The sequence below is a fragment of the Cupressus sempervirens genome, chromosome 5 (genome assembly GCF_028749045.1).
Source record: "Cupressus sempervirens isolate cs-2001-9-10 chromosome 5, ASM2874904v1, whole genome shotgun sequence".
In the NCBI taxonomy this organism is placed as follows: domain Eukaryota; kingdom Viridiplantae; phylum Streptophyta; class Pinopsida; order Cupressales; family Cupressaceae; genus Cupressus; species Cupressus sempervirens.
This window is the reverse complement of record NC_143122.1, coordinates 379,188,279-379,476,636: the sequence shown is the minus strand read 5'-3', so window position 1 is coordinate 379,476,636 and position 288,358 is coordinate 379,188,279. Positions and strand designations below refer to the sequence as shown.

Genomic DNA, 288,358 nt, shown 5'->3' with positions numbered 1-288,358 from the left:
TGATTTCACTTATAATCCAAATTAGATTATCTAGAACCCAAAAGAAGAAGGGCACCAACAGTAATTTTTTATCATAAAGAAAAATACAATAAAAGGAAATGTACTCTATGGCTCTTAAGGGTATGTGTAGGATCATGGTGTACCAAACTATGGCCTTAAGTGGCAATGAAAAATTAGCAAATCAGGGTTATGTCAACTTGACACATAATTTTAAAGTGGTTCTGGACTTTATATCAAAAAGTTGTAAGAAAATAATCTGTAGGAAATTGAATATACTTTCTAACCTACAAGGCCTTATCTGGAGAAAAAATTAATTGATTGGTAAAAAGTTTGGATTTTAATGCAGTACTACAAAAATTTCAGGGTGAAAATAAAAAGTAGGTGTATGTCTAACCACCTTAATCATAATCAAATGATAATATTTTTAAATATAATTTTAGATATAAAAAGTAGACTCATGCCTGGATGTGATGCATATTTTTGGTAATTTTTATTCCAAATGAATAATTAATTATGAATTTTCTACTATACTATTTTTAGAATTAAAAAGCTCTCATTTCTGACCACCTTAACTAGTTCAAAAAAAATCAAAATTAAGTTTTTTTTTTTTTTTCTTATACTAGTCAAAGCATAGAATGTGACGCATCTTTTGGATTTCACAAATCTTATACGGTTTGAAAGTTATAGCTATTTTTCAACTAGTATGTTAATCAGCACTTTGTAGCTAACTCCATTAGAAAATAAGTAATAATTACTTACTGAACTCGTAATTTGACAAAACTTACATTTATGAAAAGCTAAGAACATTCTTAAGAAACCCTTTTCATTACATCAAATTTAGGTTTAAAAAAAGTCATCAGCTACATGCTTGAAGTAAAAAACACATAAGAACATGCCAAAAACACATTTTCGAGATGTTTTAAAGATGACCATATAAGGTTGGTATTGAAAGATATAGTAGGAATTGTAAAGGGATTAATTATTTTCATTTAGTATCAGGATGGGTGGGAAAAAAGTGGGAATAGATTTTGAAATTCTTTGAGGCATTTCAGAACTACATATTTTTTAGATCGCCACTTTTTGGCACACCATGATCCTACACATACCCTTAATAGGATAATGTGAATGAAAAATTGAACTAATTACTTAAATAATGTAAATCTAGATGTTATATGTATACAATTAGCCAAATAAAGATATAGATTTTGAGTAAAGATATGAAAGTAAATAAAATATGAAAGACTTACCTTGAAATGCATAGAGGAAGATGTATTTTAGCTCCTAAAGTCATGGATCTGAACTATTTTCTGAATATGTGACCACAAATCTTGGAATAAATACAAAAGGTACAAAACCCAAAAATCTCCCCACAAAAGGGCATTGAAGGTCTAGGTCAACTGGGAAGGGCACCCTACAACTAGGTTGATCTAATTTGGTGACTTGCAACAAACTTCTCCAGAAAGCTTTTGAAGAGTAGGCTCCAAATCTATAAGCTTCAATTGATATCCTATAGATAAACATAGAAAAGAAGGGTTATGGGGGTTGTTTTGGGGGAGGGCTTGCTTTTGTCAAGCCCTATGTTAAGGAATTAAACATAATGATAAATGTAACTGTAAAGGAAATAAGATAAAAACACATATTCATCTTTCTTGTGAAAACCCTTGTAAATAAGGATTTATTGTGATATAAGTTGTAGATCTTGAATTTGGTATGAAGGATGTAGGATATCTCTACAATTTCAATGGCTTTACTATAAGCACATCATGGAGCCATGGATGTAAATTTTTATCAATGAAGAAGATAATGAATTCCTCAATGTAGATCTATGTTAGTGTAAATAATTATTATTTACACTTTACTTAGGATAAATGTATTATTTTATTGTTTCTTAGATTAGACACCTAGGAGTTTGTGTACTCATATGAGTTGTCTTGTTGACAACACAGGAGTAAGAAACTCTAATTTAGCACATGGTGCCTACAACATTGGAGTTTTGATAATCAACTGAGTTGTCATGTGACAACATAGTTTTTCACACTCTTAATTAAGCACATGGTGTCTACAACATAATTTTATGTGACACACCTTTGTAGGCTTATCCTTTCATCATCAAACTAACTCCTGTTCTTAATGGAGGTTAACCCACTCTTGGTGGACATGTGCTCAATTGTGAGGCTTATCATATTGCTAACCCCTAGACATTCTAGATGCATCTTAAAGGCCTTTATATTTAATCACCTCTAGTGTACTATACAATCAATTGAATATCATATTGTTATTTTGATCATACTCTATTGGTCTATTTTGTGCTAGTTATTGTGCTTCTTGGTCTTGGGAAGGCATACTCTTACATACTATCAGAGCTATACCAAATTCTTACATGGTATTAGAGCCATAGAGGCGTGATTTCATAGCCATTGAAGACCATTCTTGCTTCACCTCTTTGAGGACACCTCGATTCAGATCTAGAGTATCCACTGATATTGGGAGTTTCTAGAGTTAAAGCAAACCTCACCATTGGGTTCAAAGCATTGATTCGATGAAAATTGACTATAAATTCACCTATATTAAGCCATAGTCAATTTTGAGGCAATTTTTTTTGCAAACCAGCACTTGAAGGCCCGATTTGAAAATTTGGTATGATCATTTTCAAATCTGCTTAATTTATTTTTGGATTTATATTTTTTTTCTACAATATTTTAGAATTTTTAGATCTGCAATTTTTCTATTATTGCTCAACAATTTTTTTTGGCCTATCAAGCTTGTAGAGATTTTTTTTGTAGGAAGCGAGTGGTGAAATCCTAGCCCCTACACATTGAACATTCTTTAAATTTTGGTATATTCCATGTATCTACCACAATCATATACCAAAAGGCTTATACAATACTAACAAACATACATAGCACAAATTTTGGTGGATCTAAACCGGCATCCAACCACATACCCAAAGGCCTCTCTTTGTTTTCCTTCCCTTGCTTTGTGTTTTAAAAACACTTTAAAATCCACATCACAACCAATGTGGGACAAAACCTACACCTACCACTAGATGCAAATCTCCTGTCGATAGTAAAGCCGGCCACCAATTTTTTAAGCTCCCTCCGCTAGTGATAAAAATTGATGCCGACACTTTCAATTTTGGCACTGGCTCAAATACACATCCGAAAATGCTTCTTTAAGATGCCACCTATCATAAAAAATTTGGTAGCCAGTCTTCAAGTTTACTAGCACTAGTTGGCTCCCTTCCAGTGACTGTCCGTAGTAGACTTAGTAGCCACCATGCAACCCAACAAACTTCTGCTATGTGTTCCATCCACAACCTAACACATCAACCAAACCTATCTAGTTAGCACATATCTAACTTAGCTCACCACATCTGTGACCATTACCACATCAATAGCCACCTCTACAAACATGTGAGTACATCCATACTGCTAGCATCATTGCTGATGTCATTGCCACATCACCAGGGGGACAATTTTTTGCTAATGTCATTAAATCACTTATTTAAAATTGACAGTAATTTGACCATCATTCACAAGCCCAATTGAATTTTTTTAATAGTCATTTGGACATCAAATTTAACCCTATAGTTTTCTGATCAGATGCCTCTCTAGATTCATTTTTGATTTGACAGTCTGACTTTGGGAGGCCATATCTTAGTCATTCAGGCTCCAAATTAGGTGCAATTTTTTTGATTTTAGGTAGAATTCTTGTACATTTTAGTGGTGCTATTATTTTCTAGTTTTGGTGCATGGATTTGTTAGAAATTGGAGTTTTCAGTGACTGTACGTATCCAATCTTACATTTTGCAACTTCAGTTGCTTTGTATAGGCTCATTTGGACTCCAAATTAGGTTCCATGTTTTTTGAAAGTGAATAATTTTTCATCTGCTTTCCAGATCTGCAATTAGATTATAGGCTTGTGTGGATAGAAATATCACTTTCAGAAATAGGTCCTTTCTTTGCATTGTATAGCTTCAAAATTATTGTACATTGTAAAGTTCTAGATTTGAACTCCAAAAGGAGGTTGTAAATAAAAAAATCAAAAGTCCACTAAGGCCTAAATTGGCAAGTGGCTATTGTAATTGCACTAAGTATAAAGTGCCAAAATCTTTTATTTGGGGGGGGTTTCTTGATTAAGTGAACAGGGGGGGGTGTCTCTTGGTGTTGTGTTCCTTTTTTCTTGTTGTTATCTTTCATTTCTTGCATCATGGGAAGTCTTAACATTCCAAAGTTAACACCATATAACTATGTCACATGGTCTATTAAAATATGGTGTAAATTGATGCATGATGAAGTTTCTCAATATGTAGATGATTCCCCTCCTAAACCAACAGGTGATAAAGTATCTCAAAATGATATCCATGCTTGGGAAATGGAAGATAGGAAAACCCTAAGAGATATTAGGATGGGGGTTGAAGACATGATCCTCTATCAAATCCATAAGTATGATACATCCAAGGAAGCTTGGGATGCCCTCAAAAACCTTTATGGTAAAGTGGCTAAGAAGGATGTTTAGAAAATTGAGGATCAGCTTGTCTTCCTAGACCCTAAGACCTTTGATTCAATACAAGATTTTATTATTAAGGTGAATGAATTAAGAACAAAGCTAGATGATTTTGGTATTCCTATGAAAGATGATAGGTTGATCTATCTCATTGGTAATAACCTACCATCTAAGTACTCCACATTTGTTTCTTCTTTCAACACTAGAAAGACTACATTAGGGGCTACCTATAAGAAAATCAATTTTGATGATTATGCTTAGCTATTAGAGGATGAACAAACTAAGTTGCAAACAATGGGGATTCTCATGTCTTTAAAGTCTAAGGCATTGGTGGCTAATAATGAGGGTTCTCAAAATTTATCTAGTCAAAGTTCAAACAAAGAAAAGGGCAAGAAGAAGAAGTGGAAGAAAAACAAACAAAAGGATACAAAAATAGATTGATGAGTTGAAGAACATCATGAAGAAACACAATGTTCCACTACCTAATGCTTATAAGGAGAAATGATCTTCATCCTTAGATTCCAAGGGCAAAGTGCATGCTTTACTCACAAACACTATTAGTCAAGGAGAATGAATCATTGATTTAGGTGCCACACATCATATGGGTGCATCAAAGCAAGATTTTTCTTCCATGACACATTTAGATGTACCAAACATCTTTGTAGGTGATGATACTAAGGTGGAAGTTGAAGGTAAAGATGAAGTTGAGATGAACAATAAAAAGTTTAAGGATGTTCTATATGTTCCTAATCTTACCTCCAACCTTCTTTCAGTCTACCAAATGACTCACTATGGAGGTAGAAATAAAGATTCTTCCAGATTTAGTGGTAGTGAAAAGCATGAAGGACGACTAAATGATTGCAATAGGTAAAGTGAATCATGATTCAAGGCTTTATACTTTCTCCTCCTTTACGCCAAAATCAAATGTACAAGCCTTGTACTACATTCAAATGCAAAAAGAAAACTATGGAATGAGAGATTTGGACATCTCAACTACAAATATCTTCAGTAACTTAGAAACAAGAAAATGGTCTATGGTCTACCTCAATTCTAGTTTTCTAAAGGTGTTTGTTAAGGTTGCTCACTTGGAAAACATCTAGAAATATTGTATGAAAAGGGGAAGTCTTAGAGAGCACAATGTATTCTTGAATTGGTTCATAGTGATGTGGCAGGACCATTTCTAGTGCCATATTTGGAAAGTCTCACTATGCCCTCACCTTCATAGATGACTATCTCGCTTTACTTGGGTTTTCTTCATGGCTCATAAGAGTGAAGTGTTTGAATAATTTCTCAACTTCAAGGCTCAATTGGAAAAGCAGTTAGGAAAAGCCATCAAAGTTCTTCGAACAGATAATGGGGGGAGTATGTGAACTCAAGACTAATAGATTTTTGCACTCAAGAGGGAATTGACCTTCAGCATTCAATACCATGTATGCCATAATGGAATGGTGTTGTTGAAAGGAAAAATAGAACTCTTAAGGAGATGACCACTTGCATGCTACTAAACAAGTCTCTTGAATAAGTCTTTTGGGCTGAAGCTATGAATTGTGCTAACTATATTTAGAATAGAAGTCCTCATAAAGGTTTGGATGGTATAACTCCTTTTAAAGCATGGACTGGTAGGAAACCTATGATTAAGCACTTCAGAGTTTTTGGTTGTCCAACATGGGCAAGAATACCTCCACAAAAATGCAACGCATTGGAAGCTCAAAGTAAACCTTGCATCTTTGTTGGATATGTAGACTCATATAAAGCCTACAAGTTGATGGATCTAGAGACACATGATATATTCTATGAGAGGAGTGTACATTTTGAAGAAATTTATCCAAGCTTTACTTCTTCAACTCCTCCTTCCTCCTTCATTGAAGAGAGTGATAGTGATAACAATGACTTAGAAGATCTATGCCCATGACCCAAACAAAGGCATTAGCCAAAAGAGGTTGAGGATACTTCTACATCTTCTTCCACTAGACCTAGATGGACTAAGAAAACATTGGATGTAGCAAGACCATTAGTATGGAATCCTTTTGATATAAGGAGGACAAGATCACAACACAATTCACTCCCACATGCTTATATTGCCATTGCTTCAAATCTGCAATCCTTCAAAAAGGCATTAGGTATTCCAAAATGGGACAGAGAAATGGAGGAAGAATATAACTCTCTTATGAGAAATGATACATGGGACTTAGTCTCTCTTCCTAAGGGAAGAAAATTGGTTTGGTGTAAGTGGATCTATTAGACCAAATTTGTAGTGGATGGAAGTGTTGATAAACATAAGGCTTGACTCATTGTAAATGGTTTTTCTTAGGTACCTAGCATTGATTACACTGAGACCTTTGCACTAGTGGCAAAGATTAATTCCATTCATTTGACACTAGCTATTGCGGTAGCTCAGAAATGGAATGTTCATCAGATAGATGTAAAAAGCACATTTTTGAATTGGGATCTTCATGAGGAGATATATATGGAGCAGCCATAGAGATTCATACAAGATCATTCCTTGGTTTGAAAATTGAAGAAGTCTAGCTATGGACTTAAACAAGCTCCAAGAGCTTGGTATGCCAAGATGGACTCTTTTCTTCTCTCAACAAGGTTCACCAGATGTCATTCCGATCCAAATGTCTACATTCTTTAGAGGAATGATTCACATTTTCTTCTTTTTCTTTATGTTGATGACTTGATCATTACAAAGAGCACATCATCCATTATTCACAGTGTCAATGCTACTTTGTAGGACAAGTTTTCGATGACAAACTTGGGTCTACTACACTATTTTCTTGGTCTAGAGATACATCGGTCTTCATCAAGGATCACCTTATCACAACCCAATGATGCTATTGATCTTCTTGCTTAGTTTCACATGAGTGACCACAAGGCTACATCTACCCCATTTCTTTCAAGTGTTAAGTTAAAAATAAAGTTTCCACTCTACTTATTGATGCAACTTTGTATAGACAGTTAGTTGGAAGCCTTATCTACTTGACACATACATGCCCTCACATTTCATTTGCAATTGGCATGGTTTCTTGCTTCATGTAAGAGCCACATGAACTTCATTGGAAGGCAGCCAAACAAATCTTGCACTATATCAGGGTACACATACACATGGGATACACTATGTAGCTGGTACAAGACTTTAGTTAGTGGGTTATACAGACTTAGGCTATGTAGTGGACCTTGATTCTCGTAAGTCTATTTTAGGATATATATGTTTCATCTTGGTTCCAACCTCATTTGTTGGTAGAGTAAAAAGAAAAACACCATTTCTCTCTCATCAATTGAGGCTGAGTATCGAGGAGCTATGAATGCAACAACTGAGGCTATTTGGCTATGACAGATTCTAAAGGAGTTTGGTTTTGATCTATCCAGACCCATAGTCATCCATTGTGATAACTAGAGTGCTATTGAGATCTCAAAAAATCCAATGCAACATCAACACACCAAACATATTGAGGTTCATATGCACTACATCAGAGAGTTGATTCATGAGTAGGTCATCACATTGTAGTATTGTCCTACTGAGTAGCAGGTAGTCAACATCTTCACCAAGCCTTTCATAGAGGTCGAGTATCTTCATTTGTGAGATCTCTTAGGGGTGAGGGATTTTTCACCAGAGGGGGTCACATTATCCTTCTCTTCTCTATTGTACATATCTCTCTTTTGGAGGAGGGTTTTTCCCGTGAGGTTTTTCCTCTTTCTCCATTTGCAGAGAGATTTCATTAGATTTTAGCATTGTATTTGTATTTGGGTACCTTACATGGCCCAGTAGCTAGGACCCATTATGCATTTCATCGTAGCTTTTGTGAGCTTAAGTGCATTCTCCTAAGTTGCACTAAAGTGGGGTGTTAGTGTCAATAATTATTATTTACACTTTACTTAAGTTTACTTAGGATTAATGCATTATTTTATTATTTCTTAGATTACACACCTAGGATTTTGTGTACTCATATGAGTTTTCTTGTTGACAACACATGAGTAAGCAACTCTAACTTAGCACACCGTGTCTACAACATTGGAGTTTGCATAATCAACTGAGTTGTCATGTGACAACATAGTTGTTCACACTCTTAATTAAGCACATGGTGTCTACAACATAATTTTACATGACACACATTTGCAGGATTATCCTCTCATCATCACAATAACTCCTGTGCTTAATGGAGGATAACCCACTCTTGGTGGACATGTGCCTAGTTGTGAGGCTTATCATATTGCTAACTCCTAGACATTCTAGATGCATCTTAGAGGCATTTATATATAGGCACCTCTAGTGTAATATACAATCAATTGAATATTATATTGTTATTCTGATCATACTTTGTTGGTCTATCTTGTGCTAGTTATTGTGCTTCTTGGTCTTGGGTAATTTTTCCTTAAAGAAAATTCTTACATGGTATTAGAGCTATACCAAATTCTTACAATCTCCTCCCTTGATGGTCAATAATATACTAGAACTTGAAAATGAAATGCCCACAAAGAATCCTTGAATGCATAAAGATGATTTTCTTGCTAGCTTGAATGATTGAACTCCTTACTTTGAATACTTGATGAGATGAGACGTCTTAAGAATGAGATTAGAATGAGATATGAAAATGAATCTCCCAAGCCTCCTTTTATACTAGATTTTGGGCGAGAAAAAAAATCAGGTTGACCGGGGAATTAAATAAACTAATTGGTAAACTCAAGAAATTTTAGGCCCCAAACCTTGCAATTACTAGGTACTAGATCGATTCGGGTCAACCTCATCAAGACCATGTTGACCTAGGTTGACCTAGTCCTAGAGGATAGGATACGATGATAAACTAATGAGGAGATATGGTTAAAAGGGTATTAGAGAAATACCTAGAAGACCATGTCAAAAAGAAAGAGATGATAAAGAATCATTAAATGGAAGGGGAGAGGAGAAAATGAGACATTGAGCATGAGTCCATCCATGGTCCAAGAAAGGAAGAATGGAAAGGGTGATAAAAGGTCTTAGAAGGAAAGTGTGTCCATTTTAAAATGGTATATTTAGCCCCCACTTTAGCTAGAGTATGAGTTGCCTCAAAATCATAATAAAGTATATCAAAAGAAAAAGATGGTCTTATCACAACTTAGGAGGCAAAGAAATCATCAAGCTAGGAACAATGAATAGATATGAAGATAGCTTAGAAATCATACCAAGCTAGAAAGGATAAAGTACTCTAATCCATACTCAAAATTTGTATTTTCCCCTAAGAAAATTGAGTCTTCATCATATCCCAAAATCATATTGATGTCACTAATAGGAAAGAAAGAGAGAGAAGTGGGTGTGATCAATTTGCCTAATAAGGTTTTTGTTCCTTATTGTAAATCACACAAAAGGGGATAGGATTGAGTAGTCTAGAGAGTTTTTGTGCCCGATAGTCATTCCTATGAAAAAGAAAAGAAGGTAGGATCAACTTGTCTAATAAGTTTGCATTTCAATTATTCACTCCCACAAATAAAAGAAAGGGGGAGGATTGAATGGTCTAGCAGGTTTGTTTTCCTAATAGTCAATACCAAAAAATTTCTCTACACTCTCATGATATAGTGCTCCTATATTATGAGAATGGCTTATGCATGGGCTAGGGTAGGTCAAATGGTCTAGCAAGTGTGTGTGGCATGATATTCAACCAGTCAAGACATGTAAAAAGAGAGAGTAGCTAGCCCTAGCAAGTTGTGTCATGCTAGTGTACTCTATATGGTGTGTTTAAAAAATAAATAATAAATAATGAAGACAAGGGGACCATGTATTCCCCCCCTTTAAGATGGAAAAATAATATCTTATTTTGGACTGTTAAGGAAGTGTTGAAGGAGGATAAAACAATTTCAATATCAAGATAGTTTCCATAAGGAACACCTAGTCCAAACCAAAAGTTCCTATGAGGTCATGGAAGGATACAAGGTAGAGACAACATTCTAAGTGAAAAGGGAAATCTTTGAAAAAGAGTATACTCTATTATGAGGCTCCCAAGTTAGTGATCTAGCTACCATTAAAATCCAATTGTGAATAATACAAGGCTAGATGTGACATGATAGATAAATAACACACAACCAAAGGAAATAGTGAATTAGTGAGAAAGAAAAAATAATTAAATGATTCCCTTCCCCTGCCCAAGTATAGGAACAAGAGAAGAGAAAATTGTTGAGATAATGAGTGTTGCGCACATTGCATAATATTGTTATATTGTATTATTTTATTATATTATGTAATGTTGCACCTAGATGGGTGTGCAACATGTAAAGATTCCCATGGGATATACTTGATGAGTTGTATTCTAACATTGTGATAATATTTCATGTAATTATTTAATATTGGGGAAAAGAATTAAATTTCTAATATTAAATGTGGGGTCAATGGGTTAGGTAGCACATGGTTTATGTAATACCACTTGGTGGTTTTGTGGGACTTGTTATTATATAAGAAGCCACAAGGGTAATTGTTGGTGTGATGTGAAAAGATAGAAGGCAAAAAGGGAAAAAGAAAGAGTTGAGTAGGATAAGGCTTGATAGGTTAGCTAAGGGAGCATTTGTGAAGGTTGGAAGCATGGCATGGGATGTACGAATTCATGCTTGTTCACATGGATTGCTTGGTAGTGGATATGGCTTTGAAGGCTTCCATGGTTGTATTGCAATGGTATTTTTGTTGAATAATACATGGTGATGGATGCTTTTGGAGGCTAGGTTTTTTCCCTTAGTGAGGGTTTCCCAAGGTATATCTTGTGTCACATTTTTTTGGGTACGTTGTCTATTCTCTTGCATGTGGATTTTAATTACATATTTATTTCAAATTTATTATGGGTTATGTGGAAATGGTTATATTCTTATTTCTCACAAGTTTCATTGCAAAAAAAAAAGTATTATGCTACTCACAAAGAAAACCATGTTATAACAATGATCCCCCAGAAAGAAGGCTAACAATGTTACATGGTGTGGAGAAAAATAATAGGGGCTTAAATATTATTTAAACAAATCAAAAGTATAAGAAATCTTATTATAAGGAGATATGTGAATAACTTTATTAGTAATGATTTTTTTGATCTTGTAATATAAAGCTTGACAATTATTAATAGAGTGATAATGATACAGTGGAAGATTTGTGAATTCTTTATTATGTTTATTTGTATCTTTCTTCTTTATAGACTCATCACTAGAAGATTGAGCATTAAGAATTGTCCTCCTTTTCTAAGGAATCTTTAGAAGGGATGATGGATGTCCATTATTGAATCATCTCTACTAGAAACATCAAATGAAGGAAAAGTCACATTGATGAAAATATCTATAATGTCCTCCTCTTGTGCTAAAATATCCCTAAAAGGAATGTATGTTTAGGAGGAGAAATATCAACTATGTCATGTGGAAATGAGATGGAAGAGGTGTCATCCATGATATCATTATTTGTAAGGTTCTTTCATGAGGAAGATATTAGTCCATGTCATCATCCAAGGGTTCTTCCAAAATAGGACAATCATCATAAGGAAGAATATCTCTATCATGAAAGCATACAGTGGAGAAAAAAGAGATGAATTGAAAGAAGGTACAAAATAATCCCTACTAAGGAAGAATATCTCAATCAAGAAAGCATACAATTGAGAAAAAAGAGAGGAATTGAAAGAAGGTAGAAAATAATCCCTACCAAAAGTGTCTTGATAGATGATATATGTGTTAGGAAAAAGGTTAACATCAATCTCTAACTTTCCCTCATAAATAGAAATAGAATTAAGAGAGAGGTTAAATTCACAGTCTTTCTCTAATGGTCCTTTATAAGTTGAGATAATAGAGGAGGAAACATCACATACCCTAGATTGATTCTTTTTACGAGAAAGGGGATAGAGGAATAGTTGACAAATGTATTAAATAAATTTTGTAACATGAGTGAAATGCATATGTAAGCTAGATCTAAACATGAAATACAAAAGAAGACTAAAATAAGAGATAAAGAAATCTAGCTTATTAAGATAGCCAAAGATCTAACACTATGAAAGAGGGTAAGATGTTGGGTTCACCAAAATGTTCAAGGGGAAAAGGGGGGAAATTTAATAGAATTGTAGGTCTCCCTAATTCTAGGCCACTAAGCTATTGAAATATGTATGTGAGGGAAAGAGGGGGAATTCCAAATATGACTCCACTTATAATCCAAATCAAAATGAGAATGAGATGAGAATAAGCTATGAAAATGAAGCCCCAAGCCTCATTTTATACTAGTTTTATGCAAGGAAAAAACTCATGCCATCAAGAGAGGCGAAATAAACTAATCGACAAACTCAAACATTTTCAGGCCCCAAACCACACAATTAGTGAGAACTAGGTTGACTTGGGTCAACCTAGTATTGGACTAAGTTGGCTTGGGCAGACATAGTCTAGACCAAATCAAATTTGATTGACATGGTCCCTAAGGATAGGATAGAAAGGCCACATAAAAGTCTAAGAAAAAGTGTAGGTGGGACTAGAAAATGATGAATTGATTAGAAGATATGGTCAAAATGGTATCAAAGCAACACCTAGAAGATCATGTAAAAAAGAGAGAGATGACAAAGAAGCATGAAATGGAAAGGGAGAGGACAAAACAGGACATTGAGGATGCATCCATCCATGGTCCAAGAAATAAATTACATAAAGGTCTTAAAAGGTCTTAAAAGGAAAGTGCATCAATTTTAAGAAGGTACAATTTGTAGATACATATATGAGTAAGCTAGCCTAATCATATGCAAGTCTATATCTAGATCTGAGATCTTAAATACTTCAACTGCATTTAGTCACTTCTCTTTGTGTGCATGTCTCATCACTATTAGACCTTCTCTTGTATAATCACATTAATGGTGGACTGGATAGGACAATCAAACTTCTACATCTTCATTTGTTCTTTTGTCATGACTGGTATGCTAGTCTTTAGTCAAAATTTATATTTACTCAATACTTACCATTTTTCTGAGTCAATGTAGCTTATCCTAACAACCTATGAGAATAATCTTATAGAATGGTTCCATTAAAATATGGCCCAGTGTGATGGAGCCTAAATATTTTGCAAAATTTATAGTCTCCATTTAAGAGACAATGTTAGAGATTCATGATGAAAATATAAGCATTGATGTCAAATCAAAAGATGAAGAATTCAAGTACATGCAATGGGATATGGTTGCGTGCGATTATTTTGCAAATAATGAAATACATTTAAAGCATTTATGTAACAACTAGAAAGCAAGGAAAATGCTGAACTCACTTAAAGAAGAAGCCAACATTAATATAAATGATAACCATTAGTATGTGCAACAGATTATTTATAGAAGAAATTGATACCAATCTTACAATGCAAAGACATTCAAAGTTAGTAGGTGTTCAATAAATAATGAAGATATTGTGATTATAGAACAAGTATTACCCAACCAAAATATGGAATAAAAATAAATAAGCAATTATTGTGTCATAGACTCTAGTAATAATCAAACAGTTTGGACATGTATACAGAATGGGCTAATAGGTTAAAAGATAGTATGAAAGCTTAAGCCATAGATATGTGTGCTTGTGAGATGTAAAAAAAAAATGAAACCCAACAAGATGTTTTGTTTCACATGATTTTTGGGTCTATCTATGGAGGCTAGTAAACCTATGCCTTTTCAAGCCAGAGTCTGAAATTAAGGATCATTGAATATGAAGGGAGATTAAAAGAAGTATTCTCCTTGTCTTATTTATTACACAACATTAATAAGAAATTAAATATAGGAGTATGAATCATAGATCTGTCAAAGTGATGTTGCATTCATGACATGATAATAGATCAAAACAAAATGTGTTTATCACTGGATAGTGAATCGTGGGTTTTATTACTATTTTAGTTAAGTGCCACAATTAGAATATGGAGATCACTAGTTTGGCCATCTTACCTTAGCATTCTCACATTGAATATATAGCGGATATGATGACAATAATCTTTTTTAAAAAATCTATTACAAAAGAGTTGTTACCTATATTCAGAGCCTTGGTAAAGAAGCAATGAGTTTTGTTGGTCTCCATCACTCACAATTATTAAATATGTTGTTTGAAGGCAAATTTAAATCCAACTCCAAAGTTAGATTATAGTTGTGGTATATTGGGACTCAACTTGTTTCCAGAACCCACTAAAAGGAATGACTTGGTTTTGATAGCATCTTCTAACCCAATAAGAGAGAGTAGAGTGCAAAAATACATGCATCAATGATCTTATATGTGTTCTTGGTAATAATCATATGTACCCAAGACTAGGCAAAGAACTCACAACATACATTTTCAGCACAAAAAAATATTGTAGTCACTTGGTTCTAGTATTTACTTGTAGCTAGATTTATGCTAAGCCTATTCAAACTTGATGACATGAGTAGATGATAGTATAAAATTGTGACACTAATATGGGAAAATTTGTTGAATTGGAAAGTTGCAATGTCATCTCAATTGTGCCACTCATGCACTTTTGTAGTCATGATGAATATAGAATCCACTCTTCAAAAGGCCTCTTGAATGATGGAATGATAATATTTATTTGAAATCATTTTAAATATCTTACACCTAACAATGGTTTGTGTTTGATGCAAGTTGGTAATGTGTCAAAGGGAATTTTTCCTATGCAATGAGAATTCACATGTAACGCCATATTAAAGAATAAAGAAATAATGTCTCTATTTGATCTTGACGCCTGTTATATCCACAAATAAATATGAGGAGGACAATATGCCCGAGGGAATGTACTTAGAAAATGAAGAACATATGTGATGGACGATTCATGTATTTAATTGGGCCTATTTGAACCAAATTTGGTAGCCAATAAATATAATGGTATTTACTCATTAAACTACTAGTTATATTTACTCAGGAATTACAGTTTTTAATAAATGGTTAGTTATTTGTTTTGAAAAGGTGTGCTGCTTTGAAAAAGCAAATGAGGAACAATCGATATTCATATCAAAATTTTCATACCCAGGTTATATATATCCTCTATGATATATTTTGTTCTTTCATTGGTGAAGAACTAAATTTTTGAATTAAGCTCATGAATTCATATTATTGAATAATTTTTTATGCGATTTTGGAGTCAAACTATATTGGATGGATCATCCATAAGGAGTGTCTCCAGTGAAATTTTATTTCTAGCATGACTAGTAAGAATTTTTTTATTTTTTTTGGCATGAAGTTTTAGAGTTAAAATATTATATAGTTTTGTCCTTTATAATTATTATTTTAATTTTATAAATAATTTATATGATATAAGTGGATAGAATCAATTACAACATTTTAAAGTTGAACATTATAGATATTGAGAAATATTTTATTATTTTCGAATCTATGTATGGTTTGTCTCTGAACCACAGGATTTAAAATAAATTCAAGACTATTTTAAAATTGCATCCATATATTTGATCTTTTGCATCTTGATTACTAAATTGTTTATAATTAATGTGCATAGAATTTTATAAAGTTGTATGTTTTAAACTTATAATGCTGACTCTATTGCTCTTCGACACTGGTCTTTATATTTTCCATAATTCGTAATCCATATGTTGGAAATTATATCATATCTTTAATTTGAAGAATTAATATATTCATTTGTTGCGATCATCTCTAATAATCACTTTTATTTTTAAAAATCTCATATATTCATTTATTATTCTCAATTCATAAATTGCAAGTTTGAGGTTTTCCATAATTCTTTCCATTTGGAAAACTTTCATATTCATGTTCTAACCAATTTTCTTTAAGCATCTTGGATTTAAGTGTTTTGTCCATGATTAGGTACGTCCACCTTAGTTTTGCAGAGCTAGAAGCATAGTGGATTCAGATCGCATTGATCAATCATATCAAGTTGGTCATTACTAGTTGGATATCCTAGCATCAAGCTGGAAAGACTCTTAGGATTCCAATTTATGGTTTTGGGAACCAATAGATTGGTGACTCTACTAGGGAAGTTGCAAAATAAACCCTAAGAGTTTCTTATTGTAGACTAGTAAGAGTTAGATTCTATTTAATTTCTTAAAACATTTTGATAAGTTTTTTACAGTGTGTTTAATTTCCTTGAAGATTTCAATCTCTCATAATTTTTAATATAAATCCTAAATTTCTTTATAAAGATTTGATCTTGTAGAAGCATTGTATATTTTTCTTTAAGCTTTTTCTGTAGATTCAATCTTTGTTGACGTATACTCTACTAGAAGGAAGAACTTAGATTCTTGAAGATTACTCATTTCCTCCATTTGGAGGTGGCATTTCTATTGTATTTTGATTGGTGCCTATATCATTAGTGACACTACTAAGGGAAGTGACTCAGAGAGATGTACTTTTCTTATTCTTGAAAGAGTGGATATTGTTATTGCAGAATGTTCCAACCAAAGAAATAGAGATAATATCTTCCAACTAAAGATAGACCATTGGACCTGGGAAAATTCAAATATGATCCTAATGATTTATATTTAAGACTCTCACTTATTGCCCCCAAATTCTATGGAGATAGAAGTGAATGTGTTCTCAATCATTTGAATGCTTTCTATGGATTCTTACATGCATACAGGGTGGATTTGGAAAGTCATGCAATGAGGCTTTTTGTCAAAACCTTGAAAGATTTTGTGAAGGAAAAATTTGACCTATTGCCAACATAGAGTATTTCATCATGGAGGGAATTGAAGGAGTGGTTCCTTGGTGTATTTCATGATGCAGTTCATGAAGAAGATGTGTGTTATGAACAATATGAAAATCATAATTGCAGCATGAAAAAGGATCCTGATATGTCTCTACTTGATGCATTTTTCAATATAGAAAGATATGAAGGTGAGACTTCAACACATTTTTTTTGAGGGTGATGAAAAATTATCATGATATTTTGTTGAACCTCAAACCTCTTTACATGGAATTTCTAAGAAAAATTCTTAATTTGAGAATCTTGCCAAAGGACCCTAACGTGAAGCTTCTTCTTCGAATATGGGACCACACTATTAAAGATGAAGCAAAAGATACTAAAGTAATACAAGAACATAATGACATTTCAAATTCAAGTGTATAAGAAATTGAAGAAGAATTTGATCATGATGAGACTAGTAAGAAATTAGATTATGAAGAAGATGGAAATGATGAAGAGGATTCTCTCAGTGTGGATGAGATTTCAACTTTGTTGGATATGGAATATCAAAAGTATGTTGAAAAGGGTGGTCAAATTTTTCTTCCCATACACAAGGAGAAACAAATTGATGTTTCCTATGAAACATTTAATGAACAAGAAAATTTGTTCATCTCTACAAATCCATATCACTTTCATGAGGAGGAAAACAATGAACCAAAAGGGGCATACATTTCTTAGAAGGATGACATATTGGTTGAAGATGTGCATTATGTTTTAAGTATAGAAAGAGATCTATTTAGATACAATTTCAAAGAGTTTTTAGATCTTATATATTATGGACTAGCAAAAGGGAATGAAGAATATAGCTCTTATACATTTCTTGAGGAGAATGTGAACATTTGGGAAGAGGAAGAAAGTGCATCTAAGACAACATATGAATATGAAGAGGTTTTAGATGAAAGTCCTCATAAAGATATTCCTAAGATTTCTATATTCTTAAATTTATTTCTTGGAGAGGATCTTTTATGCAATGAAGCCTATTAGCACTATGATGAAGATAGCATACCTAATGACAATTTTGAAGTTCACAAAACTTATGACAAGCAATCAAAAGGTGAGATACTTTTTAGCCCATCCTATGATTAGGAATTATACTAGATATATGAGAATGATATGAAATTAGACAAGTACAAAGAGGAGAAAAATAAGCATTTAGATTATAATGATCAAGAAAATGGTGTCCTAGAGGAAATCCATGTAGAGAAAGTTGATATAGATATTGGTATAAAAAATCAACTACATGGGAATCCTCCAGTCAAAAAAGATCACAACACACTTAATGACTTCTCAATAGAAAAAAAAAGTCCAATAGCAAGGATTGAATTGAGGAAGCACAATCAATAAGTATTGTTCATAAAAGTGATGCATGTGATATAGGTAAGAAGTATGAGCAACATACTAAGGTAAGTATCCTTGAGGACTCTGTGATAACATTTGTTAATAATATGCTTAAAGAATTGCTTTCAAGTTTTTATCATCCTTCTTTTGAAGATTTTTATTTTATGTATGCTAATCAAATCAATGAAGTAAGAAATCACATGCTTGAATTAAATAATCAAATTTATTTCTTTTTAAAAGATCCTATTGATAAGGCAAATGTAAATTCTAATCCTAAAAGGGAGATGAAATGCAAGCATATGTCATATGATGACTTTTTTATATGTACTAACAAATCAAATTTTACTAATGGGCGATATGATATCATATTCAGGAAATCCAAAGTGTTAAAGGATCAAAATCGGTTGTTTAATAGAGGAAAGGATCAATGTTGATTTTTTTGGGGGCCAGGGGCCACCCAATTTCACCATGCACCATGTTAAGCCTGGATGCATGGTCTACTCCTCTAGAGATAATTAGAATCTCGCTATGCCCACAAGGGGCATATCTCCCCAACAAGAGTCACTAATGGAGCCTAAATATTTTACAAAATTTATAGTCTCCATTTAAGAAACAATGTTAGAGATTCATGATGGAAATATAAGCATTGATGTCAAATCAAAAGATGAAGAATTAAAATACATGCCATGGGATATGGTTGTGTGTGATTATGTTGCATACAATGAAATACATTTAAAGCAACTGTGTAACAACTGGAAAGCAAGGAAAATGTTGACTTCACTTAAAGAAGAAGCCAATATTAATATAAATGGTAAACATTAGTGTGTGCAGCAAATTGTTTATAGAATGAATTGATACCAATATTACAATGCAAAGACATTCAAAGTTAGTAGGTGTTCAATCAATAATGAAGATATTGTGATTATAGAACAAGTATTATCCAACCAAACTATGGAATACAAATAAATAAGCAATTATTGTGTCATAGAATCTAATAACAATCAAACAATTTGGACATGTATACAGAATGGGCTGATAGGTTAAAAGATAACAGTGAAGCAACAACCCTCATGAAAGCTTAAGCCATAGATATGTATGCTTGTGAGATGTAGTAAAAAAAAGAAACCCAACAAAATGCTTTATTCACATGATTTACCCAACAAGATGTTTTATTTCCCATGATTTTTGGGTCTGTCTATGGAGGCCAATAAACCTACGCCTTTTTAGGATGGAGTCTAAAACTAAGGAGCATTGAATATGAAGGGAGATCAAAAGAAGTATTGTCCTTGTCTTATTTATTACACAACATTAATAAGGAATTAAATATAGGAGTATGAATCATAGATCTATCAAAGTGATGTTGCAGTCATGACATGATAATAGATCAAAATAAAATGTTTTTATTACTGGATAGTGAATCATGGGTTTTATTAATGTGTTAGTGAAGTGCCACAATTAGAATATGGAGATTGCTGGTTTGTCTGAGTCTTACCTTAGCATTCCCACATTTAATATATAACAGATGTGATGACAATAATCTTTAAAAAAAATCTATTACAAAAACTCATTACCTATATTTAGAGCCTTGGTAAAGAAGCAGTGAGTGTTGTTGGTCTCCATCACTCACAATTATTAAATATGTTGTTTGAAGGGAAACTTAAATCCAACTCCAAATTCAGACTATAGTTGTGGTATATCGGGAGTCAACTTGCTTCTAGAATCCACTAAAAGGCATGACTTGGTTTTGATTTCATATTCAAACCTGATAAGAGAGAGTAGAGTGTGAAAATATGTACACCAATGATCTTATATGTGTGCCTAGTAATAATCATATTTATCCAAGGCTAGGCAAAGAACTTATGCCATACATTTTAAGCACAAAAAATTATTGTAGTCACTTGGTTCCTATATGATTTGTAACTGGATTTATGTTAAGCCTATTTGAACTTGATGACATGAGCGGATGATAGTATAAAGGTGTGCCACTAATATGGGAAAATTTGTCAAATTAGAGAGTTGCAATGTCATCTCATTTGTGCCACTCATGCACTTTTGTGGTCATGATAAGTATAGCACCCACTCTTCACAAGACCTCCTAAATGATAGAATGATAATATTTATTTGAAATCATTTTAAATATCTTACACTTAACCATGGTTTATGTTTGATGTAGGGTGGTAATGCGTCAGAGGGAGTTTTGCCTATGCAGTGAGAATTCATGTGTGATGCCATATTAAAGACTGAAGAAACAATGCCTCCATTTGATCTTGACATCTGTTATATTTGCAAATTAATATGAGGAGGACAATATGCCCGATGGAATGTACTTAGAGAATGAAGAACATATGTGATGGAAGATTCACATATCTAACTAGACCTATTCAAACCAAATTTTGTAGCCATTAAGCATAAAGGAATTTACTCATTAAACTGTTAGTTATATTTACTCAAGAATTAAAGCTTTTAACAAATGGTCAGTTATTTGTTTTGAAAAGGTGTGTTGCTTGGAAAGGCAACTGACACCCTTCAACTTCTCATAAATATAACATGTAATTTAACCAAATGAGGGACAATTGATGTTCATATCAAATTTTTCATACCCAAGTTATATATATGCTCTATGATATATTTAATTCTTTCATTGGTGAAAACCAAAATTTTGAACTAAGCTAGTGACTTTAGATTACTGAATAAATTTTTATGCAATTTTGGAGTCAAACTATATTGGGTGGATCATTCGTAAGGAGTGTCTCCAGTGCAATTTTATTTTTGCCACAATCATTAAGAAATTTTTATTTTATTTGCATGAAGCTTTAGAGTTAAAACATTATATAGATTCATCCTTTATAATTATTATTTTAATTTTATAAATAATTTATATGATAGATAAGTGGACAAAATTAATTATAGCATTTTAAAATTGAACATTATAGATATTCAGAAATATTTTATTGTTTTCGAATCTATGTCTAGTTTGTCTCTGAACCATAGGAGTTAATACATTAGAGACTGTTTTAAAATTGCATCCATATATTTGGTTCGTCACATCTTGATTACTAAATTGTTTATAATTAATGTGTGTAGAATTGTATAAAGTTTAATGTTTTAAACTTATAATACTGACTCTATCCCCCTTCGGCGCTGGTCTTTATATTTTCCATAATTCATAATCCACATGCTACCAATTATTTCATATCTTTCCTTTGAAGAATTAATATATTCATTTATTGTGATCATCTGTAATAATCACTTTTATTTTAAAAAATCTCATATATTAATTTATTATTCTTAATTCATAAATTGCAAGTTTGAGGTTTTCCATAATTCTTTCCATTTGGAAAATTTTCAAATTCATGTTCTAACCAATCTGATTTAAGCATCTTGGCTTTAAGTGTTTTGTTTAGGATTAAGTACACCCACCTTGGTTTCGCAAAGCTAGAAGCACAAGAGATTTGGATCACATTGATAAATCCCGTCAAGTTGGTCATTACCAATTGGATATCCTAGCATCGAGTAGGAAAGGTTCATAGGATTCCAATCTGTGGTTTTGGGAACCAATAGATTGGTGACTCTACTGGGGAAGTTGCAAAAAAAATCTAAGAGTTTCTTATTGCAGACTAGTAAGAATTATATTCTATTTAATTTCTTAAAACATTTTGATAAGTTTTTTAAAATGCATTTAATTTCCTTGAAGATTTCAATCTCTCATAATTTTTAATATAAATCTTAAATTTCTTTATAAAGATTTGATCTTGTAGAAGTATTGTATTTTTTTCTTTAAGCCTTTTCTATAGATTTGATCTTTGGTGATGTATACTCTGCTGGAAGGAAGAACTTAGATTCTTGAAGATTATTCATTTCCTCCATTTGGAGGTGGCGACTATATTGTATTTTGATTGGTACTTTAACAAAGTGAGTGCCTAGATTATTAGTGACTCTGCTGAGGGAAGTGACTCAGAGAGATATACTTTTCTTATTCTTGAAAGAGCAAATATTGTTATTGCAAAATGTTCCAACCAAAGAAACGAAGACAATATCTTCCAACACAAGAGAGACCATTGGACCTAGGAAAATTCAAATATGATCCTAATGATTCATATTTAAGACTCACACTTAATGCCCCCAAATTCTATGGAGATAGAAGTGAATGTGCTCTCAATCATTTGAATGCTTCCTATAGATTCTTACATGCATACATGGTGGATTTGGAAAGTCATGCAATGAGGCTTTTTGTTAGAACCTTGAAATATTTTGTGAAGGAAGAATTTGACCTATTGCTGACACAAAGTATTTCATCATGGAGGGAATTTAAGGAGTGGTTCTTTGCTATATTTCATGATGCAGGCTATGAAGAAGAGGTGTGTTATGAACAATATGAAAATCAGAATTGTAGCATGGAAGAGGATCCTGATATGTCTCTACTTGATGCATTTTTTATTATAGAAAGGTATGAAGGTGAGACTTCATCACATTTTTTTTTTAGGGTGATGAACAATTATCATGAGATTCCATCAAACCTCAAACCTCCTCACATGGAGTTTCTAAACAAAATTGTTAAGTTGAGAATCTCGCCAAAGGACCCTAATGTGAAGCTTCTTCTTTAGATATGGGATCAAGCTTTTAAAGATGAAGCAAAAGATACTAAAGTAATAAAAGAACATAATGGTGAAGCCTCTTGGAAGGACTTTGAGGTTCTATTCAATGGTAAAGCTGAAATTATTAGGAGAAGAAAGGTTAGCACTGAGGAAGCAAGAAGGCTTAAATTTTTTTTTTCCCATTGTGTGAGCTATTTAGGAAAAATAGAAGTGACAAATGAGCATGAGGATTTTTTTTCTCAGTATTTTTGTATTAGTTGTTCCTTTTTTGCTAGTGAGAAACACCTTCAAAGTGAGGATTTATGGAATCATGCTTGGAATCCAAAGCTTATTCCAAAAATCAATTATTTCTAATGGATGGTTTCTCATGAAAGAATCTTGACAATTGATAATCCCAACATAAAATTGTTTCCTATTTGTAAATAGATTGGCACCCTCTATAAGTACCATAGTGGATCTATTAGGATCTGATTGAAAAGATCATTATTGAAGAAGAGAGATGTTTTGCAAAGAGGGAGATTGTTGGTAAAGAATGTTTTCAATCATTGTTTTGTCACTAATGTCAAACCTGCTATTTGCTGGAATGACAATTTCTTATAAGATCCAAGTACTATCACTTAGTTGATTGATGAAGAGGATTTAATCAACAAGATGTAACAAAAGCACGTAAGGGAAAGGTTGAGTTATGGTTTTGTAATGAAGTGCAAGGATCAGTTAAGACAATGATAAAATGATGTATTGATAATATACTTGAATATGTAGATGTTGGCTACACTTAGAAACTCTAGAAGAATAAGTTGTAACAAAGCTTTCTGCAAAGCTTGACTAAGTTCATTAGTGAGTGCCAAGAAAGCTAGTTCATGCCAAGTAGATTATTAGTAAAGTACCAAGCAAATGTAAAATCTAGTGTGTGCCGAGTGAAACAGAAGGAGCTGAGCAAGCTCAAGTGCCGAGCACATAATAGATGCCTATTATGGTTCCACAATGCATGCCCCTTTCCCCACTAGGAATGGGGACCCCCTACTTTGTGGAAGGACTCCTGGACTCATAATTTGGTATCTAGGAAGTTCAAAGATTTGGGGAAAAAAAACAAAAAATAAAAATTTTAAGTCAAAGAGTGCACCTGTGCACCTCATGTGGTGCATGGAGGTGCATCCCCCACCTTAGGTGATGCATAGTGCATAAGCCCTGGCCCCCCTCCAAACCCCTCATTATGCTCATTGTCTCCTTGAAAAAAAACTCCAAGTTCTTGTGCGCACAAACAACTTCACACTCGCGTCGCATGCCCATCTTTCTCTGCACCTGGTAAGGTACATGAAACACTTTCTCACCATGAAAAATGCAAAAATGGGGAGGTGTGTAGTGTGCTCCTAGCCTAGTGCACCCTTGAGCACCCCCCAAAACCCTCATACACATACTGCCACACAGCTGCGAACGTGTCACACACTGTCGTGCATTTCACTCTGTGCACCTGTGGATGTGACCCTCGCTGCAACGCACTTTGCCATGTGTTCTTCACACAGTGTGCACTCTCCATAGTGCACACCCTCTAAACAACACCTCGTTTGGCCACACTCCATGTTGTGCATCATGCCATCACATGCTATGCACATCACTACATCTTCATCGTAGCATTGTGCACACATGTCGTGCATTGCTCACTTCCCGCACATTGAATACCTGGCCTACACCAAATTCTCCACACATGTAGCATTGTGAACACACTCCTCTATGCTACATGCCCTTCTCATGTTGCATCCTTTACACTTTTACACCATGCACTTCACTTCAATGCCATGTGCACTTAGTCGTGATGTGCCCTTTCGCACACCAACATCTGCACCACTACACATTATGCAAAACCGTACAAATATAAAAAACTTAAAAAATTGAAAGAAAAAAGAAAAAATAAATCAATAATAATAATTAAATAAAAAAATTTAAAAATTAATTTAAAAATAAAATAAAATAATAATAATGAAAATTAAAAAAAAAGTGCACCTTATTTTCTTTCTTATTTTTCGTTAATAATTAATTGAAGAGGAATTCAATACTTTTATTTTTTTATTTTTTAGGTTTTCATAATTTTGAATTAATAAATGTTGTTCTTGTGTCGTGCAGATATAATGGCATCCACATCCGGAGAGAAAATGATACCTAAGCTCGTTGTATTCAAGTTCCAAGGCATCCTGTCCAAGTCAAGATTCCAAGATGACTATGCAAAAATTAGAGACACCAATTTGGGACACACTGACTTGGGAGAGTTCCTTAGAATCTACAACAAACCCACAAAGAGATCAACTCTGGTATTCGCTTTAATCAGGTTAGTGTTACTAAGCGTAGCTTCGCATCTTGTATCAGTGCAATCAGTAGAGTTGATCATGATAGTAGCTCAACACTTTGTTCCTAAAGAAAGAGTGGTGAAGAGTGTGATAGGAGAAGTGATTCTTGACCTCCAACTCAACAACAATGAAAGGGTCTTCCATTTCCCAGGGGCAGATCAATTCATAAGACTCTCCTATGAAGCAACAAAGAGGTGGTACAGGGAGCACCTGAAAGAAGCATCAAAAATCATCCGGTCCTCCTTTCTCATTGAGAAAACTCCTTTGGGTAGGGTCATAGGAAAGGTGGACATGAATAAGGGATACATGAAGGAGGATATTGGCTATTCTATCATTCTTTTGAGCAAAGTCATGGGTCTACTAGCAACTAGCCACCTCAACACTTTCATGGTCAATTTAATTGAAACAATCAAGACAGTGAAGATGCCACTAGAATGGATGACCACATAAAGTGAAAACTTGTGTGAGCAATTGGGGGCAGTCAAAGACAAGAAGAAGTTCTATATGACTTCTTACATGGTATATCTTCTAGCAGCAAGGGGCACCAATTTCCCAAGATTGTACAAAAGAGGAAATATGAAGGATCCTAATACCTGGCCCTACATTTTCTACCCTCAGTTGGTGTGGAAGAAACTCTCAATAGAGAGCAAGGAATACAGAATCATGAATGATACATTCATCTTTGTGGTCATCTGATTCATAGAGGGTGATTATGAAAAGAGGTTATCTGATGAGGCAATAGCATAGATAACAATTCTCAAGGCCTATTACATCTAGTTTAAGACATTCACATATCTACGGGTAGCGAGTGCCTCTGTCAACCCTAAGAAGTTCCCTAGATATCCAAGTGATAAACTAGTTTTGCTAGAGATTGCACAATAGATTGAGTCTACCTATGACAGGATCAGGAGGTAGCGGAAACCATGTTGGACATGGCCCTTGGTCATAGGACCATACTAGGTGAAATGGAAAAAAGATATGTCATCCTTTGAGTGGGAGTGGGAACATTATCCCCTAGATGAATACAACTTCCCTAGTCCTATTTTGATAATATTGGCAAAGTGGAGAGTCTAGTTGGCAAAGAATTCCATCATGACAAGGCCATTGAAGACCATTGGATGAATGCAAAAAATGACTATGATGTCTGTATCAGGGACTATTGTAGGATGACTTTGTATTTAGTAGAGAAGGCTCTTGAATTAAACATTCTAGAGGAAATAAGGCAACAAGATTCTAGGGAGTTGTTGGACCCCCTATTCAACTCAGACAAAATCAAAGAGAGACCCATCATAGATGCCAAGGTTCATAGGGAGGAGGGTGATGATATTAATCATCAGGTAAGGTATGTCATCAAAATGATAAAGGATTGGATTAGGAAGCCTTTTCAACTTGATCCAATACTTGACACTGTGATCTTTCATGCTCAAGACTGCCTAGAGAAAGGTAGAGGGAAGAAAGTTACAATTCCTACCTTTGTGGCCTAGTCTCCCATCGGGCTAGAGACAATATACCAACTTGACCACCTAGTTGGATACTATCATCCTCCAGAGAGGAAAAGAAAGAACAAAAGGAAGAGGACCTCCCCTCAAAGGATTGAAACAAGAGAAGCTAAAGTGCAAGAACCTCCCTAGCAATATGAAGAAGATGTACAAGGGTCTGAGGATACTGGAGCTGCTCAAGTCTAGAATGACCCTCAATTTCCTCCCTTTGTGCCCAGCCAATCAAAAGATGAAGAGAATCAACAAATTTCCATTCCTACTCCACAAGAAGAGCTAGCCTCTCCTTTTGCCTCTACGAAACCAAAACGGTTTAAGATTCGAATGAAGAAGAGGCAAAGGGTGACTAAAAGAATGCTACCTTTCCCATCCATCCCTGAGACCATTCTAGAAGGAGAGGAAGAGGAAGAAGAGGAGGAAGATGAAGAGGAACAAGTACCACTATAGAGAAGAACTTGGCTAGCTAGAGCCATAGAGCAAGAAAGGAGTAGTACCATGATGACATCACCATCCACCCAAGCAGGACCTTCGAAAGTCTCTTCCTCCAAAGATGAAGTACAAAAATGGGTGGATGAGAAAAGTGAGGAAGGTGATGACATTTTCAAAATGTCAGATTTTTATTTTATGCCCAAGGGAATAGAATTAGTTAGGGATAAGATAAGGGATACCCCTACAAGTGAACCTCAACAAGAAGACTAGACACAGATGCTTCCAGACTCATAGGGTCTTGATCTTACTCCCCCATCTCCACCACAAGTCATGGTGGTAGATAAAGGCTTGGTCACTCCTCTTGTTCAGTAAGAACCATCACAATAGGAGCAACCAGAACAAATGATGACCGATGAAGTGTCAAAGGAGGGACAAATGGTAGAATATTCTCAACCACCTTCCTAAGACACTAAGGTGCAAGCTGTAGGGTCTACTAAAATAGAGGCCATAGGAGAAGAGCCCTCACAAAGGGAAAGTACTCCAAGGAGGAGTGATAAGGCGAAGGAGGTAGAAAAAAATACTCCATACTACAAAGGCAGGTCTTCAACTAAGTGCATCCCAAGATGGTTCTAGAAGGAAATGATGAGGAGTACCAAACCTCAATTTTTCACTAATGAGGAGGACATTTTTGAGATTGCAGAGATTTTGAATAAACCTGAGTCCCCATTGCATGAGGCAAGACTATTGGCATTTGTCAATAATAAATGGGACTAGGAGTTGTTCACACAAGTGGTCATTCCTCCTGAAGACATAGATGTAGAAAGCCTCGGTCCCCAAGCCTATCAAATCAAAGAGGTTATGCTTTAGAGGCCCACACAAGATACAACTCAATTAATGGTGACCATGGGAATCAAAGAAGTATTCAAGAGCATGGAATAGGAAGAGGTCAAACTCTGAACACTTCGATGAAAAAACAAGATCCTAAGGGGATATTTGGCCGAAGTAGTTGGTCCTCTTGATCCTGATCACTTCGAGGATACATTGGACACCATTCCCAGAGAAGGGGGAGCCATATATGTGGATCCATTTTTGAAAGCCTATCAATAGTGGCGATAAAGTTTTTAGGATAAGGGAATTTTGATTATTTAGGGGAACCTAAAGTTACTACACACTACACAAGAGAAGGTGAATAAAATGGTAACAATTTTGAAGGAAGACTTCAGTATCATGGATGAGGTAAGGGCCTAGACTAGGGACTTACAAATTTTGTAGAAAATAAAGGGGCAAAGATACAAAATTTTGATAGATTTTTATACAGTAGAGAAATTATATTTGATTGATGATTGGATAGAAAAGATCATTGATAGTAATAAATTAATGGAAACATTGCATGCTAAGATCCATAGGCTCAAGGACCAAGCTTGAGAATGAATTTTGGAAGTAGAGAAGCATTATAGTGATGCTTGCTTAAGGATTTTTGAGAATGAGGAATGGGAGAAGTTGTTACCTGTAGAGGTAGTAGTAGAAAGTTTTAAGAAGTTTTTTGTGGAATCTGCTAATGATGAAGATATCTAGCAAGCCTTTAGAATAGAAGAAGCCTTGTTAGAATTGGATACCAAACTCAGGGATTTTGCTGACACTTGAATTGAGGTAGACAATTATAGACAAAAACTTAAGGACAAATATGAGGCTTTAGATTTACTAGATGTGGCAAAAATCTTTGAGATAATAGAGAAATTCAAGGGAAAACAAACAAACATAGTTTTGAGATGAAGGGGAACAAAATCTAGATGCCAAAATTTTGTTTTGACACTCAGTAAAATTTTGAAATTTTGGACCATTTTGAGGTGCGTAGTTCCATAGCTCCGTAGGTCCACAAGTCTACAAGTCTGCAAGTTTGCAGCTCCATAGATTGGTAGGTGTACATTTTTAGAAGCTCAACCGATCTCAGTCGACAGTTAACTACCAGTTCCAAAAATGGAGCTTTCCATGCATCGAAAATGCATTCTAATGGCAGTTTAACTCTGACAAACACCCAGTGAAGGATCAACTTCCTTTTTTAGTGCTTCCAAACACTTTCACTTTGACTAAAGGCTTTCTCATTCTTTCTCCTCTCATAATTCTTTGTTTTCTAACATGTAAAGGCTCATGCATCCAACTAATGAATAAAAATGGATGGAGTCTTGCATAACACTAATTAGATTGTTAGTTTGTATATAATTAGTTTGTTTTATTTAATTAAAAGAATTTTAATGCATGAAGATATGTCTCACTCTCAACACAAATTAAGGAGATAATTTCTTATAAATACTCCATTGTAATATGTAATTGGGGCCGCCATTATTTTGCAATCAAATCATGCTTTTGGTGCTCGCATTTGGAGTGTAGCAATTCTTTCCTGAATGTGTCACATTTTGTAAACTTGCATTCATGGAATTATGATTGAGCCAAAGGTTTATTGCTTTGTTTCTAGTTGTGTGATTCATTAGTTTTGGGGTTTTTTTATGGTTTTGACAAATTTCGCTAATGTAACTAACTTGAGAAGGAATCATCTAATTGTGCATGCATAACTTTTCTTCTCACACGAGCACACTTTCCATGGCCTTGCAATTTGATGAAGGGTGAAACATCATACGATCACTAAGTTTCTCACTAATGATTATATCAGTAGAATCAAGGAAGTGCTCCTCCTTCCTTCATTGGTTATCTACCGATTTCTTTGAAAGCTTAACTCACAAACGTGTTGTTTTCCATAGCTTATGTCCAATAAGATTTCAATTTCATGTTATTTACTTTAAAGTTTTGTTATTTTCTTTGCTAACCCCCCTATTAGAATAGGAATTCATACTAGTTGCATTGTTAGATTGCATTCATAAAAAAACATAAAAAAATACCAAAACATAGTTCTTTTTGTGTGTTATTTTGAAGCAGTGTGTAGATTCTTCCTCTCATCTAAAATCAAAATGAACCAACAAAGGCCTCCTTGTGAACAATCAAATTTATCTTCAACTAAATAGATTCTAGTAGGTCACAAGATCAACCTGGAACCTTGGAGTTGATTCACAAAATCAACTTTTCAAGAGAGGAGTTCGCAAGAATTCCTACCATCTAGCACCATGCATAATGAAAGCTCAATAGAAGTAGCACTATAAGGAGGGCCACACTTTTGATTCTCAAAAAAGGAAGAAAAATTTGCCAAAGTTTCAAAATTCTGCACTTTTTGCAAAATTCTGCATTTTCCATAAGTTTAGAATTTTTTTTGAGTTTTTGGGAAATTCAGGTGCATAGGTGTGTAGGTGTGCAGCTCCATAGGTTTGCAGCTATGCAAGTTCACAGGTGTGCAAAACTCTATGGTGCGCTTGATTTGTGAGAAAGTGTACTTTTGTAGAGGTGCGCTTTTTCTAGAATTGGTGTAAACTAGAGGGTTCCAATCCAGAATCCTCATTTTAGTGAGCATTAAGATCTTCACCAAGGCCACATGAGTTTCTTGAGCTTACCGACTTCTATAAACCACGTAGTGATAAAGGGATCTCCAGAATTCAACCACTTTCATTTGAAATTTCATCATCTTCTTCAATGCCACCTCCACTCCAACCACCTAGTGGAATGCCACATACTCCAAAAGTTCCACCTCAACAACCTTCCTTAGGTACACCAAATCCTCCAATGGCCTTTTTCACAAATATTGTAGACTCACCAAGAAAGTTGAGAGGTGCACTCCATGGCCTCCCTAAGAATCCCAAAAAGTTTGTCCCAAGGTTCATTTACAAAGAAACATGAAATGTTGAAGTCCACATTAAAGTATACAAAGAAATTTGCAACTAGAAGTAGATTGTCAATGAGGATGTGGTCTATTATTTATTCTCATACTCTTTGGGGGAAGTTGCCTACAATTGATACATCAATTTTCCACCTGGATGTATTGGAGATTGGGACACTTTTGAAATTTTTTTCCTAGAATAGTTTAAAACCTTTGTCAACCCAGTGGTGATAGATCAACAATTCATATCGATTAAAAGGGATCCAGCTGAGATAGTTTCACACTTCAATCATCACTTTCATATGGCATATCACAGGTTGGAAACACCATACACTATACCAATTGAAGTGGCCATTCAAATTTATCTAAATGCTATGGACCCTCTTATCACTATCTTTCTAAGAAGGCTTCTTCCAATAGATATTGATACATTAGAAAAGGTCTATGTAGAAGCAATAACTTTTACTAAGCAAGCAATTCCTAATAAAGGAGTATTGATGCTTCTAGCCCAAGCTATCATGGCAACACCAACATACCTAGTTCAAGTGTCCTTAGTACCTAGTCAATTCATACCTATGAACCCAGTTCCACTACAGCAGGCACCTACTCCATAGAACCTCGTGCTAACATATCTAGGGAATGAGCCTCCTAAGACCACTTTCTTTGAGAGGAAGGCAATAGTTCTTATAGAAGCAGACAATAACTTCATTTTAGAATTTGACCAGATGAAAAAGACAATGTCACAAATGAACAATGAATTGACTCGTCTTAGGTTGTTATAAGGACAGAACAACAATTTCCAAAGAAATAATGTCGATCCTTACAACAACAATTATGGCCAAAGTTACAACACAAACTTCAACGAAAATAATAATAATATAGGAAATAGTAGCAGGGGAAACAACTTCAATCCTCTCAATCGAAATAATGGCTTCCACAAATAGAATTGATAGTGGAACACCCATCCACATAATGGAAGTACCCTTGTTGACAACAACAAAAATAACATTTAGTATGCATATATCAATCAGTATGACGATAGTCACAATGCACCTAACAATGATGGCTCATACTGTAATGGAAATCAAGAAATGAATCAAGGCTCACAAGTAAATGATAATACCCCTCCTGTGCAATTCAACACTATGTTGTTGGAATCCTATGAACCCACGCAAAAGCCACAGGTAGAGCAATCAATTGATGAAGAATTATCATTTCCATTCAGCCAAGAACTTGACCTTCAACAAGAAGAGATGTTTTCCTTTTGTAGTGATAATCAAAATATGTACAACTTGAGAAGTAGAAAGGAATTTTTGACAAATGAAATTCTTGCAGCACTACAACCAACTCCACATGATCCAAGGGCAAGAAACAATATGGAATCTATTAAACCACCATCCAGAGGACAAAAAAATTAGAACCAAGTGAATGTACTAACAATATTGAAAAATCCTACTGGGTCTACCAAAAGATACAGTATAGTGGAGGACTTGAAATGAATAAAGGCCAATATGTCTATGTTTGACATGTTGCAAAATTGTCCACAACAATGAGAGGCGCTCATGAAGTCCCTAGACCATACAAAGACTTCCCACAACATGAATACTACCCCTCAAAAGGCAGTGTTGCAAAAAGTTAACACTACAGAGGCATTACCCACTATGTTTAAGGAAAAGGTAGAAGTACCCTTGTTTTTTCTCAGTATCAGAATATATGGAAAGAATATTCATAATTATCTTATTGATTCAAGAGCTTCATGCAATGTCATGCTATTATCCATAGCACAAAAGTTAGGGGTCACCCCTCAACCTACCAACCAGATAGTGATAGAGTTGGATAGAACAGAGGTGAAAGTCATAGGAATAGTGGAGGACATGCGAATATAGTTGAAAGTTGATCCCTGAATTTAAGACATCATTGATATAAATGTCATTGATATTCTAGAGATGTATGAATTAATCCTTAGTAGAGAATGGAAAAAAAGTCTAAGGGGATGGTTTTCCATGGATTTCACTAAGCTCTAGTTACCATGGAAAGGTCTAAACAATCAAATAAAGATAGATGTGGAGCCCAAGTTAAAAATATGATCATGGATTATAATGCTCCTAATGAGGTAGCCTTCCTACAAATAGATTTAGGCTCCTACAAGGTCATGGTTTTTGATACTATGTCGATTGAAAAATCAAATGATCAAGATATGGACTCCACAATTTCATCCCCAAAGTATGAGGTCGTAAAAAAATTCATAGACCATATGATGGCTAATTTACGATGCCTAGGAGAAGAAGCTAATCTCAATATTCTCCTCCTCCTAGGATTTTGTCAATTGCATAGAGTTCAACTGTTCATCATGTCAAGAAGCAGTTGCTAAAATGTTGACACAAATGGTCAAAGTAAAGAAAGTTGATGACCCAAAAAATGAACCTACAGAAAACCAAAGTTCTATAAACACATGCAATGTAGTTGAAGAAATTGAAGGGGAAACTAAAGACTTGAATGCATCATATAGTGATACCTCTTCAGATGGTGGAGGTTTGTCTTCTCCTCCACCTAGAATGATCAAAGTACAAAGAAAGAGATGGTACATAAAAGGATAGGGATGGACTTCTGTAGTCATTTTTCCTCTACCTAAAGTCAAAGAAATTAAAAAACTGATAGGGGAAATTCAAGAAAAACAAGAAAAACACACACCTCCTCTATTAGGTATTCAAAATGGAGAATCATCAAGTCCACCTCCTGGAAAATTACAATGGGTTCCTAAGAAACAATCTTTTAAAGATTAGATAAAAGAAAAATTGAGAACAAATAAATACAAGGTTAGAAAATCCAAAGAAGGCTCAATTTGGATGCTTCATTTCAATGGTTCCAAGAGCAAATTAGGAGCCAGTGTAGGTATTGAGTTTGTTGGTCCAAAAGGTAAATCTTTCTACACTACATATCAATTGCAATTTAGATGCACTAACAATGTTGTGGAGTATGAAGCCTTAATTTGAGGACTTATCTTTGTACTTGAGAAAGGAATTACAACTCTTATCATCAAAGGAGATTCTCAATTAGTTATTCATAAGATAAAATCACTGTATTCTTGCAACAATAAGAGATTGATTGCCTATAGGAAAAGGGTATGAGATCTATTATATGACTTTGAAGCTTTGAACATAAAGTCTATTCCAAGAAGGAAAAACATGGTAGTAGACACCCTTGCTATTTCAACAAGCACATTGTAGCCTTTTGAGGGAACAAAGTTAAAATGATTTTCAGTTGAATTGTTTAGCTCCATCTATTCCTAATAATATTACGAACTTCCAAGTTTTTAAGGATGATAAACATATATTGGATTTTATTATGTGTAGTGGTCACTTTAAAGGGCAAGAAATAGATGACACCCCAGATGACAAACGTGAAGATAGATCGTAACTCAAGACAAAGATGGAATCTTAAACCTAAAAACCAATAGTATTCCAAAAGGAATGGTCAAATTAGAATGTATCTTTGAATGTGATGAATTGGCACTCAAAAAAAGAATTCCTAAAGAAAAGGGGACCAACAAATGCAATTCATACAATTTAGGAATGTAAGATGACCCCAACATGGTGAGGATTTGATAAGCATGTAGTTTATAGGAAAGGGAAGACATGCTCAAATTGCTCACAGACTATATGGACATCATCACGTGGAGCTATGAAGATTTGAAGAAATGATCCGTGGATCATTATGCATGATATTCCACTCAAACCCAATGCCAAACCTTTCAAACAAAGGCAAGGACCCATCAATTCCATCCTCGAGCCATTAATAATGAAGTCAAGAATTGTTAGATGCAAAGATTATCTTCCCTATGCATCACTCTACATGGGTGGCTAATTTAGTTCCTGTATGAAAGAAGACTAGAGAGATTTGACTTTGTGTAGATTTTTACAATTTGAACTTAGCCTCTTAAAAGGACAATTACCCATTGCCCTCACTAGATGAAGTCTTACAAATTGTGAACAGTTTGAAAATGATGTCTTTATTGGATGGATATTCTGGTTGTAATCAGGTAATGGTAGAAGAGGAAGACAGACTAAAGACTGCCTTTATGACCAAATGGGGAACCTTCGCCTATAGGAGAATGCCATTCAAATTGATCAACGCAGGAGCTACATTTCAAGGGGCCATGGATGAGGTTTTTAAGGGATTGATTAATAGATGTATATTTATCTATATGGATGACTTGGCTATCTATCCAAAAGATTGATCTACTCACATTGCTGACCTGAGACAGGTGTTCAATAGGTGTTGTAAATACAACATATCTCTCAATCCCAAGAAGTCTTCATTTGGGGTCACTAAAGAAAGCTCTTAGGTCATATCATTTTCAAAGCTGGCATCTCCATATATCTTGATAGAGTTGAAGCCTTTTTGAAGCTATCACTTCCCAATAGTTGAAAGGAGATCAAATCCTTCTTTGGAAAGATAAATTTTTTTTAGAAATTTATAAGTGGATTTGTAGAGATTGTGCATCCTCTCAACAATTTTCTAAAGAAGGGAGCTAAAATAGAATGGGTCCTTGAGGTAAAAAAATCACTCGAGGATATTAAGGTAGCCATTTCCATGGCCCTAGTAGTGGTAATTCTTGATTACAACCTTCCCTTTAAGATAATTTCCTTTTCTTTAGAGCATTTGTGCACAGGGGTCTTGAAAAAAAAGAAGGAGAAGAAGGATGAAAGACCTATTGCTTTTATGAGTTTCCCACTGAGAAATGCTAAGTTGAATTATTCCAACCTCAACAAATAGTCTTTTGCCTTGGTTAAAGTGGTAAAGAAGTTCATCCATTACATATTCAGGAGTAAGGTGTATGTCATCATACCTGACCTAGTAGTAAAGACCTTGTTGATGCAAAATGAACTTGGTGAAAGGTGAGGCAAATGGATGGTGATACTTCAAGAGTTAGACCTAGAGATCCAACCTATGAAATTAGTTAGAGGTCAAGTATTGTCAAGGATGATAGCTGATAACCAAATTGGTAATGAAAATAAATTTGAGTTTGAGAAAGAAGTCGACAACGAAGATTAGAAGAAAATGATAGTATCTCAAGTTGATATTGGCCAAGGTATAGTAATGGACATATGGTACCGGGATATTGTGTACTACCTCCTACAGAATCGATGCCCTAGTTGGATGAATAGTTCACAACACAGAGGACTTAAGATGACGTGCAGGTCTTATAAGCTACAAGACAACAAGTTATACAAAAGGAACTATGATGGGATCTACTTGAAGTTCCTAGGATGTGAAGAAGTGAAGGAAGTCCTAGAACAATTTCATGACAAGTATGGTACTGTGCATGGTTTGGCAGAAGCAATTGCTCATATGATTTTAAGGTCAAGATATTTTTGGCCCATATTATTTAAGGATTCTTTTGAGTATGTGCACTCTTTTCATGTTTATCAAACAAGTGCTAACAAAGAAAGACACTCGATGATACCACTACAACTTGTATATGAGGTACACCCCTTCGCAAAGTGGAGGATAGATTTCATTGGTCTAGTTAACCCATCGTCATTTACCAAGAACACCTACATTCTTATGGCCACTTATTATTGCACGAGATGGATCGAAGCTAAAACTTATAGAAATTGCACCGCCAAGGTGGTGATAGATTTCTTAGAGGAACACATTGTTACTAGATTCGCAATGCCATTCACCCTAGTGTGCGATAATAGATCCACTTTTGCATCAATATTTTTGGCTCAATGGGAATTTGAGAAAAAAGTTATTATCAAGTTCTCTTCAAATTACTACCTGCAAGGAAATGGGGTAGCAAAATCTATAAACAAGAACTTGATCATAGTAATAAGATGATTATTGAAGGAGAACCCTAGAGACTGGCACACATAGTTGAAATATGCCTTATGGACAGATTGAGTGAGGGTTAAAAATAAGTTGGGGACTTCTCCATACTTACTTGTTTATGAACAAGAACCAGTGTTCCCACTTTACCTTAGGATTCCTATTTTGAAAGTCATGAGTGGGTACATTGAATATGCTAACAAAGTACATATTAGATTGATGAACCTTCTAGAGATGGACAAAAAATAGGCAGTTGCATTTGAGCACATGACTAAACATCAAGTTGTGGTGAAGAGGTGGTTTGACAAGAGAGCCATGATTAAATCCTTTAGGATTTCTTACCTTGTTCTACTTTGGGTTAAGGCGAAAGAAAAATTGGGTAGCCATACCAAGTTTCAACACTTATGGACTTGTCCTTATCAGATTGTAGAAATCATTAGAGAAAACACTTTTAGGCTCAGTTCCTTACAGGGGGAATTTCTTCCCTTACTAGTAAATGGGAAATTTCTAAAACATTATATTGAGGCTTAAAAGAAACATGAAAAAAAGAGTTAGTTAGGTTTTATTTCTTCATTTAGTTAGGTTCCATTTTTACAATTAGATAGGTTTTATTTTCTACAACTGTGTTTATTTTCAGTTGTGTGTTTGCTTTCAGTCATAATGAGGCAAAGTGGAGAGTCTAGCTGGCAAAGAATTCCATCACAATGAGGCCATTGAAGACCATTGGATGAATGTAAAAAAGGACTATGATGTCTATATAAGGGACTATTATAGGATGACTTTGTATTTAGCAAAGAAGGCTATCAAATTGAACATTCTAGAGGAAATAAGGCAACAAGATTTTGGGGAGCTGTTAGACCCCCTGTTCAACTTGGATAAAATTGGAGAGAGACCCATCATGAATGCTGAGATTGACAGGAAGGAGGGCGATGATATCAATCATTAGGCAAGGCATGTTTTCAAAATGACAAAGGATTGGATTAGGAAGCCTTTTCAACTTGATCTAATACCTGACACTGTGATCTTTCATGCTCAAACCTGCCCAAAGAAAGGTAGAGGGGAGAAAGTTACAATTCCTACCTTTGTGGCCCAGTCTCCCATCAAGCCAAAGATAGTATACCAACTTGACCACCCAGTTGGATACTATCATCCTCCAAAGAGGAAAGGAAAGAAAAAAAGGAAGAGGACTCCCCTCAAAGGATTGAAATAGGAGAAGCTGAAGTGCAAGCACCTCCCCAGCAATAAGAAGAAGATGTACAAGGGTCCGAGGATACTAGAGCTACTCAAGTCTAGGATGACCCTTAATTGCCTCCCTTTGTGCCTAGCCAATTAGAAGAGGGAGAGAGTCAATGGGTTTCCATTCCACCTCCATAGGAAGAGCTAACATCCCCTTCTACCTCTACAAAATAGAAAAGGATTAAGATCTGAATGAAGAAGAGGCAAAGGGTGACTAAAAGAATGGTGTCTTTCTCATTTGTCCCAAAGACTATTCCAAAAGGAGAGGAAGATGAAGAAGAGGAGGAAGATGAAGAGGAACAGGTGTCCCTACAAAGAAGAAACTAGCTAGCTAGAGCCGTAGAGAAAGAAAGGAGAAGTACCACGGTGACATTGCCATCCACCCAAGTAGGACCCTTGGAATTCTCTTCTTCAAAAGATGAAGTACAACAATGGGTGGATGAGCAGAGTGAGGAAGGTGATGACAATTTCAAAATGTTAGATTTTGATTTTATGCTAGTGGGAACAAAATTAGTTGGGGATAAGATAAGGGATACCCCTACACGTGAACCTCAACAACAAGACTGGATGTAGATGTTGCTAGACTCATAGGTTCCCAATCTTACTCCCCCATCTCCACCACAAGTCATGGTGGTAGATAAAGGTTTAGTTGCTCCTCCACCCTAGAGTTCAGAAGAGTAGTAGGTTCAGAAAGAATTTTCACAGCAACTAGAATGAATGGCGATCAATGAAGGTCAAAGAAGGGACAAATGGTGGAATATTTTCAACCACCTTCCCAAGACACTAGGGTGCAAGATGTAGGGTCTACTGAAACAAAGGCCATAGAAGAAGAGCCCTCACAGAGGAAAAGTACTTTAAGGAGGAGCAATAAGGGGAAGGAGGTAGTAGAACATACTCCTTTGTCCTCGAGAGGCAGGTGTTTAGCTAAGCGCATCCCAAGATGGCTCCAGAAGGAAATGATGAGGAGAACCAAACCTCAATTTTGCATTCATGAGGAGGAAATTTTTTAGATTGCAGAGATTTTGAATAAACTTGAGTCCCCATTGCATGAGGCAAGACTGTTGGCATTTATCAACAATACATAGGACCAAGAGTTGTTCACATGAGTGGTCATTCCTCCTGAAGACATAGATGTAGAATGCCTCAGTCCCTCAGACTATAAAATCAAAGAGGTTATGGTTGGGAGGCCCACACGGGATATAGCTCGATTAATAGTGCCAATGGGAATCAAAGAAGTATTCAGGAGCATGGAACAAGAAGAGGTTGAACTTCAAACACTTCGACATCAAAATGAGATCCTGAGGGGATATTTGGCAAAAGTTGTTGGCCCTTTTGATCCTAATCACCGTAAGGATACGTTGAATACCATTCTTAGAGAAGGGGGAGCTGTACATGTGGATCCATTTTTGAAAGCCTATCAATAGTGGTAGGAAAGTTTTGAGGATAAGGGAATTTTGATTATTTAGGGAAACCTAAAGTTACTACACACTACACAAGAGAACGTGAATAAAATGGTAGCAATTTTGAAGCAGGACTTCAGTATCATGGATGAAGTAAGGGCCTAGAGTAAGGACTTACAAATTTTGTAGATAATAAAGGGGCAAAGATACATAATTTTGGTAGATGTTTATACAGAAGAGGAATTAGATTTGATTGATGATTGGATAGAAAAGATCGTTGATAGTAATAAAGTAATGGAAACATTACATATAGAGATCCATAGGCTCAAGGACCAAGTCTAAGAGTGAATTTTAGAAGCAAAGAAGCATTACAACAATGCTTTCTTAAGGATCTTTGAGGATGAAGAATGGGAGAAGTTATTACCTGTAGAGGCAGTAGTAGAAAGTTTTAAGAAGATTTTTGTGGAAGCTGCTAATGATGAAGATATATGGAAAGCCTTTAGAACATAAGAAGCCTTGTTAGAATTGGATACCAAACTCAGGGATTTTTTTGACACTTGAATTGAGGTAGACAATTATAGATAGAAAGTCAAGGACAAATATGAGGCTTTAGATTTACTGGATGTGGAAAAAATCATTGAGATTGTAGAGAAACTGAAGGAAAAAACATCCAAACATAGCTTTGGAATGAAAGGGAACAAAACCTAGATGTCAAATTTTCATTTTGACATTTAGTAAAATTTTGAAATTTTGGAACATTTTGAGGTGCATAGCTCAATAGGTCCACAACTTCGTAGGTCCACAACTTTGTAGATCTGTAGGTGTGCATTTTCAAAAGCTCCACTAACAGTTAATTGCCAATTCCAAAAATAGAGCTTTCAATGCATCAAAAATGCATTCTAACAGTAGTTTAACTTCGAAAAATGCCCAGTGAAGGATCAACTTCCTTTTTTAGCACTTCCAAACACTTCCACTTTGACTGAAGGCTTTCTAATTCTTTCTCCTCTCATAATTCTTTTTTTTCTAACATGTAAAGGCTCATGCATCCAATTAATGAATAAAAATGGATGGAGTCTTGCATAGCACTAGTTAGATTGTTAGTTTTTATATAATTAGTTTGTTTGATTTAATTAAAAGCATTTTATTGCATGAAGATATCTCTCACTCTCAACACAAATTGAGGAGATGATTTCCTATAAATAATCCATTGTAATATGTAATTGGGGCCACCATTATTTTGCAATAAAATCATGCTTTTGGTGCTCATATTTGGAATGTAGTAATTCTTTCTTGAATGTGTCATATTTTGTGAAGCTGTGTTCATGGAATTGTGATTGAGCCAAAGGTTTATTGCATTTTTTCTAGTTGTTTGATTCATTAGTTCTTATGTTTGTTATGGTTTGGATAAATTTTGCTAATGTAACTAGCTCGAGAAGAAATCATCTAATTGTGCCTACATAACTTTTCATCTCGCATGATTGCACTTTCCATGGCCTTGCAATTTGATGAAGGGTGAAACATCATACAATCACTAAGTTTCTCACTGATGATTGCATCAGTGTAATCAATGAAGCACTGCTCCTTTCATTGGTTATCTACCAATTTCTTTGAAAGCTTAACTAGCAGATGTGTCATTTTTCATAGCTTATGTCTGTTAAGATTTCAATTTTATGTTATTTTTTTTAAAGTTTTATTATTTTCTTTTCTGACCCCCCTATTAGAATAAGAATTCATACTAGTTGCATTGTTAGATTGCATTCATAAAAAAACATAAAAAATACAAAAACATAATTGTTTTTGTGTGTTATTCTGAAGCAGCATGTAGATTCTTCCTCTCATCTGAAATCAAAACAAACTAGCAAAGGTCTCCTTGTGAAAAATTACATTTATCTTCAACTAAATGGGTTTTAGTAGGTCACAACATCAACCCAGAACCTTGGAGTTGATTCACAAAATCAGCTTTTCAAGTGAGGAGTTCACAAGAATTCTTGTCGTTTAGCATTGTACATAATGATAGCTCAATAGAAGTGGCACTAGAAGGAGGGCCGCAGTTTTGATTCTCAAAAAATGAAGAAAAATTTGACAAAGTTTTGAAATTTTGCACTTTTGCAGAATTCTACATTTCCCACGAGTTCAATTTTTTTTTAAGTTTTTGGGAAATTTAGGTGCACAGGTGCACAGCTCCACATGTCTATAGCTATGCAAGTGTGAAGGTGCACAAAACTCTATGATGTGCCTGATTTGTGAGAAAGTGTACTTTTGCAGAGGTGTGCTTTTTCCAGAATTGGTGCAAACTGGAGGGTTTCAATCCAGAATCCCCATTTTAGCTAGCATTAAGATCTTCACCAAGGGCACATGAGTTTCTTGAGCTTACCCACTTCTGAAAACCACATAGTGATAAAGGGATCCCCTAAATTCAACCACTTTCATTTGAAATTTCATCATCTTCTTCAACGCCACCTCTACTCCAACCACCTGGTGGATTGCCACATACTCCAATAGTTCCACCTCAACAACCACCCTTAGGTCTACCAAATACTCCAATGGCCTGTTTCACAAATGTTGTAGACTCACCAAGAAACTTGATAGGTGCACTCCATGACCTCCCTAAGAATTCCAAAAAGTTTTGCCCAAGGTTCATTTACGAAGAAACATGAACTACTGAAGACCACATTAAAGTATTAAAAGAAATTTGCAATCGGAAGTAGATTTCCAATGAGGATGTGGTCCTTCATTTATTCATGTACTCTTTGGGGGAAGTTGCCTACAGTTGGTGCATCAATTTTCCACTTGAGTGTATTGGAGATTGGGACATTTTTGAAAAATTGTTCTTAGAACAATTTAAAACCTTTGTCAACCCAACGGTGATACATTAGCAATTCATATCAATTAAAGGGGATCCATATGAGATAGTTTCATGCTTCAATCATCACTTTCATATGGCGTATCATAGGTTGGAAACACCATACACTATACTAGTTGAAGTGGCCATTCAGATTTATCTAAATGCTATGGACCCTCTTATTGCTATCTTTCTAAGAAGGCTTCCTCCAACAAATATTGATACATTAGAAAAGGTCTTTGCAGAAGCAATAACTTTTACTAAGAGAGCCAATCCTAGTGGAGGAGGATTGATGCTTCCAACCCAAGCTATCACGACAACACCAACATACCCAGTTGGATCGTCCCTAGTGCCTAGTCAATTCATACCTATGAACCCGATTCCACTATAGCAGACACCCCCTCCATAGAACCCTATGCTAACATATCTTGCGTATGTGCCTTCTAAGACCACTTTCTTTGAGAGGAAGGCAACAATTCCTGTAGAAGTGGACAATAACATCATTTCAAAATTTGACTAGATGCAAAAGACTATGTCACAAATGAACAATGAATCGACTCATCTTAGGTTGACATAAGGACAACATAACAATTTCCAAATAAACAATGCTAGTCCTTACAACAACAATTATGGCCAAAGTTACAACAGAAACTTCAATAGAAACAATAATAATATAGGAAACAGTAGCAGGTGAAACAACTTCAATCCTCCTGATCGAAATAATGGCTTCCAGAAATAGAACTAATAGTGGAACACCTATCTGAATAATGGAAGTATTCCTATTGACAACAACAACAATAGCATTTAGTATGCAGATATCAATCAATATGATGACAGTCACAATGCACCTAACAATGATGGCTTGTACTGTAATGGAAATCAAGAAATGAATCATGGCTCACAAGTAAATGATAATACCCCTCCTATGCAATTGAATGCTATGCTATTGGAATCCTACAAACCCATGCAAAAGCCATAGGTAGAATAATCAATTAATGAGGAATTCTCATTTCCATTTAGCTAAGAACTTGACCTTCAACAAGAAGATGTGTTTGCCTTTCGCAGTGCTAATTGGAATACATACAACTTGAGAAGTAGAAAGGAACCTTTGACAGACAGAATTCCTCCAGCGCTACAACCAACTCCTCCCAATCCAAGGGTGACCAACATTTTGACACCTATTAAACCACCATCTGGAGGACAACAAAATCATAACCAAGAGAATGCACTAACAATATTGAAAAATCTTGTTGGGTCTATCGAAAGATAGTGTAGTGGAAGACTTGAAATGAGAAAAGGCCTATATGTCTATGTTTGACATGTTGCAAAATTGTCCATAGCAATGAGAGGTGCTTATGAAGACCTTGGACCATACAAAGACTTCTCACAATGTGAATACTACCCCTCAAAAGGAGATTTTGCAACAAGTTAACATTGTAGAGGCATTACCCACTATGTTTAAAGACATGGTAGAAGTGCCCCCATTTTTGCTTAGTATAAAATTTATGGGAAGAATCTTCATAATTGTCTTATTGATTCAAGAGCTTCATGCAATGTCATGTCATTATCCATAGAACAAAATTTAGGGGTCACCCCTCAACCTACCACTAATAGTGATACAGTTGGACAAAACAGAGGTCAAAGTCAGAGGCATACTAAAGGACATGCAAATACAGTTGATAGTTGACCCCAAAATTCAAAAAGTCATTAATATACATGTGGTTGATATTCTAGAGACGTATGAATTACTCCTTAGTAGAGAATGGACAAAATGTCTAAGGGGATGGTTTTCCACGGATTTCACTCAGTTTTGGTTACCATGAAAAGGTCTAAACAATCATCAAGATAGATATCGAGCCCAAGTTGAAAAAGATGATTACGGATTATAACACTCCTAATGAGGTATCCTTCTTACAAATAGATTTAGGCTCCTACAAAGTCATGGTTTTTGATACTATGTCGATCGAAAAATGAAATGATCCAAATATGGACTCCATGATTTCAACCCTAAAAGATGAGGTCATAACACAATTCATAGACCATATGATGGCTAATTTTAAATTTCTAGGAGAAGCAGCTGATGCCAATATTCTCCTCCTCATGAGATTTTGTCAATTACATAAAGTTAGCCATTTGGAGTTTGAATGTTCGTCATGTCAAGAAGTAGTTGCTAAGGTGTTGGCACAAATGGTCGAAATAAAGAAAGTTGATGACTCACAAAATGAACCTATAGAAAACCCAAGTTCTACAAACACATACAATGAAATTGAAGAAAATAAAGAGGAAACTAAAGACTTGAATGCATCATATAGTGATACCTGTTTAAATGGCAAAGGTTTTTCTTCTCCTCCACCTAGAATGATCAAAGTACAAAGAAGGAGATGGTACATAAAAGGCCAGGGATGGACTTCTATGGTCATTTGTCCTCTTCCTAAAGTCAAAGAAATTAAAGAACTGATAGGGGAAATTTAAGATAATGGGAAAAACACACACCTCCTCTATAAAGTATTCAAAAAAGAGAATCATGAAGTTTGCCTCCCAGAAAATTATAATGGGTTCCTAAGAAACAATCTTTTAAAGATTAGATAAAAGAGAAATTAAGAACAAATAAACACAAGGTTAGAAAATCCAAAGAAGGCTCAATTTGGATGCTTCATTTTGAAGGTTCCAAGTGAAAATTAGGAGCCGATGTAGGTTTTGAGTTAGCTAGTCCAAAAGATAAATCATTTTATGTTGCATATCGATTGCACTTTAGATGCACTAACAATGTTGTGGAGTATGAAGCCTTAATTTGAGGACTTCTCTTTGCCCTTGAGAAAGGAATTACAAGTCTCATCATCAAAGGAGATTATCAATTGGTTATCCAACAAATAAAATCACTATATTCTTGCAATGATAAGAGATTGATTGCCTATAGGAAAAGGGTGTGGAATCTATTAGATGACTTTGAAGCTTTGAACATAAAGTCTATTCAAAGAAGGAAAAACATGGTTGTAGACGCCCTTGCTATTTTAGCAAGCGCATTGCAACTCATTGAGGGAACAAAGTTAAAATGATTTTCGGTTGAATTAGTTGCACCTCCATCTATTCCTGACACTATCACAAACTTCCAAGTTTTCCAGGATGATCAACATATACTGGAGTTTATTATGTGTAGCGGTCACTTTAAAGGGCAAGAAATAGATGACACCCCAGATGACGAATTTGAAGATACTGCAACTCAAGATGAAAATGGAATCTTAAACCTAAAAACCAATATAATTCCAAAAGGAATGGTCAAATTAGAACATATCTTTGACCGTGATGAATCGACACTCGACAAAAGAATTCCTGAAGAAAAGGGGACCGCCGAATGTGATTCATACAATTTAGGAATAGAAGATGACCCTAAGATGGTGAGGATTGGAAAACCGTGCAGTTTACAAGAAAGGGAAGACATGCTCAAATTTCTCACAAAATATAAGGATTTCATCACATGGACCTATGAAGATCTAAAGACATATGATCCTTGGATCATTACGCATGATGATCCACTCAAACCTAATGCCAAACCTTTCAAACAAAGGCAAAGACCCATGAATCCCATCTTCAAGCCACTGATAATGAAGGAAGTCAAGAAATTGTTAGATGTGAAGATTATCTTCTTGGTGTGTCACTCTACATGGGTGGATAATTTAGTTCCTATATAGAAGAAGACTAGAGAGATTCATCTTTGTGTAAATTTTCACAATTTGAACTTAGCCTCGCTAAAGGAAAATTACCCATTGCCCTCGCTGGATGAAGTCTTACAAATTATGAACGGTTTGAAAATGATGTTTCTCTTGGATGGATATTCTAGTTACAATCAAGTAATGGTAGAAGAGGAAGACATACTAAAGACTACCTTTACAACCAAATGGGGAACCTTTTCCTACAAGAGAATTCCATTTGAATTGATCAATGCAAAAGCTATATTTCAAAGGGCCATGGATGAGGCTTTTAAGGGATTGATGAATAGATGTATAGTTATCTATATGGATGAATTAATTGTCTTTTCAAAAGATTGAACTACTCACATTGTTAAATTAAGATAGGTGTTCAATAGGTGTCATAAATACGGCATATCTCTCAATCCCAAGAAGTGTTCATTTGGGGTCACTAAAGGAAATCTCTTAGGTCATATCATTTTCGAAGCTGGCATATCCATAGATCCTAATAGAGTTGAAGCCATTTTGAAGCTATCACCTCCCAACAGTTGAAAGGAACCTAAATCCTTCTTTGGAAAGATGAATTTTGTTCAAAAATTCATAAGTGGATTTGCAGAGATTGTGTGTCCTCTCAACAATTTGCTCAAGAAGGGAGCTAAAATCAAATGCATCTCTAAGGTAAAGAAATAATTCGAGGATATTAAGGTAGACATTTCCACAGCCTTAATATTGGAAAGTCCTAATTAAAACCTTCCCTTTAAGATATATTCCTTTTCTTCAGAGCATTCGTGCATAGGGGTCTTGACACAAAAGAAGAGGTAGGAGGATGAAAGACCTATTGCTTTTATGAGTTGCCCACTAAGAAATGCTGAGTTGAATTATTCCAACCTTGACAAACAATCTGTTGCCTTGGTTAAAGTGGTAAAGAAGTTCCTCCATTACATACTGAGGAGTAAGGTGTGTGCCATCATGCCTAACCTAGCAGTAAATACCTTGTTGATGCAAAATGAACTTGGTGAAAGGCAAGGCAAATGGATGGCGATACTTTAAGAGTTTGACCTAGAGATCAAACCTATGAAATTAGTCAGAGGTCAAGGATTGTTAAGGATGATAGCTAATAACTAGATTGGTGATGAAAAGAAATTTGAGTTTGAGAAAAAAGTAGATGACACAGATCAAAAGAAAATGATAGTATCTCAAGTTGATATTCGCCAAGGTGTAGTAATAGATGTATGGTACCAGGATATTGTATACTACCTCCTGTAGAATCAATGCCCCAAGTGGACGAATAGTTCACAGCACAGAGGACTTAAGATGAAGTGCGAGTCCCATATGCTACAAGATAAAAAGTTATACAAAAGAAACTATGAAGGGATGTACTTGAAGTGCCCAAGACATGAAGAAGCAAAGGAAGTCCTAGAAAAATTTCATGACAAGTATGGTACCAGGCATGGTTCGACAGAAGCAACAACTCATATGATTTTAAGGCCAAGATATTTTTGGCCCATGTTATTTAAGGATACTTTTGAGCATGTGCACTCTTGTCATGTCTGTCAAACAAGTGCTAACAAAGAAAGACACTCGGTGATGTTGCTACAACCTATATACAAGGTACACCCCTTTGCAAAGTTGGGGCTAGATTTCATTGGTCTAGTTAACCCATTGTCATTGACCAGACACACCTACATTCTTATGGCCACTGATTATTGTACAAGATGGACCAAAGCTTAAACTTATAGAAATTGCACGAGCAAGGTGGTGACAGATTTCTTGGAGGAACACATTGTTACCAGATTCAGAATGCCATTCACCTTGGTGTGCAATAACAGATTTTCTTTTGCATCAATATTTTTGACTCAATGGGCATTTGAGAACAAAGTTATTATTAGGTTCTCTTCAAATTACTACCCACAAGGAAATGGGGTAGTAGAATCTACAAACAAGAACTTGATCACAATAATAAGATGATTGTTGAAGGAGAACCCTAGAGACTAGCACATGCAGTTGAAATATGCCTTATGAATGGATCAAGTTAGGGTCAAAAATGCTTTGGAGACTTCTCCGTACTTTCTTCTTTATGGACAAGAACCAGTGTTCTTCTTGTTTTGAAATTCATGAGTGGGTACACTGAAGATGCTGAAAAAGTACAGATCAAATTGATGAACCTTCTAGAGATGGACGAAAAATGGGTAGTTGCATTGGAGCACATGGCTAAACATCAAGCTATCATGAAGAGGTGGTTCGACAAGGGAACCAAGATTAAATCCTTTAGGATTTCTGACCTTGTTCTACTTTGGGATGAGGTGAAAGAAAAATTAGGTAGCCATACCAAGTTTCAACGCTTGTGGACTGGTCCTTATCAAGTAGTAGAAATCCTCAGAGAAAATACTTTTAGGATCAATTTCTTATAAGGGTAATTTCTACCCTTACCAATAAATGGAAGATTTCTAAAAAATTATTTTGAGGCTTAAAAGAAACACAAAAAAAAGGAAATAGTTAGGTTTTATTTCTACATTTAGTTAGGTTCTATTTCTATAGTTAGATAGGTTTTATTTTTTGCAAGTGTGTTTATTTTTAGTTGTGTGTTTTCTTTCAGTCGCGTGTCATGGGTCTACTAGAGCTGGCCACCTTTGTGCTTTCATGGTCAATTTCATTGAAACAATCAAGATGGTGAAGATTCCACTAGACTAAGCCACCACATTAAGTGAAAAATTTTGTGAGCAATTGAGGGTAGTCAAAGAGAAGAAGAAGTTCTATATGACTTCTTACATGGTATATGTACTACTAGCAAGGGCCACCAATTACCCTAAATTGTACAAAAGAGGCAAAATGTAGGATCCTAATGTCTGGCCCTACATTGTCTATCCTCAACTGGTGAGGAAGAAGCTCTTAGCATAGAGCAAGGAATACAGAATCATGAATGACGCATTCATCTAATTCATAGAGGGTGATTATGCAAAGAGGTTATCTAATGAGGCAATAGCACAGATAAAAGTTCTTAGGGCCTATTACATATAGTTTAAGATATTCACGTATCTATAGGTAGTTGGTGCCTTTATCAACCCTAAGAATCTCCCTAGATATCCAAGTGATAAACTAGTTTTTCTAGAGATTGCATGGTAGATTGTGTCTACCTATGACAGGGTTAGGAGGTAGCAGAGACCATGTTGACCATGGCCCCTAGTCATAGGACCATACCAGGTGAAATGGAAACAAGATATTCCATCCTTGTAGTGGGAGTGGGAACATTATCCCCTAGATGAGTACAACTCTCCCCAGCCCTATTTTGATAATATTGGCAAAGTGGAGAGTCTAGCTAGCAAAGAATTCCATCACGCCAAGGCCATTGAAGACCATTGGATGAACACAACAAATGACTATGATGTCTATATAAGGGAATATTGTAGGATGACTTTGTATTTAGTAGAGAAGGCTCTCAAACTTAACATTTTGGAGAAAATAAGGCAACAAGATTCTGGGGAGCTGTTGGACCCCCTATTCAACTTGAACAAAATTAGAGAGAGACCCATCATGAATGCTGAGGTTGACAGGGAGGAGGGTGATGATATTAATCATTGGGAAGGGCATGTCATCAAAATGACAAGGGATTAGATCAAGAAGCCTTTTCAACTTGATCCAATACCTAACACTGTCATCTTTCACACTCAAGCCCACCCAGAGAAAGATAGAGAGAAGAAAGTTACAATTCCTACCTTTGTGGCCCAGTCTCCCATCAGGCCAAAGATAGTATACCAACATGACCACCCATTTGGATACTATCATCCTCCAGAGAGGAAAGGAAAGAAAAAAAGGAAGAGGACCTCCCCTCAAATGATTGAAATAGGAGAAGCTAAAGTGCAAGCACCTCCCCAGTAATAGGAAGAAGATGTCCAAGGGTCTGAGGATAGTAGTGCTGCTCAAGTCCAAGATGACCCTCAATTTCCTCCCTTTGTGCCCAGTCAATTAGAAGAGGGAGAGAGCCAGCCTCCCCTTCTACCTCTATGAAATAGAAAAGGATTAACATCTGAATGAAGAAGAGGCAAAGGGTGACTAAGAGAATGGTGCCTTTCCCATATATCCCTAAGACCATTCCAGAAGGAGAGGAAGAGGAAGAAGAGGAGGAAGATGAAGAGGAACAAGTGCTCATATAGAGAAGAACCTAGCTAGCTAGAGCCGCAAAGCAAGAAAGGAGAAGAAGTACCATGGTGACATCGCCATCCACCCAAGCAGGACCCTTGAAATTCTCTTCTTCGAAAGATGAAGTACAACAATGGGTGGATGAGTAGAGTGAGGAAGGTGATGACATTTTCAAAATGTTATATTTTGATTTGATGCCTGTGGGAACATAATTAGTTGGGGATAAGATAAGGGATACTCATATATGTGAACCTCAACAAGAAGATTGGATGCAGATGCCACCAAACTCACAGGGTCCCAATCTTACTCCCCCATCTCCACCACAAGTCATGGTGGTAGATAAAGGCTCAGTTACTCCTGCACCCCGGAGTTTAGAAGAGGAATAGGTTTAGAAAGAACCATCACAAGAGGAGCAACCAGAATGAATGATGACCAATGAAGTGTCGAAGGAGGGACAAATTGTGGAATATTTTCTACCACCTTCCCAAGACACTAGGATGTAAGCTACAGGGTCTACTAAAATAGAGGCCATAGAAGAAGAGCCCTCATAGAGGGAAAGTACTTCGATGAAGAGCAATATGGGGAAGGAGGTAGCAGAACATACTCCTTTGTCCTCGAGAGGTAGGTCTTCAGCTGAGTGCATCCCAAGATGGCTTCGAAAGGAAATGATGAGGAGTACCAAATCTCAATTCTGTTCTAATGAGGATTACATTTTCGAGATTGTAGAGATTTTGAATAAACCTGAGTCCCCATTGCATGAGGTAAGACTGTTGGCATTTTTCAACAATACACAGGACCAAGATTTGTTTGCACAAGTGGTTGTTCCTCTTGAAGACATATATGTAGAAAGCCTCAGTCCCCAATACTATCAAATCAAAGAGGTTATGCTTGAGAGGCCCACATGGGATATAACTTGATTAATGTTGACCGTGGGAATCAAAGAAGTATTTAGGAGCATGGAATAGGAAGAGGTTGAACTTTGAACACTTCAACGAAAAAACAAGATCCTAAGGGGATGTTTGGATGAAGTGGTTGGTCATCTTGATCCTAATCACCTCGAGGATACATTGGACACCATTCTTAGAGAAGGGGGAACTATACATGTGGATCCATTTTTGAAAGCCTATCAATAGTGGTGGGAAAGTTTTGAGGATAAGGGAATTTTGATTATTCAAGGGAACCTAAAGTTACTATAGTGTCATGGATGAAGTAAGGGCCTAGAGTAAGGACTTACAAATTTTGTAGACAATAAAGGGGCAAAGATAAAAAATTTTGGTAGATGTTTATATGGCAAAGGAATTAGATTTGATTGATGATTAGATAGAAAATATTGCTAATAGTAATAAAGTAATGGAAACATTACATGAGGAGATTCATAGGCTCAAGGACCAAGCCTGAGAGTGAATTTTGGAAGTAGAGAAGCATTACAGTGATGCTTGCTTAATGGTTTTTGAGGATGAGGAATGAGAGAAGTTGTTACCTATAGAGGCAGTAGTAGGAAGTTTTAAGAAGATTTTTGTAGAATCTGCTAATGATGAAGATATTCAGCAAGCCTTTAGAATAGAAGAAGCCTTGTTAGAATTGGATACCAAACTCGGGGATTTTGCTAACACCTGAATTGAGGTAGACAATTATAGATAGAAAGTTAAGGACAAATATAAGACTTTAGATTTATGGGATATGACAAAAATCACAAATATTATAGAGAAATTCAAGGGAAAACATCCAAACATAGCTTTGGGATGAAGGGGAAGAAAACCTAGATGTCAGAATTTTTTTTTGACACTCCATAAAATTTTGAATTTTCAGACCATTTTGGGGTGTGCAGCTCTGTAGGTTTGGAGTTACCTATTTTTAGAATCTCCACTAACAATTAACTGCCAGTTGCAAAACTAGAGCTTTCCATGCATCGAAAATGTATTCTGAGAGCAATTTAACTCTGACAAACGCCTAGTGAAGGATCAACTTCCTTTTTTAGTCCTTCCAGACACTTCCACTTTGACTAAAGGCTTTCTCATTCTTTCTCCTCTCATAATTTTTTTGTTTTCTAACATGTAAAGGCTCATGCATCCAATTAATGAATAAAAATGGATGGAGTCTTGCTTAGCACCAGTTAGATTGTTAGTTTGTATATAATTAGTTTGTTTTATTTAACTAAAAGCATTTTGTTGCATGAAGATATCTCTCACTCTCAACACAAATTGAGGAGACAATTTCTCATAAATACTCCATTGTAATATGTAGTTGGGGCCGCTATTATTTTGGAATAAAAATTTTAGTGCTTGCATTTGGAGTGTAGTAATTCTTGCGTAAATGTGTCATATTTTGTGTACTTACATTCATGAAATTGTGATTGAGCCAAAGGTTTATTGCTTTGTTTCTAAATGTGTGATTCATTAGTTTTGGTGTTTGTTATGGTTGTGACGAATTTTGCTGATGTAACTAGTTCGAGAAGGAATCATCTAATTGTGCCTGCATAACTTTTTGTCTCACATGAGTGCACTTTCTGTGGCCTTACAATTTGATGAAGGGTGAAACATCATATGATCACTAAGTTTCTCATTGAGAATTGCATCAGTAGAATCAAGGAAACATTGCTCCTTGTTTCATTTGTTATTTACTAATTTCTTTTAAAGCTTAACTTGCAGACGTGTCATTTTCCATAGCTTATGCCCATTAGGATTTCAATTTCATGTTATTTTCTTTAAAGTTTTGTTATTTTCTTTGCTAACCCCCCTATTACAATAGGAATTCATACTAGTTGCATTATTAGATTGCATTCATAAAAAAACATAAAAAATACAAAAACATAGTTATTTTTGTGTGTTATTTTGAAGCAGTGTGCATATTCTTCCTCTCATCCAAAATCAAAACGAACCAAAAAAGGCCTCCTTGTGAAAAATCACATTTATCTTCAACTAAACAGATTCTAGTAGGTCACAAGATCAACCTAGAACCTTGGAGTTGATTCACAAAATTAGCTTTTCATGAAAGGAGTTTGCAAGAATTCCTGTCATTTAGCATCGTGCATAACGAAAACTCAACAGTGTCGAGCATCAGAAAAACTTACTTGATTCCAAGTGAATTCATAGTAGGTGTTGAGTAACATAGTATGTGTCGAGCATCAAAATTTTAATAGTGCCGAGTTGCTGCATTATTGGAAAAGTCAAAGATTTGCCAAATCTACGCTGACAAGTTTGTTACCTTGAATTTTGTGAACTAGATGGAGGATAAGGATGATGAGCTAGTGGCACATAATTTTAGGTAAACCATTTTTTGGGTGAATTCAAGAGGATTCTTCATGATGTTTCTAGAAGAAACAAGATAAGGGGTAGATTCATTAAATCTTACCTAATCTATTCAAATTAAAAGAAAGAGCGAGATGATTCGAGTGGGAAAAGTATTCCAGACTTCTATTTAAGGAGTTACATGTCAAGAAGTAAGAGTTACTAAGTCGCCAAGTTGTTGAAGTGGTTGGTAGAATGTCAAGGTGAAGGCATCGAGATAAAGGAGGAACAAAGTATATAGACTCTACTTTGATAAGTGGCCATATAGGAGATTGTATTAGTACATCGAGCATGAAGACTCAAGGAGACAAAGCTTGAAAAGAGGACAAGTTGTTAGAGCTACAAAGATTGAATGTTAGGAAAAATTTGAGAGCTGAACTAAGATTTGAAATCTGCAAGTTAAGTTGTGAGTTGTATCAGATCGAAAGCCCTTATTGTTACTCTCTAACAATTGTATCAGTTAGGGTAAAATCCTATGGACTTAGGTTGGTTTAACAACCATTTGTAAATCCTTTAATAAGGTGGCATTCCAAGTGAATGTTCTAAAGTCCTCTAACCAGGCCCACTTTTAACAGGGTGGTTGAAATCCTTTAACCAAGTCACATTTAACACTGTGTTGTAGCCTTTAACAGGGCAGGCCTTTCACAGGGCATCACTTCAGAAGAGTGAGAATTGAGTAGCATATTATTGGTGGCTTTTCCCAAATTGGGTTTCCATGTAAATCACTGTGTTATGTGTTGATTCTTCACATGTTATTCTTGCATGTTGATTTTACAATAACTTGATAAGTAGGAAAGTTTAAGCTTGGATGCATGATTAGTTAAGTGGTCTCACTATATTTAGTGAAAAAGTTTTATTAGGACATTTGGACCTTGAATAACTGATTCACCACCCCCAACAACCCCCCCCCTTCTTCAATTATTGTAAAGAATTTCTAACAAAATCTATTGATGATCTCTTCATATATTGTATGTAGACTATTAAGTGTGCTTCATGATCTCTTCTTTGTAGGTGTACTGGGTTATGTCATTGTCTACTAGAATGTTGATATATCAATGGAAACACAACACTCTGAATCACCCGATCCTAAAAGATATTTGGTATCCTATCCTCCCCTTCATAGCTTATAATTTGTGGAAAGAAGAAACAAAAAAATCTTTAGGGAGGAAGAAAAAATAAATCCTCAAGCAGTTTTCCAAATCATTAAAAAGAGATTGAGATAAATTTTGAATGTATCTACCTATAAATAAGTCAAGATCTTCTTGAACCTTAAGAATATTAGAGTCAAACAGGTTTTGGCTATAAATCAAATCTTGTGCAACATAGACTAGAACAACATATGGAAAATGAAAACATGGTGTGCATCCTACTATACTCAGGGTGGCTAAAATTTAACATTGATGGTTGTTCTAAAGGTAATCCAGATCTATCTATTTTAGAGGGAATTATAAGAGATTAGATAGGGAATATGATAAAATATTTTGATAAGGGCTTGGGATCCAAGAGTAACAATTTTGTTGAATCTTTTCCTTTATGATATCGTATTCATTTCTTTATGATGATGGGTGTGAGAAATATTGTTATTGAAGTTTATTCTAAGCTTATCATTCATATCCTTTATGAAAAGGTGAATTATTGTCGGGTAATTATGTGCCTAATGGACAAATAAAGATGCATGATAGAGATATTTGACAATGTTAAGATTTTTGATAGCCATAGGGAAGTAAATAAGGTCACGGATTTCTTGGCTAACTACAAATTAAACTAAAACAATTGGTATAAAATAGATTTTATAAACTTCCCTTACAACCTTGAAATTTAATTGACAATGATAGGAAATAATTCTAAAAATAAAAAGTGGAATGGGATGTATGTCCTTGTTTATTTTTAGACCCTTAGTGCTTGGTCTAAGTGTGGAGAAAGTGTGTTGCATATCACTTATATTGCAAAGAAGAATATTTTAATAAAAGGGATCTGAGTAGAGATCTTCTAGCATGGGTGAGGTTAATTTTAGGAACCTTTTTACTCATTGAGGGAATTTTAAAGCCAAATTTTACAAAGCTAATGTCAATTGAGTTTCTTTATATGTTTTAGAAAACTCCACTAGGAGTTATAGTGGAAAAACTGATAATTTTATGATGAAGGGTTTATGACTAATCTCACGCCTCTTAGTTGGATTATTAGTGAGAAGGAAAAAAATTAGTAATGAAAGGGAAAGTGTTAAGAATTATTTTTATTTTAAAAACACTTTGAAATTTGTGAACAAAAAGGGTAATATTTTGAGCATATTGCATTCTCTTCCTATGAGCATGAATTGTCTTGTCATGCATAAAGTTATTATACAACATTCTATTTTTATTAGCAAAACTATATTTAAGGATCTTAGTATTACTTTGGATTTTGTGAGAGTATATTAGAGATAGTTTTTTCTAACATTTCTTTTGAGTTGTATGGATTTGCAATTCTTAGGCATCTTTTTTTGAAGTCCATCTAGGAGTCATTATTTATAATGATCAGGAAAATAGGCAGGTCATTGAAAAAAATGAGTCAAGAACTTGCAACAAAGTTGCCAAGAATAGAGACACTTGATATCTTCCAAAAGGAATGTCTTATCTCATTTGTTCAAGCCATGAGAAATGTTAACAATCAACTTACTATAAAGTTTGTGAATTCTTGGTAGAACAACCATGTGACAATAGGTAGCGTAAAATTTTTAGTCATGTCAAAGCTTATTGAAGGATTTGAGCAATAAACAAAACAAATCCACAAAGCCCTCGAATACCTACATGTAGAACACCTATCACAGAGAAGAAAAAGACAAGAAGAGGCAAGGGTTTGCTCTAAAAATATGAAAATTGTATTCTTAGAAAAAGAAAAGATTTAAGATACTTACAAATGATCTATCCTTATAGTAGGAGATTGAAACCCAAAAATGGTAGCCTCAAAGGTACAAAGGGTAACCTAAAAGGTAAATGCTATTTAATAATTACTAAACAATTGTTAAATGAGAATGCAAAAGGTGCATAAAGTGAAATGTTAAGAAGGGAGAAAAGGTAATTTAATTAATGAAATTAAATTAACATTTTGCTCTAACACCCCTCTTAAGATGAGCGACAATGCAGTTACAAACAATGTAGAAAGAGCAAGGAAACTACAACGCAATGCTGAAAGAAAACTTGGGTCTCGACAACAAGGCTTGATAAGGTACCCAATCACAACCAAATCCCTATGAAATAGAGAAATAGAGAAAACCCAGTGGGAAAAACTCTACTCCAAAAAGAGATAGCTGAAAACCTAGTGAAGGGCTGTAGAAGCCTCCAACTAGATGATTTTTCCAGAAAATAGGAACAAAAAGTGATCATGAAGAAACATCAGTGAAGCATGAAAAAGTCATATAATAACTTTATGCAAAGAAGAGTGCATCTTGATGATTTGAATAAGGTGGTATCTTCTCTCTACAAGTTTTTCAATGACCTGATGCAGAACCCGATGATGGGTGTCATTACTATCAAGAACATAATTAAGAAATATATGAAAGAAAGGCAAGAATGACCTCATAACTTTGACAACAAAGTCAGAGAGTAGGAGACCTAGATGAAGCACCTCAACTACCTCACCAAGGTTTGGGAGGCTATTAACAAAACAAAATTCACACTCATTATAGGAAGATAAAGTGCGGTTCATATCACTTATATTGCAAAGAAGAATTTTTAATAAAAGAGATCTGATTGGAGATCTTCTAGCATGGGTGAGGTTAATTTTAGGACTTCTTTTACTCATTGAGGGAATTTTAAGGCCAATTTATACAAAGCTAATCTCAATTGAGTTTCTTTATATGTTTTAGAAAACTCCACTAGGAGTTATAGTGTAAAAAGTAACAATTTTATGATGAAGGGTTTATGACTAATCTCATGCCTCTTAGTTGGATTATTAATGAGAAGGAAAAAAATAGTAATGAAAGGACAAGTGTTAAGAAGATTTTTTTATGTAAAAATACTTTAAAATTTGTGAACAAAAAGGGTAATATTTTGAGCATGTTGCATTCTCACCCTATGAGCATGAATTGTCTTATCATGCATAAAGTTATTATATGACATTCTACTTTTATTATCAATACTATATTTAAGGATCTCAACATTACTTTGGATTTTTGTGAAAGTATATTAGAGATAGTTTTTCCTAACATTTCTTTTAAGTTGTATGGATTTGTGGTTCTTAAGCATCTTTTGTTGAAGTCTAACTAGGAGTCATTGTTTATAATGATTAAGAAAATGGGTGGGTTGTTGAAAAAAATGATCCAAGAATTGTAAGGAAGTTGCCAGGAACAGAGATACCTAATATCTTTCAGAAGGAAAATCTTATCTCATTTGTTCAAGCCATGAGCAATATTAACAATCAACTTACTATAAAGTTTGTGAATTCTTGGTAGAACAACCATGTGACAATAGGCAGTGTAAAATTTGTGGTGATGTCAGAGCTTATAGTGTAGGCTATTAGGCTTGAGTATTTTGGCAATAAGGGAGAGAGGAAAAGCATGAGAGATTATAGAAAGTACCAGAAAATTTTCTTAAAGATAAGGGAGAAGTCTATGATGGTACCTTTTGGTAATGTGAATGATCACACCTCCCTTCCTCCTCTTTTTCTACAGGTTAATTTCTTTGGCATGATTTTTTTTAACCCTAAAGGGAAGGTATGTACCACTTTCCATGGTTCTCATTTCCCCATTCTAAATCATATTTGTAATGGGGAAAAAATTAATGTGTCATTTTTTCTTTTCCTTTCTCTTTATAACACCATAAATAAATGCGATGGACACCCTCTACCAACATGTCTTTAACAATGCCCCCTCCAATGGTAGAAGCATTATCTACCCTCAATTTTCTAGTAACCCTAAAATATATTTTTGCATAAAACTTTTAAGCAACAATCCACTTAAGGATGGTAAGACCCCTACCCACAACAAAGAGGCTAAAATTAGGAAAGATTTGATTAAATACAACATGATTGAGCTACATGAGAAGTTTTTGGATAACACTCCCCCCAAGAAAAAAATTCTACTGGAAAAAACCATTCCTCTAAAACTAGAAAAACTAACTCTAAAGGGAAATACTACATTGAGCTTGTTCAAGAGGATTTGAATGAGGAAATGAAATTGGAATCTAATATAAAATAAATTCTTTAGAGTAGAAAAATAATAAGTGAAGCTTAGGTGAAAGAAAGTCTTCAAGAATTGAAAGAAAATAAGAAAAGGAGAAGATTATCAAGGAAGAAGTGGTCATGAATACCGACTAGGACTACACCATTGAAGATGGTGAAGATACTCATAATTGTGAGGATGAGGATTAAAAATCCATGAAAGAAGTGGAAAAATATTAAAAGTGGAAAAATATTCAAAGTAGAAAGACCCATTGAAATAGGTGTGTACTTGGGTGATATTTGGGTTGAGTTATCAAATAAGGTTGAAAGTGAGAATCATGTTACCAACCTTGCTAGTAAGGATAGTGGTCAAATTAATATAGACACTATTAAAGGGTATTTAAATTCCCTATAAAGTAGGATTGGAGGAGGTTATCCCATTGACAACCTCTTGATGATTTGAATAAGGTGGTATCTTCTCTCTACGAGTTGTTCGATGACCTGATGTAGAACCCAATGATGGGTGTCATTACTAGCAAGAATAAAAGTAAGAAATATATGAGAAAAAGGCAAGAATGAGCTCATAACTCTAACAACAAAGTGAGAGAATAGGAGACCTAGATGAAGCACCTTAACTGCCTCACCAAAATTTAGGAGGTTATTAACAAAACTAAATGGTCTATGTCATACTCTTCTTTTTGGATTATTTTTGAGTTTTAAGTTTAAGTAATTGTGATATTAAGTACTCTATTTTACTTTGGTTTCTCATTGTTGTCACAGAGGGGATATATTATGTTGAGTAATGACAATATATGCTTTCATATTATGAATTGCACTTATATTGCCAATAGTAGTAAACTTAGAGATAAGTTAAAGTGGTTCTTTGACTATGGCTTGTATAACTAGATTCCCCTCTTTGTTGTTTTAGATATTTTGAAGTAGGTACGATGTTATTTCCTATTGTTTGTGTTGTAATGTTACAATGTGACTCTTTTTGCAGGATCAAAGCCCTCTCCCTACTTAATTAATTAAAAATAGTAGACTATGATTAAATTGTGTATGATAAGAAATTAAATGTTCAAATGCTTATTTCTTATGAACATACATATGGAACATTTTCATTGTAGGCATTCCATTTTTCCATTTTAATAGTAGCATTCTCATATTTTTATAAAGCTATATATTGTAGTCAATTTGTTTGTCAAAACACCTTCCTAAATACTAGAGAGAATTTTACATTTTTAAGACTTTTATCTATAATATCCATATTGTGATTTGGGAGTCTCCCCATGTATTTTTCAATATTGTTAGTCTTTACAAAAGCAAACATTATACTTCATGGTTTTGTGAGTTGTAGCAATCTATAATGAGGTAGAAATTTCGTCATACTAATAAACAATTATACCCATTAAGATATTCTAATGATTGATTTGACATATCACAAATTTGAGCAACATTAAACTATATACATATCTAGTATTACTATTCCAAGACATTCCTCATACCATTTATGTTATTATTATTGGTGCCAAATAGTGTTTTACTTAACAAGATTGCTTTTATCATATCTAGTTGAGTCCTATTCGCTCTATGGTTAAGATCACCTAGAGGGTTCAAAGATGCCCTCCTCTCTTATGGGAGACTAAAGAGACATTTGTGTCACCATATGTAGAGTCATCAAGTGCCCCAACACTTGTCTATTCCTACACCTGTTACGTCCTTGGAGAGGTAATCAAAGTTTGACTACCTTTCTCACCTCTTCTTTATTACCTTGATATACAGGACACTCTTTCATACATTTTAGTAGCAATGTGACAACTACTTTTGATATTTCTCATTTTATAATTTTACTATTTATAAAATGTATTTGTACTACAAGAAATCTTGAGTGCTTCTACTAAATTTCTATATCCTAATAAACCAAAATCCACATATCAAAATTCAATTCTTCGTCATAATTCTAAATGATAAACATGCATATATAGAATCTTCATAATAACATCATTCTCAACTCATCTAATCTAATTTGCTTTAAGTTATAAACGATTCCAAAAAGGGTGGTTTTACCTTGCAATGCTAGATAGACCACTTTCCCACATGAGATAGGTACGTGAAAAGTTAAACAACCTTTTGTCTTTCATACTCTAACAACATATCTTATTTTATAGACGTCTGTTCAAAATCAGCTTTAATCTTATACTCTATTCAACCTTTTTTATACATGAAACAAATTTGGACTTCATTCGAATACGAATCCAGGAGATGGAACGATCAAGAATGTGATTTGGGCCCACTGGTAAATCGCAGGCAACGAAAAAGATGAACCTCGTCGGTGAACACAATGCCCAATTGTTTTAACATGTAGCCTACCCCTCACACAATGTACAATACATTCATAGGAATCTCAGAGCACTACGGAAATACCCACTAAATCAACTTCACCATTCGCATAGATATTCACGAAGGTTACTTCAATGAAGAGGGAACCCAATGTAGAGATTTCAGCCATATTCATTGAGATCGTCCCTTTCTTTGTCCCACTCAATCCAAGTTGCCCCACTTGGTTTATAAATCCATTCACTACAAGAACAACCTTTCAAAGGAATTCAAAACAAGAATACCCTTTCAAAGGAATTCAAAATAGCTCAATAGCATAGGAAAAGCCTTAGAAAAAGATGGCGACGCAGGGAGCAATGTATAGTTATAATGAGAAGTTCCCAACGGTTGAAAAATGTGCAAGTATTGGAAGAGAAGGGCAAACTGTAGTGGCAGACATGGATGGAACTCTATTGAGAGGAAGAAGCTCTTTTCCTTATTTCGCCATTATTGCCTTTGAATTGGGAGGTATTTTACGTATGGCTTTGTTGGTTCTTGCAGCCCCCTTGGCTGGCCTGCTCTATTATTTCATGTCAGAGACTGCTGGAATTCAAGTTCTCATTTTTACCACCTTTGTTGGGGCGAAGGTTTGTGATATTGAGTCCATTGCAAGGGCTGTTCTTCCCAAGTTCTACTCGGATGATCTTCATCCTGATTCTTGGCGGGTCTTTTCTTCTTGTGGGAGGAGATGTGTTTTGACGGCCAATCCAAGAATTATAGTGGAAACTTTTTTGAAAGAGTATTTGGGGGCGGATATGGTGATTGGTACTGAGATTTCTTCGATTGGAGGAAGGGCAACTGGGTTTGTGAAGAGGCCTGGTGTTCTTGTTGGTAGTAAGAAGGCTGATGCCTTGGAGAAGGCGCTTGGGGAGGATGTTCCTGATGTTGGGTTGGGAGATCGTAAGACTGACTATCCTTTCATGAAACTCTGCAAGGTAATAACAATTATCTTATATTGGAGTTGTTTTTTCTATATAAGTTTGGATTTGTTTGGGTCGTTTATTTTGATAATTGTTCATGAATAGATCTTTTTAAGACCTTGTCTTTCTAATATCGAGAAGTTTTGGAGAATTGAGAATGAGAACTAGAAAACATTTTTCTACAGCACCACCGCCTCGGCCACTTTTGTCAAGCATGTCATTGTTCACTTGCTATATGGCACACGCTATGATATATCGATTGCAATCTTTAGCTTTGTGAAAACCAATTCTTCCGGAGATGTTATATTGCAGATTTTGTTTTGATAATCTCAGTTCACCTCAATTTGTATATCAATATCGCCCCCTCTCTGCCACATATATTGATTGCAATTTTTAGCTCACTGAAAACCAATTTTCTCGGAGATGTTATATTGCAAATTTGTCTTGAGAGTTTCAGTTCACCTCAATTTGTATATCAGATTGCCCCCTCTCTGTCACTCTACCGCCATCCCCTATTATTCCCCAGCTGTCCTTGGACTTAGGCACTTGGTTTCCATGTTCCCAAGACCTCTTTCCACGTCTCCACATCAGAAAATGCTCTACCACCATCCCCTATTATCCCCTTGTCCTTGAACTTAGGTCCTTAGTCTCCATGCTCCCAAGACCCCTCTCCACATCCCCACATCCACTTATCAGAAAACTCTACATAACTATGGAAATCACATTTGCTTGTCTAAGAAGATCATCTATTGGTGTGATTTTTGATGACCCATTAATGAAAGTCAAAATTCAAAGTCTATGGTTTAAGCATGGTCACTACACTTTGACTTTTGTTCAGATTATCTAAAATTGCATTAGCTTTTTCAACAAGATCTATTATTTTAGTAGCTATAGATAAACTATCTAACAAAGTTAATACTTAAAGTGTGTTGTTTAAAGCTTGACGGCTACACTTTGATCAGTTAGGCTAAACATCAAGTACCAACAGTCGACTCTTAGACTACAAGTGTTAAATAGTCAAAATTAACTATTCTTTCTAGACTTAATTTGCCTCTTACCATGTGATGTTTAAGAACTGCTCACAATTTAAGATGTTTATCATATAACCATCAAAATATAAATGTCTTAATTTAAGATTTCCTAAGCTTTCAATTTGATACTAATGACAACGATGTTATTAACGTTCTTGTGTGTATAGGAAGCGTACGTGGTGCCTGCAGTACCCAAGGTGGAGGCAGTAACCAGAGACAAACTCCCTAAGCCAATTGTATTTCATGATGGTCGTCTTGTCCACCGCCCCACACCAATCCTAGCCCTAATCACAATCCTCTGGTTCCCGGTTGGCTTCATACTCGCTTGTCTCCGCATAGCAGCAGGTGCTCTCCTCCCCATGTCCATCGTCTACCACGCCTTCCTCTGCCTTGGAGTCCGTGTCAGAATCAATGGCACCCCTCCACCTCCCTCCGACAAAGAAAAGAAGCAACGTGGTGTTCTCTTCATCTGCTCACACAGAACTCTACTAGACCCCATCTTCCTCTCCACATCTTTGGGACGCCCCGTTTCAGCAGTCACATACTCAGTCTCTCGTGTTTCCGAATTCTTGTCTCCAATAAAAACAGTGCCATTGAGCAGGGAGAGATCCAAAGATGCGGCCATGATAAAGTCCTTGTTAGAGGAAGGTGACCTCGTCATATGCCCAGAGGGGACTACTTGTAGAGAGCCTTTCTTGCTCAGATTCAGTGCTCTTTTTGCAGAGCTGACTGATCAGATTGTTCCCGTTGCCATGCGTAATGAGATGTCTATGTTCCATGGGACTACTGCCCGTGGGTGGAAAGGAATGGACCCCTTCTATTTCTTCATGAACCCTAGTCCTCTCTATGAAGTCACCTTCTTGGATAAGGTTCCTACTGAGCTTACTTGCTCTGGTGGGAAGAGTTCTCATGAGGTGGCTAATTACATTCAGAGGGTCATTGCAGGGAGTTTGTCGTATGAATGTACAAGTTTCACAAGGAGGGATAAGTATAGAGCTCTTGCAGGGAATGATGGTATTGTTGCTGAGAAGAAGCCCGGTGGTCTTGTGCCAAAGAAGGTTATGGGTTGTTGAGGATTCTTCTCTTGTCTGTTTTGCTGCTTTGTGATGATCTTGTTTGACCTTTGTTTCATTGTGTTGGATCCGTTAAGAGTAGGGTAGAATCGTGTGGATGTAATTGGTAAGGGGGTGGAATTGAAGTGGAAGGCTGCTAAGTTTGTTGAGCTCAAGATTTGAGAAAGAGAAGTCCTTTGATATGTCATATTGTTATCAGTGTTTTGGAGCTCTTGTAGTCGCCATATGGCGTTTGATTTGTAAGAGATTGAGCTTATGTATTGACATTTTAATACTCACAAGATGCTAGTTTAATCCATGAAGATTCTTTTAATGTGATTTTTAAGCTTCTCTCCAACCGGTGTTTTTCATACCACGTAAAAAACCTTTTTGTTCCTTACTAGATTTTATGGATTTCTCTTGTTTCAAGTTCCACATTCTGCCCATGTGTTTTCGCAATTATGGGGATTCCTCATATGTCCTAATTTTCTGCTAAATGATTTTATTATATTAATTAAAATCAAAATTACTATTCATTTAAAATAGTGTGTGAAGTTTCATGAGTCCTTCGTATTAGCAATCTATTTTCTACATTATTGTGTTGAAATTACTATTGTAGACATTGATTATTAATCTCTTATCTTAAATGATATTTTAATTGTCAAAATTTAATTCACAGCTAATATCAAAAAATAACAAAACTACAACTTCACCGAAACAATATATGGAAAGAAATATGCAATACAATCACATAATAGTTTCAGACAAATCTTCCCTGGGAAAATCCCTATGGGAAAACTAGTTCTATAGATGATAAATTATATTAACTTAGACAAATCAAGAGATACAAAATTATTTGACTCTTACTGGTAGAACTCTGGCAACCTCTCAATTTCTCCTACTGATATTCCGCACTACTATTTCCAACGCCATCACTGCACCCTTGCTCATGCACTACAAGACTATTCTCTATCACTGCAAATGCTTCTCCAACTTGTGTTCTCCAAATGCCCCCTAACCCCCTTATATACTACTCTTGTTGCAAAACCAATAACTAAGATTGATTCTCAATCAACAATTGAGATTAAAATAACCTATCAACCAATAATAAAATTGGTTGCAAGGTGTCACTAGGGAAATTAAACAATTCATTAAATATTTGTCTCCACATTAACAAGTATTGTTTTAGAAATAATTATTTACTATTATTTAGCAAATGGACAAACAAAGTTGTCCAAGTAACTAACACTATTCCTTTTTAGTGAGGAAGTTGTTCTACATGACACCTAACTTATCTCTAAAGAAGACGAACTTTTCCTTCCTCGATGCCTCAGTCAGAATGTCCACTACTTGCTCCTTTATAGGTATATACTATAGCTGAACAACCCCCCATTGTATGCAATCTTAGATGGAGTGATATATGATGTCTTTTCTTTAGACCTATCATGAAATACTGGATTCTTATAAAACTTTTAGATAAAACTTTGATTGCCGTAGTGTATCACAATAGTCTCAACCTTCTGACCAAATAAAGCTACTAGTAACTTTCGAAGCCATATGGCTTCACATGTCATCATGCTAGTTGCTATGTATTCTAATTCTGGTGAACTCAAAGCCACATACTTGTGCTTCTTGTTGAACTAAGATACAACTCCTAATCCTAAACTGAAACAATACCCTAAAATGCTCCTTTTGTTTGTTATACTTCCTAGCCAATTTGCATCCATACAGTCTATCAATCTAATTTCTTCACCTTGAACATATCTGATCACATACCCAACTGCACCACATAAGTAACACAACAAATATTTCATCATTGTCCAATGCATTCTCTTTGGTTCAACCATGAACTAACTAAGAGAGTTTTCTACAAGTACTATATCTGGCCTAGTGTTCACCAAATACATAAGCAAACCAATCAACTGCCTATATAAGGTGGGATCTACATCCTTTTCCCTGGATGTATCAACCTTCCTCTAGTTCATGATCATGGGTGTAGACATGGTTTTGAATCCTACATCCCACATCCCTTCAATATTTCAATGCTATATTTACCATGACCACAAAAAAATCTCTCCATCTGTGTGCCACACCTCCATGCTTAGAAAGTAGTTTAATCCTCTATAAGGTCTAGTGAACCTGTAAGAAACAGGTTGTCCAAATAAAGAGCAAGAATGAAAACCTCACCCCCAACCACCAAGTAGTAGAGGTTAGCATCAACTTCACTCTTCCAAAAGCCCATTTCTTGTAAGTATGTATCAATGCACTCATACCTCGCTCTAGGGGCCTGCTTGAGTTCATACAAAGACCTCTTCAATCTCCAAACATGGGTCTCTTTGTTGTGTGCTACAAAGCCTTCTAGTTTCTCTATGTATACCTCATCCTTCAACTCACCATGAAGGAATGTTGTCTTAACATTCATTTGATGTATTTTCCATCCCATTTGTGCTACAAATGAGATCACAACTTGTATAGAAGTATACTTGGCCAAGAGAGAAAATGTCTCCTCATAATCTCTCCCATCTTGATGAGAGAACTCCTTTGACACAAACCTTGCCTTGTATTTCTTGATTTTTCCATCTACATCGTGCTTTATCTTATAGATCCAACATGATCCAACTACTGCCCTATCTGTTGGTCTAGGAACTACCTCCCACACACCATTCTACATTATTAAGGAATATTCCTCAACCATAGCATCTCTCCATACCTGATACTCTACAACCTCCTGATAGTTGGAAGGCTCATTATCTACCAATTGACTAACTAATGCCACATAGTCATTCAACTTGGTTGGTTGTCTCCATTGTCTAATACTCTTCCTAGGAGCTCCCACAAACTCCTGAGTATACCTTTGTATATCTTGAACCTCATGGTTCCTAGTGCTAATTGTAGAGGATGAAATATCAACCTCTATGTCTTCTTGATGCACCGATTGCTCTATTCAGTGAATCTTCACCACGCGAGCCTACACTTCTACTGGTAGTTGTAATTGAGCTTTGCTACCCTTGACTTTGTCTTGGAGCTTCTATTGGCTGCTCACTCTGATCATTAGCTTGTAAATCCTTGGACCTTCTAAATGCCTCATCCTCTATTAACTTGACATCACATATGAAAATAATTCTTCTAGTCCCAAGGAAAAAAAATCCTATATGCCTTTGAGGTTTCATAGTACCCAACAAGGTACCCTCTATCTACAATCTAATCTAACTTCGGATGTGTATCATTTGGAATATGAAAGTATGCCAAACTTCCAAATATCTTGAAGCAACCAACATCTGGCTTCTTCCCTATGAAAGCTTCCTCTAGTGTCATCTTCCCTAGCACCTTTTGTGGAACCTTATTCTAAATGTAAACTATTTTACTATATGCCTCTACTCATAAGTAATGGGGCATGTCTTGGTCATGTAGCATAGCCCTTGCTACCTCTGATATAGAATAGTTCTTCCTCTTAGCAACTCCATCTATTGTGGATAGTAAGGAATAATCCACTCTCTCTTGATTCCTTTTGTGGTACAAAACTCCCTGGAAAACATTTCCTTTGTACTCACCTCCATGTTTTGACCAAAGATCCTTTATCTTTATTCCTATTGAGTTAACCACAAGAGCCTTGAAATCTTGGAAGTGACTGAAAACCTCATCCTTGGTCTTCAAGAAGTATATCCAGGTCTTCCTAGAGAAATCATCAATAAAAGTAACATAGTACTCATATCCTCTAAGAAATTTCATCAGCATTGGTCCAAAAACATCTGAATATACTAGATCAAGAATACCCTCAAATATGGTGTCACTCCTTGGAAAAGATTCTTTCACAAACTTCCCCAAGACACATCCCTTATATATACATCATCATGCTCTACTCTCACCTCTTGAACACCCACCACTATCTCACGAAGTAATTTAAGTACTCTGTGATGAATATGGACCATCCTCCTATTTCATACCTCTCCAAGATCTATAGGATTATCTATTCCATAGGAGTATCAAAATGAAACCTATAAAGATGACCACTCCTAACTCCAATAGTAATGGGTGACTTTCAATCCTTATGCTTGATCAACACATGTGACCCTCTAAAGAGTATAGTATACCCCTTATCCTAAAGGATGAACATGGAAACCAGATTCATACCTGAGCCTAGCACATGAAACACATCATAAAGTGGAATTATCTTTCTATATATTCTCCCTCTAAAATTGAACAATCTAACAGTCCCTTTCTTAACTAGGTTGAATTTGGACAAGTTTCCCATAGAGATTTGGATATTGATGTTCTCCTCCTTATAACTAAAGAAGTGCTCTCTAAATCATGTCATATGAAATGACACCCCGTTATCTATATACCAAACACACTATGAGGTTGAGCTAACCATAAAAGCTATGAGTGAAAACTCATCTTCCATTCTACTAGAGATTTCTTCTGCACTTGCTGAAGCTGCCACGTACTTCTTTCCCTTCATTCACTACTAAATTTGGGCCCCAATTGTGATGGTAGGCCATTGAAATTATGATGACCACCTGTTTCCCAAGCAATAGAACCACAAATTGGCTCCTATCATGCAAGCATCAGAATTTTTCTATTGCAATTTGTGATGGCAAGGGCACCAATCACAATTACAACAAATAAAATTGTCGTAACTTGGAAGAAGGAAGGGACAAGATTTCATGTTGAGGATGTCACAATTGTGATAGTACACCATTGTAATTATGATGTCCTAATCTTCTAGTCTATCGTCACAATTGCAACGTCCATATGACAATTGCATTGTAGAAGCAATGTTGATCTGTCAGGACTAGATGTTGTAATTGCAACACTCTTGTGACAGCTATGTTGTGCAAGTGATGGCTAGTCGTTGGAACATGTTGTTGCAATTGTGATGGCTAGTAAAATTATTATTTTTTAAATGTTTCTTATAATGCCTAGGATACTTCTTCTATTAGAGAGGCTTCAAGCTCTCCAATCAATTGCAATTAAGTGAGTCAGTTGCAATTAATAAGAAGCCTTCCAATCAATTTGGACTACAGTTTAGTTTGGGAGTAGATTCTCTATGTGAAGTTGCAAATGATGGAGTGTGACAATTATGTTTAGTGAGAACAAGACCTCTCCACAATGAAATGAAAATGCAATTTCCCTGATTTCACCCCTACTTATTCAAATCATAAAATTCAGAAGTTAATTTGAGACATCAGATGTTTGAGAAAAGAAGAGAAGCATATGAGTAGATGTTGGATTATGCTCTCACAAACATAGTAAAAACAATCAATGCCATCACAAATAATGTCAAAAAACTCTCTCCTAAACACCTAAAGACAAGCATGTCTAATGTCATTGGAGTCGATGCCTTCCAAATAAGAACAATTGAACTAGGTATGTTAAGTAATCTATGGTCCTATATTTTACTTGTGTTTATTTTTATAATATTTTCATGGTTTATTTGAAGTTGAGATGTCAAATTCTATTTAATGGTTGACAATCTAATCTACTTCACCTTTATAGGAGGCCATGTCTACTTCCATACTATAGGTCTTCCATAAAAGCATTCCATCATATGCATTTGTATTCAATGGATCTCTAACTTATTCTTAAAGATGTTGGCCCATAAGAGAGTCTTCTCAAACCTTTTCTTTTGAAATCTCTAGCTTCTAGAAGGATTATCAATTGTGTTTTCCATCTAAATTTAAAAGGTATTTTTGCTATGTTCGAATATCTCATTGATGTATTTATTCTTACTCCAAGGTTTCCTTTCCTTTTGAAATGCTTTAGAACTATTGGTCTGTGATTCCATTCTTTGATTAAAATGATCATTATCATATATCCTTGATGTGATTTATGCCAAATAGTGACCATAGTTAATATTGCTCATATATGTGAGCATTCTCAATTCACTACCATTTATTCTTTCCACAAAATTTTGAGTCCATATTATATTGCTCCTTGCTCTACCCTTGCCTTGAAGGGCTATTATTTTGTATCATCTTAAATATTAAATTCCAGATTAAAAATACTTGAACATACTTAAACATGTATCTAGATCAATTATGGTGGTAAGTATTTTTCTAGACTAAGATGTCATTTTAGGATGAAAATGATGGCAATGACTTCTACACTCATTTAGACTAAAATCTATCTCTAAGGAGTCTCTCTAAGATATAATCCATCTTTGAATTTTCTCTACAATAAATGTCTTGTCTTGATTGACATCCCACTAATCTTCCATCTCCTTCTACTCTTCACAAGTGTCTTGCCTTGAATTTTTCATCGATGTTGCAATCTATCTTTTTCCTTCTTCTCTTGACTCTTTATGTGATTTTTCCAAAACATTACAAAATTCACAACTTAAGATGAAAGGTTAAAGAAAGGTTATAGAATCTCACACAAAAGTGCACTAAAGATTCAGAGTTGTTTCTACTGCCTGCCTCCTAAACTTTTCAAACATATTTACCAATTAAAAAATTATATTTCTCATCAAGATCCATAAATCTTCTCCTCTAAGATGTTTATGAAAATTAATGAAGTTAATTTTTTTGTTAAAAAGCATGTGGTCCTTGAATAGAATTTGATGTCTCAACTTATGAGAGTATGCAATAACATTTTTCAAAAAGAATCAATAAACCATGAAACTTTTATAAAACAAAATAAAAATTACTTGAACATATATTACATAGTATGTCTATGAAACAGGTTCTATTTAGAAATGTGTTGCCTTTGATAATACTATAAAATAGAATTTTGTACTTCTTTTTAATGATGAATCAAAGAGAATGATTCAAAACGTTAATTTAAAAAAATAAAAACCTAATACCTTACACAATCTTAATGAAGAATTCATGGGCTATAAAATATTAATAGCTACTAGTGACAGATAACTTTTTCTATCCTCACTTTATACTAGATACAATACTACACACAAACAACTACTTGGATTTATAAATTAATAAATAACTCGCTATGCATTTCCTAGATCACAAGGAATTCATCTTTTCAAGGGTTTTCTTGATAGCTAACAATGTGGACCGCTAAAAACTACATCAGCTCAACCTAGGTTGACAAAATGATTAGATGCCTTCCCTCATGATATTCAACATAAAGAATTTATTTGCTCGACATGAAAATAAAAATTCAAAATAATAAACACATCAACATATGGACATAGTTATTAGTATTTTATCAACTAGAATCCACCCTATGTAGTCTAAGTGCTCAAAATTATCAAGTTGGTAGAAACAATTCTTGGGAGAGAACATCTTAGCCTCCCTTAAAATTTAGTTTCACACTTGGTATTATTTTATTTTTCTAAAATTTTGGACCCTTTCTCACTTTAGCTAATCAGAAAATTTTAAGACATTTTAGGACACACCAAAACCAACAAAAGATGTTCAACATATTCTCTATATATTCCATTACGTGAAGGAATACTTTTATATTCCAAGCTCTACTCATTCTCTATATTTAAAGGATGGTAATTAAAAGAAATGAATAACAACTAGTCTAGTCATTCACTCATTAGTCATGTTACTCAATAAGGAGTCATCCTGCACAAATGATTGAAGAGATTGTGGTATGTTATATAGATTATAGTCAATAGTAGTCATGGCCAAATCGATATTCAGAGTGAATGTTGTATCTGCCGAAGCTTTCTCCTCCTTCAATATTGAAAGCAGTGGCATTGAAAGTATAACATGGTAAATACTTTAATCCAATGCTATTAATTTAAAAAAAAAGTTAACTAATCCACAATTTCAAAAAATCGATGACCATTATCTATATGGATTAGAAACACACCAAATACTACATACCTCACTTAATATTTTGATGCAATCCTAGTAAACTTGTTTGCATTATATTTGGCAAGCACAATCCATTTGTCACCATTAGCAAGCACTGGAGTAGAAAAGTCTAATATTAGAAAACTACCATAATTAAAAAAGTTGACATAAGTTTTAGATTAAAACAGTTGACATAAGTTCTAGAAAATTTATATACTTAACCATTTCTTGTTTAGGTCATCCTTAAATTGGTCTCCACATCTCCATATTGCAAAGAAAAAAGCCCATAGAGTGTCCAAGCTATAGGGTTCAACCGATAATACCATCTCCCCTATAGAGGAATCATCTGTCAAGTTGTAGGTGCCCATCGTACCTATTAGATTGTACTTCAATACAAGTTAATAATTTATTAATGGGGGACAAGGTAGCTTATCTGATGAGGGATCATGACTCCTAAGAAAATATCCTACAACATGAAGAAATGTCCTGTTGTAACTACAACAACATTATGTTATGGGTGACTAGTATAATCATCATCCCAAAGAATATGAAGTGCATGAAGGTAAATTATGTGAAGAAGAAATACCAAAATGTGTTCCCCACTAACCACTTAAAGGAAGCCATGGAGTGAATGATCACTCAATAGATGACCACTTGGAGTAGTATGTATGGAAATTATATTTCCCCTGCATGCATTTCAATATTGTTAGGCCACAGTGATATATAAAATATATCATTTCCATTATTTCTCCTCATCAGTGGATGACTAGTATCTTGTGCAACACTTAGCATTAAGACACACACCATTTCCTCCAACAAACATCCTATGTGACATACACTTCTATGCTCATAGCCAAACATTTGATCTCAGACATTGAACTCAAATATTCGATCTTAGACACTTTTAAAATAGACATTAAACACATATCTAGATATAAGTGTTTATCCAACACATGAACATTATCTTTCGGTTGAGTAAACGATACCATATGCAAAATAAGAAGCTTGACAGTACTACCATTGGTAAATGGAAATGATCTCAATTAAACAACAATGAGGAAGTCAGTAATAAAAATTCACAAACATGAATGACTTGATAATATGAGACTTCATTATGTTAGATTGAACTTCAAATATATTGTTAGCTTCGTTGTATTCCTAAACCCCAAGAGATCGTGTAGACATCTACAATTTTTTTTAAGAAATTCTTATCTTAAGGAAGGAATTATGTAAGGGGTACTTATGTCAGACAGTTTAAGATTATGATAGGTACACCAATGGCTAGATGATACCTAATCAACAGAGTTGGAAAGTAAATAATTTTAGGAAAATCTATTCTTACCACGAGCTGGGGTCCAATGATTAAAGTCCCTTAAATTAAATGATGTATACACATAAATTTGTTCCAAATGTTCGGTAAAAGCCTCTAAAAGTAGATCATTTATGTTAAGATTCGGCAAGTCCTATGTATGAATGTTGTATCCCTAATTTTGGATGACTTCCAAGAGGAAGTCAAACCCAAGGGGGGGAAGATGTAAGGCCCCTTCCCTGGTATCGTATTTCAAACCCTAAATATTATGGCTATGATTAGGATTCAAAAAGAGCAAGGACATTAGATGATATGTTTTAGCTTCTTGTGAAGAGGACATGAATTTTATTTATAGTTATCCTTACATGAAAATGAGGGTTAGGAGGTTATAGAATTTATGTATGTCATGAGTGATAATTTACTTATCAATAATGAACTACAAGATGTTGCTTGAGTGGATATAGATTTAGTTATTGCTAGGTTAAATAACCCATTTAGTTGCAATAGGTTGATGAGTTAAGACCATATCAAATTAAGGTTCAAAATATCATAACCAAAAAACTAGGTCAATAGATTCATGGTATTTTATGATCTATTAGGGTAATGAATTATGTGAGGCCTCACCCGATCTGTCATAGTATAGATGACATAATTACATTATGATACTTCTAATTTGATATTTTAACATACTTTCAAGACTATAGAGTTATGTTCTTTTAATATCTACATTTTGATGATCCACACTTATGTCCACATATTAAAACCTAAATGATATAATTAAAGATTTCATTCATGTACTAATCTTTTTCAATTTCCTTGATAGAAGCTAAATTTGTAGAAATGCTTGTGATACTTGCCTTTTGACACTCGGGATTTGGACGTTTTGACATTATTCAAGACTTAGTAGGACAATGGCTTATCTACCTATTGATTATGACATGATAAAATTAGATTATGATATGATGATTACAATGGTTTACGATTTAATGTGATATGCAGGTAAATGTTAATTTGATAATGATGATTAATAATTTAATGTGATATGTAGACAAATGTTGCTTTCATTATGATGGTTTGGGATATGAAAACCCTAATATTTTAAATGATTAGGAAACGAAATTTAATTGAATTGTGTTAATAAGATCACTTAACATTTGAAATTATATGCATTTATGATATATATTTATATAACCTCCTTGGACTACTGATGCTTGAGTTTAATGTGCAGGAAGTGGAACCATGGAAATTTTTGGGGGGAAACAAGTCCAAACCTATGTGAACACAGTTTAACCAAGGCGAATCTTTGAAAGATTCAAAAGCCTCATTGTGAAAGTATTTTTTTTCGTAACATAAATTTGTTTGTATGAGGAAATGTTTAATCATAAAATTTAGATGCATTAAAGACATGTCATGGTGAAGTGTAATGTATTTTAATGTGTCACTTGACACATGTATTTGTCTACGTGTTGATGACATGTCACCTAGAGTGTTGGTCACAAGGTCACTTAATCTTAGTCCTTTCCTTTTCTCCAATTAATGTTTAAGTACACCCACTTGGGAGAGAGTGTTAGGATGGGTCACCATTATGTTGATTTTCGAATTCAAGCTTGTCAAGGATTTTAGGGGTCCTAAAGTGTCATTTTATTGAAAATAAGCCACCCTAATGGTAGTATAACATGTTAGGGGCCAAAATTAAACCATTTTAGTGATTAGCTAGCTTAGGGGACCCCTTAAACAATGCCCTCTTGAACCAATTCGAAATTTGGAGTTTCCCCATGAGTGTACCCTCACCATCCCACTTGGTCAACTTTCTTATTTTGGAGGGGCAACAATGTAAGAAGAGGAGGCTTGATGTTCCTTGCTAAAATATTAGTGAGAAGGCCTTATTAGAGAGCCTTGGCCAAATTAGTGGGTTGTTCACCAACTCTCTAAGTTTAGAGACAGTTAGGTTTTGGAGGGAGATTAAGGGAGCTCTACTACAACTATCATTACCTAGCTTGGACCAACGTTGGTGTTTCCAAAACTATGCTTAATTTTCCTTCATGAATAATGCAAAATAGATCTGCGAGTATGAGGAATGTGTCAATGGAGTATGCATTATATTGGGAGTCTTTGTATTATGGATTTTGATATTGTGTTGTGGCCATGTGAATGTGTATTGTGTTCTTGAAGATTTCTTCATTTTCTTTCTTAAATTTATTTTCTTGTTTGATTGGAATGTGAATGTGATCATGAGTGTGAGGACTTCACTCACCCTTTTGGGAAGGGAAGAGAAGTCCAGGGTGAAAGGCATAGTTGGGCTTGAAACATAGTTGAGGACCTTGGAGTATGGGCTCCATTGTATGCCATTTTTATTCATATCTTGCTTTGGGGGTGATAAGGGAAGAATGGTGCAGAAAGGAAGTTAATGAAGTATGGATTTCAAGGAAGCTATAGTTGTTGGTAGTGTGTTTTGGAGGATGTTTGTGGAAGCCCCAAAAGGGCATGCTATTTTGTTGGTTTTGTGAAGCCCCGAAAGGGCATGAAAGTTGTTAATTGCAGATATGATATAATATGGCAAACCTCCTTTTGAAAAGCACACCTTCACCCTATGTTCAAGGTTCCATTGGTGAACCTTTGTGAAATACCTTGGGATGGGATTGTTAAGTGTTATAATGTGATGTTCATGCATTTGTAAATTGGAGTGATACACAGTTTGGATCTTGTTTCCCTTGCTCAGTGGGTGGCTTCGTAGAAGCCTAGGATGGGAGGTGAGCCTCCATGGTTCTTGTGTGAATGTTTTTTGCAAGTTTTGTAATCTTTGGATCCAAGAAGAAGCTAGGGTTATTCCCTTGTTTTGGTGGAGATAAAGATATGTCTTATGTGAGGTATTTGAAAGGATGAGATTTACCCCATTATGTGATTGCATATTGTAAAAGTGGAACCCCTCACTTGTGCCTTTTGTGTATTGAATTGTAAAGGGGAGATTATCAGCTCGTGTACATTATGGAGAGTGAATAATCCATGAAAGTGAATGAAGTAGTTGGAATATGGACATAGGTAGCTACATTGTAAGATTCAATATTATGCTTATAGATTGCATTGAAATAGAAATATTGTTCAATATCATAGTTGTACATGAGAGAAAAGAAAGAATTTCCATGCAAAACAATAGTCCTTGCTATTATGCCCAAGTAGTGCTTATGTAAATGAAGAAATTAATCCCATGATGTATAAATCAAAACAATAGATATGTTGTCATAGATTGCTTTTGTATAAGATTTTTTAAAAAATGATAGTGCATTACTTTTGTCCACTGAAGGAATGAGCACCCATTGTTTATAACATACTCATGTTGAATCATGATATAAGAGAATGCATGTCATGTGCTAAGTTCATTATATAATGATACCAATTAGATTTACCCAACTAGATATTTATATTGGAAAATAGAAACAACATTAAAGGAATTATAACATCATAGTTTAATTGAGAGGACATATCAAATAGGCAACCTGGCATAAAAATCCACCTTAAGAACATTGTCCTGTAAGTGCAAAATCACTCTCTAGATTTTGTATGGGAGTGCAGAAAAATAAAACACATTCAAGTTACTCTTACAGGCCAATATAATATTCAGGAAAATATGCTCAGAATATTCTCTATAAAGTAATAATACCCCTAACCCAAAAGAAACAATAGAAACACTTAGCCAATACCTAGTCAAATCAAGTACGATTTGCAAAAGCTAAGAAAATAAATAAATAAAGAAAAGGAGTTGAGAGGACCCATTACCATCGATCTAGGAAAGTGGTCAAATTTTTTCTAAAAGAAAAAATTATATTTATTTTTCCAAGGCCCCTACATAATGATATCAAACCCAATATCTTCCACTCAACGAACACTATGCGCTTGAGATTAGAAAATTACATAGGATCACGTGATTGAAGCTCAAGGTGATTCATGAGGATAAGGGAGAGAAAAGGGGCGCTCATGCTAAAAAGATGTTTGCAAGGTGGCCAATGGGTCCCATCTTTCCAAGCGCTCATCCCAAATAGGACCTCCATATGCGCAACACCTGCCTATCCCAAGGGACGTACGACCAGTACGCTGCACCCCTCCAAGTTGATGTTAAAGGATCTTGGGTCACATGGAGTATGGGGAGGGAATTAGTAAGGGTCATCCATGTGGCCTAAGGTAGTGGACAAAGGCTAAAATGTAAACTATTTTGTAGATGCCATATATGTCGATGCCAATGCCCATAGCTTCATGCCCCCCACCATGCCTGTCGTACATGACGCTGCGTCTATCCTTTCAGTCAGTGCCGCTGATCCCAAAGGCACCTGTCGAGCTTGTCAGACATTCCAACCAATATGCATTTAATCCCTCCTATGCCTTTAGTTTTGATTTTATTATTTCTTATATATTTACATTGAAGGTTGGTTTACTTATAGAAGTAGTAAAATATATGTATTTTTATTATAAATTATTTGTCTTTGAAATAAAGAGGATCTATATATATGAGATATCAAATTTAATATTTTATATTATAATATACATAAAAATGTAATTTACTAAATTAATAATAATAAATGAATATTGAAAGTTATTTTATAGAGGTGAATGTTAAAAAAAATTATAATATGAGATATCAAAGAGGATCTATATATATGAGATATCAAATTTAATATTTTATATTATAATATACATAAAAATGTAATTTACTAAATTAATAATAATAAATGAATATTGAAAGTTATTTTATAGAGGTGAATGTTAAAAAAAATTATAATATGAGATATCAAAGAGGATCTATATATATGAGATATCAAAGTTAATATTTTATATTATAATATAATAAGATTTTATATTATAATATACATAAAAATGTATTTTAATTTGTTTTTTTAATTATGTTCAATTAGAATTAAAAGTAACTAAATATTCATAAGAAATTTTAAATAAAATAAGGTGTGATTAATCTTATTCTTATAATGAGTTTGAATAAAATAAAAACTTTAATATAATAAAATTTATTTTAATGAGCTAATAAATTTTATTATTTTAAATATATTTTAAATAAAAATATTTTAAAAGAGTGCTTCAAAAGTAATTATATTTAATTTTTTTACGCATGGACTATTCTAGGCTAGTAGAGTATTTAAGGTTCAATCTTAGTAATTCAAAAAATTTCTCTTTTTATTTCATAAAGTTGTGTAGTTTGAATCATAGCATACTTAGTTATTAATGTTTTCTTTGCAATAGAAGTCTAAATAGAGACATGATAACTTCTAATCAACTATACATTCACTTATAGGGGTTGAAGACTACATTGGAGAGTTGTTAAATGTTAGTAATTGAAAAATTATGTCTTGTTGTTTCATAATTTTTTATGATTGGAGTCATAGTCTATTTAGCAAGTATTATTTTCTTAGCAAAAAATGTCTAAATAAGGAAGGGATAACTTGAACCAAATAAACATTCATGTATAGTAGTTGAAACACAACTTTTGATTTATTAAGTTAACAAAATGTTATTACCTATAGATTTATGTTATGTTGCAACAGTATGAAATAGACATACTATATTTTACATTTAAATATTATAATATAAAACTTGAACCTTAATCTAATTTTTAAATTAATTTTAAATAAATAAGAAAATTTATTTTAAATATAATATAAAAAGTGAACTTTAATCTAATTCTTAAATATAATATTATTTAAGCTTATAATTAAAGTTGTTATTTTATTCAAACTCATTATAAGAATAAGATTAATCACACCTTATTTTATTTAAAATTTCTTATGAATATTTAGTTACTTTTAATTCTAATTGAACAAAATTTTTAAAAAAATTAAAATACGTTTTTATGTATATTATAATATAAAATCTTATTATATTATAATATAAAATATTAACTTTGATATCTCATATTATAATTTATTTTAACATTCACCTCTATAAAATAACTTTTAATATTCATTTATTATTATTAATTTACTAAATTACATTTTTATGTATATTATAATATTAAATATTAAATTTGATATCTCATATATATAGATCCTCTTTATTTCAAAAAAAAAAAATTAATAATAAAAATACATATATTTTACTACTTCTATAAGTAAACCAAACTTCAATATAAATATATAAGAAATAATAAAATCAAAACTAAAGGCATAGGAGGGATTAAATGCATATTGGTTGGAATGTCTGACGAGCTCGATAGGTGCCTTTAGGATCAGCGGCACTGACTAAAAGGACAGACACAACATCGTGTATGACAAGCATGGTGGGGGACATGAAGCTATGGGCATTGGCATCGACATATATGGCATCTACAAAATAGTTTATGTTTTAGCCTTTGCCAAGGTAGTGGGCAGCAGGATGTGCATGGTGGGGTCGGTCGCTAAGGGTGGAAAGTTGGGAGTTAGATTAGTGCAAGGGTTTAGGTACTAAAAATTGTACTAGGCTAAGATGATAGGAAATGCTAGTGTCTTGGGATCTTAGAAGTGAATTTAAGAGTAGTTGTTTAATAAGTGGGGTGTAGGTTAATACAACAGGTAGTGGTATTAGATTTGTTAGAGCAAGGGAAAATGGAATTAATAAGATGAAATGCATGTAAGATTAAAATATGAGAATTATGGGTAAGAGTAGAATGATTATATAATTATTATATTGATGTATCTATATACAATTTATTTTAGTGGATTATCACATAAGGAATTGCTTATATTAAAGGACATTGGAGTTATATTTGAAGGTAGGTAAAATAGGAATAATCTCACATATGTTATGTATAGAAATACATTATAAATTTATTAGCTAAATTCAAATGAATATTATATAACATAATATGAGTAGAATACATTATTATTATGTTAATAATGAAAAGGGTTCGGGAGGTAGTTACAGTTGTGAGGACATAAATGAAGGGTTAGTATTACTAATACTACACTCATGGGTTTATTAATATGTTGAAAATGTTTAATGATGTATATAGATCTTATATTTAATAGTGATGTGCATATGTATTAAAATTTGTTATTAATATTGAAGAAGAAGAGTGGCTATTAAGATTATTTAGGATGAGATTAATCGTTTACAATTACTCAAGGTTAGGGTAACTTTTAGACATCATTTTTAGGTGTCAATGGTGTAGGAATTAAATGATTCATTATATGTCGTCTAAATTTTAGACCTGATGAATTATCATCGGAGTCTTATAGTATACTCTATATCTTGCGAAATGCGAACATACCATATGCCACTATTAAGAAATAATATAGATAGAACATTATGTGTTGGAAATTAAATGAGATGTAATTTTTAATGAAAATGTTATTAAGGACTAAGAGGTGAATTTCCTAGATTGTTGGCAGAGAATAACTTGTAATTCGGGTATTGTATTGCTATAATGTTTTGTCACATTTGATACATTCAAGGATCTAACCATGACCCTAATCAAAGTGCATTACATACTCCCTACCATAAAGGCAAACTTCAAGTTTATACCCAATTGAACGTCATGACACGACAACTAGTAAAATCTAATGCGTAATAATATTGAAAGCTTAAAGGAGTCGGTTACCTTCTTACCTAACTTCAATGTTGTAGTCAAGACTACTTCCTTGATGTTTAATGCCAATTAGGGATGGACCTTTTACCAACCGAGTAAGGATAACCTTGCATAGGGAATTGAAAGCATGTGGAATCCCATAACCTTCTATCTACCTAGCAAGGACCACCTTGGTTAGAAAATGGAAAGTGTGTAGTAACCGTAGTATCCCAATAGACATAACTATTAGGTGTCTTGTACTCTTGGCCAATCACCAACCTAGTTGGCAATGTATCATCCTTGTGAGAGATACTTAATTGTAATGGAATTTTAAAAACAAAAAAAATTAGCTATGTTTTTGCCCTGAAAACTTGGGAATGACAATTTTGAAGACTCCTTGCTTCCACCTTGCAAATGTACTATGATAAATTGGAATATCCATAATGGCTTCTATATATAAGGTATATGTGTGTGCTTACTTGATCTTGCCCACTTGTGCATTTGATTACTTGTTCTCATACCATGCCAAATGAAGCATTTGAGGGTGTTTATAAAGGATTCTGAATTAACTTTATCTTGTTGACCTAAGAGTGATTGTAAAAAGGGGAAGGGATGACCTAAGTAGATAGATAATTTTAGATCCATGATTTTTGTTGCACATTTTGAGGTAAGTAAGTACTATATCATTTATTTCCTCTTTTAGTATTAGACCTATTCTCATTTCTTAATTGGAGTAACTAAATATATAATTTAGCACCTAGATTTATCTTACTCTTATCATTAAATCAATTAGTTCATTTATTTTTCTTTTTGCTAATAGTTTGTTTTAGTATTGACAATTACTTAAACAAATGGATGAGGAATGCTTAAACAAGGGTTTGAACTCAATATGCAAATAAAGAAGCAATCTTGGGATTCTTCTACTTCCATTTGTGAGATTTTCTTCTTCTTCGTTATTTAGAACAAATTTTTAACCATGTTCTTTACATTCACTATTAGCTAAGTAGTTTTGTCCCTCTCTAGATATGATCTTTTTACCCTATCATTACAAGATGTGTGCGCATCACGCTAGCATCCCAAATTTATATTGTAGTCCCAAACTTGCACTAGCATTTAAGAAATAGGTTAGCAAATTTCCCAAGCGATCTGTTATTAATATCCCTTTTACTTCAAGAGTTTTCTTGTTTGCACTTATAAATATTGGTTGACTAATTGGTCATCTACCTCTTTGGAGCACTAGTTAAGTGAAGTGAAGCACGTGCGCGCGCACACACACACACACATTCATGTATATATGAATTCTTATACACATACACATCCACACACACACACACACATGCATTCATGTATATATGAATTCTTATACACATACACATCCACAAACACACATGTATTCATGTATATATGAATTCTTATACATATACACATCTACATGCATGAACGCATATGCACATACATACATGCATCCATTCATACATGCATGCTTACATCCATCCATGCATACTTACACACACAAATGCATTCATCGATACATGCATACATCCATCCATGCACACATTTATCCATCTATATATCCATCCATGCCTACATACATTCATCCTTACATACATACATACAAATATCCATACATCTATATATTGATACATAAGTTTATCCATACATATGTATGCACACACTCATCCATGTATACATCCATCCATCCATACATACATACATGGATATATAAATTCATCCTTACATACATATATACATACAAATATCCATACATACATCTATATATTGATACAGAAATCCATCCATACATGTGTATTAATGTTTAAACCCACTCATATGTATGTATGGATATTGTACATACAATATCCATCCACACATAAATAAATACATAGATATGTCCATCGATCCATACATTCATCTATCTATATATGTGTATATCCATACATATCCATACATGTAAATGCATGCCTACATTCACTCATGCATAGATACATAGATACATCTATACATGCATACAAATGAACATATAAATATCCATAAAAATGCATGCACACATCCATACATGTGCATGTGTGTTTATGCCCATTCATATGTATATATGTACATACATATATACACCATCCATTCATCCATGCATGTATACATCCATCCATCCATACATACATGTACATGCATGCCTACATTCATCCATGTATGCATCCATTTATCCACACATGTAAATGCATGCCTATATTCATTCATTCATATACACATCTATAAATGCATACAAGAAAACTTATAAATATTCATCATTACATCCATATAGTCATCCATGCATCCATCCATGCATATGCATGCACACATCCATACACATATGTGCATGTGCGCCTACACTCATTTGTAGATACATCCATCCCTATATACATCCATCTATCTATCCATCCATCTATTCATATATAAATGCATACATGTGTCCATACATTCATCCATCCATCTGTACATGTATAGGTATGTCTATATATGTGTGAATGAATGTAACCATGCATGTACATGTATGGATATGTATGGATGGATGGATGTATACATGCATACAAGCAAATTAATATTTATACATGCATACATTCATAAATACAATTATTCATGCATTCATTTATGTTCAAACATATCAATATCCATCTGTACATCCATGTATTCTTACATACATCCATCCATACATATACATGCATACATGCACACATATGTGTGCATGTGTGCCTACACTCATGCATGGATACATACATGCATCCATTCCTTTACTATGGATGTACACATGCATAGAAGGACACACACACACACACACATATTCATCCATCTGTATATGTGTATAGATATTCATACATGTGCTATGTGCCTATATTCATCCATACATGTTCATGTGTTCCTACACTCATTCATACATATGTATCTACATGCATACAACAATCCATACATAAATAGACACATCCATCCATCCATATGCATGCACATATCCGTGTGTGTGTGTGTGTGTGTGTGTGTGTGTGTGTGTGTACCTACACTCATGCATGGATACATACATAAATGTACATGCATGCTTCTATCCATGCATCTATCCATACATACATGTACATGCATGTCTACATTCATTCATTCACACACACACACACACACACACACACACACACACATGTATATATATCTAGATGTGTGTGTGTGTGTGTGTGTCAAATGGACATATATACATGCATACATTTATACACATTTATAAATACAATTATTCATGCATTCATTTATTTACTATAGATGTATACATGCACACATACAAACATATAAATATCCATCCATCCATATATTCATATGTACATCCATCCTACTCATGCATTCATTCCATCTCTACATACATACATACATACATACATACATATATATATGCACATATCCACAAGTGTACATGTGTGCCTACATTCATCCATACATATGTATGCACACATCCATACATATACATTAGGTATATGAAATGGGTCCACTGCTATTGTTTCACGGTATGCCTTTGAATACCCCCTTGTCAAATGCCTTTGCATACCCCTTGTCAAATGCTACAATTTTTGTTTTGGGTATCATTAAGTTCAATCATGGATGGGGGGAATTTCCCATAGGCCTTTTGAGCGAACTTTCATTTCTTCGACATGGACTCAATTGAGGAAGGTCCATGTAAGGAAGATCAGTTGTAAACACTAAAGAATAGATGAAGCTCAAAGGTCCCAAAAGTGCCCTTATGTCCTATACAACCATATGATGTTACACATGGCCAATGATACAGAGACCGAGTGCATTGCATGTGCGGGTGAAAATACATAGTGGGCTTGTTTTTATATAGTTATTATTTCCTGACTCTTTATTTGTATCTTATTAGAGAAGCTTGTTATTTCCATACATGCTCCGCCACCATAGAAAGTTGACCGAGAATCAGAGTAACAGGCAAAGGACGACAGTGACAATACATGGATGACACATGATTTATTGGAGAGATTGCCACGAGCATGGACAAGAGAACACTAGAACCTAAAACATCCAATGTAGACGATCCTTGAATGCAGTTTGGTAAAGGAAATAAGGGTCATCAAGCATACAAAAGCAAACACATCTAAAGAATAGCCCATAAACGACGATACTTGATCAAGATAAATAATAATAAAAAGGGGGAGTGCCATGTAATAGAGAAGAAAATAGTGAAGTAAAAACAGTTACAACCAAGTAAGGAAGGGTGGGACTAACTCGTAAATAAAGTAAAAGAACCCACCACAAATCAATGGAAAACATAATTGAAGAAAGATAAATAAAGATAAATGACTGTGGAAAAAGAAGTGGAAAAGAGGAAAATAAATAAATAGTATTTTTTTATTTTAAGTATTACTTTTATTTATTTTTTAATCACTTTAGATTATTATATGTAGCCTTAATAAAAAAATAATGTATTAAAATATAGATTAAAGTATATATATAGAAATTTGAATATATGCATATATGTTCAAACTATATTTTATCTATTTTTTTTATTAGAATGGTCTTATTATGCAAAACTATTTATTATTCTTGAGTATTATATTAGCCTCACTTTTATTACTTTTTTTTTTCTCAATACATACCATAAGAGTTATTTTCGTTTATCTTTTCCTCAAAACTAAAATTGCTATCAGATTTAGAGAGAGTTTGACATCCATCTGAAAGAGCGGATAGATGATATGTTTCAATTGATTTTTTAAGATCTTGATCATATCATAAACAAAGGGAGTTTTGACTTCATGTAATCTTTTGGTATCATGTGTGTAACTGCATGGTTTAATGGGCCTACCCCCTATGTACATTATGAGGAACTCCCTATGTACATTATGAGGAAGTGACAACTTCCAAATGATCATCACTTGTATTTGCAAAAGTTATTAGAAGGTGACGATCTTACAATAATTTAAGTCATGATATTTATTTATGTAAATGTCCAAATAGATCATTATGGATCATATCTAGTAGATCAAAAACTAAGTGTTATATGTCATTAACTTGATGGTTTATAAGTTGTTTGTATATATACATAATAGGTATTTGGTGAATATCATGTGTTGGTATTCTGCAAGCCATTATCTTATTGAGTACTTGGTGGATATGATGTATTGATATTTTGATAGGACAATACTCATGATATCAAAATAGTGGATATTTTCTCATCAAAGGCGTGCGTATGTGCGTCGTGCGTTGTGTGTCGTGTGGCGTGCGTGCAAACCATCTTGAGAACCTCAACATTACACTTCAACTAAATCTATAAAAAATAAATAAATGAATTCTTTAAAAGAACACCACAAAGCAAAACACACATCAACATATATTAGAAATATAGGATATAATTTGTCAACATATATTTTCATTTAAAATTAAGTGTTCGCTACCTACTTTTTTATCTCTATAGTTTTAGTTATTGTTTCAATTATGAGTTTGAAATCTAGGTGTACTAAGTTAATATTTTCAAGTTTAACTTTCACACCATAGATTACTAAGTTCCACCATGTGTTCCTTAGAAACTATTTAAAAACATTTTCTTAATTTGGATTTTTTAAAATGAGTATATCTTAGTATTAAATATCATTTTTTCGAAAAATAATATTAGAAGTGAAATTTCAATGTTTTTGGATACCTTGTGATTTTTTTTGTCTTGGCTCTAAGATTCTCAAAGTTCATATGTTTCAACTCTTAGATTCACAATACTGTTTTAGGTTCCACAAACCAATCTACCATCACAATATAACATCAATTTGTTTTTATTTCAAAGTAAATTATAAAAGTATTGTTGTAAATTATAATTATTAAGACCTAACCTTAATTTTAAATTCATACATCAATCAAATTATTTTTTACACGAAAGAATTAATATTTACCCTTACTTTAATGTAAGAATAAATTAGATCTTTATGAATTTATTAAAGATACAGGGGAAAAATTTTAAACTTTTAACTTATTTGCATCACTTTATGTGTTTGTTAATGTTCATTTGGAAAAATCTAACACTTTATAGCCTAGTGTAATGGACACACTTCATCTAAAAATTTGTTTAGTGAAAACATAACTATAGCCTAGTGTCATGGACTTTCCCTTGATAGAGTATATCTAACCTTGCAATTTAATAGTTTAATATTTTTTATTTTAAGGTTAATAATACTTTGATATTATTGTCCACGAGAAGGGTGTGTGGTATGTCTAGGAATATGTATTTAACAATATCAATCCATGACATTATCATTATCAATTACGATGCTTGAACATAATTTATAAATAAAATATGAATATCACCTAACCAATTGACATCATTAATACTTTATGTATCAACATACAACAAAATTTGTTTCTTTTAAACACGTGTCCTTGAGATTTAAATGCATTTCTTATACAATACAAGACTATTCTACCGAAGAAAGATGACACTAAGACCTTGTAAATATGTTAGACCATGCTTTAGTTCTTAACAAAATCCAAAATACATACATGTGAAATGGTATTTAGTTAGAGCTGAACCTATCAAGATGTAATACACTAATTTTAAGTGGGTGTGGTAAGGTTGACTCTAAGCTACTATCATGGATTGAGAACAAACATTCATCATCATAAAAAAATTAAATCAAATATCTGAGAATATCAAGTTACAAAGATCCTAACTTATCTAACTTAATTTAAGGCAAAATTTTATATCTACCTTTTACATTAAAAATAAGGTAATCTTCTACACTATAGTTTAAGTCAAATTAAAAGGATATAAATTTTACTCCTTGAAGTACTTAATGGTTTTGATTTTACAATAGATTCCCAAATTATTGAGAGGTAGCCAAATAAATAATTCACTCTACTAACTAAATGCAACATCTTCGTCCTTCTAATCTTAATAATTTTATTTTTAAAAAGAAATTAAACAATATTGTAGAGAAATGCATTATTTTAAAGCTATACAAAGAAACAAGTGATATTTAAAGAACAATAAACTTGAACATATGGAAAGTGTAGTAAAGAAAGCTTAAGACTCCCATTCAATATCGTCGTCGTCGTCATCTTCCTCTTCAACTCCTTTCGTTTCTTCTTCCTTAACTAAGTCATTTTCTTTCTGTTCGAAATCCCCTTTTATTTGGCTTGCGAAGTTTCCTATAGCAGAGAATTATTCAGTTAAAATCTTTAAAATCTACATTCTAATCTATCTTTGTATATATAAGGTGAGATTTATGTAACAAGATTAATTTATTGTCTTAGATTGTGGTAATTGACATATCTAAATACTAATTATTTGTTACTTATTCACATAAGAGATATTTAGATTTTACACATATGATTATAATTCCTAAAATAGACATCTTAAATACACTTTTCTATATTAAAAATAGTATAAGGGGCATTTAAAGTCATTTGCATTAATCAAGGGCTCACCATACATGGTCAAGGTTCAAAGATTTTGTTAAACTCCATTATAGGTCAAGTTAATATTTGTGTATAACTCTTTACAATATATATTTAGTCTTAGTAAGATCTAAAAAAAAATTAAAATAGTAACATTAAAGGAGCCTAGTTAGGTTTATTTGGTTCCTACTTTTTGCATAAATTTTATGTATTGTTTTACTATCATTGAAGAAAACCTCGTTATTAAGCTTGGGTGTTGCATATTGTGAAAATCATAATATTTGTTTTTATTGATTATTTTATATTGTTTATGTAACTAAATGTCAGAAATTATAGTATATGCATATAACTTATATTATGATGGGGTAAAGGGGAATTTGGACAAGGAATCATGATTTATATTTATATTTAACTATAACTAATATTCAATAATATATCGAGGTTCTTGACATAACTAATTTAGTTGATGAAGTTCTTGAAGAAGTCAAGTTTTTGATGTTATAACATTATGGATAATGTCATGGGGTTGGATTTAGCTCATGCCTAGGATGAGCCTTCTCTCTAAGAATCTCCAACCAGACGTGGTACTAGCAATCACTACTTCTAACTCGCCCTTTGGTCCAGCCAATTTCATTCACCCAGAGTACACCTTACCCCCAAACTTCATCAAGTGTCCCCACACTTGACTGCCTAAACATACACCCCTACAAAATAAAACTGCATGCCAAACCACCATGGTTCCAATTCCTTTGTTGCACCACACACACATCCTCAAGCTCTAAGCTCTACTCTTGTTCAACCCAAATTGAACCCCTTAAGCCCTATTATGTCTTTGTTTCAATGTCCCCCATAAGACAACCTTACTCCAACACTGGCCATATATGACCTCAACTCCCTGAGTCCCTTGACCACCCTTGATCTCCATCGCGCCACCTTTGGAATTCCCAGAACTCCCACATATCCCCTTGTTCAACTACACCTGCTACCCAAGCCAAGCACTAAGAATCACCACAACTCCCTTGTTTAAGACTACATCCCCCCTTAATGACTTAGACCACTAAGTCCTCCCTTGCTCGCTACGCATGCTGCCAAAGCATACTCGACACTACCCTAGCACCTTGAAACATACCTTGAGTCCTCAAGTCCAAACTTGCATGCTACCTTAGCAAACCTCTATCTCTACGAATTTCCATCTCTTGTTGTTCTTCCCTAGCTCGCCATGAAACTTGAAGCCCAACCCTATTCCTCATGGAACTGCTAACTAGCTTAGCCAATCCTTAATCCAAACACTGAGCTGTGACTGCCTCGACATCACACTTATTGCTACATGCCCTCATTGGTGAGCACTTGTCACTTGTGCATCCACTACACTCAAACCAACCCTCCATGCATACTCGCATTCTTACTCATTTTGGATTCATTTGCAATACATACCTACTTGAGCACCATGCCCTTGTTCCATGATCCATTGAATCCCTTGGACTTTGTACTTCCTTACAATTCGACTATGCCACCATAACTTCACCTATGAATCACTTCACCCATTTTAGTTATGCACCACATGCCATATCTTCTAGCCATCCATCATGACCCGCCTCTTTGAGTCATGCCACACAACTGCCTCTTTGATTACCTAACATGGATCTGCCCCATGACTCAACTCAGCTTAAGCACTCTCTCGAAACACCATATCCTGATCATCATCCTAGACCAACATGACCCTTGAGATATCTTACCCCAATGCAAATCCAACCAACCAAGCAACAAGGATGTGCACGCAATGCACCACCCCTTCGATATCGCTCTGCATAGATAACTAGCTCTGCAACATATCCCACACATAACTCATCGTAAGCCCCCAATGCTCCTACTCGGATAAACCATTTGCCTCCTACAATAGGACTAGGTACTCCGCTTCCCCAGCTTTTAGATCTTAGACAACTCACATTGAGTCATCCCTAACATTGGCCCAGTGACACTGCTTTACTAACTTAGGGACCCTTGCATTGTCACAAAACCTCAACACATCATGATAAGGTAGAGCTACTCTTCTTTGCTCCTAACACTATGCGGAACCTCCATCTCATCTAAAGACTAGAGGGAAGGACTACTCTTCTTCATCCTTCTTGAGGGTGGTCAAATATCTAAGCCACCCTTGATGTACACCAACACTTTCCCTCCGCAGTTACACCTTAGCTCGGCTCCATGCCTCACCTACACCACAACCATGCTAGTTGGAACATCACATAGCACAACCCCAAGTTTGCACCTTGGCTCAGTTCTACACTATGCCTACACCACTACTATAATAGAGGGAACAACTTGTAGCACAACCTCCTTGGATACACCTCCGATCCATCCCAAGTCAGGATCCTACACCACAACTATGCATGCCCAGCACATGACATAGCCCCATCAGATACTTCTCAACTCAACACCTTGCCTTGCCTACTCCACACCTGTGTGCACTCATCTTTTCTGCACAGGCCCATAACCTTAGAGTTTCATCTTGTGAATCAACATCCCCATACATCCTCCCCCACTCTAAAATAGATGACATCCTTGAGGTTGGCAACCACTACCACAAATTGGCGAAGAGATCTACGAATATGCTTGTGTACCAAACACTAACTTTTATCCTCACCTTTACACACCTCTGCACCCTTTCTATTTCCACAACATACTTGATGCTGTCAACACACCAAATATTGATCCACCTCACTTCAACTGAGCTAGCCATACCAAATTACACCTAGAGAACTACATCCAAATGCTTCATCTCTACTCAACCACATTTTATCAACCACTAACAACACCCCAAATTATATCTTCCACTTTCAACTACCTAAGGAACCATTCCTGACATTAACTGAAAGATAAGCTTGCCACATTCCTGATGCACAAGCCCTAAACAGTTTTCCCAAGTTCACACATTTAACATTTGGCCTGCTTGACTTCCTGTTGTGCCACCTTGTTTGCTTGTTGAATAACCCTCTAGCGTGCCCTACACCCAACTCGCTTCCAACATTGCAACCCAAAATGACCACCAACACTTGTTTACCGATTCACCTCCAAAACATTGTGCAACCCCTAGTACTTACACAAACCTTCCTTAGATCATGCATCTGGCACAATCTTACACCAAATTGCACCTAATAGCTCCCAAATCCACTTTCCTAAGAAATCATGTTTAACCTTAGCACTAGTCCTTCTGCTTCACCACTCTGCTTGATTACTAACCAACCTTGTGGTATGCCCTACATCCAACTCAACCTCAACACCTCAACCCAAAATAAGCCCAACATCTATATGCTAATACACCTCCAAAACCTTGTGACTCCTCAATACTTGCTTCATGTCCTCGAATCTGACTCACACATGTACAAGCCGCAACACCACGCCTCTCTGCACTAACTCGGCAGCCCAAACCTTATGCCTTGGATGATGCACTTACCTCAACCTACACCACACAATATCGAATTGCCCAAACTCACCGACTCGTGACATTGTTGCTTAGCTTGCTCCAGAGCTTCTAAGCCAACCAACCATACCATTAGCACCTCCTCGGATTTCCACCCTAAAAATCTTACACCGCACGATATCACATGGCCCCAAACTTTTCTATTTCTGAACTTACCTTGTGTAAACCCCCACTTTACCACTCCACATAGCTACTTCATTTTCCTCAAACCCACATCCTACAAGTTCTACACCATTGCCCCATGCCGCCCAAAACTTTACACTTTGGATCAAGTCCCTGACAAGTCCTTGCATTGCATTGTTCAAGCAGCACCTTCGTTGCTCCTCGGGTCCACTCCATACTCTAGACCCTACTTCTCATTGTGCCTTACAACCTATTTTTCAATCTACTTCATGTGGCCCCTTAATTTCACCTCAAATAATGTTTGACACATCATCCTAATCCACATAGAGACTGACCAACAAAGCCACCCTAAAGCCCAACGTATTTACTCCTCACAGTTGTGATAGACAATTCCTACACCTCACTACTCCTTGCAGCCCATCCGCATATTGCTCTTAAATATACCTAACATTGCAATCTTTACTTAATTTGCATTCTGATGTACCCACAACACCTTGTTGTACCATATCCACCTCTAAATTATGCTGAAACCACTTCCAACAATGTCGATATCAACTCTCCACAAGCTACATATCAGTTTGACCATCTCCACTATATCCATGATGCCAACTCCAAGAGTTGGTGGTATAACCCAAAGACAATCTACCAAAGATCTTGCTCCAATGTCAACTCCCCATGAGCTAAAACAACCCAAAGCCAAACTTTGTCCAGATCACACTTTGATACCAACCGTGGCGAGGCTGGATTTAGCTCATGCCTAGGATGAGGCTTCTCTCTAAGAATCTTCAACCACGCATAGCACTGGCAATCACTACTTCTGACTCCCCCTTTGGTCAAACCATTTTTGTTCACACATACTGTGCCTTACACCCAAACTTCATCAAGTGTCCTCACACCTCACTGCCTAACATACACCCTTGTGAAATAGAAATGCATGTCGACCCACCATGGTTCTATTTCTTTTGTTGTACCACACACGCATCCTTGAACTCTAAGCTCTACTCATGTTCAACCCAACTTGAACCCCTCACTTAAGCCCTACAATATCTTTGCCTCAGCCTCCCCCATAAGACAACCTTACTCCAACACTAGCCATGTGTGACCTCAACTCCCTGAGTCTCTTGACCACCCTTAATCTCCATCGCGCCACTCCTCGAATGCCCTGAACTCTCACAACTCCCCTTGTTCAACTACGCCTACTACCCAAACCAAGCACTGCACCGAGAATCACCACAACTCCCTTGCTAAACATTGCATCTCCATTGAGTGACTTAGAACACCAAGTCCTCCCTTGCTCGCTACACATGTTGCCAAGGCATACTCTATAGTACCCTGGCGCCTCGAAACATACGTTGAATCCTCAATTCCAAACTTGCATGCTACCTTAGCATGCCTCTGTCTCCACGACTTTCCATCTCATATTGGTCATCCCTAGCTCGCCATGAACCTTGAAGCCCAACCCTATTCCTTATGGAGCTGCTAACTGTTTTAGCCAAACCCTGAATCCAAACACTGAGCCCTGATTGCCTTGACACCACGTCTATGTCTACATGCCCTTGTTGGTGAACACTTTGTCACTCGTGCATCCATTGCACTCAAACCAACCCTCAATGCATACACACAATCTTACTCATCCTGGATTCCTTTGTAATACAAACCTACTTAAGCACCATGCCCTTGTTCCATGACCCACCCAATCCCTTGGACGTTGTACTTCCTTACAACTTGACTACACCACCATAGCTTCACCTATGAATCACTTCACCCATTTCAATCATGCACCACAAGCCATCTTATAACCATCCATCATGACCCGCCTCTTTGAGTCATGCCACACAACTATCTCTTTGATTACCTGACACAGATTTGCCTCATGACTCAACTCATCTTGAGCACTCTCACAGAGCATCATATCCCGATTGCCATCCTGGACCACCACAGCCCTTGAGATATCTTATCCCCATGCAAATCCAACCAGCCAAGAAATTGGGATGTGTACCCACTTCACCACCCCTTCAATACCGCTTTGCATAGATAACTAGCTCCACAACACATCCCCCACATAGCTCACCATAAGCCCCCAATGCTCCTACTCGGACAAACCATTTTCCTACTACCACAGACCTAGGGACTTTGCTTCCCCAACTTTAAGATCTTAGACAACTCCCATTGAATCATCTCGACATTGGCCCGACTACTTTGCTTCACTAAGTTAGGGATCCTTGCATTGTCACCAAACCTCACCACATGATTATAAGGTGTACCTATGTAATGTTCCCATTATAAAATAAATAATAATTTAATCTTTGAAATGGGCCAATTGATTTATTTTATCTCGGAGCCATTTTTATTTTTGTTTTCGAAGTTTGTGTCGCCATCGGTGATCTTTGAACACCCTCGAAAAAGTTTCCCCAACGAGTATTTAAGAACAACTTGTAGGAAGTCTGTAGGTATGCTTTGGATTATATTTCTTTGTACTACAGATTCCTGTTGGGGATTCTCTGTAATTTGCTATTTCGGAAGTGAAAGACCTTCCCTATTTGGCTCATGTGGTTTTGGTGGGATTCAACCCTCACCCTATTCCGTCTGTGTACTTGGCTCGGATCTGGAGAATCAGAACATCTTGTATGTGGAATAAGTGTTTGGTGCACGAGTGTATCTATTTGGTGTCTGGTTACACGCAAGTTGTTTGTGTTAAATATATTGCAACTTCATTACATATTGTGTCATCAAACGACTTTGTATTTTCTTTGCCATACCATATCTCTGTGCATAGCATCGGCCATCTTCCTAATATCCTGTATGACATTCACATTCTAACACCCTGCACCATCCGTACACTTCCTACCATCTCTATATCGCCTCATCCAGGGCCGTACAATCTCCACTCATTAACTACATTGTATGGCTGTGTTTTCCAAATCTCCCATACTGCTTGGACTCCATATCACCATATGGACATTGTCTCTAATCAATCTTACGGCCTACTCCTTTTCCACCGTGCGGCTTAAGATTTCCCCATCGTACAGCCACATTGGCACCTCCTACAAAACAAAAGAAAAACCCCAACATACAGCCAACAATATCCTCCGTACTAACTTACCTTCTCCACCTCAATACAGTTTATAATTCCTTCCTGTTAGCATTTTCTTGGTCAATTCCGTAAGGACATTCAGGAGTTGCATCTTGCTTAGTCTGGAGGCGTCAGGACTATTACAGTGGTATCAAAGCTCTTCGATCCTACCAGCCTGTGGATAGTGAATGAGAGTTTATAGCTGGAAGAGAAGGACACATCTATTGATCGAATGGTTGACGATGGGAACTGACTGATGCTGAACTTGTGGCACTATTGAGGGAACTTGCCTGGAATCAGGCACAGATCACTGATACACGACGACTGATGGAAGAAACTCTCAAGAAGTTGGCAGAGAATAAACTATCTAGAGAACAAAATGGTCACAAACGCGGACTCTGTGTCGAGTAAATCACACCCGTAGCCAACACGCTCTCGACCTTCCATGCCGACTTTTCCACCACGGATGGAGGCACATCACAGAGAGAGACAACCAACCTTCAAAGAGATAAGGGAACACTGGAAGAATGCAAACCTTGAAGAAGACATTTCCTACAAAGATAGGCAGATTTGAGAATGAGATACTCGGGAGGCGAAAACAAAGGGTACTTCAACGATGATCTTAGGAGAAAGTTGAGTAAGGTGAATCTGTCTTCATTTGATAGATTGGGTTCCATATCAGCGCAAGCATGGGTAATGAAAGCCGATACCTACTTCCAGCTGAATCCTATGCCGGAAGAAGCAATCAAATTTGCCACATTGCACTTGGAGGGGGTTGCGCATGAATGGTGGCACCATGGCACCATCACATTAGGGCATGATCAAATAAAGACTTATGTGGAATTCAAAGAGAGATTAATAGAACGATTTGATGGGAAAAATCCTGAGCACAATTTGGCGCAACTGAGGCAAATTGGATCGGTAGATCAGCTCATTGCGGGATTTTAGAAACTTTCGATGTCGGTCACAGACATTTTCGAAAGAAGGCGGGTCGTGCTCTTCATGGATGGACTGGCAAAACTGCTGAAAGGTTGGGTAAATGGATTCAATCCATCTACCCTTTCGGAAGCAATCAGTAAGGCACGAAGTATGGCATAGTTATCGACATCATCCTCATCCTCTCGAAGTCACTCACATCCAAAACCATCGACGTTTCCGAGGGACAAACCTCCGCCCAAGAAGCCGTCGTTGGATAAACACCTGATAGGAACTTCAAAGGAATAAATTGTATTTCAATTGCAAGAGGCATTGGGAGCTTGGCTACTGATGCCTCGGGAAGGGGAAGATCCATTACATTGAGGTCATGTCTGATGACGAGGACGAACACGAACAGGAAGAAATGTCGATCGAAGATAACCAACCTAACAATGACACCAACATGGCCATTTTAAACCATACAGAGAGGATTGCCGCCTTGGTACAGTGCTGAGGATCCATTGCATTGGCTGGCAGTCCGAGGTGCACAGTTTTCCATGTATGGGGTACCCTTCAAGGACAAAGGGTTACGGTGATGTTGGATAGCAAAGCTACTTTGAATTTCATAAACTCATCCTTGGTAAAGCGAAGAAGTCTCCCTACGGAAGCACATGCAGCCTTTCAGGTCAAGGTTGCCAGAGGGACCTTACTGCCCTGCACGCACCTTGTTCCTTAGCTAAGCATCACAGTGGCGAATCACAAAGTGATGGATGACTTTTTCATAGCGGACCTCGTTGACATGGAAGTCATTCTGGGTATATAGTGGATGGAGACCCTTGATGAGTACACTCAAAGTTTCAAGTGGATGGACTTCACTTTTGTGGTTGATGGAAAGAAGGTTGTCCTCCGAGGGATGGCAAATGATGGTTCAAAGGAAGTTTCCGCACATTAGATGGAGGCAATCTTGCAACACGATGACATTGCATGGGCTGCGCATTGTTTTATTTCAATGGAACCTATAAAGGGGCACCAAGCACCTCCACAGGATGATGAACTTTAGGATATTTTAAGTAGGCATGAAATTTTTTTCATGGATATTCCTCCTAGCATACCACCTCATCAGGGGTTTGAACACACAATCGAGTTGGAATCAGGGGCCAAACCAGTTATAACCACACCATACCACCACCCCAAGAAATTCAAAGATGAGATCGAATAGTGATTTAGGAATTGCTTGAGAAAGGATGGATCTGTCCCAATTCTAGCCCATTTGCGTCATCCATGGTGTTGGTCAAAAAGAATGACGAAACCATACGCATGTGTGTGGACTATCATGCGCTGAACAAAAGAACAGGTATCCCATCCCAAGGATAGATGAGCTGCTGGATGAACTACATGGCGCGGTCTATTTTTCAAAAATAGATCTCCGTTCCAGATACCACCAGATCCAAATGAGGGAAGAAGATGTGGAGAAAACGACTTTTTGCTACCACTACGGACATTATGAGTTCCTGGTCATGTCGTTCAGATTGACCAACGCACTTGCTACATTTCAATCATGCATGAACCGCATCTTCAACAATTGCGTATGTATCTATTGGTATTCTTTGATGATCTTATTTATAGCAGGACATGGGAGGAGCACCTGAAGCATCTGAATGAAGTTCTGAGTATCATGGAGGAACAGTTCTTGTTCGCCAAGCAGTCCAAATGTGAGTTTGGTATGATAGAGATATTGTACTTGGGGCATGCTATTAGTAAATATGGGGTTCAAGTGCATTAGGAGAAGATTCAAGCTATCCTTGACTGGCCTCCCCCAAAATCACTCACGGATTTGTGAGGATTCTTCGGATTGTGTAGTTACAATAAGAGATTTGTCAAAGGATTTTCTTAGCTTAGGACACCTTTAACGGATCTAATGAAGAAGGGGGCTTTCCAATGGAACGAAGAGGCATAACTCACCTTTGATAAGCTAAAAGAGGCCATGAGCAGTTGCCCGGTACTTGCACTGCCTGACTTCACCCGATTATTCATTTTGGAATGCGACGTATTCGAGGAAGGCATTGGAGCGGTTTTGATGCAGGATAGACACCCCATCGCCTATGAGAGCAGGAAGCTTACACCAGTAGAATGCCTATATTACATCTACGACAAAGAAAGGTTGGCCATCGTACATGCACTAACCAAGTTCCAGTAGTATCTGGTAGGTTCCAAGTTTGTCGTCCGTACGGATCACAACAGTCTGAGATATTTCCTGGAGCAGCGAGACTTGAACGAACGGCAGCAAAAATGAGTAAGCAAAGTTCAATCTTTTGATTTCAACATTGAATATGTAAAAGGGAAGAACAATGTTGTTGCAGATGCCTTGTCCAAAAAACCCACCATCTGCTTGCTAGACCAGATTTCAACTGACTGGAAGGCACAACTATTAGTAGAATATTCCAAGAATACATTTGCCTGTGAAATAATGGATGGCCACACCCATGATGATCGGTACAGAGTGGTGAATGATATCATCTACTATAAAGACTAGATATACCTAGTGCCAAAATCCAAACTGAAGTAGAAGATCCTGAAGGAGGTACACGACTCACCTTGGCTTCCTTAAAACTTACAGAAGTATTCGAGAGATATTTTCATGTAAGGGACTAAAAGGGCACGTGTTGCAGCATGTAAGAGAATGTACGGTTTGCCAACATAACAAGTCCGAACACACTCTTCCTGTCGGGTTGCTACAACCTTTGCCAATTCCCGAACATAAGTGGGAAAGTATATCCATGGACTTCATAACAGGTCTTCCCAAGGTGAAGGGAAAGGACTGTATCTTCGCGGTGGTTGACAAGTTGACAAAGTATGCGCATTTCTTCGCCATCCCATCAGACCTTCAGGCTACACAAGTTGCCGATCTATTTTTCAGAGAAGTCTTTCGTCTGCACGGGTTACCCCGAAACATCGTCAGTGATCAGGATGGATGATTCGTCAGTATCCTCTAAACAAAATTGTTTAGGATGGCAGGGACAAAATTATCATTAAGCACAAATTACCACCCATAGATGGACGGTCAAATCGAGATTGTGAACAAATGGCTTGAAGACTACCTTCGGAACTACGTCTCGACACGACGAGTGTGGGTAAAATGGATCTATCTCGAGGAGTATAGCTACAATACCACGTATCACATGTCTATCAGGATGGCACCATTCAAAGCTTTGTACGGGCATGAACCCCTCTCCTTCATCGACACAATTCTGGGTGACAGTTGCGCTCCAAGGGTGAAGGATTGGCTTCAGGAGGGACAGGACATACTGAAAAGTTTGAAAGAGAACCTGCAACAAGCACAAAATCAATAGAAGGTGTACGCCGACATAGACCAGATAGAGAGGAGTTTTGAAGTGGGGGATCTGGTCTATCTCCAGCTTCAACCATACCGACAATCTTCATTAAAAGGAATAGGTAAGGAGAAATTGAAGCCACGTTTTTATGGTCCCTATCGCATCATCCGTCGCATTGGTGAGGTAGCGTACGAACTGGAACTTTCGAAGGGTAGTCGCATTCACAATGTCTTCCATGTTTCTTGTGTGAAGAAGGCTATAGGGAAAAATGTCAGTGTCACTACCGACCTTCCGCCACTCAATGAGGAAGGGAAGGTCACTCTTGAACCTACTAAGATTCTCTAATCAACCATACGGCCTGCTCCTTTGCCACCGTATAACTACTCCTTTGCCACCGTACAACTTGAGATTTCCCCACCATACAACCACATTGGCACCCTGTACGAAACACAAGAAAAACCCCAATTTACAGCCAACAATATCCTCCGTATGGACTTACCTTCTCCACCTCAATACAGTTTGTAATTCCTTCCTGTCAACATTTTCTTGGTCAATTCCATATGGACATTCAGGAGTTGCATCTTGCTCAGTTTGGAGGAGTCAATACTATTACAACATGCTCTTCTTCGCTCCTAACACTGTGTCAACTCTATCTCATCTGGAGACTAGAGGGAAGGACTAATCTTCTTCGTCCCTCTTGAGGGGGGTTGGCTACCTAAGCAAACCCTTGATGCACATCGACACTTACCCTCTGCGATTATACCTCAACTTGGCTCCATGCCTCACCTACACCACAACCATGCTAGTGGGCACATCGAATAGCATAGCCTCGAGCTTGCACCTAGGCTCGGTTCCACACTATGCCTACACCACAACTATGTTAGAGGGAACAACTCGTAGCACAACCCCATTGGATACACCTTGGATACATCCCAAGTCAAGATCGTATGCCACAACTATGCATACCCAACACACAACATAGCCCCATCGGATACTCCTCAACTCGGCACCATGCCTCGCCTACTCCACACCTGTGTACCCAACTTTTCCACACAGGGCCATAAGCTTAGAGTTTCATCTTGATAATGAGATTGTGATTGTTGGATCTAGGTTTAGACTCTGTGATTGAAGTATTACTACATAAAGGAAAAAGAAAGAAGAAGTTCGGTATCATAACAAAAAGAGGATTATTACAGTGAGGGCGATTGTTGGTGTGTCAGACAAGGATTGTTGCGATCATAGGAAAAGGTAGAAATTTGATCAAAGGATTGTTATGGTATATTATTATATTGAGGAAATTTAATGGATCCAAAATAGCAAAGTTAGTGCAAACCATAGATCATTGTTAGGTGTTACTTTCTAGCAATTCTAAATAGTAAAATCCCTTTGGGTGACCTTACGGTCTATTGTAAATCCTTAGGGTGACATTCTTAGAGTAGAGTGCCTAAATCCTCTTATTAGGTTACTTCTAACTTGGTAAAGACTTTAACATGTCTTAAGGGAAATCCCTTAACAGGGTAGCACCTAAAAGTGCTTTTGTAACTCTTAATTAACTGGGCAAGCTCCTAACAAAGTGTATTTCAGAAGAGTACAACTATTTGTCAGCACCGATCTCATACCACAGTTTTAACTGTAATCAGATTTTCGCGAGATAAATATTGGTATTATATTTGTGTGATTGTTTTCTTATTTCTGGATGGATGTCTAATGTCTAGATAACCGATAATGATGTTATAGGTGAACTACTATTGATAAAAATGTTATGGAACATTTGAATTTATGATTTACTGCTCAATTTCGTAATTATGATCAATATATCTTATTAGTTTATTTCTTATTTAAAATTTTAAGAAATTTTTATTATTTTAAGTAGTAGTAATTGTGAATGTATCAAAATCAATAGTCTCAGAAAAATTTTGATTCAAGACGAGTAGAAAATCTGCTAATAACATTAAAATGCTAGTATAAATAAAGTCATTATGTAGCCAACTAACTAATCCCCTATCTACAATTGACCTCTTTCAACGCCAAAATGATCTTCGTAAAGTTTGGCACACAGCAGTCTTGTTTTTGCTCGTACTATCATTTCATTAAATATCAGAATAGTTCCAATAAAGGCTTCCTTAACAGTTTTCTTGATCGTAGTTTCCAATTTTAGAAATATCTAGCATACTCCTTAATTATAAATAGAATAGAATAACTGTTATCCTATCAGCCAATTTCTTGATTGGTTTTATCTATGTTACTATATGATGAGATGAAACTTTGAAGATAAACTACCATATACTGATAAATTTTCCAATAAAATCTTTCTACTGAATCAATCTCATCTTTGGCTTCTGATTAAGAATATGCTTGGGACAACCATGTTCAAATGTTAAAAGCAAAGAACCTATTTTCAAACCTGTTTCAAATGGATCATCACATTCAGAATCTTCTTCATCTGACTCTTCCCGTTTTGACTTCTCTCCAACAATACGCTCGGCGTTATCCTCAGTACAGTTAGTCCTAGTAAACTGAGCATAATATGATTGTACATAATCTTCCTGCAACATTGTCAACATAACAACGAAGTTCAGCCCAACCAATGATATCCACTATGCTGTCCATCAAGATTTCCTTATAACCCAAAAGTGAACTAGTATAACTATGACATTCCTTAATCTAAGAAGACCTAAGGAAGAATGAGAAAAAACCAAATGCACTTTTTTAAAGCCAAAACATTCATATAAATACTAAGAAGGTAAAAGAGATCTATGATGAAAAATATTCAACAAAACAAGCTGATAAGTTGCGTGGAATCTTAATTTGTAAACAATTGTTGTGAAACTTATATTACATAGTTTTGATAACGCTTAAGTTTGATTTTATCTAACATTTATATAAGAAGTACTTATATTTCACATATTTATATTATTGGTTCTTCATATTTAAGGTGGCACCACATACAAAAAAATTCGTTTCAAATTTGTATCTGAGCCCAACTAAACCTAGGGACCTGTGATCAAACCAAATTTCAAAAATAAAAGATACCCATTGTATGAAAATATGTTCAGGATGGCATATTACATCTACGGTGTTTGCATTATTCGTTGGCTTGAAGTTTTCAGCAGATTTTGGAGGGGAACTATCATTGCTTGCTTTGATTTCTTCAGATTGTTCTTGGGTAAGATTCATGCCCTCCCTCTTCATCCAAGGAGGTATAGCTTTTGGTTTCTCTTTGAGTTTTTCTTCTTTGACATCTGAGATACCAACATCAGCCTGCATATAACCAAATGCAAACTCTGACCAAGAATTAGAGTTTGATAGGACTATAAAATATAAAAGGAACTTCCAAAAAGAATTACAAATTTCATTATTCCTACATTAAAGTTATAATATCCTAGTTACCGAGCATTAATTTAAGGTATAATATCAAATTGTATGTAGTGAAATATCAAAATATTTGAAAATATAATGATACTAACTAAAAGAAAGCATTAAGTGTTATATCACTTATTATCAAGAAAAATTCAATGTTTAGTAACCTGTTCGTTACTCATAGCACCCTTAGCCTGCCATTCTTGAAGGCTAACAAATTCAGGTGGAGGTAAATCTTTCAGGATTTGCAACTGATTATTTATTGGCCTCAGTTGTTCCTGTGATAAAAGACTATCATAAGGCATGAAGCATACCAATAAAAGAATGATCGAAAACAAAAACTAATTCTCTTTTCATGACATTTTCAAAACAAAAACTAATTCTCTTTTTATGACATTTTTCAAATTGAATGTTAATATAACAACTAAAACAATCGAGAGCCCTATATAAATATTTTAATGTTTCAATCATTTGGATAATTACTTGCTTTATAAGAGATTCATTTGAGTAATGATAAAAGATTTTGACATTAAACATTTTTCTTAAATTAGAAATTAAAATTATAATATTTAAAGTTTTTAATTTTTTGAAATAAAGGAGGGGTGAAAATTTATTCAAGCTGAAAGAGAAACAAGAACAAACAGAGAAAGGGCATCAGACAGCTCTGTCAAGATCAACCAAGTGATCAACTTGATGGGACAAGCCCATCGGAAGTTGAGTCTTATCAACAATATTCCAATTACACATATGGTCAGAAGCCCACTTTGCCAAACAATCAGCAACACTATTCCATTCCCTAGGAATATAAGTGAAAGTAACAAACTCCAAAGAAGCACACAGATTATGAATCTGGTCCGCAATCAAAGCTAACTTCCAACTAACAACTTCAGAATGTTGCTGATTCAATAGACATTTCACCACTTGTGAGTCAGACTCACAGATAAGCCTTCTCCAACCAAGGTCACAAGCATTGTTCACAGCATACAAAATAGCTATGGCCTCCATCAGGTTGTTAGTGTGATGACCTTTATAAATAGAAAACACAAACTGGACATCCCCCTTACTATCTCTACCAAGACCACCAATGCTAGCAGGGCCTAGATTTCCCTTGGAAGACCCATCCGTGTTGATTTTAAGAATACCCTACGGAGGGGCACTCCACTTCCTGACCCTATTTATCTTTCGCAAGGGATGTCTACACATCTTTCTTAGTAGTTTTCCATGTGAGGGGGGAAGATTCAGATGATTATTGAAAATATCCTCCCCTGGTCCATGGCCTCAGAAGTGTAATATTTTGCAGAAACAGTTTCCCCCAAAGAATGGAGAATTTTCCACCATAACTGAGGAAACTCTAAAAACTCATCCTTAAAGATATGACGGTTCCTTTCCAATTAGATATGCCAAATAATAAAGGAGGGTCCAAGAGTCCAGGCAACTTGAAGAAATGAAGTCTTGACAGAAGCCTTACCCCAGCGAGCAAAGAATTTTGCTAGCGAGGAAACATGCCAACAGGATTGGTTCCACAGATTTCACCAAGAGTGTCAAATATGTCTACTTAAAGAGCATTGGGAAAAGAGATGAGAGATATTTTTTTCACTAGTCCGGCATAGAACACACATTGAAGGTCCTTGGAAGCCACACTTGCATAAATTATCCAACATAAGACATCGGCTATGCACCACCAACCACATAAAAAAATTACATTCGGGCCCAGAAAACTTGTACCAAACTTGCTTCCACCAAAGCATTTGAATGTCCCCCAACGTCTGCTAAAGAAGCTCAACATATCCTGCAGACACTGAAAATTTTCCAGAAAAATCTTCGCTGTCCCAAGCAAGAACATCATTATTAACCAAAGTAGTACACTCACAAGACTGGAAAATCTGAAACAACTCCTTCCTATTCTCCTTAGATCCTCCTGGAGGCCATTCAGAAGGGTGTTTCCAACGAAAGGAAGGATCCAAACCTTTAACACACCCTATCTTATAAAAATCAACTGTGTCCCAACTAGAAGCACCAAAATTTTGATAGAGGGCATGTAGCTGAGGATGAGTAGTAAGAATAGGAGGGTGCCCATCCCAAGAGTCAAGCCAAAATAAAGCTTGTGATCCCAAATGACAAATCCAAAAGAGACCATCTTTAACCAACTGAGCTCCAAACTTTAGCGTATTCCAAATCATGGATCCTCTCCCTTCCAGAGGAAAGCGGCGAACTTCAACCACATCAATATCTGGAAAATACTTATGGGTGAGAATACGAGCCCAAAGTTGATGTTGGTTAGTACACCAACACCAATAAAATTTTGTAGCGAGAACCTATCATTTTAAAATAGTTGATCGTAAGCCAAGACCACCCTCCTTCTAAGGTCTACACACTGATTCTCATTTTACCATACTCCATTTAGAAGTTGAAAGGTTCCAACTCCAAAAAAATTGACGGGATAGAGCATCCAATTCCTGAAGAAAATACATAGGAGCAGCCTCAACAAAACACTTGTAAATAGGAAGGGCTTGAATAATTGATTTTAATAGAGTCAGGCGAGCAGTAGTTGATAGCCATCGATGAGTCCAATGATTAATCCTTTGCCATAGTTTATCAAGCAAAAATTGCCAGGAAGATCTAGGATGTCTACAACAGTAAGAGGAATATCCAAATAAACGAAGGAAAGAGATCCAATCTGAATCCTCAAAATAGCAACAATACACCTCTAAATAGTGTGGGGAGTATTGAAGAAAAAAATGGAGGATTTGTTCTCATTAAATTTATGTCCCAAAGCTGCAAGATACATATCCAAAGCATGTCTAAAAGAAGTAGCTTCCTGAAGATGGGCCTGTCCCATAAATGAAGTATCATCCACAAACTGAAGATGTGCAAAAGGAGGCAAGCCAGCAGCCCACCCATGAATCAAACCCTGGTGAGCACAAACCTTAAGAAAGTGGCCCAAACCTTCAGCTAGAATGATAAAGGGATAAGGTGAAATAGGATCCCCTTGGCAAAATCCTCTAGAGGCACCAAAGGGCTCTGAAGGAACACCATTCACCAGAACAGAAAAAGAAGCTGAAGTAACACAACTCATAATTCATTGTATAAAGATAAATAAGATATTATGACAGCTTGTTAAATTTGATGACATTATTGAAAACTAATCTAAATATATTTAGTGTTGTACAAATTGCTGTCTAACCAAAGAAGGGTCAAAGACCTACATAATTCTAGTGTAGTCTTGAGGAGCATTTGAAGTCACGCAAAATATTACAGTAGTTTACTAAATTGGATGGTTTTGTTGAAATCTAATCTAAAATATATCTTGTTATAGTTTTATATTGTCCTAATTAGAAGCCCTTACAAGTTGTCTACAAATTTATCTTCCATGTGGTGTACAATCTCATGCATGTGTTACTTATATCAAGATTTTAATTATGAATTGGCTTAATAAGTTCCTCATGGAAGTATTAATCCTTTTCTTAGAATGATCAATTTTTATCTAGTCCCTCTTTAACTTGTTATCAATAGTCGCATTGTACTTTATTTCATCCCTATATGGCTGCTAGATGATAGATAATAATAGGTAAATGGACCAGCTTGTACCCGATAATATAATCTCTCATACCAAGATAATCTATGACATTGGTAACTTCTTATGGAACTTTGTCTACCATTTGTATAAGTCATCTACATATTTAAGGGTGTTGTGATAAATTAATTTCCTTACTATAGACAACAAGAATTCCTAAGTGATTGATCATTACCAATCATTTCCTTGAAATGGTCACAAAAATAAAGATGTAGCTTAAATACTGTTGGTAAACAGATTTGTCACTTAAAAAATATGTGATTTAGCCCAATGAAGTGTGTGGCAAATCAATTTATCCAATAGTTGGATAGGCCCTTGATATCCGGCCTTCCTCTACGTTTAGAGGGGCAGCTCCCTCGTAAGATATATTTTTTATTTTTCAATAAAGATAATTACAACTTAGAATATATAAAGGAAACTATTGATGACGAAGCACCACACGACTTTAATGTTTCCATAAAATTAATGTAGACTGCTACTGAAAACAAACAAGAACTACGCTTGGGAGCTATCATCAACACAGTGCCAATTCAATGATTCATGAATATTTACACCATAATATGAAAATACTCATACTGATGAATCAACACTTCAACAATTCAGATTCAGTAGGAAAGAGAACGCAAAATGAATGCAAAATGTACTTTTCTTTTATTTTTAGCACCAAGAACATAAGAAATGACTGATTACAAGAACAACAATTGTACGCACTTTCCAAAAATTGCCTTGTTATCAAAACACGTGTTCCCTCTCTCCAAGTCCAAAAAGTCCTTTATTAACTTGAGATTCATGAATTTATAGCTATTCTACAATAACTAACCTTTTGGGTTCATAACTACTCAAAAAGTTGTTTGGACTAATCCGAAGATAGTTTGTAACCAACTCTAAGTTTTAATGCTTAACTACAATTAAAAAAAGTTAAGACATTGACCAAAACCAAAATTGATTTTAAAGTTGGCCTCTTTACAAAATATATAAACAAAAATCTAAGACAACTTTAGACATATCCACTTCTAACTTTCAACTATGATCACTGATATTTTCTGTGCTTGCTCTTTGATCTATAGGTGCTGTAAGTGGCTGAGTCAAGTTTGCCTTGTATGCTCTAAATGATTTGATGACCTGTGCCAAAGCGTTGTTTTTGATGATGATTAAACTCTACATTTTCAGCTTGCATAGATCGTGTCTCTCTAGGACGTAACCTGGTAAATTTTGAATAGAGAGTCTAATGCCACTGAGAGACTGCTCAATCTCCTCATAATGTTAGCATTTGAACTTTGTTTATTGCCAAGTTCGGTGCTAATCTTCACCTCTATGCATTCCAAAATGGAAGATATGTCTGGATCTTGAGTGTGTTCGCTAATAGAGATACCTTCTACAATCATTGGTATATTCCCCAAGGCCTCCTTTTTTAGTAGCTTGCAAGAATTTAAGAACTATTCTCCTTCATCCAATTGTTGATTCATGCTATCATTTTTCCATCTGATGTTTTCCAACCATATGTCAATTTGCTCTTCTTCTCCACTGGTGACTAACTTCAATGATTTGACTATATCGCTATCCATTCCTTTAATCTCTACTAAATTAGCATCAATTTCTCTCCAGAATGTTTGTTGTTCCTTGAGAGTTGTTAACTATTTTTGAATGTTTCGTTGTATATGATCTACCTTAGCAAATGTAACCTTAGCTTCCTGAAATAAGCTTGATGCTCATTCTTTCATGCATTTTATCCATGCTTTCACCGTCTTACCATAAGTTTGGAATTCTCCTATATCTTGAATGGTTTCTTCATCAAACATCTTCTTGGGATCTCTTGTTATTTTTGTAGATGAACTAGGGTGCGGAAAGGAGTCACCGACCATCGATCGGATGCATGAAGAAAGGGCTCGAACTTGACACTTGAGTTGATTCTTAGCTTGTTTATCTCTCCTTGACTGTTCCATCAAGACAACGGCCTGACACTTGAAAATAAAGCTCTTTTCCCTCATGGGTGGTCCGGCCTAGATCCACTTTAGTTATGCTAAAATTAGCTTCGTTTGCCTCATTTATGTCCTTCTCTATGACTAGTTGTGCAATTTCAACAAATAGGTTTCCTAAGGTAAGATTCACTGCCAATCTAGAATCTATTCTAGTCTTCTTTACTTTTGTATTTTTATGCACTAAATTAGCTACGACATCCAAATTCGGTGCTTCCAATTGGATCGTCCTTTTCTTCTTTGTCTCCAAACTTTGTTGTAACCAAGATGTTGAGATATGGGTAGATGAGTTGATTATTCAAGGAACTTGTAGGATTGTAGATGATAAATCCAAGTTATGCACATTCTCTACTATTGGCACCTCTTGAGTTACTTTCGCACTTTCAGGAGACAATGAGCATGTAGGGGATGCTATGGATTGAATCATCTCATCTATGAATGATGATGGTAAAGCGTTCATCTCAAGAGCTTCATCTATCATTTTTTGAATTGGTTTTAAAATCTTTTCCTTGGGTTTTGATCTCCTCTTCCTAGTAATTGTGTTGAGCTTGCATGATGAAACTAGATCAACTCCTTTAACCAGATCTTCACCATCATCTCCACCTTGTGTGCGATGTAAAGAACTAGAAGAAGTAGGGATATCAAACGGAATGGCTGAAACCGATGTACCTTCCTGGGAATTATTATTTTTCTTGGCACTGCCTCTTCTTGAAGATCTAGTAGCTGTGACTTCTTTGACTTTATTCTTTAACCAATTCTCAATTCGTTGAATCATGAACAAGGTTCTTTCTTTAAGGTCTTTCAATTTTGGCAAAGACCAATTATGTATGGCAATTCTAACAGTTGTATCCGCTCAAAGAAGAAAGGATCAATTAACTCTGATCCATTCTTTTTATGCCTGTCACATCCCATTTTGTAATCAATGATTTGTTGTACCGTGACTCTCATCCAGTCCCTTCTTCTCACTTTGAAGTCATTTTCATAGTTTTCCCAATGGTCTTCCATTGTAGGGAAATGGAGATAGCTAGGTCCCACTGCCAAATTGTTTTTAAATACCTGCTGCCATCAAACGGGAAACAACTGTAGAAACAATACAGAGTTATGTTCACCATGGATCTCTCGATATTTTGAGCATCTAAAGAAAGACAACTGTAGTGCCCAATACCGATTGGGAAAGGAATTGATCTTTTGTTCTAGCACCTTTTTTTTACCTAACCAATTTGCCTGCAAACTTCTGAAAGCACCAAGCTATCATCTATGAAGCAAAGCAACATAAGAGGACAATCTTGAAAACCTCCAATGTTCATGTAAGTGAATCGGGGGTATTGTATGAAAAAGCTACCATAAGTACTGATGAGACTAGATGCTTCAAGAGAAATTCACAGTCCTATATCTCCCTATTGCTTTCTGGTTGTGAGCATAGAAAAAGCATCGTTCACCCTGTAGAAGTGTGTGTTGCTCTATTTTAATTGCAACTGGGGGTAATAATTATAAATTTGCATTGTTAAGTTATACTCCCCCTAAGGATTAAGACTAAGCCATGACTTCATACTAGCAATTGCATACATTAGGAAAGTCTTCAATAATCTGATTTCCCACTATCCTGTTGAGGAGAATTATCATATCAGAAATGTCTTCATTAAAGATATTCCTATGTAGTACTCTTGGTAACTATGACTATCCTCTTCTAGGTTGATCCAGCCAACTCTTAGCAAAAACATTCAAACATGTTTTCTTATTCTGATTGAAGTATCCTTGAGCATCTTCTTTAGAAATTTCTGTGAATTCTTCTCTTACTAGCAATCTAAATGTGATGGGAATAGACACCAGATCTAGCCTCGCCATGATATTATCTCCTGAGGTCTTGATGTCCCTGGAATTCCAATCATACGACTTGACACATTCCAAAGTTAGTTTCCCACACTAAACTACAAGTGGATGTCCTCCTGCATGGGCTAGACCACTTTCCAATGTTTGTTGTGCTAAGGGTGATCTACCTTCTTTGCTGATCATCTTGCGAAAATCTGCAATTTCCATATGTCCTATCTTTGTATCCGATATCTTGAGAAGCGTACTTGTTAATATCACAAGATGCTCTTTGCCTTGGAATTTGTACTTCATTGTATTGCTCACAAAACTCCTTATTTTGGTGGTTTGGCTTTGACACCTACCAACGTATCATCTCAAAGCTCTAACTGTAACAAATGTTGAAATGTGGTTCTAAAACTCTAATCATTGTGGTTTAATTACTTTGATGAATATCTAGAACTGCCTAAACCCCATCTTTTACTTAAAATCTCTCTTCATAAGCCCATTTTGATCTAATTGAGTTAAGGCATCAAAATTATTCTCGTCACTGCCATGATACCAATGGTCTTCATGGGAATTTCAGACATTCCTCTCATGCATAGAACTTAAGACCTCTCGTATTCTCCATAGACATTTGGTTAATCGGTTATCAGCCATCTTCTATATCATATGCGTGTTCCTGAAAGTGTTTCTTGACGACTCAAATTGCTTATTTCTAACACTGTATGATGCTTAGTGATATCACACCAATAGCTTGAGTTGATGCTAGGAAATCATTCACTATCTATGATGCCCATTCCCTCAAAAACGACCTGCACACTCTATTTGAGTATCTTTTCAAATCATTGGCACTACCGTGTGGCTTGTTTACTCAACACTCGAATAGTTCTTCATCAACCTCTTTGAGGTAGTGTGTTGACCTTCTCATTCACTAAGTCTATGTCTCCATGTTTTGTCTTATATCAACTATAGAAAAGACAATCCAGCATCAATGTGATGGGCGTGGCTCTTTAATGCATTTTGTCAAATAGTTGGCAAGCTGAACGTACATCCTTTACCAATTCTAGTGATGGAACAAATGATAAGTTTGACTTGCTTCAATGCTTTGTACAAGCTTGCGCCCATGAAAATTTGTTCTCTAATCAAAATTTTCACGGTTGAATTCACATCGATCTGTGTTTTTGGTTTCTCTTGTGACTTGATGAGCTTACTCAGGATCACCAAGACCTTCTGTTGCTTGACGTGTCTTCAGAATTTGCATCAATGGTTAAGGCAAAGTGTTGATGTGCAATTGTACTGAGTCATTATTTCTGGAAGCTTATGTACTCCCTGCATTTTCTCAAATGGTTGGCATGCCACATATGAATTGCCTATCCACTCCACATTGCAAGTCTATCAGTTGGTATACTGAACCTTCATCAAGCATTTCATCATATAGTTGGATGCCTTTTCTTCTTTAATGTCGTTCCATTGCGAATCTCAGGAGTTGATCTTGGTGTTTGCAGAAGCCATCAAACAATGATAATTCTAGCATCTCATAGGTATATTTGCTTGCTATCTCCATGACTGATCTGCAAGTGCCAAGCAGTGCCTATAATATACCTTGTAAGAATTGCACCTCTCTAGATAGAACCAATCTTTCAATTATATCTGTGAACTTTATTTCCAGCCAATGGTTGTTTTAAAGTTGGAGTTTGGGTTGGAAAGTTCGGGTTAAGATTAGGGCAAAGAGTTTGAGTACATAGTGAGAGATGATTTTAGTATGCGGTGAGAGAAAACTTTTAGTACGTAGAGAGATAGCCAAATCCGAACTTTTCTCTAGAAGTTTTAGTATGTGGAGGGAGGTAATACGTGGAGACAGGTAGTACGTTGAGTGAGGTAGTACGTGGACAGAGGATTTTTTAATAGCGGAGAATTAATCTCTCTCTCTCTCTCTCTCTCTCTCTCTCTCTCTCTTTGAAATTAATTTAACTCTCCCACTAAAATATCCAGGTAGCAGCTGGCTCTATCTAGGGACAAGGACTGTGCAGGATGCTGAATGAACCCAGAGTTAAGAAAGAGCAGTGCTTTATCACAAGGGCTATAGAGTCACATGAAAAAGAAGGTAAATATATGAAAAGGGACTGAGCACACCAAAATTGGGAACACAACCAAACAGCAGAGAAAGGAAAGCATTACAAAAACTCCTAACTAAGATATGTACAAGGCGATAGACTGTAAACCTTATTGATGGTAATGCTTCAAATGTTGCCTATTGTAAGGCAAGGGCAATTGAGTACCATTTAGATATGATAAGGTGAAGGAATTTTGTCCACATACCTCTTTAATCTGGAATGGGCCTCTCCATAAGGAGTCAAACTTTCAATGTAAACCTTTTGGCTCTCTGCGCTTGTCCAAAGTAAGACAAGAACACCTTGCTAGAACACCCTCTATTTAGCTTTCTTATCAAACAACATTTTAACTTGGGATTGGTGTTCTTATATCCTGTCTACGACCACTTCTCTTTCCTCTTCCAGTTTACTAAATATAAAATTCTCTTTTCAAGAGCATCTTTGAATTCATGATTTTCAATAGCATTTTGCAACTTCAAAGTAGATAACTCCAGGGGAAGAGGAAAAACTGTTTTCGTCCCATATAGAATCTCAAAGGGAGACAGCCGCGTTGCCCCCTTCTTAGTTGTACGATCTGCCCATAGTGCATCATACAAGTGTTTGTGCCAAGATCTCTGATTGACATCTATCAATTTCCGCACAGTGGATATAATATTTTTATTGCTTGATTCTTCTTGACCATTTCCTTGTGCAAAAGAATCTAAGGAATGAGAGAGAATGATTCCATATTGATAGCAAAAGATTGACATTTCTCGGGAGGAGAAGTTTGTAGCATTGTCAACAACAACCTTGTTAGGAACCCCAAACCTAACCAAAATATTTTGCTTGATGAAACTGTGCACCACTTCTGAAGTTGTTTTCTTGACCGAAATGGCTTCCACCCACTTGGTAAAATAATCAATCGCCATCAGAATGTATGTCTGGCAGTGGATGAAGGATGGATAGGACCAATAAAATCCAAACCCCATTGTTGAAAGGGTTCTTCAATTACTACTAGTTTCAATGGGATTACCACTAATTAAACTCTTCCTTTAAAATATTGACAAGATTCACATCTCTTGACCCATTCTTCTGCATCTTTGAATATTTCGAACTAGTAAAAACAGTTTCTCAAAATTTTATAGGCCGTTACTGATGCAAAGTAATGACGTCCACATGCTTCATTATGAAACAATTGAAGCAACTCCTTTCTTTTTTCAGAATCCACACATCTCAGGAAAGTACCCCTTCTTGTACAACATGTCACCCCAAATAATGTACTTCGCAGATTTCAATTTTAGGGTCCTCTTTTCTTTGGGTGATAGATGAGTTGGGCATTTTCCATATGTCAAATAATAGGCAACATTAGAAAACCAATTATCAACATTACCGATGAATAAAACTAAAGGTATTTCTTTCTCTATATCTTCTTCATTTTTGGAAGATCCTTCCGCGATAGCTTTACACAAACCCTTTCCTCTGACAAGCTTTGTAGGTTTGACATCGAGATTGTATTCTTGTACCTTGGCTATCCAGGAAGCTCTTTTGTTCACACCGATCTCTTGTTGAGTTAGAATAGTCTTCACTGCCGAATTAGGGACAAATACCTTGGAGAGAGTTTAGGATTTAAAATCTAAATAGTTTCACTACTCTGACTAGAGCATATGCATTCTTTTCGATCAAAGAATATTTCAATTCATGTTTCTTAAGAGGGACACTCATGAATGCTATCAGGGCCTCAGCATTATCTTTGTCAGGTTGAGTGAGTATAGTAGATAAAGTGTTTTTAGATGCATAACAATACAAATGAAAACTTTTAGAAAAATTTGGATAAGAAAGGGTAGGGGCATTAGCAATCACAACCTTAATTTGTTCAAAAGAAACTGATGCAGGAGCATCTAGAGGTATAAGGGCAATCCTGTGTCACCAAAAAAAATATACTTAGACTTAGTTTCTGTTTCATGTGTTTTCATTTTTGGATACCCATTTGGGTCAAATAAAGGTTCCAACTCTCATAGTTCAACTATCAGTGTGCTAGAAAATCCCGAAAAAATAGGAGCATGCAATTTGGCCATCATTTTGGTGACCTTGAAGGTGTGAATTGGCCAAATGAATGTAATTGTGATTTAGAGCATTCCAGAAAAAGAATCAGGTCAAAAGGCCCCACGGTTTGAAAGTTATTGCAGTTTTTCGAGTTTTGGAGACCTCCTAAGAATGCTTCAAAGTCAGGTTAGGGGCATTAAATGACCTTGAAAAGGGCTGAAAAATGGGAGACGAGCAAAGCTTGTCCATAGGGCTATAGAGCGCTTCGAGAGCTTTCCAAAAATGTAAACGGTTTGTCAATCGGAGCTACGGTTCAAAAGTTATGCCTCCCGGAAGTTCGGTTATCGTTTCTAGATTCTTCTAGATTTGCACCGACTTCTAACGCAACTTCTGGAACCTTCTATTTGGTCGGTGGATGCCTACTAGCACTTTCTAGAATGTATTCCTAGTCCTTAACCCTCCGGGGTCTATTTAAGGAGATTTCTGGCATTGTAAAAGGCAGTTCAGAGTGGAGTTTGAGAGGAGATACTAAAAGGAGAAATTATCTCCAGATTTATGCTATTGTAAGCCCTTAGGGCATGTTTTGAAGTTTATTTTCTCTGTACTGTTTGTACTAGTTTATTTTCTCAGTTAATACAATTTCCCCTTTTCTGTTGTGTCCATTCTGTTCTTGGGTTGTGTTCCCATCAAGTGGTATCAGAGCTGGTTTTCCTGAGTGTGTAGACAGAGCGCCGACTGTGAGGCAGTTTGCACCAGGACTGTGTGATTGTGGGTTCGAGTTAGAAGATGCCTCCACGAAGAGAGCGTGGCGGAAGGGCCAGAGCTATTAATCCTGAGGAGGTTAGAGCCCTCCAAAGGCAGGTACAAGCATTGCAAGAGGAGCTCCGTAGAGGAGCAAATGTTGCTGCTGGTGACAACAGTGAGGATGACAATGAAGAAGAAGTTATGGGGCCAGAAGGGGAATTTGACGAGGAATTTCTGAATCATGCAGAGGAAAGGCTTTTTAGGGCCATTACTAAGTTTGGGAAAAGACCCACAATTGAAGTGGGTGTATTTTCAGAAAATATGAAACCAAATGAGTTGATCGATTGGATCAATGAACTGGAAGAATACTTTGAGTATGAGGATATAAGGGACCCAGATAGTGTTAAGTTTGCAAAGGCCAAACTGAAAGGCCATGCCAAAATCTGGTGGCAAGAGGTTCAATTGGAAAGAAACAGAAGAGGAAAGGAGAAGATCACAAGATGGGATCGCATGGTGGACAAATTGAAGAAGCAGTTCATTCCTGTAGACTACGAGCTTGATTTGTTTAAGAAGATGCATGGGTTAAAGCAAGCAGGAAGATCAGTCCAAGAATATACAGAGAAATTTTACCGACTCTTGATTAGAGCGGGGCATGTAGAAGCAAATAAGGAGAAGGTTGCTCGTTATATTAGTGGGTTGCGACCTAGCATCCAGGAGGAATTAAGTCTAGTAAGAATGACCAGCGTTGAAGAGGCATACCAGTTTGCCCTACGAGTTGAAGAGAAGCTAAATAAAAGGTTTGAAGAAAGACAAAGAGGGCACGGTCATGGAGGAAGGGGAAGCGGTAGGTCATTTGGAGGCCGCAATGAAACCCAACAGAAAAATGAAGATGAGGGTACTAGCAGGAACCAGAGGAATGAGGGTTTCAACCACTCCCGTGACCAAGACTTTGGAAATTAGAGAGGAAGAGGTAGAGGACGTGGACAAGAGGAGGCTTCCGTGGTACTTGTTTCCATTGCAATGAAGAAGGTCATCGTGCCTTTGAATGCCCTCAACGACAAGGAAGGACAGATAGGAGAGCTGAGGGCCAAGCTAGGGTTGTTCATGTGGATGAGGATGCACAATCATCACATTCAGAGGATGCAGAAAGAGGAGAGACCTTGGTAAATGAAAGAGTCCTACTAAGTGGTGAGATTGAACTAGGCCAATGGAGGAGTTTGTTTCGTACCAGATGCAAGTGTGAGGATAAATGTTGTGACGTGATCGTTGATGGTGGTAGCACTGATAACTTGGTATCAGAAGAGATGGTCTCTAAGCTGAAGCTCAAGAGGGAGAAACATCCCCAGCCCTATCGGATTGCTTGGGTAAAAGATGATCATAAGGTCCTGGTAAGTGAACAATGTTTAGTAAAATTCAAAATTGGGAGTTACCATGATGAAGTTCTCTGTGATGTTATTTCGATGGATGTTTGCCATCTATTGTTCGGTAGACCATGGCAGTTTGATAGACATGCAGTGCATGATGGACATGCAAACACATACTCTCTGACAAAGGATGGAGTTCGCCACAAATATAAGCCCATGAAAAAGGAAGGTGAAAAGGTATGTAGCAGTGCTAGGATTTGTCTTGTTGATGAAAGGAAGTTTTTAGATAGCATGAAACATCAGCATATGTGCTATGCTTTGATTCCTAGGAAAGATAAAGAAGGTAGTAGTGAAATGCCACTTGAAGTTTCAGATTTACTAGGGGAGTTTGGAGATATTATCTCTGATAATGTTCCAGATGGATTGCCACCAGTAAGGCAAATCAGTCATCAGATGGATCTGATTCCAGGAGCTAGTTTTCCTAACAAGGCTGCTCATAGGATGACTCCTACTAAAACAGAGGAGCTAAATAGACAAGTTCAGGAGCTGTTGAGGAAGGGCTTGATTCGAGAGAGCTTGAGTCCATGTGCAGTACCTGCAATACTCGCACCAAAGAAGGATGGAGAGTGGAGGATGTGTACAGATTCTCGAGCTATAAATAGGATAACCATCAAGTACCGGTTTCCTTTGCCAAGGATGGATGATCTTATAAACTGCTTGAGTGGAGCTCAGTACTTCACAAAGATAGATCTGAAGAGTGGTTATCACCAGATACGGATTCGAGAAGGAGACGAATGGAAAACAGCCTTCAAGACCAAGGAGGGTCTTTATGAGTGGTTAGTCATGCCCTTTGGATTGACAAACGCCCCAAGCACCTTCATGCGGCTCATGAATGAGGTACTTAAGAAGTTCTTGGGAAAATTTGTTATTGTCTATTTGGATGATATTTTAATTTTTGGCAAGACTTTGGAAGAACATTTACTGCATATTCGTAGTGTCCTTGAAAGGTTAAGGGAAGAGAAACTGTTAATTAATCGTAAGAATTTTATCTTTGCAAAAAGGGAGTTAGTCTATTTGGGGTTTGTTATATCACCTGAAGGTCTCAAAATGGATCCAGAGAAGGTAAAAGTCATCTTGGAATGGCCTACTCCAAGGCCTGCTACTGAGGTAAGATCATTTCATGGTCTGGTTAGTTTTTAAAGGAAGTTTATTAAGAATTCCAGTGGCATATGTACACCCCTAACTGATACAATAAGAGGGGATAGAAAAGAGTTCAAATGGACTGTAGCAGCTGTGAGAAGTTTTGAATTGCTGAAGAAGAAGGTAACAGAACAGCCTGTTTTGGCACTTCCAGATTTTAGAAAGGTTTTCCAGGTGGATTGTGATGCCAGTGGCAGCGCTATTGGGGCTGTATTAAGCCAAGAAGGTAAGCCTATTGCATATTTTAGTGAAAAATTGAATGATGCAAAGAAGAAGTATTCTGTTTATGATCAAGAGTTCTATGCAATAGTTTAGGCCTTAAAGAAATGGAGGCATTATTTATTGCCAAAAGAATTTGTTTTGTATACTGATCATCAGGCATTACAGTACCTGAATAGCCAAGGTAAATTAAATCAGAGGCATATGAAGTGGGTAGAGTTCTTGTAGAGTTATACATTTGTGTTGAAGCATAGAAGTGGAAAATCTAACAGGGTTGCAAATGCACTAAGTAGGAGACAATTGTTGCTTACAGTAATGCAAGTTGAAGTAGTTGGGTTTGATGAACTCAAGAATTTGTACCCCGAGGATCTTGATTTTGCTGAAGCATGGAAAGCTTGTAAAGAACCTATTGCAGTAGATAGAACCAAGTGGTTAGACTATTTGACTCAGGATGGCATGTTGTTCAAGGGTAGTCAATTGTGCATTCCAAGGAGTTCCATGAGGGAAAATTTGATTAAGGAGAAACACAGTGGAGGGATGGCAGGACATTTTGGTCGAGATAAGACCATTGCCATTCTTAGAGAACATTATTTTTGGCCTCAAATTTCACAGGAGGTGAAGAAGTTTGTACAGAGTTGCCAGGTTTGTCAAGTTGCCAAGGGGTTTAGTCACAATACTGGCCTATATCAGCCATTGCCTGTTCCATCAAGGCCATGGGAGGACATAAGTATGGATTTTGTTCTTGGATTGCCAAGGACACAAAGGGGTAATGACTCAGTATTTGTGGTGGTTGATAGGTTCTCCAAAATGGCACATTTCATTCCATGCCACAAAACTCATGATGCTATCCATATTGCAGACTTGTTTTTCAAAGAGGTGGTAAGACTACATGGTCTTCAAAGGAGCATAGTTTCTGACAGAGATACTAAATTTGTGGGGTATTTCTAGAGGACATTGTGGAAAAAGTTGAGAACAGACTTGAAATTCAGTTCCACGCATCACCCACAAACTGATGGCCAAACAGAAGTGGTAAACAGGAGTCTGGGCAATTTGCTGAGATGTTTAGTTGGGGATAACCCCAAGGGATGGGATTTGATTCTACCACAAGCAGAGTTTGCTTACAATAATTCTATAAATAGGAGTACTGGAAAATCACCATTCCAAATTGTATATGGGAATAGCCCAAGGACTGCAGCAAAATTAAGGAAGATAGAGCAAGGGGAGAGGACAAATGCTGAAGCAGAAGAATTTGTTGAACATATCAAGCATCTACATGAGGAGGTTCAGGCACACATTACCAAGATGAATCAAGAGTATAAAGCTAGGGCTGATCAAAGGAGAAGACATAAGGAATTCCAAGTAGGGGATCTAGTCATGATGCACTTACAAAAAGAAAGATTTCCAGTCGGTACTTACAACAAGTTGAAAATGAAGAAATTTGGCCCCTGCAATGTTTTGAACAAACATGACTCAGGAAATGCATATGAGGTGGAGCTGCCAGATGGTATTCACATTTCTCCCATTTTCAACATTGCAGATTTAACAGAGTATCATGATGATGGTGCAGATGAGGAGCTGGTGTTAGAGCCATGTCCAATTCCTGCTTCTAAGAAGGAGGAGATAGAAGACATTCTAGATCATCGTGTGGGTAGGAGTACCAGAAACAGGCAGTATGAAGAGTATTTGGTCAAATGGAAAGGATGACCGATCGAGGATTCAACTTGGATTTCAACAGCTGAGGTTTCCCATTTGGGATTTCCTCTACCATTCATAAAGTGACAGGGTCACTTTTCAATCTACGCTAGGTGTCTGATGCGGGAGCATCCAGAGGTATAAGGGCAATCCTGTGTCACCCAAAAAAATGTACTTAGACTTAGTTTCTGTTTCATGTGTTTTCATTTTTGGATACCCATTTGAGTCAAATAAAGGTTCCAACTCTCACAGTTCAACTATCAGTGTGCTAGAAAATCCCAAAAAAATAGGAGCATGCAATTTGGCCATCATTTTGGTGACCTAGAAGGTGTGAATTGGCCAGATGAATGTAATTGTGATTTAGAGCATTCCAAAAAAAGAATCAGGTCAAAAGGCCCCACGGTTTGAAAGTTATTGCAGTTTTTCGGGTTTTGGAGACCTCCTAAGAATGCTTCAAAGTCAGGTTAGGGGCATTAAATGACCTTGAAAAGGGCTGAAAATGGGGGACAAGCAAAGCTAGTCCATAGGGCTATAGAGCGCTTCGAGAGCTTTCCGAAAATGTAAACAGTTCGTCAATCGGAGCTATGGTTCAAAAGTTATGCCTCCCGGAAGTTCGGTTACCATTTCTGGATTCTTCTAGATTTGCACCGACTTCTAACGCAGCTTCTGGAACCTTCTATTTGGTCGGTGGATGCCTACTAGCACTTTCTAGAATGTACTCCTAGTCCTTAACCCTCCGGGGTCTATTTAAGGAGATTTCTGGCATTGTAAAAGGCAGTTCGGAGTGGAGTTTGAGAGGAGGTACTAAAAGGAGAAATTATCTCCAGATTTATGCTATTGTAAGCCCTTAGGGCATGTTTTGAAGTTTATTTTCTCTGTACTGTTTGTACTAGTTTATTTTCTCAGTTAATACAATTTCCCCTTTTCTGTTGTGTCCATTCTGTTCTTGGGTTGTGTTCCCATCAGAAACCTTACCTTCTTTTGTCCATTTAAAACTTATATTCCCTTTCATCATATCCACAATTGACTTTGTTATTTCAGATAAGTCTGGTAAAAGCCTCCTTATGAAGTTTATCTGCCCAAAGAAAGACCTGACCCCTAGTTTACTCATGGGAAGTGATGACTGTTGGATAACTTTCACCCTTTCAGGGTCTATCCGAATACCTTCTTTGGAGACAATGTGTCCAAGTAGTTTTCCTTCTGTCACTCCAAATATAGACTTCTTAGGATTCAGCGAGATGCCATGGATTCAATATCGATGCAAGACAGATTCCAGATGATGCACATGATCTCTTCTATATTTAGAAAACACTGTGAGATCGTCAAGATGCACGACGATGATCTTATTCTTGAGATTTGCAACTAAATGATTCATTGCTCGTCGAAAGGTGGCTCCGGCATTTATCAAACCAAAAGGCATATGATTGTAAGCAAACGTACCCCATGGAGTGGTAAAAGTTGTTTTATGTTGATCATCCGGAGCAACACTGATCTGATTATAACCGAAAAAACCATATAACATTAATGTGAGCTCTGAACCAGATACCAATTGAAAAATATGATCCATGACAAGGAGCTCGTAATTATCCTGAAGTGATGCCTGATTCAGATTTCAAAAGTTAACACATCCTTATCTCATCATTCTTCTTCCTGACTGGGACAATATTGGCTACTCGCATTGAATGGTGGATAGGGTAGATAATATTTGCTTTAAGAATTTTATCAACTTCATTAAATATAGCATCAACGACCTTTTGATTGAATTGCCTTTGTTTTCGCCGGAAGGGAGTTGAACCAGGTTTCAAAGGAATCTAATGTTTAAATTCCCCATTCATGAATTCCTTCAAATCTTCATAACCCCAAGCAAAAACATCTTGGTAAACCTTCAACAAATTCATGAATTCTCCTTTTTCTTCTGATGATAAATCTTTCCCTATTAAGACCATTTTTGAAATTTCTTCAAAGCCAATGTTTACCTTCTCATGACCTGAGGAATTAGAAGATTTAGTATCTTCAATTTTCTCTTTCCTTTTATCTTCTTTGTCAAAAAGACTTTCAAGGGTGACCAACCCTCTTGGAATAACATTACCTTGCATTTGAATAATCTCAGGATTATCTCGTCGTGTCTAATCACAATTCTTCATCTCAACATTATGTGATCCTTCAAAATTCAGATCTGAAAATGGAGGTTGTCCCTCAAGAAATTCAATGATTTGCCCGTCATCATCAAAGACTTGCCAATATTGATCACTATCTGGCACACTAGGCCTATGAATCATATCCACTGTGTAGATATCTCTGTTAAACTCGGGATGAGGAATAAGGAGAGAGGCAGAGACTACAAGACAATCTACTTTGGAATTTTGTTCACGAGGAATAGCTAATAAAGAAAAAGCATCAAAATGTTCAATTTCATCCCACAAACTATTTCTATAGGCCTTCAGTCTTGTATTCTTTGTTCGATATCGCCTTCGGACCTAATTGACAACTAGTTCTGCATCTCCCAATATTTTGAGTTGTTTGATCCCTTTTTCTCTAGCATATTCGAGGCCGAGTAGTAGAGCATCATATTCTATGGTATTATTAGTGGTTTCAAAAACCAAATTATAAGCTTTTAGGAACTTCTCTCCTTTTGGTGACATCAAAACTATCCTAGCACTTGAACCAAAAGAAGAAGAGTTTCCATCAAACTCCATTGACCATAATTCATTGGTTATGTCAAGCATAAGAGGCTTAGTTACATCCTCTTCGGTAGATCTCATCATATATGTTCCATGTCCGGTATCAACATACAATATTTCCGCCCTTGGACCATCTGATTTCAAGACTGTATATTTAGCTTTAGGTTCAGGATTGAGTTTAACCTTTTTATGTCCAATTGGGATGAGGGCATGAGACATGTCCATCTTGATTTCATTGCCGAGATCTTTGCCAAAACTTCTTCTCAATAGCATCCCATAACTGGCTGGGATATCAGCGACCAAGATATTCAATTTTAACTTCCTTTTCGGATGTGTTGCAAGAGCTACTTGAGCGTCTTTTAACTGGCCAATCAGGGGAACTTTTTCGCCTCCATAGAATACACTTTTCCTGATGGTTTATTTAGAAAGAGACCTAGGGCATGGGCCACCTTCAAAGGTATAACATTATCGGACACACCAGAATCAATAATACAATTGCTTAACTTGCATCTAGCCATATAGAGGGAAACATAGAATGGATCAAGTTTATCTGATAGAGAAGCTACAACAAATGATTCTTTCTTAGTCATGAGCCCTTCTAGATTTTCTTCTTCTAAAGAAATCCCTTACTCATGGTCGATAGTGATTTTAGGCGAACCTTTTCCTTTACCAATGCATTGAATCAACCTATCTAACTGATGTGGGTTGGCTTTCAAGTATTCCAATTGAGAAATCTGTACTTTGGTCTTCTTACAACGATCAATAAAATCAAAAGTGTCTTCAAAAATGGGGGAAGACTTGACTTTATCTATCTCCTTTGCTTGTGAAGGCTCTTCCAGAGTAAGCTTACGAGATAGAATTCACTTAGAAGTCTCATCAGAGGCTTTATCCTTTGCTTCTTTACCCCACTTCTCTTCTAATCTTTGTCTCCAATTTGGTGTAGACACATTGCAAGAATGATTGTTAATATCTTTGGCTTTCTCACCATCAAATTCATACTCTAGAAAGTTTATGGAAGAGGTCCCAATGGTAGGTTCTGTTGTATCTTCAGGGGCCACATATTCTTCTATTTTCTCTACTGTAAAATGCATTTGCATGAATCTGGCCATCTCGGGACAACTTGCACCATCATGATTTGTCGTCAGATGGAAATCCCACATAGCAGCTTGATTACTAGATGATGCGGATTGCTCAATGGCTAATCTTTGTATTGGCTGGGGTAGCCATTTAGATTGTTTGTTCTGCTGATATGGTATATAATTCCTCCTTGGAATATCTTGATATAAAGGTGGAGGATTATGGAGCAATTGCTTCTTGATTTGTAACACATCATTAGCCAATTTCTAATATAAAGGGTCAGTGGTAGTGACAGGTGTTTGTTGACCTGTCCCTTTTTGTAGATCACAACTCCATTTAACTAAACTAAGCAAGTCATCCTCCACCTTGATGGCTAAAGCTTGTGCGGCTGTTAGATTAGCAACTCTCACTCTTCGTATTTGAAAGCTTACATCAGAAGGTTGAGTGTTGATGAAGGTCATTTGATTTTCTTCAGTAGGTCTTTTGTTGACAGGGTTTCAGTTCACCGACTGATTAAAACGAGCAATAAATTTGTGCATTGGCTCATGAATCTCTTTCTTCATTTGAGTTAACTGGGAGAGAAGCAAATGTTCATCTTTGGTAGTTTTGAATCTCCTCTCAAAGGCTTGAATTAAGGTTGCCCATGAAGCAACTGATCCAGCTGGCAGCTGACCAAACCATTCATCCGCGACTTCTGTGAGTGTTTCAACAAAGAGACAAACAAAAACATCTTCATGTTGAATTGCAAGAATCCCACTCATCATAAAAGATTTGATCAGTGGTAACTTTTCCGTCTCCGGATAACTTAGGAAGAATTTTTCAGGATCCAATGGGCATGTCATGCAATTGATTCCCTAAAGCTAAAGGACCAATAGCGGCTCCCCATGGGACCAGTGGTTGCAGTGCTTGTTGTGCCATGGCTGGAAGAATGATGTTCAAAGGTCGCAAATTGATGGCTAGAGGTACAAGGGTACCTAGTAGGATCAAAGCTTGAAAGGCCGCAAGAGAAACGGTAGCCTTTGGCGATGAAGATGGCCTACTAATAGACTTAATCTTCCTCTTCTTCTTAGGAGTAACTGGCTTGAAATCTAACTTTCAAAGGGCTTCAAAATCTTCGTCTAGCAGGCCCTTGTGCCTGTCTACTCAGGTGTATGATTTTTCAGCAAGCTTATTGGTTATTATTTACTTGCCCTTGGATGTGACCAAGGTTTTGCATGTTTCTTCTTGGGATAACAACTATTCTTTCAAAGACTACAACATTTTGACCAATAGGAGCTCTTCGAAAGATTTCCCCAAATTCTTCTTCTTCTTCTAGAACTTGATTTACTTGACTATATTATTGAGCACTTCGTCTACACCTCCAAGCTAGAGTCTTCAAGTCTGAAATAATATCTTCCTAGGTGTCTTGGAAGCCAAGGTTTGGTTAGAGAACTGGAAAAATGTTCTCATGTGGTAACACCATCCTGCTTCATCATAGGTAACTGTCAATCTTTCCCGTTCAGTATCCCCAGCAAAGTCGCCAAAAATTTGTTGTTAAACAGATTTGTCATTTAGAAAATACATGATTTTGCCCAATGAAGTGTGTGGCGAATGAATTTCTCTAAATGCAGAGGAAGGCCGGATATCAAGGGCATATCCAACTGTTGGAGAAATTGATTTGCCACACACTTCATTGGGCTAAATCACATATTTTCTGAGTGACAAATCTGTTTACCAACAAATACATATATCATGGCAACATTCATTGATCATCTTTTATATTTAAAAATATATATTATGATTCAACATAAGAAACTTTGACCAAAGATTTAAAAGGTAGATTAGAAAAAATTTAGAACATTTTCCTTCTCATGAAAAGAGTGTATACCAAGGATTAGGATCGATAAACATCTCCAAGCTTATTCCAAAGATTATCATCCTCCTGTGAAAAAAGTTTTCCAAATAGAACCTCACGGGGTGCTTAGCTTTTTTATCAATTACATCTCAAACATCTTGGACCATAAAGACTGGACTTGTTCCAGCTACTACAACCCATAAATCTTGACTTACAACTTGTTATAGATACTTCCATAGGTTGAAGAGCTACCACATCAAACTTCTCCATCTTAAAAATTGATTTGCTACACATCTTCTTGCAAGAAGACTTTGAACATACTCCACAAAAGCTCAAAACATGAAGCTTAAAAGAAAACAAATTTCTATAAATTATTTATTAACACTAATGTAATGGGGGATAGTGCAACTGTTATAGAATAAGAAACATATTTAGGAGATAATAAACATATATAAAATATACCACAATTAACACATGACATATATAAGGAAAGCCCTTTCAAGAAAAAAATCCACACTTCAAAAGTAAAATACTTTATATTTTCTATCAAATCAATAGTTAAAATACAATATCATAATTTAATTTCTTAAATAAGAATACATGCAATCAATAACACACATTATAGATTAATTTTAGAAGCATAACATTTCTCCTGTGAAACATATATTGGCAATCTAAAGGTTGAATTTATATTCTTTTGATCATGCTAATATCACCATAGATGTAAATATTAGTTTGTACTTTCATTTCATTGATAGTTATACATGCATGATGACACTACGATGATGTAACTGTTAGAGTGGGGTTGCCGTTGCACCTAAAGATCAATCTGTTAGTCCCCGATACAACCACTCAACTTATAGTACACATGAGGCAGTTAAGCCCTTGTCACAAATCCTGAGGGAAGCACTAAATATTTTACAATCAATCTGCCCCCGGCATTACTCGATGGTCTGAGGACTTGAACCTGTGATCAAGCTCTAATACCACTTGTTAGAGTTGGGTTACCGTTGCACCAAAAAATCGATTTGTTAGTTCCCAATACAACCACTCAACTTATAGTACACAGGAGGCGATTAAGCCCTTTTCACAAATCTCGAGGAAAGCATTGAAAATTTTGCCAAAACTAACATGATGTTATATGAATATATCTATATTGTATTATGAGGATATTTTGGTTATATTTAGTTTGATGTATTCATGATGTCCCATTTATTTGATGAAATATAGTGTTGCTAATCATACTTTGATATTGACCTAGCTTGTGATTAGTTGTATTCTCATTGTTGTAGTGAAAAAATATTTAGTGTATTCAAATTAATGAAATTATTGTTGATGTAGGTTTGTGCAGGACAATGGGCACGTGGGGAGGGGGTTAAGTGGCAGTGTGGAAAAATAGAACATTCTTCATCTGTTCAAAAAGCCAAAAAAAATATGTGGATTTTTTCGTAGCCCTGGGTGTGAGGTTACCTGGCCAAAGAAAATATCTAAGAAAAAAAATTAAAAATTAAAAACATTTTTCATCTCTCCCAAAACCCAAAAAAATCTATAGACTTTTTTGTAGCCTTGGGTGTGAAGTTACCTAGCCAAAGAAAACATCTAAGCTAAGTTCAATATCTACTATTGAATTTCAAATCTGAAATTTCCAACCTTTTACTTAAAAAATTTCCAAATCCAACCTTTCCAATGTCACTAAATTTTTATCGCTGGTGTCATAGAAGAGGTCTCTGATATCAGATTTTATATGTTAAATTAGAATATATATAATATATGATGAATATAATATTATAAATGTACACTATAATATATTATATTGATAATAAATATTAAATAATATAAATTATTATTACTCCATATTATTATAATACAAAATTATTTGAATAAATATTCACTACATGGCAACACGAGCAACAAGGGCAACAAGGTGTATGGACGGGAAATAGTTTTCAAACCTGCAAATTTGCAAAGAAGGTGAAAAAGGAAGCTCCTAAATGTTTGTAACACTAGTGTCAAAGCATGTGAAGAATATTTTTCATGAGAGGACAGTCATTCAACAGGCCAAACCCTTTTTCCTCAACTTGCGCTTTCAGGTTGGATCCTTTCAACGACATAGCAGGCCTCTGTAACCACCATTTGATATTGTGGCAAAGAGTCTGATGTGCCTAACAAAAGGCAACCTCGTGATAGTTGGAAAATAAACTATCAGATAAAACATTCGAATGCAAGAAAGAAATCAACTTTTGAAATTTGTGAATCATTGCGTGCTACATGCAAAAGAGATTTAGGTAGACCACTAGACCATACATTGGGTATAATCCATTTGATACCTTCTTCAATGTCTACAAGGGATCAAGGTGTTAGACATCCCTTTAATCCAAATAAATCAGAATTGCTTGCAGTTGGTAACACAAAAACAACAATACAAGGGGTTTTAGGGTTGTGGATCCGAAGATAGTTAAAAGATCCTCAGACTAAAGTTGACATATTGGGCTCGAGGAAGGTTACCAAGATATGGAGGAAAAAGCAACTAAGATTGACTACTTGAGAAAAACAAAAAGATCACTCCAAACAAGAAGCCTCAGACTAAGCCTTGAAAATCTACTTGCCCCACACATCTCCTTTCTTTCTGAAATGACACTTATCGGTATGTTTTCAACACCCAGTTTGCAATTTCATCAAATCAAGTCTTGGGTAAATGAAAAATGGGAAGGAGGTCAGGATATCTTCCTTATTGAATCAAACCCTAGGTTTTTTATTGCACTATTTAATTCTAGAGCTTGCAGAGATTTTATACATCATTATAAGGGTTGGTTTTGTAAGGGCTATGGCCTTTATACTCTAGCCTATGTGCCAAGTTTTAAATCGGATCCACTTCTATGTCACTTCATGCCACACTAGATTTCATTTACCGCCTTGCCATTAGAGTATTGAGATCCTGAATTAGTTAAGATGTTTGACAACAAATTGGTGATTTTCATTAGGTATGATCTTATTCCTTGGGTGTGTGCACCAAGATGGTGTGCAGAAGGGGAGTATAAATGGACACCTTTTTTTTCTGAAATAAGGTAAGCCTAATCTTGGAAGACCCATTTGAAGGTCATGCACTCAAAATGAAAAAATATGTAAAACACAAAAATTGTAATACTTTGAATCTAGTTTTGAAACTACTAAGGTTTTAAAAAAGATGGATAACATTAAGAGGGTCAAACCATGTGCGCACAAAAAAAAAGGTCATATTTTTTGCTAAAAAAACATAACATAGTTATTTCTCCATGCTCCACAAAATGTATAGTTATATTGAGTATTTTGACAAGCCCTTTAGTGAGATGATAGATAAGAGTGATATCATAATTTTCTGACTAGTAGTTTTTTTCTATAATTTTTGAAGTAACTCCATCCTGAAATTTTGGTTACTCTTCATGTGTTAGGCAAAACTTGCATCAAAATAATATAAAATCAACACATTTTTATCAGAAGTGTATAGAATCAAGTGTAGAACAATAATATATAATTTATTTTCTATTAGGTTTTGAGTAAATAAAAAGTTATTAAAAAATGCTAGGTGCATGTCTAAGAGGATTGTAAAGACATTAATATAGAAAAATTAACTTCACAATGCTAATCTTGTCTAAAAATTTAAAACATTCATATGGTTAAAAAGGTAAGTTAATGGGTGGAAATATGATGGTAATTTTAGAGATACCCACTTCAACTTTTTAAAATCTCATGAAGTCAAAGATGAGAATTGATCTTAGAAGATGAAAAAATATCTAAAGCAATGAAAAATGGAGGGAAAACATCAACCCAAGCTTTTGAGTAGTTTAACAAGTCTATTACCAAGCCTAAATGCGATCACCTTATGCTTTGTATGAGTAAACTGTCATACTAGAGATAACACGATCACGTTATGCCTAGTAATACTATATTAGCAATAACATGATCATGTTATGTCTATGTAAATGTAAAGTCAATTGTTCAAAAGCCTAATTAGGCCCAATTAATGAAGTAACTACCCAAAATGTATTGATTTCATAAAATAAACGGTTATGTAGGACACTATAAAAAATTATAAATCTTGAGTTTCACGCTTCGAATCAGCCACGCATGGGACACATTAGAACCATCACATTTTTCAATCGCTTCATCGTCTGGTTTAGAGTATTGTGAGAGTAATTAGAAAAAAAAATGTAAGAAAAACGTGTGTATTACCAAAGAGTGCCCAAAGTCCACCACAAAGGAGTGTGGTAGAGGGGTGATGCACAATGGGTTTTATACAAAGAGTCAAATACCAATTCTATTAAAGAAATTTTAGCTTTTGGAACTTAGACTGTGGATATTGGAATCATTCAATTTGTTGTTCATCCAAATCGCAACCCTTGCAAGGAAGACCCAATTGCAATGCAACAATACAATGTAAGGGCGAGATATAGGAGAGAGATTCTTGTGGTTGAACCAAAATATAAATCATCTTGTGAAGAAACGAAAGAGACTTCATGTAAAAGCTCTAAGGTATGTCAATTCATTTTAGTCAACTCTCTTTGATTTTTATCATGTAGGAAAATTCAATGATGGGTTTTTGTGTGTAGGTCAAGGATAGGAGGAAGAAGGGTCTGAAATTGAGCCAAGGGTGTATTACCATGACAAATAAGGAAACCTACAACAATATTCTTCTTGAATGGCCAGCCAAGTTATTGAAGCTCTTGCTCAGATGAAAGAAGAATTGATGGTCAACATTGATAGCCAATTTAGAGTAAATCTTGAAACAATGAAACATGTTGATCTGTGTGTGTGTGTGTGTGTGTGTGTGTGTGTGTGTGTGTTCATGCTGATAAAATCATGTTCCCCGATAAAAGTAACAATTAATTGTGTAAGAATAAATAAAATCAACAAAGACATGATTGATAAACAAAGAGGGAATTAAAAACTCATAAACCAACTTGTATGCGTGAGTATACTCAAATCTTAAATTTGAAACAAGAGAGGTGAAATTTTCCCCGAGTCTAATAGTTGTAGGTGTCATCATCATTACAAGTTTTTCATGATAGTATAGTAGTTGCAAGGGTCAACTTCATCACGCATTTTCCATGATAGTCTAGTAGTTGCGAGTGCCATCTTCGTCAGAGGTTTTCCATGAAAGTCTAGTAGTTACAAATTTCCATCTTCATCACAAGTTTTCCATAATAGTCTAGTAATTCGATTTGTCATCTTCATCAGAAATTTTCCATGTCAATCTAGTAGTTGTAGGTGTCAGCTTCATCATAAGTTTTTCATGACAATCTATGAGTTGTAGGTGCCATCTTTATCACAAGTTTTCCATGATAGTCAACTTTCTCTTTGATTTTTATAATGTAGGAAACTTCAATGATGAGTTTTTGTGTGTATGTTAAGAATAGGAGGAAAAAGGGTCTGAAATTGAGCCAAGGGTGCATTACCATGACAAACAAGGAAACCTACAACAATATTCTTCTCGAATGGCCAGCCAAATTATTGGAGCTCTTGCTCAGATGAAAGAAGAATTGATGGTCAACATTGATAGGCAATTTAGTGTAAATCTTGAAACAATGAAACATGTTGATAAGCGTTCTGGTGAATGTATGAATATAATTGTGGATCTCTCTCTCTCTCTCTCTCTCTCTCTCTCTCTCTCTCTCTCTCTCTCTCTCTCTGTGTACACGCTGATAATAATGCAAGGTGCTCCCCTTAATACCTTAAACTCATAATAGAAACATGGAAACAACATAAAATGTGAGAACAAAATATGGACTTCTTATTTGCACCGCAAATGCAAAATTACAGAATTCTCAAGTACAATATGCTAACCCACATGGGCGCCTTCAGTATAATAATTTGCAAGACAAGCTGCAAACTATCACCCAAAGTTGTCCTAGACAATGTTCGGGCTTTTCTTAAATAGGCAATTTTATGCCACCCAACAAGGTTCTAGATGCTCAAACTTAATAACTAGGGCCGAAAGACTCTAACAATACACATAGAGTCAGCCAAATACATCGTTGGCAAATTATTTTAAAAATTTTGGTAGCCCAACTTCCAAAGGCCATAACTCACGAAATGTTGCTCCAATTGGCTATTATAACCACTTTTCGAAAACACCAACTTTTGATCTACAGGCTTGACCTCATGCTAGTGCCCTTTCGTCGAGTTTCCGGACTTCATCCGGGCACTCTAAGGCCTCCAACGGTGAAGCTGAAGATTTTTGTGCAAATTTTTCCAACAAAAATCTACAATAATTTCTCTGATACTAATGCTTGAGCAATGAGATTTTTATGGTAGGCTTACAACTCTAAAATGAACCTTCTTGTAGAAAATGAGAGCATTCTGAGCTCGTATGACAAACTTACTAAAAATGGTAAGTTCCTATAAATAGTAACTACCTTCTCTACTAGTCCTTATTAAAATAAAAAAGACTAAAATTAAAATATTTTTAGGTGATGCAAGATTGCCCGATAAAAGTAACAATTAATTGTGTACTCATAAATCAACAAAGACATGATTAATAAACAAAGAGAATTAAAATCCCATCAACCAACTTGTATGCGTGAGTATACTCAAAAAAAAAAATTGAAACAAGAGAGGTCAAATTATCCATGATTCTAGTAGTTCTAGGTGTCATCCTCTTTACAAATTTTCCATGATAGTCTAGTAGTTGCAAGTGTCAACTTCATCACGTGTTTTCCATGATAGTCTAGTAGTTGTAGGTATCATCTTCGTCAGAAGTTTTCCACAAAAATCTAATAGTTACAAAGTGTCATCATCACAAGCTTTTCATAATAGTCTAGTAGTTTGAAGTGTCATCTTCATCACAAATTTTCCATGTTAGTCTAGTAGTTGTAGGTGCCAACTTCATCATAAGTTTTCCATGACAGCCTAGTAGTTATAGGTGCCATCTTTATCACAAGTTTTCCATGATAGTCTAGTAGTTGCAGGTGCCAGCTTCATCACAAGTTTTCCATGGCAGTCTAGCAGTTGCAGGTGCCAGCTTCATCACAACTTTTGCATGACAGTAGCTAGTAGTTGCGACTGCCAACTTCATCACAAGTGTTAGACATATTATGTTTTAAGTGCAACCAAGGTGAATGTTAACTAGGTCTTCCCAATTTCAACAATCTCAAGAATCATTAGAGCCTGTCAATATGCCACCACTACTAGATTTTGAGGGCATGGAAATGAAACCATCATTATCCTATGCTTAATTTCATACATTGCAATCATTTTGTCAATTAAATACATGAGCTTGTTTCCATTGTAGAAAATGTTTGTATAAGTATTTGGGTTTAAGAATGTAGTTATGACTATGTATGTTAATGGGGGATGCAGCTTTGTCATTAGTGCTAGTTTGTTGTAAATACTGTTGTTTCCATAAAAATAAATATTTCTTTTGGATTTCTCATGAAACTTCTGTACAACTATCGAATCCTAATTCACAAGATTCTTTGAAGTGGCAATAGAGAGAACCAGAACAAACTGGTAGAGATGGACAGAGGTATCAAGTTGATACAAATAACATTTTTGAATCTAGTTGGGTTTGATATGATTTTTAACAAATGGAATGCTTTATAATATTGTCATTCCTCCTATCTCTTTTTATAAATCATGTTTAGTTGTAGTTCAATGCACCTACTTTTTTAAGGTATCTATAGAGCTTATCATTGTACTTTAGATTTATGTTTTCATGTAGCTACTATAAAAGGACAAGGATGTCTAGTTGGGAGAAACCTTCAAAACTGATGACATCAATTGAGGTGAAATATCTAAGACTATTGCAGATCCAATAGGTGTATCTCCTTCATTGGAAAATATAATGCTTCTAGAGACTTGTTGGCTCTTATGTACATCGAAAGAGGTCATGAGGGGTCCTAGTGTGTCGAAAGGGACATTAGGACCCCTTGAGATCCCTTGAGATCCCTAAACAAAATTCTCATGAGTACATGTCCACTGAAGACCTGCTATCACTACTTGAGCTATTCGTAGATGGTGAGTCATCATCATCATCATCATCATCCTCGTCATCATCGTTGTCATCATCATCGTTTGACATAGACTCACATGCATATCTTCTTTCCTTTGTCGCTTTCCATTTCCTAGCCCTTCGGGTTTGTTGGGTGGATATTTTGCAACCGACAATTTTGGGTAAAAATCTAGTCACAAAATAGGATGACCAGTCATAGCATGTGAGACAAAGTCTCTCCTACCTTAAAGGGAAGGCTCCCCCTTCTCACCGTCCTTTGGATCAACTAAAGGTAAGCAAGAAGTCGAGAGATTTTATTACCGACATCCTTTCTTCTTATCTTTCAAGAAAGAATCCACTTACTCATGGAGCCAGTAATGGGCAGGGTGAATCTGTAACTACACTTCTATCAAGAGCTGGAAACGGTGATACCAATAAACCTTCACTATCTCAAAGGCTAGCTGAAAATGTACCGGTTTGGCTCTAAGTCCGATCGTACTTCTAATGGAAAAGCTTTACAATTAAGCCACAAAGACTCCTAAAAGTAAGAATAATTTAACTATTTTGCGAATTAAGAATGTACATATAAGCTATAGACCAAGATTCTAGCTATACACTTCCACAATTGCTCCTACTCAAAGCTCTGGCTCCAATTGCTTCTTAATTCTTTTACTATTCAATTCATGAGATACAATTACCAAGAACACAAGATAACATGAATCAAAGATAACTTAGATGAATTATAGACAAAGCTTATAACTCATGCAAGCAACAACCTCACTTGATCAAAGTTAAGTCTCAAATGCTCCTTTGTATTCACTTTCTCTCAAAATAGTGCTTACACAAACAAAGTTTTGATGACACAATTTTTCCAGAGCTCTCTTGCATAAAGATAATGATGATTTTACAATGAGAGGGGCATTCCATTATATAGGCATAGGAGTTGAGAAAAATGTGGAGGAAAAAGTGGGAGCAACTCAACCAACTTTGACCTAGTCAAACTACAAGATAAAATAACGGGTTACATGCAACTCGCATTACATCTTTTTTACATACATGTAACTCACATTACATGTAATTACACTTTTTCATGTAATGTATCCTTTACAACTACTAACATGAAATAAAAACAAAACAACAATCTTAAAGATAGATTGTTTCTTAGTGCCTTGAATTTGACAATGATGTCACGCACTATGGGAAGATCAGCAATTTACATGATCTTCGATATGGCTTCTACTCTCACTACATTTGCATATGCTATTTGTACAACTTTGGAATTTGCTGCAATAGTATCCAACAAGTGTTTCATCGAGGATTTATACAAGAAAAACTTGTTCATTGTGTGTGAACCAATGTCTTTGGAATCTACATCAGCATTGATCTCGATTGTATATTCTGAATTTACTCTTTCTATTGCAATGAGACTACTAGATTCATCAATAACATGGCATCCCATTTGTTCCAAATCACAAGTAACACTTGTTTCAACTGCTTGACAATCTCCAAAGACCGCCTGCAACTTTGTGATCAGCTTCCTCAACGTTCTCTCTTTGTAACCAATGAGACCTTGATATCTGAAGAACTTTTCACATGGTGGAAGAACGTCACATGAGACAAAGGCATCCAAATCAAATCTTACCATTTCATCCCAATCATCAAGGATTTCCTTCAAATTATTTTCTTCTTGAGTCAAAGAATAAATTAAATTTTGCTCCATTTCATTCATCTCTCGGACGTGCCTAAGAACTACAAATGTCTCAATGATGGCTCAAACTCCTTCAGAAATGATTTCCTATATCCAAGACTTGGTGGCTTCAATCAGCTTTCTCTCCTTAGATGTTTGAGACATAACAACAACACTCCGAGAAGATTGTTTCTGAATGACCTCGTTTAGATGAGAAACCTCCTATTTCAGTTGATTTTTCTTTTTCCATAGCTAATGATTGCTCTTTGATACATTAGCCAATGCATCTTGAGCCTCTTGCAAACAACTCAAACGTGATTGCTTTCCGATTTCAACCTTAGTAAACTTGTAATTAGAACGAGTAAGTTCTTCAACAAATTTGTCTACCAATGGCTCAACAACTTCAACAAATTTGGTTTTATTTGAATCAACCAAAATCTTTGAAACAATCTGTCTTTCAAAGATTTGTCTTTGGTCTTCTTAATAGGGAGATTGTCTAGAGGAACAACCACTTTTCTCCTCTTCGTTGTTATTTTACTTAACCATGTAGGCAAGCTGAAACCTTCATCTATAGAAGCCGATACAGTAGAGACCATTGGCATTGATCCTAATTGTATTTCCATTTTAACAGAACAAGATTCAATCTGCACAACTGAAAGCATAAGAACATGCTGAGAAGACTCTATCATGAAAAGCTCAAACCTTGTCAAAGATGTATCAAATTGGGAAACTTGACCACTTGTAAGACTTCGAAAATCCTCAAACACATTTGCTAAATGCTCATATTGTTCATTTACAGGATGTGAGGAGCAGCAGAGGAAATAGAAAGAGTCGTCGTATTAACTTTCGAGAATGGAATGGAAAGAGTAAAAACTGTGAAGAATAAATCCACATCGTCATCTACTTCATGCAGAAAAGGCTCTTCAAGTATAGAGGGTGCACAAGCTTGTGCAGGCTTTGGAGGAGATATGATCATGATTTCCCCTTCTTCATCTAAATCTTCTTTATTAGATTTTGTTTCCAATTCTTCTTTTGATTCTTCCTCTGATTCTTGAATTGGTTTGGAGATTTAAGATGATTTAGCTCCTTTTCTGCTCTTCAATTTGAATTTAAGAGAACCTTTAGCATCAGAAGATGAAACACCATCTTTCCTTGTGATTTCCAGTTGTGACTTCCTGCCAGGAGGACCAAAACTTCCACAATCCAAGCCCATCTTAGGATTTAGTCTTTTAAGACCTTTATTTTCCAACCATTTGTTGGTGTTTACCAAGATGGATTGAAATCTGTCCATGATAGAGTGCACCTTCCTTTTGTTGCCACTAGATAGGAAAGGGCACTTCTTATCAAAGTCGGCTTGATGAAACTCCAGATCAAGGATGTTGCCATCATCTTCAACTTGGAAATCTGAAGGGATCTCCAACATATTAAGATCGATTATCTGCTATAGGGTTAATCTGCAGTAGTCCATCTTCATGATGTCAAGCTTTGTCCTCATATCAATTCATATTTCCTCAATGCGATGAACATGAGTGTAAGCTCTTTTCATTTAAGAATTCATCTATCGGTAATCGAAGTCAAATCTGGCCTTGAACTTCTTCAAGGTGATCAACTGCAACTCTGCTTCCATATTCTTTGCTTTAGGTGCAGAAATGATCGAATAGTTGTCAATAGCCAAAGGTTTAGCTAAGGTTATGTCAAAACCAGGCCTATGCATAGCATGTTAATCACTCTGCACGTCCATGAGCTTTCTAGCTAGCTCCATCAAGATGATTCGATCTGTAGCATACCTAGGTAAGGTATATGGCTCGCCTTTGAAATACTCAACTCTCAAGTATGTGAAAGTGGGAAACTGAATGAAAATACAGCTGCATTGGTTCACCTTCTCCCATGCGATATCAAATACTCTTTTGACAGATAACTGTTTATTGAAGAAACAACAGAAATACCCAAAAAGGCATCTTGAACTCTTCTATAATGAAAATTACTATTTGCGAAAGTGATTTGGTCATAGTAATCCCAGATAGGAACCTGAACACAATCTCCCTTGGTAGAAAGACTAGAGAAAGATCCCATGGCAGCATCAATGTAAACAAAATAAGAATTCATGTAGAAGGGTGTTGAAGTTCCCATGTTGCCTATCTACTGGCAAAGTGCAGTATTGATGAGCTCTCCCCAAAAGATGTGTTCTTTATTCTCCATGATTTGAAACATGAACTTATACATTCATGGCTCAAAATCAATAGAATCTTTAAATCTACAAATTTTGCTGAGAAGGATGATAAGATCTATTCTTGTTTAAAGTTAGACCGATGAACAATCTTTGGCTATTTGGAGAAGTTGTTTCTTTTATTGTCTAACCAGTAAAGGTTGACAAACTTCTGATAATCACCCTTTTGCCCATTCCAACATGCAAAGATGATTCTTTGGTCAAATCTGCACATTCTTCTCTATGTGAAACCTTGAAGATTTGTTCAATGACCTCAAGATCAAGGCTAAAGATAACCTTGCCGTCAGCGTCTTTGATAGTCTTCATCTTTGGAGTAAAACATCATGCACATTCGAGAATGAAATCAGGTTCTATGGCTGCCATAGGAAATGTAGACACCAGGTGAATATTACTTCTCTTGATATGCTTCATTTTATGACTAGCTAGAACTTCAACTCTTTGCAAAAAATCATCCACGTCCACATGACCAATCTTTGTGTCCATCATGTTATTCAAAATAGATATGACTAATAAGGGAGCTGCATGAGCCAACTCTTTATCATATTGATGTTTCATTTTACCTTTGGATTTTGATGGTGAAAACATTTCTTATGCTTGTACTGCAACACAAAAATCCCAAAACATAAATACATCGCAGATGGAATTGCCATACAAATTGATTTGTGATCAACAAAGATTTGGAAACAAATTGGAGACTTGATAGATCCAACGAAATAATCTCAAAGAAATCATATGCATATGCAATGGATGAAAATGAAATAAACAGAATACAGAATGAAGTGTTATGAAAGTGAAAATATGGAAGATGGAATGAAACGAAATGAAATGCGAATGTGTGAAGATGGAACGCATGGGAAAGCATGCAAATGAAGATTATTGATTTCAAACGTGACATAGAGTTTTCAAGGCATTATTGCATGAAAAATGAGTACATGTAAGTGCAACATGTAACGGGAGATGAAAGCTAAGATGAGATGCGAATGCGGATGGAGGATGCACTTCACATGTAAGGGCGAATGGAGAATGAGATGGAAAGTATGGAAAGATGTGAAAACATGTGTTTTCTCATGGAGGTGCAAATGCATATGGAGAGATGGAAATCGAAAATGGAAGAGGAATAATGAGTTTTATAGTCACTTTTGGCGAAAAAGAGAAGTCAAAGTACATGAAAGATAAAAATGACATCTTTTTAACTTTTCAAAAAATGACTTCCAATCAAAATCGGACCTTTTGGATGCAATTACATGTTAAGGCATTTCGTGTAATCGTGTCATGCAAATGAATGCGAAAAGTGAGAAGAGTGAAAATGACAATGGAAAACGAGATTGCATGCATATGCGGATGGTGAATGAGATGGAAAATATGTAATCGCATTCATCGAATGAGAGGTGAGGTGTTGTGACACAGAAATGGAATGTCGAACGTGATGTTGCTTTCACATGAAGTGAAGCAACAACTAGCTCTTGGGAAAGAACTTGTGACTCCTCCAAAGTGAAGAAAACTGGCAAGCAAACACAAAACACAAAAACACAAAGAAAAGCGTACCTTTGGAAAGTGACTCAAGCATGCCAAGATGCATAACACTTCAACACTCAAATTCGAAATTGGAACTTGGGAAAGAGTCAAAAACATAAAAATGAACAAATTCTTCATTTTTAAAGGAAAATTGCACTTTCCATTGCATAGATTTCAACAAGTGGCAATCATCAAGCAATTATGTGCGTAAAATCAGCAAGATAAGCAGAAATTAAATAGCAGAAAAGAAAGAGTCCACATACATGAAGATTAAGTGCCAAAAATGAAGGAGAAAGATGCTCCAATGTTGAAATATTCTCCAAAAACGTTTGAATCTTTCAACCTTTTATTAATTTGAATGGGAAAGGGCAGCAATCAAGGAATAGTTGTTAAAAGATGCCTAAACATTCCCTAAGATTGCTCCAAGATCCAACGTTTTTGGGATGTTCATGCTTGGGATGTTTTTGGTGAAAAACGTTTTTCACCAAGATGCAAGACCAAATTGATTTGGTGTTTAAACACCTAAATATGCATCAACATGCAATGTAATCAGCAAATAAGCTCAAATCGATTTGTATTGGAGCAAAAACATTGATCAAAAATATATTTATTTTCTTATTTCTTGCCCTAGATTGGAGCTCTCAAAATCGATTTTCAGCATGTGGAATCCTTTTTTGATGTAAGGAAAATCATTGCCGAGTAAAAACGCCTCCAATAGAGAAAATCCCCTGCAAATCCATCAAGAAAATCTCCATTTATGATCAAAATTGGGTTCTCGGAGGGCAAAAAATGCATTTCTTCAAAATTGGACTTTTCGGAGGCCAATACACATATTAAAACATGCTTTAGTTTAAAATTGGATCTTTTAGAGTCAATAGCATATTTTAAAATGTGCAAGCAATCAATTCGGACCTTTTTGGGTCAATAATATATTTTAAAATGTGCAAGCAATCAAAATCAGACCTTTTAGATGCAATTACACATTTTAAGTTGCATCTCACATTTTGGATGCAAAGACATAAAAACTTAACTTTTGATGCAATGACATCAAAAAGGTCCACTTTTGATAACCTTTTGATGTAATGACATCAAAAAGGTCCACCAAGTTGAACTTTATGTGCAGTGACATATAAAATGTCCACTTTTGATGAATTTTACATGTAGTTGCATATAAATGTCCACTTTTGATACCCTTAAGTCATTTAATCCACTTAAATTTATAAAAATGTTACTAAATGGGTCATAAACTATATTTATCTATCATATTTAAAAATATAACATATAAACATCATTTAAAAGATAATATTTTAATAAGCATTTGATTTTAAAATAAAAAATTAAACTGGAACTATATAGTTATATAGTTATTTTAAGTGAAAAATTTAAAAGTAACTCAAATTAAAATTATAACATAAAGTGCACACTAGTCACTTTAAGTTAAAAATTCAAAGTTAAAGTAACTCAAAAACATAACAAAAAGTGAATTTAAGTTATATTTATCAAAAAGTGAAAGTCAAATTAAAAATATAACATCATATTTTTTAATTCATGTTGTTGCACTAAAAGGGTCCACTTTTGAGGCACTAAAACGGGCATATCTCTTGAGTGACAACTCCAATTGAGCTCTAGGTTAGACTGAATCAAAAGAAAAAGTGAGAGGCATGACATGCGCAAAACCGAAGGACTAAAAACCAACAAGTGCAAACTCAAAAGTAAAGAAGTGATGATAAAGGCTTCAAAAATCAAGTAAAGGCTCGATAGAAAGCAAAACGAAAAAGGTTTGACGAAAGTCTTCAATAAAAAGATATGATATACGAATTGAAATAGATCAATCGTTCAACATTAAGCAAATGAATATCAAATTCAAGCTTAAAGATACGCAAAACTAGCTTTGAAAAGTTTGGTGTTATTACCAACATTTTGTGGTGACAAAATGCAAGACAACAGGGTTCTTATTTGTAACCTTTTTCATGGGTATAAGAAGGCATTCCCACTCTTTCCCATTAACTAGGTGGGCTTTTTCTTTTAATCTTGAGTAGTTCGTTAATAGTTTCATTCTTACCAGAAGTCATATCCAGATTCTCCATAGCCATCTTTTTTCTTGATTGCTGAAATATTTTCTCAACCAAACATTTTGTAATCAGTTGATATAGTCACAGTTTTCTCTTGGCCAATCCTTTAGGCACATGATTAATCTTGTAGATCCACACAAGGGTTGAAACCTAGATCTGGTAGAAGAATAGTATTAGATCCATCAAATGTGCCCTAACGAGTCATAAGACCCCTTAGGGAACACTTGATAGCTATAATGTGTCAAAAGGGGCCATAAGAGGTCCTAGAACTTCTCGAAATGGATATTACCTAATCCCTTATGACCACATATGACCCCTTCAGGCACATTACAACCATGAAGTGTGCCTTAAGGGGTTTTACACTCTCAGTGCTTCTAGTTCCTCATAACTCGATGGGGTTATGGAGAACTAGATGCAATGCTTCTAGTTCTTCATAATGTGATCACATTTTATTAAGCATAATGAGATCATCTTTAAATCATGATGGCATTATGGCTAAGTTCAAATTTTTTAAATTTATTTTTTCGGCTCATTATCGAGTCAAGCCCTATTTTGAAATTTGATGAAAAGTACACATAACATGATTGTGTTATCTATACTTTTGACTCTTTTTTGCATGGTCTCCAATTTTTTGCACGCCATCTAGGTGCATAAGCCCCCTTATGAACACATTCACTTTCCTGTTAGGGCTTGTTTACTCCTACATTTGACAAACCCTTTTCGTTCTTCTCTAACTATTCACTCCAAATGGGGTACGTAGAATCGGGAAGTGCTAATTCAAGATGTAGATACTATCACCGAACATGCTTCATCTTTGGTTCACTACAATACTAATTCTCAAGGGCATAGTCAACATCACATTTCAGTTTGTTCATTTTTTTTACAGACCCCAAGAAATGTATATTTTACTCCAGCAAGTCACTCTCCAGTGCAATAAAGAAAATACTTTCAATGCTTTGCCATCTAGTCTTTTCCCTTCTCATTGTGATAAACCTCCACCGCATTTTCAAATATCTTAAGTGCACAATGCTATTTATTTACCCTAGAAACTGCACATTTGACTGAATTAGATAGTTGCTTGGAAGATATTTATGAGGATTCAAGAAGCTTTGAACAAGATCCAATTCGTTACTCCAAGCTTAACTTTAGTTGAATATTGGATTCTGGGGAAAAACATTGTATATGAGTTATTTGGATGAATACTTTAACTTGATCATTTCCACTAATGTGGACCTCCCACTCAATAACCTTTCTTTTGATGTCATTAAATTTCTTATTAACAAGATATTCAGTATCTCCAATACCCAACAAGTGGACCAAATAAAAACTTTCAAAGATGTTAACAAGAAATTTGAACAGCGCCAGATACAAAACTTCGATTCCTTTGATTATTCCCAATCATTATCACTCAATCAAACTCCAAGTATATATAGTGGGGACAAGAAAGTTTCAAACCAAGAGGAAGGAAATCTAAGAGTGCCAAATCTAAAGAAGAGCTAGAGGTAGGAATACAAACGACACACGAAGAGAAATTCAATATTTCCACAAGATCAATGAGGAGGACTAAGTGTTCTCCTCAGGTACAATGAAGTTGGTATCATGGAATGTTAGAGGAATAAGTGCCTCTCACAAAAGAAATAGAGTCAAGGCACAACTTTCCTAAGATGATCTTATCTTACTCCAAGAAACTAAACTTTCTAATGAAAATTATAGCAAAACAATTGACCAATGGGAAAATTCCTAGGGCATAGGTGCATCAAGGATCTGACAACATTATGGAATCCAAAGTCAGTCATGGGCATTTGGTTAACCATGGAAATGGGCGGCAATTGTCACAATTTCAACACTGACACTTTATTTTCTCTTCAAATGTATATGGTCCAACATTCACACACAACAAAAAGAGTCTATGGGATAACCTTGCTATGGTAGTTCAACAATGGCCTCAGGAAAATGTGATAATAGGTGAAGACTTCGATTCCATAACTTCCCTAAAAAGAGAAGGGAGGTATTTCATTGCCATTGAAAATAATGGAAGACTTTCTGGCTTTCATAGTTGATAATGATTTACAAGATATTGCTCCTTAGAATGGAGCTTTCGCTTGGACTAATAGGCAAGATGGCTTCCTACAAATTGCAAAGAGACTTGACCGATTCATTTTCACTCATTAAATGAAAATCAGTCATCAACCTTCATTGTTAATCTAGACATGATGAAGGCTTACGAAATACAAGTAATTGGAATTTTCCTTTCAAGGTCCTTCAAATTTTTAGGTTTGCAGATAAATGGTGCAAATGGATTCACACTTGCATTTCTAGGGCATGTTTCATTATTGTCATCAATGTTGTTCCTATTGATTTTTTTACATCATCCCAAGGAGTGAGACAAGGTGATCCATTAACACTTTCATTGTTTATAATTATCACTAAAGTCTTCAACAAGATCATAACATTTCAATGTGAAAAAGGTCATTGGATAGGAACTCAAATAGATGGAACTATGATCTTGATAACATATTCCCTTTTTGTTAATGACATTGTTCTCTTTGAGAAAGAAAATATTAAAGAAGCCAAGCAAATCAAGAGCACCCTTGATTTATATAAGGAATCCTCAAGTCAAAAGATAAATGCACAAAAAATGAAACCTATATACTTTTAACAATAATGCGGTGGGGTGAAGAAAGATTATAAATAATTTGGGGTTTACACATGAGATGCTTCCTTCAACCTATTTAGGTATCCCCCTTTTTATGGGTTCAAACACACCTTCATATTGGAAATCTATTATAGAAAGAATTAAACTTTACATTGCAGCATGGAAAGTTAGATGGTTATCGTTATCAAGGAGGATTCTTCTTATTAAATTAGTATTATCGACAATTCCAAACTACTACTTTTGAAGTCTTCAAGCTTCTTTATAATTATGGCTAAAGTCTTCAACAAGATCATAAAATTTCAATGTGAGAAAGGTCTTTGGTAGGAACTCAAATAGATGGAACTATGATCTTGATAACATATTCCCTTTTTGTTAATGACATTGTTATCTTTGGGTAACAAAATATCAAAGAAGCCAAACAAATCAAGAGCACCCTTGATTTATATAAGGAATCCTCAGGTCAAAAGATAAATGCACAAAAAATGAAAGCTATATACTTTGAACAGTAATGCGGTGGGGTGAAGAAAGATTATAAATAATTTGGGGTTTACACATGAGATGCTTCCTTCAACCTATTTAGGTATCCCCCTTTTTATGGGTTCAAACATACCTTCATATTGGAAATCTATTATAGAAAGAATTAAACTTTGCAGCATGGAAAGTTAGATGGTTATCATTATCAAGGAGGATCCTTCTTACTAAATCAGTATTATCGACAATTCCAAACTACTACTTTTGAAGTCTTCAAGCTTCGTGTGGGGCAATAAAATAGATCAAGAAAATCATAATATATTTCTTATCGAGTAGCAATATGATACATGATTCCAAGATCCCTTTGATTTCCTTAAAGGATATGGCTTTTCAAAGGAGGTGGGAGGTTTATGAAAACAAAATAAGGCATGTAAAAGCCTTCACAAAAATTCAAACTATAGAGGCAGCCTAGTCTCTTGGCAAGGTAAGAGTCTAGTGTCAAGCTGTGCCGAGTTGATCAACAATGTAGTGTCGAGCTACAGGCAGTGCCGAGTCGCTCAACACCTATATGGACCGAGTTGCTTGACGCCAAAAGGTAGCTCGACAACAATGGGCTCGGCAAAGGAGACCGAGTTGCTCGGTTAGTACAAGCCGAGTTACTCGGTTCAAGTAGAAGTCGAGTAATGTAGGAAGTGTAATGCCCCCTTCTCTGTGCTAAACCTTATGGCACCAAGTTGGTCTATCTTTCCATCTAGATAGACTAACGACATTTATTTTGAAGATGCCAGCCAGTCATAGGAGTCTATTTGGTTTGGTTATAAAATATATTTAAGTGGGAACTTCCTAAAGCTATGTCACTTTATTTTATAAAGTTACTTTTTCATTTAAAGTCACTTCATGACAAAAGTGACTAAAAGACGAAATTAGCTTTTATCCCACATTGCTTAGTTATGTGCATCTTCCCTCATATTGAGGTTATAAAAGCAAGGAGCCACATTGGGATTGACACCATGAAATATATCAACATATTGCTATGAAATCGGTTGCTTGAATGTGACTGGCTATCTTAAGGACAAAACCCCTTAAGGCATTGCAAGACTGGACGTAGCCCCATCAGATCTCATAAAGTGTTCAAACCAAAGTAACAAGAATCGGAATCGGATCGGAATCGGTAAGGCCGAATCAAATCGTGAATCGGCCATGAATCGGAATCGAATCGGCCATGAATCGGAAAATTTAAAAAACCCTTGAAATTTAGTGAGTAACTTATTTCATAAACCCTTTATCGCTGATTCGATTCACCGATTCACAAAAAATCGTTTGGCTTGAATCGAATCACCGAATCGCGTGAATCGCATGAATCGCCGTGATTCTTGGAACTATGGTTCAAACAGGTTCAAGCATATAGTGGCAATATACAATTCTTGCTTCCAATTGAATCAACTGGTCAGAAGTAAGTGTTACAATAAAAGTTATTAGGAGTTTTCCTTATATTGATTGAGAATATATATAGTTTCAGCTCTTATGCAGTTGTTAGAGAAAGAGGAAGTTGCATGGTATTGGGTGTGGGGAGTAAGGTGGACGGCATTAACATTAGTAGCAGGATGGGGTCAGGTCACTATGATAGCAGTTTGAGGCGACACTACAATTTGCACCTGTGATTAGTGATCATATGTGTGGACATGAAGCTAGCAGCAGTGGATATAAGTGTTAGCGAGAAGGACTCTAGCAGCAGTCGGGGATGGAGTTGTCTTCAATACTAGTCACTCCAGGTCACGTTAGCAGCAACAATAGTTGCAGAAGTGTCTACATCTATGGCCACAAGTCTAATGCATTCAACACACAAGAGGGTCGTTAATGGTAAGGAGACACAACTAAGTTGAGGACGCCACAAATCAGGGTCACCACAGAGGAACAAGGAGGTCAAAGGTCCAGGCATGGTAAACTCTAGTAGTGTCAAAGTTGGTAAACATTCAACAACCATTTGTTAGTGGAACTAAATCTGATGTAATTGTTTTAAGTACTATTTCATTGCAGGTTTTTTTCACATTATTTAAAACTCCTTTAGCCATATTTGTTGCATTACTAGAGTAGGAATATTTTCATTGGTATTAGAGCCACAAGACCTACCGACTTATGGGTAAGTTATTAAGTTGTAGATTGGGTTAAACAAGAAAAATGATAATTAGGCATGATGACGAAACCTTATAAATTTAGTAACTTGCAACCTAAATAGGCAAGATCTTCAGATCAGATTGACATTGAGGACAGTTATTCAGTCGATGAGGAGTTAACTTTTGGGACAAACATACAAGTTGAACAGGGTGAACAAGTTGAACAGGTTCAACATGTACAAGACATTCAAATGGCTCATAATGAGAATGAACAAGAACGAGAAGTGAAGGAAACCTTGCAAGCTATTAGAGATGGACTGAATAACCTCGCTACTGCACTTCAGTAGGTTATAGGTGCTGTCCAACAACTAGCCCAACTCACAGGAGAGCACCAAGTCATCACAGCGGAGGTGGTAGTGTGGCAGGATCACCCCGAGCTACAAGGGCCCCCACATGGAACACTGACAGGCCATTGATGCCCATTTTTAATGTAGAGGAAGTAGTGCAACCTACAGCACCAAGTTTAATTCCAAATAATGTTATGGCTATGTACAATGAATGGGATCTATTCCCTAATTAGATTAAATAGAACCTGACTTTTGTTCAATACATGAATCAGAAAAGGGAGACATAGAGACCATAGCAGGAGAGGAAGCCTAGGGCACAGAACAAGGACTTGAAGCATGCCATGAACAAATTATCTCTCCCCATTTTTTATGGCACCAATAAGACATCTACGAGAGTTGGATTCACAAACTAGACACCTACCTAACACTTAAGCCCATGTCAGAGAAAAAAGCCATTAGATTCGCAACAATGCATTTGGAGGGAGCAACATAGGATTGGTGGCATCATGGGCTAGTTACCCAAGATCATGGCCTCGTTACGTCTTACAAGACTTTCAGCTCTAAGTTGATCACCTGTTTTGACAAGGACATTGAGGTCTACTACAATGATTTGGCGCAGTTGCAATAGGGTGGATCTCTAGATGACTTCATTGATGAGTTTCAGCGGATTTCAATGATGGTCCTGGATATGTCAGAACAGTGTAAGATAATGTTGTTCATTGAAGGTTTATAGCACAGATATAGAGGTTTGGTCAAGGTCCTTAAACCAACACTTTGGATGATGCTTTTAAGATTGCACATGATCTAGACTCACCCTCTTCGATACCACAACCTCATAAGAAACCTTATAAGGAGTCTATTTCGTTCCAAAAGAACAAGAACCAGCATAAGACTACCCCTCCCAGGTTGGACTTTGAGACATAGAATGAACTCAAGAGAAAGAAGCTATGTTTCACTTGCAAGGAGCTATGGACACCAGATCACAGATGCCTTGGCAAAGGAAAAATACATTATGTAGAGGTACTCTCAGAAGAGGAGGATGAGCAACAAGGGAATAGCGATGTGGATGACAATGATGAAGAAGAAAGTGAGGAGCAGCCACCTAGAGAGAGAAAGAAGGAATCCACTCAGAAATAGTCTCCTATCATAGCTTCCCTTTCCAGCGATCCCATAGGACATCCCTTTCATTTGAAGGGTGTAGTTAAAGGACAACGTATTGTGTCTTTTAGATACAGGTACATCACATAACTTCATAAGCATGTGCTAGGTTTCAAAGATAAAGTTATAGATTGATGACATACTAGAGTTCGAGGTTAGAGTGGCAGAAGGTGAGAGATTGAGGTGCATAGAGAAAGTGTCAGGACTTTCGATTTACTTTGATGACTTTCTTCTTGAGGCAAATTTTTATGTGGTTGATTTGGATGGATTAGACACCATGTTGGGAAGATAGTGGTTGCAGACTATTAGCAGCTACACAATTGATCATGATAAGATGCAGTTGGAATTCCTACAGGATGGCCAACAAGTGATCCTCAAGGCTATGCCAAAGGGTGAACTCAGGTTAATTTCAGCCCATAGGATGAAGGCCATTATGAGGCATGATGACATGGAGTGGGCAGCACACTGTTTAATTTCCTATAAGGATACTGTAGACTCAGGGCAACAGATTCATATTGACATTTAGTCGATGCTTGATAAGCACAAGAGGGTTTCTGAGGACATACCTCCAAGCATTCCCCAAGATAAAGGGTTTGAGCATATCATTGAGTTAGAGGAGCGCGCCAAACCCATCATCACTACACCTTATCATTATCCCAGGAACTATAAAGAGGAAATAGAAAGGACGATTAAGGAACTCTTAGACATGGGACACATCAGACCTAGCTCCAGTCCCTTTACTTCTTCAGTCGTTTTGGTGAAAAAGAAGGATGGCACTCTTTGCATGTGCATTGATTACCATGCTCTCAACAAGAGGACCATCAAGAACAGGTACCCTATTCCTCGCATTGATGAGTTACTAGATGAACTACATGGGGCAGTTTATTTCTCGAAGATAGACCTTAGATCTAGATACCATCAGATCGGGGTCACAAGGAGGATGTCCATAAGACAACTTTCCAATGTCACTATGGACACTATGAGTTCTTGGTTAGGCCATTTGGGCTCACTAATGCACCGGCTACATTCCAGTCATGTATGAACCATATTTTTAGAAAACGGCTGTGAAAGAGCATGGTAGTATATTTGTATGATATCTCAAGCTTCAACAGAACTTGGGAAGAGCACCTGCAACACCTAGATGAGGTACTTAGTATTATGGAGGAGCACTCATTGTTTGCAAAGGAGTCAAAGTGTGAGTTCGAATTGACCGAGATTCTTTACCTTGGTCACACAATAGGTGTAGATGGGGTGAAGGTACACCAGGAAAAGATATAGGAAATCCTAGATTGACCACCTTTGAGGAACGTATCAAATTTGAGAGGCTTCCTCGGTCTTTGCTCTTATTACAAGACGTTTGTCAGAGGTTTCTCTCAGACAGCAGCTCCCCTCACCGATCTCACACGGAAAGGGGCATTCAGGTGGACCGATGATGCAGAGGTGACCTTTGATAAGCTCAAGAAGGTGATGAGCACATGTCCGGTTTTGGCACTTCTTGATTTCTCTCGGCCTTTTGTCCTAGAGAGTGATGCTTTAGGGAGTGGAAATGGTGTAGTTTCGATGCTGGATAGACATCCAATAGCTTATGAGAGCAGGAAACTCAAGGACGATGAGAGATTGTACTCCACCAATGACAAGGAAATGTTACCTATTATGCATGCTTTAGCCAAGTTTAAACAGTACTTGGTAGGTGGCAAATTCATAGTTAAAATAGATCACAACAGTTTGCAATACTTTTTAGAACAGAAGGATCTTAATATAAGACAACAAAAGTGGGTTAGCAAGATTCAGGCCTATGATTTTGACATCGAGTATGTCAAGGGTAAGAACAATATAATCACTGATGCGCTTTCCAAGAGATCTTCAACAGCAAAGTGTCATGTCATTTCTGAGATTTCGGCAAATTGGAAGTCCCAGTTGTTGGTTGAGTATTCTAAGAATACTCAAGCATGTCAGATCATGGATAGGTAGCTCCAAGACAGAAGGTAGGATAGGATCTATCTTTACTAGAGTCTAAGCTCAAGGGAAAAATTATGGAAACTCTTCATGATGCACCATCAACCGGACACCCAGGATTCTTCAAAACCTATAGGCAAGTCAAGGAAAGATTTTCATGGAAGGGCCTCAAGGATGATGTCCTTTAGCATGTCAGAGAATGTCGGACTTGTCAACAGAACAAGTCAGAGCACAACTTTCCAGTGGAATATTATAGCCTCTTCCTATTTCAGCATAGAAATGGAAGAGTATCTCCATGGACTTCATTACAAGATTACCGAGAGTGTAGGGCAAAGATTCCATTTTCATGGTTGTAGACAGATTGACTAAGTTCAGTCACTTTTTTACTATAGCGGCAGATTGGTCGGCCTCTCACGTAGCTGAGTTATTTTTTCAAGAGGTTTTTCGTCTACATGGTCTCCCTCGAACCATTGTGAGTGATAGAGATAGCAAACTTCTCAGCACTTTATGGCAAAGTATTCGGATTGGCAAGGTACAGAGTTGACACCCAGTGCAAGTTACAATCCATAGATGGACGAGTAGACCGAAATAGTAAACAAATGGGTGGAGGATTATCTTAGGAACTATGTATCAGGACAGCAGAGAGCTTGGATTACAGGGTTATATCTAGGGGAGTACTACTACAACTCCTACCAAATGTCCCTCCAGATGACTCCATTTTGAGCTCTCTGTGGCAGCGAACCACTGTCGTTCGTAGATCTAGCTTTGCAAGACAACAGGGCGCCACTAGTTGGAGATTAGATACAAGATCATCAGGACATTCTCAGATCTCTTCGGGAGAACATTCTACAGCCTCAGAATCAGCAAAAGATGTATGTTGATCGCCGTTGGATAGAGCGGAATTTTGAGTTGGCTGTAGAGCTCCTTGAAGAAGAGTGGATCTGAAAAACTCCAGCATAGCTTTTATGGTCCCTATCACATTACTTAGAGGGTTAGGGAGGTCGCTTAAGAGCTGGACTTGCCAGACAACAACAGAATTCATAACATTTTCCATGTTCCTTGCCTCAAGAAAGTGGTTGGTCAGCATGTAGTACCCTCTATTGGATTGCCCCCACTTAAAGTGGAAGAGAAGCTAGTATTGGTCCCAACAGAGGTGATTGAGATCAAAGAAAGGAAGTTGCATAACAGGTCCATCAGTAAGCACCTAATTCTCTGGAAGGATTTTCCATATGAAGATGCCACTTGGGAGGGTGAATCAATCCTACAGCATCCGGCACTGAGAGTGCTTAAAGGCGAGCAATCCCAGGAAGGGAGGATTGTAATGTCCCCTTCTCCAGACTAGACCTTATGGTGCATGGTTGGTCTATCTTTCCATCCGGATAGACTAACGTCATTTATTTTGAGGATGCCAGTCAATCACATGAGTCCATTTGGTTTCGTTGAGGAGATATTTAAGTGGGAACTTCCTAAAATTAAGTCACTTTATTATATAAAATTGATCTATAAAGTTACTTTATCATTTAAAGTCACTTCATGACAAAAGTAACTTAACTAAAAGACAAAATTAGCTTTCATCCCACATTGCTTAGTTATATGCATCTTGCCTCACATCGAGGTTATAAAAGCAAGGAGCCACATTGGGATTGACACCATGAAATATATTAACATATTGTTATGAAATCGGTTGCTTGAATGTGACTGGCTATCTTAAGGACGAAACCCCTTAAGAGCTTGGGAGACTGGATATAGCCCTAGTAGCTTTCATAAAGTGTTCAAATAGGTTCAAACATATAGTGGCAGTATACAGTTCTTGCTTCCAAGCGAATCAGCTGGTTAGCAGTAAGTGTTATAGTAAAAGTTATTAGGAGTTTTCCTTATATTGACTATGAATATTTATAGTTTCAGCTCCTACACAGTTGTTAGAGGAAGAGGAAGTTACATGGTATTGGGTGTGGGAATAAGGTGGATGGCATTAACATTAGTAGCAAGATGGAGTCGGGTCATTGTGGCAACGGTTTGAGGCGACATTGCAATTTGCACCTGTGAGGAGTGATCATAAGTGTGGACACAAAGCTAGCAGCAGTGGACAGAAGTGTAGGTGAGAAGGACTCTAGCAGCAGTCTGGGGTGGAGGTGTCTTCACTATCGGCCACCCCAGGTCACGTTAGCAGCAGCAATAGTTGCATACGTGTATACATCTATGGCCACCAGTCTAACCATCAATGCATTCAACATATGGTAGGGTCCTCAACGGTGAGGAGACATAAATAAGTTGAGGACGCCACAAATTGGGGTCACCAAAGAGGAATGAGGAGGTCACGGGTCGAGGAATGGTAAACTCCAGTAGGATTAGAGTACTTTCAAAATGTATGCACTTGAAGTGTCACAAATGTGATCAGATGAACCTATAGGACATTCGTGTTATTCCAAGTTCCATTCCTTTGTTTTGTGATTGAAAGTCTATGTTTTAATGTTTCGAATCATGTATGAGGCTATGTGATCACGTTCAATAATCTTTACTTCGCATTCAACAACAGTCTGTTAGTGGAACTAAATCTAATGTAATTGTTTTAAGTACTGTTACATTGCAAGTTTTTTTTCAAATTATATAAAACTCTTTTAGCCATATTTGTTGCATTACTAGAGTTGGAATATTTTAGGGAGGAAGAACAACGTTCTAAAAACGTGTTATATGGTTTCTCCTTCACTATCCCAAATCTCACTAATCATGCATAGCAAAATATATTAAAGGAGACAAGATCTATAACCACAAAAGATTGGAGACGGCAAATATACTTGCTTGCTTTCTATTAACTAAATTAACTGATACAAATCTGGAGAATAAACTATTAACCCTAGATGACCAAAACCACTTAAGAATTTGATCAAACTTACAGCAACAAATTGTTGCATACAATAAAACTAGAGCAATCATTGCTCATAAAGGACAAAACATTACTTTCACAAAATATCCAGAAAGTCGTCCACTCTTGCTGCTGCTGTTGGATATGATCGACCTATCTGCCTCTGTTGTTCTGCTTAACTCAAAAACTCTCTATTTGACTCTCTAAATGTTTGGATCTGACTTATGGAATGAATGGAACATTCCCCCCCTTTTGTCTCTTGCTGTCAACTCGAATTCTCCACTTTATTTTCGAATTCAAAATGACCTACCTCATTTAATGCCTCTGACTTTTGCAGCTGCAGTGTCTTCTGATGGGTAGGTGGATGCAGGGCTCCAGGGACAACTAATAAGATTTAATATTCCAACACTCCCCCTTTGTCTCGAGCCAACAAAATAGGATCACTGCTGATCCAAATCAACTACGCCAAGACTTCCTCTTAGGCGCACAAAACTTGATATGCCCAATGGCTTAGTGAAAATGTCTGCTAGCTGCCTCTCGGACTTGCAATATTCCATTTTGATTTCTCCATTCTCCACTAGCTCTCTTATGAAATGATATCTGATTTCAATATGCTTGCTTCTCCCATGGAAAACTAGATTCTTTGTCAATGCAATTTAGGAAATGTTGTCACAAATGATTGTCATTCCATCCTCTTGTTTTTCATTTAAATCTACTAAGATTCTTCTTAGCCAAATAGCTTGACATGTTGCATTTGTTGCTATGTATTCAGCCTCTGCTATAGATTGAACAACAATTGGTTGCTTCATGGATGCCTGTGAAATTGCACCCTCACCTATATGAAATATATAACTGGAAGTGCTCTTCCTATCATCTAAACTTCCAACCCAATCGCTATCAATATAACCAATCAGCCTAAAATCATTAGCAACAGTATACAAAATGTCAAATCCCTTGGTACCATTCAAATAGCCTAGGATCCTCTTTCCCACTTGCCAATGGGAATCCTTAGGAGCTTCCATGAATCTAGAAATCAAACTTACTGCATGCATCATGTCAAGTTGAGTTGCTATCAAATACATCAGACTTCCAATCATGCTTTTGTATAATGTTGGATTCACATTTTTGCTGCAATCTTCCTTGCTCAACTTCAGACCTACTACTGTTGATGTTCGGGTTGCCTTACTATTTTGCATTTTGAATCTCTCTAAGATCTGATTTGCATATTTCTCTTGAGATATAAAGATGCCATCATGCATTTGTTTTACTTCTATGCCTAGAAAGTACTTCAAGAGACCTAAGTCTGTCATCTCAAATTCACTCTTCATGGCATCTTTGAACTCACCAATTAGGAAATTATCATTTCTAGTGAAAATTAAGTCATCTACATTAAAGACAACAATCAAAACCTTGCCATTTGTTGCCTTGATGTAAAGAGTGAGATCACCATCGCTTTTGCTAAATCCATTTCTCATCAAGTATGAGTCAATTTTGTTATACCATGCCCGTGGAGCTTGCTTGAGCCAATAAAGAGCCCTCTTCAATCTATATACCTCGTGTTGATCCTCACTTGCAACTTCATAACTAGGTGGTTGCTCCACATACACCTCTTCTTTCAATAAACCATTCAAGAAGGCGAACTTCACATCCATTTGATATACCTCCTATTTGTGTTGGGCTGCAATTGCTATGATAGCATGCACGGTTTCCATTCTTGCAACTAGGGCATAAGTCTCATCATAATCTCTGTCATACTATTGTTTGTACCACTTAACTACTAATCGTGCCTTATGCCTATCTATTTTTCCTCCAGCATTGCACTTGGTTTTATAGACCCATTTAACTCCAATTACTTGTTTCCTAAGAGACAAGACAGTTAACTCCTATGTTTCATTTCTCTCTATAGCATCTATTTCCTCATCCATGGCATTACACCATTTCTTTTCTTTCATGGCTTCTTCAAAATAGATTAGATCAATATGACAAAATAATCCAAAATTAACACTCTCATCATAGTCTTTCTTGGCAATAGGAAGGCGAGAGTAGGATCAAAATTTTCAGTACTGTTGCTACTACTATTTTGCATACCAATTTAGGGCTGTCTAGAACTACTAGGAGCTAATTCTCTGCATGTTTGAGGCTGCTTGCATTTTTGCCTCTGTCTAGAGCTGTCTCTATTTGTTGCTCCTTCATTTTGCTGATCAAAAATTTCATCTTCTTCAAAAATAGTCAACACTTTACTTGAAGTGCTTGAAGATTCATCCACCGAGCCATCCCATGACTAATTTTCAAGAAACTCCACATCTCTTGAAATGATGTTCTTGGTGATTGGATTATACAATCTATAGGCCTTTGATTCTAAACTATAACCCATGAAGATACACTTCACACCCTTGTCGTCCAACTTTTGCCTTTGCTCCTTGAGCATATGTGCATATGCCACACACCCAAACACTCTAATGTGCTCAACTGTCCATCTGTGTCTTGCCCATGCCTCAAGTGGAATCTTGTAACGGACTACCTTTGTTGGACACCTATTTATCAGATATATTGTTGTTACTATAGGTTCTCCCCAAATTTCAGTTTGGAGTCCGTTTGCTTTCATCGTGCTCTTGCCATCTCAACAATGGTCCTATTCTTTCTCTCATCCACTCCATTTTGTTGCGGAGTATAACAGGTTGTAAGCTCCTTCTTGATGTCATTTTTCCTTCAAAAATTTATAAAAGAATTGGAGGTATACTGCCCCCTCTATCTGACCTTAGGACTTTTACATAATGTCCACATTCCTTTTCAGCCTAGGCTTTAAATTCAACAAATTTATCAAATGCTTCAGATTTGCTTTTCATAAAATACAGCCATGTCCTACGGCTGAAATCGTCTATGCATGTCATAAAATTAGTACTCCCCCCAAATACAAGCGGTTTGCATTGGGCCAACTAAATCAGAATACACCAATTCTAATGGTGCCCTCGCTCTTCTAGAATTACCAGAATTAAAGGGAAGCCTATGTTGCTTACCGAAAATACAAGCCTCACACTTGTCACATGAATCTACAATGTTTGGTAAACCATCTACCATTATTTTCTTAAACAACAAATTTAAACCAAAAAAACCAAGATGTCCATACCTTAGATGCCACAGCTTGGAGGGGTCTTTAATCATGCTCTTTAAAGTCGATTGCTGATGTACTGTTGTACATGCATGCTTGGGAGGTGCAGCAACAAATTAAAAAGAGAAACAAATTTCTATCCTCGAGGGGAACATTCGGTTCCTTGTCATTTGGATTGTTGCTAAAACATTCCTACTCCAATCTTTCTCATGAATGAAACATTTGTCATTTTCCATCAGCACCTTGTAACCATTCTGAATATGTTGTCCAACAACACTCATCAAATTGTGCTTCATATCTGTTGTCAATCAGGATTACGCCTATAGCAAGATGTAGAAGCTAGCCATCCTGTTCAAACATGAAAACTCTCTCAAGTGGTGGGTTGTCCTAAAACGAGAGATGAATCTCCGGAAGCTAGGTTAGTTCCTAAATAGTGATCGCCTAAAACCCAAATTATATGCGAGATAAGGGATGAGAAGTGAATAACAAATAATAAACACTAACCTAAATGAGGTGATACAACGATGATATTGAATGTAACTTTAATCAAATCAGCACAAATTATGCAAGACACAATTGATTTACAATACTTAGACAAACACGTAACTACAAAAGTGATTCTATGCAAGGACCCGGAATCTTCTACTTCGAAAAGAAAACCTAGGTTTTACCAATGTTTTGCAAAAAGAATAATAGACACAAACAAAGACCTATAATCACACGTATCAAGATTCAAATCTGCAATAAGGAATATAACTTTAATGAAAGACGAACATAACATAAAAGTAAAGAATCCGCAATATTGCATGAGAATCAATGAGAAGGAACTGCTGAATCTATATAACCAATGCTAAAAAAAAGCCTTGCTACAAATTGCTCTTACAATCAACTCAAAATTTGCAATGCACAAAAATTTGAATCCGAAAGAAGATGATTCATAATGAGATGAATGTACAATAAATAGAGCTCATAACCCTAATTCGGATTTCAAGATCATGCGTAGAAAAAATAAGTAAAAAATGATACAAACTATGAAGAAGCCCCTAAAAACTGCTCTCAACCACCTGTCCAACTGATAGATAACTGGAAAACTGCCTCTATCTCCTCGAAATCATGCATAAAAACTTAACTCGGTTTCAAAATCAACCGAAAAATATCGCATCTAAAACTCCTCAAAAATATTCATAAAACAGGTTCCCATAACGAACTGTATGCAAAACTAGCCTCAATTGCTCCATAAATCGCCAAAAATAGCACTAAAGTGCTCAATCACTACATGGGAAACTCAAACTTCCTTTAGCGTCCAAAAATAGCTCCATATTTGACTCCACAATCTAGAGTTCGACTTGTCAGTTCGAAAATAGCCACTAAACCTTCCCCTTGCATTTAGGCATTAAAAAATTTGGAACTCCCCTTTTATAATAATTAATAATAATAAAGGCTTTATAATTATAGCCATTTGATATATTAATTTTACAATATTTATAACAATATTCTTCTTTTTATTATAATCATTAATATTATTGTGTTTAATAATTAACGTTATTTATTTAGTAATTTTAAACACATTAATATTGATGAATATAGGAGAAAGGGAATATAATAAAACATTTTATAAATCTTTATATATAATAAATGATAAAAATAGAAATATTCATTTAATATGTATAAAAATTAATTAAAGGTTTTATGGTTTAATCACAAGAAGGCTTCACCATAGACCCAAAAATTTATTCAATGTGCCAAAGGGCTATCAAAAACCAAAAGTCATAATCTTTCTCAACATTTTGAATTAAGAAGATGGGAGAAAAATAGGGTTGAAACGCTAGCCGTCAATGGAAGCTCCTCCTGCAATTTTTTTGCTGTTCTTTATCATTTTGAATGCCATTTTTCTTGGTTTCTTCTGTGAGCTGTTGGTAGCCATGATTTAGTTGGACACCATGCTTTTGTTGGATATTTTCTTGTTGAACAGCTTTTGCTATAAGCTCTCTCCTTGCGGATTTGATGAGTTTTGGACGCCTTAAGCATTCACTCACAAGGGTTTGTGGCATGAAATACACTGATCTTGGGTGGATGCCGACTGCTATTCATGGTTCTTTCGACACCAAGCTTGCTGTCCAAGTTTTTTCTCTACTTCTTTTGCTATTTCTTGTGGCTATTGATGAGTGAGCGGCTGGTGTTTTTTTTGTTCATTGCGGCTGTATTTTATCTAGCCACGACTCCATTCTTGATTTTCACAGGTTCCATTTTGCTGTTGAATCTTGATGTGAGCCTCCTTTATGGTCGGATCTGTTGATGTCATGAGAGTTATTGGGGTTTTTTTCATTCTATGTCTCTATTGTTTCATCATTTCGTGGCTCCTCCTGTATCTGAGTCTTGGATGCCATTACTACATCTTTCCTTGTTGTTATTAGCACAAGTCATGGAGAGTCAAATAAATGCCGACTGGTCTGGTTTTCATTTTTCCATTATTCTCTATATCTCCATTTTCCTGCATACTAAGAGATCATTCTTTGGCCGCCATTAAGGATATTTTCTTGGGTTGATATCAATTTCGCTCCTTTTTGCTGTGACTGCTATATGCTTCTTTATTTGCTGATGGACATTATTATGTTTTTGTCTGCACTATTTTTGGGTAAATACCGTGAGTTTCCCTTATTTCAGATTTGGGGTTTTTGCTATGAGAAAGATATGATAGTAAGCTGCTATGAAATTCAAGCTGTGAATACCTAGCTATATATGGGGTTTTATTAGTTCATTTCCCTACTGGTTTATGACATGATTTTTTGGTACCGTACTTTCCTTCTTTTCGTGATTATTGCTGTTGAAACTTATGACTTCCCTATATCTGCTGTTGATTTTGTGATTTCATGCCATTGTTGTTTTAGCTTGTAGCTTTGCTTTGACTATATTTAGTCTTCTGACTGGTGAAAATCTGTTCATTCTTTTGAATCTGTTTTTTTTTTTTTTTTTTGCTTGAATAGACCATAGTTGGAAAACTCGCCGAGTTTCAAAAACTCGCCGAGTTTCCTAGCTCGGCGAGTTTTTCACCAGTTAACTCGCCGATTCAAAAACTCGGCGGACTGGTAAAAACTCGCCAAATACTCGGCGAGTAATCGCGAAAAACTCTGCGAGTTTTTTAAAAAAACTCGCGATTTTCTGGTGAGATTTTCACCCGCGGCCTGTGACGGATTAAAGCAGCAGTGAATGTGTTTTTTTCTCATTTTTTCTTGTATTTGGATTGTTTATAGCCTTGAGGAGTAAAGAGAAGAAGGTTTGGAGGCATTCTTGGTTGATTGCAAGTGATTCAAGGCGGATTTGAGTGGATTGTAGAGGATTCTAACTGATTTTAGAAGACAAATTTCTTTCCAGGTATGTTCATCTTATCATAGTTTGAAAACTTTTTATAGTTTTATAACAAATGTTCTTTTGTTTTTGTTGTTGTTAACTTGTTTGTAAACGTTTTAAAATCATTTAAAATCATTTTGAATCATTTTGATTTGAAACCCTAGCTTCTAAGTTCTAACTTTGTTTATTCATTTTTCTATATATTTATGTGTAGGGCAGCGGTCAACCATTAAAAAAATGACAAACCTGCAAGAAGAGTAGCCACAAACACCATGCCCATCTGGATATATAGGCACTCGGCCTAAAAATGCAAGAGATAAGGCATGGCGGTATGCCTATGAAGCTCCAAATCCAAATGATATTGGGAAGGTGATATGCATTCCCTATGAGAGAATTATTTGTGGAGGCATAAACCGCCTCAAATACCACCTTGCAAGCATAAAGAAACATGACTCAAATCCTTGTCTCAAGGTAACTTATGAAGAAAAAAGATTCATCCATGCCCTACTTGCAGCTACTGAAGAGAAAAAATTGAATAGGGAGAGGGCAAAATTAGCTATGAGGGCAGCCATAGCTGAATCAGAAGGAGCCCCTTTTGATATGCAAGAGGAAGAAGAAGCACTTGAGAACATACCAGGATCTCTTCGTGGCCCATGGATCCGCAAACAAAATTTCTCATTTACCGGTTCCACTTCTTCTACATCTCCTACTTCTTCATCATCACCATCTGGATCCCCATCAGGGATAGGTGGTTATTTTGTGCCTAGGAACACACCTGGAGCACAGCCATCATTAGAGGGCACTGCATGGTTTAAGGAGGTGCATGAGCAAACTGATATTGCAGCAACTGATTTTTGGTTTTTCAACAATATCTCAATGAATGCCGCTGATAGTCCCTATTGAGTCAATATGGTGAATGCAATGACAATATCAGGCAAAGGGTACAAGCCGCCTAATCGCAAGGATATGAGTGGAAGGTTAGTATTTTACTATTTAGTAATTGTAAATAATTGTGATTCACATTAGTTCATTGTTATATTTTAAATCTTAATTGTTATAACTTATTTCCTAATTTTTTACTAACACTTACACTTTATTTAATATTACACCTAAATTTTGTTGGTTGCTTGACAAAGCGGTTGGTAGGGCAACATTGTTGATAAAAGACCAAAAGAAAGAGTGGAAGAAGTATGGCTGCACCATTTTATCTGATGGGTGGACAGATGGAAGAAGTAGAACCATTATTAACTTCTTGATTGTTTGCAAAGATGATGTGGTGTTTTGGAAATCTGTCGATGCCTCCAACAAAGTGAAAAATGCAGCCACATTGGCTTTAATGTTGGAGAATGTTGTCATGGAGGTGGGAATAGAGAATGTGGTGCAAATAATCACAGATAATGCAGCAGCATATGTGGCAGCAGGTAGATTTAATTTTTTATATTTGAATCAATATGAATCATGAATGTAATGCTATGGAATCTGGATAATGGTATTATTCAATTTAGATTTGATGGAATTTGTAAATACTAAATATGGAAAGTTTGTTATTGATTATTGATTTTTTGCTAATCTTTTAGGTAGAATCCTCCAAGAGAGGCATCCCACACTTTTTTGGTCACCTTGTGCAGCACACGTCCTTGACCTTCTTTTGGAGGACATAGGAAAATTTGATTGGGTGAGTCCAATTGTGGAAGATGCTAGGCGAGTCACGAAATATATCTATAATCACCCATGGGTTCTCAGTTTGATGAGAAAAGCCACTAAAGGCAAAGATTTGATGAGACCTGCTATGACAAGATTTGCAACGGTCTTCTTGACGTTGCAAAGTATTCTTGACCACATATTGGCTTTGAAGCAAATGTTTGTGTGTGTTGATTGGGTTGCTTCACCTTACGCAAAGAAGCCCGAAGAAGAGGCTGTGGCACGAATAGTGTTTGATGATAGCTTTTTTGCAAAGGCTAAGGAGATTGTGGAGGTAACTTCATTATATTTTTAGTGTATTCAAGTTTCATTATCAATTCATTACTTACTATGTTATTAACTAATTTGTATTTTTCAAATTTCAAATGTAGATGTCTCTGCCCCTGGTTCTAGTCTTGCGCACATGTGATGGGCAGCAATCCCCAATGGGAGGTCTTTATGAGGCCATGGATAGGGCGAAAGAGGCTGTTAGAAGTTACTATCACGGGGATAGTCTCAAATTTGACCCCATTTGAGAAATAATTGATAGGAGGTGGAACAATATGCTCCACCAACCTATTCATGCAGCAGGCTACTTCCTCAATCCCAAATTCAGGTACTATGATAATTGATTGTCCTTGAAGTTGGGATTTTAATAAGTCTTTATTTTACTTTACTTTTTAAGGTTGTGTAGTAAGACTTGATATCATTTTCTATTTGTTTTAGGGCTGATGATTCCTACTCAGATCCTAATGGAGAGGTCATAGAAGGTCTCTCTAAATGCATTGAGAGAATGATATCAAGTGAAGAGGAGAGAGACCTTATTGTGACCGAACAACAAATCTATGTGGAATCAAGGGGTCCTTTGTTCTCTTCTATGCTAGCAAAAAGAGCAAGATCTACTCAAGCACCAGGTAAAGCGTCAAACTTTAAAATTTTTGCTAATTGATAAGTTGTGCTTCTGATTTTTTTTTTATTGCTTTATAACTTTTTTAATTTTGTTTTGCAGATGCTTGGTGGGCAAGTTGGGGTGGCAATACCCCCAATTTAAGGAAATTTGCTCTCAAAGTCCTATCCCAACCTTGTAGCTCATCCCATTGAGAGCGCAATTGGATCTTATTTGAGTCCATCCATACAAAGAAAAGAAATAGATTGACTCAAAAATGGCTTAATGACCTTGTTTATGTGCACTATAATCTTAAGTTGCGCATAAAAAAGGCACAGCTCTTAGAACTACCTGGTCCGCTTGATCTAGATGAGATAAATCCTTATTCTGATTGGACAGCACAGGAGCCAAGTCCATTGTTTACACCAGATGAGATCGCTGATTTGGAGAGGTAGGCCATGGAGGGGGAGGCTAACGCTGATTTTCAGTTCACTATGGATGACATTGAGGATGAGGATGAGGATGATGATGATTCAGGCGAGGATCAAGCATTACCATTAGGAGGAGATGCATCCTCTTCTAGGACGCCGAGCCAGTCAGTAGGGACGTCGAGCGAGGGGGCACAGCCACAGAGTTCACAGTCACGCAGCTCACGCCCTATCCCAGTGCAGGGCACTTCTTCTAAGACTAGACCCCCTCGCTTTCCTGCTAGTGCAAGTGGAAAGAGGAAGATGTGATTGACATTGTCAAATTGTATTGATGTATTTAGACTTTTAGTATTTACTTCTAGTTTGACAGATTGAAACTATTTAGTAATTTACTATTTTGCTTCCTACCATGAGCATTCTGCATGAGAATGCAATTTTGTACGCATTATACATTTATATATATCTAAACTTCGTTTCTTTCTTTTGTACTGTCTTTAATTAACTTATTAGATGCATCTTCTCATTAAATTTTGCAAAATAAATGTATTTTTAATTAAATTTCAGCGGTTGTTTAGCTTCCCAAGTTTTTCCCGAGTTTTTTTTTTAAATCGCCGAGTTTGTCCCGATTAAACTTTTGGGGGGCTTGGCGAGTTTTTGCATTTGGCGAGTTTTCCAACTATGGAATAGACTAGTGGAATCAGAATAAAAATTTAATAAACAGCAACCTTGACTGGAGAAATCAGATTTAGATTAAAAAACCATTCTCTTCCTGAAGCAATTTTCCAATTTGCTGACATGAACTCTGGCTTCTATGCTTCTTTTGAGAAATTTGTTGTTCTTGATAGTTCATATCCAAGTGTAACTGCTATATCAATCCTAGAAAATCCATCTTCCAGGCTATGATGGTCTAGTCTTTTAATGTAAATCTGTAATACCAGGGTTTTTCTGTAATATAACATGCCTCTATCATTCCAGAATGTTGAAAAAAAAACATTCACAGCATGGCTTTTCATTGTTTTCAGCAGACACTGCCAATAAAATGTTTGAATCTTCATTCTTTATTTGTTGTTCTCTACTTCCAGTTGCAACTTGAGTATCTTTTTTCTTTTACTGTACTTACTAATTTGTTATTCTGGAAAATACATATAATATGGAACGTTCCTCTTTCGTAACAGCAAAGTATCATATTCATAGAAGCTTACATACTTCCTGTAGATGTAATTACTGTTATGACTTTCTCCATTTAATCATTAAACCGTTCAATAGCAGCAACCAAGTCTTGCAAATTTGTCATTACATATTTTGTCTGAACTTGATAATTGATTATTGTTTTTCTTTTTATCTCGTGCCATGTTCTGCTGATGTATATGTTGTGATTATTTAAAATGCTTGCTTATTTTGAACTTGGATTTAATACCTGGAAGTTATATCTTCTTGTCTCTGTCTTATGCTTGCTGAAAGACACCTTTATTACCTACCTGTATACTTGTAAAGATCCAATTACTTCAGCTTGTAGACTAAGAATTCCATATGCCCTGCATGATTTGACTGGAATGTTTCATACCTGCAACATATATATGTCTCTTTGACAATCTTCTCGTGTCTTCAACATTCTGCTATGGTTCAACTAGAAGGTCCCATACTTGTAATTTACGTATGCCCCATCCACAGTCTCCCCATGTCATTAGTCTTCGCCCCTACATGATTTGACCAGAAGGTTTCACACTTGTAATTTATGCGTGTCCCTTCAATAGCCTCCTCAGTCCTTCAATCTTGGTCTCTACATGACTCAGTCGACAGGCTTCATGCGTGTAATTTATGCAATATCCTTCATACCTGTATCTACACATAAAACAAAATGTTACTTTCACAAAATATCCAAAAAGTCATCCACCCTTGCTGCTGCTGGATCTGATTGACCTTTTTGCATCTTTTGTTCTACTAAACTTAAAAACTCTGTCTGACTCTTTGAATGTCTAGATCTAACTTATGGAATGAATTGAACATTCCCCCTCTTTTTGTCTCTTGCTATCAACTCAAATTCTCCTCCTCATTTTCGAATTCAAACTGACCTACCTCATTTAATGCCTCTGACTTTTGCAAATGTTGTGTCTTCTGACAGGTAGGTGGACGCAAGGCTTCAGGGACAACCAATAAGATTTAATATTCCAACAATTTGGTGGAAAGTTGGTATGGCAAATATGTTGCAGATCTAAAACCAAGTCATGTAGAATAATGTAAGAAAAATGCCTTGAGTCCTCTAATACCATCTGAATATTCACCATTTTGGACCCTCCGAAAGGTTCCACCATATGGAACTTTATGATGTCCTATAGAGATGTGATTACCACGTAACATGGGAAATTCATGATGGTCCAGTTCTAGAAAGACTCTTTGAATGGCCACTTTCCCCCCAATCAGATCAACTCACTAGCAAATATGGTCATGGATTTTAAAGATCATTGGGGCTACTAGTTGACTGATTATGTCAGTGCAGTGAAGATTGTTTCAGATTAGGCCTTATGGAAAGATCCTACAGACCTACCATTTCCAGACCAATAAAAGATAGGTTTCCTCATTCTCCTATCTGATCGAAAAGTATTTATAACAAGCCAACAAGATTGAATGATTTGGTCTCCTTCCAAAAAATGGAAAATACTCAATTAAGGATGGGTAAAATGCAATGAGGTTCATGACAAATCACAAAGAAAAGTATAGAGCTTTCTCCTTCTTGAATAAATCAGTCCTACCAAAGGATGGTTGTTTTTCTTTGCTTGCCTTCAAACAAATCTTTTTAACAAGTGACAAGCTTGAAAAATTAATTATTGTCTAGGTCTTCCACTATGTTTTATGTCAAGTAGAATTTGAATCAGTTGATAAGTTGTTTCTCAAGTTTGAATTTGTAAAACAATTTTGGCTCTTACTCATGAATAAGCTTCATTTGTCAATGCCTGTACCCAATACGATATGGGTTTTATTGCAAGGCCAGTCTATCCCTAGTCCACATTCATTTTTTGCATGTATTTGGAAGTGTGTTCTAGATACTGTGTTATGGGCAATTTGGTGGGAAAGAAACAAGCACATCTTTAGGAAAACTAATTCACCTTTGCGCACAATCCTAGATGGTATCAAATCATCTATCATGATAATGGTCCTTGCTCATGGTAACAAAGAAAACCAATATTTCGTCATGGGTATTATGATAACAAGCAACTGGAAGAGCTTTCCATCAAGGTATGGCAGGTAACTTTTAGACAAATCACTAGCCAGATGGATAACTCCAATTGTGGGCTTTGTACAATTAAATTTTGATGGATCGTCACAAGGTAACCCAAGAGACTCAAGAATTGGAGTTTGCATAAGAGATCATATGAAAATTATGAAAGAATTCATAACCAAGGAAATTGCTCCAAGTACAAACAATGTTGCTGAAGTAATGATTGTTTTATGGATTGGTATTAATAAAGAACGTGAAGTATGAAAAAGTACACATAATCAACTCCCACAGAAAAAGAGTATCGATCAATTGGAAAATTCCCTATATATTAGAGTGAGCTTGGCCTTAATAGATATATTCTCAAAATGTTTCCCATCTCATACTCTTAGACAAGGGAAAAAAATTGCAGATATCTTAGCAAATATGGGTTGTGGACTCCTTTACAGTTATTCATAAATTGGAGAATTTCCCTATTCTCCATCAACTGGTTCTGATGCAAGAGCATCTTGTGGTGGTTGGTAGTCTTGTATGTTGGTGATGTAGGAGCATCAAGCTAGGATTTTGTGGACCCTTTGTTTCACGTTGTTATGGTTATGTTCGAGGCATATTGGTGGACCTTGTCCTATGTGCACATAATGATTGGATGGTTTGCATTGGAGTTAGACCTCTTTTGGTGGTTGCTAGTAACATGTTCTTTATTTTTAGGGCGGACATTGGAGATTGCTTCCACGAGCTTCCATCCATGGGAGTTGGCTTGTGCGATCTTAGATGTGGATCGTTGGATGGTGTGTGGGCCCATGACTAAGGCTACATAATCTTATTTTATCTTATGAGTTAATTATGATTGTAAACTTGGAGCATGTCCTAAGTATTATTGAATCCGCCAAGTCAACTTGTGACTCGAGTGTTTATCTAATGTCGATTGCTAGGCCAACTTGTGGCTTTGTTAGTAGAAGTACAGGGTCTTGTGATGTCTAGAGCGATTTCAAGTAGTTGGGGATGATTCATTAAAGTGGGAAGTACTAGGAGCATCTTGAGGGATGATAACTAGGAGATGGATCTTCACATACGAGGATTGAGTTGTATTCTTCTTTGTATTGATCGTAACCCAGAAGGGCTTGCAATCAAGCATGTTGGATGTTAATTTATTTATTCTACTATGAGTATAAGTGATGCAATTGATTTGAATCTCTAAGTTATTGTTATATTTCTATTGTGTGATTGTTTGTTGGGGGCTAGGTCATCTCCTTTGTGGACACAATTACCTTGCACTATGTCAAGTTGAGTATGAAAGTGTTTAGGGAATGAAATCATCATTTATTCAGCCATTTGATATAATTTGTGCATGTCAAAAATGTAATGCATAAGAAATCTTTCAATACATGTCAACAATATGTATTACATAGGAATAATGTTAGAACATGTTACATTTAAAGCTCCAAGTACATATACAATGTGAGCAATTTAAACCTATCAATAATAATGGCAGGATTATCCTATCAGCACGCACAAACTTGGTACTCATAGCATGATAATCTCATAACCCTATACTCCAATCTCTAAATTTGAACACATTTGATGCCACCAAGATTAGATTCCATTTTTAATGCTATCATTTTATAATATTAACGTTGTTGTTTGATGAATGATTACACCCATCTTTTGGTGTTCGTAGTCATACAACCTCAAGCTTATATCTAGTTGGATTTTCTTTTTGGTGTGCTTCACATTCCACACTTACACTAAGTTTCTCTGTGTTATTTTCAATTCTTGTCAAGGGGAACTAGATATGGAGTATGACCCTAGTAATTGCAAAGTTTGTTTGCCAATCAAAGCTTGGGAGAGACTATTTGAAAACCACATCACTGATGATGAGCTAAGACAAAGATTCAAGGTGGGCTATACACATTGCTTGTGCAACATCAAGAGGATTATTGGTGATGAAATTCTAAAATTTGGAGAAAACAAGTCTATATTTCCCTCTCAGCTCATGTCAATTTTCTTCTCCAACATTATGGACCTACTCCAAGTGCAAGCTAAACTAGAGAATGTTGCTTCCAAAACTATGAAAGAGACTTGTATGAGGAACAGTAGGCTAATGATTTGTATTCAAAAAAATAACCTCTAGAATGGGCATGCATCACTGGGAAGAATTTCCTTGCGACATTACTTGCAGGAATAATGTGAGTTTGTTACCATCATGTATAGCATTAAGGTGTCACTCAAGTTCGAATTTGTTCTTCCTTTCCACCAAGCTGTATTTTGTGTTGCAAGGAAAATTTGCACTAGAACTTGCAACAAAATTTATTTGTGATTTTGTTGGATAACCTATTAGTATAGTTTGGCATATTCCCATCCTTCAATCTTGTTGAACGGCTACAAACTGGCTTCTGCAAGTTTGGGGACACAAGGGAGGTTCTATTTTGGTCAAAGTTTTGTGCATTTCAGGCAATGAAGTTTGCATGTACACGATTTGAATGTGAAAAAATGGTATCGCTACGAATCTATCCCTCTTTGTCGCAAAAGTTGCACATCTAGCAATGGCAGAGTACATGCAATTTAATCTCCAATTGCACATGTGGACACTGTAGCTTCAAATGCTACTTCAGGTAATTTTCATGACTATGTAAATCGGCACTTTGCTTATATATGTACATTAATGTATTATTTTGTTAAATATATTGGCAAATATGTCAATTGACTACTCAAATTATATTTAATGTTCTATAATCCTTTTTGCATGGCAGCCTTTTAGGTGTTTTGTTTATGGACTATGAGCTAAACTTGATTGTAAGCCCATCCTATAAGAGCATCTCTTACGCTCATTCTATAAGCATTAGTTTCAATAGTATATTACTCGAATCAAGATATTTCCTTAGCTTTTTTTTTGTATCTGGTAATGATTGGAGTCTTTTTAGTTTTTCCTCCATTAGCTTTTGAACCAGTTATATATTACTAATATAATATTAGTGGCTCGCTACTTTTGCCAAAAAAATAATTATAATATTATAATATATGATATGATATAAAGGGGAGAGAGAGGGGATGTGAAGGAGAGAGGGTGAGTGAGAGAGACCTTAAATGTTTCATAAGACCTCTATGACACATACGACCCATTAACGTGTCTTAAGTGTCCCCAAGGGATCCTTGGTTACATTAATGGGTCCTACAACCATTTATGGCCCCTCTAGATTCATTAATGCATTTGAGGACTTGTTAGGACACATACGACCCAATAATGTGTCCTCAGTGGTCCTAAAATATATTAATGGGTCATATGAGGTTCTAAGACCCGTTGATGTATCCTAGGACCACATATGACCCTTATGACACATATGAGAGTTCAAAGGGGTTGTAGGATGCATTAATGGGTCTTAGGACCATTTATGACTCATTAATGTATTATGGGAGCCTTTAGGACACATATGACTCATTAATGTATCCTAAGGGGTCATATGATACACTAAAGGCTGTAGGAAATTTATGGCCAAGTAGGACACATTTATGAACCCTTGGACCCCTTAGAAACTCTTAGGACGCATACAACACATTTAAGAGGTCATACAATGTCCTACAATGTATTAAAGGGTCCTAAGGGATCATGTGTAGTTCTAGGAATGATTAGGACCACTTAGGACACCTATAACCCCTTATGACTAATATGTCTTAGTAACCCCTTAGAACAACTACAACCCATTAATATGTCTTAATGGATCCTAAGGGGTCCTAAGATACATCAATGGGTCCTAAGCTATCCTAAGTGGTTGTAGGGTACATCAATGAGTCCTAGGGCCACGTATGACCCATTAGTGTGTCTTAAGACCACTTATAACCCCTTAGTATCCATCAATGTATTCTATGACACCTTAGACCCCTTATGAAAAATACACTCATTAATATGTCATAATAGGTCCTAAGGTGTTGTATGATACATTAATGGGTCCTAGGACCATTTATCACCCCTCAACATACAATAATGTATCCTAGGATTCTTGTGATATACTAATGCATGCGAAGAGGTCCTAAGGGGTTATAAGGCTTCTTATGGGGTCCTAGGATACATTAATGTATCTTGAGACCCCTTCAGACCACTAATGACCCCTTACAACCCATTTGAACCCCTTACTATATATTAATGTATCCTAGGAGTCCTAGGATACATTAACGTATATGATCAAGGGTCTTAATGGGTCTTAGGTTACATTAATATATCCTAAGACACCTTATAAGTCCTTAGTATTATGCTTATTATACATTAATATATCATAGGAGTCATAGGTTACATTAATGTATGTTGAGAGATCATAAGCATTCTTAAAGGATCTTAGGTTACAATAATGTATACTAAGACCCCTTAGGACACCTTACAACCCCTTAAGATCCTATATTGTACATTAGTGTATCCTAAGAGTCCATGGCTACATAAATGTATATTGAGGGGTCCTATAGGATCCTATGTATCCTTAGATCCCTTAAGACCACTTACAACCTCTTAGGGCCCCTTAGCATACATAATGTATCCTACAACTCCTACGATACATTAATGTATGATAAGTAGTCACAATGGTTCATAAGGGGTCATAAGTGCTCTTAAGAAAATCTTGGTTACATTAATGTATCCTAAGACCACTTATGACCCTTTGACATACATTAATGTGTACTAGGACTCCTAAGATAAATCAATGTATGGTAAGGGGTTCTAAGGGGTCTTAATGAGTTATAAGAGGTCCTAGGTTAGATTAATGTATCCAAAAAGAACATAAGATCACTTGTGACCCCTTATCATATATTAATGTATCTCAAGAGCACTAAGATAAATTGATGTATTTTGAGGGGTCATAATGGGTCATAAGTTGTATTAAGGGTCCCAAGTTACACTACTACATTATAGGACCCTTTTAGATCCCTTATGAACCCTTACATTAACTGGGATTCGTCCTCCACCATAGAAGCCTTATCTTGCCAATCTTGAGAAACCAAAGCTTGAGACCCAAAGATAGAAACGGGACAGGAATCAACCACAACAAAACCAACAATAGAGTTTTAGATAGAACCAGCAATGGGGCTCTTCGTTGAAGGATTGAAATCATCATTTTGTTGGATAGAGTCATTAACAATAGTTACAACATCATGCTTGGCAATGCTAGCAAAAGCATTATCTTAGCACAATCGATGCCTGCCTCCACCAACAAAGGGTAAACAACAGGCCTAATTTCACCATCTAAAGCGAAGAATCTAGTAGGGTCACTACCACTAGCCCACAAAGAAGAATCTAATGACACATTAACCAACACAAAATTAGCTAGAGCAGTAGCAATGGAACAACCAAGAGCTTTACCAATATTCACAATATGAACAATTCTAGTAGAAGAGAAACTTGCAGATCCATCTCTGAAAGACACAATACTCCCAGAGTCACCAAGCATAAATCTAGTACAAACAACACCAGCAGCAACAGGGATCACTCCAACATGAGATTCTTATGCAACGGTTTGGGAATATCTCTTCTTAACATCAATGTAATGTTCAGAAATGGCATCCTTCCACCAAGAAGAAAACCTTTTTGGTTTTATCCCTCTAATCTGCATTGGGCTGCCAAATGACCCGTTTTAAAGAACATCCTACATTTGAAGGGGAGCCCTTCATAGTCCAATGTTTGAATCCAAAAACCCTTAGAGCGCTCAAACTTTATCTTTTTCTAGAAACCACTTCAAGATGTCCATCTCTATCAAGATTTGTGCATAAGTTGAGTGCATAATCTCTGATGACTCATCATCCACCATCAAGAAATATTGAAGAGCCTTTCCCACCTCTTCCAATAGAGGGTCAAGCCATAGATGAAGAGGAAGATAAGGAAACCTCACCCATACCAGAAACTTGTTAGAGGTTTCTAAGGAGGGAGGGAAATCAAGGTACCACAATTTTACCATTAGTGCAAAATGATCTTCCCAGTGAAGGAACCAATAAAAAAATCAATTTTCTATCATTGACATTATCAAAATTAGCAATAAATATCCTTGGCCATACATTCCCAATTAGAAGAGATTCACCTATGCAAATCAGGAAGACTCAACCACAAAACCCTTAAAACGACACCAAAGTCAAACAAATCAAAGGAGGCAATCTCATTGTCTTTCACCACAACCTCATGCAAAGATATCTAGATAGGGTATAAAACACAAAAAGGTCCCTTTACTTTCAAGCTAGAGCCACCATAATCTCAGTCCCACGAAAAAGAGGGGTTCAAGACCTAGTCGAGAGCTTAGTAGTAGAAGGCAAGGACCCTGTTGATAGCAAAGCTCCAGCGAGAAAAACCTTAGAAAAAGCCCAACCAACAATTGATAAGGATCTAGAAGTTGTGAACAACAACTGGGATCTAGCAAATGACAAAACCCCAATCAAAGCTCCATTAGATGAAAATACTCTAGCAAAAAGTCATGACAACTTAAGATGGCAAAGCATTGACGGATGGAAGAACCTCATCTACATATGGGAAAACCCCAATTAAAGCTAGCAACATTCTAACAAACAACAAGGCTCCAGTTGACGAAAAAACCCTAGCTGAAGCTCCAACGGACAACAAAACCCCATTTGTAGACAACAAAATCCCAACAGAAGCAAACAATGTCCCAACAGATGGCAAAGCTCAAACAAATGACAAAACCCTAGCCAATGCTCCAATAGACATCCTTAAAAAATTTAAACACATCATCAAAAGTTGACATTTTTACTATGCTTATTTTTTCTTGTATGCTTCAACACATTGACATAATGGAATACCCTCTCCTTGTTGGCTTTAGAATGACCTTTATTTTATTAAGATTTGATATAATTATATTGTATACACCTTGATAATTTTTCTCATTGCTTTACATTTTTTTTCATTTTCTTCAACAACTAAAGTTCATAATCCATGGTGATATATTGTCTCTTTAGCTTGTCTACCATCCTATCCCATCTCATTACCTTTTACTTGCCTCTTCTATTTCTATCCAATTGAACCTTTCTCCACCATATATCAACATGACCTTTCAAATCAAACTTAACATCATGAACCTCTTAGAGTCTTCCACCTTATACTCAAAATACTCATCCAAATCATTAGTCAAATCAATAAAATCCTTTGGACCATTGGTCAAACCACTCGACTCATAGTCTTGATATGAAACTTCCACCTTTGGTCTCATTCTAATCTTGGAGACAGCCCTTATAAATTTATCCTCCATAGGATCCTACATAGACTCTTGCTCTTCTTCAAGCTACCCTTCCTCATTAATTTCATCATCACTTTGTTTTGGCCTCTATGCTCTGTTCCTCTAAGTAACTCCACTTGCATTGCTTGTAGTTGTCTCTATACAACTATAAATTCCTCTTTTAGAACAAGATTTCTCTACTATCATTCTCCCAGTACACATTACTTGTGGAGGCATCTTGATCACAAGCTCACAACCATTACAAATACTAATGCAAACTATCTCACTTCACCACTATGTTTGCACACTCAAGAACTCATGCTTTGGTACTACTTGACAAAGGACTACTCCACCCAATATAAACAACACAACATCAAGAAAAATACAAGAGAAAATGCTTTATTATTCTTCTCCAATGCAATAAAGGGAAAAAAAATACCAAAACCTTCAAATAATCCCGAGAAGTTTCTTAAAAGGCTGCCTAAAGAGGCAACTTTTGATATCTCACTATGGATTCCTAGAAATGTGTCTCATCCTTCCCTTTTGACATGACTCTTTACCTTCCTTATCTGCACACCAAGAAGGGTATATTTTATACCATGACTAATATTGAAATGTGTTCCTTCCTTGAAATCGCAATCATCTTTACACATAGGCTAGAAATAGTAAATAATTTGATCCGAGATGTCATTTTCATCACATTTCTAGGTGCATGCAAATATATAGGTGCTTGCATTTTGTTTTTCATCTAAGTTGCCGGTTCGTGGTTCGGTTCCGGGTTCGGGTTCGAAAACCAGTTCGCTGGTTCGACGAAATTTTGGAAAGGGGTTTGGGTTCGTTTGGGTTCGTTAGTACAAAAACATGTAAAAATTATAAAAATATATGTATATATATACATTTTTATGAAGCATGAGTTAAAATTAGAATGTAGCATAGTACCATAAACACATTTAAAACTTTAAAACAGCATAAACAATAACATATCAATGTATCATGGTGAGCATACCATCATATAGTAACATAATTCAATCAACTTCAACATCAAAGATGAAAGATTCAAAACATTTAAAATATCAAGTTCAAGTGTCATTGTTTCACGTTCAATGTTTAACAGTAACTAATGGAATGAAAATCTATTAAAATTCTGAATTTCTAGTTCTAAGTTCTTCATTCTTCATCTTCATCTTCTTCATATTCATCTTCTTCTTCTTCATCTTCTTCTTCATCTCCTCCTTCGCCTACGCTATTACTTGCACCAAGGCCAATGGGATCAGCAGCAGAATCAACAATGGTATTGGCATCAAAGTTATCAAAATCATCAATTGTAAGCGCAGCAGTGGAAGCATCCAAGTCCGCAATCTCTGCATCTACATCCCACTTCTTTGTCTCTCCTTCTTTGTATTCTTGACTCTTGTGTGAAAGAAGGCGCAAGTTGTTATGCACAAATACCAGGTTCTCGGCTTTTTTTGATTGCAACCTATTGCGCTTCACCGAGTGGATGAAAGAATAGGTGCTCAAATTTCTTTCTGATGCAGAAGAACTAGCAACCTATAAAGACAACATAGGGTAGGCAATTAAAAAGGAATTAATTCAATCTTATTAAAAAATTCTTTTGAAGATAAAGTGAGCTAATTTTTAAAAAATAAAACTTACTTGTGATATAACTTTGATTGCAAGGGGCTGCAATGTTCGGAATTTTTGGCCATAGAGGTACCACCAACCATGAGCATGCTTCTTGAACCAATGACGAAGAGCATCATTACTTAGACCTGTAGCATTGACAAATGCTATGAACTCATCCATGATTACATCTCTTATATCATCATTAGGAAATATTCTTCTAAATGCTGCTTGGTACCCATCAGACACTTCCATATCTCTGTATGGTGGCAACCTTCCTGGTAGATCACAATATTGTGAGCTATAGTATTTGGGGGTCAAGGCATAGGCAAGCAAATGTAATGAAGTGGTCATTTTGTTCCATCTTTCATCAATAATTTTTTGCACTTGTTTGAAAAAGGTCTCTTGCGGATCTTGCTCCTGCTCATTTATAACTTGCCTGATCTTCTCAATCATTGAGTCTATGCCATCATAGATCTCTCCAAGGCAAGGCCTATCCATGTCAGTGTACCTAAGCATGCTCATAATGGGCTCGGTGATCTTAAGGAGATATTCCACACGTTCCCACCATGAGTCAGCCAATAGCCTATCCTTTATTTTGTTTGCCCTTTCAGTGTTCTTTTGCTTCCATACACCCCAATTGTTGCTGATTACCATACCTTGAAGTGCATCTTTCACTTGCACAAGTCGTCTTAAGACGATTATATGTGATGCAAAATGGGTCTCAGCAACCTGTGACATAAATTAGAGCAAAAAACAACTATTAGATACATATTTTAGAAAACTAAGAAAAGTATACACATTGGCAATTGCACAAGTAAAATATGAAAAATCAGAAATTGTCAAATATTAAAAATTAAATTACTAATTTGAGTTCAAGTTCATTTATCTTCAATAGCTCCAATTTTGAGTAGTTCCTGAAAAGAGATTGAGTCATGTGGTGGTTTGTGACAAACATTTGTATGTCTTCAGCCTCTTCATACACTGTTTTGATCCACTCAATTCGGTTCCCAATCTTTTGTAGCATAAGATTGAGTGAATGGACTGCACAAGTTGTCCAAAAGATATGTGGATATCGTGATTCAACCAACAAACCTGCTGCTCTACAATTCTTTACGTTGTTCGTTATGACTTGGACAACGTTTCTTGCACCCACTTGTTCAATGGCCTCAATTAAGATATCAGCAATAAATGGCCCATCTTTTACTTTGCCCTCACAATCCACCGCTTTCAGAAACATTGCCCCTTTAGGGGACACCGCAAGGACATTGATCAAGGGACGGTTCCTAGAATCCTTCCAGCCATCTGAAACAATTGTCACCCCTATCTCAACCCATGAGTCCCTTATGGGCTTCAATTGATTTTCAACCCGTTGGACCTCATCATCCAACAAGGTGGTGCGCACTTTCTCATAACCGGGGCCACAATACCCTTTTGGAGCTTCATTGGCACCCCTCAACATGTCCTTCCAAAACGGAGAGCGGACAACATTAAAAGACAACCCATTTGCATAGAGGCATCTTCCCACCTTAATGTTAGCAATATCTCGAGCCTTGTTTTGAAAAGAAGTTTCTATTGGCCCCTTTCTTTTGTGTACAATGGGGACAGATTCAGTGTCAGTGTCCATTGTAGTATTGAAGAAGGGATGGTCTTGTAAAATAACATCTGAGGGGGGCTGCATTCCCTTAGCTTTTTTACTTTTATTGCTACTACTACCGAGTTCTATTGCCCTATGTCCTTCTCTCTCTTCTGCTGCCTCATGCTCTTCAATATATTTTAACACGGTGTGATTTGGTATAGGGACACCATTTTTGCCAGGGCATTTCTTGACTCCTCTTCCAGTATAACCACATAGATGGCCTACCACATGATAATAAGAACTATTTCTTTCTACATCACATCCTCGACATCTCCAACGGAATGCACCACCTCCTGGAATGGGTTTTATAATGTCTACATACTTCCATAGAGAAGAATCAGAGTTGGTTTCCATTCTTTGTTCAGTGTTGCCTATTGATGAAGAGGTAGATGACATTACTTTCGAACCTTTCCCTATGGCAATAAATTACTAATTAGATATATGTTCATAATCTATATGCAAGAAAATGACGAATTTTGAAATAATGGAAAAGATTCAAGAACTTAGAACATATGAAGATTGAAAGAGAAATGAAAAAAAAATGGAAAAACTAGAACAAAACAATAGTAAATGGAATAAGATCTTACCTCTTGGTCCTTTTCCAGCCATTGCAAGTTTGCAAATGTGTATAAATGATGCACAAACACTTCAAGAACACCAACAAGTCAATCTTCAAACTCCTCCTTGCACAATCGGATGCTTGCTCAAAAACTTATGTGCTCTCCTTCAAGGCAAAACAACCTATTTAGAAACAACAAATGACTATGAGAGAGCAAAAAATCAATTCATAACACCTTTTTAGGGTACGTGGACCCTAAAAATTATTTAAAAATGCAAATAAATAACTTTAATTTCGCGTCCGTGGGCGGGTTCTTGGCTAGGTTCGAACCTGGTTCGATTTTCCCAGCCTGGTCCACCCGAGTTCGAACCAGGATTCGAAAATCGAACCCTGGGCGAACCGTGGTCGAACCGGACCCGAATTTCGAACTGGTTCGAACCAGTTCGAGGTCCGGAGGAGGGGGAGGGGTACCCGTGTAACTTAGTTTTTCGTTCAACCTTGATTAAAAATTAAATAAAAATTTTGTACGTGATGTAAGATTTTCCTAACACACATAAATGTTCTACATTACATTATCATTTTAAAATAGTATAATACCCTATGAGGGGTGATTTTATTATAGGAAGAGGGTAATAAATAGTAATGATCATTTCTTGGACAAATATAATAAATTTGTTTCTACCACTCTTTCCTTGTTCAACTTTAATTACTGACTTACTAATCTATGAGATAGTCATTAACAATGGTTCATAGTTACCGTAGATAATTACATATATTTTTATTTTATTTTACTATTCTAGCTTTCTTATTTATCTTTTCTATTAGTGATACTAAATGAATATGTTACTTAATTAGGAATTCACTTCTCATTTGGCTTTAATTGCCACAAGTACTACAACATCTTTAGAGGTTTGTAGGTTTAGCTACAATTTTTTCTTTAATCTATGTTGTACATGTTAATGTTAGGCCTAATAGGACCATGTTTATCCTTAATTTAATTAGCATTCAAACTAATAAATAAATAATAAAAGGTTAAAATGATTAGAGGGAGAAACAAGAATGTCTTAAAAATATTACAAGATTTCATATGTTATAATTACATAATTATATATATATATATGAACCAAATGTAATTTACATACAATTGTACACATTTTTTTGATAATAGAAGAGCCCACCTCTACTTTTTGGCGAAGCTGTATTTTAGTTTCATCTCTTTCGTCCAATATTTCAGATGCATTTGCACATTTAAGCAAATCATTGCATCTTGTACAACAAAAGTTATTATCCATTGCAGTGAAAACATCAAACCTACATGCCAATGTAACAAAATATATAGCTTAACTAGATAGGACAAGGTGCATACATAAATGAAAACATCATATAGTACAAGGTAAAGGAAAAATGCAATCACCTTCCTTCACATTTTGAACAAACGTAAGATTCTTGTATGTCTCTTTTGCTACCATGATTGAAGGACAACTTTTTGTTAATGTGATCGAGCCTATATCTTAACACATCATAAACCTACACAAAAACTTATTATTAGTTAAAAAGTGAACTAGTAGCAAACAAAAATACTAACATGCAATTGATATAATTAGTAAATAAATAATATAAAGCTTATTATATCCAAAAACAATATATTTAGTCATTAGAAAAATCATCAATAAAAAATTAAAAATTAAAAAGCGATAAAACTAATGAATTTTCTCATTCATCCTCCATGGAAAATGTGCAACTCAAATATATAAATAATGAGAAGTAAATAACTAGTGTACCTAAGCATTTTTATTGAGTATGTACTTGTTATGAATATGAACTCTTTGTATGACTGGTTGGTCATAACTTGGAATTATATGCCAATCCATAATACGTAGTAATCGTTTGGCATTGTTAGGCTAGAAAACACTTGATATATGGATGACATATAAGGCAATTATTAACATAATTAAATTTCTTATATAATTTAGGAATTTATCTCTAATTTACATTTGTTAATCTCTTGGAAGGTTGGATCCAATAATCTTCTTGACAGCAAAAATAGATATTTGTAAAGCATTTATTTGATGTAATCTTTCTACTCTCATCCATTGTTTCCCTTTTTTCGTATAATCCAACTAAATTTTTATATTTTTCATCTAGTTAATTATATTATTATATTCTTTTTCTTTTTATTATTATCAGAAATTCTAATTCGTCCTCATTTCATGTTATGAGTCTGATTATTCCCATTTTCAACTCTATTTCATTTTTATACACATCACATTATTCATCAAACGTTTTACTATAATTCATTTTCTTCATTTTTTATTTCTTTTCATATTTGAAATCATCTGAAATTTTACCCATTTCTCTTCCCCTTAAAGTAATTACTAATTTATATCAATTTTCTTTCCAAAAGGGGAATGTATCCTCCAATGTATCATGCCCACATTTTAACATGGACATAAGACATGTATACAACCATTGTCTTTAAAAATGTAATATTATCTAATTTTTTGAAACATAATTAACATACTTTTGAAATTAATTCATTGATGCTATTAAAATACTAACATTTATTTAATCAACTATAGACTTCACTCAGGAAAAAAAAATTCCTTCATGATAGCTCCCACTCCTCCATCCATTTCAAATTCTCATTCTCCTCCTTGCATTGCATCTTTAGTTGCTCCATCCAGGTCACTTGTGCAGGTTGTCGACATTGGGAGTGAGTCCCCTATGGCTTGGGAAGCTATCAGGGTTGCTTACGTGGTGCAAATTTCTATTGATCCTAAAGTTGATACAGGTCTTAGCGCAGATCCATTGGTTGCAAGAATAGCTTCTTTTGACGTGATACCTTTGTCGGTGGTTGTGAGAGCTTCTTCCTCGGTGGCTAGCATTCTGTCAAAGTGTGCTACGCCGACCTTTGGCAGTTCTACTTCTACATTGATGTTCCCTAGGAAAGCTCCTATAGCACTTAGGGGTTCTTATGTTGATCGTCTGACCAGTGTTGGGGGCATCATTATCCACCAAAACACGAGCACAGGTGGAGTGAAAAATATCACAAGACTCCACATCTACCATTAGAAATTATCCAAGCATCTCACCCACTTCGTCTAGAATCAAATCCACCCAAACATGAAGCCGAAGGTAGGGGAGTCTAATCCAAATTGGCATCTTGTAGAAAGTATCCAAGCATCTTGTAGAAAATATCTAATTTGGATTAAACTCCCCTACCTTCAGCTTCATCTTTGTGTGAATTTAATTCTAGAGGAAGTGGGTCAGATGCTTGGATATTTTCTAATGGTAATGCAGAGTCTTGTGATATTTTTCACTCCAACTATACTCGTATTCTAGTGGATAATGATGCATTAAGGAGTTTCCTATGGAAATTAAACTTAAGACTCCTAAGTGTATCTAGATCCAATCTTTGGACTATAAAGGGATTTTGTTCAAATGCAGAAGGTGCTATAGAACATGGCATGTGGTGACTAAATGTGATCTAGAGAAAGTAAAATCGAAGAAGTCCTCTTCATGGTAGACAGGTGCCTCTTCTTAGAGTTACACAGTGTTTAAGAATTCTTCCCAAGTGGTTAAGCAGGATTTTCTATGAGGTGCCTAGTTTCAAAGAAGGTTTTGTTGGTTTCAGTCCCATTGTTTTTGGGATGGTCTCTGATACTAATGGTGTTTCTATTGGTGTTGTCCCTTCTATGGATGGTCTAGCTGGGTTTTTTTCAAGGTTCTTGTTGGCTCTAATGGTTCAAGTGATGTTTTTTATAAAGCTCTTGTTGAATGTATTGATTTTTTGTTGTTTCTAATATGGTTCTTGCTGGAGTTTTTGAAAAGGCTCTTGTTGGTCCTATTGGCATTGTCCCCAAGGTTGACGTTGTCTTTCAAGTTATGTTTGGCTTTAGTCTTCATCTTAGTAGTTTTGCACAATGTATTGTCCTCCTGACACACACATTGGGATTTATGTAATGGATTTGTTAGCCTAGCAGGATGAAGTTCCTAAGGTGGAAGAAGGATGGATCACGGTTAAAGGAAAACTCTAATAGAAATCTTCACTCTCTTTTGATATGAATCTTTGATCTCATAAGAAGGGTGCCAATAAAAAAATCTTAATGATAGATGTCGATTGGGATATTGGAGCCTTTCTTTAGATTGTATTTGCATGTAGATGTTTGTGTGCAATATTTTTTCTAGGTTCAAGGAGCTTATTGTTAAAATCCTCTGTTGTGTTAGGTTAAGGGAGCCTGTTGTTAGAATGCTCTTTCATGTCGTCCCTTTCCCTTGGTGTTTCTTGCTTTTCTTTAGATTCTTTAGGGATATCTGGATCTTTATTTGGTTGCTTGTTCTAGGTTGTAGTTTATTTGTTGTTCTTGGTTTGCTAGACTATATTTATACTATTCATGGCAGTATTTCATCTTTGTGGGGTTTTAGATCCATTGGTCCCCCCATAGTAAATAAATATTGAAAATCTAAAGAATTGTAATGATATATAATTAAATTAACCCAATCATTAATTTGAAATATTGTTAGAATCTTCCAAGATATAAGTGGCAACTTTGAAAAACATCATTTCCATCACTCTTACCATTCAAAGAGATAGAGCCTTACCTTATAACAAACAAGGTGTATTGTTACCAAATCTGACTACACCACCATCATTGGTCATGTGATGTGAGCACCCACTTTCAATGACCCAATCATTAAAGTGATCAAGATGTGAGACTAATGCCTTCTCACCTTTTCTGGTATCTACCTTGACAACAACAAATACTACCTCTTCCTCATCATTATCCTCTAATTCCTCATTTATCACTCATTCATCTACTAGAACATAGCCCTTCTTTTTATCTATATCTTTGGATCTTTTGATATTGTCCTTTTAATCACCATTAGGACATCTAGCTGCAATATGTCATATCTTGTTACATGAAAACATTTAAAAAGTAACTTGTCTTTGTACTCGTCGACACCTCCAGGCAATCTTTTTTCAAGCAGGGCTTCAAATTCCTCTTTCTCCTTTTCTTCATCATAAGACTAAATCAAGCTCTTTGTAGCCACTTGTCTCTTTACCTTCTTCTATGTAACTTATAGTATAATACTATTCTAACAATGAAAAATATACAATGACCATATAAGTGAATATAGTAAACTCAAAAGATAGAAAATAACAAATTAATTTCAAAAGTACTAACAACTATGCAACCAACTCATCATGTCGTCAACAAATATTTGATACAGCGGTTATCTAAAAACAACATCGTATAAATTCTAACCACAGTTAAAATTAAAATTTTATTTTCTCTAAAATTATAAAAAATATTATCAAATAAATATTTGAATCATCTTTACTCCATATCGTAATGCTATCAATAAAACAAGTAGAGAATCGAATATCATAACCAACCAAAAGCAAGACAAAACTAATCGAGTACAGATTCCAAATATTTAAATTTTCTACGATGTAAATCTTAAAGATCTAAAATAATCTTTGATATGGAATTTTTAAATAAAAGAGGAGACAATTTGAGATAGATATTATGTCTTTAATATATTATATGAAAAACTAAAGAATGGGAAAGAACCTACTAACCATTAGGGGTCCAATAATTGCAACGTTTTTTCCAAATAAGGTCTACAATTACTAATATTAAAGAAGTCCTAAAAATGATAACTCATATACCAATAGTCCATCACACATTGAATAATAGTTGGTTATTTTTTAGCTCTTTTGGTTGGTGATTGGCCAATTATTGCACTGCTATTGGGATATTTCATAAAAAGACCAAGATATCTTGCCACAAGTAGCATTTTTGAGTGAATAGTAGGAAGAACATAGTAGGCATTCGGTGGCACATTGAAAAGGTCATTTCTTGACCATTTAGTGTTCAACGGTCTCTACAGAGAGATCCGTGAATACTCAGAAGCAAAAGCATTAGTTTTAAATTGTTAACTGGCATAAGAGTTTGTATCAAAAAAATCATCAAAATCTAACTTATGATTTTAGGATCTATAGGGACATGAAGTTAGCTTGTGTGACTACTCGATCGTTTCCCCTAGTTTGATTTATTATGCTATGCATCAAACTTTCATAGTGTTCTCTTTCTAGCTTTATTGATAGTACATTTTATGTAATTTAAATAATTCTTAAAATAAAATAATATAAGTCAGATTTTGCTTATTTTAGTAAATTAGAGATTACTTTTTTATAATTTTTGTATTAATATAATTAATCTCAAGATTTACTAACACACATGCACACACGCGTTGCATACGCCCACGTGCACATGCACATGCACACACACTTTTTCTTTAAAATTAAATAGTTTAAATAAAAACAATTTTCACATAATATAATATTTTTCTCTTAATTTATCTTAAAATATTTTAAAAACTGTAATTTAATCATTAGTGCCCTTTCTCCTATAATAACCCCAAGAACCAATAATCACAATATCAAGACAAGTGGAAATGAAAACTATAAAGGACCCCCCTTGGTTGGTTGACTTATAACCTATACAGATATTATTAAAAGGAAAAGAAAATTTAAAAAGCATTTGTACTTTTAAATTAATAAGGATATGTTGTGTAGTCTATAATAGAGCTTTAAACTTAGAGGATCTTAGATCAAATCCCTTACCATATATGAAAAAAAATGATAAGGATGTGTTGTGTAGGTTATAATAGAGCTTTAAACTTAGAGGATCTTAGATCAAATCCCTTACCTTGTATGATTAAAATCTAGTTTGATAGGTTTCAATAAGTTTTTGTAGATTTTACGTGTTCGTTTAATTACGGGCAATGATTTTCCCTTCAAATCTCTTGATAAACAGATTTGTCACTATAATATAATCTTCAAAGCTAACTTTGTTTGGCATGGGAGCCATGACAATTATGCCAACATTTGAAGAGATTGTGATCAAAAAAAAATTGGCACAACCTTATTGGTAGCCATACAAATACCAAGTAAGACACCACTATTGATAACAATTACAAAAGGGGTATAAGCAAGAAAAAATGAATTGAATATGTAAAATGGTGAAAGAAAGGAAATGTATTCTTAGTGACTGTCAAGGACATTCTTAGTGAGTATTCAAGGAATTCTTAGTGAGTGCCAAGAATCAGGGGCATTCCCAGTGAGTATCGGAAGCTAGGTAATCTTAGTGAGTATCAAGCATCATGGACATTCTTAGCAAGTGTCAAGATTGAGGACTTTCTATGAAGGTGTCTAGATGGGATCAAGAGCATTCTCAATGAGTGTTGAAACTAAGAGGACATTCTAATTGAATATTGTAATTCCTCGAAAGCAATTAAGACAGAGACTCTACATCTTTGAAGGCTTACTTATCTAGGAAGAAAGCAACACCTCTTAGAGGAGAAGAAAGTGCTACAACAAATCAAGATAAGTTTGATCTTTTTAAATTGTTCTTAAACTGAATATGGTTAAATGTTTTTAAATTGACGAGTCTATTTATGAATGCATTGCAATTCTAACCCCAATTTGAAACTTTTATTTTAGGGTCACTGGATTAAACACTACCCTAGCAAGACACCACTAATACCAAATTTTGAATTGCTTGAGGACAAACAATTTTGGAAAGGATCCTGACTTTCAAGATAGAATTTAATAGTAAATAATAAGAATAAATATGTAAACAAAATAATGATAAATATAATTTATTAAATTATTAATATAATAATAATATAATGATGAAAAGAAAATATAATGCAATATTAAATGTTATAAATGAATATGCTAATAAAAATATTAATTAATAATCACAAGAACTATAAATGTTCAATCTGAAATTAATAATAATTAGAATGATATTTTATAATAACAGATCATATAATATATGAAATGAACAACGAATTGAATTGAAAAAATTAATTTCAATAAATAATATATTATATGATAGACAAATAATAAGCATTAAAAATTAAAGAGTATTGAAGTTTAATGAAATACATACGAAATCAAATAGCTATGTCCACCATCTGCGAGTGTCATGGAGGAATATTAAGTCACTTACATACAAATAGGGTGGCAGGCAAGAATAACATGATAGTTCAGATATCATCAGCATCATGGTGATTGACGTCGATGACAGTAGGGTTGATATCTAAATGCCAACAATCATTAACGCTACTCATAATGAAATGGCATGATTAAGGGAAGAACTTGGTTGCAATATGTTGCTGATAGGATAAAGATAATAAGTGATTATCACAGAAAGTTAATTATCCTATAATATCAATGTTTCTCTACCAAGTATCCAAGTGGTAATTGACAACCATTCTTGCATAAGGTCAAGATAAGCTCACTTTGCATTACTCCATTGAAGAACATTGTTAGTATCCATTGATGGAAAACTAAGTAAAATTCAAAGATCAAAAGAAGACTTTCGTAATTGAAAGAATCAGTCCGAGAATCGTGAAGGTTATAACTAGGTACATTACAGAAGAGGTCTAAACTGAAAAACAAATTCTTGGACTCAATCAAATTAGTAGTTGGAGGGAATGAAAACATTCAAATCAGCCTTGATAATAGAGAGCCAATCACTATTATTTCTCCTTCCCATGACTTGTCATCACCTCATCCTTAGCTCTTATCCATTAAGAGTGATGATTATATTCCAGGTGAGAATCCTCTACCAGGTCCTCCTGATTTCCAACCCTCTGTAGGGCCATTAAAAGCCCTGAGTGTCCCACATTTTGACGCCCCTTCTTGGCAGAAACAAAGCTTTCTCAAGAACAGGAGAGTCACTTAGAAAGAAATCTCTGAGATTGACAATTTGATCCAAAAATCATACAAGACTAAAAAGATCAAGGCGACATCCAGATTGGCAATATATTCTAGAAACTTTTGTGTCAAAGTGGCCAACAAATATCAGAGAAGAATGTAGAGAAGCTGGCATTATTGATTTTGAATTTTCCAGACTGAAGGTTGGTACTTTATTCATATGAAAGTTTTGTCAACAATTTTTGGATACTTGCAGAACAATTGGCAGAAAAATCAGAGAAGGTAAAGCAAACCAAAGATCAGTTAAAACAGCAGCTGCATGTTTTGGTAGCATATTTGAGATCTATTTTGACTTCATCTTCTACATCTACGGATGTGGTAATCACTCTGTCTGAGGTTACTATTGAGAAAGAAGTAATAGAAAATATCAGGAAGAATCAATCACCAGGAAGAGCAACCAAGGAATTGCTAGAATAAATGAGAGTTGACATCATGGTTTTCATTAGAAGGATGGAAGAAATTTATAAACAAGCAGCCTCTAAGAAGTAAGAGATCACCAAAACATTAAAAGATGCTAAAAAGGAAGAGGCGGCCACTTGGCAGGGAGTTTTGAAGGATCTCTATGAACTGATTAAGATGGATGATAAAGTTCTAATTACTGAGAACATTTTCCCAAAAGGAGAGGACAATTATTGTAACCTTTAGATTACAAGTGTAGAGTGGAAACTCGTGACTTACAACAAGATTTTTCCAAAACAAGAAAGACTTACAGAAATGTGTCAAAAGAAAGGAGGTGAGTGTTCAATATGATCTACTTTCATGTTACCTCAAATTCAGAGGAAGAAATTCTAAATATAAACATCTAGTCTATAAAAAATAACTTTCAGGATGTGGTCAACATAGATGTGCTTGGCAAATGAACTTTAGGTATAGAAATCATGAAGACTTTGAGCCACATATCTACCTCTTTGGCTACTTGCCAGAGTCATGTATCCGATTATAACCAAAGGCTGGAAAATGTTCAAAAGGATCACACTACTGGGGAATAAGAATGGTCAACATGATTGTGCCTAAGAATATAATCATGGTTCAAGCAGTAAGTGTATTCAGGAATTTCAAGTCGCTTCAAGAAAAAGAGGTCATTGTCTAGAATCTTACCTTAGAAGGCACCAAAGATGGTTTGGAAAAGAAAATTCCCTAGTAATTTAATTTTGTCAACTTAGGTATAAAGTCAAAGTCACACTCTTTATTTGTTTATTTTAATTTGCAAAAGTGACTTTAGTAAGTCCACATGAGAAACAAATAAGCTTTATTTTATAAAAAACTTAAAAAAATCATAAAGCTTATTTAGTTTTTCATTTTTTTGGCACAAATAAAGAAACAGTTACCAAGTTTGTTCTTAGACAGTTATCTTAGGAGAGTCTATATATACTAAAAGGGAAGCATTGTTAAGGACTTTTGATCATTTTCATAAAGGAAGGAATTATACAATTTTGAATTTGTATGAATCTGCAAAGGAATGGAATACATTTTGGAGATGTATTCTAATGTCTTTAAGTCACTGTCAAATTGTAAAATGATAACTATTGATGATGATATTTGTTTCCTGATGGTCTAGCTTGTGAAAGCAATAGTCAATCTAAAATCACATTGCATTCCTATTCATTTCTTAGAATTCTGAGTTAAACATTTTTTAATGAATGAGTGTGGTTGCCATTAAGCATACTCTGCAATGAATTAGAAGATGTTTTTAGAATAATATAAACTAAGAATATTATTTGTATGCGTATTGTTCTTGATCATCTGTTCTTTGTTAAAACTTAAGTTTTCTTTTTCACACCATAAATCAATATCATATGAGAGAGCTGCCCCTCTTGAAGAAAATTGTTGCCTCTTTATGATCTATCCAACCATTGGAACACTTTTGATACCTCTTTTGTATGCATCTTTGTAAATTTTACAAGTAGCAAATCTGTTTACCAACAGATTTTGGTGACTCAACTGGGGATTGAACAAGAAAATTCAAACCACTCGCATAGCATGGTTGAAAATGGTTTTGCCTCATGAGAATATCTTTCCGGTGCTTCAACTGAATCTTGGTTTTCAGGTTGACCAAGAAGATGTAATTTCTCAATTAAAATGCATTGGTATGGAGGTGGAAGCGAAGCACACAACACTATTAGGAGGTGAGCCAAGTGTTAGAAGAAGAAGAAAAAACTGTTGAGTTATTGAGCACACTTCGTCATGGGCAAAACTCGAACATCATTGAAAGAATCGTTGCTGTGCCATGATATAAAAGACAGAATATGCAACATGTTCAAGACTAGAGAAACCATAATAATTAATTTATAAAACTGGCTCAGAAAAGATACACTAGAGGGGATGGGAGCAAAGGACTCATCGACCCAAATTTTGAGCACTTCAAAGAATCAGTTTCTTATCACAGTTGCCTACAACAACAAGAAGGAATGTCAAATCATCTAGTAGACCTTCACCGCCCAAAGTCATTTCTTTGTCATCAGGGGTTCAAGCTCTAATCTTTCACTGAAAAATAGTTCTTTTGAACATAAACTTTCAGCCCGTCGTCATAACTACAATGGCTCAACAACCACCAGTCATGTGGGGTGCCACTATTAGTCTATTGAATTTGGGTAATCAATTGAATGATCTGCCATTCAGTCCAAAAAAAAATCCTTCAAAAATTCGCTGAAGATGGAAATGATACTGTAAATGATCAAATTAGAGTACTCTTTCCTGCAAGTGGTGTACTTTGAGTTATGCACAAATATGTTATGTCCATCTTTATGTTGAGACTTGACTGATATGGTTGCAGAATGGTTCAGCCAGCTAACACCAAGATCAGTTGATTCCTGGGCAATTCTTGTGCAAATGTCTGAAATTAGGTTCAAGACTGCAGAAGATGAACATTAGCTTCTTGCACAACTAACACAGAAGAAGAAAGAAATTTATGAGCTAGTGCGATAATTTGTGGCTTGATTCAATAAGATAGTCATATGTATTCCCGCGAATACAAGACCTGCATAAGAGAATTAGAAAACTTTCTTCAACGGTGCTCAGAATTCATACTTAAGCTTTCAAATACAAAGAGCTAGAGTTGCAACGTTGGCAAATGCACAAACTATACCAATCGAAGTCAAAGATGACCTACTCGGTTCTGGAAAATGGAGTAGGTATTTACAGAAGGGTAAGGGACAACAAGCAAGATCACTACTACTGATCCAGCGGTGCAAAAGCTTGCTAATCATTTTCTGCAGTTGAAGAAGAAAATACCTCAAAAACATCCACATTTCCAGGAGGAATTACATTCCATATCAGAAAAATAAGTGGCCCAAACTTCTATCTCCACCAGCACAAAATTAGCCATAGAACATGCCTCCTTTTCTAATTGCCAGGCTGCTACATGTGATTTACACTTGACAACTGACCATGATAGAGCTTCCTGTTCTTAAAAGGATAGGTTCATGCAGATGCGTCAGACAAGTGAAAGAATAGAATAATATGTAGCTTCTGAAGATCAAACAAATCAACCATTTGGACAGCCTTCCATTAACTTTCTGAAGTACGAGTTTGCCGATGAAGACATAGCTGACATTAACAAGCATTCATATAATGCCTTCATGAAGAACTGGTGATAGAAACTAGAGGAGAAAACTAAATTGAATATGAAAGACAAAGCCATAGAAGAAGTTCCAAAGCACATCCTTTTCTCGAAAACATGCGTCAGAAGATTCTTTGACCAAGGAATCAGAGAAAGAAAAAGCTCCTGCCACCACATCTACTTCTATACTTATGTTTGACTTCATTGATCATTGCAAAAAGACTAAGGTAAAAATTTCTCAAATAGAGTATCCAAAAGTCAATCCTCACGAGTTGGAGAATTGGATCAAGGTGTTAGCAAAGGCTCCATACCTAGGTCTGCAGTTCATCATGAATCAGATGAAAAGTTGAAGGTGGTGACTTAGAGGGACCCATGACAGAGGATGATTCTTTCATTGTAGCATCAAGTTGTCTAACAAGTCAAGCCTCTTCTATGTCTCCCTCTTCATTGTTGGTTGTAAGTTAAACAATTATATCATTGACTTCGGAGCATCAGATAATGTTCTGCCCTCTAAATTGCTAACGATCTGTGGTCTATGCAGCTCGATATAAGTTTGTTATCCTCAGGTTCAAGAGTTGGAGTTGTCCTAATAACTCCCGAAGGAGAAAAGTTTCACAAGGCATTTAAGTTGGCCTTTGAAACTACAAATAACATTGTGGAATATGAGGCCCTCCTTCTCAGCTCAAAATTTGCAAGGGAGAAACGAATTAGGAAGCTCAAGGTAATAGGAGGCATTAAATTAGTAGTCAAGCAGGTGAGGAGTCAATACCAAACTAAGAACAAAAGACTAGAAGGATACAAAAATAAGGTGATGAACTAGAATATTTTAATGCTTTCTTTATAACAGCCATACCTAGAGAGCAAAACATTAAGGTTGATTCAGATTGTCTTGCGGTCTCAGCTTCACTTCTTGTCCTGCATCTTGAATTTGTCAGAGATGTTTATATGGTTGGGATGATTTATAGGCCCGGGTTTCCTAACAATGACCAACACTGGCAAGTTTTTCATGATGACAAACATATTGTATTCATCAAAGGGCATGAACCTTTTTCTAACCTGGTTTTCAATGGAGCTTGCAATGCATTACAAGATCTAAAGAAAACATACAGGAAATCCTGATCTCATTCAATTAAAGGGTGATAATATTCCAAAAGTGTTAGTTATATTGGAAAATCTTTTTGATGGGGATGATAAAAGCAAGAAGGAAGATGGTCAGAAGCCCATGACTTCTTCAAAGCATGAAAAGGTTATCATTGGTTCAAAAGTTGATCCTAAGTACATGTTGGTTGGGAAAGCTTTGTTAAGAAAGGAAAAAGAGAAAAATGTGAATTTACTCAAAGATTACCATGATGTCCTTACTTGGGGTTATAACAACCTCAAAGATTTTAGGAACGAAGAATTTAAACATCACATCGCGTTGAAGCCAGGTCTTCTCCTTCCAGGAAGAAACAGAGGCATTTCAACCCATAGGTAATTGATGCCATATTTGTTGAGGTGGATAAAATTCTCAAAGAAAAGATCATCTTTGTGAAGAGCAGTACAGATATATGATCAGTTTGGTGAAGAGCAGCAAAGGCAAATCAGATATTGAAGATATCAGCAGCAGTAAGAGGTTTCGTATATACCTCTTGTATTGATGAACATTATTGTATATTGCATGTTTGTGCAGTGGGCTCATCTTGCATACTTTCTATAATTGTAATAACAACTCCTAACAGGGTTGAGGCTTCTAACAAGGCTTAGTCCTCTTATAAGGACTGAGACACTATACAGATGTAAAAGACACTTAACAGAGTCAATATCTTGCACCAGATACTTTTGATTAGTGAATCATTTTGTGGGTACCATCCCCATTGGGGTTTTCCCTTGGCCAAGGTTACCCTAGTTAACTGTTAAAATGCAAAGGCTCGTTGCTAATGTATATGCACTTCTATAGATAAGGAATGTTTCAATAATAGAATTGTTATTGTTCTCCAGATCTTGCTTTGTATTTATTGATTTCGATACTTGCAAGAATGAATTCACTAGATATAAATAATCTATGATAGGGTATGTGGGTGAATGGTCATGACCATTCACCCTTATATCTTAACATAGATTAGTTAGCAATAACAATTGCTAATGCAAATTGGTTAATATTACACCAATTCATTATTGTGTATAACTCACATAATACTTGCATGAACGATAATACCAAATAATAATATTTGATAATCAACATTTATAGTCAAACCGATAATGATATTAACATGTGAACTTTTATCAATGAAATATATATATGAGTGTATCAGTTGTATTCAAAAAACAATATGAGAATAGAATTGAACTTATGTATTGACAATATGTATATATACATATCAATATGTAAGTCATATTGATAAGTATATATGCATACAATTCAGATTTGTTATTCACAGTGTTTGTCTAACCGAAGGTACATAATTTAACACTCCCTCTTAGCTAGGGAATACAAAATATATATTTTAATAAGTTCACCTTATTTGGAAGAGTGATATCACCTATCTTGTGACATCAAAAATATAATATGCTTAAGAAAATCAAGTCACGTGATATTCTTCTTATATGTATGTCGAAGTCATGGTAAGTGCACTGACATCAAGTCTCATGATGTCTAACATAACACATCATGGCGTGTCACCATGATTATCTCATTAAAAACATAATGATCTACAATAGGTATCATGTCTCATGATATGCATCAAAATGCTCAAGAGATACTAAGTATGACATATTTAGATATCACCTCACTCATGATATAAAGGAGTATATTGAACATCAAGTTAGCATGATATTCATATGTCCTGGTTATGGTATGTGCACTGACATCATGTCACATGATGTCTACCATAACTCATCATGGCATATCCATAGATATTATGTCACACAATATCCACCATGATTATCTCATAAAGAACATATTGATACACAAACTATATCAAGTCAGCATGATATCTATCAATAAGTTCATGGGATATTAGCTATCAAGACATTTCCATGAATATCAAGTCAACATGATAGTAGACATTGTAAAGTTGTCACCTTACAATGTTGAATACAAGTGTACATTATCAGAGAGATTGTCACCTTTCAATAATGTATATAGGGGACCCATAAATTCATGGAGTTACACACATGACAATAAAAGATTTTAGATAGAGTTACCACAAATTCTCTCATGTGGTGTTGTCATGTCATCACACACATGACATCCCCCATGAACCATATCAAAGGGTGGATCTGCTATGACTCAATCTATTGGCTGAAAAATAATGACTTTCTCCTCAAACTTCTCTCTCAAAAGAAAGAATATACAAGGATAAAAGTAATAGATCATTGAAGCTAATGTTCCTTTTCAGCTAAGGCTTCATTCTCCAACTTATCAAGCTTGTACCAAAAGTACACAAAACTTCTTTCTAGCATGAGGCTTGATGAGAATGTCGGTTGTTTGTTCTTTAGTGATAATATACCTCAATTGAAAGTTAGAAAAACCATATCATCATGGTCTACTCCCTTTGAATCAATATCATTGGATGTCAACAAATGTAGATCCTCAAGTTGCTCCCTCTGCCACAAAGGCATGTCTTATCTGATTCCATAGTAACATGAGTGAATCTAATAAACTGTGGGTTTATCCCCAAATTTGGCTATAGTAGGCATTCATGCTAATTTGGCTTCCTCCAAGTACATTCGTTGACCTCCTCATCCAAGGTTGCTTCTAATATAATGTCAAAGTCCCTCTAAATGGTGTCTACCTCTGCAGAGGATGGATCTACCTCGTATTGCATGCAAAGAGTGGAACAGGTCTTACACCTCAAATCTTCTCCCAAAGAAGGCTATGACATCACCATGCATTTCTCACAAAGAGGTGGTTTCACCTTGCATTGCCTAATAGGGTGGTAAATACAACTTTATGTATCAAGGAAGGTAGTCTGCTTGATTTTTATTTTATTGCATCCTGTAGTATCCTCCCCTATTTTTTCCCAAATAAAGAAATTCGCAAGCTACTTTATGATATCAATTGATTTGCTTAATAACTCAACATAGCATTTTTGTCAAACACTTGGCACACATACTACAATATATAGGAAAATCTAAAACTTCTTACTTGCTAATTAAATATTAACTTTTTGCCATGTAAATGTGCTCATACAATTGTTTAACATGCTGCAACAAATATCAGTCTCGTATTCAACAACTACAATGCAAAAGTATAAAAATTTGACAGAAGAAACTTGGAATTAGTTGTTGTAGTATTTTTGCAGATGTAGTTGGCAGCCTTCCAAACCCTCCTGTACACGCACTGTAGCAAATTTAGTATTCATCCACACTGTAGCAAAACACTATTCACGCGCACTGTAGCAAAACACTATTTATCCGCACTGTAGCAAAACACTATTCACACGCACTATAGCAAAACACTATTCATCTGCACTGTGGCAAAACACTATTCACGTGCACTGTAGCAAAACACTATTCATCCGCACTGTGGCAAAACACTATTCACACGCACTATAGCAAAAAATTATTCATCCGCACTGTAGCAAAACACTATTCACACGCACTATAGCAAAACACTATTCATCCGTACTATAGCAAAACACTAAATGAAACCCAATGTGTTTGGAAACACCGTTAATCTTCTTGACTGTGTCTTTCAACAGCGAAGAGAATGCTAGCAAAGAGGGATTCCGTCCTCCAAGCCTGATAATCAGATATCTAGCAACATAACATTAATCTTCATCCAAGCATACTTAAAAGAAGCTCTTCCATTTCTTTTATAGTGTTCTCACAAGAGCTCAATCCTTCGTTTTCTCAATGTGGGATAAAACATAACTCCCTTTATGTAACTTATGTCTCCAATGTGTTATAAAATAAAGGGTACTCTTTTAATTTATGAATATTTCCCACAAACTATAGTCTATGCATTAATAAAGTTAAATATTTAAATTTAACTTTATAAAATAGCTTTATTAATGCATAACAAATCTTATCAATGAGAAACAAGTCTTCTTGTCGATTTTAAACAATTACCATCGACATACCGCTGCCACTAGATGTCCGACCATGTCCAAGATGACTTACTATAAATAGTAAGTATGCCCAAACTTGCCTCAAACCCCTCAAAAAGACCTACAACTGAAACTATCTAGGCCAAATGGCCTCTATGTCCCTTTAATGTCCTGGTTAGCCTACGGGACCGTGGGGAAATAGGCTAACGACAACATCATACTATGAATGCTAAAAAGGGGACATTACACATCCTCTTAAAAGTTGGTCCCTAGTAAGAGGATTCTCAAATACATTTGATATTCAAACCTTGGTGCCATCCTCTTTATACTCATGGATTGTCCTCAGTAAACAAATAAGTATCCAACAACATAGAAGTCAAACTTGTTTACACACTCCAATCATTTTCCTCTCCTCAACTCCCTTCTTCGGCCATTTAATCTCTCCCATCAATATGTCAGCTCATTTAAATTACCTGCATGAGTACCACCAAAATAAGTGACCAAAGTACCTATGGCTTTCATAGTAGAGATACGAAATGTTCCTTCGAATCAAGAGCATCTTCTGTCATGTTTGAGCATACAAATCTGCCTTCCATCTCAGTGCAGTTTAAAGGTTGTAAGATATACTGATGATTTAATGTACCTTACTTCCCAATTAAATAATAAAAAATATATTTGATTGGGCATCTATCTTTGAACCCATATTACTCCCATATAGATATCAAGTTCAATACACTTCTAGAATTGAGAACTCGTTGGTGATGCAGGTCGTTGCTATGCAATTGACCATATCTACTTACCACCGTGCTTTCACCCTTAGTACCTTTATAGTATGTCAACTATTCTGATTGGGCAACGAGTCTAGTTACCTTCACACTTGATCAGTCACGATAGGATTTTGGGTCCTTTGCAACTTATTCGATAATAGCATCCTCTTTATGGTTACGGGTTTGTTTGTCCACGTGCTTGACCTAGGAAATAGGATGTGTGTTCTTCCTTTATACTCCCCTCACAAATGGATTTCCTTGGGTCAACGTAGTGACCCCGCTCCACATCACTTCCTTATCAAATTTAACTTTAGATGCACAATGATCTGTACTGAATTCCCTGTGTTGATATATTCTAACCCAATCCTTGTTTGTATTTTGATAGCAGCCTTGTTTGACCTCGTACCTCCTCTATGCATATTCATAGTGGGGTCTTTGCCTTATGTGGTAGGTGGACTAAGGAGTTTGATGTGTGAATAAAAAATAATTGTTTCTCCTTAGGATCCACAGTCTCTTTGCTATCATAGACCCATGTTATTCATGAGGTGTTTGTACTCCACACACCATATTCCCCCTCTACAACAGGTTGACCCAAACATGGTGGACTGCATACCCAAAGTTGACAACCTCATCCCTTAGCAAGAACATATGAATGATTTTCTCAATATTATTTACCGTGCTAAGATCCTGTTTCACAAGACTGTCGACACAACTTTGACAGTATTTACACATGATAACAAAGATAAAAGGATATATAAAAGGTAAATATGCATACATAATGGATCTGATATGGATCTTGCTTCACTGTGGCTCTGATACCATGTTAAAATACAATGGATTGTTGCTAATGTATATGCACTGCTATAGATAAGGAATGTTTCAATCACAAAATTGTTATTGTTCTTCAAATCTTGCTTTGTATTTATTGATTTAGATACTTGCAAGAATGAATTCACTAGCTATTAATAATCTATGATAGGCTATGTGGGTGAATGGTCATGACAATTCACCCTTATATCTTTACATCAGTGTTCCATGGGGACGGGTCCTCTATGGTTTTGGGGTTGTACCAGTACCGGGGATGAAACGAGGATGCAAGGACAGATTTTTGTTGTCCCTTAAGTCGTCCCCTTTTTGGCAAATTTGGAAATGTCCCCGAAACGGCCAAACTATTTTTCGGGAAACTTGGGGACGACCAGCAGTACCGGGGACGGTTTTCACATTCCCTATCTATTCCCAAAATTGCTGGCCATCCCCTTTTTTCCAGCCAATCTAGTAAAGGCAAAACACCCCCAAAAAATCATTTTATAGATAATTTTGATGTCCATGGAGGCCCCTAGTCATCTTAAAGACATAATAAAAATATGGAAACAATATTTGGTCCATTAAAACACTAACTCTTCTACTCATTTTTAAATATGAAATACTTGCTAAGAGAAAGTAAAAAACGTTAAAAACATAAGAACAATAGCAGCAGTGAGGAAAGATTGTGTTTAGCAAGGAAAGATTGCATTTAGTATTTACCAACTATTCTAGTTGGACTTCTCTTTATTGCATTCTAATTTTAGCATGATACTTGGAGGCTTTCGGAATTTTGATTTTTTCTATATATGTATGTGATTGTTACATCCCAATTTTAAAATACTCTTTTATAATGTTAGTTGCAATTTCAAGTTCATCAAGGACAATGAACCACAAGGGGAATGGTATGTTACATCCCAATTTTTGACCTAGCTTGAAATATAGCCATTTAGGTTTACATGAAACCAGTCGGCAGTTTAATTTGATATAATCTGGCGAAATGGTAAGATAGTTGGTCGTTATGATTTCAAGTGAAGATGACATGTTAATTGATCGTTAATCGCAAATTCATGGAATTAAGATAAAAGGTTAACTGTTATAATTATTTATGATTAAATAATTTAATTACTAAGAAATTCCTTGCCGGGAGCATGTCGAAGGGGTGGAAGCATTGTCAAAAAAGAATTGGGGAGGGCATCACCATCACTGGGTAGACGGGTAAAGGAACTAGCGATTTGAAATAGAATACATCTGCAGGACTTGCATGAGTTATTTAATAATTTAATTAAATTGATTGAATTTAAATATAAAACGTATCTTAAAAGATTTTATTTTGTCTTTCGTCATATTATTTTTAATAAAATATTTAATTACGTGCCTTTTAATATTAAAAAATGATTTGGCACCATTATCATTTAATAATTTAATAATTGTGCATTATAATAATAATAATTGTATTATTATAATCTTCGAATTTTAATCTTCCAATTCTTTCCAACTTCTTATTCTTTTCTTTCTTAGTCAATTTAATATTTGGAATCCGAATGGTTAGCTTGGGAATTTGAATAGCTTCTTTATAACTGATGGTAGCCGTAAGGTTGGGTTTTAACTTATTTAATAAACCTTTAAACATTCTCGGCATCATCCTTTATCGGCATCCTACATCTGTATTCTTTTTCAACATTCTTTCCTAGCCTTTAGCGTCCATCCTTGCTCTCGGCTTTCAAGTCATTATACTTCCAAACCCTTCCAATTAGCATACGAATGAATTGCAAGGACAACAACAAGTGATGAAGTTGTAAAATATCGTTGTGATCTTAAATCTGATAACACCTGGGAATCACCGGCTTGGAGGCCTGAATAGGGTGAGGAGGTGAAGAGAACCGTCAAAATGAGATTGACTTCAGTAGTCATAAAAACATATATAAAACATTTCTATAGCTTATGCACGTTTCACTCAAGAAGAATGTTGTCAATTTTATGATCTTTAAAGAATATAATCACTGAATGTGAAATGATGATTGTATGTAATCTTCTTGAATAATCGTTCCGGATACTTGGGACTCACCCGACTATGTAGCCAAGAAGAGGGGTGATGAGGTGTGAGAAAGGAATCATCAATAATATGAACCAGTATCAGTTATGACATTTCAATATTTATCATTAATTAGTAGCTCATGCATATTTCTGTTATGGTGATCTCCTGCTGCCAAGTTGTATGGCATGTTATATATCATGATGCCCAGTAGATGGAATGATGTTCCCTATCAATTCCGAGTAGGGAGGGCCTTTCTCGTTAGAAATCGTGTGGGGATATATTGTGGTCTGAGGTTGGGTGGTTAAGCCCCTGACAATGTTTCACCTCTCTCAAGATGTCAGATGTGCATCAGACAGAGATAAGCTATGTATTCAATTGTTTTATCGAAAAACAAGTATTATCATTTTTATTTATGAAGAGGTAAGATTAAATTGAAGTATTTCTTTGTTATCATCATTTTATTTTCATATATATGAATAACAAATGTAAGTATATTTTCTAATCTTGAGATACTGTAACAGTTGAGTAATCAGAGGAAAAGGAATTTGAAGCCCTAATTGATTTGAGAGATGACTGGAACCCTAAATGATACAGTGGTATCGGAACCCTGATTGAATCCATTGTATTGGAAGCCCTATTGAAATCAACAGTATCGGAAGCCCTAATTGAATCTGTGGTATTGGAAGCCCTAGATGAATCCGTTGTAGCGGAAGCCCTAAGTGAGATAACGGTATCAGAAGCCCTAAATGAACCGAAGGCAAATGATGCCCTAATTGATATAGTGGTATGTGATACTCTAATTTAAAATATAGTGTTATTTATTTAAAATTATCATTTGATTTTAAGATAGTGGTTTGTAGATGATAGTCATCATATGAAATTGTTATAGTGTATTTGTAGACTAACCTAGGTGGTTGCAGGTGCATCCCTAGTTTGATTTGAACTCAGTTTTCTAAGGTATGTGGTTTTTAATTTTTGTAGTAATTTAATTTGATGGTACTTCAAGTATTTAGTTAAGAAATTTTGTTAGAGGTCATACCTGGCGATTGGATAAATGGACTAAGGTAGTACCCCATTCCGTAGATCCCGTTAAGAAATGCTTTCCCCTTTCGTTTGCTCCTACAACCACCTGTGCAACATTTTCCACAATAATAACAAGTTCTCATGATAAATCCATATCAACATACAATATAGATAGTAGCAAAGAAATTAGTTAATTACCATCATTCAGAAACAAGCAACTGCTAACTACTATCACCAACATATGACAAGTAATGGCTAACTACCTTCATCAACATATGACAAGTAACGGCTAAATACTATCATCAATAAATGATTATACATAACAATTGATTTCAACCAATTTCATATGAAACAACAGTCACATATAACCTGGTTATGTGATTTGGAACCAATTTTTTCTCTTGGAGAGTTATTTTCGAAAGCTTCATCTTTGAGTAGGTGAGAGGATTGAAACCCTCAATCTCGAACAGTGGACAGAAATCCATTGTCACTTGGAGACATTGTATGGGTGTTTCACATTGTATTCCAAGTTCCATCTTTTCCTTTATCCAATCTTGTTGTAATTACTATATTTACAATTGGATTTTATTCTGATATTTGTGAAGAACTTCAATGAAATATTATTTGTGAAACTGTATTTCTACATGATTATACATAATAATTGATTTCAACCAATTTCATATGAAACAACAGTCACATATAACTACTCTTTTCACGTGAATAGGAAAAAAAACAATAGCTTTTAACTAATCATCTCAACAGCTATAATAAGTTCAAAATTTTGGGATGTAACATACCCCTCTTTATGTTTTAATCGTCCCCGATGAATACCACAAATAAAACTTAAAAGTAACATCTATCCTAAATATTACAGCTATAAAAGAACTAAAGAAAAAAGATCAAGCTCTAGCCCTGGAGAAAAGATGAGGGTATTTTTGGAAAATCTCATTGTATTCTTCCCAAGTACACATTATCCTCTGCGTACTGATCCCACTGGACCTTACACTGAGTAATACTATTGTCTCCAATCACTTGGCCTCAACAATGAAATCTTTATCATATTTTCCTCCCTATTTACTTTGCCTCAACAATAGTGATTTATAATATCTATAATAGTGTCTGCTTTGATACCATGTTCATTTTGTGTGCTCGTTAAATCACTTACTGCCCTCCTAATCATAAATAATACTCAATTGTCTCCCCCCAGCACAATTTCTTCATAGTAATGTATATTGTGTGTGTATTCTGAACAATGACAAAGATTTATTCTTCCTTTATTCTTATCGATGGTGCCCCTTCACCAACGGTTGCCAAACTTGCAATTTGATCAATTTAATTATAATAAAACAAATATATTATATTATTATATAATATAATTAAATTATTATAATAATTATGTATTAATTTATATAATTATATTATATCGCATTAATTATATAATTATTATATTAGCAATAATTATATTATCACAACATTTGTATTATCTATGTTAGTATGAAGGAATCTGACCATAGCTACAATAACATTAACAAATTTCACATAAAAGAAAGCTTTTGATCGAGGAGATTAGATTTAGAGAGCTTAGATATTTAGAGGATACATCAAAACTCAATGAGATTTAAATGTCCTTTTAAACCTTCTTTAAATTCAGGGGAACATTTTCTTGAAGTTAATTTTATAATTTTCTCCGATAGATATCAAACTATGGCTTTTTTTTTTTAAATACAATAAAATTTCAATGGAGATTAGTGCAATAGTAGTAAATATTAAAAGTAAACTATCTTCAATATTTTTTTAATATGTTACAGCTCAATTGAAATTTGTAAGTATTTTAAGGACTAAATTTTCATTTCCAAAAGATAAAAATAAATACATATTTAAATATATTACAAATATGTAGAATATTTTCAATGAAATAATTATTTCTTCAAAACTGAAGGAATTTATAGCATTTACCTGTGCATAGTCTATGCAAATATAAGTTATTGTTCGAAATCTTTTCTTTTCATTAAATTCATCTTGTTTATCATTTTTCTTCTCTCTTCCTTTCTTCTTATCACTCTCATTTTTCTGTTGACCTTTGTCTTCTTTATTCAGGACATCTATAATAGATGAATCATCATCATTAGCTCTAGAACTCTTTATTTCCTACAAATAGTGAGAATTAAGAGTTATGACCATTTCATCTATCTAAACGTTCAAAATGTAAAATATTTCTATAAAAAATTCAGAAATTATAAAAAAATTACTGAACTAAAAGTCTAAAATTTAGTTAAAAGATTATCAATTTTTATTTGAAAAATAAAGCAATATATAAAACATAATGTAATTGATAAAAATGACAATGTCATGTAAGATGGAGGAAGCTATCAACAGGATGAACGACACTAAGTATATTACATTTCAAATTGATTCTAAAAATTATATCTATTAGCCTAAATGCAAATTAGCAATATGATTGATCATGAGAATCTTCAATTAAGAGAACTAATTGGTGATGATATGTTATGAACTATACATGTTTACCTTGGGTTTATTCAATACAATGTAAATATTACAACTTGATTATGAGGGTACGATCAAGATCAAAATACTTAGCCATCATAAGGGAAATATACAGGAAGCTAACTCTTTGAAGTAAATAAAAAGAGTTAACCTTTCGATGCAATTAGACTAAATTTTCTATATCATTCAGACTAAGGTTCACATGTTATATGGATAACTTAAATTAAATCAAATAAATATAATAAGACTTTTATTGATTTCTTCTAACAACGATCTTGGTCAAAAGGAAAGTGTATGCAGGCAAAAGGCGAACAATCAAATACAAAGTCAAAGCAGCAGAAATGCAGCTACTAAAAGGGAAACTACAGAGAGAAACATACAAAGGAAGAATTCAAATTGAGTGAATTGAGGAATAACCCTCATAAATTTCATAACTTCTATGAATAGGGGAATGTCGTTACATTGATTTCTGTATATTTAATGGACATAAGTCCTTCGGTAAGACTGGAGATTTTCTGAACTCCTTTCTTTCCTTTCAATGCTCGTCTGAACGAAGGAAGCATGTATGAACTTTATTAATTATAATATAAAAATTTGGCTTCGGCCTTTTAACGATTAAAAAAAAAACAATATATAAAATCATATAGAATTATTTATTTTAATGTAACTAATTATTTTTTCCCAGTAAATGTGCCATTTAGTGATAGCCTTATTAGCTAGGCTTAACTGGAGGCCTCTTCTAATTGATCACATTAAAATTAAGTTTGATGGGCATTTATAACAGAACCAAGCTCTTTTGGAATGTGGTATGTCATGGTAAATTATAACTTCTTTTTTTAGACTATAGATAGCTTGTTCTATATGTACGTTCTATAATTGTATCAGCAAGCATTACAAAAGTGATGTTATCAGTGTTGCTTCATTAGCTGAATTATCTCCCTCTTATTCATGTGTTTTCTTTGATTTTGTATTGTATTTATATTTAAGGTATTAGGAATAATCAGCACTCATGTTTCATTGACTCAAATGATTGATGAAGCCATTATTAATATCCTTTCTTCAAAAGTATAATAGTCATGAGGCTATTTTATTATCTTGAATGGATAGATGTATTTGAAATATCATTAAAAGACTAAAACAGGGATGGTGGCAGAAAATTTTGGAATGGAATAGAGAACATTTTAGGATAATCTTCATAGAAAAATTGTTAGTAAAAGGAGGAATTACTTCCTTAAAAGGACAAAATTCTTAAAGAGGGTATGAACAGAGATTGCTAGTTTAAGGAGAAAGATATGTTACATAATATGACAATCTATTATATAAGGAAGAAATCATCTAGAGACAAAATCAAGGGAGATATGGCTATCAAAAGGAGATAAAAATTCAAAATTCTTCCATAACAACACAAACTTCAAAAGAAATATTAATAGGATATCAAATATTAAAAATAGGAATGGATTATGATAGATATCTTGGGGGAGTTGAGAAAAAAAAATGCTGATTTTAATCCGAAAACGTTTAATGACCTAGAATGCTTGAATCTGGGGGCCCAACAACACCTTCTTAGGAACATCCCTAGACTAATTAGAGATGAGGATAACTTCTTGAAAAATAGATTTGTGATGGAAGCAATTAAAAAAGAGTTCTTTGAGCTAGAGATGTACAAATATTTGTTTATGATTTTAATATCTATTGATTTTATTATTTATGAATTAAGATGTTTCTTACATGCAATATTTTTAAAATTGCAGATACATTTTCTCTTTCATTGAGCCTATTGCGTAATCTATTAGATATATCGATAATAACTCTCCTAATCTTGGAGAGATTTATGAAACCATTGATAGTGTGCTTGTGCAGATCAAGAAAACTATTCATAGAAAAGACCCTAATTTGGGATTTTATAAGAATCATCTTAGGCCCATTGTGATGTGACAATCTAACTTTAGAAAACCCAACTTCGTATGGTATCCAATGCTCTCAACCTCAAATGGTCTACATCAGGACCTAGGAGGGCTCCATCTAGTGATAAATCTAGGTGATTCTCAAATTAGGCTTCTTTAAGGCCTTTTGAAAAAAAGTACAATGAAGATGATGTTACTAAACTTCGCAGTGAATAGCTTGCATTCACCAATATTTGTGGTCTATCCTTTCGGAAACCAAAGGTGAGGACAAACAAAGCTACATCAGCTCAAAATGACCCTACTGGATAGTCAATGTGGCATTGTAGGGATGCACCAATGCTAAGACTCAAGAGTACTTGTCATTTGTCTTCATTCACAGGTTTCCAATTCCTATATTGTAGAGAGGAATTGGTCCACGCATAACTTCATCCAATCAATCAAGAGCAAGAACCTTACCTCTAGATGATTTGAGAAGTTAGTCGTTGTTCACAGTGCATTGTGGCTATGTAATTAGCAAACTATTGAGCATTGTTAGACTCCTTCCTTATATTGGGATGTCAATCCCAAAGATGCTTTACAAATTTAGGATGACACACCTTTAGGATTGTTTGGAGTTGCATTGGTTGAGAAAGACCCTCATCCTGGTAGTGACTTAGATTCTATCTTTAAATTTGATTTAGATTCCAAGATATGTAATGTGTCTGGACAGTTATATATTTTATTTGTTATATCTTGACATTATGATTACTATAGACTTATATGTTTATTGTTTAGTAGTTTAGTATTTACATTGTATGTTATTTCATGGTTGAACTTGGAGCCTTTGGGCATTTTTGCTATGTGTGTCATATATTGGCAATGAAAGTATTTGAAGTTAGTTAATCTGTTTATTGAATCACGTGTGAAATCTCAATTCAAATTTGATGCTATATATTAAGCTTCTAAAATGTCTATGATGAATGCTTTATCAATGTTATGTATATTTGAAATTTCTATGTATAAAAATTTCCCTTTTCTTTAATAGTCACCCCTACCGTCAGCTAAAAATTGGCCTTGAAAAGTACGATTATAGAAAACATGTCCCACCGTCCCCGTTCTCATAACTTTGTAGAGCATAGGAAATAGTAGATGAATTAATCCAAAAGGAAATGACATGTACATTTTTATCAAAAAATCAGAAATAAGGTTGAGTTGACAATGAACTGTGAATTGTAAGTTGTATTTAATACAAAACAAAGAAAGGAATAAGAAAGTGACAATTGAAAAATAAAAATCAAATACAAAACAGATTTATCTCATGATTGAGGGGCCTTAAAATTATTAATTTCTTAAGATCCAGCTTGTATTTGTTAAAGTAACACTCCCCTTTGAAGAGTCACTAAGGGAATGTTAGTAAACTATAATAGGTGCTTGGCACAATACATAATGAAAAGAATTTTGTTTTGGCTGCTTTGTTATTTGTCTTCCACTTGATAAATGTTAAAAACAAATAAGTAGTTAACCTCTTGGGGTTAATGCACAAGAGATATAAAGAATCTTAACATTTTAACCAATGTGTCACCCCGTTATAGAGGGGAGAATGTACATATAAGAGATGCAATTACCAAAAGGTTCCACTCTAGTAGAAAAACCCCAACTGAGTCTGGGAGGCCAAATGGAAGGTGTCTTTCCATACTCCTGGGCTTAAAAAATAAGAAAGTAGCACCTAAGTTCCATTCAAGTAGAGCCACCCCCAATGGGGTCATGAGGCCAAATAGCGAGGACCAGTTTCTGCTCTTTAGATTGATGGAAAGAATAACTTTGAAATACCTTGTATGATTTTCCAAGGAAAATCATTAAATAAACTAGTTAAATCATATGAATATGTTCCTACCCCTAGTAGGAAAGGTCAATGCTTTTGATTGAGATAATGTTTCTAGTAGAAAAGATATATTTTACAAATTATGCTTCAAAAGCATTACCTAGGGAGTCATCACTACCTTTGAAAACCAATCCAAGAACTAGAAGATGTCTATGAGTTTTCCTTTGCCAAATTCTTTTTTGGTCATGTCATCCCACTTCATTGTAGCCCATTGCTCTCATTTTAAATAAAAAGTTACCCCTTGGAGATCATAGGCTAACCCTCCTAGACAAAGAGTATTCCACAGTTAATGTTCTTATAGAGGATATAAGGAAAACTTGGAAAAGGACAAGTTGCTCTATTGTGATGAATGGGTAGACTGATGTTAGACGTTAGTTACTCATCAGTATGATTGTCACATCGGTTGTTAGTTCTTGTTTCTCTCAAAACCATGATTTGATCAAGAAAGTGCAAGGATGCAAACCTCCAGTTTAGCATTTTGAGAGATGCTACAAAGAAGGATGGGTTTTTTAATGTTGTACAGGTGATCAACAATGGAACACATGTGTGCAAATCAGCTGGTTGGAGGATGCTTACAGATGTATCTTTTCATCCCGGTGTTGTGTACATGAATTGAAATGCACAGGGAAGATACGATGTGTGAAGCAAGTGGTGGTAGAAACTAGAGAAGTTCAAATGTTCATTTGTAACAATCACACCTTCCTCTCTTTAGATCTTTTTCAAAGGAGATCCTCAAACCAGCCGAGACAAGGCATGCCACTTACTTCATTTTATTTAAATATTTCACTTTATGGAAACAAAAAGAGAAATTAAAATTTTGGAACTTCAAACATTTGTATTACAATTGTAACAAACCTTAAATTGTGTCACTTATTTCATCTTGTTGGAGAGGATGTTTGAAGTGCATTAACATCTTACATTGATGATGATAAATTCATAGTGCATTAGATGGCCTAAATCAATTTCTCCTCAAGGAAAATCAGTCTAACAAGAAATCCTTGGTGACAATTGGTGGTCGTTTGTAAGGTAATAAATTGCCGATCTTATTTAAAATTACATATTTGATTACATATTTTCATATTCAAATTATAATTATAGTTCTTATTAACTTTTTGTGTGCATTTTGCCAATATATTTTCTCTTTCATGTCTGCCAATGTAGATGTCATTAAATACGCTGACATAGACTCTCCCATCCTTGGAGAGATATATGAAATATTTGAAAATATTATTGGGAAGATAACACAAACAATTTTAGATAGATATCCTACATTGGGGTTATATGAACAATATATTAGGCCATTGGGATGCCAAAATAAATTCTAGGGTGTCTCCATGGAATGATCCAAAGGTATTAGACGGGTTCACAATGCACATGGTCCATTGATAAAATGTATCCAAAGGAGAAAGCATCCATACTTATAGCATTAAATTCCTTGACTTTACAAATCGTCATGGTCCAACATTAAGTATACCACTGCCAAAATTGGAAAATTGTGTTATCTCAAAAGACCCCATTAGATGGTAGATATCATGCGAGAGGGGTACAACACAATTGAAGATGCTTGCCTATCACCTCCTTGCATAGGGTGCCAGTTCCTCTATTGTAGAGAAGAATGGTCTACATAAAGGTTTCTCCACTCCATGAAGAGGAATAGACTTATTTCTAGACAAGCGGAGAAGAAACTGGACATGCATAGTGCTCTTTGACTTCAGGATTGTCAGAATGTAGAGTATCAGTAAAATCAACTTTATGGTGGGAGGTTAATCCTCAAAATATGGCCCAAATTGATGAGGAGACACTAAAGGGATTGGTTGGGATTCTATTGGATGAGTTGGAGCATGACAATGGCAATGACTTGGAGGACCCTAATTTTGATAGATGCAAATTAAAAGCAACAGTGTACCTTGTTTTATTGTATTTTGATTTCATTTTGTTATTGAATATGAACCTATATGGAACCAATGTAGCCTTGAGGAGTTTTGTATGTTATTTTTTAAAATCAAATGAATATTGAAAATGAAATTATGAATGCAAATTGAGTATTAAAATGTTCTAATCAAGCTGAGTACTGAAATATTGTAAGTTAAGATTCTATGATGTAAAAAAGGTATGCTTTATCCATGTTTTCATATAAATATGATGCATATATGCAAATTTTCCTATATATTTTAATTTTTTCTTATATTTTAAATAGTCATCCCCTTTGTCTTCCCCTAGCCATCCCCAAATTTGGCCAAAAACAGCAACTTCGGAAACTCATCACGCATCCCTGCATGTCATCCTCATCCAAGAAACATGGGGCAACCTTGTGCTTCAATGATTACCTAACATTATTGCAAGGTCTCAACCCAGATTTTAGAAAATGTGCTTGTGTGTGTGTGTGTGTGTGTGGCAGGAGATGGGGGGGCAGAATTTTATCTCTAGAAGACAAGCTTGAGGGAATAGTTTCTCCCCATAAACATAAAAGATGTCAATGAATTTGTCGCTAATATTAGAGTTAAATCTCTCTAATTTTTGTTTCTCCTCTAAAATTATTTCTATTTCTAATGGTTACTCCTTTTATATTTTTCCATATATTCTTTCTAATTCAATATGGAAAATTTCTCTTTCTATTTCTCTCTTGAGAATGTTTCTATTTCTCTCCTTGTTCGTTATAGAAACATTCTTGTGTATACTTGTAATACAGATCATTTATGGTCTTTGTTTAATAACACATTCATTATTTTACCATAATATGGTATTAGAGCTATTTTCTTTGGAAAATAATAATTTCATTATAGAAATTTCCTAAGTTATTTTTCAAATTATGTCTTGAAAATCTTTAATTTTTCATGAAATATTTAGACTCATAAGATTTTCAAAATCCTTTGCTTGGGTGTGTTCAAAAATGTGTTTGTGGGAATCTTTTTTTTCCTAGGCAAAGATGTTTTTCTATCATTTTCCTTTGGTCTTTTTTCTTTGTTCGAAGGTTTTTTCTACATTTGCCTTCTCTCTTGGGCAACATGCACTCTATACGTGACATTTTCACATAGTTCTAACCAGTTTTTTGGTCAATTTTTACTATTAAAAAGCCACACTTTGTAAGATTTCAACCTACATTTTCACAGGGCTCAATGAGACTTCAACCCATTTTTTTCTAAAAAGAACATTTTTTTGCAATAATATACTATAACAACTCCAATTGTCCTTTTGTGCTCTTGGATAGGTTCTAAACTTCTATACCATTTTTTTATTGTTCCAAACAACCATCAACCATTGTTTTCTTAGATTTTTCTTGACTACTTCACTCGACTAGGGTTTCATTCAAAACTCTTTTTTTATGACAAATTCATAATCTAACTTAGATTCTTGGTGAGTTTTTTGCGAGCTCAACTAGATCGGTCTCAAAATTTCCTAGGTGCATCATTTTTCATGCCTAGATTTTCAAGCTAGCAAATTCAAAATCTCACATCAAAATCATTTTGGATTTTTGAGCTCTCTTCTAGGTGTCTTTTCATTTTTTTGGGTCTTTCACCAATCAACCTTGAGTTTGTGCCTTGTCAGATAATAATATTTATTAATATTTAAATAGTAATATTTATTCCAATAATAATAAAATAAAATAATCATTACCTATAACTAATAATAAAAACAAGTAATAATAAACAAAGGTGGCCGATCACATAAGAAACAAAATATTCCAAGGAATCGATTAGAAAACTAATCCTAAACATAAACCCATGCTAGTTAAAAAATAAAGGACATGATGGTTTGGTGAGCAGGCATGTGAAAGGTCACACCTTCGGTGGGCTCTATAGTAAGTATTTAATAAGGAATTAAAGAAACATAGGAGGCATCATATATGGGATTTCAGTAGTTATATTTGTTTTCAAATAAACAAACAAGATCTTGGAGGAAGATACCAAAGTAGCCGAGTACATTACGAGAGGCTTATCCAATCAAGAGAAATCAGGTGGATCAAATAAGGTTAATGAATGTATGAATGATATTTGTGAAGAATTAATTAAGGGGAGGATATTATAATTGAAGATTGAATGTTTTATAGTTAAGGCATGAATATTTATTTTTATTTAAATACAAGGTATATGTATAAATACGTTGTATTAAGGAAAATGAATATTAGTTAAGATCAAGAGAGTCCTTCTAGGAAGAGAGTGATCTTATTAGCTTAAGGTCAAGAGAGTCCCATTAGGGAGAGAGCAATCTTAACATAGTTGTAAGGCCGAAATACTCTATTGTAGTTAACATATGCATATGTGATAAGGGCCCTAGATAGAGAATATCTATTATAGGAATGACCTTAAAGGGAGCACTTCATCGAAGACGGAAAAGTAACTGAGGACCTATGAATGCTCAAGTGGGTTATTGATCCCGACATGAAGACGTCTTTAAGGTTGGGGTTAGGATTGAGGGTAGATTGGTGAAATATAATTTGTTAATATATAAATTCTAACAGCGGTTTTGCAGTTATTTTTCTTCTAGCTAGCAGGGACATTACAATGGTATCAGAGCATGATCTTGTCATCCTGTCAAGTAGAGGAAGGAATATATTAATAAAAAAATAAAATAGAAAATGGATGAATTAACTCTATACGAAGAAATATAACAATTCAATCATTGATTTTGTAATATACTTAGTACTATTAAGAGACTACCTAAAAATTATTTCTTTAGAAGAGAACTAGTCCCAAGGTTAGATAGTAAGATTTAAAGGGTAAGTATATAATTGCTTGAGGACAAGCAATTTTGGAAGGGTATGACTGTAATAACCCCCTTTAAAATAATATTTAAATAAAATAATATTCAAATATATGTTTAATAGCCTTGAAAAACATTTAATAATTATTAATACTCAAATAATAATAGTGACTAATCTTCAAATAATAATATTTATTAATATTTAAATAATAATATTTATTCCAATAATAACAATATAAAACAATCATAAACTAATAATAAAAACAAGTAATAATAAATTAAGGTGACAGATCACATAAGAAACAATATGTTCTAAGGAATCAATTAAAAAACTAATCCTAAACATAAACCCATGCTAATTAAAAAATAAAGAAAGGGCATGATGGTTTGATGTGCAAGCATGTGAAAGGTCACACCTTCGGTGGGCTCTAAGGTAAGTATTTAATAAGGAAAGAAAGAAATATAGGAGGCATCATATATGGGATTTCAATAGTTATATTTGTTTTCAAATAAACAAAAAAGATCTTGGAGGAAGATACCAAAGTAGCCAAGTATAGTACAAGAGACTTATCCAATCAAGGGAAATCGGGTGGATCAAATAAGGATTAATGTATGAATGATATTTTTGAAGAATTTATTAAGGAGGGGATATTATAATTAAAGTATGAATGTTTTACAAAGAAGGCATGAATATTTATTTTTATTTAAATACTAGGCATATGTATAAATATGTTGTATTAGGGAAAATGATTATTGGTTAAGAACAAGAGAGTCCTTATGGGAATAGATGTAATGACACCATCTTTTAGCCTTCACATTCTCCAAAGTCTAAGTGGAGCATAAGAGGAAATTAAATTAATTTCTTATAAAGTCATTAAATAAATTAAAATTAAAAATTAAAAGGTGACTATAAATTTAATTAATTATTGTATTACAAGGAAGAAGCTTCTAGAGTGCATATTAATTATTAGAAAGGTGGAAGCCTCTAGTAATTTAATTTTCTAGAAGCACAATTAATTATTGTATTGCAAGGGAGGAGATTCTAGAGAGTGCATTAATTATTGGAAAGGGGAAGCTTCTAGCACTTGCAATTAATTAATTTTTTAGTTCCTTCTAAAAGGGTGAAGGAAATGGATAAATAGGGGTGAGAGTCTCATTGTTTAGCATGGGATGATTGTGAATTGCATTTGATAAAAGCTTGGATGTGTGAGTCACATATCTTTTTTGGCATTATAGGACATTCATCCTCTCTTGTAACATTCTAGACGTCATTCCCTTGGGGTTTGGCCTTTGGAATACATTGCTTTGTACTTGATTTTATCATTTTGAGAACTAATATAATTTTAGCATCAGTTCAATCTTCAGTTTGCATAAAAAATCTATTTCAGCAGTTGGTTCAGTTTTTGGGCATTTCCAAGGTGCCTATTACAATGGTATCAGAGCCATCCATTATAGTGGTATCAAAGCCATCCATTACAGTGGTATCAGAGCTGTAAGTCTTGCCATCCTATGGAGATCTTAAGCATTTATTTTGAGCATGCGACAAGGGCTTTATAATTTCCGCAATACTAGAGCAAGACAAGGTAGGAGTTCAAACTTGCAAAACGAACAGGGTAATTCATCCATGCAGAGGGACATACAATCCAGTCATACAAACACAGAGGAGATATTCCTTGAACAAGACAGCAGTATGGGTGACCAAGATGATAGGGATACTGGTCCAAATCAAGAAAATGTAATGTTCAAGTTATTGGATACATTAAAGGAGGGGCAGCGTATGCAACAGGAGCAGAATAGGTGAATGGATATGATGTTGCAGCTTATGGCTAAACAGATGGGCATCAATATTAATCCAAGTGATGTCAACAATGGAAACAACAATAATAGAGGCAATGATAATGGAGGCCAAGGCAACATTAATGGTAATAATAGACATGACAACAATGGGAATGAGGCTAATAACTTCAGACATGTTGCACGCCTAGCTCGAACAATAAGCTCGAGACCTCTTCTACCCACCTTTCCACCCAAAGATCCAGTTCAACCAGTTAATGAACCACAAATTACGAAGTTACAAGATTAGTTCACAAGGGATTGGGAGGCTAGTGGATCGGAGTTTCAAGCAGACATTTCTCTTAGAGATTACTTGGACTTGAGGATGAGACACATGCCCAGATCAGGAGGAAGAAGTCAAAACCTTGAACTGAGAAAGAAAGTTGGGAAACTTTCTTTACCTTATTATGATGCTTCAGGGAAGATGACCGCATGAGCTTGGGTGCAAAAGATAGATACATACTTACAGTTGAATCCTATGCCTGAAGAGGAGGTTATAAAGTATGCGGCTATTCACTTGGATGGGCCGGCACATGAGTGGTGGCACCATCGCATGGTAACCTTGGGACATAATCAGATCACATCTTACGAGGAGTTCACTAAGAAGCTCATAGAGAGATTTGATACCAGGGATCCTAAATTACAATTTAAGGAGTTGGCACAACTCAAGCAGTGGGGATCAATTGAGACGTATATTAGTGAGTTTCAAAGGTTAGCTGTGTTGGTCACAGATATTTCAGAGAGGAGGTTGGTAGTGTTGTTTATGGATGGACTCTCAGAACCCTTGCGAGGATGGGTCAAGGGGCATGACCCAACTACGTTGCAGGAGGCCACTAAAAAGGCTCATGACTGAGCACCTTCTTCATTACGGAGTAGATTTCAGCATAGGGATTCTTATATGAAAAAGGACAAGGAGAAGGACAAAAAAACTTTTCACAAGGATGCTCAGCCAAAAACAGATAAGTTGGATAATGACACCTTGAATGATTTAAGAAAAAAAAAGTTATGTTTTCATTGCAAAGAGCCTTGGGATTTATCTCATAAGTGTCCTCTCAAGGCTAAGGCGAATCAAATGGAGTATTTCTCAGCAGAAGAGTCATAGTCAAAGAGGGAGGATCAGCACTCTGATTCAGATGAGGATAGCACTAAAGAGGAGAGCAGCATTCCTGAGGACGAGAAGTCATTAGCACTATTAACAAGGGCTCAGAAGGCAATCACATTTAAGGTCAGAGGTACTATCCAAGGGCAGAAAGTGATCTCACTCATTGACATTGGGGCTACACATAATTTTATAGATGCACAATTGGTAGACAAGAGAGGTCTACAGACTGAGGAGCACGTCGGATTTAGAGTTATGGTAGCTAATGGGGACAAACCATTATGCACTCGGAAGATATCTAATCTTCACATCAAGTTTGGAGATGGCTATGAGTTAGAAGATGAGTTCTATGTGGTAGACATCGGAGACTATGATGTCATCCTCGGCATGGTATGGATGGCCTCGCTAGTACAATTCACACTTAGTCTAGCAAAACTGAAGATGATGTTTCAACATGAGGGAAGAACTGTTGTACTTAGAGGACTTTCAGATGAGAGTTGCAGAGTAGTTTCCCTGAGGAGAATGCAAAGACTTTTTCGGCATAATAACAAAGTGAGCAGCAGAATGTTTCACTATGCCAACTTCACAAGAGCCACAGGTGAAGAGTCATCCACCAGATATCCAGAAGATACTTGACAGGCACACTAAGGTATTTGGCGAGATTCCGCATGGGGTTCCTCTTGACAGGGGGATAGAGCATGTTATTGAGCTTGAGGAGGGAGCCAAACCAATTATGATTACTCCCTATTGTCATTCTAAGAAACATAAGGATGAGATAGAGAAGGCAATTAAGGAGTTGTTGGAAATAGGGCATATTAGGCCTAGTAAGAGCCCCTTTGCTTCAACGATAGTGTTGGTAAAGAAGAAGGATGGGACAATGCGCATGTGCATTAATTACAAGGCATTAAATAAGAAGACCATTAAGAACAAATATCCCATCCCACGAATAGATGAGCTGATTGATGAGTTACATGTTGCATGCTTTTTTACAAAGATTGATCTACGATCAGGGTATCATCAGGTCAGAATGAGGGAGGACATTGAGAAGACAACTTTTCGGTGTCACTATGTCCACTTCGAGTTTTTTGTTATGCAATTTGGGCTAACCAATGCCCCTGCTAAGTTCCAGAGTTGCATGAATCAGGTATTCAGGGAGCAGCTTAGGAGATTTGTCTTGATTTTCTTTGATGACATTTTAATCTTTAGTAAGATTTGGGAGGAGCACTTCCAACATCTTGAGATGTTGTTGTCTACTTCGGAGAAAGAGTCATTGTATGCCAAGAAATCTAAGTGCGAGTTTGGGATGACTGAGCTACTATACCTTGGGCATATCATCAGCACAAATGGGGTTCGAGTAGATCCTGAAAAGATTAGGGCTATTGTTGATTGGCCTACTCCTACGAATCTTACACAGCTTAAGGGATTCCTTGTTCTCTACGGATTTTACAAGAGATTTGTTAAGGGATTTTCATAGATCGCTGCACCCTTGACAAACCTTACCAAGAAAGGGGCCTTCACTTGGACAAAGGCAGCTCAGAGAAGCTTCGATCATTTCAAGAAGCTGATGTCATCATGTCCGGTACTAGCTCTACCAGATTTCACAAAGCGATTTGAGCCTCATTGTAATGCGTCAGGAGATGGGATTGGGGCGGTCTTGATGCAAGAGAAGCATCCCATTGTTTTTGAGAGCAGGAAGCTCCATGGAGTGGAGAGGAGCTATTCCATCTATGATTGGGAGATGTTGGCTATAATGCATGCATTGGCTAAGTTTTGGTCCTACCTAGTTGGGGGAAAGTTTGTTATCAAAACCGATCACAACAGCATCATATACTTCATGAGCCAACGTGATTTGAATGATAGACAACAGAAGTGGATTACGAAGTTACAGGCCTATGACTTTGACATTGAGTTTGTCAAAGGTAAGAAGAATGTGGTGGCAGATGCTTTATCTAGGAGACCTGATACTTGTGCTCTAGCTGAGATTACAGAAGATTGGAGAAATAAGATCACATAAGAGTATGCGAGGGACACTTTGGCTTCTAGAGTAATTGCAGGCACCATAAATGATGATTGTTACATGGTGATGGACAGATTGATAAAGTTTCAGGGTAGGATATATTTGATTCCTTCATCACAGTTTAGGGAGGTAATACTGAAGGCATTTCACGATGCACCTACAGCTGGACATCCAGGGGTCTTTAAGACCTACAAGCAGATCCGTGAGCGGTTCACATGGAAATGGCTCAAGGATGATGTTCAGAAGCATGTCAAGGAGTGTGCAATTTGCCAACAGAATAAGGGAGAGCACACATATCCTGTAGGGTTGTTACAGCCTTTGCCCATTCCGGATAGGAAATGGGAAAGCATTTCTATGGACTTCATCACTGAGTTACCACGAGTACAAGGGAAAGATTGCATCTATGTGATAGTTGACCATCTAACGAAGTTTGCTCACTTCTTTGCTATTCCATCCACGTACATAGCAGCACAAGTGGCCGATCTTTTCTTCAGAGAGATATTCAGGTTACATGGGCTACCTAGTTTCATTGTCAGTGATCGGGACAATAAATTTATGAGAACTTTTTGGCAGGAACTATTTAGGTCGTGTGGTACAAATCTTACACCTAGCACTAGTTATCATCCACAGACAAATGGGCAGACAAAGATTGTGAATAAATGGGTGGAAGGATACCTGAGGAACTATGTAGCTACACCACAGAGGACTTGGGTCAAATGGCTACATATGGGAGAGTACTGTTATAACACCACTTATCATATGTCCATCAAAATGACTCCATTCATGGCACTGTATGGTTATGAAGCACCTAGTTTCATGGATCTGGTTTTGGGGGATGGTACAGTGCCCAAAGCAAAACACTTCTTTCCGGATAGTCAAGATATTTTGAGGGTGCTCAAGGAGAATATACAACAAGCCCAAAATCAGCAGAAATTGTATGCTGACCAGCACCGGATAGAACGCAGTTTTGAGGTTGGGGATATGGTTTACCTGAGGCTACAACCATATAGACAGTCATAACTCAAGAAAAGCGGAGCAGAGAAGTTGAAGACTAGGTTTTATGGCCCCTACAAAGTGATTCGCAAGGTGGGCAAGGTTGCTTACGAGATTGAGCTTCCAGAGGGCAGTCGGGTGCATAATGTATTTCATGTGTCAAAGCTTAAGAAGGCCAACGGTCAGAGAGTTGTGCCTTCAGCAGAATTACCACCATTAGATGAGGAGGGAAAGCTCATATTAATTCTTGAGGCTATTCTGGATACTAGGGAAAGGACTCTGCCAAGCAAGTTGATTAAAGAATATTTAGTCAAATGGAGATATCTGCCAGAGGAAGATGCTACCTAAGAGAGTGAGCAAGTGTTACAACAAATAAGACTAAGATTGCTTGAGGACAAGCAATTTCAAGGAGGGCGGACTGTAATGACCCCATCTTTTAGCCTTCACATTCTCCAAAGTCTAAGTGGAGCATAAGAGGAAATTAAATTAATTTCTTATAAAGTCATTAAATAAATTCAAATTAAAAATTAAAAGGTGACTATAAATTTAATTAATTATTGTATTACAAGGGAGAAGCTTCTAGAGTGCATATTAATTATTGGAAAGGTGGAAGCCTCTAGTAATTTAATTTTCTAGAAACACAATTAATTATTGTATTGCAAGGGAGGAGTTTCTAGAGAGTGCATTAATTATTGAAAGGGGGAAGCTTCTAGCACTTGCAATTAATTAATGTTTTAGTTCCTTCTAGAAGGGTGAAGGAAAAGGATAAATGGTGGTGAGTCTCATTGTTTAGCATGGGATGATTGTGAATTGCATTTGATAAGAGCTTGGATGTGTGAGTCACATATCTTTCTTGGCATTAGAGGACGTTCGTCCTCTCTTATAACATTCTAGACATCATTCCCTTGGGGTTGGGCCTTTGGAATACATTGCTTTGTACTTAATTTTATCATTTTGAGAACTAATATAATTTCAGCATCGGTTCAATCTTCAGTTTGCATAAAAAATCTATTTCACCAGTTGGTTCAGTTTTTGGGCATTTCCACAGTGCCCATTACAATAGAGTGGTCTTATTAGCTTAAGATAAGGAGTCACATTAGGAAGAGAGTGATCTTAACATAGATGTAAAGCTGGAATATTCTGTTGCAGTTAACATATGCATGTGTGATAAGGGCCCTAGATAGAGAATATCTATTCTAGAAAGGACCTTAAAGGGAGCACTCCATAGAAGATGGAGAAGTAACCGAGGACCTATGAATCCTCAAGTGGGTTATTGATCCTAACGTAAAGACGTCTTTAAGGTTGGGGTTGGGATAAAGGGTATATTAGTGAAATATAATTTGTTAATATATAAATTCTAACTGATGCAGGAGCATCCAGTGGTGTAAGGGCAATCCTATATCACCCAAAAATATGTTTAGTGTTAGTTTCTGTTCAAAGTGTTTTCATTTCTGGATACCCATTTGGGTCAAATAAAGAGTCCAACTCTCATAGCTCCACTATTGGTTTTCTAAGTTAGAGTTTTTGAGCACCTTGGGATATGTGCCAATGTGGAAAATAGGTTATTTTGTAATTGAGCCATAATTATAATGAGTTAGAGGGTGTAAGTTGGAGGGATGATTATACTTGTAATTTAAAGCACTCCAGAAAAAAATAAGGTCAAAAGGCTTTACGGTTTGAAAGTTATTGCAGTTTTAAGTTGCCTGGGGACCTCCTAAGAGCACTTCAAAGTCAGATTTGAGGCACTAAACGGCCTCGTACAGGCTCAAAAAATGGGGGACGAGCAAAGCTGATTCCTATGGCTATAGAGTACTTGGAGAGCTTTTCGGAAATGTAAATGGTTCGTCAATCGGTGTCCCGAATCAAAAGTTATGCCTCTCGGAAGTTGGACTATCATTTCTAGATTCTTCTTGACTTCTGACGTGTTTTCTAGAACCTTCTATTCTGGCGACGGATGCCAAATGGCATATTCTAAAATGTATTCCTACCCCTAAACCTAATTTGGTTTACTTAAGGACATTTCTGGCATTGTAAAGGCAATTTTTTTGGAGTTCAAGAGAAGGTACTAGAGGAGGGTTTTTCTCCAGGATCATACAACATTGTAAGCCTATAAGGCACGTCTTTGGGTCTATTTTCATTGTACTCAATGTAGTAGCAGATCACTTCTGATAATAATATTCCCCTTTTCTTGTTGTGTTCATTTTTTTCTTGGGTTGTGTCCTCATCAAGTGGTATCAGAGCAGGTTTTCCTAAGTGTGTAGACAGAGTGCCAACTGTGAGGCACTTTGCACCAGGACTATGTGGTTGTGGGTTTTGATACAAGAAGATGCCTCCATGAAGGGAGAGTGGTGGAAGGGCTGGAGTTGTTACTCCTGAGGTTAGAGCCCTCCATAGACAAGTCCAAGCATTGCAAAAGGAGATCCATAGAGGGATGAATGTTGCCATAGACGACAAAAGTGAGGAAGAAAATAAAGGAGGATATATTGGGCAGGAAGGGGAAGGAGGCAGAGAAGTCCCAAAAAAGGCAAAGGAGAGGCTTTTTAGGTCCATTGCCAAGCTTGGAAAAAGACCTAAAATTGACGTCGGCATGTTTTCGAGAAATCTAAACTCGGATGAGTTGATCAATTGGATCAATGAGCTAGAGGAATATTTTGAGTATGAGGATATTGAGGACCCTGATAGGGTTAAGTTTGCTTAGGCCAAAATGAAGGTTTACCCGCCTAGGTGTAGCAAAGCCTAAAGTGCAGGGGAATTCGGGTTATTCTCATGTGTTGGCCAAAATTGATTTGGTAATCCTATTGGAAAACTGGAAAAACTCTTAGATTTCCAATCTGTGGTTTTTGGAACCAACGGCCATGTGACATCTTTATCTCCCTATCAAAGTATGCTCTGGGTCTATGTGAAAAATCCAAAATATTGGACTGCAAACCCGCATCTACACCTATGGAGTTGTATGGAGTTGTATGAAGTTGTCAACCTAATCTAGTCCTCCTATTGAGAATGAATTTGTATTTTGGCAACAAGAGGGCAATTTGATCTATCTCACTACCACTAGACCTAATCTTATCTTTGCACTAAGTTACATGTCTCACTTCATGACAACTACTTCAGATCATTCAGTTGAAATGAAGCACATCTTATGCTATGTCAAGGGTACACCAAACTTTGGTATCCTCTATGGGCGGATCAAAGATCCCTGAATCATTAGTTACACAAATTTAGATTGGGGAGGGCTCTACTGATGAAAAAAAATCCACTTCCATGTATGTCTTCAGTTTGAGCATCGGTGCTATCACTTGGACCAGTAAGGAGTAGCAAGCAGCATCTCTTTCCTTAACACAAGCTAAACATCAAGGAACTATCAAAGTAGGTTGTGAGGCAATTTGCCTTTGAAGGATGCTTTCCAGCATCAATGTTGCAGGTACCCCCGACACTCCTATTTTCCAACAAGGAGTGCTCAAACATGACAAAAATCCAATCTTCCATGAGCAAACCAAGCATATTGACATTTATTATTGCTTCATCCGACAACAGGTTGAAGATGGATCCGTGAATTTGCAATATATTCCTATAGTGGACAAGACTGTACATTTTCTCACCTTGTAACTCCTTCCAAATAAATTTGTTAAGTTTAGGGGACTCCTTGGTGTAATTGACAAATTGACCATTAAGGGAGGGTATTAGAATAATATCTTATTTATTTGTCTTTTGATGATCAATATTGTGTATCTTGTAAATATTAGAAAGTTTCTAATATTCTTTTTTTCTTTTGTTATTAAAATGTTTCTAATAATGTTATCTTTGTAAACTATATAATGAGTGCCTAGCTCATTATTTAGTATATCCAATATTTTACCAAATTACTCTTCTAATAGGTTAGAGGATTCACAGATTTAGCTTCCATAAGCTAAAGTTTCTGCTTTTAGGTTTCCAAGATGACTTGAAAAGATATCTTCTAAGAAGACCTCCTATAAGAATTCTTAAGATGCCCTTTTTGCAAAAGTAAGATTTAGGACCATGTTCTTCAATAGTGCTAGAAAGATTTTACTGAGGTGTTCTTTAGGTAATTGAGTTGGGAAAAGAGGCCCTAGTTGAGCAATGTAGACATCTACTCTAGGAGAATCCATGTGTATTAGATAACTAAGAGGGGGGAGGTTAATCAATCATGTTCAGTTACCATATAGTCCCTTTGTTAATGTTAGAATTCTGTCGGATAAATTATATTATATATATATGAGATATATAATATATGACAATGTTATATATGGAATAATTAACTTATATTAAGAGTGATATATATATATAATTCATTATAATATATTGAGAGTATATTATTGTGTTATAACTATAACTAATGTAAGTTAATATATTAAAGAGACATGTCTCTTCAAGAGGCATGCCTCTTTATATCATATAATATATTAAAGAGACATGTCTCTTCAAGAGGCATGCCTCTTTATATCATATATATATTCATTGGAATAGTAACTTGGAAAACACATAAAAACTCCACAAGTGCTATTACAAGTTCAAATCCTTTTTCACTAACATGGTATCAGAGCAGGTTACCTAACTGCCTATGAGATTTCAGAAATAATAGAAGTACAAAAAGTACTTCATGATATTGATCAAATTCTTTGAGAAGAACATTCACAAAATTTAATTCATCATCAGGCTCATCTTAATTTAGTGACAAATTAGTTTGAAGAGAATGAGACCTAGCCATACAATATTACGTGCATCGATTTATAAATTAAAATGTGTCAACTGCCACGCGAATACTGTTGTGTTGATCCAGATCCCAAATATCCATGGAAGGAAATTTAAAGATTTAAAACTAGTGCCCAATTGGAAGTCTTGTAATGGAACAATGGTTGCCAACATATAGAAGGGACCACATGAACATATACTATATACAGCAATTTAATTTGAAGGCAACGATGAGTATAATGGTCGGCAACAAGGAGCGATGATGTAAAGGACCAACAATCGTCAATTTAGATGACAATCAAAGACCAATTATGTAGCATAGATCCACTCAAAGATATTCATCTTTGCTAAGGTTTGAAAGTCCTTATGAGATTTTGCCATCGGGAGTTAAGCACAAATTCATGCTGTGATAAAAAGAAATTAATTAAAATGAAAAGAAGTATGATATGTAATGATGAAACTAACACTATAAAATAAGTATTACTAAAAAGGATACACTCATTCCCTGAAAATTGAAGTATGGTATCAGATTTGGTATTAAACATTGTCCATGTCAGCCAGTGCCAAATCTGTTTAGAAGATATCAATATGAAGAAGATACTACTTAGCAATATTGACTTAGCAATCGATGTAGATATTCAAGACCTGACTCAACAAGGGTTGAATAAGGAATCCGCCAATCATACCAAGATTGTGAATTGATGATGGTTACCGATAATGGAGATGTTGTACCTAGGGATGGGATTTTCCTAACAAGTATCTGCACTTGGTCAAGTGGACCAGCATGCTCATCCCTATTTTTTGTGACTTAAAATCTCATTGTCACATTCATTGATGAAATGAGCACTACCATTATTATCATAAAGACCAGGAGGTTTATCATTTCAATTTTGTAGCTTCCTTGGGTGCACAATGACATTGGAGAGCACTTGGGCCTTGACTGCATGACATAGACCTTAACTATCGACATGCAATAAAGATAAGTATTAGGTATTTGTTTGATTTGGCATATGGAGATAGTATATGATTTGACACATATGAGATAAATATATATTATTATTGAGTATTATATTTATCTACTCATTATTTGTATTTCTATACATACTATAAGAGTTATTTTCCTTGATCCTTTCCTTCGAGAATGTTCATGCAGAAAAAAGAGGGAGTAGATATGATTCAGTTAAACTTTGGTGAATCCAACCATATAATATGCAATGTTGTTGGCGTACTTATATGTTCAATAATATAAGAGTGGGTATCCAACATTGTAAGGGGGTATGATAACCAATGTTCTATTCCCATTTGAACCATTCTTATATGGGAGCAAAAAAGACGTAGTCAAATTGTTTAATTCTTACATGGAGGCATTTCTTGATTTGATGCATATGGACCTTCATTGGAGCAACTTATATTATTATTGCAGATAAGTATTTATTATCCTCGGGTATTGCATGTATCTACTCATTGCAATCTCTCTCTTATTTTGTATTTCTATAATTACTATAAAGAGACTATTTTCCTTGATCTTTTCCTTTGTCTTTGAGGATGTTCTTGCAGGAAAAGAAGATTGGTACATTAGGTATGCTACCAAATATTGTGCAGACTCAATCTTATGATAGTAGCTCCAAAGAATTTGTGATTTAGGATTCACAAATCATCTGATGATTAGGTTGGATAATGTGAGTTTCTTGAAGCAAATATCCTTGATGAGTGAAATTATGAGAGGGTATCTGATAGTTCATTAGAGGCAACCTTGGAAAAAGAGAGGGAGCAGAAAATAAAAATGCTTAAATCAAACTTTTGATGATATTGGTTCAAAAGGAGTAGACCGTCAAAAACTATATAGCTAAAAGACTATGATTCATGGGATAAAGTCTCATGTATGTAGGTTGGAAGGCTTTATGCTATTAGGATACCCATTGAACTAGGGAAGCATGACATGAATTGCTACCAAGAGATTAGAAGAATGATAACAGATTCAGAGGAAGTCTAATACTTCATCGGAGAGAACCTTGTGCTAAGAGGTTAGAAAAGTTGATATCAAACTAAGAGGGAGAAACCTTATTCTCTTATATGCTTATGGTGAATGTTGTGACAACACCACATGATAGTATTCATGGAGACTTCATGTGAACTTTTGATGTCATACATGTATGAGCCTGTCCCCTGTGTACATCATGAAGAAGTGACGACTTCCAAATGATTATCACTTGTATTAGGAGAAGTTGTTGTAAAGTGACGTCCTTACAATAACTTGTAGCATGATTCATTTTTGCAAAATTGTTTCATGTAAAGCCTTTATCTTATAAATCAACAACTATGCAGTTGATATCATTAATTTGATTATCTACAAGTTGCTTGTATAGATATATTTTTCGGTACATGGTGTATATCTTGCCTTGATATTCTGATAGGCCATTACCACATTGAGTACTTGGTGGATATCATTTAGTTGATGTTCTGATAGGCCATTACTCAGAGTATTTGGTGAATGTTGTTTGATTGATATTCTGATAGGCCAATGCTCATGTTACCAAATATGATATCAAATAGTAATTGGTGAATATCATATGTTGATATTCTGATAGACCAATACTTACATGATATCATATTCTAGAAATCTTCAGATCAAAGATTTCCTATATGTATTATTTTTGAAATATTACCTATGGTGTAATATCTATGTGTTTTATCCTTCTTCATTAAGGAGTGTTAATGTTATAATTCTGTCGGATAAATTATATTTTATATATATGAAATATATAATATATGACAATGTTATATATGGAATAATTAACTTATATTAAGAGTGATATATATATATATATATATATATATTTCATTATAATATATTGAGAGTATATTATTGTGTTATAACAATAACTAATGTAAGTTAATATATTAAAGAGACATGTCTCTTCAAGAGGCATGCCTCTTTATATCATATATATATTCATTGGAATAGTAACTTGGAAAACACATAAAAACTCCACAAGTGCTATTACAAGTTCAAATACTTTTTCACTAACACCCTTTAAACATTTAAGTACCAACAAAACATCATAAACTTTAATAACTATCACTCAGTGTAGTCATTCAACTTAACACTCAACTCTTTCATTTACTTCTTTGCAAACTGTTAACTAACTGTTCCTTGCGTTACGTAGCGATTACTTAGTTATTACCAGGTTGCAGTAAACTATAAAAACATGTAAAACAACTTGCAACATAAATAACATTTGACACCAATATTTTAATGTGGAAACCCTCTTAAGGGAAAAACCACCTGGGACTGCCAACCCAAATATTTCACTCTTTCAAAGTGAGCTCTGCTAGGAGCCAACCTTGTCAAAGGTTAGATACACAATGCTAATGAGACCTTGTTAGAGGATTTTACCAAAATTTCATCTAGACCTCATCACTCCTTGTTCCAGACTAAAGAGTGGTTTGATTTAAAAGACTTGCAAACACCACTAATCGATGTTACCATATAGGATTTCACAAACTTGTTAGGTCCACTTGGTTCTTTCGAGATGTTCTGCTATGATGGTGAAATGCTAACAGTAGAAATGATTTGTTAAGAATAGCAACTACCTTTTCTTGTTAAGATCTGTGTTCGTGCTCTTTCTTCTTTTCTTTATTCACTCAGTTGATTCACTCTTTCACAAACTCTGCTTCTTTTCTTTCCTCTCCTCTGCTCAGTTCTCCCGGCTCAACTATCTTCTTTCTCCTTCAACAAATTCATACTTTCATCTCCTCTCTTGCATTCGATCAACAACGTAACAAACCAACAAACCTTCAATCAGAATCAGCATCATCAACAACCTAAACTATCTCGTTCTCCTCCTCAAAAAGATTTCTCAATGCTTCAACATCCTTCCATCTTTTGCCACTTAATCCCAATCATCAATCTTAGGTTTATACAAAATTTTCAAATTCAAACTTCATACAATGAATTTACACACTCAGAAAATATAACTTTCGTAGAACTTTGTGTCCATCCATATCCTTCTTGAATTTTCCCAGCCATAGATCTTGTAAAAAACTTTGATTCGTGCCTTAAACCATCTCAAACTTTCCATATTTTCATCAAAAGTTGCATCAAATCCCAATTCTTCAATCTTGTTCACTCAATTATTACTCAATAAACATAACATTTACTCAGGTAAAATAGAACTTGATTATTACTAACTTGCTCGGGCAATACTATGATTCCCTTTATCCTTTGCCAATCACATGGGCAACAGTGCAGTCACTCTATGAATACAATCTCCCTTCATTAACCTTGTCACTCAGTTAGGCTTGTGTTCAATACAGTACAACAATACATGATTGTAAAACAATCAAACCAATATTACATTACCACTATCCAACTTATTCAACTACCAATTGAATACCTTACACATCAACTCTATCTTCATCATACTTTCCTCAAATCCTCTTTAGCAATCTAATGATATAGTACTCTACTGAGTTAGCATAATGTCTAGCCAACTAAGACTTTGACATCAATGACAATATAACAACTGGTATGACTCTTACATAACATTATTAGCTAGCAATCTCCCACTATCAATTACAATATCAGTTGGGGCTTACAATCTCCCCCTTTGGCATTGATGGCAACACATAACATAAGATTTTACGTTACAAAACATTACATAGGATAATCAAATGTATGCATTGTAACAATACAACTTCGCAGTGCTTTGTCTTCAATCTAGTATTTGGTTTGTATCTTCAACGACAACAACATCTTCAACATTGCTCCTGCTTAGGATATGATCTCTTATTTCAATCTCAGCTTCAATCTCATCTTCATTTTCATCTTAATCTCTCTTCAATTACTCTCTCCCTTTGATTATCTTTTCTCATTATCATTCTCAATGCTTATTCTAAGCTTATTCTTTCCCTTTGACAACAATGCCAAAATTCATTATAGATTTCAACACGAAACTTATAAAACCTTGTACTTATCCTTGTACCTTGGATGTAATGTCTAGATCAGTTTCATCACAATCAACTTCACAACTTCATAAATGTTCCTAAAGTGTGAACACTTACACATCAACTCCATAAAGATATTACAATTCATCTATGAATTGATGCAACATGCATCTTCACCTAGTGAGTTTTGGATAGGAGCAGGACCCCCAATTTACCTCTTAGATACTCAAAAACATCCTTAGGAAGTGGCTTAGTAAATATGTCAGCAATTTGTTCCTTAGACTTCACATATTCAAGTCTTACTTTTTCTCTTGTACTTGATCCCCAAAATAATGATACTTGATTGATATATGCTTTCCTTTTGCATGCATCACTAAATTTTTTGAGATATTTATGGCACTAGTATTATCACAGTAAATAGTACCAGGCTCGATTACCTCTTCTTGCATTCCTTCTAACAATTGCTTAATCCATACAATATTTGAACAATTTATAGCAACAGCAACATATTCAGCTTCAGTAGTAGATTGTGAAATAGAACTCTATTTCTTGCTTATCCAAGTTATTAACCTTTCTCCTAAAAAGAAAGCTCCATCAATTGTTTTTTTTCTATCATCAACATTACCAGCCCAATCAACATCTTAGTAGACTTTAAGATTAAAGTCATCATCTTGTTTATACCATAGACCATAATCTTCAATTCCCTTAAGATATCTGGATATCCTTTTTACAGAAGTCACATGTGTTTCCTTTGGACTAGATGAAAACCTTGCAACAATTCCAACAACTAATGCAATATCCGGTCTGTTATGTACAACATACTGTAGCTTTCCAATCATAGATCTGTATTAAGTTTCATCTACCTCACCAATGGTGTCTTTTTTTGATAATTTCACTCCAATCACCATAGGTGTACTAACTAGATTAGACTCATCCATCCCAAATGTCTTCAAGATTTCTTTCACATACTTAGACTAAGTAAACATAGATACCTTTCTTTGTTTGGTAGACTTGCAATCCAATGAAATTTTTTCTCTCCAAACATTGACATTTTAAATTCAATACTCATTTGTTCAGCAAACGTCTTACTCAACATGTCATTTCCACCAAATATTATGTCATTAACAAATATTTCAGCAATCAAAAACATATCTTTAAATTCAATTTTCAAATACAAATTACTATTTTCACTTGTCCTAGCAAATCCAATCTTAATCAGGTAAGAGTGTAATCTTTCATACCATGCTCTTGGGGCTTGTTTCACTCCATATAATGCTTTATTCAACTTGCAGACCATGTTCTTCTTTTCAAGTTCAATGAATCCTTCAAGTTGTTCAATATATATTTCCTCAAGTATTCCATTCACAAATGCAGATTTTACATCCATTGGATAAACCTTATACTTAGTATGTAGCATAAGCCAACAATGTTCTTATTCCTTCTAATCTTGTCACGAGTGCAAAAGTTCAACCATAATCAATTCCTTCCTATGCATATCCTTTACAACCCAATCTTGTCTTGTTTCGTACCACTTCTCCATTCTCATTCAGCTTGTTTTTGAAAATTTATTTAGTTCCAATCAGATTTTTGTCTGCAGGTCTTGGTACTAGTATCCAGCTATTGTTCTTCTCAATTTGATCAATCTCTCCATTCATAGCATTAACCCAACATTCATCATCCAATGCAGCTTTAACTATTCTTGGTTCAAAATCAGCTATTAAACTTGTACTTTCTCTTAACTTGCTTCTTGTTTGTACTCCAACACTTCTATCTCCAATTATCTATTCTAGTGAATGATTCTTCCTCACATATTTGGCCAGTATAGGTTCATTATTTTGATTTTCTTCAATTCCTTCACTCGGCAGAGCTTCAGCTTCCTACTCGGTTTGAACTATCTAGTGCACAGGTATAGTGTTTTGTGACTCAGTTGCAACTGTTTGGTTCTCGGTAGCTCTGTGCTATAACTCGGGTCGAGTATCAAGCGCCTCTTCATAGACATATATGAACTTGTAATATTTAGGTTCCCTATTTCTTTCCACATTGTTCCTTTTTGCAAACTCATCAAATCTTACATTTGCACTTTCAATCATCTTGTTAGCAGCCTCGTTAAAACATTTATAAGCTTTACTCTTAGATGAATAACCAAAGAATATAACTTCATCTCTTTTAACATCAAGTTTACCATTCCTAGCATCTTTGTGAATATAACACCTACTTCCAAAGATTTTGAAATAACTTACATTCGGTGTGTGACCATACCACAGTTCATAGGGTGTCTTGTTTCTTTCTTTCTTCAAATGAACTCGGCTGAGAGTATAAATAGCAGTATTGATTGCTTCTCTCTAGAATATCTGAGAAACCTTCATCTTAATCATAAAAGTCCTTGCACAATCCATAATTGATCTATTCCTCCTTTCAACAATACCATTCGATTGTGGTGTCCTTGGTGCAGATAATTGTCTTTTAATATCATTTTCAGCACAAAAATTAGTGAATTCAACAAACATAAACTCACCACCTCTATCAGATCGTCAACATTTCAAACATTTACCAGTTTCCTTTTCAACTCTAGTTTTATACCACTTGAACATATCGAAATCATGTGATTTCACCTTCATGAACATTACAGTCATCATTCTTGAATAATTATCCACAAAGAATATGAAATATCTATCACCACAGTAACTATCAATTCCAATTGGACCACATAAATCAATATGCACCAATTCCAAATTATCATTTGAAGTGTGTCTTGCTAGAAAAAATAGACTTTGTCATCTTACTAAGTTGACATTCTTTACGCATAGCATTTTCAATTTTTTGTAGATTCGGTAAGCCTCTAACTCTTTTTTTTTTTAACTGATTTTCATCATGTTCTCAAAGTTTACATGACAACATTTTATGTCATAACCACACATCCTCAACTTCAATAAATAAACATGTCTCAGCTATAGGATCAAGATAGAATAAGTTACCCTTTGTTTGCATTCCTATTCCAATCAAATTACTTTCATCATCAAAGATCTTGACCTTTTGTTTCTTAAATTCCAGCTTGTGACCTGAGTTATTCAATTGAGGAACACTCAAAAGATTATATCTAAGTCCTTGAACCCAAAATGCATCATCACATCTGATCTAATTATCATTCAACATAAGCGATCATTTACCTTTCACTGGGCATGGAACATCATTACCTAGCTTAATTGTTCCACCGTAAACAATTTCTTCAGATTTATTGATGAAGGGTGCTTCCCTTAATACCATAAACCATAATAGAAAACAAGGAAACAACAGCAAATGCAAGAACAAAATATAGACTTCTTATTTGCACCGCAAATGCAAAATTACAAAATTCACAAGTACAATATGCTAACCCACATGGGTGCCTTCCTTACACTAATCTGCAAGACTAAGATGCGAACTACCACCCAGAGTTGTTCTAGACAATGTTCAAGCCTTTCTTAAATAGGCAATTTTATGCCACCTGACAAGGTTTTAGACATTGAAACTTAATACCTAGGACCGATAGACCCTAACAATACATATAGAGTCGACCAAATACATCTTTGACAATTATTTTAAAAATTTCAGAAAGCTCAACTTCGGAAGGCCATAACTCTTGAACCGTTGCTCTGATTGGCTATTATAATCACTTTTCAGAAATGCCAACTCCTGATCTATAGACTCAAAACTACGCAGGCGCCCTTTCATTGAGTTTTCGGACCTCATCCAAGCACTCTAAGCCCTCCAACAGTGAGCCTGAAGATTTTTCTACAAATTTTTCCATCGAAAATCTGCAATAACTTCTTTAATACTTAAGCTAGAGCAATGAGATTTTTATGGTAGGCTTATAACTCTAAAAGAAACCTTCATGTAAAAAATGAGAACATTCCGAGCTCATATGACAAACTTACTAAAAATAGCAAGTTCCCAGATATAGTAACCACCCTATCTACTAGTCCTTATTAAAATAGAAAAGACTGAAGAAAAAAATATTTTGGGGTGATGCAAGATTGCTCTTACACCCAAGATGCTCTTGCATCATTTATTAAACTTACTTAGATAACCAATCATGTGATGTGAGCAACCACTATGAATAATCCAAGAATCATTCTTACTAACATGTGAAATAAGGCAGTTTCACTTTCATACCTTTCCCCATTTGGATCTTCTTTGATTGCAACATAAACCATTTCAACTACTTCCTTATCTTCATTAGAACTAGACTAAATATGTTCTTTCTCAACAATGTAGCATGACGTCTTACTTTTGTTTTGTAATCCCTATTCTTCCTATACTTAAAATCTTTCTTGTCATTTCTATCAGTCTTACTTTTGTTAGGACATTTAGCAGCAAAGTGACCAACCTCATTACATTTAAACAAGAGCATTTTACCTTTGTATTTACCTTATCTCTTATATCCTTCTTGCAAGCAATGCTTCAAGCTCATCCATATCATCTTCAATTTCCACTCACTTTCTTCTTTACTTTTCTTTTTTTTCTTTGAATTGTTGATGGTTAGTGAAGACTTAAAAGCATTTCCTATTGTAACCATACTGTTATCATAATTGCACAACTCAAATGCAATCTACCGACCAACTAGACCATCACATGTCAGATCATTTCCGAGTATAGCTCTTACTTCTTGAATTGCAGAAACTTTAATAGCATACACAATTAGAGGAGTTCTAAGAACTTTACTTACAATTTCAGAATCAATGATAGTTCCTTCGGTAGCTCTAATTGCACTTACAACATCCTTGATTTAGTTCACATATTGAGCAGCATTCTCACATTCTTTCATTCTCATGTCATCATACTTACCTCTCAAGCTTTCAGCTTTGGTTCTTCTCACATTGTCATCTCCTCCATGTACTAGCTTTAGTTTATCCCACATTTGCCTAGCATTGGCACAGTTCTTGGTAGCATCAAACTCAGCATCATTGAGAGGAAATGCAATCTCAACCATTGGGCTATTGTGATTCCTCTTCTCGTTCATTTTATCCAAAGTCAGGGGACTAGTAGGGGTAGTATATTCATTTTTCAACCAATGTGTGACATTATCTTCAATGCCAAATAGATGCAGCTTCATTCGGTCTTGCCATGATGAAAAGTTCTCCTTGTTTAGCTTCAATACCTCTCTCTTATACATCTTCGATCTTTAGCTCAAGTTCCTTTAAACTTCTTTCTCCAAGCACTTAGCTTTGATACCAATTGTTAGATAATTGGGGGGGGGGGGTGAATTAGTTATATCTAGTTATCATACAATCCCTTTAAACATTTCAGTACCAACAAAAAATCATAGACTTTAATAACAATCACTCGATGTAGTCATTCAACTTAACATTTAACCCTTTCATTCACTTCCTTGCAAATTGTTAACTAATTGTTACTTGCACTACCAAGTATCAGTAAACTTTTCATTTATCACCTAGTGATTACTTAGTTATTACCGAGTTGTAGTAAACTGTAAAAACATGTAAAACAACTTGCAACATAAATAAAATTTGACACCAATATTTTAACATGAAAACCATGTTAAGGGAAAAACCCACTGGGACCGGCAACCCAAAAAATTTCACTCTTCTGAAGTGAGCTCTGCTAGGAGCCAACCTTGTTAAAGGTTACATACACAATGTTAATGTGACCTTGTTAGAGGATTTCACCAAAAGATCATCTAAACCTTATCACTCCTTGTTCCAAACTAAAGAGTGACATGATTTAAAGGACTTACAAACACCACTAATCGATGTTACCATATAGGATTTCACTGACTTGTTAGGTCCATGCGGCTCTTCCAAGATTTTTTTCTATGATGGTTAAATAGTAACAGTAAAAATGATCTATTAATAATAGCAACTACCTTGGCTTGTTCAAATCTATGTTCTTGCTCTTTCTTATTTTCTTTACTCACTTGGCCGATTCACTCTTTCACCAACTCTGCTCAATTCTCCTGGCTCAACTATCTTTTTTCTCCTTCAACAACTTTGCACTCTGATTTCCTCTCTTGCATTCGATCAACAACATAAAAAACAAACAACCTTCAATCAACATCAAAAGCCTAAACTGTCTCGTTCTCCTCCTGAAATAGATTTCTCAATGCTTCCAGATCCTTCCATTTTTTGCCACTTAATCACAACCGTCGATCTTAGGTTTATGCCAAATTTCCAAATTCAACTTGGAAAATATAACTCTCATAGAACTTTGTGTCCATCCTTATCCTTCTTCAATCTCCATCATCAGATCCTTCATGAATTTTCCCATCCATAGATCTTGTAACAAACTTTGACTCGTGTCATAGACTATCTCGAACTTTAAATTTTTTCATCAAAAGTCAGCCTCAAATTCCAATTCTTCAATCTTGTTCATCTAGTTGTTACTTGGTGAACATAACATTTACTCAGGTAAAATAGAACTCAATTATTACTTTGCTCGAGCAATACTGTGATTCCCTTTATTCTTTGCCAATAACTTGAGCAACACTTCAGTCACTCGATGAATACAATGTCCCTTCATTAACCTTGTCACTCAGTTAGGCTTGTTTTCTTCAATACATTGTAACCATACATGATTGTAAAACAATCAAACCAATATTACATTACCCTTATCCAACTCATTCAAGTACCCATTGAATACCTTACACATCAACTATGTCTTCATCATACTTTCTTCAAATCCTCTTCATGAATGTAATGATATGGTTTGTGTTAGCATAATGTCTAGCCAACTATGACTTTGACATCAATAACAATATAACTGATATGAATAATCTCTTACATACATTCATAGCATTATCAACTAGCAATCTCCCACTATCAATTACAATATCACTTGGGGCTAACAATGTGGACAGAACCTAACTTTGTAGTACCTGCATCTAGGGAATCAAGCAAAAACCAGCCAAACCTTTGAGCATCCCATGCAAGTTTGAATTTTGAAAAGAAACAAATACGTGCCATTCATAATACATATTAAGTGTCTGGATTTCTTTCTTCATTTCAAATTTCTTAATTTTATTTAAAATCCATTATAATTATTATTATCTTGAAAAGACTATGATTTTAAGTCTTTCTTCATGATGGAAATATGTTAGCACCAATCTTTATATGGCGGAATAGAATTATATGAGTAAACATACATCTAAACCCCAAGCCTCCTTTAGCAAAGCAGCCACATGAGAGAGTTGAACCTGGCCAAACCGCCCCTAGGGGTCTCAGCCTTGGTAGATGACTTTCCATTTCTCATGTCGTCATCCTCACATATTCTACTCATCCAATTGATACAAACCTTCAACATAGTTTTAGTTTTTACATTTTAAATAACTGAAAATTCATCCTCCTCTTAAAGTGTCAAGTATTAGTTAAGTTACATGACAAGGATAAGGTCACGTTTTGAATCCATTATGGCCTCCTGTCCATGTTATTATCTAGTCTTCTCCTATTTTCAAAGAATATTGTATTAAGAACTTGAATCAATGTCAAAAAGATCTCTTCAAATAGATTCATTGTATTAATTATATTTTTCTTATTGCAACATAAGAGGACCTACCTAAGACAAAAAATCACCTCAACATTTTTTTCCTGTGAGAAATGGTAATTATTAACCAATATCCTTAGAAATTTTAATATCTAACCTCTTTTCTCATTGGTAAAACAATTTAAGCATGAAATGTCTCATAGGTGGCCCATATAATCATTACCAATATTCAATTAAATAAATTACTTATTTTACATAACCAAAGGATTTAATGGAAATTTAATATTTAATATTTATCGTAGCATTTAAATCATATTATTCTAAGCCATCTTTATGTGGCATCTATGAATACTTATTATCCTAATAACTTTCATAATCATTTACTATTGAGAGATTTTAATGTGAATGAATGAGGATTACTCATTGAGGTTAAGAATTCATCTTATGATAAACCGCCTTAATTCTAAAATATATATTATCAAAAATCTTACAAAAAGAAAGATAGTATTGAAAATCAAATATAAATTAGAACAATGCAAAATATATCAATTATAGATTTTCAAGAAAAAGCAAGGAGTCTCATTTTGTACTATATACTTTAGTTTTATTGCTTAAATATTGCATGAAATATATAAATGTTATTCTAGGATTCATATATTTTATAATTATATTGGATTTACAAGAAGTAAAATTACCTCTTTACGGTATTCCATATTGATGAGCTTCTCACGATGAAAAAGGTGTAGAAGACTTGTAACTTGTTTGCGATGTACATTTAACATGTTGACCAAATCTTCTTCCTTAACCCAATGTACACTACCAAATCAAATGAAAATTCGATCAACTAAACAAACTCTCTTCCTTGTGATTATGACTTACAGTTAATACTTTAATTTCTTCATAATAATAGAGCTCTTAAACAAGATAATAATTAGATATATTCATATTCTATGAGAACAAATAATTCCATTTTAAAAATTATTGTAATTATAGCATGAAAAAAGTTATCTATTGACAAAAAATGATCATATATGATCTAATATAAAATGGACAATAGATATCCTAAAACAATTCACATATGAAGAATTGTATAAGGATTTATCAACATGAAACAAGCAAGTACCTAATATGATTCTCAAATATTACTGTAGACAAAACTTACTAAAACACGCAAAATAAATTCATGAAAATGAATGCAACATGTAGTATTGATAATTTGAATAAGAGAGATTTCTAGTTTGTGAACAAGTTGTACTTTTGTGTTACATGGATGAATTGTTGGCTGTAGAAAGAGATAAATAATGGGATTTTTAAATATCAAATAAGAAATGACAATCATAATTGATATGTTTGAAAAATAGTCTACAACATAATATATAGTTTTTGGTAATTAAGAATGCTAAAAGAATGCCCTCCTATATTGAATTAAGGATTGACAAAAGTCAAGGGTATTTATCAAGACCTAAGTAAGGTTAATTGTGTTAAGGGAAAATTGTGAGGTGGAAAGCCCCTATTTCAAGATTGGCTACTCTAAAGGTGATCCTAGTGTCCTTACTCTTGGAGTGTAAATATTCCGACTCTAAGAATAGAATTTAATAGTAAATAATAAGAATAAGCTAATAAATGAAATAATGATAAATATAATTTATTAGATTATATAATAATATAAAGAAAATAATAAATATATTCATTAATATTTTGGATTAACAAAATAATAAAAGGACACTAAATAAATTATAATATAATTTAACTATATCATCAATAATAATATATATTGTTCATAATATTATTACTAGATGATAATATTATTACAATGAAATACAAATAAAAATAAATAAATTATAATAACAAGTATATTGAATAATAATTATCTTATCAATATGTCTGACCTGCATTGGGACTTAGTTTGATAGTTATAAACAAATATAGGTAAAAGACCGCCCTTATCAGTGATCATAATTAACCATCAACAAATATCATATTATATCAAATAACAAACTATGATAAGAAAACCATACTATATTTCATCCAACGATTAGTAATGAAGTGGTGTGAATGCTGAGACATGTCTTATGGCAACGTAACCACTCATTTCACAAAAGGCGTTTAAATTCATTCCAACGGAGGGCAAGAAGGGAATTGGAAGCCATTATAGAGGTCAAACATCTATCAAACAAAACTGAGAGCAAATATAATTCTTCATGGACTTGGCTCGTAGCAAGTAACAGGCGGAAATTATACAGGGATTATATACGACAAATATCCTAAATATTCAGGCACAAATATATTCAAAAACAATTGGAAAATAATTGTAAGATCAAATACACAACGAATAAGGACAGGAAGACCTAGGATATGGGATAATACAAATAATCATCAGGAGATATATATAACTAACCACACACAATCAGCGGCTGATGATTGTTGTTATCAAAAGAATAAACCACAAAGAGATAAGATAATATCACATAAAAGTCATTTGCGACTAAGAAATCTATCTTCGAATTATGGCATCCTATGTATAGATAAAGAAAAAAAGATAGGAGAATCCGCACATTTTCAAGTTAATAATATTGTACAGATAATCACCATATATTGACATTATAGAGCATCATTCAAAGATAAATCATTATTGGGAAAATACTATTAATATATCTGTATAATATCAATATTAGAAGTGAAAGTGTATTGCCAGTAGTAATGAGTTGTTACTACATCTAAGTACATATTTATGTAAAGAATTCACTAGGATAGAAAGATATTATATCTTATCAATTATAGAAGTTGCATCGACCATGTTAGAGAGCATAATAAGGTTTGAAGAAAGGAAGTTTCTAGCAAGTGCCTTGAAAGGAAATTGTCCCAAATTCTCAAATTATACCAAAGGGGGCATTACAGTGGTATCAAAGCCTAATCCTGTCATCCTGTGAAGGCATATAGAAACATACGAAAGAAGGACAAATAAAATTACAATGAATGACTTAGCAAATGAGGTAAGATCCTATATGGAGCAAAACAACAAAACCAACCAAACTATATTGAATCAAATGGAAAAATCAAATCAGGCCCTCCTACAAGCATTACAGAACATGGGAAATTCAATCAATAATTTTAGGAGTCAACATAACATAGGAAGGGAAACTAATTTAGTCCATTCTGAAAATAACAATGCAACTTCAAGCTCTAGCCTACCCCAACCCACATTCCTACCTAGAAGAGTAAATCTAAGAGAGGAGGAAGGGGTCGCGCAGCCCCTAACTAGTACAGAAGATATTGCGAGGGCATATGCTGCTCTAGAACTTAACATTAGAGAAGTAATATCATTCAGAGAATTTTGTGATGATAAACAAAGGGAGACGTCTAGAAGGACGATAAATGAAGAACTCAAACATAAAATTAAAAAATAAAGCTTCCACATTTTGATGGTTCAGAAAAGATTACACCACGCCAATGGTTAGAAAAATTAAACACATTTTTTATTCTAAATCCCATGATGGAAGAAGATGCATTGCAATCTGCTATAGTGCATCTAGAGGGAGCAGCACATGATTGGTGGACCCATGGACGTATCTCATTGGGACATAAAGATGTAAAATCTTATGAAGAGTTCTCCCAAAAGCTCATGAATAGGTTTGACAATAAGGATATCGAATGGTATTTCCAAGAACTAACTCAACTTGAACAAACTGGAACAGTAGAAGTCTATGCTCACAAATTTCAAGAGTTGTCAGTTATGGTTCCAGACCTTTCCCAAAAGAGACCCACTCATATATTTATAGAAGGATTAAAAGACTCCACTAGACACATGGCTAAACCGCATGAACCACAAAAATTGGAAGAAGCCGTTAGAAAAGCAAAAATGGTAGAATCAAATTCACCAAAAGAAAGATCTAAGAATTTCTCAACAAAGACAAAGCATAGAAATGAAGACTCACACAAAGACCACAGAGAGAGAATGTTATTTCTGCAAAGGGAAATGGAGCAGAGGACACCAACGCCTAAGCAAGGAAGCCCAAAAGCAAAAAGAGGATACATTGAAGAAAGGCATATGTTTTAGATGCAGAGGTCCTTGGGAACCTAGACATAAATGTGACAAGAAGAGTCAACTCCATAAAATAGAAGCAACACATGAAATAAATAATGAAGAGACTTCAAACAAGAGTGTGAACAGTGATCAAGAGAGCATATGGGAATAGAGAACCATTGAAGCGTCGAGGAAGTTCAACTTTAGTCATACCCTAATCAAGAAATGTAAATATCAAACAATACATATATGTACATATTTTTATGATTATTAATAGAACTTCAATATTCAATTTAAATAAAAGGAAAGAGTGGCAATTAAGGAAGAACTGCTAATGACACCCTGTTGTTAGCACCTTCCTAAGAGTGCAATTAAGGGAGAATAGCTAGGGCACCCTATTGCAGTGGTATGTAGGCAGAACTGCAGTAAGGACACCCTATTGCTTTGTAATTAAGGGAGAACCGCTAGAGCACACTGTTGCAGAATTAGTTGAGGGAGGACCGCTGAGGGCACCCTATCATAGAGATAGTAAAGGGAGAATTGCTACCAGGGCACCCTACTACGCTATGATTATGGGAGAACCGCTAGGTTACCCGCTACTAAGAAAATATTATAGAGATCTTGGGATGAGATAAAATCTCTCCTGAGGATGATAAAGAGGGATACTCCTAAAGGGATATCCATAGAGGCTGAAGGTGAGATAAAGTCTCCCTTAAGGATTACAAACACATATTAGAAGGGCCTCTATAAGATTTGGGAAGAGATAAAATCTCTACCACAAATTACAAGGATTACTCAATAAGTCTCATCACGGATCCCAAGAGTACAAATGTATTTCCAACACATCAAGATAAGTATCTTACCCTTATCCTTAGCAATCTAATTTTGTATTTGATTTTTTCTGACGTGTTTCAAGATAAAATATTTTTATATTTTGTTGATAAATATTGTCGCTCTAACCAAGATAACAAATTTTCTCAGGATTGAAGGTCATAGTGGATATCAAAGGATCACATTGCTTGAGGACAAGCAATTCTGGGAAGGGCGGACTGTAATATTCTGACTTTGAGAATACACTTTAATAGTAAATAATAAGAATAAGCTAATAAATGAAATAATGATAAATATAATTTATTAGATTATATAATAATATAAAGAAAATAATAAATATATTCATTAATATTTTGGATTAACAAAATAATAAAAAGACACTAAATAAATTATAATATAATTTAATTATATCATCAATAATAATATATATTATTCATAATATAATGACTAGATGATAATATTATTACAATGAAATACAAATTTTAAAAAAATTATAATAAGTATATTGAATAATAATTATCTTATCAGTATGTCTGACCTACATTGGGACTTAGTCTGATAGTTATCAACAAATATAGGTGAAAGACCACCCTTATCAATGATCGTAATTAAGTAACCATCAACAAATATCATATTATATTAAATAACAAACTATGATAAACAAACCATATTAAATTTCATCCAAAGATTAGTAATGAAGTAATGTTGAGACATGTCCTATGGCAACATGACCACTCATTTGACAAAAGGTGTTCAAGGAGGGCAGGAAGGGAATTGGATTCTATTATAGAGGTCAAACATCTATCAAACAAAACTGAAAGCAAATATAATTCTTCATCGGCTTGGCTCATAGCAAGTAATAGGCAAAAATTATATAGGGATTATATAAAGCAAATAGCCTAAATATTCAGGCACAAATATATTCAGACACAATTGGAAAATAATTGTAAGATTAGACAATCATACACAATGAATAAGGACAGGAAGACCTAGGATATGGGATAATACAAATAATCATCAGTAGAAGTATATAACTAACCACACACAGTCAGCGGCTAATGATTGTTGTTATCAAAAGAATAAACCACAAAGAGATAAGATAATATCACATAAAAGTCATCTGCGACTAAGAAATCTATCTTCGAATTATGGCATCCTATGTATAGATAAAAAAAAAAAATAGAAAGGAGAATCTGCACATTTTCAAGTTAATAATATTGTACAGATAATCACCATATATCGGTAGTATAGAGCATCATTCAGAGTAAATCATTATTGGGCAAATACTATTAATATAACTGTATAATATCAATATTAGAAGTGAAAGCGTATTGCCAGTAGTAATAAGTTGTTACTACATATAAGTAGATTTGTGTAAAGAATTCACCGGGATAGAAAGATCTTATATCTTATCAATTACAGAAGTTGCATCGACTGTGTTAGAGAGCATAATAAGGTTTAAAGAAAGGAAGTTTCTAGCAAGTGCCTTGAAAGGAAATTGTCCCAAATTCTCATATTATACCAAAGGGGACATTACATGGAGGTTCGTATGTGATGAAAAAAGATGGATAACTTTTGGATTTCAGCGGATCGCTCTAAATGTACTAAGCATTGCCATCATATTTGGTATGTGTTTTCCAAACGATAGCGACCTCTTATTTAAATTACAAATAAGCCATGAAAAGTGTCTAATTGTTAATTAGATAATAAATATAATAAACATTTAATCATTGTTATATATATATATATGTATGTATGTATGTATTATATTAATTTCTCTAATACGACAATAAACTTATATATATATATATATATCATACATAATCATATATAGGTTTATCCAACAAAATCTACCAAACATCATCACTCCCTCTTAGCTAGGGAGGATAAACACACGTATTACCTCAAAGTAATATCAAGTTAGCAAAATTAAGGATATCTTTGATCAGAAGATATCCATCATTTTGATATCAAGAGTACTGGTCTCCCAAAATATCAACATATGATATTAACCAAATACTCAATAATGTTTAATATCACATCTGATATTATGAGTATTGGTCTCCCAAAATACATGATACTCACTAATTACTCAAAAAATGTTTGATATCACCTATGATATCATGAGTATTGGCCTCCCAGAATATCAATGATATTCACCAAATACTCTTTGAGTAATGGCCTTCGAGAATGTTGAGATGCAAGATTTTCACCAAATATTGAGTAATAGCCTCCCAGAACATCAAGTCGTGTGATATTCACCAAGTACTCTATGAGTAATGGCCATCCAAACCATCAAGACGCATGATATTCACCAAGTACTCTGTGTAATGAACTTCCAGAATATCAATATGCATAACATTCACCATGTACTCAAAAAATGTTTATAAAGTATGTGCACACGCATTCTCATAATGCTCACCATATAAACATCCACCATGCAAGGTATAATCTATTATGATCTCCATATACATCGTAAGACGTTCATCATATAGAAAACTAAGTTATTGTAAGATTGTCACCTTTCAATAACTTCTGCAAATACAAGTGACATCATTTGGAAGTTGTACATCCTCATGCCGTACACAAGGGGTAGGCCCATTAAAATCACATAGACACAAGGTATATTCACGAATCACAGTCCTCTTGTCTACTACAATTTATTGATCACTGGAGAATCCATCTCAACGTGGTTTACTCCCTTCGAATCAATATAACCGAATTTATTGAAGGTTGACTGAATCACATTCTCTATCTACTCCCTCTCTTTTAAGGTTGCCTCTAATGAAGTGTCAGGCTCCATCTAAATCTTAATCTTGAGAGCTCCCCGTCCAAAGTTGTCTTTGAAGAAGTGACAGACTCCCTCTAAATCTAATATCAATCTCCCTTTTCTTGCAATAACATTCTCGGAGGAAAAGATCAAGGCAAATAGCTCTTATAAAAATAGAAATACAAATAAAAATATTAATTAGGATATTAGTAAATTTATCTCATGTCTATTACCAACAACAACTTAAATGATTTTAACATAACTCTTTATTTTGTATTTCAATAATAAAATTAAGATAGCATAATACTTAATTTTACTCATAACATAATACTTAATAATAGTTAATTCATAACATATATCATGTATATATATAGTATGAATTAATTGATTTATTACATTGGAATAAACCACAAAATATATCATACCTTCACCAAGAATCACTTTAATTTGCACCTGTCCTCTCTGCGTTCAATGTATTACATGGGGAATCATTTTAACATATATTATTCCCTTTTGATTTCACACTTATTAAACACCCTACTTATATCCTGTGTGTTCGGTTATAGCCCCAATTCATTGGTTCTTGTGCAGATTCAATGATGCCTTAATGGTGGTCCCACAGTCCTCTTATTCCATTGATCCTCTTGCTTGGCTTACTGTGGTTTCTTTTGCGGTAGGTCCCTCGTATTTCGTGAAGCATGTGGACCCATTGAGAAGGGGTCTTATCTCCCTTTCTTACCTTGGTTCGTGGCTTGTATCTGATGATGTGGGTGTTATTTGGTCCCACCAAATTTTTGTGACTCAGTGGTACAACACGCCTTGGCTATTTCGTCTTCCCATACAAAGGTATCCAAGGCATCATATAATTGTTTAATACTACTCAATCCCTTATTAGATGCATTACTATTTTTCTAGGTTTTATACGGCCCTCGTGTCTTTGAAGTTTTGAACATTCTCTTTCGTGTTGCACGGATGCCACATCAAACAGTTGTCATTCATTTGTTTATGTTCACATTATTAATTTTTTCTTGTATTTCTCAAGCTGTATGTGTCGAGTTTTCCATTCACATGTTCTTATATAGCATTTAGAGAGTGTTCTTCTCTTTCGATGTTCTTCAGCTATATTGATCAGCGGTGTCTTGCACTTTATCTTCAGGAAACCACCCACCTTCGAGAGATTACTCTGCAGTCTTTTATACCTCAGGGGTGTACTTCAGACCAGCTCATTACTGCCTTTTTCTCTCCCACGGGGTTTGAAAAGGCCTTCCAATACTTCTCATTCCAGATCGGTTAAACACTGCACCAATCTCTCCAAGCAGCGATAGTCCTACAGTTTTTCCACACAGCATTCTAAGACTATGGATTGTTCATGGGTTTACCCCTCTATTACTGATTTCTTTGTGACAAGGAAGGACCCTTATTCCTTATCTTGTCTTCTCTCTTGTTTTGTTTCTTGCTTTATTCTTTCTCAATCACCGTTTGGTGCTTTTGCTTTGGCCGGCTCTTCTGTTTGTATGCTTAGTCCCATAAACCTGGTTGGTTTCTCATGGACATTTATATTATCTTATCTTATTGGCAATATATTTAGATATTCTTACAACATATAGGCATTTCTCAACAATTCGCTAATTAGGCTCAAGTAAGGAGTAATAATAACAGTAATGGCCAGCTTGACCCAAACTAACTATCAAGCAATGCCTAAAATATGTATCTAGATACTCTTCAATTCTTAATGTCTAATTACTTTTGTTTGATCCAAATCCACAAACTTATCATTTACATACACAATGTACAGTAGTATGTAAGAATTGAACAAAATTGAGCACTTTAAATATGGAAATTTTGCTCCATCCACATAGCTAAGTATAGTTGTATATTCTTCCACTATTGATTGCATTGTCTGATAATGCAAACGTCTCACTGCATATTGTATATCGATTTATAACAGGGGAACAAAGCAATAGTCTTCTCAAATCATGGCCATATTAGAAGTACACCATGAGTTCTTATTACTCCTAACAGGATTTCCTTAGCTCAAATCAGATTTAAATCTCTTAACTTCATAAAAATATAGAACATACGTCACTAGAATATTCAAGGCATTCTATTGTACAGTTAGTAAATAAACTAAATGCTGCTTTCAGTATATAGTCGGCGCTTACAAACTCGGAACTAAAGATTAGTCACTCATGTGACAACTCTAAGGACTCAACAAAATCTCAAATATTTGCACATGAGTTAATGGAAGCAATTTATTTGCAATCAAAATATGGAATTCATTTGCAATGGAACACAAGGAATGGAAATCTGGAGTAAATAAAGGTAACTTGGCACCAAATGCAGCAAAAAGAATTATGGAAGTGTCCTCACAAAACAATGTATGACTTCAGTTATGCGCCTAACTCCAATCTGGTTTCGACAGCCAAATGCTGATCGTTCTAAGTTCTAACTTCACCCCAAACACCTAGCATCTAGGGACTCATGTGGCCTTCTTTGAAGTACAACTACCCTCTCTGAATGCATAAAACCCCTTTATTATTCGATCCCGAAGTGCAAACAATCAAGGGCATAGGTGGCGCAATGATTAAAGGCAAAAGGATTTATAGAGCTCCCTCTGAATTAGTCCAATAATGTATGTGGCATGATCTGTGATGTTAAAAAGAGTTCAAAATACTTATGGCAAGGGGAATATGAGGTACATGCGTGTTGTCATTCAATAGTGTTTTATTATGACATTATCAAATGTGTTGCAAAGTGGTAGGTTAATATAGTTAGCTAAATTGGGATTTGGAGTTAGTGCCAGAAGTACATTGTTAGTGTATTGGTTGTTGTTAGTGTTTCTATTTTGGGTATTGAAAGTGACAAAGAAACAAATTTAGCCTATCCCCAATGAGGCTTTGAAATAGAATGTTGAGATTTTGGAGATTTTCAACAAAATGGGCTGTACACATTTTCTTCTAGCAATGCAGGGCTATAATAATAAGATCACTTTTAAATTTTTTTAATTATTAAGCGAAAAGGAGTGTGGATGTTATTGAGGTTCAATTCAAAGTTCTGAAAGATTTGATTTATAATTTGTTAGGGATACTGGCTTGTCCTATGAGGGTCTCTGGATTGAGAACAAGGGCAGAGGAACTATAATTTTCCTATTGGGTGTACTTTTCTTGATTTACCTTAAAATACCAACTAGGGTTTTGATTTGTCTTGGAAATGGCAATTTACTTAATCTTTGTAACATTCCCTGCTAGGAAGCTGCCATTTCCAGAGATTGGCATACATCTCTATGCATCTAAATCAAATTGAATTTTGAAAACAATGAATTGTTCATGATACGTTTGACATTCAACATATTGAAGCCCATTTTCTTACTTCTCTCCTAAACTCAACTATAAGGAGTAGCAGAAGTACTTGTTGTAGGGCGCTCTGGAACCAATCTACAAATGAATTACCTCATGGTTTCCTGAACACACCTTCATACCCATCTCAAGGTTTCAGAAATACATGCCCATACTTTATCACATGATTCACCCATATTGTGAGAAATTACACCAGCCATTCGCTACAAAATACCTGTTCCCAACAGGGGCTATAGCTAAAGATTAAGGAATAGGCTATAGATATACTAACTTCAACTGGACCATGAATTATCTAAGAATATATATATATATATGGCTGAAGATTGAGGAATGAGCAATAGATATACTAACTTCAACTAGACCATGAAGATCTAAGAAATATATATATATATGATTCTCTTCTATAAACTGATATTAATACTACAGTATATATAGTAGACCATCTATATTGGTCCCTTATTCTAATAGCATTGTGATATAATATTATGTAGATCGGTATTGATTTATAGATAAGTTACAGCTTATCAGTATGCTGTCACCTGATGCCTGCCAGCAAAAGAATATACTTTATTTTTCTTTCTGAATCTCTTCTTTCTGAGGAGTATCAAATATATTTAATAATCTCTGATTCTTCCATGGCAATCCTTCTTGATAATGAGTACCAAATATATTCTGATTCTTCCATGTACAGAGTAGCAGATATATTTATATTTCTCTCCCTTCTGTGACTGATAAAATATGTTTTTATATTCTCTAATCTCCAATCCTTCCATGATCCCGCTTCCCAATCTGAATTCTAATCCATTCCCTGCTGTTTAATGCAATCAATGATGTACCATTAAAATACCCTTCAATATGGAAGAAAGAGTCGTGCCTTTTCACAGGGATGGATTTTTTAAACTACCACGTTTTTTACAAACATACATACTCCCTTTAATCATTCCTGTCTATTATTTATTTCCAACAATTTAATATCTTTTTAATTTAATTTGATTATCTTTCATGTAGGTGAGGATACAATTATGTTAGCTCCTGTATTGTCTTCCCTATCCATTAATGTGTTTGTTACGTATTTGTCTAATCGCTGTCTGGTAATATTCAGAGCCTTATCAAATCACAGCACGCTTGCCAATGGCATTAATCTGATTTGTTACTATATTTCCTTGAAATAGTTTGATAATATTACTGATGCTGATTTCAGCCAATGATAATGCCTTGTCCAAAGATAAACATTTGTTCATTGTTGCAAATGGCTATCAGGTGCACTGTGCTACACTCACAACTGTTCCATAGCACCCATTATTATTCATTGATAAATGCCTCCAAGGTGCTGAAATCATGTCTTTTACATTGGCAATGTTGGTGCAATTAAAAATTCTTAATTACCTTAGTTGCCGATTCGTGAAACGAATCTGATTCGGGCACTTGAATCGGATCCGTGGAATCTAAGATTCTAGTATGGATCTATGAATCTAGTATACACTATAATTAATCTATTTTCACGATTATAAAGAAAATCAACACATTCGCATTCACAATTTTATGTTTTTGTGCCTTGTATTGCCGCGGAGCTGCGCTAGATCCTCGGATCCCGGCAGGATCCTTGATGCTGCCCATGGATACGTCAAGATCAGTGGCATTGGGAATGTTGGTGCAATTAAAAATTCTTAATTACCTTAGTTGCCGATTTGTGAAATGAATCCGATTCGGGCACATGAATCGGATCCGTGAAATCTATGATTCTAGTATGGATCTATGAATCTAGTATACACTATAATTAATCTATTTTCACGATTATAAAGAAAATCAACACATTCACATTCACAATTTTATGTTTTTGTGCCTTGTATTGCCACGGAGCTGCGCTAGATCCTCGGATCCGGGCAGGATTCTTGATTCTGCCCATGGATACGTCAAGATCCGTGGGCCACGGATCTTGATGTATCCACGGGCAGAATCAAGGATCCAAGCCCAAATCCGGATCCAATCTGTCTAGGACAAATCTGGCAACTAAGTTAATTACACTTATTTAAAGCTTATTTAGGATAACACATGAATAGTAGTTTGCATATGAGATACTTAGGAGTTTGCACTTTTATTAGCACATGGTGTATAAGAAATTGCAGATTACGTGGTTTAGTTGTTATCAGAATTCCACTGTCTCCACCTTTACTGCACTTGTCGCATTATCATTCTTCACATGTTGCAAATACATCATTGCATAATGGAGGATGATCCACCTTTGGTGGCCATGTGATTCCACCTTCTATGGGTGATAGCCTATCTTCTTCTTATCATACTCTCTTACTGCCCTGCCTATACTCTCTTACTGCCTTGCCTATAAAAGAAGGTACATCTACATGATGTAATCAAGTATTTTTTATGTAATCCAATTGATTCAGTATTTTATCTCTCTCCTCTACTATTCATTGGGCTCTAAATCTTGTTTCATTATTGTTTTCATTGCTATATGTCAATTCTTACATGGTACCATAGAAAATATTACATGGTATCAAAGCCATTGGAGCATCCTTGATTGGCATATTTGGAAAATGATATGTTTGAAGGAAGGCACATTTGCAAATTTGAGGACCAGCAATCTTCAGGAGCATCCTACAACATATCTAACCTCACCATTACATTCAAAAGGCTCTTCCAATGAATTGACTATAAATTTTCTTATTTTGAGTTTAAAATATATTTGAGGCAAAAAAAATTGTAAACCAGGTTGTACGGCCCAAACTACACAAGTTCAGTACAATTTTAACAACAATTATTTTTTCTTACAATTTTTAGTTTTTTGCTCATATTATATTTCTGGCAATTTATTTTTTGTTGCGAAAAATTACTTCTGGGCCCCTTGCCCCCCTTGCCCCTCTATTCATGTTGGTATATTTGCAAAGTTGTGTCAGAGTATACAAAGTCGTCATAGAAATCGTAGAGTTGATCAGAGGCAAACCGATGAACCTCCCTAGCATCGGGAAACACAATGTCTAACAGTTCATTTGTACAGATTGTGCGTTGTTGCATATATACAGTAAATGTTCGCAGTCCTTATGCATGTAGGACTAAACAACCCCCATAGACAATAGTCTATAGTCTCTATGAAATCACAAACCTTTTCAGCAACCCCATCCTGCAATTCTTTTGGTAGTTTCTACTTCTTCGAGGCTCCTCTAAAATATTTTCAAGCATTGCTGACTTATAAGTATGGCTCTCTTCGGCGACAATTTTCCACCTCTCAACAACCAACACTCGAACACATTTACTAGCTATATCGGCTTACAATAGTTTACATACTATTGGGGGACAATGTTTTAAAACAATGTAGAGATCCATTGTGCAGTAAATGTGGCATATATCCAAACTTTCCATACAGAAAGTGCCACCCACAAACAATGGAAGCCAGGCAGTGCATCCTATCAAGTGCCACACCCATTCACACAAGCAAGTTATTTTTTCATTGTGATAAATTTGAAGACTGTCAGTTTTAAGCCACCTATTTTTTGCATTGATGGGCACCTGGACATGAATTTTAAGGCCATGAAACGCCTATTGATGATCAAGTGACTGTTAAGTTTAGCGTAGTGATTTGATGACATCAACACAGTTTCAAACTTTTGAGACCCCCTCTTTATTGGCAATTTTGATTTCAGAAACAAACTCCAAAGCCCCACAATTCGGCCATTTTGAGGTCCTTTTTGATGCATTATTTTGTATTTAAGGTAGAATTTCATGCTCTCCATTGTTGTGCAAGTATATCTAATTTTGATGGACAAACTTACCAGAATTTGCAACTTTTTATGACTATACATGTGCAATCCTAATTTCTACAACTTCCATGGCTTAGCTCGGGCTCATACAGACACAGTTTTAAGTATAATTTTTTCGGAAGTGTTTTTGTCTGCTTCTCATTTATGCTATAAGATTGTAGTCACTGTGATTGGGCATATCACTTTCAATATTTGATTTTTTTGGCCTATTTCGGCACTTGTATTTTTTTGGATCGTTGGCTGGTCTTGTCCATTATTTGTTTAAGTCTATTATAGCCTTGTTTTCTTAAATATAATCACTAAAGTCAGAAGTCCTCTATGCCTTGTTTAGTAGGAGGCAATTGTACACATAGTATATACAATGTTACATCCCAAATTTTCACCCAATTTTAAACATCCTTTATAGTGTTCATTAAAATTTCAGAGTTCATTGAGGACAATGAAACAGAAGGGGGAGGGTATGTTACATCCCAATTTTTGGCTCAATTTAGAAATGTTCATATAGCCATTGAGATTTCATGTGAAGTCAATTGGCAGGTAAAAATAGTTAAGATCATGTTAAATGGGAAGTTGGTTCATCATTATAATATGAAGATGACTTGTTAGTAATCGTTATTATTATTATCTTGAAATCTTGGAAAGATGAAGTAATATGGTGGTTAGCCGTTGTACTAATTTATGAATAATAATTTGTTATAGTAATCGTGATTATATTGAGAAATATAATATTCTCGTGAAAATTTTCTTCTTTTTTTGCAAGAGCGCACTGAAAAGGGGGGGAAGCATTGCCAAAAAGGAATCGAGCATGGGAGACACCACCATCACTAGGAAAATAGGTACAAATCGTGAACCACTATGGCTAAAGGAAAATGGCTAGACAAGAAAGAGTGTACATTGGACAACCATAAGCTAACCAGTTAAATTTATCACTAAATAATTAGAGAAATTAAGCATTAAATTAATAAGACAAGTTGTTACCTTTTTATTTGAGATTATTGTGGAGCCTCCTGTTATGCTTTATATACCGACACCATCATATCAGGATACCTATACTTGCACATACATGTATTATGTGTGTGTGCGCGTAAATCAATATAATGGTACAAAAGAAATAAATGATTAAATTTGTGCACATGTATGTATATGTGTAAATAAAAATAGAGGTGGCATATATACCATGATGCCGGTACATTTTAAAATCATTTGGAGGGAGAACCTTTATCTTCATCATTATTATTGCTCCCAGTTGATTTTTGAGCGACAACCTATCTTTTCATTGGGATTATATTTTTCAAATATTCTTTTCAATATCTCAACCAATGGAGTTTAGTTTTTTGAGCTGATGGCTTATAATCCTTTTTGGAACCGATGGCCTTGCCACCTCATATTTTCTTGCGTAACCAAATATGCATTTTGGTGAGCCTTATATCTACGCTCACAATGGGATTGTTTTGATGAAGCCATTGACCCAAGTTGGGCAGTATGTATGGCTATGATTATATATAATGTTAAGGCAAATTACCTAAGAATTCATCCAGGAAGACCAGTATAGTCGAGATGAGGGTGTGTGTTGATACTCATTAAACCTCAAGTACATCCTTGCATGATAAAAGAAATTAAAATCAGTAACAAATAAGAATGTAAATTAAAAGAGTCTAAAGTGGGTCAGCTCATGGTAGTCCAATGTTTAATTCTTGATGCCTAGTTGTGTGATGGGTTGACACTCTAGTACCACGATGCTCAGTGGTTGGACAAGGTGTTCCCTGTCTATTTCCAGGTACAGAGGGTCTTTCTCGGATCAAATTGTGTGGGGATATTTAAGGGTCCACAGTTGGGAGGTCAAGCCCCTGATAATGCTTCTCCCTCCACCAAACGCCAAGGCTTGCACAAGACGGAGATGCGAACTGCATTCAAATATCTTCTGGTAACAAGTATTTTACTTTATATATGTAATCTCAAGTTGGAGATATGTTAGATTGATTAGTATCGTTTAATCTATTATTCCACTCAATGCTTAGAAATCAGTTCCTCTTTAATGTATTCGTAAAACAATTAATCAATTGATTTTTGAAAATCATCATGAAATGTATCTATATGCATGAGATAGGCTTAATTGATGGTTGTTATAATTGTCCTTCATTTATGTGAATAATGAATATGAACATATCTTTTAACTATATGATTTTTGCATAATTAGCAATAGGAAAGAAAAGGGACGATATGGTGTATTTGATGCCCTAAATGGTATTTGTCATTACAATGCAATGGTATAACTATTTGTGCCCTAAGTGGTATATGTGGACTAACCTGGGTTTTGCGTATGCTGCCCTAGGCAAATTCCAATTTCGGGATTTAGGGTATGGAAAACTTAAATCCTCTATTTAGATTTATTGATGATGCCTTCAATTGTTAGTTATGATATTTCAGTTAAATTGATTGTAACCCTGAATCTCTTTCGCATGAACATAATTGTTATAACTACCTTCTCATGAATGTGAAATAATAACTATATTTCAATGATATGCTAGTTGATAGCTAAGGCCCAGGAAAAGGGGTTGTTACATATGGTATCAGTGCTCTGGATTCAACACTGAACCTTGGGCCTAACACTATTTCAAGGAAGATGAAATTGTAATGTTGAATGAGATAAAATGAATAATAATTTTGTAAAACTGAATATTTTACAATGTAAGCTGAAAAATCACACCAGATATCATCTAGAATAGCTGAGGAAAGGCTGAGATGATGATATGGTTCATATGAATTAGACAGATGCATAAATTTTCAAAATCATAAAGATGAATCAGAACTAAGGAAGATAACATGATTGGCAAGTGGAGTGGTGGGTGATCGGACACACATTGTCCATTAAATTACCTGGCTAGGGTAGTGGCAAGATTGTTGTTGTGATCACCAAAGATCAGAGTGCTAGTAGTTTGAAGATAGGTTGATGGAGGGTATCTACAGCCTCATCTACTGTCTAGTCAACACTCTAACACCCAATGATTTTACTATATGATTTTTCCATAATTAGCAATAGGAAAGAAAAGGGGTGATACAGTGTATTTGATGCCCTAAATGGTATTTGTCATTACAATACAATGGTATAACTATTTGTGCCCTAAGTGGTATATGTGGACTAACCTAGGTTTTGCAGATGTTGCCCTAGGCGGATTCCGGTTTCGGGATTTTAGGTATGGAAAACTTAATTCCTCTATTTAGATTTATTGATGATGCCTTCAATTGTTAGTTATGATATTTCAGTTAAATTGACTGTAACCGTTAATCTCTTTCACATGAACATAATTGTTATAACTGCCTTCTCATGAATGTGAAGTAATAACTATATTTCAATGATATGCTAGTTGTTAGCTAAGGCCCAGGAAAAGGGGTTGTTACATATGGTATCAAAACTCTGGGTTCAACATTGAACCTTGGGCCTAACACTATTTCAAGGAAGATGAAAATGTAATGTTGAATGAGATAAAATGAATATTAATTTTGTAAAATTGAATATTTACAATGTAAGCTGGAAAATCACACCAGAGATCATCTATAAAAGCCGAAGAAAGGTTGAGATGATGATATGGTTCATATGAATTAGACAGATGGATAAATTTTCAAAATCATAAAGATGAATCAAAACTAAGGAAGATAAAGATGAATAAGATTTAGGGTATGGAAAACTTAAATCCTCTATTTAGATTTATTGATGATGCCTTCAATTGTTAGTTATGATATTTCAATTAAATTGACTATAGCCGTTAATCTCTTTCGCATGAACATAACTATTATAACTGCCTTCTCATGAATGTTAAGTAATAACTATATTTCAATGATATGCTAGTTGTTTGCTAAGGCCCAGGAAAAGGGATTGTTACATATGGTATCAGAGCTCTGGGTTCAATACTGAACCTTGGGCCTAACACTATTTCAAGGAAGATGAAAATGTAATGTTGAATGAGATAAAATGAATATTAATTTTGTAAAACTGAATATTTTACAATGTAAGCTGGAAAATCACATCAGAGATCATCTAGAATAGCCGAGGAAAGGCTGAGATTATGATATGGTTCATATGAATTAGATAGATGGATAAATTTTCAAAACGAAAAAGATGAATTAGAACTAAGGAAGATAACATGATTGGCAAGTCAAGTGGTGGGTGATCGGGCATAAAGTGTCCATTGAAAATACCCGGCCAGGATAGTGGCAAGATTGTTGTTGTGATCACCAGAGGTCAAAGTTCCAGCAGTTTGAAGATAGGTTGATGGAGGGTATCCACAGCCTCATTTGTTGTCTAGTCAACACTCTAACACATGGATGCTTGGGTGGCAGGACCAGAATGGCACATGTGCCTATCCCAGGTAGGAAGGGTCATTCTCAATAAAAAATGAGTGAGGATTGCACTAGGTCCAGATGTCAAGGCTTGCACAGCACAAACCAGTTTCCATATCCCTTAATATGGTGTTATCTAAACCTTGCTCGTAACTACTTATTTCTTTAAGTTGCATGTTCCAACATTATACTTTATGCAATTACATTCCCGTTCATATGAAATTGTAGTTAATATTTTGTTATCCGTTTTGGACTTGAAATGAAAAAGAATGGCGAACTGTGATTTTGATCTTGTAGTGGCTGGGGTACCTATATGTTGTTAGTTCTATGTTGTAAATTGATGTTCTCTTTTAATGATGATTAAATAGTAAAAAGGCCATACCTCATACTTTTTGCTTCTGTATAAACAAAACTACCAATGCTTATCTATGACAAGATATAACTTTTGATTGAATTAAATGCTTCTTTGAAAACATTGTGGTGACAAGATGGGCATGAGAGCCTAGGTTAAAAGAATGGAAAAAGTTGATTCCCAAATCCTTACAGGTGATTGGTGAGCACACCCAAATGATCTACCTACCTGATAAGAACCCTATGTAAATTTGTTTCAGATGTTTATGATCAATTTATGACCCAAGGAGGGGCTGAGTTAAGAAACTTCAGCTTGAAAGGTAATGATTTTCAGCATAGAATAGATTACGAAGAGCTTACAATATTTTACTTGCATCTAAATATTTGAACTATGTCTCAATCATGATAAAATGACCGAACTAGATTAGAGTGCACATTGATGTATGGATTTGAAATGTCTTATACAAAACAAACAATACTAGACAAGATATATGATATGAATTGATGCTATGAGAAGGATGTTATTATGAATTTGATTATGGATAAGTAAGGAGATTCTATATAGGTAGAGTCCCATCGAAATGTAAAAGTTTTGTGGATAGATTGGACTCAGGGTTCGAGCTACAATTGGAATGTTGTGGATGGAACATACAAGTATCATGGCCATACCCCATCTCAAGAATTGTGTGTGGGCATGTAGTCCACGGGCTTAGGAGACTAGGATGTAGATAGTGGTACCATGTTTATTCTAACCTCTATGATCTTGATTGGATGTACGATTTAACCTTTTGACACACTGTTATACATGTATTATACACACACGGTATTGATTTTATATGGTAATGGAGTATCGAGACATACTGAGTTGTTTTATATTGTTTTAGAGATTAAATATATTTCTATCATGAAATGATTATTCTAATGAAATGTTATTGTGGTAAGATGGGCATGAAGGCCCAAGTAACTATTGGTTGGTGTTTTGAACCCCAATTTTTCAACTTGAAAATCCAGTTTTCCTAATGGCCTTTCCTTGGTTTTCTTTGATTCTCCTCTAATCAATATTGAAAGGTGCTTTGTGAAGTCTTGTTTTATGAAGGCAATGTTCAGATTGTCATAACAGCAAACCAAAGGACACATGTGCCAAAGTGCAAGATCAAGCAAATAGTTTCAAATGGTACAAAGTGTTTTTGAAACACTTTGTACCTGTTGAACTAATTACAAATCGTTCAAAAGTTCAGTGGTTTGCTTCAAACCAAGTTGCAAAAGACTTCAGAACTATGTGGGACCCATTCTGGAGGCTCAGTTTTAATGATCCAGAAGCTCAGTTTTGAGGTTCAAGGTTCAAAGCCAGATTCCGATATGCAGATTCAAGTACCCTAGTTTGAAGTTCAACTTCAGATTCAGAGTTCAATTCAAAGACATGACTATGGGTGCAATTCAGTGGTTCAAGAGAAATGCAAATTTCAATTTTCAAAGTTCAGTTCAAAATGTGAGTTCAGATTTACATGCTCAGCTTCAAAAGCTCACCAATTTCAGTGTCAAAGATACAAATAGGGAAGTTTAAACTCCATCCTAGTCATTTGAGTATCATTAAAGGTGCATCCAATGAATGGTACATGGTAGAGCAATCAATTAATTAGAGAAACCCAATCTCCCTTTGAGTGTACAAGGGATGACTTGATGTCAAACAACTGGTAACGCAGATAAAAAGATTGCAATTGCAGCGGAATTGGATATGCATAAACATGGAAAAATTATGACAAAGCACCATCAAGCCTATACTTGTCATTGGGTTTTTCCATGTGGATGGATGGTAAAGTAGGATCGTGCTGGGCGTCAGGCATGAAAATATAGACAGTGCATGGCATCTGTTTGACATAATACCCGAATCCGATAAAGCACATGGTGCGAGATGTCGTCACAATGATGAAAGTTTTCGAGGACAGTTATGAATTTCAAATGCTAAAACCCGATGGAAGAAAAAGATGAATCAATGTGAAACTATAATGAATCCTTTAGAGGCAGGCCTTTCATTTAAATCACCAGGCGAAAGGATTCCGAGATTTGGGATTTTCCAAAACTCACCAAAGTTATTCCCAATAAGTCACAAAGACCGGCCCGAGTGCATGAATTTGATTCCACAAAGCGTGAGTAGTTGGGATGAGCTATCAAGTGCCAAGTTGATACAAGGAGTGTCGGTGTTGTATAGATCACCCATCATGATTCCCGTGAACAGAGCATAGTAGAAGCCACCAAGATGTGTTGCAGCCGAGAACATGAGCCACTATCCAGACCTGAACAGTGATCGAGACTCTCAATAATTCAATTGATGTGGGGACTGTGCTAACCTGATTGACAAAAAGATAAAAAATTTCACGCATTGCCTTTGCTACCATACTTATGAATCCGGATTGTGAAGATGACATCGAAAGTATAGGCCCAATACTAGTGGTAATAATAGATAAAAACATTAGATTCATTTTGAGCCCGAATGAACATCCTTGTCCATACAAATAAATGGCATTAAAACAATAATATACTGCAAATTGCGATATGCTTTGGAGTCATCCATCTCATAAGCATGAGTTATCTCTAGATGTCATTTTGACCTTGTGTGCCAAAGCCCAATGGGTATGGTGTTTGTTGCTAGTTCATGATTGCAAATAATAATAGGGGGAAATGTGCACGATATGTCTAACAGAAACAAAAACCCAATTACAGATTCCTTATGGCTTAGAAAAACTCTAATTCCTCAGTAATATGCAACATTGAACATTAAGTCTAATGATGTATGTTGATAGGGGATTGGTCATCCTTATCAAATTGTAGCATATCCGAGTTTCAATTGTGACCAAATTGGCAATTGTTGAGGCGTATCAGGACAAGAATCACTCAGGAATAGAGACACCTTGCGCACCTTCCTCATATCGAGTGAATGGTAATAATCATCAATAAGAATGGCCCACAAAAGTGTGTACTTCCATCCCCAATCTAAAGGAACACATGGGGCGCTCAAAATGTGTTTGACAGAAAGCACGAAAACCCCACGGAATTACGCAATAGGAGGTTAGAGTCTTAATGGAATCATGAATTATATTGATGTAGTAAAGAAACCGATGGCATTAAGGTCTTGATCGGGTTGTCTCAATGGAGATATGGGAGCTTCAAATCAATTTTAAGCTTGTCCACAGTTAGACTTATAGTTATGAGCCTCAGAATGTGGTGATATGACCATTCTGCACATGATACAAGCATAATAGTTTTGCCATTGGGTTTAAACTCTCGCACATACAAGCACACATCAGAATCTCAATCCTCCTTATGAAGATCAATGATTGTATCCCATCTACTAGATAGAATACTAATTCATACATGTTAGAACCGGAATCATCAATGGAATCCTTATGTCCATCCAAGCATTTGATACGAGGTTTGGGTATACATAGTGAATCATGGCAATTTTGAGAGCAATTTCTCATTTCTGGTGAAGCGTAGAGAAGGATATTTGAATGTTTGGTCAGGCAAGGTGATCGCCCGAATCCTTCGAGAGATACATATGAGGACACACGGCTTTGGTCAATTTATTGCACCACTCAGAGATCCCAATGAGATACTATCTATAGGTGTCAAAACACTAAGGGACAATTTTCTTCAACTAATTATCCCCACGACACATGTCCTAAACAACATGCAATCCTTTGTTTTGATAAGCGTACCGAACCAACTTATAGATTAAAATAATTTAGAAGATAAGGATCCAGGATGCAGATTATTAATTTGTTTTAGGCATAACTTGGTTACCACTTGAATACAATACCACATATGCCCATGCATGTATATTTGAATTGGGAGGATTATTTCAATAACCATATTTGACACATTAGAATAATGTGAAGTTATCATGACCAAGAAGGGATACAGACATTAAAGGAGGATCTTAGAATTGATTTTCAAGATTCAGTTATAGAACAGAACGTGGAGCCTGTAAATCTATTTATTCCAAAATTTTGGAGGAGCCAATGGTTCTTTTACGCGGTGGAGAGTCCTAAGGGGTGCCACTGTTTGCATAGATTGTATGTTGCATAAGAGGGGAAACATAGTTTGTATAAGGGGGGCAACTTTTGATTGTAATCAAAGCTGTTAGTTTTAATCTAGAGTTCCTTTTTAGTTTTTCTGCAAATGTTTTGAATCGTCAGTGATATACAAGAATGGATTGATTTCTGAATGAATGAAAGATTCCACAAACTATTTGAAGATTTTATGCTTTGAATTACTCTTTGTTGGTTATTCTTTAATCAAGATTGATTAGTGGATTTGCTTTCTATTACTAGGTTCATATATTGTGCAGATTTTATATATTTAATCTGTCATTATCTCTCTTGAATGCATATGCGGGTGGAAGGACTGTGTGTTTTCCATTTTCGTATGTGTAGATTGTTTCTTTTCATTTATGTTATAGTCATTTGCCCCCTATCTAAGAATGGTGAGGGTAGCCTTCGCTTTCAGGTTAAAAGTATTTCTTAATCTCATTCTTTACTTATCTAATCAGGGAGTTGTACCCTGTAAAATTCAAAGGGCGCTTGCCTAATCCATTGGCAAAGCAACCCAACTGTTGGTAGCTTTTGTGTCTTCATTGTTGGGCAAATAAGGGTTATTTTGGAAGTTTTGTGTGAAGACGAATTTGTTTACCAACAGTTACATAAATGGAAACATGGACCCACTAACCATTTCAGGTGATCAGTAAGTTTACAAGGATGACCTAACTCATTTAGTGAGTACCATATGCCAGATGGTATATATGAGTGATTTAATTTATGTGATCAAGGCATGATCTAGACCATGTTTGTTGAGGAATTACAATTTTTTTGAATGGCTATCTCACTCTTGATTATTGAACATTGAAAGTTCTCTTACACAAGATATCAATATGAGAATTGAACTTAAAATATTGTGTGTCTATATAAGTATGACAAGAATATGGAATGGAACATCCTAGGAACATTGATCAATTCAAAGTAATGCCAAAGTGGGCACAGGTACAATAAAATAAACACAGTGAGTGTGTTTCACTTTTGATTTTATGTAAGCAATTTTTTTCTGAAAACATTGAGATAAGGAATGATTGACCTTGATTTTGGTCATGGCTTGGATTTTGATTCAATTTCGAAATGAAATGATTTCATGACGTTGTATTATATATATATATATATATATATATATATATATATATATATATATATATATATATATATATATATATATATATATATATATATATATATATCATGTATTTGGAATATGGTCTTAGTGTTTAAAACTGCGGAGTTCATCGAGGACAATGAAACACAAGGGGGAGGGTATGTTACATCCCAAATTTTGGCCCAATTTTAAATGTACTTTATAGTGTGTTAGAATATCAAAGTTCATCGAGGACGATGAAACACAAGGGGGAGGGTATCTTACATCCCAATTTTTGGCTCAATTTAAAAATGTTTATATAATTGTTGAGATTTCATGTGAAGTCAGTTGATAGGTAAAATTAGTTATGATCATGTCAAATGGGAAGTTAGTTCATCGTTATAATTTATATGAAGATGATTTGTTAGTTGATCGTTATTATTATTATCTTGAAATCTTGGAAAGATGAAGTAATATGATGGTTAGCCATTTTTTTCACGAGCACATTGAAGGGGGCGAAAGCATTGCTAGAAAGGAATCGGGCATGGGGGACACCACCATCACTGGGCAAAATAGGTACGAGTCATGAACCACCATGGCTAAAGGAAAATGGCTAGACAAGCAAGAGAGTACATTGGACGACCATGAGCTAACCAGTTAAATTTATCACTAAATAATTAAAGAAATTAAGCATTAAATTAATAAGAGAAGTTGTTACCTTTTTATTTGAGATTATTGTGGAGCCTCCTGTTATGCTTTATATACTAACACTATGATATCAGGATACCTATACTTGCACAGACATGTATATATGTGTGTGTGCGCGCACACGTAAATCAATATAATGGTACAAAATAAATAAATGATTAAATTTACGCACATGTATGTATATGTGTACACATTTTAAAATCATTGGGAGGGAGAACCTTTATCTTTATCATTATTATTGCTCCCAATTGATTTTTTAGTGACTACCTATCTTTTCATTGGGCTTATATTTTTCAAATATTCTTTTCAATATCTCAACCGATGGAGTTTAGTTATCTTTGAGCTAATGGCTTATAATCCTTTTTGGAACTGATGGCCTTGCCACCTCATATTTTCTTGCGTAACAGAACATGCATAGCGGTGAGCCTTTTATCTACGCTCACGATGGGATTCTTATTTACTCTCCCATTTCTAGCTTGCTGCTCTTTGATACTTCTACTTGGCATAAAGTTTCATATTTACAAAGCTATTGTTTCAATCTAAATCTAAATGTATTTCTTTGATGCACTAAGTGTGCAAGATTTATTGTTCATACTATCGACATCCTTTCCCAAGACGAAGTTATTCTTTCATTGACACATGGATAGTGGGCTCCCATTTCCAACATTGATTGACCACAAGATTAAGCTTGAGTCGAGCTAGATACTCTCAAGTCATGTTTATATTTGATGTTCTTGTGCTATAATTCCAAATTCAAGCAATAAATTAAATAGTTTGGTCTACTAAATGAAGGAAAACAATATCAATACTAAGTCCAGGAAATGGAATGATTTACAGTACCCTGAATTTCCTCCTTTACTTTTGTTTATCTGTGTAATATAAGAAAAATGCTAACTACGAGTCTGCATAGTATTCCTTTGATCCCTAATTAATAGATTCGACTTGTACAGGGGTATCATCAATATACCTCTGAGATAAGTACACCATTCATATGTTAATGAATCAAATTAGAAAGAACCAAAATTTCTCATCTATAATGCCATAGGCCTAGGTCAGGTATAATGCATTGACCTCTGAATAAAGAATGTTTTCAGTACTCTTATGAATGACAAGTAATATGAATCTTTTGATGAAGCCATTGACCCAGGTTGGGCAGTATGCATTGTTAAATTTGATCAGATTATTAGACTTTCAAAAATTCAATATAATATATTTATATAGATGTTCTAAGGTTAGATCCCTCCTTTGTAATAACATTATATAGCTGATATGCTTTTCAAAGAGAGGTTTTTACTTACATTATATATGGTATATAATAAAGGGGTGTAACGTCATATTTAGACGTCATATCAAAAATACACATAATCAAAGATTAACGATGCACTGAGAAGTGTAAGAAAATGATCCGTGACATGACAGATGACCCTTACACCCAAACGTCATATTAAGACATCTATCAAAAATGCACATAATCAAAGATTAATGATGCACTGAGAAGTGTAAGAAAATGATCCGTGACATGACAGATGACATGTCAAATGGTACATGTCTTGAACTTCTCCTCAATAAACCCGATCACATGCAGGAATGTTGGCCCTTTGCGGGCATGATGTGCCATGTTGGTCAGAGTAAATGTCACCTTCTATTTATTATGCTTCACATATTAATAAGATATGAATACATTTAAACTTTAATGTTAATAATATATATTCACTCATAATATATAATTTGTAGTATTTAATCAAAGATTTGTTCTTTATATTTACACCTTAAGTTTTATCCGACTAAAGCTATAAAACATTAACACTCCCTCCTAGTTAGGGAGGATAAATACAAGATGATATATAACCTCAATGTTATATCAACAAAACAAAAAATCTTTGATAAGAAGATATTCATCATAATCTATCATGATCTAACTCAAACATCATAAGATGTCCATCATAATAGAAAGCCATGGTCTGTTTAAGGAACTTAATCCACCATGCAAGATTTCTTCTATTGTGATCTACACGGACAGAACTATATGTCCATCACAATAGAAGGCCATGGTCTATTTAAGGAAGTTAATCCACCATGCAATTTATCATCTATTGTGATTTGCTTCAGGCATAAAAAAATGTCTTATCACAATAGATGGCCATGGTCTATTTAAGGAAGTTAATCCACCATGCAATATATAATCTATCATAATAGAAATTAAGTTATTGTAAGATCGTCACCTTTCAATAACATCTACAAATACAAGTGATAATCATTTGGAAGTCGTCACTTCCTCATGATGTACACAAGGCCCAACAAAAATAATTCAATTAGTACAATAATAAAATATTTTGAGACCCTTCTCAATAATTACAACGTACCAAGTTTTACCTTGATAATGTTCCACTTTTGTGTGAACAACAAATGATTTTGAACTCACTCTTAATCCAATATTATATTAACTTTAATTTTAAAGATATGCCTTTAGAATGGAGAATTCTTTGAATTCAAATTTGGATTATCGACTCCAACGAAGGAAGCTTGATGTTTAAGTCTGTCAAGACATATTGATGCAGTGTGCCCATAGTTGTCGCATCTGTAACATTGTACTTTGAAGTAGCCTCTTTGTCTCTTGTGCGAATGTTTACTATGAGAGTACTTGCCCTTTTTTCTTTTAATTTAGCAGTGAAAATTTGAATGTCTTCATTTTTGGATTCATTATAGATTCCTTTGGATATTAGATTACATCTTCTTGAATGCAAATAGCTTTTAGTCGATCAAATTTAGGGAGTTTGGAACGAGCACATACTCCTTGTCTAAAATTTTCCCATGTAGTAGGGAGTCCATTTAATGTTACCATAGTTAACTCTTTACTTTCATATATGTGACCAATTGTTAAGAGTTAGTTTCTTAATTCTATTATCCTCATAAAATATGAGATGATGGTTTCTACTTTATTCATTTTTATATTAGCAAGCTGATTCTTTAGAGTAAGACGCCTACTAGTGTTGTTAATTTCAAACATGTCTTCCAATGCTTTTAGTATATCATATGCAGAGTTCAACTTGGTGATAATAGGTAGTAAATGATTTTTCACTCCATCCACCAATTACTCCATTGCTCTTGTGTTGTCTTTTTCCCATTAATAATTTTCATTTTCTTTCTCTAGTTTAGGAGAACTTGCTATAGTTGTTAGGTCATGCTTTCTTAGAACTAACATCATTCGTAATTTCCAAGCTTCAAAATCTGAAGAGCCATCAAGCCTGTCTTCGAGTCTCATGTTGTTTACCATCTTGAAATAAGATTTTTATTATTTTATTATTTTATTAAAATAATAATAATCTGATCTGATCTATTCTTCAAACTTGTGGCTCTAATACCATGTTAATTTTGATCAGATTATTAGACTTTCAAAAATTCAATATAATATATTTATATAGATGTTCTAAGGTTAGATCCCTCCTTTGTAATAACATTATATAGTTGATATGCTTTTCAAAGAGAGGCTTTTACTTACATTATATATGGTATATAATAAAGGGGTGTAACGCCACACATACTCTTACACCCAAACGTCATATCAAGACATCTATCAAAAATGCATATAATCAAGATTAACAATGCAATTAGAAGTGTAAGAAAATGATCCGTGACATGACAGATGACATGTCAGATGGTACATGTCTTGAACTTCTCCTCAATAAACCTGATCACGTGCAAGAATGTTGACCCTTTGACATGCACGATGAGCCATGTTGGTCAAAGTATATGTCACCTTCTATTTATTATGCTTCACATATTAATAAGATATGAATACATTTAAACTTTACTGTTAATAATATATATTCACTCATAATATATAATTTGTAGTATTTAATCAAAGATTTGTTCTTTATATTTACTCTTTAAGTTTTATCTGACTGAAGCTATAAAACATTAACATGCATGGCTGTGACTATATATAATGTTCAGGGAAATTACCCAAGCATTCATCTAGGAAGACCAGTATGGTCGAGATGAGGGTGTGTGTTGATACTCATCAAACCTCAAGTACATCCCTACATGATAAGAGAAATAAAAATCAGTAACAAATAAGAAAGTAAATTAAAAGAGTTTAAACTGAGTCAGCTCATGGTAGTCCAATGTTTAGTTCTTGATGCCTAGTCAAGTGGTGGGTTGACAATCTAGTACCAAGATGCTCAGTGGCTAGACAAGGTCTTCCCTGTCTATTTCCCGGTAGGGAGGGCCTTTCTCGAATGAGATTGTGTGGGGATATTTAAGGGTCTCCGGTTGGGAGGTCAAGCCCCTGACAATGCTTCTCCCTCCACCAGATGCCAAGGCTTGCACAAGATGGAGATGAGAACTGCATTCAAATATCTTCTTGTAACGGGTATTTTTACTTTATATTTCTAATCTCAAGTTGGAGATATGTTAGATTGATTAATATCATTTAATCAGTTATTCCCGTTAATGCTTAGAAATCAATTCCTGTTTAATGAATTCGGAAAACAAATAATCAGTTGATTTTTTAAATTGATCATGAAATGTATCTATGCACATGAGATAGGCTTACTTGATGGTTGTTATAACTCCCTCCATTTATGTGAATAACGAATATGAGTGTATCTCTTAAGTATATGATTTTGCCATAATTAGCAATAGGAAAGAAAAGAGATGATACGACGTATTTAATGCCCTAAATGGTATTTGTCATTACAATACAATGGTATAACTATTTGTGCCCTAAGTGGTATATGTGGACTAACCTGAGTTTTGCAAATGCTTCCCTAGGCAGATTCCGGTTTTGGGATTTAAGGTATGGAAAACTTAAATCCTCTATTTAGATTTATTGATGATACCTTCAATTATTAGTAATGATATTTCAGTTAAATTGACTGTAACTGTTAATCTCTTTCGCATGAACATAACTATTATAACTACCTTCTCATGAATGTGTAGTAATTTTATTTCAATGATATGCTAGTTGTTAGCTAAGGTCCTAGAAAAGGGGTTGTTACATATAAAGTGAAAAAATCATCATTACATGGGAGGGTTCTTTGATTGAGTGAATTTAGAGGATGTGCCTTGTGAGATTGTACCTCTCTTTGTGCTCTTTTATTTTTCATCATGGGTTCTCCTTTGTTTTCTCCGTTAACTCATATATTTAGGTAGCATGAAAAAATAGATGCATGCAGTAAACTAATGGAAAAAGGATTAACTAATTATGTTGATGGTACTATTGTGGCACCATTTGATCCTAAAGTTGATCCAAATGTTTAAGTAGAACTAAATATACTATGGGTCTTGGAACCTTGAGAAAGTATATTTCACTTTGATAAGTGTAAGACTACCAAAGAGGCTTCGAACAAATTTGCTAACTTGTATGGCAAGGTTGATGGGATTAAAGGCTACAAATTAGACAATGATCTCTAAGTTGGATGCTAGGAACTTTGACAGTATCCAAAATTGTGTAACCAAGGGAAATGAGCTTAGAGCATAGCTAAAGAATTGTGGCATGGACAAGAAGGACAAACAATTGGTTTTCAATTTGTTGGACAAGATTCCACCACAGTATGCAACCTTTGTCTCTAGTTTCCAAACCCAAGATTTGACTAGTAGTTCATATACTACACCATCTTTTGATGCACTCACAGAGATGTTCATGAAAGAACAAGAGAAATCAATCACCATGAAGATTCTCAAGACATCCAAGTCAAAAGTATTTATGGCCCAACAAGGGAATCAAGCGAGAGGCAAGTACCAGCAGTCATCCAAATCAAAGTCACAACAAGATAGAGCACAGTCATCCTCTCCACAAAAAGGAAATTTTTCATCCTCTCCTAAAAGGAAATCATTCAAGGATTTTCTTATTTGTGCATGTTGCAAGAAGAATGGACATGATGAACATGATTGAGGGGTATTGATGAATTGAAGGATCTTCTCAAGAAGAATCAAATCAGTTTGCCTTGAAGAATGTCTACTTCAACTTAATAATCAGATTTTGATAAGGGAAAGATTCACACTCCTAGGATAGATAGAAGGAAAGAAAAAGCTTTTCTTGCTACTTCAGGTCACAATTCAATGTGATGGCTTCTAGATTAAGGGGCTTCTCATCATATGGTATCTTCAGAGTTCATGTTTTCTTCATTTGAGCCTTGTCACATACCACTAATTTTGATGGAAAATCATACTTAAATTAATGTGATTAGGAAACGAGTTGTTAAAAATAGGGAGGGAACCTTCATTGATATGTCGTATGTGCCTCACTTAACAAATAATCTCCTTTCCATATATCAAATCGATAAAGGTGCAATAAGGAAGACTATGGAATTCACTCTTGATTGAATTACTGTCAAAGCCTAAGAGAGTAGAGATATCATTGCTACCGTTGTTGTTGATCATCCATCTCAATTGTATTCCTTTGCAGATTTTGTTCCTGATGACATTAATTCTTCAATCATTGATCACATTTGTAGCGTTGATTCAGATTTTATGGAGACCTTCAGCTAGTTCAACTTAGGATTCCCACATGTCATCCAGTTCTTGAGCCTTCCATTCTATCTCCTCCCATTGAGATCACTTTTACTATTCCTCCTAATGATGTTTTTAATGATACAATTATGGCTTCTTGTCATTCAATGCAGTAGGGTATGCATTATTTTCCATACAATTTCATAGAATGACTACTTGATAGACATTACAAGCTTGTTTGTGGAGTTCTATTTTGCAAATTCAAAAGACACTATTGATGGCATTCATCTTCTCTTTGATGAAGATGATCCTTCTTCAATTATTGAAAGGGAACACTCTAACCCTCTTTTTTTCATACTCTACATGATCATCCTTCACAGTTTGACATAATTGTGGATCCTTTGATACAATATTTGGAGGTCTATGTATCTTCAAAGGAGACAATTGAGTCTTTGACACATGTTCTACATTCATCCTCATTAGATCTTAACATGTCAGCTCTAGCAGTGTGGGCTAGTACACATGATTTGGAAGGGACAGCCTTCAGCATTGACATGGGCACACTTGAGCGAGATTAAAAGAACCATACATTTTCAGGTTTGGGGAAATTTCATGTATACACCTTTGATTACCATTGGTGTACATTCTACATTGTGAGGGGTTACTTGGTTTCTCTTCTCTTCTTCTCTCTTATGATGGGGATTTTTTCCTCACATGGGGTTTTGTCCTCAGTTTTCTTTGAGAGTTATTTTGTATTTTCATCTCTATTTTTTTCACAGGGAGGAGTTTTGTCCCAATAGGGTTTATCTGTTTCTCCTCTTTGTGAGAGATTGAATTGCATTTGCACTTGCATATTGTACATGGGTACCTAGAATGACCTAGTAGCTAATACCCATCTTGCATTGTGAGTTTAAGTGAATTCCCCTAAAATGCACTTAAGGGTGGGTGTCGATGTAACTAAATATTCTTAATTACACTTTACTTGAGCTTACTTAGGATAATGCATATATATAGTTTGCATATGAGACACTTAATGGTTTACACCTTTATTAACAGAAGGTGTACGATAAATTCCATTTAAGGTGGTGATAGTTGTAATCACATTCCACTTTATGTGTTGTCTTCGCCTATAGTGCACTTATCACATTATCATCCTCCACATGTTGCACATACTTCATTACACAATGGAGGATGATCTGCCTTTGGTCCTTTCATGGACATGTGACTCCACCTTGTGTAGGTGATAGTCTATCTTCTCCTTTTCATAGTCTCTTATTGCCTTACCTATTTGAGGAGACACATCTATATGATGTAATCAAGTACTTTTTATGCAATCTAGTTAATTCATTATTTTATCTCTCATGTGCTATGCATTGGCCTCTAGATCTTGGTTCATTGTTTTCATTGCTATTGTCAATTCTTACATATAACAAATATATTTTCTTTCAATGTATCATTCAAGTGTTATTAGGCCATAGTCTTCATCAAAGTTATCATCACAAAATATTTAATCTTATGTGTTTGTCTAATTTTCTTGTAATTATATTATATTATAATTTATTATCATTAATTTATTTAATTTTTAAAAATATATTATTATTATTTATTATAATTTGCTATTTGAGGAAGGGTACGTAAGAGTAACTATCAAAAGTACATAAAGGCTTTTATTGCCAAAAGTAAATAGGTGAATAGGTTCCAAAAAAAGATTATAGTGAGGATCACCTTCTTGGTCTATAGGCTTTCACGATTTTTCATGTTATCAAGCATTTCGCACTTGAAGGAAGATTCAAAATAGTGCATGCCTTTTATTTTCCGATTTCAAACCACATAAGACATGGCCAAAAAGTGAATTTTCCAATTTATTTGTTATTATCTTTGGAGATTTGTATTGTAGATGGTGCATATCCACCCTTGCACCACGGAGTTATTATGAATATGCATGATTTTATGGTTTCTGCATAACCCCTCGAAGAACCCTCACATGAGGATTGAACATCAAGAAAATAAGCAATAAAAATAAGCCTAAAAAATAATTTACAAATAAATTGGAAATAATGAGGGTTCCAATATGGAGGGTTCTACAATTGTGTTGTATGATTCTAATGTTACTCCTTCCGCTCCAAGGTATTATTTTCCATTTCCTTGTTTCATAAAAGGAAATATTTTATGGCTTTTAAGGAGGAAAAGATTGTAAAAAACTTATGCCAAAGGATTATAAAGGCAATATCACAATTTGAATTGTTGTGGAAATTATCTCCTACTTATCAATTGATGAGCTTAAGGGGCTTTCTAATGAATGGTTCATAAGGCACAACACTGGGCGAAGGTTTTGCAAATGGGGTTGCAAGCTTTGGGTTTAACCATGGAGGAAACTCCATAGTTAAGCACGCTCAGGCTAGAGTAGTACTGGGATGGGTGACCTCCCGAGAAGTCCCGGTGCTTCACCCCTATGAGCATCACCTAGATCCAATGAGTGTTAAGTGTTTCATTTATTCTTATGAGAGATGGATTCATGTTGAATCACTACTCATGAAACATGGGTCAATGAGTTTGACTCAAAAATCACATACTTAAATCCTAATAGCAATATCACAATTTGACTTGCTGTGGAAATTATCTCCTACTTATCAATTGATGAGCTTAAGGGGCTTTCTAATGAATGGTTCATAAGGCACAACACTTGGTGAAGGTTTTGCAAATGGGGTTGCAAGCTTTGGGTTTAACCATGGAGGAAACTCCGTAGTTATGCGTGCTCAAACTGGAGTAGTACTGGGATGGGTGACCTCCTGGGAAGTCCCGGTGCTTCACCCCTATGAGCATCACCTAGATCCAATGAGTGCTAAGTGTTTCATTTATTCTCATGAGAGATGGATTCATGTTGAATCACTACTCATGAAACATGGGTCAATGAGTTTGACTCAAAAATCACACAGTTAAATCCTGATAGCAATATCACAATTTGACTTGCTGTGGAAATTATCTCCTACTTATCAATTGATGAGCTTAAAGGGCTTTCTAATGAATGGTTCATAAGGCACAACACTTGGTGAAGGTTTTGCAAATGGGGTTGCAAGCTTTGGGTTTAACCATAGAGGAAACTTCGTAGTTAAGCGCGCTCAGGCTGAAGTAGTACTAGGATGGGCGACCTCCCGAGAAGTCCCGATGCATCACCCCTATGAGCATTACCTAGATCCAATGAGTGCTAAGTGTTTCATTTATTCTCATGAGAGATGGATTCATGGTGAATCACTACTCATGAAACATGGGTCAATGAGTTTGACTCAAAAATCACACAGTTAAATCCTGATAGCAATATCACAATTTGACTTGCTGTGGAAATTATCTCCTACTTATTTCAAAAGGACTAAGGATTTTGAACTATAGTATCCAAAAGGTGAAGTTTTCACTCTTGCAATATACATGCATTCAAATTGGGCTAGCAATATTGATGATAGAAAAAGAGCCAATGCAGATGCATTTGTTCTTGGCAATGTCTTGCATCTTTTGCTAAGTAAAATGAAAGCATCAATTTCCCTATCTACAGAAAAGGTCAAATATATCATAGTAGCATGTTGTATGCAAGTTCTATGTGAAACTCAAAATTGCACACTTGAATTATTTGAAATCAATGGGTACATATAGCAATTTACAAGAGCTTCAAACTGCAGCTGAAGTCTTCTAAAAATAGAGAACTATGATAAAATAATAAATAGAGCACCAAAATGACTAAATAAAACATTAAAATGACCATTCATAAAAGATTCTACAAAGCTAGCTAAAAATAGCAAAATACTAAAACTAGTAAGAGAATCTAAAATACTCTAGTACCCTCCCTTAATGGTCATTCTATCAACTACCCAGCCAACATGACAAAATTTGCTTATCAAAAGGCATAGTAGGCTGACTATTCTTCAGAACACTCTGTGACAAGAGTCTACCATTGAGACTCTCCTTGGTTAGTCTTCTGATCAGCCAACAAGCAATCTGCAAAACTTCTGGATATAGCCAAGCCTCCCACCATAGTGACATGTGATTTTCTTCTTCGAACCTTCCTCACATGTGTGTTGTCCTTTCTATTTAGTGGACTCGCCTTTTCCTTTATCTATGGCAGTAAATGCCTATTACATACTGACAGTTCCATTGCTGCTATCAAACTGTTGTCTCCACCTAGCTTGCTACAACAATTTATTGCATAACTCAACAAATTTCAAGTCAACATTAGTGGACGTAATGTTGAGAATCTTAATAAGTGTTTGTAGGCACATGGTAAACCATGTCCTCCTCTTCCATCTTGTGACCAATGGCCTCCAGTTGATCACATCCTTGATCTTCATAAGATGCTCATGTAGAGTCATCTTCTCATCCATCATAAGGGAAAACAATATGTCTTCAGAAAGAACGCTTGGCTCTTGCCAGGCGTCTCATGAAAACGATTCAAGTGATCCCAAATCTCTTTACTTGTCTTGCTTGATGGCATTAATAATTTTAAGAACAAAATCACCTCTCAATTATGCTCATACAACTTGTCTTGGTCATTGCTTCTTGTTGTAGGACCAGTAGTGGTACCTAGAATGACTGCATCTAGACACTAGTACTCAAAAATTGAAAGCATCGTTCTAGGTATTATAGTGTTTGTTGTTGAACCATTGATTGCCTTCCAGCATTATGTTGGTCAACAACGCCATCCCTCCCATTTTCCAACAAGGTCAACTTCTTAGAAAACTAAAAGATTTAATTTTTGTCAAAAACAAATCAAAAACTTTCAATGAATAGTTGGCAAAAAATTTGAGGCACTACTCGAAAAACAAAAATAATCCCTGATCTTATTGGAAAAAAAGTACAAAAAAAAAACCACAGAATAAAGAAACCACCAATTTTATCAAAAAACCTAGGTTGTCACTTTGCAAAAAGTCACTAATTTTTCTCAAGAATCATGCAAAATCAGAAACTACAAGTTTTGCTGAAAACCCAAAAAAATATTGCAAGCCATAGGTCATAGGAAAAATATCAGCAAAACCCATGATAATTCCAGACCACCAACGATTACCTCGCATTGATTTTTTCATCAAAAAATGGAAAGGAAAAAAAATTGAAAAGCATTTGCATGTAGAAAAATCATGAAAAAATATTTTAATGGCTCATCACCCACTTTGAGACAATGAAAAATAACAAAAAATGGTAAGAGAATCTAAAATACTCTAATACTATAGATAAAACAGACATCGAGAGATGTGAACACCGAGCATGAGCATCCCATCACAATAATATATGATAATATAAATGCTATCAGTAGTTCAAACTTCAAAGAATCCAGTCATGCACTCAAGGACAATATGTTCCCATAAAATATGATTTCTTGAGGGAGCAAGTTGTTCAGCAGCAAATTAAGTTGGAGTATGTTGCTACAAATGAGCAAATTACCAACATCTTTACAAGGCCTCTTCCAAAAGAGACTTTAGAGTGGTTGAGGGAGAAACTGGAAGTGATATCACACTAATACATTCACTAAGTCGTTCAAGAGAAGCATGTGTTTAGGGGGAGCCATTCATTGGCTTATTCAATTAAACCTCAAAATCCTCTCATTGATGTCGAAGGAGGAGAAGTTCAGGTAAAGGGAGTATAACAATCAGGGGGAATGTTTCAGACAGGTAGTTGCATTCAGAAGATTTGTATTTTACAGGGTTATTGGTGACAAAGGAGGCGATGGTTTAAAGTTGCCATTCATGTCAATGATATCAAATAGTTCAAATTTGTCATTAATGTCAATGATATCAAAAAACCTTCAGAGCAGAAAAGAGAAAAGAAGCAGTAGCGCATTAATTAAATATTGCCAACATGTTTTTTTCAAATAGACTAAATAAAACATTAAAATGCTAGGCGACCCTAGGAGAAATAAATGACAAAAGAAATAAATAAATGTTTTCAAGGCCTCTCAATGAGGTCCAGCCTTCTAGGATGTGAATATATATTAATCTTGGGCGACCTTGGGAAGATGGGCACTTAGCTTTGGGCAAGAATAATTAATAAATAAAAACAAACTTGTTTGTTGTTGGCCAACCTGATACAACGGTTACAAATGTTAGGGTGAAAATACACCTTTGTAGCATATAGATAAAGGTTATCTCGAGAACATTTTAATCACTCATTTGTTGAATATCTATCCAATTAAGAGCAGAGAAAAAAAAACAGAGAAAGAGCAAATCAATGAAGAAAAGTTAGACCTCCTTGTTAGCATATTTATAAGTTAAATTCAAACTCATCTAAAGGACAAATTCATTCAAGCTGTGTGAGAATATTTTGTGAAGATTGTGGCAGACATAGTACAGTTTATTGGGAAGGAAGATATCAAATTTGTGAACACTCCTTTGAAGATTATTTTTCAGATCTGGATAAAAACTCTGGAGCAGATTCTCAAGAAAACTTTTGGAGAAAGCAGTAGGCAGTCTATTTAAATCCTTTGTGGATCTATTATGTATGTAATAAGAGTGCCTCTACACGCATGCCCCCTACCCCCATATAGCATCAACCTCACCAATCTACTTTTTAAGAACCATGTTGCTTATTCTTAGTCATCTCCAACTCCCATAAAAAGAGATCATTCTCAGCAAGGATGCTCACAATCCACCGGCCATCATTTTCTTCTCCCTTAGCTTTTAGACATGATACTACTACCTAACTAAAATAGAAAGTTTCTTTGGTTGGATCTTTCTAATTCTCATGTTCATGTGCTACTGAAGATAAAAATAATGATATGATGGTAATGATAGTTGGGAACTTGGGATCCTCTTGTAGCCGGTTTGGACCTCATTATGGGGCAAACCAAACAACTGGGAGCCACTCTCTCCTCCTAATATCTTTTCTCTCACCACATAGTGGATTATAATATTATTTGTTTGTGACAAGTTATTGCCCCCTTTGAACTACTGGAGTGAATCTTTACATCCACCTTTTTCAATGAATATTTAATGCTATTTCATTATTCATCAGAAAAGGAAAACACCAAACACTAATAGATATCTTTCAATAGATGCATATAAGATATCTATACTACATTACCATATCAAGATAATTCTTTCAAAATATAGTCTTCTTTTAAATACCATTGTGTAGTATAGTCTTGTTTCCCATTAAATATCTGCAACAGAATGTATTAGGGTGGAAAGTTAGAAAATGTTTAGGTGAAAAGCATGAAGATATGCATTTGGGTTTTGCAAATATTTAGAAGCACCAATCCAAGAACTTGTTGCATTCACATTCCTTTATTAAAGTTTTCAATGCTTCACCAAACGTAGTTTCTCAAACAATTGAGACTAGCATTTATTATGTCAGCAAAGTTCATTGGAGATGTAGTATTAAATGTCAAACCCTAAAAACCAAACAAACACCCCAAAATAACCCTAGTTTCCCAGTTACATACACACACAGAGGAACAACCTATAAGTTTTTATTAAGAAATAAAAATCAGTACTGATGTGTAAACTTGAAGATCTAGTAACCCATTATAAGGAAAAGAAAAAAGGAAAAAATCAAAACAGATGAGAACCTACTTACTTTGTTAGCTGGTCAAGGATGAGCACCCCAAGTCCTTTGTTATCGCTCTGGCCAGGCTTTAGCTTCTTCTCCAGGGCAGGAGCCTCATCATAGAATGCCCTCGCCATCAACCTCACAACCCTATTCATATATTAATAAACCTAAATTATTAGCCATTAGACCTTGATTCAAAACCCACGGAGAAAAAATAACACCAGCTTAGACGTGGGCTAGAAAACCTTCAAGAGGAACTAAAATTAAAATGTGAAAGCAATTTTCAAGGAAAAAGTTTTCCTGTGAAATATTTAGAACAGCAATATAATGAATTAGGGGAGGCGCTTGCCTTGAAAGGGTCTAACAGGATTCTATTGTCATGAATGTTGAAGGACACATCAGAACATATTTTATTTAAAAATCGGATGCATTGCGCAAACCTTTTAAAGTATTTGCTGGAGTCATTGGAAAATTCATGAGACATTATTTTGTTATTGAACCTGCAAAATTGAGTGTCGGTAATATTGCTTTCTTGAAAACCAAAAGAAAATCACCGAATAGCAGATAAATAAAAGAAAATACTTGAACAAGATGCAGAGGCTTCCCTTGATGCACTGTGCACAGATGGCATGCTAAACTCTGTTATCAAAGAGAAAACGAAATCTTAACTTGTGATCCAAACCGTTCAAGTTTCTAGACGGGGGAAATGTTAGTCATGTTTAGATTTGATCAACTTTTTTCAAATTTGAAATTAGTTATCTAAGAGAAGTCAAGTTCATGTAAATAATTCCTTGAACATATACCCGAATCTGCATAACCAAACATTCCGCTCCAATATTAAATTGGTTATCCAGGGAGAAACAAGTTTAACATGTAAATTATTCCCCTGCATAACCAAACATATCACTTCAGAGGAATGCGGAGTATTCTGGTGAACATAGGAGACATATTTATCTCTGTTAAACTGTAGTCTAAAAAATCTCTAACTCTTGTTATAGAAATGTTTAGAACTTGAAATATTGGAAGTGGCGTCCTTCCTTGATGGCCTTCAAACATAGCTGCAAATTTACAAGAATAAATCTCGCATTGCGGAGAACGTGACCAAAACATTGATTCAGTAAATTTGAAGAAGTGAACAAAAAGCGCGAGTATGATTAAGGATCCAAATGATACCTGAAACAAAATCAATGTAATTGCATCCCACAAACAAAGAACAAATAAAGAAATATATAACAAGTGCATAACATGTAGATGTCAACCACCGTCGTGATATTTGTCTATATCAAAACCATTCCTCAAGTATGTTGTGCTCAATATCGTTAACACTTCCAAACCTTCTTTATTCTATACAATGACAATACAACATATTAGACACATTGCCAACAATTTCTTCCTATATCATTAATGGAACACACATTTAACTACAAAATTTCTCTCCTCCTTTTGACATCAAGAGCAAAGGGAATAATGTCTCCTATGCCAAAATTCGCAAGTTCCTTTTACTTGAAAAAAAATTGTTAAAATATTAAATTCTCATTATCCCAAAATAAAAAACTTGTTTAAATAGTAAATTCTCATTATCCCAAAATAGGAAATTAGGATCACACGACAGTTTGTAGAATAATATTAATTAAATATTTGTTTAAATTATTCTAAGTTTAAATTTGTCACAATAAACAATGTTAAATTAGGGTGTAGTCTGGGGGGTTGTAGGGACTATTTTTATAGAGCGAGTGGTCCCATGAAGGCAAAAAAAAATTGTTGCAAGATTAATTGGAATCTTCTCCTAAAAAATAGTAGTCCTCACTTTTTAAGGTCTAGATTTGAACGGGTGGAAAAGGTAGGGAGCTAGAAGTTGCCCTACAACTTAGACATTTCTTTTGTCACGTGTTAATCATATAATAGTTTCTCAATTCTTCTCAAAAAAAAAATTAAGATTTCTATTTAATTAGTGGGTGAATTGAATATGTTAAATAAATAAAAATGATGAGACCACCCTCTTTCATAAATTAGGGGGCTTAATTTTTTTAAGAATAAACTCCATTACAAAATGCACGAGACCTCCCACTTCAAAATAATCCTAAAAAATCTCAACAACACTTGCTGAAATTTTTTTGGAAGCCACCCTCCATGGGACCACACCCTTAGTAACTTCCTTTAAGAGCATGTTGTTGACCTTGGAAAGTTAAGTGGTGGATTAATTTTAGGAAAGTTTCCTTGGAAAATATGGGAATCTTTGTGCATCTAGTGGCTTTATGGAAGATGTCATAAAATGATTGTCCATTTCAAGGAAGTTTCATCCATTTCAAGTAGTGAGTTTTGGTGACCCATTTGAGTATCATCATCTATTCTCAGTTTTGGTTCCAAGTTAGATCATTCTTGTTACAGATTTTGGTTATTGCTTTGTTTTTCTTCAAGTGTTGTTGGACCTGTGGAGAAGGAGACTAGAGAATGGGACTTTTCAAGTTTCTGTGGAGACTAAGGGTGGGAATTTGAGGTTCTTTCATGTGAATTCTCATACAGAATTTTCCATTGTGCTAAACAATACAGATTTGCGGTGATTTGGGTGTGGTAATCTCGATTTTAAATGTTCTTTGTGTTCTTGTGGTACCCCTTACATTGGTGAAACGGGTCGATCATATAAAACTAGAATCAAAGAACATGTTGTCATCATCAAGTATGAGTGTGTTCTCAAATCAGCCCTTGTTGACCACTTGTCCTCCTTCAAGCACCACATTTGTCTTGAGAATCCCCAAATCTTATCTCTAGAAGATATTTTTTTCAAAATAAAACTTTAAGAGGCAATTGAAATTAATAACCATCCCTCTAATCTCAATCGTGATGAAAGTTGGACTTTGAGCTCATCGTGGTTTCCCCTCTTGTCTACCCTTAGAACACCCCATTGCCCTCTGCCTTAGTTCCCCTTCAACCTCCTCTTTCTCTTATTTTATTTACATCTTCCCCTCCTCCCCTCCCCATCTCCCCCTCCTCTTTTGTTTAGTCTTTTCTTTTCCCTTGTGGAGTCTCCTTGTCACCTCCTTTACTTCCTCTTTTATTCCTTTTATTCTCTTCTCGGAGGTCACTTTCTTGTTCTTGGACTTTTATGTGGAGTTCTTTTTTGTTTCCTCTTGTGTGTGTGTGTGTGTGTGTGTGTGTGTGTGTGTACACAAGTGTATATAATTTTAGTTTTATTTATAAGTGTATATATATGTAACACACACACACACACACACACACACACACACACACACACATATGTATATATGTATATATATATATATACAAGTGTATATAATTTTAGTTTTATTTACAAGTGTATATAATTTATACAAACATGTGTGTGTGGGTATATATGTATATATTTATTCCTATTCATTGTACTTTTGAAATTTTCTTTTTTGTTTTGTTTTCTTCTTTCTTTTTTATTCTTAGTCTTTTTTTCCTTTTTATATTCCCTCTTTTATTCCCCGTTGCAACCATCATGTGTTATACTTGTCTTTCTTGTTTTCTATTTTTCAAATTTATTCATCTTTTTCTTAAGTTTTATATTAGGTGCTTTTTGTTTAACTTTTTGTTCTTGAAAGATGTGGTTACTATGGTGACTTTAACTCTTTCAATAAAAAAGATTCTCTAGAGTTTGGGCAAGGTAGTAAGGATAGTTTTGTCATTGATATGCTAAAAAAAAATGGAAATTTTGGTAGACCCTCAAAGAGTGGTCAAAAGAAAGGCAGGGAGAAGATGAAGGTTATTGGAGATACTTTTGTTGAATCTAAGTATATTAGACCCATTATAAATCAATGTTACTTCATGAAATGTAAGGGGATAAAAAAATCAAGTTTTAATTAGTTCTAACTCTCCTAATATTATATTCCTTTAGGAAACTAAATTGCTCGTAGAGGATGTGTGAAGTAGAGTTTCTACAATTTATCCATATGAAGCTTGTTAGTTTATTGGGAGTCATGGAAGTTTAGGTGGTATGGCTTGCATTTGGGATCCAAGAAAAATTGTACCTTAGTGGTGGATTATTGGATTGTATTCTATTTACATTGTTTCATCTTGCCTAGATTCAAGTGGTATCTATCTTTTCTCCAATATTTATGCTCCTACAACTCTTTTGGGTAAATCTTAGTTGTGGGATAAGTGCACCAATATGGTGTAAAAAAAAGTGGACACACCCCCCACCCCCAAAAAAAAAAAAAATCAATAACCTAATCGGGTTATTTGAAAAGTGAAATGTCAGCCAGGCTTGTTATCGAAGCTTGGCCATTATAGTAAAACCCAATCGAGTTTTGTAAACAATATATTTTTATTGATGTATGTGTTTGAGGGCATTTTTTACCCTCAAACGACAACATCAACATGAATTGCGAAGGAGACTAACAAAACTCGATTGGGTTTACCATAAAAAAAAAAAAATTGATTGCATCTCCATCCATGGCACCCCACAAACAAGGTAAGTCTTCATTCTATTCATCATTTATGTATTTTTTAGTCAAAATTTATTATTTGGTTTTGTAATTTATAAGTTTTGTAATTGTTTTTTTTTTAAATTAATATAGATGCATTAAAGAATCCAAGAAAATGAGGGAGATAAGAAAGACCACCACCTACACAATCAAACCCTCCACCTATCACGACACAACCACAAAACACTCCCCCCTGTTGTGACACAACCACAAAACCCTCCACCCATAGTAACACAACCACAAAACCCTCCACTCAATGTTCCTTTTCAACAACCACAGCTTCTTATAAACCCTCTGCACATACAATTACATAATTTAACTACTACACAAGAGGACCTCATAAACTGCCTCTCACCAAATAGTGCTAACATTACCCAAATGGTCAATAGGTTACAATCATCTACACTTGATCACCACTCAACCCTAGCGAATACACTCAAACAAATGGCTCAAAATGTAAATGATGTGTCTAGGGAGGTTACGAAATGGGGTACATGGAGAGATAGGTGTTGTGTATTTTATGCCAATGGTTTATCATATCAGCAAGTGAAAGATAAAGACACAAAGAAAGGTGTCATATGTTCTCTTTTCACTAATCCTATATTCGGCAACTCCCTATTACACACAACCAAAAAAATTCCTATTCATTGGTGCACTCATGCTAGGATGAGATCATGTTTTTGGGATAGGTTGTATATGGTATTTCACCTACCACCATGTAATAATTATGAGGTGCCTCTATATTTTTTGAGAAAGCTATATTGTGAGTTCATCCTTGGCAAGAAGCCAAATTACTTTGACATCCATCAGTTCTAGGGTAGAAGGAGAGAAGGGTAAACTTTAAGAAACCCCCCTCTAGAAAAATATATAAAGTATTGATGAATCTTTCATTATTTTGAAAAACAAAATTATTTCTATTGGTGAATCTCTTAATTTTTTTTATTAAATATAATTTATAATGGCAATTATTTTGGAATCATTATTTTTTTGTACAAAATATTGGTGAATCTCAATAATAATAATAAGAAGTTCATTAATCACCATGGAATATTACAAATCAAAATTGAATTTTTTTTACCTCATAGAATATTAGGAGGATCATTAAACTATATTGTAAATCAATAGAGAAAACTACATATTGGTAATATATCCCCAAAATAACTAATAAATATGATAATTATCCATGAATTAATTATATTTTCTCCAATAAAATATAATATTTAGGTGAATCAAATCTAATCATGTATCAAATATTTTGGTGAATCTTTGAGTTTATATTTTTAATAAAATATATTATTGAGCAATTTTAAATATTTTAGAACTAAATTTTATAAAAATGTGGCGATTTTAATTGCCTTAAATCTTAAATTATTAGCCAAATTACTAGACAAAATTTTCTAAAATTAGCCAATTGGCGAATATTAGCCACTAAAAAATACCTTAAGGGAGAGGCTTTGCGCAGGATAGACCTGGCACTCATAGGATGGTAGCACAACATGAGAGGAGACGTACAACACGAAAAATCATCCCTCATGTTGTGCTCCCATCAATTGTAAATGAGTCTATTGATTTACAAACTCTTTAAGTAGCTACATCATTGACAAATGTTATCATTCAGCATGGTTCATAGTTAGGTGGTTTTCCTTCACCTATGGCACCTTGACCATCATCAAATGCACCTTTAGGGTCATCACAGCATATGATAGCTCGATCATCATCACCTATGGCACCAGGGTCTATTAGTTTGTGGTGACTAATTAGGAAAGTACTGTACATACTTCATAAATTCTTTGGGGCTCGAGGCATCACACCGAGAAAAAAAAAATTGGTACTATTCGTAGATTTGTCATTCATAGATTCGCCACTAAGGCAATGGCTAATATTCACCAATTTATGGCTGACATGTCGTAACCCTAAAGTGGTTTAATACTTGTATACAAGGGCTTAGGGTTAGGGTTGTTTTATAGTGGTGATGTGAAATAGGTTCTTGCGGCGGTATTGAGCTGTAAGGGATTACAGATTGTAATCAGGTTGTAATCATTGGATTGTAAAAATATCGGACTTGCTATTTGGTGGAAGTAGCCCAAGGATTGGGTGAACCACGTTAAATCTTGGTGCCTTTTGTTATTTTCTGTGTGATCTATTATTTTTTGTTATTAGTTATATTTACATGTAATTGTTATTTTATGTCTGTGGTTTAACCTTAACAGGGTCATCATAACATGCAATAGCTCCATCATCACCACTTATGGCACCTTGGTCATCATAGCCTACGACAACTCCATGTGCACCACTAGTGTCATCTCCGCTTGTGTCACCTGCTCCACTAGTGTCGTCTCTGCTTGTGTCACCTGCACTACCAATGTCATCCTCACTTGTGCCACCTGCATCATTATAGTTTTTGGGGCCCAATCAACATTTTTGTTTTAGCTGTCAGCACATGTGTGAAGGGATAGATGCGTCTCAAGATGGAGTGTCATCTCATCCATGTGTACATTGTGGGCATACTTGTTATTCATATGGAGGTGGGGATTTCACACTCATAGATGATCTGATGGAAATGGTCTTCAATGGACAAGGGAAATAGGTTTGTTTGTTTGTTTGAGTTTTGACATGATATTATTTAATCACCTAATTATCATAAAAGTTTTTCAAAAACATTTTATAGATCACTCTAGATTGATATGTGAACAATATGGAATGTAGGGTGCAACAAGTAGTATGAGAACACCACAAAGTACTCGTTCTGCTAGAGGTGTGAGGCTAGGAGCAAGATCACCCGAGGTTAAGTTTTTTAAATATTTTTTAAAGTACAATAATACATTGGCTTTAAAATATTGTATCTTAATTGGTATGACACTAACAACCTGCTTATATATCCTCTTCCATCTCCTTCCATCAATGAAATCCTCTCATTCATCAATATTGATATGTTCAAACAATATGCAATGCAAGGTGCAACAAGTGGTATGAGAACACTGCATAGTACTCATTTTGCCAGAGGTGTGAGGCTAGGAGAAAGAACACTTGAGATAAAGTTTTTAAAATATTCTTAAAAGTGTAGTAATACATTGGATTTAAAATATTGTTTCTTAATTGGTATTCTTAAAAGTACAATAAAACCTTTCCATCTCCTACCATCATTGAAACCGTCCCAAATTCTTCAAATCCATCTAATTCCCATCCACATATCTTGCTCCTAGCATACCCAAACTCCATCTAATGAATCTCATGTGAGTTCATCCTCCATATACCCATCTACATCAAAGAAACTCCATATCACATAGGGTGTCTTGCAAGAGTGTGGAGATCATGAATATCAACTTTTATTTCTTGACAAGGTGCCAAAAGTTCATTCACATCTCTCTTTTCCTTCTTGGTCTCTTTGTTTTCAATTTCTAGGCCTTGTACTATCCTTCTAATATTGTCCTTCAAGTCCTTTTGTCTTCTTGCCCTCCTATGATCTTCTTGTTGTTATCGTGCCTTCTTGCCATTTACAACATTATCTCATATTTATAAAAATACTCTTTATTATTTCATAAGGCTTGTCAAGGGCCAAAATTTCTCAAATTAATGATGCCACGCTTTTTGCCATTAGCTTTGGCCTTGAGAGCTATGCAGTATCATAGCTTGTACACCTATCAATTTTACGATTTGAGTTGAACTCATGATGTGTCTTATTGGTTCCTCTTATGTTATATTTATTTCTTCTTTAGGGTACTCCTCATAGCTTGAGGTCTGGAGGAAAGGGAAAGAAAATTAGCAAGAACACCAAAAAAAGGGTATTAAATACAAGTCAAGTTTATATTTTGAAATTCAATAAGAATGAATGTATGTACATGTACTCAATATTGATGAATAGGTGTTGACTTGTTTGTTTAATATATGTAGAAACAATTTCATTTTGTAGAGTTGATGAATGCTCCCAAGACTGCTGATGTTGAAGCAATGGAAGAGGTAAAATCTCATATTTTCCTTCTCATAAATTTTAGGTTATAGTATGTATTTGTTCTATATACATATTAAACAGTTGCATTTACAATGAGTACATTTTTTTTTTTTTAGTTTTATAATAATTATCAACAATTTGTCTTATTTACATGTGTTATATATCTTTTACCTATTACAACAATCTTTGAGATGTCATGCAAATCCTTTCCCATTTTATTTTTTTAGGAGTCCCAAGCATCAAAGACGGGGTCAAAGACAATAGAGGCCAGAGGTATGTATGTAAAGTCTTAGTTGAAGCCCTTCTGTGATCTCAATTTGGATTGCTTGTGTGTGTGATAGAAATCCCTAATGCCTACTCTACAAATCTAAAATTTTAATGGTTACCATATAAGTTGTGCCTCATAGCAGCATTGATTCATCAATGCTTGTACCTCCTACTAGCACTGGAGATCTAGCTAAGTACATTTTTTGTTTTTTTAACTCTTTTTGCAATCCCTAATGCCACTCTATAATGCTAACATTTTATCGCTTATCATACAGGTTGGGCCTCCCATGAGCATTGATTCATCGGTAGTTGGGTCTCCCATCATCACTCTACATCATCATTTTTTGAGGAATCCCACCCATCGACGAAGGAACCCATTACTGCTATCATTGAGTCCAACTATGGGACAAAGGGATGAGGTAATGAACAACTCAACTATCCACAATGTTGAACCCAATTTCTAGTTATTTTCATATTATTATAGATAAGATATTTGATAGTGTATATTAATTTTTCTTCTACAAACACTTGGCAAGCCACAAACTACATCAAAGAGGCTCAATTTGGATGATTTTGCACAGTCATAGATATTGATAGTGATATAACTATATAGTTGTGGTCATCACATGATATTGACATATATTTGACTTTTGTATTTTATATATTCGAGATTTGTATTGTGCACATTTGACAGTTCTATTATACACATTTGACATTTCTCAGGTATTCAACCTTTTGTATTGTATTGATGAGACATGACATCTTTTTGTAACTATATGATTGATATGACATAATATATTATTCATTTTGATATACATTAAACTTGGATTTCCATCCAACTTGTTCAATGTGTGCATACAAACTTGTATTTCACCTTACTTTCTTGCAATTAATCAAACACATGAACGTTCATTATTTTATACAAAAAATGTAACATGTTTATCAAATTCATTATAACATGTAATCATATGTCACTTTTTTTGATGTAATAAGACATGAAAATTAAAAATATGTCATGATTTTTTATTTGTGTCAAAGATCGTAGCCCAATAGTGCGTAGAGACCCTTAGGGACACTTCCATTCAATGCGGTTGATACCGTCGAAGGGACGTTGTGGTTGAAACAAGGTTGGTCCTAGGCTAAACCTGACCAACTAGAGCTAATAGAGTAGATGATTCAATCCTAGGACCAATGGTTTGAAATATACACAACCTTGCTCATTTTAATTGAGCAACATTGCAACTTTTGGCAATAGGTGAGATACAGGTGCCAAATCCAAACAACATCGAATCTCTAAAAACTAAGATAGGTTGTTGTGGGCCTAGATAACATGATCCTGTAGCACCTAATGGTTTGTCAATACCTTTCATGACCTCATAGAAATGCTCGATCAAAGATCGCAGCCCGATGGTGCTTAGAGACCCTTAGGGATTCTTCCGTTCAGTGTGGTCGATACCGTCGGAGGGAAGTTGTGGCTGAAACAAGGTTGGTCTTAGGCTAAACCTGACCAACTGGAGCTAATGGGGTAGATGATTTGATCCTAGAACCAATGGTTTGAAATATACACAACCTTGGTCATTTTAACTGAGCAACATTGGAACTTTTGGCAATAGGTGAGATATGGGTGTCAAATCTAAACAAAGTCAAATCTCTAAAAATTGAGGTACGTTGTTATGGGCCTAGATAACATGATCATGTACCACTTGAAAGTTTGTAAATACCTTGTACAAGTTTAGATAAATGCTCAATCAAAGATCATAGCTTGATGGTGCGTAGAGACCCTTAGGGATGCTTTTGTTCAGTGTGGTCAATACTGTCAGAGAGATGTGGCTGAAATAAGGTTGGTCCTAGTCTAAACTTGACCAACTAGAGCTAACAAAGTAGATGATTTGATCCTAAGACCAACAGTTTAAAACATACACAACCTTGCTCATTTTAATTGAGCAACATTGTAACTTTTGGCAATAGGTGAGATACAGGTGCCAAATCCAAACAAAGTTGAATCTCTAAAAATTGAGATATTTTGTTGTGGGCCTAGATAACTTGATCCTATAACACTTGACAGTTCATCAATACCTTGCACGAGCTCAGAGAAATGCTCGATCAAAGATCGCAACCCAATGGTGCTTAGAGACCCTTAGGGATGCTTCCACTCAGTGTGGTTGATATCGTCAGAGGGACGTTGTGGCTGAAACAAGATTGGTCCTAGGCTAAACTTGACCAACTAGAGCTAATGGAGCTGACGATTCAATCCTAGGGCCAATGGTTTAAAATATACACAACCTTGCTCATTTTAACTAAGCAACATTGCAACTTTTGGCAATAGGCGAGATATGGGTGCCAAATTCAAACAAAGTTGAATCTTGAAGATAGGTTTTTGTGGGCCTAGATAACATGATCTTGTAGCATCTAACAGTTTGTCAATACCTTGCACAAGCTCAAAGAAATCCCCAATCAAAGATTGCAACCCAATGGTACTTAGAGACCCTTAGGGACGCTTTTGTTTAGTGTGGTCGGTACCATCAGAGGGACATTGTGGCTGAAATTAGGTTGGTCCTAGGATAAACCTAACAAACCCAAGCTAATGGAGCAGTCATGGATTGCTAGGAAAAGCCAAAATTGTTGATTAGGTCCTAAGTTGGTCAAAAGTTTCTCAATGAGCCAAAAGTTGTTGAATAGGTCAAAAGTTGTTAGGGATGGACAACTGAGGTATTAGGTTACTTAATACATCCTAGGAATCTTAACTAGGGTCCTAGAATAGTCCTAGATGGACGCATTCAACCAAAAGATGTTAAGAGCAAAAATTGTTCAAAAGTTGCAAAGTTGCTCAAAAAGTTGCTTGAGCAACTTTTACAATTTTTGCAAAAAGTTGCAAATTTACCCTACCTTAAACTTAACCACAAACCTTACCTATGGTAAAAACCTAACCCTAACTCTTTATGGACCCTATTAACCTCATGATGATGTCATCATCATGCCTTGTGCCAATCAGAGGGCTATTTTAAGCCTAAAAAAGGTGACATAGTGTGACAACAAGGACATGGTCCAAAACAACCCATCCAAATTTTGCATGTGTTGTAGAGAAGCCAAATGGATATCCAAATCTATAATTTATTTTCCTCATGTTTTTAGAAATTTGGAAGAAAAATGTAAGAGGACAACTATCTAAATCCATATAAGTTGAAGATAATTAAATAATTCTTTTAAGGATATCATCAAACCCATAAAAAAGAATATATGGCATACAAATATGCACATGTTACATGTTTTCTCTTTTTTATATACAAAATTTGGCATCTAAATATGCACATGTGACATCTCTTATTGGATTTTTATACAAAATATGGCATACAAATATGCACATGTTACATGTCTTCTCTTTTGTATATACAAAATTTGGCATCTAAATATGCACATGTGACATCTCTTATCATATTTTTATACAAAATATGGCATACAAATATGCATATGTTACATGTCTTCTCTTTTTTATATACAAAATTTGGCATCTACATATGCACATTACTGCGAAGTTGCAACATTTCGCATAACGTATATACAAAAAATTTCAAAATTATTCTACCACATGTAGAATGATTCAGTTATATAGCACACAATCAATCAAGGGAACCTTCTGGATCAACTCTAACCCTTATTGTATCAAGTATTGCCTCATGATCAGATTCACATACTTTCCACAACTTCTTGTTAAGAGGCCTACCATGATATGGTATCAATTGAATATTTATTACAACAACAAGGTTAGAGTAATGAAGACTATATCTGTGTGTCTCAAAATCCTCAAATAACCATGTGGTAGATTTATTGATAGGCTACCTACATTTAATTGTAAAGAGAATTTAAAGTCAGAATTGTGAAAAATTGACTTAAATAGATATTCATGGTAGGGGACAAAAATATAATACCTTCTAAGCCATGTGCCTATTACAACGATGGATTCTGTTGGATACTCAATATCCTCAGCATAATGACTACATCTATCAATTTCTTTTTGGGCTCAATACACCGACATAACAAGTAATATGTTCCTTCATCATTATTCTCATATGCAATAACTTCATATACATGACCTGCATTATATAGAAGGATAAGTTAATGGAAAAATTGAAAGTAATCTATTTTAACCAAGTATTAAATTGATAACTTAGTACTTGGTTCAACTAGGTTGGATACATGCTCAAAATCTATTGATGCTTCAACCTGGTTGAGTTGTAGTGTTGTAGGAAGTTGATATGAATCAATTGGATGCAAAGGTCTACATGACCATTGGCCAACCCACTCTTTTGAGTCACATTCATCCCATAAATGATGCATACACGAAGAGCAAAAACATGCAAGCTTTCTAGTATGAATAGCTAGTGACGATGCATTTGAACTTCAAAATAAATGCATCTCACTTGATCCTGTAAGTGTACAATAATCTTGCAAATTTTCAATGTTAGGTTCATGTATCAACCAAAAATATCTAGAAACCATGGACTTGCCTGTATTACCTGGTTCCATTCCAAAAATATTGTACTCCACTTGTCACATGCATCCTACTCAACCAATAGAACATCCTTGCATTCTTGAATTGTGCAGTGCAATTGTTTGACCATATAATGTGTTGATTGTATCTTTAATCTCTTTCCCTCAAATTGTCATAGAAAACTCTAAAACATCCTTGCAAAAACTCTAATGAATGAGTTCGATCATCACTAATATAGAAGTGATACTCTCTTAATATTTTTCTGTCATCCTATGTGCTATCATGTGCATGAATAAATGTTATGTGTACAAAAATTGACACTTATATAGAGTTGTAATACATTGGTTGCACTTCATTTTGTGGTTTTAGTGTATAGTTTTTAGCAAATTCAATAACCAACACAATTGTACCCAAGGGAAAAGTGTCCTTACACAACTTGAATTGCTCATCTAACCATCTAGCTCTATGTGCATGACCTATGTACTCATAAACTATTTTCTCTTGAAATAATTTCGTAAATCAGCTAAACATACATCACTTTTCACTAATTCACACCTCTTTAATTATTTTCCATCTTTAACACCACGTATAACCGATTTGTACTTTCCAACAGAAAATAGTGTCTTACCAATTTCATGTGTGCTATCTAGATGTAGGTATCTATGCAACTTTTGCAAAACACCACATTGAGGGCAAAAACCTTTCAAACACATGGTCTCATAATAAATGCACCCATCATCTCATTTGCATAGTACACTTGCAATAAATTCTCTTGGTGACTTAGGAGGTAAATGTAGACCACATTCCTACAATATCTCATTAGTATGCAAAGTACAACATATATAACGATAAATATCATAATGCATAGAAAACTCAACATGAACCCTACAACAACATGTAATGCATGTATGATTTATCTTAACATAGGATGGTTTTTTCATCTCATAAAACCTTTGGCTGATTTTAATTTGAGGAAATATTTGAAGAAACATTTCATAAAATTGTGTTTAAGTCGTATCAAAAAATGTTTTGCATGTGGCTCACAGTTTGTTTTTCCAATTCATCTTTTCACAACATTTTTTAGTTTGGTAAAGCCCTTGTGTTGTCACACCAAAAGTTTTTTATTAATGTTCTTAGTGCATCAACAATAACTTTATCCTTAAGTGGGAGTCTACCTTGGAATGACCAAAAAAGAAATCTCATTAGAATTTTCAATTTTTTCTTGCCTCACTAAGGCTTTGACTAACATAGTTATACTTATCCTTAATGATTTACTTGTTTTGCTTGCCATATGATTTTTTGTCATTTCCTTTCCCATTATGGTTGATGTGAGGACCCATCGAGTTATATTAGCATGTTTAGTAGGTGCTTTTGAACCAATGGATTTGTATGCATCAAAGAGATTTCTAACAATGGTTCTTTCACTACTATCTTTAGCTGTTCTTAACCCCAAAATTCTCATAGTCTCTCTAAATTTCAGATTTTTAACCATTTCAACAAGAAGTTGGCATCTTCCACTTTAATTTAAATTTTCAAAATACTTATTCCAAATCTTTTGAACAATTCTCCTACAATTTCTTTCTAACATTTTATCATGCATTGGCTTCAAAATATTTTCATCAATGTCAATTAGAAACTTTGATTTTCTATGAATTATTCTAGGAGATGTTGATGTATGGGCATGCTCTATATTTTCATTACTTACATCATGTGCATTCATCATTTCAACTTGAGATGTCACATTAGGGACATCAGGGGACGTAAGTGCATTTGTCATAATCATTTCAATTAGGGTATGTTGAACATTTTCATTTGTCAAATTAGGTGTGATTTTACATCAATATCAATAGGTAGATTTTCATCACTTACATTGGAGGAATTTGATGATGTACCTTCACATAATCTCCTCATATGCTCCCTAATTTTTTCCTTTGTTGCCTCTCATTTTTCAATTGTTCCTCTCTTTTTCTTTCCCATGATTGTAGATGCAAATTACCCTACAAACAATAACATGAATAAAATAAACAATAAGATACTACATGATTATTTTATGCTCAATCATAAGATACTAACATAAAATAAGATGTTGGCACATGAAAAATAAGAGAGATGGAGAGTGAATGGGTGTGTGTGTGTGTGTGTGTGTGTGTGTGTGTGTGAGAGAGAGAGAGAGAGAGAGAGAGAGAGAGAGAGAGAGAGAGAGAGAGAGAGAAGGGGGGGGGATATGAGAGAGATAGAGAGTTTATGGGGGAGAGAGAGAGAGAGAGAGAGAGAGAGAGAGAGAGAGAGAGAGAGAGATTATGGGATAAGAGAGAGAGAGAGAGAGGTTAGGGGATAGGAGAAAGAGAGAGGGGATATGAGAGAGAGAGATTAAGGGATAGGAGCAAGAAGAGAGGGGATATGAGAGAGAGAGAGAGAGAGAGAGAGAGAGAGGGGGGGGGATATGAGAGAGAGATTAAGGGATATGATAGAAAGAGTGAGAGAGATAGAGAGAATGAGAGAGAGGGAGAGAAGGGGATAATAGAAAGAGAGGGGGTATAGGAAAAAGAGAGAATGTGAGAGAGAGAGAGGATGAGATGGAGATGTGTGTGTGTGTGTGTGTGTGTGTGTGTGTGTGTGTATTTATTTATTAGGGGATATGATAGAAAGAGTGAGAGAGATGGAGAGAATGAGAGAGAGGGAGAGAAGGGGATAACAAAAAGAGAGGGGGGATAGGACAAAGAGAATGTGTGTGTGAGAGAGAGAGAGAGAGAGAGAGAGAGAGAGAGAGAGAAGATGGGATGGATAGAAGAATTAGAGGATATGATAGAAAGAATGAGAGAGAAGGGGATGAGAGAGGATGGGGTTAGGGGAAAGGGGGGAGAGAGAGGGAGAGAGAGAGAGAGAGAGAGAGAGAGAGAGAGAGAGAGAGAGAGAGAGAGAGAGAGAGAGAGAAGATGGGATGGATAGAAGAATTAGAGGATATGATAGAAAGAGTGAGAGAGAAGGGGATGAGAGAGGATGGGGTTAGGGGAAAGGGGGGAGAGAGAGAGAGAGAGGGGATGTGAGAGAGAGGGGGAGAGAGAGAGGATAGGGGATAGGAGAGAGAGAGGGTGGACATGAGAGAGAGAGATGGAGAGAATGAGAGAGGGAGAGAGAAGGGGATAATAGAAAGAGAGGGGGGTTAGGAAAAAGAGAGAATGTGTGTGTGTGTGTGTGTGTGTGTGTGTGTGTGTGTGTGTGTGTGTGTGTGTGTGTGTGTGAGAGAGAGAGAGAGAGAGAGATAGAGAGAGATTAGGGGATATGATAGAAAGAGTGAGAGAGATAGAGAGAATGAGAGAGAGGGAGAGAAGGGGATAGCAGAAAGAGAGGGGGGATGGGACAAAGAGAATGATAGAGAGAGAGGATGGGATGGAGAGAGAGGGGGAATATGACAAAGAGAGAATGAGAGAGAGAGGGGAGGGGATGGATAGAAGAATTAGAGGGTATGATAGAAAGAGTGAGAGAGAGAGAGAGAGAGAGAGAGAGAGAGAGAGAGGATGGGATGGATATAAGAATTAGAGGATATTAGAGGATATGATAGAAAGAGTGAGAGAGAAGGGGATGAAGGAGCAAGAGGATGGGATGGATAGAAGAATTAGAAGATATGGTAGAAAGAGTGAGAGAGAGAATGGGATGAGAGAGAGGGGGTTATGAATATGTGTGTTTGTGAGAGAGAGAGAGAGAGGGAGGGGGAGAGTGAGGTTTGGGGAAAATATAGAAAGAATGAGAGAGAGAGAGAGAGAGAGAGAGAGAGAGAGAGAGAGAGAGAGAGATAGAAGGGGATATGAGAAAGAGGGAGGGGGATAGGAGAGAGAGATTAGGGGATACAATATAAAGAGTGAGAGAGAGAAGGGGATAGGAGAAAGAGAGATAAGGATAGGATAAAGAGAAAAAATGAGAGAGAGAAAGTTATGTAGAGAGAGGATGGGATGGAGACAAGGATATGATAGATACTTTTTTATTAGAATACATAACCTGATAGATCTCTCTCTCTCTCTCTCTCTCTCTCTCTCTCTCTCTCTCTCTCTCTCTCTCTCTCTCTCTCTCTCTCTCTCTCTCTCTCTCTCTCTCTCAATCTAACCTCGTAAAGTAGTAACACTAAACTTGATAAGGTTTTGTAGAACTTGATCAAGTTTTGTGAAACCCAATCTAGTTTTGAATGCATTTTTTAATTTCATAGCCTGATTGGGTTTTTTGAATCCAAAAAATCCAATCGGGTTATGGCTTGGTGATAGCATAGGAAAATGACCCAATGGCTTGGGAGACTCTTTTCCCTCCATTTTTTTTCCTTTAGACATTTTTCATCTTCTAAGATGAATTCTCATCTTTTCCTTCATCAGGTTTTCTAATGGTGAAGTGGGTACCTCTAAAATCACCACCATAATCTTACACATCTTCTTAGCTTTATAAGCATATAAATTTATCTGTTTTGGACAACATTAAC

At 35.4% G+C, this 288,358-nt stretch overlaps 2 protein-coding genes across 13 annotated transcripts; one reads left to right on the top strand and one right to left on the bottom strand.

Moving 5' to 3' along the window:
• The first annotated feature begins 56,458 nt into the window (after positions 1-56,458).
• Positions 56,459-64,062, top strand: LOC149556351 (glycerol-3-phosphate acyltransferase RAM2-like). The gene is made up of 3 exons (XM_089785857.1): positions 56,459-56,473; positions 61,374-61,973; positions 63,157-64,062. The coding sequence occupies exons 1-3, from the start codon at positions 56,459-56,461 to the stop codon at positions 64,060-64,062; spliced, it is 1,521 nt and encodes a 506-aa protein (XP_089641983.1).
• A 23,355-nt stretch (positions 64,063-87,417) lies between these two features.
• Positions 87,418-271,988, bottom strand: LOC149556350 (uncharacterized). Of its 12 annotated transcripts, none has more exons than XM_089830625.1 (13): positions 271,896-271,988; positions 271,526-271,608; positions 271,305-271,361; positions 271,163-271,222; positions 270,750-270,869; positions 232,109-232,229; positions 197,384-197,473; positions 176,770-176,882; positions 176,534-176,666; positions 102,509-102,619; positions 102,051-102,242; positions 101,386-101,527; positions 87,418-87,808 (listed from the first exon to the last, which is right to left on the bottom strand). In XM_089830625.1, the coding sequence occupies exons 4-13, from the start codon at positions 271,204-271,206 to the stop codon at positions 87,684-87,686; spliced, it is 1,191 nt and encodes a 396-aa protein (XP_089686751.1). In that variant the 5' UTR covers positions 271,207-271,222; positions 271,305-271,361; positions 271,526-271,608; positions 271,896-271,988; the 3' UTR covers positions 87,418-87,683. The 12 variants fall into 12 exon arrangements, with proteins under 12 accessions (XP_089686751.1, XP_089686746.1, XP_089686747.1 ...); XM_089830620.1 differs by lacking the exon at positions 197,384-197,473 and adding an exon at positions 199,324-199,515 and having other exon boundaries at positions 271,896-271,970; XM_089830621.1 differs by lacking the exons at positions 197,384-197,473; positions 271,526-271,608 and adding an exon at positions 199,324-199,515 and having other exon boundaries at positions 271,896-271,975.
• Between the last annotated feature and the right edge of the window lie 16,370 nt (positions 271,989-288,358).

Bases quoted from the DNA above. Each gene is read 5' to 3' on its own strand.
- LOC149556351 (XM_089785857.1), top strand. The intron at 61,974-63,156 runs GTAATAACAATT...TTGTGTGTATAG, and splicing joins CTTTCATGAAACTCTGCAAG to GAAGCGTACGTGGTGCCTGC.
- LOC149556350 (XM_089830621.1), bottom strand. From the start codon at position 271,206: ATGTCTCATGAATTTTCCAATGACTCCAGCAAATACTTTAAAAG. The intron at 199,516-232,108 runs GTAATTTTACTT...CACTATTTGTAG, and splicing joins ATATGGAATACCGTAAAGAG to GAAATAAAGAGTTCTAGAGC. The intron at 87,809-101,385 runs GTTTGAAAATAG...TCTCTGCTATAG, and splicing joins TGATGATCCATTTGAAACAG to GAAACTTCGCAAGCCAAATA.